Source organism: Amblyomma mixtum, chromosome 7, assembly GCF_055824585.1.
Source record: "Amblyomma mixtum isolate Tamu chromosome 7, ASM5582458v1, whole genome shotgun sequence".
Lineage (NCBI taxonomy): Eukaryota > Metazoa > Arthropoda > Arachnida > Ixodida > Ixodidae > Amblyomma > Amblyomma mixtum.
Genome location: NC_143018.1, coordinates 106,927,243 through 107,184,035, shown reverse-complemented (window position 1 = coordinate 107,184,035; position 256,793 = coordinate 106,927,243). Strand labels below are relative to the sequence as shown.

The window sequence follows — 256,793 nt, the reverse complement described above, 5'->3', positions numbered from 1 at the left end:
CACCGCAGTCGCGTCATTGATACCTCACACTGCCTGGTGTTACACGAACGGACGTTCCATTTATACGCTAAGTGCTGATAATCAGCAGTATTTAGTAGGGGATCGCGTAACCTGGCTGATATGTGTTGGAACCGCTGAAACCTGGAGATCGCCAGCAGTCTGAAATTCGGGACGGGATGCGTTACTGGCCCATCAAGAGCTGACCTTGCTAAATAATCATCCACCTCGTTGGAATGAATGCCTGCATGACCAGGAACCCAGACAAAACGGACCTCCTTTAAAGTGGACGGGACAAAAAATCGCAGGAAGCGGCACAAAAAAATATTTTTGGGAAGTTTCAAGGGAGACTAGAAGTGACAAACAATCAGCCAGGATGATAACGTGAGATACATGACACGGAATTTTGTGCAGGGCCATTCCAAGAGCCAAAAATTCCGCAAAGAATATGGGGATATAATCTGGGATGCGGACAGAATAGCTCCATGCCAAATCCTGCGAAAAGATGCCAACTGCAGCTTTTTGGCCGCTGACGGAGGCATCAGTAGAAAGCACCACATGATGGGGGAATTCCACTATATGACCAGAAAGAATGCCGTTTAAAATGTTTGTGGGCATGTGTTTCGCATGAGATGGGAAGATGTGGTCAAAATGGAATTCCACTGCTGCCGGCGTGTCGTCAACCCACTGCAAGGAACTGAGATCAACACCAATCGGGGTTAACAGTTTCTGCGTTAAGGTAATTTGTGGCATTTTATACCGTGGCCAATGATGGTAAAAAAATAAGGCCTGCTGAGACACAAAAATAGGAGTACTGACATTAGTCATCGGGTCCAACGACCTGAGGAAAGTTCGCACCGTGAGTATTTGAAAGCGGGAAATTAAATCGGGCATACTGGCTTCGAGATAAAGCAGGGCGTTTGAAACTGATTTTGGGAGACCAAGGCAGAGACGTAGAGCGCGCCTTTCCAGTAAGATTAGGGGTTGGACCTTGTAGTTTGCGCGACCAGAGAACAAAACGCAACCAAATTCAAGTATAGGTCTTACATAAGCTTTGTAAAGTAACAATAATGTGTCGCGGCGCATCCCAAACCTTTTATTGGCGATTCGTGTCAGCCGGCCTAGTGCGCGTTCTCCTTTACGCACGTTGTTCTTGATATGAAGGCTCCAATCTAAGGTTGGATGGTAAGTAACACCTAGATATGTAACAGATTCCACTTGTGGAATCAGATTAGAGTGATGGGCTAATGAAATGTACAAAGGCGTGTCTGGAGGAAATACCAGTGTGCCACATTTGTTAACATTCAGGGATAAATTAATACCGTGGAACCAAACTCCAAGAGCATCCAAATATCCCTGCATAATCTGGTAAAGCGAATGGATATCCGTGGCCGAGGCGAAAAAAGCTATGTCGTCTGCATACACAAAAACTGTTATATCAGGACGGATGGGGATGTCACTGACCAAAATATTAAAAAGCAGCGGTGATAGTACCGAGCCTTGCGGCACTCCTCTTGATTGATGGTAAGTATTAGAACGTAGGGTACCCTCTGCGCAGTAAAAGTATCTGTCCTTTAGAAATTCAGATATCCATGCATAAATGTAGGTTGGAGGATGTAACTGCGCAAGTCTGTCAAGTAAAATAGTATGTTCTACATTATCATAGGCCTTTGCTACATCAAGAGTCACCAAAGCTGAAACTTCTCTTCTGCGTATCGAGAGCCGGATTCTACTCTCAAGATCCACATGCGCGGTCCATATAGAGTATCCGCGACGAAAGCCAATCTGTGCTGGGCTAAGGCCATTAACATCCTGAACATGTTTTGTGAGACGGCTGTGCACTACCCTTTCAATTAATTTGACTAAATTTGAAGTTAGTGCAATTGGCCGAATATTATCTAAAACGTACCCTTTACCAGCATCTTTCCTCAATAAAATAATTTTCGCTATCTTCCAAATGCTTGGAATCCATGCATTGTTCAATGAAGTATTGACAATATCTAAGAGGTTGCTTGTGAAATCCTTGGCTAAAATTTTAATCATACCAACAGTGACACCATCTTTCCCGGGAGCTGCAGGGTGCATCATTGCTAGGACTGAGAGGAGCTCTGACGCATCAACCTCGGTATAATCTGAAGAGGGTGTGATTGCGCGCAGAGGGACATTTCTTTGAGTCTGGAAACGTACCGCTAGTCCCTGAGCAATACTATCCAGGGTTTCCTGAGCCTGTTGTGGGGATAACACTGTTGAAGAATTAAGGTGAGGGACTGGTGAACTCTTGTTACATTCCATAAATCTATACAGGGCCTTCTGATTACGAGGATTTGAAAGATAAGTGTTCAAATTTTGGTTATAGTCCTCCTTGGCTTTTGCAATTGTTCTTTTGAAAGATGCAGAGAAAAATTTGTAATTTAACCAATTTGCTGGACTCTGGTTGCAGGATAGCCTCTTCCAGGCCGCTTTTCTGCATCGATAGGCCTTCTCACATTCTTGTGTCCACCAGGGAGACGGCTGTTTATTAGAGACTGCTGCGGGCACAGTGAATATTGCATGGTCTACTGCACTTTGCAAAAATGAAATCGCCTGCTGAGCTCTGTCATCCCGGCTAGTACTGACTATAGAGGCAAGTGAGGCGGACATCAAACTTTTATAAATATTGTGGTTGACAAATTTATGGTTTACACAACTATTTTTGTGCGGAGATAACCGGATAGTGAAAGTTATAGGAAAGTGGTCACTAGAAGTACCCGAATCTTCTGTCAACCAGACAGTCACCTCAAGCCTACCTGCCGATAATGTTAAGTCAATGGCTGAGCGAGCACCACCTCGCATAAATGTTATATCTCCTGAATTACAGCAGCGTACAGCATTCGCAGACAGCCACGACCAAAGAAGCTGGCCGCAGGAATCAGTGCGACTTCCCCATTCACAGTGGTGGGAATTAAAATCTCCCGCGATAACTACACTACTTGCGCCAGCCACCAAGCTGTCTAAGTAGTCTGTCCTCTGTACACCTAAAGGAAAGTAGGTATTAGCAATTGTAATATCAGCACACTGCGGAAATGAAATTTTGAGCGCTAAAAGCTCACAGTCAGGGAGAAGAATTTTGTTAGAGATAGATGCCTGATGACATATGTGCTTAGAAAGCATGATTACCAATCCGCCTCCCCTACCAGCATTTCGATCTATTCTGAAAACTCGAAAGTTTTTCATTGAAAATGATTTATAAGGTGATAACCACGTTTCTTGTAAAAGCACGATATCAGGGTTGTGTTTCCGAATAAGTAGTTCTAGATCTGGAAGAGAAGAGAATACCGAGCGGCAATTCCATTGTAACACTTTGATGCCTGCCATGATTACTGACCAATTGCAGAGGCAGACACCGCCTCTTTGAGGATATCAGCATTGGGAAGAAGTTTTGGTGGTCCTTTTCTAGCTTTCATCTGATGAGAACTAGATTTAGATAGAGACGAGGAAGCACGACGCTTCTGCGTAGAACACGACATTTCAACATCTGTTGTGCAGATATCGGTGCAACATGCACTGCTAGGTAGAGAGATGTTAGGTGGGACCTGGGAAGCATCAGGAGGTGATGCTGAGCTGTTAGCAGTAGCGGCAGAAGCTGAAACAGACGCAGGCTTCGCTGCCAGAACGGATGGAGATGGTGACACAGATTGAACTGCAATAAACTGAGCCAATGCCTCAGAAAATGTGTTTAGCATACGCTCAACAACATTGTTAAGGGCTTTTTCTACAGTGGAGACAATGGAGGCAGTCAAGTTGGACTCAATATCCCCAACAGAAGCGCGCACACGACTAGCGTATGAATCCTTCTTCCTGTTAAGAAGAGCGTAAGCATCGGCTCTTGAGCACCGCTTCTCTGTGATAATGTCTAACAAGCTGCGCTCCTCACTGCGTTTTGCGCAGTCGGCATCATCTGCTGGGTGGTTATTGCTGCAGAGGCAACAATGAGGCTGTTCTGAGGTGCAGTTATCCGCAGCATGACCTTCGCCACACAAACGGCAGCGGGTCTCTGACTTGCATGCTTTGCCGCTATGCCCGAACCGCCAACAATTGGTGCATTGAAGTGGGCGCGGTTGCAGAGTGTCTACACGGTATACAATAGGCCAGATTTTTAGTTCAGTAGGGCAGGAAGTGCCAGCAAAAGTTGTTATTACCGATTCAGTAGCAACACGCGAGCCGTTTATTTCTCTACTGCACCGATATACCGAAAGGACTCCAACACCTGCATCCTGAAATTCTTCTAGAATTTCTTGCGGGGAAGATGCTGGGTCCACACCGCGTACAATGCCCTTGACGCATGCAAGCTGCTCGGGAATGAATGCTTTTACCGGTAGTGAACTGAAAATTTTGCACTGCAGCAAGTCAGCCACACAAGCGATATCGGACGATTTGCAGACAATGCCTCTACGGCCAAATGGGCGCACTTCAGAGATCTGAAGATAGTTGGCTGTCAATGATCGTAGTTCCTGTTGAATAACTTTGGGTGTTTTCATTTTGATCGCCCCCTCACCGATTGGGACGAGAGCCACAGGAATTGCCTCAATGCCATTTTTCTGGAAGCACTCAAGCGGCAGGCTTTGGGCTGGCAAGCTGGCAAACCAAGCTGCCGACCCTCCACCTGGGGAGGTCAAAGACATCTCACAGCGAAACGCCCCCTCAGGTTCACATTAACCTAACCTTAGCCTAAGCCTTGGCCAAAAGCCCCCCAACGTAGAACGGCCTCACCAGTGAAGAGCAATCCGGAACCACCAAGAGAAGCAGAGTCCAGCAGCACAGTCCAGAAGCAGCAGCGTTCGAGCCACGTCGTGCCAATACCACCAATTTCCAATTTCCAATTTCTTCTTCCAATTTCTTCTTCGAAGATCGATCGAAGGATACTTTCCTGCTTCGATACTTCCTGATCGATACTTTCCTGCTTCTTCTTCTTCTTCTTCTCCACATGAAAATGGCACATACCCACGCGGGGGGATGGGCCAAGGTGCGGTGGTGAATGCCAAGGAGGTATATGCGCGGGAAAAAAGAAGCTAAGTAAAATTGTAGAATGATTGAAATGAGAAAATATATAAGGATTGTTAAAATTTTTCAATAAATAAACAAATTAGATATAGCAGGAATAAAATAAAATACGCTTTTGGACATGCGGTGGAAATTTTATATGGAGTTAACAGGGTAAGCGACCAGTCGCAATGATGTAATCATGAAGGTTGCCGAAAATAGTGCATAACGAGAATCCCGTGGCGCTCGCACGAAACGAGAACAGAACTAGTCGGGACAAAAGGAGTCCTAACCTCGAAAGAGGGACCTCCAAATACTGTTTTCTCTGAAATGCGAACCGCCGGCAGGAGTCGAGAAAATGGTCTATTGTTTCGACTTCTCCGCATGTGTTACAAAGGTTTGTCGTAGCGAACCCGCATCTGCACAAGTACAACTTGAGGTGGCGGATTCTGCATCGCAAAAGTGTCATGGACACTTCACACAGCCTTGACTTAAATGACCGGACATTCCATGGAGACTTTAAATGTTGAAAATCCACGGTATTCAGCAATTGATCACCCAAGCTGGCTGATATATGTTGGAACCGCTGGAAACGGGAGGTCTCCAACAGAATGAGGTGAGGTACGGGATAGATTACAGGAGCAGTGAGAGCTGACCTTGCCAATAAATCAGCCTCCTCGTTGAAATAGATACCCGAATGACCAGGTACCCAGACAAAGCGGACCTCCCTTACTGTGCGCGGAACAAAAAACCTAAGAGAACGCTTCAATACAGAGGTGCCGGTAGTTTGGAGAGAAACTAAAACTGAAAGGCAGTCTGCAAGGATACGTACCCGTGCTACATGGCTCGGAATTTTAAGATCCAAACCAAGAGCCAGAAGCTCTGCAAAGAATACAGGAATGTAATCAGGGATACGAACGGAATAGCTGAAAGCCAGATCTTGTGGATATATCTCAATCGCCGCCTTCTCACAGCTCCCGGAAGCATCAGTGGAGAGAACAGCATGATGAGGAAAATGCTGTAAGTGCTCAGCAAGAAGACCATTGAGAAAATTTGAGCCGTTTCCCGCGATTTTTGGTCCCATCCATTTTAAATGTGGTTCGTTTTGTATGGGTTCCTGGCCATGCAGGCATTCATTCAAAACGAGGTGGCTGATTACTTAGCAAGGTCGGCTCTAGGCGGGTCAGTGACACATCCCGTCCCGAATTTCAGTCTGCTGGCGATTTCCGGGTTTCAGCGGTTCCAACTCATATCAGCCAGGTTACGCGAACCCTTACTAAATACCACTTATTGTCAGCACTTAGCATACAATTGCGATGTCCGTTCGTGTAAAACCAGGCTGTGTGAGGTATCGATGACGCGGTTACGGTGCAGGATTCCCAGTTTAAATTTATGCCTATGCAGATGTGGGTGGTCACCGACAAGCCTACGCGACTCATGCGGGGGCGTTTAATCTGAAGATCATTTTCTCCTCCAGTGTTCAAAGTTCGCTCTTCACAAAAATATTTACCTGGAGGTCCCTCTCTCCAGGTTAGGGCTCCCGATAACTCTGCCAGTGTTATTATCTTTCGGTGCGAGCGCCAAAGGATTTGCACGGACAAAATAGCTCCATGCCAATTCTGCGAAAAGATGCCAGCTGAAGCTTTTTAGCAGGTGGCGGAATCATCGGTAGAAAGCACCCTATCAGGGGGGGGGGGGGGGGTTATTCCGCTATGTGATCAAAAAAAAGATTGTTTAAAATGTTTGCGGGCATGTATTTCGCATGAGACGGGAAGATGTGGTCAAAATTGAGTTCCACTACTGCCGGCGCGTCATCAATCTACTGCAAAGAACTGAGATCAACACCAATCGGTGTTAAAAGGTTCTGCCTTAATGTAATCTGTGGCATTTGATACCGTGACCAATGATGAAAAAAGAATAAGGCGGGCTGAGACAAAAAAAAATACGAGTACTAACTACAGTCATCGGGTCCAACAACCTGAGGAAAGTTCGCACCGTGAGTATTTGAAAGCGAGAATTTATATCAGGGATACGGGATTCCAGATAAAGCAGGGCGTTTGAAAATGATTTTGGAAAACCAAGGTAGAGACGGAGAGCGCGCCTTTCCTGTAAGATTAAGGGTTTAATCTTGTAGTTTGCGCTACCAGAAAACCGAATGCAACCAAATTCAAGTATAGGTCTTACATAGCGCGTTCTCCTTTAAACACATTGTTATTTATATGAAGGCTCCAATCTAATGCAGTGTGATAAGTTATCCCTAGATATTTAACGGATTCCACCTGTAGAATCCGTTAGAGCGATGGACTAATGAAATGTGCAAAGGCGTGTCTGGGGGAAATACCGGTACGCCGTAATTGACATTCAGGGATAAATTAATACGGTGCAACCATACTCCAAGAGCATCCAAATATCCCTGCAGAATCTGGTAAAGGGAATGGATATCCCTGGCCAAGGCGAAACGCTATGTCATCTGCATACACAAAAACTGTTATATCAGGACAAATGGGGATGTCACTGACCAAAGTATTAAAAAAAATTCAGGGTGGTGGTGGTGAAAACTTTTATTTCATGAAATAGAGTTTGGGAGCCACAGAGTGGCCCCGCTGCATGGTGGGCGTCCTTAGTCCGGGACACCGCATGACGAGGCCCCGTATCTCGCCCGTTTCACCAGAGCCCTTTGGGACTCAAGCGAGGAGCAGTTGAGGAGGGCAGTCTCCCATGCCTCTCGGCAAGGGGTACGGGAAGGGGGGAGGTGGGGATTTTGAGTACATACCCGCACCATGTGGAAGATATCACAGGTCTCCCCACAGTGCGGGCATCGCCCATCCGTGTTAGGATCGTAATGTTTTATGATTGCAGGACAGAGTAGAGTACCTGTCTGCAGTCGCCTTGAAGTTCGCTCCTCCATCTTTCATTTTCCGCACCACTTTGCCTATGTGACACTGGTGACATCACCACTGGATGACGTCACACATAACTGATGACGAAATAATGACAAATTACTAATTAGTGATTAATTAATTAATAATTATTCGGTACTAATTGACTGCTAATTAATGGCGCTTAAGCTTCGCCTTTAGGAGTGGAACGCGTCAGCGTGTTATAGCGCTGCCAGGGAGTCCACGGAACGCCACCATCCATTCGGCGCGATGCCTTTTCTTTTGAACGCAACGCTTTTTGAGGAAAGGAAACGGCGCTGTAATTCTCAGTCATCTCGGTGGACACCCGAACCGCACCGTAAAGGAAGGGAGGAAGTGGAGGGAAAGAAGAAAGAGAAAGAGTGGCCGTAATGAAGAAACTGAAAATTGTATTTGAGGAAAGGAAATTACGCAGTAACTGTCTCACATATCTCGGTGGACACCCGTCAAAACACGGACACATCTGTCGACACGGCTGCCGACACGGTTATCGACACGGCTGCCGACACGGATTGCTAACGACAGCATGAGGCATTAAAGGCTTTCGCCTTAAAAGCAGCGGTGATAGCACCGATCCTTGCGGCACACCTCTTGATTGATAATAAGTATTAGAAGATAGGGTTCACCCCGTGCAGTAAAAGTATCTGTCCATCAGAAATTCAGATATCCACGCATAAATGTAGGTTGGAGGGTGTAACCGGGGCAAGTCTGTTAAGTAAAACACTTTGTTCAACACTCTCATAGGCCTTTGTTACAAGAAGATTCACCAAAGCTGAAAATTGCCTTCTGTGTATCGAGAGACGGATTCTAAGTCAAGACTGCTCACGTATGGTTTGAATGCGAAAGCATTGTCTCATCTTGAGCTCTGTTGCGGGGTTAATTAAAAAAATCCTCCCTTTCTAATGACACACCTATTCATAGCATACAGTTGTAAGGAAACGCATGCACTATGTTCCTCTTTAACGTGGTTTTTGTGGCCTTTCTTGTAGCGCTCTGTTGCTTAAACGTGTTGCATTATGTCGTGTTGATATGTCGTGTTGTGTTAACGCGATAGTGTGAAGGGCCCCGTGTCGCAGAAGAGCCGGTGTCGTCGTCAGCGGCGTTGGTCATGAGCAAAAATCCCAGAAGCATCGATAAATAAATTTTGTAGCGAAACGCTACACTACGCGGGTCAGAGCCTAGTTTCGCGTGCGCGGGAGCCGCCAGTTCTGCGCATGTGCGAAAACCAAGTGACGTCACGAGAGGCGCAGGTACGTCGGCTCCTCGCCGCAGCCGTCGCCGACAGATGCGCCGCGCGCTACTGCGCATGTGCATCGCCTCCTCGCCACAGCCGCCGCCGTCGCCTGACCTTAGCCGGTCCGCGTGTTTATGACGGATGCGCCGCGCGCTACTGCGCATGCGCGAGAAGGGTGCGCTGCGTGTATATAATGCGATTGACGGAGATACCTGGTGCTGAGGTGGTGACGAGGTCGGCAGCCTTCGGGCTACGGCCGTGTATGTTTTTTCAGCCAGCGTCCGCTCCGGCGGACGCGGTTGTTGCGACGCGCGTCTTTACTCTCTCTTTTTCTCTTTCCTCTTATCTCTCAACTCTCTTCTATCTGCACGTGGCAGCGGTGGTGGCTCGGCTTGAGCCAGTCGACAGGCACGTGCACTCTTCCTTTTCATCCTTCTCTCAGTCGCAACCAACCAACCAACTGGCGGGCTTATCTGTTTTTTCAGCCAGCGTCCGCTTCGGCGGACGCGGTTGATGCTACGTGCGTCTTTTTCCTCTCTTTTTCTCTTTCGCCCCGCCGCGGTGGCTCAGTGGTTACGGCGCTCGGCTGCTGACCCGAAAGACGCGGGTTCGATCCCGGCCGCGGCGGCCGAATTTCGATGAAGGCGAAATTCTAGAGGCCTGTGTGCTGTGCGATGTCAGTGCACGTTAAAGAACCCCAGGTGGTCGAAATTTACGGAGCCCTTCACTACGGCGTCCCTCATAGCCTGAGTTGCTTCGGGACGTTGTTGTTGTTGTTGTTGTTGCCTTGGTGGCATGGCACATACCCACGACGGGGGATTGGCCAGGGTTCAGTGAGGAGAGCCCAATGAAGGCAGATTGGTGCCAAGCTAATGGATTACCTTTTGGTGCCAAGCTAATGATTAACTTTGGGTACGTATTGCGAGGAATTAAATATGGAATTTAAAGAAATTACGGGAAGAAATGAATGAAAAAAAAACAACCGGCATAAAGATTAGAGAATTGAATACCAGAAAAAATTCTGAATGATTTTGCAATGCGGACAATTTGGGTACCATTAGCAAGGGAACCTGCCGGTAGCAATTATGTATTTGTGGAGGAAATCGCAAACTTGATGCAATGCGAAACCTCTGGCGCTAGCACCGAAGGAGAGAAGAAGCGGAACCGACAAAGTGAGTCCCATTCGAGAAATTGGAATTTCGAGATACGTCCTTCTCTGAAGTGCAAACCTCCGGCAATAGAGTAGGAAATGCTCCAGTGTTTCCACCTCTCCACAAGTCGCACAAAGGTTTGAGGGACTGAGCCCGCATCTGCATAAATAAAGATTTAAGCGGGGAATTCTGCACCGCAGGAGTGTCATTGCAACCTCACACTGCCGGGATTTACAAGCACGAACCTTCCATGGGTACGTGAGATGGTGGTAGTCAATAGTAGACAGCAAGGGATCGTTGCACATAGTGGTAATATGCTGATAGCGCTGAAAGCGAGACATTCCGAAAAGGATCAGATTAGGGACGTTACAGGCGACCGGTGCATTGAGAGCAGATTTTGCTAAAAAGTCTGCTGCATCGTTTGGGACGTTAAGCCCCAGTAAACCAATCTTTTTCTCTATCCTCTTTACACTCTCTTCTATCTGCACGTGGCAGTGGTGGTGGCTCGGCTTGAGCCAGTCGGCAGGCTCGTGCACTCTTCCTTTTCATCCTTCTTTCAGTCGCAACCAACCAGCCAACTGGCGGGCGCGTTCGACATTTCCGGAAGCCAAGAGAGTGCGGCTGCAACTAAACGACGCAGAAGAGCGGAGAAATTGAGTTCTTCCGATCCAGTGGAAGTCGCCAACGGAGGAAAAATCGAGCCAAGGCGAAACGTGCATCTGAAAGGCCGGAACAACGCGAGGAACGCCTTGCGAAAAGACGTCGCCAAGAAGCTGAACGACACGCTATGGCCACCGCTGTGGCCACTGGTGGTCAGCAAAGTGAGGAGGAGGAGCAGCAGAAGGAGGAAAACATAGAAGATTCAAATACTCATCCCTACACTGAACACGTTTTAAGCCTGAGTGAAAGCGCGAGTGCGTCCAGAGTGTTTACGTCGGTCTCTGTGAATAACCCGTCTGGCCATGTTTGTGATGTGTGTAAGCGACAATGGCACTTTTCGCTACGTATATCCAGGCTTAACCTTAGCTAAGCCACATCCAATTTTTTTTAAGCATGAAATGCTTTTAGCTCCCGTTGTCGGCAGTGTGGTGACGTCACACTGAGACTGAAAGCCAGCATCCGGGCACTGAAACGAGCATCCGGGCATAGTACGAGATTTAACAAGACTCTCTAAGCCGAACGGGTGGTGGCGTTCCTCCCTTCCTGTACGGTGCGGTTCGGGTGTCCACCGAGATTACAGATTATTACTGCGTAATTTCCTTCCCTAAAAAAGCGTCGCGTTCAAAGGGCAAGGCAACGCGCCGAACGGGTCGTGGCGTTCCTCCCTTCCTTTACGGTGCGGTTCGGGTGTCCACCGAGATGACAGATAATTACTGCGCCATTTCCTTTCCTCAAAAAGCCTTGCGTTCAAAGGGCAAGACATCGCGCCGAACGGGTGGTGGCGTTCCTCCCTTCCTGTACGGTGCGGTTCGGGTGTCCACCGAGATCACAGAGAATTACTGCGTCATTTCCTTTCCTCAAAAAGCCTTGCGTTCAAAGGGCAAGGCATCGCGCCGAACGGGTGGTGGCGTTCCTCCCTTCCTGTGCGGTGCGGTTCGGGTGTCCACCGAGATGACAGATGATTACTGCGTAATTTCCTTCCCTCAAAAAGCGTCGCGTTCAAAGGGCAAGGCATCGCGCCGAACGGGTGGTGGCGTTCCGCGGACTGCCTGGCAGCCCTACAACAAGCTGTCGCGTTCCACTCCTAAAGGCGAAGCTTAAGCGTCATTAATTAGCAGTTAAATAGTATTTAGTCATTAATCAGTAATTAGTCACTAATTAATAATTTGTCATTACTTCGTCATCAACTGTGTGACGTAATCCAGTGGTGACGTCACCAGTGTCACATAGGCAAAGTGGTACAATAACCGAGGAATGAAAACAACGATTACAAAGATGACAAGCAAACAGAAACCGGATACATCTGACGAGGCAGGGCGTAAGATATTCCCTAGATACTCACAGGAAACTATTGCGTCCACATGGACCAGTGAACAATAACCGAGGAATGAAAACAACGATTACAAAGATGACAAGCAAACAGAAACCGGATACATCTGACGAGGCAGGGCGGAAGAGATTCCCCAGATACTGACAGGAAACTATTGCGTCCACATGGACCAGTGAAGAATAACCGAGGAATGAAAACAACGATTACAAAGATGACAAGCAAACAGAAACCGGATACAGCTGACGAGGCAGGGCGGAAGAGATTCCCCAGATACTCACAGGAAACTATTGCGTCCACATGGACCAGTGAAGAGTATGCGCGGTGTGGTGAGTTAAACACTACACCCATTTCAAGATTTTGACTAGTACCATCTACAACGAACGTGTTATGCGCGTAAACATTTCATGCTTAACTCCGACGTCGTAGCTTGAATACATTAATAAAGTTTTCAGTCTGGTGTACTGACTACCAGTACGTGCCTTGCAGAGAAGTTTATTGGACTGATTATTCATACAAAGGGACCATAGTCCCTCACAAAGACAAAAACACCAAGGCACCGACTAGTGTCGCTCGGTACAAAAAAGCTATGAAACAAGAACACGACGGCCGCCGTTCACACAAAATCATTCACAGCACAAAATGTTCAAAGGGTCCATAATGTCCAGGCATCGCGGGGAAGCACGCTCACTGAATACGATGAACGCGCACCGACACCGCGCACCACACACACAATACGGCAGGAGCCGCACCGTCACGCGGCCCCCGCTGGCGGCGATGAAGCGGGTGCTCCACCGCCGCAGGAACTCGTCTTCTGGGAGGGTCACATGATCTAAACACGCCTGTTGAAACAGGCGCGCCCGAACCCTCTGCAGCATGGGGAACATGGCGCGTCCCTGCAAGGAAGCGACGCCTCTCTGGCGCCACAGAACACAGGCCCCAACACACAGCAAGAGCCGCACAAATGCGTCGCGCGGCCTGGTGTGCGAGTCGAGGCTAACAAAAAACATGCGCGACATCAGCCTCCAAAAAGTGCGCGCTACGACGCACTCAAAAAGCGCGTGTTCGAGGGTCTCTGTCGCACCGCACTGGGGACACCGAGAAGAAGGAGCGATGCCCCACGCGGCGATGCGGACCCCCGTTGGGAGGACTCTCCAGCCTCGCAGCCCGCCGAAGTCGCGGACGTCTGGTGGTACCCAGTGCGACGTCAAGTCTCGCCACCGTACCCGCCTGCTCCGCTCTAGCTGTTCAGGTGTAGCCTCCTGGATGACAAGGAGCTCGCAAACGCGGGAGGCCTGCATCTGAGAGACGTCGACCTCGGGCAGGGTGGCGGTGAGAGACTCGGCCGTCCGACAGACATACCGGAAGAACGCCGGCTGCCGTTCGGCTGAAGGACCTACGAGTTCACCAAAAAAGAGCCGCCGCGAAGTCCCGAGAAGGTAGGCGAGGGGCCCTCTTCCCGGGTAGTCGGTGGCGTCGACCAGGTCGCGGACGCCTCGAACAGCAAGCACGCTGCACATTGTGCGCAGGTTGGGCAGGCTGAACCCGCCCATGCGCGTGGGAAGACGGAGGAGCGCGCGAGCGACGGTCTCCGTTTTTCCCGCCCAGAAAAAACTGCCACAGAGAGTGGCCAAGCGGCGCGTAAAGGTGCGCGGCGGACAAGCGACGGGAGCTATATAATAGAGCGGCGCGCACACCGATGACCTGATGATAAACGCGCGTTCCGACAGCGACAGGCGGAAACGCGCTGCTACTGTCAGGCGTCGCTCAGCGGTCGCTCTCAACTCGGTCCACGAGTCGCGGGCTACCTCCCCCGAGGAGAGGAACACGACTCCTAGCACCTTACAAGCCGGGACCCACTCCACCTCGCCCAGCAGGTCCGACGCGAAGGCCCCGAAACGCAGAGCCTTGCTCTTGCCCCTGTTGAGGAGGGCGCCGGACAGCTCTCTGTAACTGGAAAAAAGCCGTGCAAACGCTACGAAGCTGTCCGCGTCCCTCAGAAACAAGGACACGTCGTCAGCGTACGCTGACACCTTCACCTGGCCCTGGCCAGGCAAAGGGAAACCGCGAATCGATGGAGACTCTGCTACGCGACGCAAGAGCGGGTCTAAACATAACACGAAGAGCATAGGTGACAGGGGACAACCCTGGCGAATACCGCGCTCTATCCCGAAACGTGCGGTCAACGCCCCGTTGAATAGCAAGCAAGCTGTACGATCGGAGTACAGCCGCTCCAACCGCTCTACGAACTCCGGCGGAAAGCCGAAAGCACCGACCACAGACGCGACCCACTGCTGCTTCAGCCAGTTGCTTTCGCACACTGGCGCCCCTGCACCATGATGTAAAACATGCGTGAGTGCCCCGGCCATATTTTAATTCCTACTTCCACTGCTCATCTGCACCCTTGCGACCGAAGGCTGGGACTCTACGCTCACATGTGATGACTCATAACCTGCATATCTCTTACTCTGAGGTTAAGGTTAAAAAAAAACAACAAATGACATGAGGGTCACCACGTGTCAGCGCGATATTCAGCAACAGCTGTAATGCGATATGTTGTGGTTGAGATTATCAGCGCGACCTTTTACCTGTGTAGTTCTATGGCTCTCTTTTCAGTATCCCACACAGTCGTTTACGCCCCAGCATATACAGCTCGTTCGGTCTAAAAATTCAGGGGGCACTTTGCTGACCTAAAGTGCGGTGAGGAAATACCTTAAGTGCGGTGTTGCTGCTTGTCACTGATGTGTGGTTAAGATGCTAAGCTTCGCCTCTAAGAGTGGAACGCGACAGCGTTTTGCAACGCTGCCAGGGAGTCCACGGAAAGCCATAGCCCGTTCGGCTGTACGCCTCGCTCGTTGGTAAATTGGTTTTTGAGGAAAGGAAATGTATCTGTCTCGCATATCTCAGTGGACACCAGAACCTCGCTGTAACGGGAAGGAGGAAGATGCGGAGTGAACGAAGACACCGTATTCACTAGACGCGCCTTTTTTCATTCCAAACCATCGAACTGGCATGACAGAGTGGTTAGCGTGCTCGTCTCGCACTCCGGAGACCCTGATTCGATTCCCAAACCCGACCAATTTCCTGCTAGGCTTTATTTATCTGGTCTGACTAGAAAGGTTAATAAGGCCAATTGCTCAACCATTATCACTGAATTAGTCAATAATTATCATGCAATTATCATAGAATTTCTTAAATCGCGTTCCAATATCATTCGACCGCAATCGATTAAGTATCGATTAAGTAAAGATTGGCATATGCCCGTATAAGGCACGTAACGGAATCGCGGACACACCTGCCAACACATCTGTCGACGCAGCCGCCGCGGTGGCTCAGTGGTTATGGTGCTCGGCTGCTGACCCGAAAGACGCGGGTTCGATCCCGGCCGAGGCGGTTGAATTTCTTTGGAGGAGAAATTCTAGAGGCCCGTGTACTGTGCGATGTCAGTGCACGTTAAAGAACCCAGGTGGTCGAAATTTCCGGAGCCCTCCACTACGGCATCCCTCACAGCCTGAATTGCTTTGGGGACATTAAACCCCATAAACAAACAAACAAACATCTGTCGACGCGGCTGCCAACACGGCTGCTAACGACAGATTATAGGCTTTCGCCTTAAAAAGCCGTCGGCATCGTAGTTGCGGGCACCGCTCATCGGAAAAAAAGTTGGAGGCTTATCAAGGTTAAGCCCAGTGGATGCGAAGCAGCCTTCGTTTTGCATTCTTATTATTAACGTCCTTAGCGTTTGGAGGCATCTTGACCGCATACACGCCCGGCGCAAAGACGCTGGCGCGGTTGCGGGCACAGAGACTGACGCGACGGCGGGCGCGCGCCGCTTCATCCCTGGCGTGACGTCACATGTCACGTGATGCAGCGATGGTGGCGCCGCCGCCGCGTCGCGCGCGACGGCGCGATCCGCCGGGCGACGTCCGACGGCGCGATATGAGGCAATACCTCCTAGAAAGACTTCAAGTCTTTCTAGGAGGTATTGTATGAGGCCCCATCTGCAGCCGGTGTGACGTCATCACGTGACGTCACATCATGTGATCTCACTTCAAGGTCAATGGTGGCCACCGCCGGGCGTCGCGCGAAGGCCCGAAACCAACGTTAATATGCTTCGCATAAAATCCTATCATGCTAACCGTTTGCCGCAGAATGTTACAGATGGTGTAATACCATTCAGCCTTTCGAGCAGCATAAACTTAGTTTGGGGCAGGAATTCGAACCGGTGACCTATAATCGGGGCTTCGGGTGTCCACGGAGATGTGAGAGTGACTGCAACTTGTTTTCCTCAAAGCCATTTTTCCTTTCCTTCATTACGGCACCTCTTTCTCTCTCTTCTTTCACACCCACGTACGGCGGGGGTTCGGGTGTCTACCGAGATGTGCCAGAATTACTGAGATTTCCTCTCCTCAAAAATGCGTTGCGTTCAAAGCTGTTTTCAACGGACAAGGCGTCGCTCTGAACGGGCGATGGCGTTCCGTGTACCCCTGGCAGCGCTGCAACACACTGTCGCGTTCCGCTACTTAAGGCGAAGCTTAAGCGTCTTCCAATGTTAGCCACTGTTTTCCTAATGGTTTTGTACGCAGTTCATGTACATAGAATATTGAATCACTGTAATAAATAGCTTGTTAAAAAATCTCTGCCTCTCCCGTAAACGAGAGTAGAGTAAGCATGAAATGTTTACGGGCCTAATGTCATCTCGGTGGACACCCGAACCGCACCGTACAGGAAGGGAGGAACGCCACCGCCCGTTCAGCGCGATGCCTTGCCATTTGAACGCAAGGTTTTTTGAGGAAAGGAAATGGCGCAGTAATTCTCTGCCATCTCGGTGGACACCCGAACCGCACCGTAATTGAAGGGAGGAACGCCACCACCCGTTCGGCGCGATGCCTTGCCCTTTGAACGCAGCGCTTCTCCCCCGGATCACGTATAACAACGAAGTGTAACGTGGCATTTATGTGCTTTTTGCACGCGTTATTAGAAATCGGAAATTATAATTCCGTGCATTATCAAACCCACAGCTCCACTGATATCTTGATAAACATTGAGAAGGCACTGGCAGCAGTTATTTTTTGTCTCGTTTGGAGACCAACCGGCGCTTGCATACCGGTCGCGTAGGAGGGCTTAGAGAGTCTCGTTAAATCTCGTTAAGTCTCGTACGGTGCCCGGATGTTCTCGTTTTAGAGCCCGGATGAGTGGATTTCAGTGCCCGGATGATGGCTCTCGGTCTCGGCGTGATGTCACCACACTGCCGACAACGGGAGCTAAAAGCATTTCATGCTTAAAAAATTGCGCCTCTCCCGTAACCAAGAGTAGAGTAAGCTTGAAATGTTTACGGGCCTAACACAGGCTCCAGTGGTGACGGTGGCCGCATTGAAATCCAGGAGATAGATGCAGAAGCGTACGCGGACACGACGAGACGCATGCCCGACAAGAATGTATATGCAGCGCGTTCGAATACTCCGCGAGCGTGTAAACATCTGCCTGCCGGAGGGGGAAAGGGCATGGAGGCCCTGCGGCCGGTATTTTACATGCGTGAGTGTAGGACCACAGCGCCATCCTTGGGGAGCGCGCGAAACCTTCTCGCCCTGCAGCTCCCCTCTTTCTCTAAGCGGCCTTCTCTCAAAGCCCCTAACAGATCACGTATGACAACGAAGTGTATTGTGGCATGTATGGGCTTTTTGCACGCGTTATTAGAAATCCGAAATTATAATTCCGTGCATTATCAAATGCACAGCTCCACTGATATTTTGATAAACGTTGAGAAGCAACTGGCAGCAGTTTTTTGTGACTCGTTTGAAGAGCAACCGGCGCTTGTATGCCGGTCCCGTAGGAGGGCTTAGAGAGTCTCGTTGAATCTTCGCCGGTCTCGTACGGTGTCCGGATGCCGGGTGTTGAATTCCGGTCATCCGGGCTCTGAAACGAGAACGTCCGGGCACCGTACGAGAGAGAGAGAGAAAACTTTATTTACAGAGGAATTCGGGGCACGCCCCAGGGTTCCCGCACGACCCCACTGCACTCAAGTGTTTATGTTCCAAAGGTCCATAACACTGGCAGCACGGCCGGTGGCGATGGTCTGCACGGCCGGGTCCTCCGAGCGCAGCAGGGTCTCCCAGTCCTCCCAGGTCTTGAGGTTCTCTAGGTCCCGCGGGGGAGGGTCCGCCGGGCAGAGGGAAAGGATGTGGAGGGAAGAAGCGAAGGGTTCTGGGCATAGAGTGCATGCCGGAGTGGGGAAGGAGGGATGATAATGGGCTAGGGTAAGGGGTGAAGGGAGTGTGTGTGTCTGTAGTCTGCGCCAGAGTGTTGCGTGTTTGTTATCTAGGGAGGGGTGGGGCGGGGGGTAGAGCTGGCGTAAGGCTCTGTGCGCCTGGGTCAGCTCACTGAATGAGTGCATGCGCTCCTTCGTGAATCCCCGATCAGAGGCCACCTGAGCCCGGTTTAAAGAACCTCGGGCTAAAAGGTTGGCGGCCTCGTTTCCGGGATTCCCGGAGTGCGCGGGCACCCATATCAGCTCCACTTGGCGGGGCGGGGGGGCATCGGGCGAGTCCAGTATGCCAAAAGCAGGGACATGGACTCGGCCTCGAGCAAAATTTAGAATCGCAGTTTTAGAATCGCTTAAAATGTACCGGGCTTCCGTGCGGGTTATAGCAAGGGCAATGGCGGCTTCCTCTGCAGCCTCTGGGGACGTGTCTGGAGGGAGAGGTAGTGTGAGGAGGGCGGATAAAGAGGAGTCCACCACAGCTGCTGTCGCTTCATCACCCGTGCAGGCAGCGTCCACCCACACGGCGTCCGGCTGGGGGCCGTACGCTCGATGAAGTGCCTTCGCACGGGCTCTGCGGCGCTGCTCATTGTGGGAAGGGTGCATATTCCTCGGGAGCGGCCTGATGAGGAGCCCTCGGTGAAGGGATCGTGGGATGGCGAGGAGGGTTGGGTCGTTGGCCGGTATTTTGATTCCGAGGGTGTCCAGGATATACCGACCTGTGGAGGTTTGTGTGAGCCTGATGTATTGGGCCTGTCGGTGGGCCTCCACCAGTTCCCCGATCGTATTGTGGAGGCCCAGGCCTAGTAATCTGTCTGTGGGTGTGTTGAGGGGAAGGTGAAGTGCTACCTTGAATGCCTTGCGAATCAAAGCATCCAAAGCGTTTATGTCATGTTTGGATAGGTGTAAGTATGGGGTAGTGTACAGCACACGGCTGAGGACAAAGGCATGAATGAGGCGACATAGGTCGCGCTCCTTCATGCCTCTATGACGTCCCGAAACCCTGCGGATGAGTTGCGATATCGCGCCTACAACCTGCTTGAGTTTCTTGAGGGTGGTGGTGTTTTTGCCATCGTTCTGGATGTGCAGGCCCAATACACGGAGGGTTCCAACCTCAGGTACCGGGTCACCATTCAGTTCAATGGCAATGGGGGAGCGGGGGCAGCGGTGGTTCTTAGGCCGGATGAGGAAGAGTTCGGACTTCTCTGGGGAGCAAGACAGTCCGATGGTCTGTGCGTAATTTTGGGTTAGGGTGGCTGCTTCCTGTAAGGTGTTCTCTATGTCTCCGTCACTGCCGTGAGTGGTCCACAGGGTGATATCGTCGGCATAAAGAGTGTGCTTCAGGTGGGGAATAGTGGCCAATTTTCGGGCGAGGGGGATGAGGGTAATGTTAAAGAGAAAGGGAGAAAGGACGGACCCTTGAGGGGTGCCGATACTCTGAAGAGTGTAGGACGGGGAAGACAGAGGGCCGAAGTGTATCTCAGCTGTGCGGTCAGTGAGGAATGCTTGAATGTAGGCATACGTGCGCACACCCACATTCAAGGGGGATAGAGCAGTCATGATCGCCTGATGTTCAATGCGATCAAAAGCTTTGGAGAGATCCAAAGCTAAGACTGCCTTGGTGTGACCCGGAAGAAGCGGGTCGAAAATGTCGTGTGAGAGTTGCAGCATAGCGTCCTGTGCGGATAGATGGGGGCGAAACCCTACCATGCTATGCGGGTAAAGATTGTTGTCCGCCATGTGAATTGTGAGTCTCGCTAACACAACATGCTCTAGGAGCTTCCCAAGGCATGAGGTTAGCGAAATAGGGCGAAGGTTTTGAAGTGTAAGTGGTTTGTTGGGTTTAGGTATGAATATTACCTTCGCGTGGCGCCAGGACTGCGGGAGGTTACCCTCCCTCCAGCACTGGTTGAAGTATTTCGTAATGTGGGTGATCGATTGGTCATCCAGATTACGGAGCATGGAGTTTGTGATTTGGTCTGCACCAGGTGCGGAGTTGGCGCGGAGAGTCAGGAGGGCCGCTCTGACTTCCGTCTCCGTGATTTCGGTGTCGAGTGTTGGATTTGCTTGTCCTGTGTAGTGCGGTAGAGGTATGGGGCCGCCTGGAGATGTGTACATGGTTCGAAGTGTGTCTAGAAGGGTGTCGGGATCGTCAATGTGTTCATGTGTGAGGCGTGTCACGTGGTGCTGTGTTGCTGATTTGGTGCGCGTGGGGTCAATGAGGTGTCGGAGGAGTTGCCATGCGCGTTTGCTGGACAGGTTTCCGGCGATGCCGTCACATATCTGTCCCCAGTTGGATCGGCAGAGCTCCTCAGAGTGCTGTTGGATTTGTGTCTGCAGCGCGGCCAGCCGCTTCTTAAGCGTTCTGTTGTGTTTGTTGCCTTTCCAGCGTTCCAGGATGCTGTGATAAGCCTCCCAGAGGTGGGCTAGGCGTGTGTCAAGGGTAGGTGTTTCGGTTGTAGTTTCAATGTCTCGCGTGTTGTGGTGAACGTCATGCTTGAGTGACTGCACCCATTCGTCGATGTCTGCGATGGGAGTGTCTGGGAGGGCGGTGCGTACAGCGCGAAAGGCATCCCAGTTAATGAGTTTGTGTGTTGTATTTGCGTGACGGGGTGCTTTGTACGGGACAGTGATTTGTATAATGTAATGATCACTGCCAAGTGTATGTTGTGTTCTGTTCCAGGTAACGCCGCGGATACAGCGGCTCAGCGTCAGGTCCGGACTGGTGTGCATGCTGACACTGTTGCCGATCCTCGTAGGCGTCTGAAACGTGTTGTGCACAGTGAGTTGGAGGTTCTGCAGGAGCAGCCAGAGCCTGCGACCTCGATGTGTCGTGGTTGTGTATCCCCAGTCAGTATGCTGACTGTTGAAGTCCCCGCCGATGAGTAGGGGATGTTTCCCTGCTAGATGATGTAGGTCTCGCAGAAGTGATTCTAGCGAGGCCATCGGCTGGGACGGGGGGTGGTATATGTTTGCTATAAATATGGAAGGAAGTGAATGTGTGTGATGTATAAGTTCAGTGATCACGCAGGGCGTCTCAGACATGATGTGATGAGTTTTGTAGGTGAGGCTGCGGTGGACAAGTGTGGACGCCCTGGGTGTGTTAGTGGTATCTGAATGGGTAGATGTGTAGGAGGGGAGGGTTGCCCGGTGTGCAGTCTCCTGTAGAAGTAGTATGTGGGGCGTGGGTGTAATGGTGGGAAGGAGAAGTTGCAGAGGCGCGCGCTTTGCCCGGAAGCCGCGGCAGTTCCAAGTTAAAATGGGTAGATAATTAGTGTTCCCCCCCGCCATATTGGATGGTAGGGGGATTGAGGATGGAAGTAAGACGGGTGTCAATTGGTATGTGTGGCTCAGGATAGGTGGTTTGTGCTTGCGGAGGAAGGATGGGGGGAGTGGAGGCAAGGGCGTCCGCAGAATTTTTTGCAGGGGGGGGGCCCGTTGGTGCCCCGGGGGGGGGGGGTATGTTCGTAGCAAAAAGGCGCTATTTGCGGAGTAAATTTATTTATTTATATATAAATAAAAATTAAACAAAATGCACACATGAAAGAAAAATTACAGACAGCAAATTAAAGCGCGGCTAGGAGAGGTACATTGGAGTTTATCAACGAAGAAACAACTAAAATTAATAAAAAATGCAAAAAGATGCTATATCACTTCGTGGAGAAGAGTGCTCAGTCTTCCTGCATACGGGTTCTCGACTCACCCGGATTGATGACCAGCACACAGCACAATATGTTCGCAAACACGCAACTACAGTCACTCAGTCAGTCTTCCTTGAACAGCAACTGTAGGCGCCTCGGATTTTTCTGGGCGAATTGCGTAATTACACGTGTGATAAATTCACTTCTGTGCATGGGCGTCCGGAGGGGGGGGCAAGGGGGGGCGGCTGCACCCCCCTGGAAAATCACTCACTCGAACCGTGAGTGATGGCCGCACGCCAGGGGCGGTGGTGCGCTCAGCCAAAAGGGTAAAAGCAGCCCCGCTTCGACGCTTGGTCACATCTGCGAAATGCCGCGTCGTTCCGCTGTTTTCAAACCACGCCACCGCCAGCTCTGCTGAAGGACGACCTGTTGCAGACATGCAGCGGCACCGGCGAGCATGTGTTTCGAGATGGGTGTCTGTTTCTTTGATCTCTAGAGAGATAGCGACACGGAGGCAGACAGTGCACAGGGCACAGGTGGTGGTGGTGGTAGTGGTTTATTTAAAAAAAAATAAAAATAAAAAGTGAAGCAAAAGAGTGTTGCCGGCCGCGGCAATTGCTATCTAATATCTTAAGCACCCGAGCTGCAGCCGGCGGAAACGAAAGGGAAAGGGAGAGGATAGTGAGGAGAAGTATAGAGGGGAGCGACAGCGAGAAAGGACAGGGGAGAGGTTTGTACACTATTTACAAAATACAAAAGTAATCAAGTTCGCGCCGCTCGCGCGCTAAGAGGGCACAGGTCGCTCGCTAGAATCAGGATACGTTCGTACGCCGGCCACCGATGAATTCTTGAGGGGGGAAGGACAAATCAGCCGTGTCCACCCCCGCTTTGTCGGGCTGCTCAGGGGCAAGCGGGCGACGAGTTGGCGCCGCCGCCGCTCGCTGTCTCCTCCGATCCACGGGAGAGCTCAGTGCGGTAGAAGCGCCGCTTTCAGAACCTTCGGCAAAGGGGATTAGCTGCTTTTGTTCACGGCGACGCAGTCTCCAGAGGCGCCCCCACACCAGCGTTCCTTGCGTCTTCTCCGAAAACCAGCGCCTTTGGTCAACGCAGCCCGATGGCGCCTGCCTGGCTCGCCTGTCACCTCTGGATGGGCCTCAAATCACAACAGCGCCCATGTACTGTGCGTGTCAGTGCATGGTAAAGAGACCCAGGTGGTCGACATTATCCGAAACTCTGTACTACTCCGTCCCTTATAGCCTGAGTCGTTTTGGGGCTCTGAACCCCATAAAAGCACAAAAACAATTTTTCCGACCGAATTAGTTGCGAGTGTCCCTTCCCCTCGGAAGTCGCGCGGCGTTCCTTACACCCCAAAAGTGCGCATTCGTGGATATTGTGGCAAGTAAGCCCTTGCACATGTGCGCGCCTCTGTGTTTGTGCTTCGGTGTTTTTAGTGGCGGGTTGTCAACGAAGGTGAGAACAACCAAGACAGCGGACGAGAAAACGACGAGCGGCGAGCAGTGTGTGTGCGGTTGCTCGACTGTTCGGATGCGCGAGCAAGATGGAGCGAGGTGTATGAAGCTGCGAGCGTGCATTTATCTTGTAAATAAGTTTTCGTTGTATATAGTCATCTTTTGTTTTCAACGTACTCGTTCAACCATTTTTCCAATCAATATATATGATGACTGTGCACTGAGAGCGTGTAATGAAGCACAGAAATGAATTTATCACCCGTGTAACTACGCAATTCGCCCAGAAAAATCCGAGGCGCCTACAGTTGCTGTTCAAGGAAGACTGACTGAGTGACTGTAGTTGCGTGTTTGTGAACATATTGCGCTGTGTGCTGGTCATCAATTCGGGTGAGTCGAGAACCCGTATGCAGTAAGACTGAGCACTTCGAGTATTGATAGTATCTTTTTGCATTTTTATTAATTTTAATTGTTTCTTTGTTGATAAACTCCAATGTATCTCTACAATCCGCGCTTTAATTTGCTGCTTGTAATTTTCTTTCATGTGTGTATTTTACTTATTTTTTATTTATATATAAATAAATAAATTTACTCCGCAAATAGTGCCTTTTCGCTACGAGTATACCCCCCCGCCCCCTCCGGCGCCAACAACCAATGGGCCCCCCCCTGAAAAAAATTCTGCGGACGCCCTTGCTTCTGTGCTTCATTACACGCTCTCGGTGCACACTCATCATACACATTGATTGGAAAAACTGTTGAACGCGTACGTTGAAAACAAAAGATGACTATATATACAACGAAAACTTATTTACAAGATAAATGCACGCTCGCAGCTTCATACACCTCGCTCCATCTTGCTTGCGCATCCGCACAGTCGAGCAACCCCACACACACTGCTCGCCGCTCGTCGTTTTCTCGTCCGCTGTCTTGGTTGTTCTCAGCTTCGCTGACAACCGGCCACTAAAAACACCCAAGCACAAACACAGAGGCGCGCACACGTGCGAGGGCTTACTTGCCGCAGTATCCCCGAATGCGCACTTTGGGGGTGAAAGGAACGCCGCGCAACTTCCGAGGGGAAGGGACACTCGCCACTCCGGTCGGAAAATTTGTTTTTGTGTTTTTATGGGGTTCAGAGCCCCAAAACGACTCAGGCTATGAGGGATGGAGTAGTACAGAGTTCCGGGTAATGTCGACCACCTGGGTCTCTTTACCATGCACTGACACGCACAGCACATGGGCGCTGTTGTGATTTGAGGCCCAGCCAGAGGTGACAGGCGAGCCAGGCAGGCGCCATCGGGCTGTGTTGACCAAAGGCGCTGGTTTTCACAGAAGACGCAAAGAACGCTGGTGTGGGGGCGCCTCGGGAGACTGCGTCGCCGTGAACAAAAGCAGCTAATCCCCTTTGCCGGAGATTCTGAAAGCGGCGCTTCTACCGAACTGCGCTACACGTGGATCGGAGGAGACAGCGAGCGGCGGCGGCGCCAACTCATCGCCCGCTTGCCCCTGAGCAGCCCGACAAAGCGGGGGTGGACACGGCTGATTTGTCCTTCCCTCCTTAAGAATTCATCGGTGACCGGCGTAACGACATAGGCGAAAACAAGATGCCCCGTGCACTGTCTGCCTCCGTGTCGCTATCTCTCTAGAGATCAAAGAAACAGACACCCATCTCAAGGCGGCTCGAAACACATGCTCGCCGGTGCCGCTGTATGTCTGGAACAGGTCGCCCTTCAGTAGAGCTAACGATGGCGTGGTTTGAAAACGGCGGAACGACGCACGCCCGGACGCGGCATTTCGCAGATGTGACCATGCGGGGCTGCTTTTACCGTTTTGACTGAGCGCACCACCGCCCCTGGTGTGCGGCCATCACTCACGGTTCGAGTGAGTGATTTTCCAGGGGGGTGCAACCGCCCCCCCTTGCCCCCCCCCTCCGGACGCCCATGAGTGGAGGGGGTTTGATGTTGGGTGAAGCAATGGTTAAGATTATGTTCCAAAAGTTCCATCATCTTGGTAAGCATAGCGTCCATGCGCTGCTCAAGTTTTTCGGTGAGGGTGGCGGCAAGGTGATTGAATCTGGCCTCGAGGCGTGCGTCTATCTCTTTTAGTTTGTGTTCAAATTTGGCTTCGAGTGCTGCTAATTTAGCGTCTATTTCTGAGGGTACGGGAGGGGGTGTGGCGTCTGTGGTGCGTTGTTTCTTTGCGGGAGGGGTGCTCGATGTGTCTGTGGATGATGGGGTCGAGTTAATGACAGCGGGTGCGGGTTTAGGGGGCATGGAGGGGGCGGGGGTGCTTAGGAGGGAGGAAAGGCGGCTTACCTCTTCACGCAAGGCCTTGAGCTCCTGGTCTCTCGGATCTGCCTGGGAGGACTGGGGTGGTGGGGGATGACGGGTAGCCTTGCCAGAAACGCGGTCTGCCCAGGTGAGACGCGTGGCGTTCTTGCTGCCATTCTGCCGGCTTGTAGAAGGCGACCGGGAAGTCGTCGAGCTGCGTCTGCTGGCTGTGCCTGGTTGATCGCAGCGGGAAAGCCGCGATGTATCCGGAGGATAGAGAGCGTTCTTCGGAGACGCTAGTTAGCGGCCCCGTCCCTTGCAGTTCCCGGTGCCGGTCATATGAGGGCCGCCGCAGAGAATGCAGCTGGGGGTGCATGAGGGCACCTCTTCCTTTGGGTGGGACTGCCCGCAGCGGGGGCACTTATGAGACCTTGGATGGACGCACACATCCGCCCGGTGACCTGGGACGCGGCAGTTCGTGCAGGCGTCTATATGCCCTCGGTACGGTGTGCATCTGTGGAGGGCTCCTCCATAAAGAACTGCGCGTGGGACAGGTCCAGCCCGGAAAGTTAAGATGGAACGCGTGGAGCCCATTCGGCGGGCGTCCACGATGAGGGCGTCTGGGTTGCCGGTGAGCAGGTCTTGCAGGAGCTCTGACGGGGTCTCATTCCAATAAGCATTGGAGATGACCCCGCGTACTGCTCCGTCCGGCGGGGCTATGTAAGGTGCTACGACGAATTCCTTGCCTTGGTGTGTGATGGTGTTGACCCGAACCAGAGCGAGCGCGTCATCCTTTAGGGGCGCGCTTACGGTGCAGGTGTTGTTGACCGGGTGTACCCTGATTTGGGTACGCGCTGGCTCCTTAAGCTGGGACGCCGCTTGGAGGATGGCCTCTCGTAGTTGTCGGGGTGGAAGCAGGTCCAGCTGCAGCCCGCCTCGTGATCTAAACACGATCTTGTAATCTGCAGCAGGAAGCGGTGGCTGCTGCCGCGAACGCTGCGCAGCTGTGCGCGTTGCTTGCAGGTGCGCTGACTTTTCAAGGCATGGAGACTTGGGGGTACCGGTAGCAGAGGTTGCGCCCTCCTGGCGTCGGGTTGTTGAAAGGACGTCCTTGGAGCGGGCAGGCACACTAAGAATGTGCGTCCAGTCCCTTGGGTCGTAGTCGTTGGGGTTTAGAACCTCTCCCTGCACCTGCACCTCCATGATGGCGTTGGTGGCGGAAGCGTCCGTCGGAGTAGGCCTAGCTCCCAGCGGAGAGAGGCATAGCTCAGGGGGAGAGGTCACAGAGAAGAAAGGGCCGTGGGTGCCCGAAAAATGGCGTGCAGCGCTCACATTCGCAGATCCGTGGGTGGTGAAATTTTGGCCGATGATGCTGGCGATTGGCAAATTCCGCTGTCTTTGTGCGGAGCCGATGTGGGGTGCGTCTGTACTACACGGCCCCCTAGCGGCTCTTTTTCACCGTACGAGACTTAACGAGATTCATCGAGGCTCTCTAAGCCCTCCTACGGCCTGCAGCTATCCTCTTTCACTAAGCGGCCTTGTCTCAAAGCCCCTAATAGATCACGTATGACAACGAAGTGTATTGTGGCATGTATGTGCTTTTTGCACGCGTTATTAGAAATCGGAAATTATAATTTCGTGCATTATCAAATGCACAGCTCGACTGATATCTTGATAAACATTCAGAAGAAACTGGCAGCAGTTATTTTTTGTGACTCGTTTGGAGTGAGAGAGAGAGAGAAAAAAATGGCTGAGGCTTAACTTGGTTAAGCCTGGAGAATGCGAAGCATCATCGTGTCGCGTAATTTGGAGGCGCACAACCACAGCGACGGCGCGAGGTGGGTGTCTAGGTGGCTTTGGGTGGGCCCCCGTTTCTCCACTGTCGTGACGTCATCGTGTCGCGTGGTGTGACGTCATGTATCACGTGATTTGGAGGCGCACAACCACAGCGACGGCGCGAGGTGGGCCGTTTCTCCACTGTCGTGACGTCATCGTGTCACGTGGTGTGCCGTCATGTATCACGTGATTTGGAGGCGCACAACCACAGCGACGGCGCGAGGTGGGCCCCCGTTTCTCTACTGTCGTGACGTCATCGTGTCACGTGGTGTGACTTCATGTATCACGTGATTTGGAGGCGCATAACCACGCTGAAGGGCTGAAGTGGTAGCTAAAGTAGTATGCTTCGTATAAAACTTTATTGTACAAGGAATTCGGGGCACGCCCCAGGGTCCCCGCGACACCCCACTGCACTCAAGTGTTTATGTTCCTAAGGTACATAACACTGGCAGCCCGGCCGGTGGCGATGGTCTGCACGGCCGGGTCCTCCGAGCTCCCAGTCCTCCCAGGTCTTGAGGTTCCCTACGTCCCGCGGGGGAGTGTCCGCCGGGCAGAGTGAAAGGATGTGGAGGGAAGAGGCGAAGGGTTCTGGGCATAGGGCGCACGCCGGAGTGGAAAAGGAGGGATGATAGTGGGCTAGGGTAAGGGGTGAGGGAAGAGAGTGTGTCTATAGTCTGCGCCAGAGCGTTGCGTGTTTGTTATCTATACTTCGTCTCACAAGATGTTTGCAGCACTACGGAAGGTAGAGCTCTCGTCCAATCAGAGCTGCAGAAACTCAGAAAATTGTCCCTCGAATATTTGAACAGTGTATGACTATTAATCAAAACAATAAGCATTGCAACTAAAAACATGATTTGGACAGGTATATTTGAATGGTAGGGAGTGTTTCAATCACTGGTGAAATTACCAGACAAAGCCCGTACGGACACAGCTCTGCGGAGGCCTGCTGCGAGGTAGTGATGCGTCGCCACTTTCCAACATGGCGTCGGTCGGGTCTGTTGTGTCTCCTGTGTGCTCTACACCGACAGTGCGCTGTTTCCCCAAGCAGGCGAAGCAGGTGGCTTTAAATGTTCTTGAAGCGCTTCGCGTCGAGTGGGGGGGGCAGTTGGAGTACAAATGCGCTCATCAAGAGGACGGCAAAACTCACGCAGGTGAGCGAGCGAACGCTTTACAAGTGGACAACGGAGACGTTGAAGGCGGGCCGAGTGTTGTCACCGAAGAAGCGTTCTGGCGGAAGAGGCCGCGAGCGGACGGAGAAGCTGGACGATTTTGACCTGAGCGTGTTGCGAAGGGTGGTACACACCTTTTAGAGCGCAGCTCTTTGGCGTCCGTTCCTGGGTTTCGCGTCGTCGTCGGCCTCGTAACCAGCTCCGCCCCCAATGTCACGCTTTTCAATTGGTCGAAATGCTCGTGACGTCACAGTGCGCGAATTTCAAATGGGGCCAATTGTACTTTGGCTAGTAACCATGCAACCAATCAAAGGGATCGTATAGTGATGCTGCAACTAAGTTGGACTGAGTTTAGTTAATTGCTTAATTAATCAATTAGCCTAATTAATATAGAGGAGAATGAAGAGGTCTGAAGAAAAGAAAAGACGCGCGCCGCAGCGACAACAGCGTCCGCGGAAGGAGACGCTGCTGAAAAAAACAGATAAAAACGATTAGAAAAAATTTTATTTACATATGTACACATGCCAAGGTTACCAGGTACAGTGACATTATCAAGAACACATGACAATAAGCATGTAAGGCGAGCCAATTAAACAGCTACCATAAACATCTCTAACTAATATGAATTGCTCGTGGGCGATGTAAAACATAATAGAATACCTATTGACACAAGGGTGAAAAGGCAATAATTTGACTGAAATATTTAAAAAGACACCTTAGCGCCAGTTTGGCCTAAAAACCAGGACAAGACGACTATTATTCACAGAAATGAATGGGCATGACCATTGCCGGAGGAACTCTTCCTCACCCAAGAAAAAGAGTTCCTCGGACAAAAAACTGATGAGCTCCCGTCGGAGACGGCCGAGAATCGGCCACACAGCGCGGCGTCGAAAGCCACCAGCGACCGCGGCGCATCGACTGCGCCATAAACTAAAAAGACCCGCAACAATTAACAGGCGAGCAAAACGGCCGCTGGGGAATCGGCCGCGGGAGACGAAGTACGAAATGCCCTGCCCACGGAATCCCGCATGAACCGCGCGCCAAAAGACACGCGCTACCACGCAGGTGACTGTAGCGTGGCGATTAGATTCCGGGAGTGGGCAATTCGGACAGATACTGGAGCGTAAAACACCCCATCGCTCTAACCGATCACAAGTAGGGAGCACTGCCCAGCCAAGTTTCCAGACAAAGTCGCGTAGATGGTCTGGGAGAGGTGTCGACGCTAAGCGCGCCCACAGAACGCGGCGCATAGGTGAGCGGCGAGCCGCCGGCACAACAGGCAACAATAGCGAGCCCATAATGTCCACCACACGGTCTGCGACGATGTTGACATCAGGTGCTACTGCTGTTACATGCCTGTAAAAGGCCACTGACGAGGCATAGAAAGCGGAAGGTTGCTCTGACTGAGGTCCATGATTAACAGGGGCCGCGGGATCCAAAAAGCGCAAAGAAGGGCCCAAAAAGTACCGAGTCAGGGTTCGCGCCGGAGACGCGTTTCCTAGCAGGATACGCAAAATACCCTTTAAAGCTAACAGCGAGGACGTAACAGACAAATTTGGAAAGGCAAAACCTCCTCTCTCCCGTGGTTGTCCAAGAACAGCACGAGCCACAAGCTCGGTACCGCCTGACCAAAAAAAAGAAAAAACTGTAGTCTGCACCCGCCTTATGACACGGAGGGGTGGTTTAACAGTATAGCAAAGGTACCAGAAGGCACCGAGAATGACTGACTGAACCAGGTAGCGCCTCTCAAGCAGAGGCAGGTCGAATGTCTGCGCCCTTCGCACACGAGCTGTAATGTCGTTGACGACCGAAGACCACACACGATCCCATATTCCAGCACAGTCGTAGGTCACACCTAAAATGCGCATCTGCGCGCACCACTGCAAAGGTATTGCAGATGAAATACGAGTCTGGGTAGACCCCACAAAAAAGTAACAACTCTTCGAGTAATTAAGAGCAGCTCCAGACAAGGAGGCGTACTCACGAAAAACATTTAGAGTTTCAAGCAAGCTGCGTTCATCAGCTAAGTACAGAGTGATGTCATCTGCATAAGCAGTGACGCGTACCGCTTCGCTCCCTGGCAAAGCCAGACCTCTAATAAGGGAGTGGCGATTCACTGCCAAGAGGAAAGGCTCTAATGCTAAGACAAACAAAAGGGGGGAGAGCGGACAACCTTGACGGACGCCACGGCGAACATCAAACGCGGTACTTTCCCGGCCATCGAGGAACAGAGTGCTTGAAATATCTCTGCACATCTCTTTAATGAGAAGCACGAAAGAAGCTGGGAAACCGAAAGCATCCAGCGTCCCGTAAATATACTCGTGCTCTAAAAAGTCGAACGCCTTCTCTTGATCAAGGGAAACAAGACGACCCTGTGCGCGCCACCGTAAAGTATACGTAGCCGCGTTCCCTCCACCACCACGCACTTCCCCACTCAGTAAGACGTTGCTCGTTTCATATACGTTGTGTCGAACATCCTAGACAGTTCCAACAATTGACAGGTTAATGACAGAACACGATGGATAGAAATACAATAATATAAATATGAAATAGCCTAATTAACCTTTCTAGTTAGACCGCATAAATCAATAAAACCGAGAACGAAATTGGTCGAGTTGGGGAATCGAACCAGGGTCTCCGGAGTGCGATACGAGCACGCTAGCCACTCCGTAATGCCAGCTGAATGGTTTGGAATGAACAAAGGCGCGTCTAGCTAATACGGCGTCTTCGTTCACTCCCATCTTCCCCCTTTCCCTTACGGCGAGGTGCAGGTGTCCACCCAGATATGCGAGAGAGATACATTTCCTTTCCTCAAAAAATAAATTTACCGTCCAGCAAGGCGTACAGCCGAATTGGCGATGGCGTTCTGTGGACTCCCTGGCAGCGTTGCAAGACGCTGTCGCGTTCCACTCTTACAGGCGAAGCTTAACATGTTAACCACACATCAGTAACACACGCAGACAGCCAATGGACGCGTCATTCGCTGGCAGCACTTGATTCATCATTCACAACCACATTCGTGACAGAATGCTGTACTAAGGCTTTCGCCTTGCACCAGTTTAGTCGCCAAAGTGACTCCTAATTTTAGAGCGCAGCTCTTTGGCGTCCGTTCCTGGGTTTCGCGTCGTCGTCGGCGTCGGCCTCGTAACCAGCTCCGCCCCCCTTTCATCCCCCCAGCGCTAGCAGCGACCGACTGATAACGACCGACTGATACCGCTGGATGCCGCTGACGCCGCTAGAGAGTCAAGATAACGTGACTGCATAGAACACCGTCGCCGCCATGCAGAAAGAGGAGGAAAGGGTCCCCCCCCCCCCGCTGTTCTTGTGTGGCGGATAGGGTGCTCTTCAGTTGCCGACGCGCCGGTTATTTCACGTAGGCACCGGCACGTCGACGAATACGTGACCACCTTCCCACGGCTAGACCTGGTTCTTAGCGCTGCGGAAGCGAGGGTATCATATTGTGTCGGCATCGGCGGCGTTGTCCCTGAAACCCAACTCCGCAGCTGGGGTTGACTCACTATCGAAAAGGTGAAACAGCTTATTTGCTGCGCTCAAATTTCGCATTAGGAAGTAACGTAATCGTCGGTAATTTTTTCCAGAGAGGGGAAATTCCAACTATCGCGAAGGTCGTTGCGCATTTCGAAGAGGACGAAACGCTACCGACCGTGTCCGCAGCGAGAAATGGAAGAATTACGTGCAGCATATTATCAGTGAGGAAGATGTGATGAGAAAATTGGACCACATCATCGACGATGTTGTTGACCAGGGACCGGCCATTGTTGTCCACCTGGAGGACGACACAACCAGCAGTGCTGAATTCAGTTGTTATGAGGACGATGAGATGATCGGGCCCGTTTAACGTGCGTTGCCTCTCGCGCAGCTCATGGGCTTGTTTTGCATTTCGCCACCATCGACACTCGGCTGCCTCGGCACGCTGGAGTAAATAAATTTATATGCACATGACACGATTACTGAAATTTACTGCGACGCGACAACAGAGGAACTGATGAAAACAGGTTGCGACAAAAAAAAGTGGGTCTAGTCCCTTTGGAACGGACGTCCGCCTGTCCAAAAACAAACCAAAAAAAGAATAAAAAGACATCACGCGCCACCTGCTAGAGGTAGAAAGAAGCCACCTGGACATCAGGTGGATCGAGCCACAGGCGCGTAGGAACACACTAATGTAGTGCGCGCCATCCTGATTGGACGAGAGAGCTGTACCTTTCGTAGTGCTGCAAACATCTTGTGAGACGGAGTTATAGGGAGGGGTGGGGCGGGGTGTTAAGCTGGCGTGAGGCTCTGTATGTCTGGGTCAGCTCACTGAATGTGTGCATGCGCTCCTTCGTGAATCCCCGATCCGAGGGCACCTGAGCCCGGTTTAAAGAACCTCGGGCTAAAAGGTTGGCAGCCTCGTTTCCGGGATTCCCGGAGTGAGCGGGCACCCATATCAGCTCCACTGGCGGGGCGGGGGTGCATCGGGCGAGTCTAGTATGCCAAAAGCAGAGATATGGACTCGGCCTCGAGCAAAATTTAGAATCGCAGTTTTAGAATCACTTAAAATGTACCGGGCTTCCATGCGGGTGATAGCAAGTGCAATGGCGGCTTCCTCTGCAGCTTCTGTGGAGGTGTCTGGAGGGAGAGGTAGTGTGAGAAGGGCGGATAAAGAGTTGTCCACCACAGCTGCTGTCGCTCCATCACCCGTGCAGGCAGCGTCCGCCCATACGGCGTCCGGCTCGGGGCCGTACGCTCGATGGAGTGCCTTCGCACTGGCTCTGCGGCGCTGCTCAAGGTTGGACGGGTGCATATTCCTCGGGAGCGGCCTGATGAGGAGCTCCTGGTGAAGGGGTCGTGGGATGGCGAGGAGGGTTGGGTCGTTGGCCGGTATTCTGATTCCGAGGGAGTCCAGGATATACCGACCTGTGGAGGTTCGTGTGAGCTTGATGTATTGGGCCTGTCGGTGGGCCTCCACCAGTTCCCCGATCGTGTTCTGGAGGCCCAGGCCCAGTAATCTGTCTGTGGGTGTGTTGAGGGGAAGATGAAGTGCTACCTTGAATGCCTTGCGAATCAAAGCATCCAAAGCATTTATGTCATGTTTGGATAGTTGTAAGTATGGGGTAGTGTACAGCACACGGCTGAGGACAAAGGCATGAATGTGGCGCCTCTGTGATGTCCCGAAACCCTTCGGATGAGGTGCGATATCGCGCCTACAACCTGCTTGAGTTTCTTGAGGGTGGACTCTCCCCTCGCCCCTTACCCTAACCCACTATCATCCCTCCTTCCCCACTCCTGCTTGCGCCCTATGCCCAGAACCCTTCGCTTCTTCCCTCCACATCCTTTCCCTCTGCCCGGCGGACCCTCCCCCGCGGGACCTAGAGAACCTCAAGACCTGGGAGGACTGGGAGACCCTGCTGCACTCGGAGGACCCGGCAGTGCAGACCATCGCCACCGGCCGTGCTGCCAGTGTTATGGACTTCAGGAACATAAACACTTGAGTGCAGTGGGGTCGTGCGGGGACCCTGGGGCGTGCCCCGAATTCCTTTGTAAATAAAGTTTTTTCTCTCTCTCCCTGGTGTTTTTGCCATCATTCTGGATGTGCAGGCCCAATACACGGAGGGTGCCAACCTCAGGTACCGGCTAACCATTCAGTTCAATGACAATGGGGGAGCGGGGACAGCGGTGGTTCTTAGGACGGATGAGGAGCAGTTCGGACTTCTCTGGGGAGCAAGACAGTCCGATGGTCCGTGCATAATTTTGGGTGAGTGTGGCTGCTTCCTGTAAGGTGTTCTCTATGCCGCCGTCACTGCCGTGGGTGGTCCACAGGGTGATATCGTCGGCATAAAGAGTGTGCTTCAGGTGGGGAATAGTTGCCAATTTTCGGGCGAGGGGGATGAGGGTAATGTTAAAGAGAAAGGGGGAAAGAACGGACCCTTGAGGGGTGCAGATGCTCTGAAGCGTGTAGGAGGGGGAAGACAAAGGGCCGAAGTGTATCTCAGCTGTGCGATCAGTGAGGAATGCTTGAATGTAGGCTTACGTGCGCACACCCACATTCAATGGGGATAGGGCAGTCATGACCGCCTGATGTTCAATGCGATCAAAATCTTTGGAAAGATCCAAAGCTAAGACTGCCTTGGTGTGACCTGGAAGAAGCGGGTCAAAAAGGTCGTGTGTGAGTTGCAGCATGGCGCCCTGTGCGGATAGATGGGGGCGGAATCCCACCATGCTATGCGGGTAAATATTGTTGTCCGCCATGTGACTTGTGAGTCTCGCTAACACAACATGCTCGAGGAGCTTCCCGAGGCATGAGGTTAGCGAAATAGGGCGAAGGTTTTGGATGGTAAGTGGTTTGTTGGGTTTGGGTATGAATATTACCTTCGCGTGGCGCCACGACTGCGGGAGGCTACCCTCCCTCCAGCACTGGTTGAAGTATTTCGTAGTCTCGGTGATTGATCGGTCGTCCAGATTACGGAGCATGGAGTTTGTGATTTGGTCTGCACCAGGTGCGGAGTTGGCGCGGAGAATCAGGAGGGCCGCTCTGACTTCCGTCTCCGTGATGTCGGTGTCGAGTGTGGGATTTGCTTGTCCTGTGTAGTGGGGTAAAGGTGTGGGGGCGCCTGGAGAGGTGTACATGGTTTGAAGTGTGTCTAGGAGGGTGTCGGGATCGTCAATGTGTTCGTGTGTGAGGCGTGTCACGTGGTGTTTTGTCGCTGACTTGGTGTGTATGGGGTCAATGAGGTATCGGAGGAGAGCAACCGGCGCTTGTATGCCGGTCCCGTAGGAGGGCTTAGAGAGTCTCGTTGAATCTCGTTAAGTCTCGTACGGTGCCCGGATGTTCTCGTTTCAGAGCCCGGATGAGTGGAATTCAGCGCCCGGATGAGTGGAATTCAGTGCCCGGATGTTGGCTCTCGGTCTCGGCGTGACGTCACCACACTGCCGACAACGGGAGCTAAAAGCATTTCATGCTTAAAACGGTTTTGTAGCGTCAGCTACACTGGCCGAGGTTGAGTAGTTTCGAGTAGTTTCGCAGCACGGAGAGACGTGCTGCGCATGCGCGAGGAGCAAGTGACGTCACTACGCACGGCTGGCGTGCCTCGCCGCGCGCGCTCGCCTTCCTTCCTTAAAATGATCGGAGAGTAAAACGTTGACAACGTCGACGCCAATAAACGCAATGAACGCCGACGGCCTATGGCTTCAGCGCCGCGTTTCTGGCACAACCTTGTGAATCCATGCAGCCCACATCTCTCTCATCACCCCACGTACCTATTATCACGATTTGGGAGTCCACTGACCCAGAGAGCCAATATGCCCATTTCCTACCATTAAGATGATCGGAGTGTAAAACGTCAACGTCGACGCCAATAAACGCAACGAACGCCGACGGCCTACGGCTTCAGTGCCGCGTTTCTGGCACAACCTTGTGAATCCATGCAGCCCACATCTCTCTCATCACCCCACGTACCTATTATCACGATTTGGGAGTCCACTGACCCAGGGAGCCAATATGCCCATTTCCTACCATTAAGATGATCGGAGTGTAAAACGTCAACGTCGACGCCAATAAACGCAACGAACGCCGACGGCCTACGGCTTCAGCGCCGCGTTTCTGGCACAACCTTGTGAATCCATGCAGCCCACATCTCTCTCATCACCCCACGTACCTATTATCACGATTTGGGAGTCCACTGACCCAGAGAGCCAATATGCCCATTTCCTACCATTAAGATGATCGGAGTGTAAAACGTCAACGTCGACGCCAATAAACGCAACGAACGCCGACGGCCTATGGCTTCAGCGCCGCGTTTCTGGCACAACCTTGTGAATCCATGCAGCCCACATCTCTCTCATCACCCCACGTACCTATTATCACGATTTGGGAGTCCACTGACCCAGAGAGCCAATATGCCCATTTCCTACCATTAAGATGATCGGAGTGTAAAACGTCAACGTCGACGCCAATAAACGCAACGAACGCCGACGGCCTACGGCTTCAGTGCCGCGTTTCTGGCACAACCTTGTGAATCCATGCAGCCCACATCTCTCTCATCACCCCACGTACCTATTATCACGATTTGGGAGTCCACTGACCCAGGGAGCCAATATGCCCATTTCCTACCATTAAGATGATCGGAGTGTAAAACGTCAACGTCGACGCCAATAAACGCAACGAACGCCGACGGCCTATGGCTTCAGCGCCGCGTTTCTGGCACAACCTTGTGAATCCATGCAGCCCACATCTCTCTCATCACCCCACGTACCTATTATCACGATTTGGGAGTCCACTGACCCAGAGAGCCAATATGCCCATTTCCTACCATTAAGATGATCGGAGTGTAAAACGTCAACGTCGACGCCAATAAACGCAACGAACGCCGACGGCCTATGGCTTCAGCGCCGCGTTTCTGGCACAACCTTGTGAATCCATGCAGCCCACATCTCTCTCATCACCCCACGTACCTATTATCACGATTTGGGAGTCCACTGACCCAGAGAGCCAATATGCCCATTTCCTACCATTAAGATGATCGGAGTGCAAAACGTCAACGTCGACGCCAATAAACGCAACGAACGCCGACGGCCTACGGCTTCAGCGCCGCGTTTCTGGCACAACCTTGTGAATCCATGCAGCCCACATCTCTCTCATCACCCCACGTACCTATTATCACGATTTGGGAGTCCACTGACCCAGAGAGCCAATATGCCCATTTCCTACCATTAAGATGATCGGAGTGTAAAACGTCAACGTCGACGCCAATAAACGCAATGAACGCCGACGGCCTATGGCTTCAGCGCCGCGTTTCTGGCACAACCTTGTGAATCCATGCAGCCCACATCTCTCTCATCACCCCACGTACCTATTATCACGATTTGGGAGTCCACTGACCCAGAGAGCCAATATGCCCATTTCCTACCATTAAGATGATCGGAGTGTAAAACGTCAACGTCGACGCCAATAAACGCAACGAACGCCGACGGCCTATGGCTTCAGCGCCGCGTTTCTGGCACAACCTTGTGAATCCATGCAGCCCACATCTCTCTCATCACCCCACGTACCTATTATCACGATTTGGGAGTCCACTGACCCAGAGAGCCAATATGCCCATTTCCTACCATTAAGATGATCGGAGTGTAAAACGTCAACGTCGACGCCAATAAACGCAACGAACGCCGACGGCCTACGGCTTCAGCGCCGCGTTTCTGGCACAACCTTGTGAATCCATGCAGCCCACATCTCTCTCATCACCCCACGTACCTATTATCACGATTTGGGAGTCCACTGACCCAGAGAGCCAATATGCCCATTTCCTACCATTAAGATGATCGGAGTGTAAAACGTCAACGTCGACGCCAATAAACGCAATGAACGCCGACGGCCTACGGCTTCAGTGCCGCGTTTCTGGCACAACCTTGTGAATCCATGCAGCCCACATCTCTCTCATCACCCCACGTACCTATTATCACGATTTGGGAGTCCACTGACCCAGAGAGCCAATATGCCCATTTCCTACCATTAAGATGATCGGAGTGTAAAACGTCAACGTCGACGCCAATAAACGCAACGAACGCCGACGGCCTATGGCTTCAGCGCCGCGTTTCTGGCACAACCTTGTGAATCCATGCAGCCCACATCTCTCTCATCACCCCACGTACCTATTATCACGATTTGGGAGTCCACTGACCCAGAGAGCCAATATGCCCATTTCCTACCATTAAGATGATCGGAGTGTAAAACGTCAACGTCGACGCCAATAAACGCAACGAACGCCGACGGCCTACGGCTTCAGCGCCGCGTTTCTGGCACAACCTTGTGAATCCATGCAGCCCACATCTCTCTCATCACCCCACGTACCTATTATCACGATTTGGGAGTCCACTGACCCAGAGAGCCAATATGCCCATTTCCTACCATTAAGATGATCGGAGTGTAAAACGTCAACGTCGACGCCAATAAACGCAACGAACGCCGACGGCCTACGGCTTCAGTGCCGCGTTTCTGGCACAACCTTGTGAATCCATGCAGCCCACATCTCTCTCATCACCCCACGTACCTATTATCACGATTTGGGAGTCCACTGACCCAGGGAGCCAATATGCCCATTTCCTACCATTAAGATGATCGGAGTGTAAAACGTCAACGTCGACGCCAATAAACGCAACGAACGCCGACGGCCTACGGCTTCAGCGCCGCGTTTCTGGCACAACCTTGTGAATCCATGCAGCCCACATCTCTCTCATCACCCCACGTACCTATTATCATGATTTGGGAGTCCACTGACCCAGGGAGCCAATATGCCCATTTCCTACCATTAAGATGATCGGAGTGTAAAACGTCAACGTCGACGCCAATAAACGCAACGAACGCCGACGGCCTACGGCTTCAGCGCCGCGTTTCTGGCACGATATACGCGGACAAATGTCCCTGGTGCGACGAAAAACCTACTCTATATCGGGGGGCGCTGTGAGCGCGCGGAGCGAGTGGACGTACAGCGCATCGTCTCCGCCAACTTTTGGCTGGAGCCACGGTTCCTCGGCCGGAACCCCGTCAACACAGCCGCGTCTGTCTTCGCGAAGTCGACAGCTACCTGTGCACACCACTCACACACAGGTGGGGCAACATTTACGCATTTTAGGGCCGATCCTCACGCGTTTCGTGGCGACGGCGCTAGGCCTAACGCCTACGCCGACGCTCGGCCGTGAGTGAGTCGCCCCCCGTGTCAAGATGGCTGCCCAAAAAGTACAACGCGGCCACGACCCGGACGCCATGGCCTGGTCCGAGGTTCCTTCAGCTCCAACGCCTGAGAGTCCGGATTCTGCGCCCATCGAGAACCCAAGGCTCTTCAAACTAGTGGAACGCCGCTCCCGCAAGCGGGACGCCGCCTCCGAGAAAGCGGACGCCACGCCGGCAGGCCGCTCACACGACACAACGCTGCTGCGCGCGCTGCAGCGCTTCACGGAGGGGCCCAGTCTAAGAATGGACCCTCTTGGAAACCAAAGCCACTGCCGCGTCTTCATCCAGAAGACATCGTCATCATCCTGAAGCCCCGGGTGACCGTCGCTCTCAGGGATGTCTACCAACATGGCGAGCTGGGAGCAGCGTTCGCGGCCTACCTGGGCGCCAAGGCCGCAGCATCCCTCAGCCTGCTCCCCACATGGGAGCAAAACCTGATCGTCGCAGGCACCAGAGAGCCGCACGTCGCGGACAAGCTTCTGCGGGATTTTCAACTAACATCACCGAAGGGCCACCTCTCCATGTACGGCCAGTTGAAACTCACTGGAGACGTGTGCCGCGGCGTCATCACCGTGGCCAAGCACAAGACCAGTGAGTCCCTCCAAAACAAGATCCAGTGGCGTGCTGGAGAGCTTGCCGATATCCGCAAGCTTGGCAAATCCGACGTCGCGTCGCTCACCTTCGTGGGAAAAGTGGTGCCGCGATATGTGCATTATAACTCTGAGGTGACCCTTGTGCGTGCGTACAAGTGAACCATTCCGGCCTGCGTGCGGTGCGGCACTGTGGGCCACCGAGCAGACACCTGCCCCTGCCCGGATGAAAAGTACGGCCTGTGTGGCCAAACGGCGCCGACCATCGACGGAGTCAAGGCGCCGCATGAATGTACTCTGTCCTGTGCAGTCTGTGGTCAAGCCCACGCTACCAACTCCCGCGACTGCACGGGAAAATTCCGGCAGCTCAAGGTGTATGGCCCCAAGGCTAAACGCCCAGAGGTGCCAAAAAACCAGCGACCTGGCAAGCAGCCAAGTCATCCAAAACCAGGTGCCGGTGGCGGAACGCCGCGTGGTGCTCACGGCACCGACCACAAGACATCGTCACCTTCTTCACCATCGGTGAAGCCAGCGCCCGGGAAGCAGACGGCGCCTCCACCGCCCAGCGGCAGAGACACTGGCCACTTCCCGGCCCTCAAGACAATTGGCGCTGCCGACGCCCGGGCATCAGCGCCTCAACACGACAAACAGGTGAGCAGCTGGGCTGAGATCACCTCCTCTTCCTCCCATCCCTCACCCTCCCCCGTAACCGTCTCCGCACTCGACGCGGAATACAAAAAACAGATAGACGTGCTCCAGGCACAGAATGAGCTTTTGCTCAACAAAATTCAAAATTTAGAGTAAAAATTGGCGTCCGCCGCACCGAGCCCGCAGAACTCGGACGCAATGGAGAGCGACGCGGATATCTCGCCTGCCCTCGTGACAGCCATCTCTGCGATGGAGGAGCGCTTAACCTCTAAATTGCAATATATGATCGAGACCGCCATGGACCAGATCTTGACAAAGGTCAAATCTGCTGTCCCCTCGGTGGTCTCAAAACACATTTCGGACAACCCCCGCCTCCTCCGTCGGACGGGACCCATTAGGGACGTATCCCGCCCTTCAAAATTCAACCGTCTGATTATTGATTCGGACAATGAGGACAGCTGCCCCGCTCCTTCCGTCATCACCCCCTTGATGGCGCAAGTAGCTGGCTCTGAGGCAGCCAATCCCTACTCCTCCCCCCTCCCAAGAATTTTAAATCATGGCGAGACACCTTAATCAAAGCAGTTCCGCCATCTCCAATTCGGCCATGTCAACTTCAATAACACAGTGGAACTGTAGAGGCTTTAAGGACCGCACTAAGCGGGCCAATTTCCGCCTCTACCTTGAAACTTTCGAGTCCTTACCAGCCGTGGTTGCCCTCCAAGAGCCAGGCCTGGGCGCCACAATTTCAAAGTACACGACGTTCCAACAGGTCCCGCGTCTTGTCTTCTCGTTCCATCAATCAATCAATCAACTTTATTCAGCATTTTTTGTCCTGAACAACAGAAAAGAAATGCTAGGGTAGGAGCAAAAAGCCACAAACTCAGTAGCTTGACGAGGCTCCCACCCCTAATTGACAAGGCCAACAGACTGTCACGTTATTACATATATATATACACACACACATACACACACACACACACACACACATATATATATATATATATATATATATATATATATATATATATATATATATATATATATATATATATATATATATATATATATATATATAGCACAATAAGGTAAACGTACTTGGTTGCTAGTTTAAAATAAGATGCGAAATTGAGAAGCGCTTCGTTTATTGGGAGTCGACGTTTCGGACAGAGCCTGTCCTTTTTCAAGACTTTTTCAATTGAAAAAGGACAGGCTCTGTCCGAAACGTCGACTCCCTATATATATATATATATATATATATATATATACATGCAGGACTTAGAACCAGCGAGAAAAAAGTATGCAATGGAATGTGCAGTAAGACAGGTGCTATATCTGAAATAGTTTTCATGTGAGAAATGAACATATATCTGTGTTAACTCGTCGCAGACTATTTATACATATTAAGATTACAATTCAACGCACAGAAAATGAAAGAAGCATATCTAGCAGGAAAACAAAAAAAATCGCGTCAGCAGCTCCAAAGGGTCAAATATAACCGGGTGTACACAAGTTCACATAATAGAAGCAGGAAAATAGACGATGATAAAAAGATACAATACATCCGCAGTACAAAAGCAGTTTGTCTCGGAAAAACATAATTAATCTCATATGTCTTCAAGAATAAGGTATTTCTGCCACTTGTATTTGCTAAGGTTATGTATATCTATATTTTTATTTTGTAGGAAATTCAAATATGTAGGCATGTGGTACTGCAGCATGTGCCGACCCTGATTAGTGCGGGAAGAAGGTATAGACCAATGTTCTCTGTTTCTGAATATGTAGGGCACTTCTAAAGGTCGATGTAAATTACATAAGTTAAGGAAAGCTTCGTTGTTAGTTTGAACACTGTGTTTGTACTTCATAACGAGGTTAAGTTTATGTATGTGGTGTATGGGGAGTACATTAAACGAAGCAAAAAGTTCTCTTGTATGGGCGTCATATGAGGCATTTGCTACATGACGAATTGCTTTCTTTTGCAATAGCATCAATTTGGTAAGGTTGGATTGAGTTGTGTCCGTCCATACAAGACTGCAGTAGTTAATATGGGGAGCGAAAATCGAATTATAAAGGATTAACTTAATTTTAGTCGGAAGCATCGTTCTAAACTTACACAGTACGCCACAAGCTCTTGCCAGGTTTCCCGCCACGCGTTCCACGTGGGCATTCCAGTTTAGATGTTGATTGAACGTCACACCCAATGTTTTTATTTCTTTAACGACTTTTATTTGTTCGCAACCGAGTTTTATGTCGATATCCCGACTGATAACCTTCTGTACAGGAGTAAATAATATGGCTCTTGTTTTAGCAACGTTAATTTGTAAACTATTTATCTGAGTCCATTGAGAGAATTTTTCAAGTGTAACATTTGCGAAATCAGTGAGTTCTTCAATACCGGCTGACTGGAAAAAAAATGCTTGTGTCGTCTGCATAAATGATGTAAGATGCAAGTGTGCTGGTGTTTACTATATCATTTATGTAAATATTAAATAAAACCGGTCCGAGTATACTGCCTTGCGGCAGACCTGAAGTGACATTTAATAGGGAAGAGTGAGCTTTGTTAATCACGACACATTGTTTACGGTGGTTTAAATATGACTTGAGAAGGTTACCAGAAACTCCTCGAAATCCATAATGCTCTAACTTTGTAGATAAAATTTTGTGGTCAATTCTGTCGAATGCTTTCGAGAAATCGATCAGAATACCTAGGGTCATTTTGTTATTTTCAAACCCTCTAAGTATTAATTCCTTCTGCGTCAACAAAGCTAATTCAGTGGACATACCTCGACGGAACCCGAATTGCTGTGGAGATAAAAGCTTGTGCTTATCACAGAAACTGGTGATTCGCTTGCATATTATTTTTTCTAGACTTTTGGAAAAAACGGGTAACACTGAGATCGGTCGATAATTTGAAAATTTATTTTGATCGCCTGATTTATATATCACTCCTACTCTTGCACACTGCATAATATCTGGAAAGGTACCAGTAGGTAAACACGTATTGTAAATGTGACAAAGAGCTGGAGTCAGCAGGTCTAAGACGTATTTAACGGGTTTAATTTCAAGACCATCAATGTCCCGGGCTTTACTATTCTTTAAGGACATAAAGGTAGAGTAAATTTCTTCATCAGTAGTCACAAAGACTACACAGCCAACCTACTGGATCTCAACCTCCAACTATAGTACTCTTATGTAATGGTGACCCTCCTACCAGCCCGCCGCAGGGACCCACCGTTGCATATACTCAACGTGTACTGCTCTCCCAAACTAAAGCGAGTGACTTTTGCGGACCTCTTTAGCCGCGCGCTAAGAGTAGCGGGCCGCGATCCCCTGCTGATTGTGGGCGACTTTAACGCTCCCAGTCAGCAGTGGGGGTATCGCAAGGAGGAGTCGCGCGGGCGTAAGCTGGCGGAGCTTGCGTCCACGTTGGGTCTCACCCTCCACACGGACCCTGTCCACCCAACCCGGCTAGGAAATTCCGTGACACGGGATACGTGTCCGGACTTAACCTTCACTCGCAACATACGACACGCAGACTGGCTCAACACCGAGGAGACCCTCGGTAGCGACCACTGCATCATTAACACTACACTACGCACACGCCCCCTCAAGCGTCCCAGAACATAAGCCCATATCCCAGATTGGACGAAATTCAGGCAAAATTTTAACTCACTTGATAATACACCCATTTCCGCGCAAGGCTACACAGCATGGTCCCAACAGCTGCTGGCACACCTTTCCTCGCATGAAACACACATCCAGCTCTCAGAGGCGGTCACGGACGTGGATAACCACCTTCTACACCTCTGGGAAGCCCGTCGCAGCCTCGTCCGCCGTTGGCGACGCCAGAAACACAATAGAAAGCTTAAAGCTCGAATTGCCGAGCTTACCCAGAAAGCGGCAGAGTACGCGGCCCAACTCGCCGACTCCAACTGGGTAGATAGATGCAACACGGCCGCGCGACAAATGTCCAGCCGAAACACGTGGCGTCTCTTTCGAGCCCTAATCGACCCAACCCAAACACGAACCGAAACACAAAAACATTTGCAGCGAGCCCTGCACGCTTTTCCTGGCAACACGACTCAACTGGCACAGAAACTTCGGGACCAGTATCTGTGTACAGCCCAAAACCCCCGTGGATCTGCGTACTCTTATGCAGGCAGAGAGAACACGGAGCTGGATCAACCTTTCCAGCTCCATGATCTGCGGGCGGCTCTCGCCAAAATGAAACTGGGCACTGCGCCAGGACGGGATAAGGTCACCGTCAAGCTTTTGACGAACCTGCCCGACTTGGCATACCAGTCCCTCCTGGAATACGTCAATGCGATTTGGCGCGGGGACACCCCCCTGCCAATCGAATGGAAAACGGCTTTGGTCACTTTTATTCCTAAAGCTGGCAAACCAATTGACACAGATAACCTCCGCCCCATCTCTCTCACCTCATGTGTGGGCAAACTAATGGAGACGATGGTGCGGGATCGGTTATCTACATATCTTGAATACAAACATGTCTTTGCGAGCACCATGTTCGGATTCCGCCCACACAGATCCGCACAGGATGTCCTCCTGCAACTCAGTCGGGAAGTCCTTGACCCCTCGAATGCCCCCATAATGACCGGGTATAGTACTCGCCTTGGATCTTAAAGGGGCATTTGACAATGTAACACATGAGATCATACTCACTAACCTAAGTCACACCGACTGTGGCCTCAACACATTCCAATACATAAGCCAATTTTTAATGGATCGTCAATCGTATACATTCTAATTCAAGATAGAGACCATGGTCCTTACCTACTCGGCACGCGGGGATCCCCTCAAGGCGCAGTACTTTCCCGCTGCTCTTCAATCTGGCCATGATGCACCTGCCGGCCCAGCTGAGTAGTGTCGCCGGCGTGCAGCACGCCCTGTACGCCGATGACATCACTCTGTGGGCCACGCAGGGCAGCACAGGAGACATTGAAACCAGCCTGCAAACAGCGGCGACGATAGTAGACCGCTACGCCCGCCGCTGCGGTCTTCAATGTTCCCCTCAAAAATCGGAAGTTGTGCACCTCCGCCGCTCACAGAAGTGCACAACTAAAATATCTCTCTCTCTTGAGAGTGGTCCCTTACGCGAAAGTGATGAGATACGGGTACTCGGACTCTACATCCACAAACACAGGCGGCCAGACACTACATTGGCCAAACTCCGTAAGGTGGGGGACCAGGTGGGCCGTATGGTCCGCCGGGTTTCCAACAAACGCGGAGGGTTACGAAGTAAGGATGCCTTGCGGCTGGCAAACGCCTTCGTAACTAGTCGAATTCTCTATTCGACTCCTTATCTCCACCTACGGAAACAAGAGGAGGACGCCCTTGAGGTCATCCTTCGCAAAATTGTTAAACGTGCCCTTGACCTCCCCATCACTACTTCAAACAGCCGGCTTATGGCTCTTGGGGTGGTGAATACTTTCCGGGAGCTCCGGGAGGCGCACCTTACAAACCAGTACACGCGCTTGTCGCTAACGGAGTCGGGTCGCCGCCTTCTTGCTCGACTCCATATCCAACACACCCCTCCAATGGAAGACAGGTTTCGCATCCCGGAACTGTGGAGACGTGCCCTCCACGTGCGGCCTCTCTCAGCAAACATGTCACATGAAGACCATAATGGTCGGCGCCTGGCACGAGCGGAAGCGCTAGCCCGATATTATGGCAACAAAACAGGTGTATACTACGTGAACGCCTCCGGCCCTCACCACGGGGGATGGTACACGGCCGCGGTAGTTCACAACAGCAACACAGTTAACGGCCTAACTTTCAGAGCCCGCAGTGCAACACAAGCAGAAAAGGTCGCGATTGCTCTCGCGGCCTCACATTCCAATTCAAAATACATAATCACCGACTCGCGAGGGGACTGTCGGAACGTCGAACAAGGCTGCACTCCCTTCCTAGCCTATCGAATATACCAAAATTGCTTACGGGATACGGACCCCGCACACCGTCACCTCATATGGGCCCCTGCTCATCAGGGGTTGGCAGGAAACGAGGCAGCAGACGTAGCCGCCCGCGCGCTCTCTAACCGGGCTGTTTTCTCCTCCCCATCCGATCAGGAACCCGATTTTAATCCGGTATATACATTCAAAGCTATTACAACATATTATCAAAATTGTCATCGCCTTTACCCTAGCCCATGTAAAGGCCTGAAGAAGGCGGATGAGCGGCTCCTTTCCGCCTTCTCACCAATACATTGCTGTGCCCGGCAGCGCTAAAACATTTTGACCCCTCCTTTAGCGGCAGCTGCCCACACTGTAGTGCAGTGTCTTCTGACACCTATCACATGGTGTGGGCCTGCCCCTCCAACCCCGCTATTCCCCCCATCCCCAACCCAACCCGGGAGGACTGGGAGGCGACCCTGCTCGGCTGCCACGACTTTCAGGCCCAACAAGCCTTAGTCGGGCGCGCCCGGGCGGCGGCAACCGCCACTGGGGTCCCACACTAGGGACCTCCACCTAGTGTTTGTAAGCATCGGTTCCTTACGGGCTGATCCAAACATACCTCCTGTTCATTCGTAATAAATGTTTTCACCACCACCACCCACTCTATATCACATCACATGGGCCTGCCAAAACATAGACGTGGTCCACTAAATACAAAACCCGAGCGCGGAGCAGTGGAAGACTCTGCTGTCCAGCGACCGCTTTGAAGACCAACAAGGTCTGGTACAGCGAGCTCAACGGGCGGCAGTGGCCAGCGGAGCCCTGGACTGAGGGCAACCGACCATTGATTAGAGGCGGACGACTTCGACAGAGAAGGCTCCTGGGGGTAGAACAAAGATGTCTCTGAAGATGCCCCCGAACCGCAGGAAAAAGCATTAGTGAAAATTACGAGGAACTTTAGCGGCTAAAGTGGTGAAAGGCGAAAGCATGAGTGCTGCATTCTGCTACGCGATTGTTCACTGCACATTTTGTTTGTGCATTAATTAACTGCCAATTAATGACGCTTAAGCTTCGCCTTTAAATGGAACGCGACAGCGTGTTGTAGCGCTGCCAGGGAGTCCATTGAACGCCACCACCCGTTCGGCGCGATTCCTTGCCCTTTGAACGCAACGCTTTTTAAGGAAAGGAAATGGCGCAGTAATTCTCTGTCATCGCGGTGGACACCTGAGCCGCACCGTACAGGAAGGGAGGAAGTGTGAGTGAAAGAAGAAAGAGGGGCCGTAATGAAGAAAATGAAAATTGTATTTGAGGAAAGGAAATTACGCAGTAACTGTCTCGCATATCTCAGTAGACACTAGTCGAAAATTGTATTTGAGGAAAGGAAGTTGCCCAGTGACTGTCTCACATATTTCGGTGGACACCCGTCAAAATTCGCGCGCGGTGACGTCACGACAATTTGGACCAATCTGAAACGCGGACAAATACGCCTTGCTCGTCGGTAAATTGGTTTTTGAGGAAAGGAAATGTATCTGTCGCTCATATCTTGGTGGACACCTAAACCTCGCCGTAACGGAAAGGGAGGAAGATGGGAGTGAACGAAGGCACCGTATTCACTAGACGCACCTTTGTTCATTCCAAACCATCGAGCTGGCATGGCGGAGTGGTAGCGTGCTCGACTCGCACCGGAGACCGGGGTTCGATTCCCAAGCTCGACCAATTTATTGCTCGGTTTTATTTATTTATCTGGTCTGACTAGAAACGTTAATTAAATTGGTTAAGTAATCAATTAACTAAACTCAGTCAAACTTGGAGCATCACTGTACGATCCCTTTAATTGGTTGCATGGTTAGCAGCCATAGTACTATTGGCCCCGTTTGAAATTCGTGCACTGTGACGTCACGACCGTTTCAAGCAATTGAAAAGCGTGACATTTCTGTCGACAGCTCCTGCTTACAGCGATGAGGCATTAAAGGCTTCCGCCTTAGAATAAAGTTTTCCCTTCCTTCCTTCTGGCACAACCTTGTCAATGCCTGCAGCCCACATCTCTCTCTCATCACTCCACGTACCTATAAGAAGCTGAGTTCTTAGTAATCCTCAGCCCAAGCGGAGTCTTTCCACATGGGATCAAAATTAGCCTATTCAGAATACCGAAAACGGTACATCGATAGCTGTGAGTTTCAACTGCGAATATCATAATGCATCATTAGTGAGTGAGTGAAGAAACTTTATTTCCGCCAGAAGAAGACCCGTGCCCCTCCGGGTCCGCACGCAGGCGTCCGGGGAGGGGCAGCGTCGCAGCTGGAAGACTAGCAACGGTATAGTCGCGCAGCTTCTGCTGCCAGGCGGGTAGCGTATCGTTGTATGCTAAGGTCGGCACTTCTGAGTATGGTCTCCCATTCCTCTGCATTATTGATTCTGCCATATCCTGGGGCACTGGGGCATCTCCATAGTATGTGTTCGAGTGTAGCGGTATGCCCGCAGAAATCGCACACCTCCGCATCCTCCCTCGTGTCACCTCCTGTCCAGCTCCTCCAGAGCGGGGATGCGAAGTTTCTAGCTTGGAGTCTTCTCCAGTCATAGGCCTCAGCCGAGCTAAGCGATCTATCCGGAGGAGGATAGATCCTTTTGTTCTTTTTCTGAATGTCTGTGATGCTATTAAAGGTATTGGTTTCCTCTTTAGTGCTGAATTCGTATGAGGTGTCCACGGCTCCCCGATGTAAAGAGGAGCGGGCGAGCCTGTGGGCGGCCTCGTTTCCAACCAGACCCGAGTGGGCTGGGGTCCAGATAATTAGAATATTGTGGGCTGGGATAAAGTCTTTTAGATATTTAGCCGCCATTTCGTGGATGCGTCCCTTGCTGTAATTTCTAATTGCGGCTTTGCAGTCGCTTACTACGTATTTGGTACCTGGCTGAGTTAGAGCGATCGCTATTGCAACCTCCTCCGCCACAAGGGGTTTTAAGTCAAGGTGTCTTACAACGCGTAACGTTCTGCCTGAGTCCCCGACGGCTACGGAGACGGTGTCTCCTAGCGTGCCTACCGCGGCATCAGTGTAGGCCACGGTTCCCTGCGGCATCTTGCCTAGCTTAGCAGTCAGCTGTGCGACCCTGCTTTTCCTTCTGCCTTTGTCGTGGATGGGATGCATGTTTCTAGGTATGGGAGCGATAATAAGATGCTCTCTTATTTCTCTTCCCAGATCTGTTCTGGTGTTCACTGTGCTATCTACGGTTGCCCATTTCGCTAACTCTAGGTATTTCCTTCCTGCGGGTGTGGATGTTAGCCTTTCGATTTGCGATGTTCTAACCGCTTCAGTCAGTTCTCTCCAATTGTTATGCAGGCCCATTTTCTCCAGTATATCATTGGACGTGGAAATGGGCAGCCCTAGCGCTCGTTTGACACATTTTCTGATGATTGTGTCTAATGCCTTTTCTTCGGTTTTGTTTATTTTCAGGAATGGGGTTGCGTAGCATATCCTGCTAACGATGAAGGCCTGCGTGAGTCTTAGTTTGCTGGACTCTGAGAGTCCTTCCCCCCTTCTAGATACCTTTCTGAAGGCTCTGACGACAAGTTCAGCTTGCGCTTTGAGCTTGTCTAGCGTACTTTTGTTTTTCCCTTTTCTGTTAATATACATGCCTAGGATTCTTATTTCATCGACAATTGGTATCGTTCTATTTTCAAGTGTAACCTCGATTGCCGGTATCCTTTGACTGCGCTTGCTCATTGCTACAAATAGCTCAGACTTTTGCGGAGAGCAGCTGAGACCCACGCATTTCGCATGCTCGTTAATGATATCCGCTGCCTTCTGTAGCTTTTCTTTCATTTCTGATTCGCCTCCTTTGTTTAGCCAGACATTTACATCATCTGCGTAGAGGCTGATGTTTAAGCCTGCTATCTCTCTAAGCTTGCGGGGAAGGTCCCTCATTACCAGATTAAAGAGAAATGGGGAGAGGACAGCCCCTTGTGGGGTTCCTCTGCATCCCATGGGGAACTCATCGGATGTGATGCCCTGAAAGGTAATGATAGCAGTCCTGTCCCTTAGGAACGATCGGATGTAGTTATAGGTGTTTTTTCCTACAGCTATCTCATTTAGCCCATCAAGGATGGCGTCATGGCTGACATTGTCAAAGGCTTTCTTAAGATCTATACCTAAGATCGCCTTCAGGTTGCCGAGGTCCAGCTGATCTACTATATCTCCATAGAGCCTTAGCATTGTATCTTGGGTGGTGAGCCCAGGCCTAAATCCGACCATTTCATCTGGCCAGAGGCCGTTATCCTCCATGTATTTGGTCAGTCTGGTCAGGATGACCTTCTCAAGCAGTTTCCCTACACATGATGTTAGTGAGATGGGTCTGAGGTTCTCCAAGCTCGGAGGTTTGCCCTGCTTGTGTATAAGCGTGATCTTGGCCTTCTTCCACTCCTCGGGGACAGCGCCTGCTTTCCACACTTGGTTGAGATACCTAGTGAGGCTATTTATTGATTCTTCATCCAGATTTCTCAACATTCTGTTTTCTACTCTGTCGAGCCCCGGGGCTGACCTTCGTTTTAGCTTCAGCAGTTCCATCCTGACCTCGGCTCTTAATATGGGGGCATCCAACTCCTCATTTGGTTGTCCCTTATAGTCGTCATATTGAGCGGCCCCATGGGGAGCAATATACAGTGACTTGAGCGTGTCAATAAGTTGCTCATCTGTGCCATTAAACTTATACCTAGCTTTTATTTGCTCGGTTCTCATAGCCGTCTTAGATTTATTTGGGTCTATAAGAAATTTGAGCAACTGCCATGTACTAGATTTTCCCATGCTTTTCTCCATTTCCTCGCATCTATTATCCCATCTCTGAGATTCCAACTGTCGAGCATACCTTTCTAATTCTACATTGTGTCTAGCTATTTCCCTCCTTAGGTTTCTGTTCCACCTTTGGTGCTTCAGCTGGTTATTTAGCTGTTCCTTCCTTTTGTACATGCTGAAGAGCCTGCTGTCCATTCTGTCTTGGGAGTCATCTACCTGAACCTCCTCAGTTGCCCTTTCTACATGCTCAAGCAGCGTTGCCGTCCAGTTCTGGATACAGGTTATGTCGCTATGCTCATGTTCTTCTCTGATAGCTCTGAATTTATACCAATCCGTAAGCTTCTCTTGCCTGTAGGTTGTAGGTTTCACGCTGACTTTTCTGCTGAGCTCGAGCTCCAGCAGAAAGTGATCGCTACCCAAATCTTCCTCTCGGTTCCGCCATTTCACAATACCAGCGTTCCTACATAGCGTAAGGTCGGGAGATGTGTCCGCTGTAACGCTGTTACCAGTCCTCGTGGGACAGGAGATGTCATTGGCTATGTAGAAATTGGATGCTACTATATCATCCAGTAGGGCTTGACCCTTGGCGTTGTTGCTTACGTAACCCCATTCCTGGTGCCGGGCGTTGAAATCGCCCATTATGATCAGGGGGTTTTTCCCCGCGAGTTTAGCTGCCCTTCTAAATATGGGGCCAAATTTTACTTTCATCTTTTTTGGTGGGCTGTAAATATTTAGAAGGAATATGCTACCCCTATTCTTTTTTCCAGTTAAAATTTCTACGCATACTGTCTCCGTTTCCTGGTTTCCAATGTCGTGTTGGATTACCGCGATGTTGCTTTTAACATACGTTACTACCTTGGTGTCGTTGCCATCCTTAGCAGCGTACCCCTTATATCCCGATATATTCCAGTTCCCTCCCGTCTCCTGCATTGCAATTGCTAAAGGCGGGTAGTCCTGGCTGAGGATGTACTGTTGCAATAGCGATCGTTTCCTGGCAAGATGGCGGCAGTTCCATTGCCATATTTTCGACGTGCTATTGGCCATCAATTTGGATGTTAACATTACAGGCCTGGCCTATGACTTGGATGTGCCTCGTCAGCTGTTCGAGTTGTCTGCACACTACCGACTCGAGGTTCTCTAGTCTAGCGCCGAGGATGGCCCCGTGCTGTTTGAGCTCTTCGAATGACTTCTCCATTTTTTCATTTTCCTTTGCTACTATCCTTTTAATTTGGCTCTCAACTGTTATCGTTTCATCCTGCTTTCGTTTGGCAGGCCTAACTTGGTCTACGCTGATCTCTTCAGAGATGTTTTCAGCAGAGTCGCTAAGGTCCCCTGCTTTGCGGATTGCCATCGGGGTGGCTGGTCTGAGTAGCGGTTGCGGCTTTTTCAACTGCTGAAACTGCTGCGCAAGTTCATGAATTGCCTCGGAAATTTTATCTATTTTCTCATTTAGTAGCCGTATGGCTGCTGCGTTCTCATCTACTCGCGCTTCTAGCGTTTTACTTGGGTTGGAGACCACACCCGCGAAGCTAACCGACCTACCTGCTACCGGCGCCTCGCCTGGCGGTGTCTTCTTCCCCGGGAACTTGGTCTTCTCCGCCCATGAGTTTTGTCCTGATTCCCTTTGGGATCGAGGTGGCGCCTCTCTGCTCCTGCTTCTGGATTGCGAGGCACTCCTGGGTCGAGGTGTGCCGTTAGAGGACCGGCTTTCATCTCCGCTCGTCCTTTGGTGCGGACTTGCTTTTTCTTGTGGTCTGCCCCTGACTTGCCCTTGCTTCTGGTTCCTTTCCTCAGCATCTTTGGCGATCTTTTCCGCCTGACGCACTTTGATGATGTGGGGTGTCCGGTAGAGATTCTTACACCGGTTGTCTCCCAGCACATGGTTCTTTCCACATAGCAAGCATTTGGGCTCACAGGTGTGGCCCTCTTCAGGATTGCTGGCTCTGCATCCCCGGCATCGGACGTTGGTGGTGTCAGGGCACACGTCCGAGCGGTGGCCGAGCTCTCCGCAGGCATAGCATACATCAAACTTCTTTCTATACAGGTTGCAGCGATAGGTACGCCGAAAAACCACACCTCCCTTGGAACCTCGGGACCCTCGAAGAGGATCAAGACGGTCTTTGACTTCTTTCCTAATCTTCTTGCCCCTCGGATGTCCTCGTTTTCTTGGAGGCCCTCGTGAATATCTTGTGTTGTCAGGCTGAGCGGGATGTCGTAGATGACCCCTTTTCCGCCTTCCGGCATGGCCGCATGAGAAGTAGCTTCGACTGCCTGCTGTCCCACTCTGAGACTAGTAATCCTTTCGTATTTTTCAGCTCGTTCCAGCGACGGGGTCACGATGAGCAGAGACTGGTTCTTGGCAGTGGTTTTCTGAGGTGTATCTTCCGTAGACACCTCAACCACGCCGGGAAGGAAGGGAGGAAGGCGACAGTGAAAGAAAAAAGAGAGGCGCTGTAGTGGAGGGCTTGTTTGTTTGAGTGGGTTTAAGGTCCCAAAGCGACTCAGGCTATGAGGGACGCCGTAGTGAAGGGCTCCGGAAATTTCGACCACCTGGGGTTCTTTAACGTGCACTGACATCGCACAGAACACGGGCCTCTAGAATTTCGCCTCTAGAATCCACATCTTTCGGGTCAGCAGCCGAACGCTATAACCACCGAGTTTCAACCACGTGGGTATCTTTAACGTTCATTGAAATCACAGTTTCCGCGTCGTCCGCAAAAAGAAGGCGATGGGTGAGAGGAGATGGAAACGCCACGTTGCCTGCAGGCTGCGGTAATCTGAGCCAATCAGAAAGCCGTGCGCAACAAAACGTGTTCCTGCCCCACTATACTGGTGGCTCCATCTCTGGGAAGAAACGAGCACCAGTCTCCAGCTGCTGGGCGCAGGAGACTGCTGCCTTAACGGGAGCCATGTTTACGAATAGCGGCGCATCACTTCTCAGCAGGACTACGCAGTGCTGTGTTCGTGTGGACTTTCCTGCTAATTTAGCCAGTGAATTAAACGCTCGCTCTACTTGTGACACGCCATCCCGAACTATCATTTCAATGATTGCAATAGTTGCTTGAAAATGGTCACAACACTATCCGGGTAGCTGAGGGGCAATTTGTTGTATTCCTTGGCCCCGCGCAACGACGGCGGCGGCGCGCCAGCTGTGCGCCGTGTGACGTCACTGCTCCTCGCGCATGCGCAGTATGGCCTTTCCTCAGCTCCACGAAACGGCTCGGCGACTCGCGTAGTGTTGCTTTTGCAACAAGTGCTGATGCCAAAAAAGTGCTTCACAAGCAACTCCCGGGCTCAGTGCGTGATTGTCCGTGGTTCCACAACATACAGGCATCCACAACGCCTTGTTCCCCTGAGCTGCAAGCCTGCAACAAGAGTTCCCCGCTGCCGATTTTTTTTTTTTGGTTTCAGCCGAATAGAGCGCTGTTCATTTCGGAAATGCGAAGGTTAATATGCTATCATATTAACATATCAAGGAATCCCGAAAACAGTAAGCATGGCAGCAAGTGCTTCGATATAGCCATGCAGGCTAAATTGCTCGATTAATTTTCCATACGTCACGTAATGATTTTCAACAAAAATGGGATTTTTGCAGTGCCTTTTCCGGAAACCTAGGTTCTCCGGACCAAGCGGTCTGAGTAACAGATACGTGGTCACAGTCCTGTACAAATAATTGTGGTGGAACAGAGCAAAGTTCCGCCCTAGAGGGCTATGCGGCTACCTACGTGCAGCAATATGGAGTTGTTTGCGTGCTAGCATTGGAATTTATCGAATGGCGAGTCAAAAACGTCCTATTCGGTTCACTGAATGAATCTTAGGTGCTTTAATTCGGGCGATAAATACGTTTTCTTCATTTAACCATGGCTGACAATTCAACACCGCCGGATACCACCCCGTGATCGCGCGCACTACCGAGTGCACGCCGACCACGGTGGGCCTTGCTCTGAGGGAAGCAAAAAAACGACACTCTGGCTGACACAAACAGGCATTTACTGCTACAGAATAATGCCAGCTAGCTACAAAATACGCTGAGGAATCGAGGTCGTCCGACTCACCAGCAAGGTTACGAGAAAATGTTCGCCCACGCTAGAGCAAGGGAGCTACTTCACGGCCGGACGGGACGAGATGCTGGAGAACGCTCTCCCCCACGAGGCTTCTCCCCGCTGGCAAAGAGCGGAGAGGCCGCGCTGACACGTCCGAACGCGACGAAATCTCCAGGCTAATACCCCTGTCACACGGGCACTTTCGATCCTCATTGAACTCGATCTGCATCGCGATTTTCTAGCACGCTTTTCACGGGCATTTTCAATGCTCCTTGAGAAGTTTCCCTCATGTGCGTCAGGTGGCGCCAAATGTTCCTCCAACAGCCATAAGATGTCCGGCAACACTGTGCAGCAGTCGGGAGCAGCGGCAGCCAAATCCGTAGCCAGACGCGTGGCGCACCTCTGCTGCTGTACAGTGGAACCCGAGGGTCCGCAACGCCTCCGCGATTTCTACGTAGACTGCGGCGTTTCTCTTCTGGCGCCGCAAATCATCTGGACAGTCTTGCCAGCAGTCGATGAGAGCGGCTGTCTCGCGCTCGCTCCAGTTTCCGCGGCAACGAGCAGGAGGACGCCATCTCTGTTTACACTATAAGCATATAAGCACTTGCATATAAGCAGGTGTAGTGCCTGGAAATGTTCTGTCTTGCATTTTAATTAATTAATACAATTGCAGTTTTGTTAACTAGTGTTTTTTTTATAACTTCGTGAGAGCGAGAGTGCTTTGGATTGTGCATGGAACTTCAAGCCCTCTTGAGGAGTCGGCATCGAGTCAAGCAGGATCGAGCTCGATTGCGCTTGAAAGTGGCCGTGTGACAACCGTCGATCTGCACTGAGTTCGATGAGCATTGACTCAGTGAGGATCGGAAGTGCCCGTGTGCCAGGGGTGTGAGAGAGAGCTCGTCTCCCTCGCGTGCGCGCGCAGCAACCACGCCGTCCGTAGCGCTCGTGTCGCTGCGACGTCGGGGCCCTCCCTTGTTAGTTAATGTAACCAACTAGGCTAGGGAGGGTGCATCTCGGGGAAGCCAACTACAGGGGACGAGCGGGGCAGGTCCTCACAAATCGAATAGCGAGTGTTCAAAATTATTCGAAAGAAATCGAATATATTCAAAAGTTTTCGAATAGTTCTCGAATAACTGGCACGAAATTTAAGTAGGCAGGCATTAATTCCCTTAGATGACTGCCTAAACAAATTTGCTAACTCCTAATAAACCCTCAGGAACGCCGCACTAGAGGGCTCCGGATAATTTCAGCCACCTGTTGTTCTTTAGCGTCCACTGACATCGCTCAGCAAATGGGCCTCTAGAATTCCGCCCCCAGCGAAATTCGACCCCCGAGGCCGAGATCGAGCCCGCGTGTTTTGGGGCAGCAGCCGAGCACCATAACCACTGGGCCACCGCGGCGGCGCAAGTAGCTCCTTTTTGAAAGCGCTCTGTTCATCGGCCCTTGCGATATTTCGGGTTGCGCCTTTCACGCGACTTAACAACACAAGACGTGCATGTATCAGATAGCGCTATTTAATGTAACTGCTTGTACGCCGCCTGTACTATGCAATTGAACAGATTGATCGACGACGCGGCTTCCTTCGCGTGCTTCCTGTAGATTGGTGCCCGGCCCACGTGATGGCTTCAAGACGGCAGCGCCACTGGTGGCGAGGGCACGGTTGCGGCGGCAGTTCCTGTGAGCGTGGCCGGTAAGACCGCCTTGCAGGTCCACTCCTCGCCCTCCAGGCAAAGGATGCGACTGCCGGACACAACCAACAACTGGCCACCTGAAATGCCACAGTGCGATACACTTTCACGCTCTGAGCAGGAAAAATGTAAGCAAATGGAAGGAAATCAGAACGTTCGATAGAGAGGACATAGTACTAGCGCTAAACAACAGAGGCGAAGAGAGTGATGACCACACAAGCGCTCACGATGAAAAAGAATGCGTCCCTTTTATGAGCAGACTCGTGTAATCTCTGTAAATGCGGCCCAGAAAGAGCGAGAGATACTGGAAGCCTTTCATACAGACGCGGAAAGGCACTCATGCGTGAATAAACCGAATGTTTATATTTCTACCAAGGAAGTGAACTTGTTGAATCTGAAGGTGCCGTCGCGCTTGCGATTTGGCTGTTGATATTTTTTCGGCAAGTGATTGCTACCGAAACGAATGCGTTGTTTCCTGAAAACAAAGTCATTTAATTGGTTTTTGGTTTATTGGCGTTTAACGTCCCAAAGCGACTAAGGCTATGAGAGACGCCGTAGTGGAGGGCTTCGGAAATTTCGACCACCTGGGGTTCTTTAACGTGCACTGACATCGCACAGTACACGGGCCTCTAGAATTTCTCCTCCAAAGAAATTCAACCGCCGCTGCCGGGATCGAACCCGCGTCTTTCGGGTCAGCAGCCGAGCACCATAACCACTGATCCACCGCGGCGGCTCAAAGTCAGTTGAAGTCTAGCCTTTGTGTTGTGTTCTGTCCCTCATTCCCTGCTGTTTATCGCTACTACAGTGTCCTTCTCAATCTAAACACCAAGTAGCCCCGCTTGCTGCCTTAAATCAGAACGTCACTGTGATCCATCGTGAGTGCAAGAAAGTGTAGTTTGTTCCCTCTACGAGCACTTCTTTGGTTAACACGCGACATAGACCGCCCATTTGCTTGTAAGTGGCGTTGGTGACGGCTGTCGGTGTCACCTTTGGTATCATAGTGCTGTATACCCATGAAAGCAGAAAGGTGTAGTTCGTGTCAACGATACTTTTATGTCGCACTAAAGACCCGAGGTCCCGCCGCGGTGGCTCAGTGGTTATGGCGCTCGGCTGCTGACCCAAAAGACGCGGGTTCGACACCGTCCGCGGCTGCCGAATTTCGATGGAGGCGAAATTCTGGAGACCCCTGTGCAGTGCGATAGCAGTGCCCGTTGAAGAACCCCAGGTAGTCGAAATTTCCGGAGCCCTTTACTGCGGCGTCCCTCATAGCCTGAGCTGCTTTGGGACGTTAATACTCAATAAACCAATAAAGACCGAGGAATGGTACAAAGCATCATTTTAAGGTTTACTTCTCAGGGTAAACTAGAAAGGTGACGCTGTCACAAGGCTTGAAGTAACAATGATAGAAACAAATCATACCATGACAAAAAAATGTATGGTAAACATACCGCTGGAGTTGCAATGAATACTTTTAAAAACATCTAAAATAAGTGGTCAAAAAGGGGGGGAAATGTCTTAAGAAGCAGCCAGCGTCACTAATTTTGAAAATCATGCTATTTGGCGAGGTATGTTAACAAAAAAATGCCCTGTTAAATCATAGCCTGGTGGTTAGGGCCAATGGCGAGGTCGTAGCCTCAGAGAATACGAGTTCATATCAAGCTTTAAAATGCAGAAAAATTAGTTCTCTAAAGCTCGGCAGTAAGAGAAAATTTTGCGCTTCTTTCCGCAGAAAACGGAAACTACGCGTTCATGGGAAGCTGCGTAAAGACGGCGTTCGCGAGGGACGGGTTGCAGTGCCGACGGCCACCGATTTCGAACAATCTTTGCAGTTACACACCGTGGAATACACGTCATTTTGCTTCATTGCTCTACGCACGAAAATAGACGGTCGTCACCAGCTTCGTGCCCTTCGTTTTTGAGCGAAAGCTCTACTCTTCGCACTACAACTCCGAAGGCCAAGTTTGGTGCATATTTGACCTTGAGCCGGCGGAGCGGAGGTGTGGCAAGTGACGTCATACCACGTGACTCGCTGTGGAGAGGCGCCGCAGGTGCACTCGATCCGAGCCTCGGCGCTGCTCTACCGCGCGACTAACGGGCGGTATAACAGGCTGCTTCGCTGGAGCTCAGTCGCTCAATCTCGCCATGGACGGGGCACCCGCCGGTTCGACTCCCGCGCCAAACCTTGCGTAATCATGCTTAACAGACCTTTCGATTGTATCACTAGGTTAACAAGAGCTAAACCTCTGCTGTTTTTTTTTTTTTTTCAGAAGCAAGAGAAAGTGCCTGATACGCCACAGTCGAATTTACTTTGGGAATTGGGAGCCGTGGGGTGTCCGTATAGGTGGCCAGTGAACGCTGAGTTTCCTCTAAACATTTATAAACTTCTCTCGCTGTGGTTCCGCAGAAAAAAAGCGCCACAATTCTTCGCGCTGTGGGGCTTGAAAGGGTAATTCTTACTTTCATTTAAATACTAGATAACATTACCTTCCCAGCGGCTACGGGCTCGCCATTGGCACTCACCGCCCGACTGGGCTGTTTCGAAAAAAAAATAGTTGAATTAATTCAATCAACCAACGACTTTGCACGCGTTTTGAATATACTGACGTCCTCCGCGGCTGGAATTAAAGGGTATTCTTTTTCGACCACCCTACTTTGCAGAAGTTCGCTGAAGCAGCCGGTACACGGATATAACCGTGTGTAAAAGGCGCATGCTTTCAAGTGAGAGTGTACACGAAAAACAAATTAATTAATAAATGCAGCTCTCACGAAGCACAGCACTTTATTTTTTTTTTTTTGGGGGGGGGGGGGGTCATCGAATGGGAATAACAACATAGGCGGCAAGTTTCCCATTGGAAAAAGATCTGCCATTTCTCATATTTTACACCGTTTTAAGCCATGAATTATTTGGAATTGGCAAGTTGCTGAGCGTTCATGTTGACTTCACAGCGCGAAATATACAAGGCCGTTTATTATCAACCTTGGCTGTCTGGACTGCACAGTATCTCACGTATTATCATCCATATTGGCAAACAAAAACTTTACCCTCTTGCCAGTTCATGGCTGCTTGGTTTCCACGTGGTGATGGCTTGCTATGAAATAAGCGTCCCTAAGCTTCAGTAAAATCAGTAGGCGCCCATCCCTGCCCTTTCGAGTCTTTTGGCCTTGTCCGTTCCGCGCCGTTTTATACGCAGCTTTATAATAGCGATTCAAAAGCAGTTCCAGTCATGTTATAAGCTACCGGGATTATAGTGTTTCCAGTTTGTAATGGTAGAAAGGAAGCATATCCAATTGCCTAAGTGGCCCCGTCTGCATCGGCAACCCACCGATGGAGAAGGCCTGGCAGGCGTGTAAAGGCTCGGGCAGCGACGGGCACCTCCGCCATGCGGCGTCCGTTTCGTTGTAAGCGATGACGTCACTGAGCACGCGAAGGTGGCCTGCTTCTGTCCTGGCCAACCCACCTATGGCATAGAGGGAGCCTGCGGCGAAGAAGGATAAGAATGATTGCGCACGTCACATCCGCAAAGAGTTGTCGTGCACAATGCGCGTAACCTGTGCTTCTTTGTGAATACTTTTGTTTACTGGTTAATGTATGCATTAAGGGTCATCACAAAGCGCCCAGCGAGCGTTCAAGATGCATCATTACTGTTTTGTTGAGGTAGAAGCAATTCACCTTGATCGCACTTTCGCAAAGTAGGACTCTCGTTCAGAAATAAGAAGCGCGAATTTACATTTCCGGTCTCCTCAGTAGTTCTTGCGTGAGGAGTTCGCTTAGAAGCGCGTCTTTCGGTATAAGAAACGCGTTTCTCGAAGTCCACAGTGACTGCCGAAATTCCCAGTAGCGACTGCCGACGGCAGACCAGAAGGCTTTCGTACAGCACTGGCACTGCTCTTCATCTTGAATAGACAGTTGCGACTGGCTCAACCGCAGCGGTGACCAAGTGATGACCTATAGTGGTGACCTAGTGACTTGAGCCTCCGACTTTGATGCGGGAGGTGCGGGGCCCTATTCCCTGTGTCACCAGGTGCCCAACGTCGATAAAATGGGTAGCTTTCTCCTGGCCTGGTGATTAGCTCATTGGAGGGATATGCTTGAAAGACGGATCTTTCGCCCCACCTATACTCCATCTCACAAGCTATTTGCAGCTCTCTGAAGGCTGCGGCCATCTCAGCCAATGAGAACGCCGTGCTCTACAAAACGTGTTCCTCCGCTCCCACACCCCGATACTGGTGGCTCCATCTCTGGGAAGAAGAGAGCACCAGTCTCCAGCTGCTGCGCGCAGAAGGGACGGCCGACTCGGCGGGCACCGTGCTTACGCATGGCGGCGCACCACTTCTCAGCAGGACTCCGCAGTGCTGTGTTCGTGCGGGCTTTTCTGTCTGCTAATTTCACCGGTGATTGAAACGCTCACTGTACTTGCGAAGCACCATCCCTAATTATCATTTCAATCATTGCAATAGTTGCTTGAAAAAGTCACAACTATGCCCAAATTCTTCAGGGACTATTTGTTGCCTTCCTCGTCCCTAACTGGACCAGAGAGCTCTACCTTTGACAGGACTGAAAACAGCTTGTGAGATGTTTAATCCAGACCTAAATACCTTGTGTCATTGCACTCTTTGGCCAATAATCATCCAAATGGCCCAAATTTGCACCGATTTACTCACGCAATGTCCGACAGAAGCTATTATGGCACAGCCACAGCAGGACGCTGCAATGTCCGCAACGCCTTGCTTAGGTTCTTTTTAGTGAGGTAGTACTTGAAACGGGTTTGTAAGTGCAACTGGACTGGCACTCGACTAACCGCTGAGTCGGACTGAACCGTGAAGAGCCTCCATATACGCACCCTTGTGCTCGACGAGTGCCAAGGATCCCCTCCCCGAAGGCAGGCTAGGTCCGGCCTTCTGCCAACGGGATGCATTGGCGTCCCAGCGGAGCAGCGACGAGACCACGTACAGGCAGTCCGGATGCCGGGGCGCCTGCACCAACCCGCCGGCCAGGTGCAGGGAGTCGCGGAACGCAGCCACGCCACACGCCGACAGGCGACACGGCAGCGGCCACGGCAGCTCGCTCCACGAGGTCGCGCCGGGCTCGTACCACTCCACCGAGCTCAGGAACCTGCCCGAAACGAGCTTCTTTTAGGGAGATCGCATTCATTGCCTAGGAGTAATATTGTCACGTAGGTTGTGATGACTCGATTCCAGTGAGCAGGGAGACAGCGAGAATGTATTTGGGATGACTCGCGCCCGCAGAGGACTGAACGACTCGGAGGCGGCTTAGTGTGGTGGCGGTGGTGGTGAAAAACATTTATGGGCAATTAAATTTTTTACAGAAAGGGGATTGGGGTAGGACCCTATTGGCCCTTTCCCCTCACAATACTAGGTGGAGCCCCTATTCCGGTGCCCCATTGGCAAGCAACGTCGCCCGCGTCCGTTGAACCAAAGCCTTTTGGCTCTTTAGGTCTTGACAGCCGAGCAGGGCCGCCTCGCAGTCCTCTCTGTGGGGTTGTGGTTGGGGGTGCGCGGCGGTTGTCGAATATAACGCCCGCCGCTCTCGGCTGTCAACGAACTTTCGAGATACGGCGCACAAAATAACCACAACAGTATCGAAGAACGTCGAATCACTCCAGTCTGGATGCGATCCTACGAGATAAATGTGATCGTGTCTTGCATCACCGATAAAGCGATAAAGTTGCGTGCCAGCGGAGTTAACACGAACACATAAACACTAAAAAGCTTCGCGGCAATATATACGGTGTCGTATGCACTTGTCACTGTCCTCAGAATCAGCCAGTATCACATGTCCTGTCGAAGTCCATTTCCACCTCTTCATTTCGGCCACAATATCATTAACTCGAACCTTTCCCGTTACTCCTCTTCTATTCGTAACTTGTGGTGTTCACAGCCCCATATGACTCCGCGCATAAGGTTGAGCGGGCCGAGCAACTTGCCGAGCACGCATCCTGTGTCATTCGGGTGCAAGCGAGTGCATTCAAACGCAACACCTATGCGCACGTTGCAAGTCGTTCGCCGGGAGCGCAGTCGGCAAGGGTGTAATGATAACGGGTGTAATGATGCAGCCAGGAAGTTCTGCACAGGAGCGCTGCCCGTGCACATCGTGGTTGTGGTGACACGCAGTGTGCAAAAATTAGTGCATTAAGTCTCCTTACTAGACGAAATGTGAAAACATTTTCAGTTCCGTTGCCTCTGTTAATAAGTAATGTTATTGATCTTTGATGGCAATTATTTAATTCGTTAAATAATAAATCAATTGAAATAACAAGTACACAATTAGCTATTAATTAACGATGAATAATTAGTAGCTAATATTAATTAGTTGTTAGTTATTCAGTTTTAATATTATTCAATTAATTTCATTTTATTGTTCTCGGTGAATTACTAGCAATTCACCAACTCTGTGAATTCCTCGGCGTGATTAGCGAAATTATTTGCCTTATTATTTTTATTTCATTTAGTAATTCTGTCATTCAAACTTCGCATTCAATTACTATCAATAATTACAAATCCTAATTATACTCTTACTGGATGATCGACAGTTCATGAGGGTACGCTCCGTCCACACTTCCTTTCCAAAGCCCGTGGTGACACATCCTGTCCACGCCACTCATGAGGCAAGAAATGATTTCGCTTTAATATAACACAGTATCAGCGCTGGCATTGATGGTTCGTATCTTGTTGTAAACTAGGGTCCGCATAGCTACTATGGTCGTTTTCGGCGACAGTTGATTGACCGAATCGCCGGAAGCGGATACGGCGGCTCGGATGCAGCGGAAAAGTGCCGAAGAAACCGCAAGGTGACGCCACGAACATAGCGCACGCTCCCATAACGGATGCTCAGGACCTCAAAGAGGCAAATAACCAACGTGGTGGCGAGCTCTCAAGCTTTTTCTGAAGCGCAGCCTCATGAACGTGCGCAGTGTATGGAAGCATGAGTCCACTCTGCAGATGGTCAATCTTCAGCGACGCCTCACTACACCAACGCTTTTGACATGCCGGAGGTGCTTTTTCTACCTCACTTAAGGATGCCAATAGCTGCGTTGCGGTGGCTCTGCGTTGAGCTCGCGAGTATACCTCACGAGTTAGTGTCGGTTCCTGCAGTGCCTGCAAAAAAGGAATGCAAAACGTGACTGCACTCTGCTGAGGCCCAATCATACCCGAAACTTGCGTTTAGCCATGCTGCAGACGGCAAGTAGTCATGGCGTCTTGCTTTTTTTTTTTTGGCATGGCAGACAGCATGCCCATTTGTCACTGCAAAGCGGTGCATAGATGTGTACTTCAATTTTTTTTTAAGCGCTCCATTTATTCGCCGCGGTGGCTCAGTGGGTATACGGCGCTCGACTGCTGGCCCGAAAGACGCGGGTTCGATCCCGTCCGCGGCGGTCGAATTTCGATGAAGGCGAATTTCTAGAGGCCCGTGTACTGAGCGATGTCAGTGCACGTTGAAGAACCCCGGGTGGTCGAAATTTCCGGAGCCCTCCACTACGTACGGCGTCCCACATAGCCTGAGTAGCTTTTGTACGTCAGACTCCCATTAACCATTTCTAAGCACACCTCTGGCCTTTATAAGTGCGGAGAAAGGCCTCTGTAATATGCTTGTTCAAGACCCTGTGGGTGAAAGGAGGGGCTTTTGATGACCTCCTTAATGTAGCCATGTGATACGCAAATGAAAACTTGGCTGAACTCTCCTATGATCGTATTCTTTTAATCGGTAAAAATACAATTGCGAACAGGCCTTCGCTACGGCATGCTCTACAACATCTTCGGTTCATTCACTCCTTGCGCCGCTAACAGTCCCAGCAGAACGAGCATCCGCTTCCGGCGTTTAGGACATCCGGCTGTCATCGAAAACGACCTAAATTGGGACACGTGGCCAGAATCGTATTCAGTACGTGCGGTCTAATATATGGCCTCAGTAGAAACTCCTCAGACATGAACAAAGCTAAGACGACGACAGAAAAGAAAAAAGATACAAACACGCACTAGGGGCTTTTTCTTTGTCCTTCGTCGTATTCAAGCTGTTCAGGTCTCAATAATGCATAGTCAACTACATCGACTTGCCATTCTTTTGCTTAGTATAATCACCCACAAGAGTGCCAGTGTACAATTTCGTGATGGGAGAAGATACGCACACGTCGAACTCGTCCTGTCCGGCGATGGCGTACACCCGCCCTTTGAGCGCCAGCGCGGCGTGGTTGATGCGTGCGTGGCGCATATCGGGCAGGCGCTCCCAACAGCCCGCCGGGGAGGCTTCCTGTTTTTCGCCGGGCAGGAACTGGTAGCGGAAGCAGGTGCTGGTGGCCAAACGCAGCCCGCGACGGCTGTTCCGCGTGTCCAGGCCCCCCAGCACGTACAGGGCGCCGCCCAGGCAGGTCACCGCGTGCTGGTGCCGGGGTTGGGGAAGCTGCACGTACCACGTGGTCACAAGGCGGCCGTACTGTCATTGTTTTAGAACGACAGCAGTGCAAGTTATTGGCCAAAAAGTTCTCAAGCCACTGAGCTTGCTGTTGGATCGTGTAGTGCGGCCGTCATTGCGAAGCACTTTAAATGTTAGCATGCTCAGACACACAACACTCGGGAGCTCAGGACTACAATGGTTTCCCCCGAGCCTCACTAAACGGATCAAAAAGCAAGAAATTTAATTTCCTAGAAATGTTTCACTGAGATTTACAACTTTCGATCTTTGAAGCGTTTAAACTGTCTGCAGGTGGTGAAAATTCGTGATGTACTCTCGACACAAAGCATCCCCCTCATCCTCCTCGGTGTCCGTCCCACCATGGGATGGCACACTATATCGCGCATGTTCAGCCTACTTTCCGGGTTGCCGTAGCACGGGGGGTTGTTGTCTTCTACATGGGACTCAAGTCAAACAGGGCTCGCTGGCAGCGACAGCAACCTCTTGCTCATTCTGTCGTCCAAGCCGTCTCTTACTTCCGAGCCGTCCCGAATAAGCAGATCACGAGGAAACCGCAGAAGCCGTCCCAACCGAAGACGAAGTGTGAAGCAGCCGTCGTCTCCACAGGCGTTCACCAGAATACGGACTAGTACCGGACCACACGCGAGCAAAGAACGACTCCTCAATTCCGACGTCAACCATGGCCATGACGCGAGCCTCCATTATTTTGCACCAGCCTCGACTGCGCCCAAGTCCAGTGGTTCACCGGGCGAGGATTCTGAAGATTGGCGGAAATAGAGTGAGCGTGTCGCCGCATTCAACACATGGGATGACCAGACGGAACTGAGGCATGATTTTTCGCCCCGGAAAGACCAGCCAGAATTTGGTATGCAAATCACGAAGGTTCTCTGGCGACGTGGAAATCATTCAGACGAGACTTCCTCAAGACATTCACAAGCGTCGCCAGGAAAGAAAGAGCGCAACTGCTTCTACAGCCACGCATCCAGCACCCGAATGAGACAGTGGACCATAGGACGTAAAAGACACGAAAAGCCTTTTTCAATGTGCCGATTCTGACATGACGGAGGAGAAGAAGGTGGAGATTTCGATGCGAGGTGCAAAAGAGGCACTTTTCGACGATCCAACCCTCAATCCACCGAAGACCGTGGCTGAATTCACCAGCGAAGCAGGCACCATTGAGAAAACCTTGGAAGCACGAGCCCGCCATTTCACTGGCCAGCTCCAAGTGACCTCGACTACCCTCTCGGATGGCACAGCAGTCGGAGGCAACCTGCGCGATGACATCCAGGACACCTACTCGTGTTACGACACGAGTATATTATCAAGACACCTACTCGTGTTACGAGCACATCAGCAACGTTAATTGATCATGCACTCGTTAATTTCACCACAGGTATTACTGCTGATGTTTTCGATGACCCCTTGTCTGACCACCTTCCCATATTTGTCGACATAGATAATTTGCCAAAAGCAGAAACCTATTTTTTTCACCGCCTTAACAAGATAAACTACCAACTATTGCGTGACAATCTTTTATCAGTAAATTTTGATGAGATTTATCACGAGAATGTTGACACCGAATTTTCAAACTTTATTAATATTCTTAAAGGTGCGATATCAAACAGTACTGAAAAGATCAAAGGTCGCTCTCGCACCATACCAATTTGTCCCTGGATGATTAAGCCCATTCTTGAAGTTTTAAAGAAAAAGGACTACTGGTACAAGAAATGGAAGCATAAAAAAGAGAACGACTTTTACCTGCGTCAATTTAAGGAGATGCGTAACAAGTCGGTAACGATGATGAGGGCTCGTAAAAGAGAATTTTACAGAGAACGCATAGAGAGGGCAAATGGAAACTCAAAAATACTCTGGCACATTTTCAAAGACATTGTGGGTAGCAAACAGGCTCCGCATATACTCCCTGAAACAGTAGACAGGGGGACAGCGGAACACTTCAACTCAACTTTCGCCTCTATGGGCCCACTCCTAGCGCAGAACCTACAGGACTTAAATGTAATAGACCTTGAGTCTAAGATTCCAAATAGTTTTGTTTTGTTCCGAATTGAACTAGAAGAAATACAGTCTGTTGTTTTAACGATGCCGACGAATAAAGCGACAGGTTTAGACGGCATAAGCAATAGGGCTGTGATAGAAAATTTTGACATCCTTGGTCCCGTCTTGTGCTCGCTTTTTAACCATTCTGTTAATGCTTGCAAGTATCCGTCTGTATTGAAAACAGCGAAGGTAGTACCAGTATATAAGGACGGTGACCGGAACGACGCAAATTGCTACAGGCCAATATCTCTTCTTAGCACAATTAATAACATCTTTGAAAAAATTCTTGCAAACAGATTCAACAAGTTTTTAGATAAATACGGTATCCTCACTACACAACAACATGGTTTCAGGTCACACCATTCAACTTCCACAGCAGTTCTGTCACTTACCCAGAAAATTAACACGGCTTTGCACAATGGCATGTTAGTTGGAGTAATATTTTTGGATTTAAAAAAGGCATTCGACACAGTTGATCATTCTATACTGATAACAAAACTAAAACACTACGGCTTTCGTCATAATATTTCCGACCTACTCACTAGTTATATCACTGACCGTGAACAAGTTGTGGTAATGAATTCCTTTACATCCTCACCGCACAAGCTTTACACTGGAGTACCGCAAGGATCCGTACTTGGTCCATTATTGTTTTCCTTATACGTTAATGACTTACCTTCATTTATCGGCTGTTCAAAACTTCTGATGTATGCTGATGATACATGTTTAATTATAACGGCAGATACAATGAAAGAGCTAGAGGAGTATGGAATCAAGAAGTCCATAAAATAGCGAAATGGTTCTCAGCTAACAAGCTGACAATAAACACGAAAAAAACTAAATACCTGATATTCCATTCAAGAAGAAAGCTAATCGCCCCAACTGATGTCAGAATCCTTGTAAATAATGCACTAATAGAACACACATTTTCATTTAAATATCTTGGTGTCACATTTGACAGCCACTTACACTGGCAACACCAAATTGAGGCAGTCTGCGGGAAGTTGGCATCTGGATGTCATGCTCTTCATCAGGTTAAGGAATTATTTGACATCTCTACATTACGAATGCTTTATTTTGCCTTCATCGAAAGCCATCTATCATACTGTGTCGAAGCATGGGGTGGAACTTACCATACGTATTTAAATCCTATTATCCGTCTTCAAAAACGTGCATTAAGAATAATAAACAAGTCCAACCGTTATGAGCACAGCAAACCGTTATTCCGCAAGTCAATGATCCTTCCATTTGATTCATTGTACCGATTAAAAATCTCTGTATGTATTCACAACATAGTAAGACACAACCACCCTTTTCATGCATCAATACTACATCTCCCGCTTCGGTCCACTAGAAACCTCTCTTTCGGCAATTTCAACCTCCCTACCATCCGCAATGTATATGGTGAGCGTTTAGTGGAGTCTGCTGGGGTAAAAATTTGGAACGCGATACCCATTTCTCTTAAAAACTCACACAATTTTGCTGGTATGTTTAAAAAACACTTAATTGAAATAATTGATTTAACCTGAAATTCTTTTTTCGTCACAGTTTTCTGTTATTATGTACTTTGTATGTAACACGATAGTTTTTACTAACACTTGATGTCCGAAAGTTCTTTTTGCATGTCATGTTTTCAAAGCTATTTTCTTTCTTTTGCCGCGCCGAATGTTATCTACCAGTGTTATTTAGACTGCTTTGCTTTTAATCTTGTACAACGCTTACGCTTTTCTGTATATGTCCGCCGTTCTTGAATTTGCTTTTACGTGTTTCGTGTACTTGGACCCGAACTAGCCGCTGGCTATGGGTCCAAAAAGTGTTTGTATTTCCTGTAAAAGAAATTCGAAAATAAATTGAAATTGAAATTGAAAATTGACAGTGCACGGGAAGAGTTGCGTCGCCTGTTACCATCTTCCAACCAGCCTTTGCCAGACCTTTACCATCCTGTTTAAAGAATTGCAATAGTATACTATACGCAGATGACTCTACCATGCTATCATCGCACCAGGACATTAATCAGCTGATTCTTAACCTACAGAATGATCTTAATTCTCTTGAGCGTTGGTGCCACATTAACCGCCTGTCCGTGAACGTCACTAAAACTTGTTTTCAGATTTTCCATCCCCCTCAGAAGTCATTGCCCATCACACCACTTCTATACCTCAATTCTGCTGCTATTTCACCGCAAGATCGAGTTTCTTTTCTTGGTGTTATCATTGACCCTCACTTAAAATTCCATCATCATGTAGCTGAAACGTGCAAGAAAATTTCTTATGGATTACGCGCACTAATTAAAGCCCGAAGCTATTTTCCAGTCCAAACTTTATTATCTCTTTACTACGCATTCATCCACAGCCACTTAAACTACGGTATCTCATCTTGGGGTAATGCCTATCATATTCATCTCTGGCCTTTAATAAAACTGCAAAAGCAAGCCATGCGCATCATAACCAATACCCCTCGAATGTCACCCTCCCGCGTTTTGTTCATAGATTTAAACGTTCTACCTATCTCGGCCCTTTATTTTTACAACCTTGGTATCCTATTCTTTAAGATTCTTCATCATTATCTCCCGCTAAGCATATTTCCTCCCGGCACGATCATGAGCAACACCGTCACTCGTTTTGCGCTGCGTAATAACTTTTTACTACCTAAGGTCAGAACTAACTACGGGAAACAATGCCTTCATTTTTCATCCGTATCATTTTGGAATTCTTTGAACATGGACATCAAACAAACTAATACGCTTTCTTTATTCAAGGTCAAACTAAAGCTTTTCCTTCTTAATTTGTGATTTTTTGTTATGTTATTGATTCTATGTATCGCGGCATCTGTGAGTGTTTTATTTTACATTATCGTGCATTACATTGTTTGTATTTAAATATTTCAGTAACTAATATTACACTATGTGCCTATATTTATTCTGTTTCGTCGCTAGTTAATGTGTTGTGTATTTTATATTATGTTGCTTATTGAAATTTATTTTCATGGGAGGTCCCGCCCGCGGTCTTGTACCATGGGACCTCTCGCTGTATAGAATTGTAAATTTTATTGTATTAATCAATAAACTTTCAACTTCAACTTCAACTTCAACTTCAGCCTCAAGTTGCGATCCTTGGGGAAACCGTCCGCGAAGAAGCGCAGCATGCGCATGGCTCCCCGTCATCGACGACTCCAGCAGGACGTCTAGTCATAACCTATGGCACTGCAGTACGTAGTCCTGAGCCCCAACGACACCCTCTAAGTCCTCCTCTTTGATGTGCACCAGTCGCTCCAAAACACCACCTCATAGCCCCTGCCCGCCCAGTCAACGAGCGACACGCAAAACCCGGGAAATGCGACGCCTGAAGGACTTGCGACAACCGCCCGCTGTGCTTCCATTGCGATGAGGCTGACCGTATTCTTCGTCACTGCCCGTACCGACATATCAGTCTTCGTGGTTTTGCCATTGACGCACCAAAACCACGCTTCGTCCAATGCCCGCGAGAAATTGACGACTACATGTGTCGAGAGGAGTATACGTGCCGAACAGCCTCTCCCACTCAGCATCTCCGTGAGCCTCGCGCTTCGCGTCGCCAGGCCGCAGCTACACATCCGCGGTACGAGGAAGGTCTCCCAGCTTCCGAAGGAGAAACTAAACAGAGCAACCTCTGGGAGTGAGGTTGCTCACGAGCGAAACGCCTAAAGCCCCAACTCCAACGACACTTCCTGGGCGTACGCGCTCAGCGTCGGCGCTCTTGGCGCCGCGCAACGACAGGCGCTGGCAGCAGTACGCATCTCCATGGTACTAGGCGCTGGCTAGCGCTGCCGCACGCTGCTCGCGCTTGTGCTCACGCTGCTGTGTGGTTGCCAGACCTTACAGGCAGATGCTGGCCAAAACAGTCTGACTGCCACAGCGTTTTCGAGCACATTTCACTCAATCAGCACTCGTCACAAGCAAGATATCGGCTTACCTGTGCTTGGCAGGCTTGGCAGAATCTCCGCTGCCACTTCAAGCCACAATGCTGCCTTTATTAGCTTATTTTTATGGCTTTTATGGCTCGCCTGCCAGAGCGACGGCCGCCTTTCTACTGCGGCGATCAGACTTTCATTTATTATTTTAATTTGCGACATGGCGCGAACAGCCTCGGCACCAAGCAAAAATGTAGACAGCAATTGAAAAGCGCGCGAAAAGCCGCACCGGATGTCCCGAGAACCGCGTCCTTCCATTGGTGTATGAGAGACGTGACGGTGAGCAGCTTCCGGCGCTCGCGCTAGCGCTGGCGCAGATATCTAGCAGTGACAGATATCGGCGCCTCGCCGAGGTTCGCTGGCGTCTCCTGCAGTGCGCATGCGCAGACCGGTTCTAGCGTACGCCAAGAGCGCCGACGCTGAGCGCGTACGCCTAGGAAGGGTCCTTGGAGTTGGTGCTTAAGATCTTCCATGACGCTGCGCCTCTACGCCGTCGCCGCACTCAACCACGAGCTCGACCGCGACGCGATCAGACTTCAGAACGACGTTGCCAACCAGAAAAGCCCCGACGACACGCCTTAACTATGACCCGCATACCCGACGCCGAGGGCGACGTGTAGCGCAAGAGCCAGGATATCCAATCTAGAAGTGGCTATCGACGGCTATAAAGTCACCTCTCTAGTGGACACAAATGCTGATTATTCAATGATGAATGGGACATTCACCGCGCAACTAAGGAAAGTCACGACCGCTTGAGACGGCCCACGAATCTGCTCCACAGGAGTTCACCTTAGTACGTCATCGAGACGACGCACTGTGCGGACGTACTTATCCGTCAACGGACGTAGTTATCCTGCGACCTTCCTAGAGCTACAGCAGTTCATACCGACGCAAACAGCGTGGACCTACGCGCCGTCCTCGCTCAGAAAACCGACGGCCTGGAGTCGGTCGCAAAAAGAAAACCATCGCATACTGTAGCCGTTCCCTATCCAAGGCCGAGGTTAACTGTTCGACAACTGAGAAGTAGTGCCTCGTCACTGTCTGGGCTACGTCGAAATTCCACCCCTACCTGTACGGACGACCACTTAAAAGTGGTAAGCGATTACAACGCCCCGTATAGCTTGCCAATTTGATACACCTCCGGCCGCCTCGCTCGGTGGAGCTTGCCCCTACAGAAGTTCGACATCAACGTCGTCTACGAATATGGACGTAACCACACCGATGCGGACTGCCTATGTCGAGCCCCCGTCGAGAAGCCGCCGGAAGGAAACAATGAGGGCGCCTTTTTGGCACCGACAAGCACCAGCGACTTCGCGCAGCACCAACGCTTGGAAACCGACCTTCAGCTTCGCATCCAGTGTCTGGAAGGCAAGGATTCTTCATCCCCAGCCGCGTTCACGCATGGTTTGTCCTCTTCGTGTCTGCGAATTGACATGCTCGTGAAGATTTTCGCCCTCAACAAGAGCGCGTGCTTCCTCGTCGTTCTGAACAGCTTACGAGGAGAAATTATGCAGGCTTCGCTCGACGCACCAACAGCTGGACACCAAGGGTTTAGCAGCACCTTTCGCCGAATTGAAGACAAATACTACTATATGCGCTGACGTCGCAAGGTATGCCGTGAGTGTCTACAACGTGTCAAAGCATGCCGTGAGTGTCTACGACGAAAGACGCCGCCGATCAGGCCAGCTGGAATTTTGAAGCCCATACTACCAGCGAGCAAGCCCTTTCAACAGGTTGGAATGTATTTCCTCGGCCCGTTCCCAACGTCAACATCGGGCAACAAGTGGATTAACGTAGCAGCCGACTAATTGGCCCGCTACGCACAAGCAAAAGCCCTGCTGAGTGGCACTGCGGTTGAAGTCGCAAAGTTTTTATTGCGAAAGCAATACTACGCCAAGTCTAACCGCTCGTCGCGTGGTCCGTGGACCCCCTGCTCCTCGAGGAGCCGCCGCCTCGCCTAACAGATGGTGTGTCGTCAGCCTCTCCGTTGCTGTGGCGACGCGTGACGTCAGCTTGCTTTCTCCACCGCAGCCAGGAGAAGCCGGTAGTGCCGCGCTCCTCGAGGAGTCTCGCCATGGAAGTCACCGACGAAGAGTTATATCTGAGTCTTGTTGCTCTACTGCTTCTGAACAATTTAACTCAAGGCGGCAGCCAAGCAAGCTAGGAAGAATGCAAGAAAGAGGTTAACCAAATGTTTAGGGGAATCCCCCAAGGTGGAGTAGATTTGTAATAAGGGAGTAATTACTCGCTGACGTTCACCCGAGAGCAGCCATACGGCTACAAAGGAAAGCTCTACAGCTTTCACAGAAATTTCGTAGTTAAAGAAAAATTCGTCCTAGTCCGGGGTTCGAACCCGGGACCACCACTTCACCGGAGCAGTCGCTCTACCAATTGAGCTAACCGGGACGGCAAGCTTATGGGACGTCAACGAGAGGACGGGTGGACGTCAACGAGTAATTCCTCCCTTATTACAAATCTACTCCACCTTGGGGGATTCCCCTCAACATTTGGTCAACACTGTTCCCACTTCGAGTTATTGATCAATTCGCTCTCGCCCTACCATAAGCTTGCCGTCCCGGTTAGCTCAATTGGTAGAGCGACTGCTCCGGTGAAGCGGTGGTCCCGGGTTCGAACCTCGGACCAGGACGAATTTTTCTTTAATACGAAGTTTCTGTGAAAGCTGTAGAGCTTTCCTTTGTAGCCGTATGGCTGCGCTCGGGTGGACGTCAACGAGTAATTACTCCCTTATTACAAATCTACTCCACCTTGGGGGATTCCCCTAAACATTTGGTCAACACTGTTCCCACTTCGAGTTATTGATCAATTCGCTCTCGCCCTACCATAAGCTTGCCGTCCCGGTTAGCTCAATTGGTAGAGCGACTGCTCCGGTGAAGCGGTGGTCCCGGGTTCGAACCTCGGACCAGGACGAATTTCTCTTTAACTACGAAGTTTCTGTGAAAGCTGTAGAGCTTTCCTTTGTAGCCGTATGGCTGCGCTCGGGTGGACGTCAACGAGTAATTACTCCCTTATTAAGAAAGAGGTTACAACGTGCCCAAGAAACGGAAAAACAACGCGAAGAACGACTGCGGAAACGACGAGAAGCCGAAGCAGCAAAACGAGCTGTATCGAGTTCAGAAGCTGGGATTAGGTAAGCTAAAAGGAATGAAGCCAAGCGGAAACAACGTGCCCAGGAACCAGAGGAACAACGAGAAGAAAGTTTGCGGAAACGACGAGAATCAGAAGCAGCTATGCAAGCCACTTCAAGTTCAGAATGTGAGTCCCTTAAGCTAAACATACTTAACAGCTATATCTAGCAGAACTCACTTCCCCATCATCCTAGCTATGTCTACTGCGAACACAACCCCCTGCCATTGACGTATAATCAACCCAGTTGTCAGCCACTTTCGGCCCCTTTCGACCCCTTTATTACCACGAACTTCCTAATCTCATCCGCCTAGTAACTTCCCTCCCTGCTGCACTCGCCTTCTTTTGGAATACACTGCGGTAATCCAAGGAACTATCGGTTATCTTTCCTTCGGTTTGCATGTCCTACTCATGAAAATTTCTTCTGTATTTCAATTGACTCTTTCCGGCTGTTTTGCTTTCTTTTGAATCCCCTGTGTCATTAAAAAGTGACCTTTATTGCTTTCCTTTACGACATTACCCGCTCAACTCCCTCCCCCCCCCCCCTAATTTCCGCGTTGATAATGATAACCTTGAGCTTGTTCAACTGCACACGCAATTCTTTCTGTATCTTATAGTTCTATCAGCTTGGATCACGAAACGGGCAGTCTTGTGAAAAATGCTGTCCATGTGTGCTCTGCCGTGAACTAAATAGCGACCTCAGTGGCGAGGCTACCGTTCTTCGGCAGGCTCGCGAAACCATGGCAACGGTAGCGCAAGAAGATTGAATTTCACTGCGAGAAGCGTGACGAGGACTGATCAGAGGAATAATTCGGAGAAGTACGATGTAGACTCATAGCGTGGCTTTTAAAATACCCAAGGACACGATGCCCATGAGCGCAGTTTTTAGCAGAATCAATTGCGAGAAAAGCGAAAACAACATGCCAATTCCGACCTTCCACAATGGTCCTCCCATTTTAGAGACACATTAAATGCGCGTGACTGGCTGATGCAGAGTGAAAAACCTCCTACATACAAAGTAAGGTGCTACTGCCATGTACATTATAAACCATTCGAAAGCCAAAGGTGATCAAAGTCTATCTATTCAGTCGTTCTAGACCAGACCGAAAAAACGACCATCTTCAAAAACACAAAACATTGCCCGCTATCGTCCTTCTGCTTCACCTGGAAGGCCTGACACTTCCTACAGTCTGCTTTGTACTGACCACCTCTTTTTCATTGCCACCGGCTTCTACAGCGGCTTCAAAGAACCCAGGCATCATCAGGGTCTCAAGGACTCTGCGACTAAGGCGCCTAGGTTCAGCTTGCTAATAACGCACGAAAATACGAACCATTACGTCCACGCAGCCACATTTCTCTTCATATCTACATCTTCAAGAAGGAGGAAAGCAGATCATCATTGTGCACATGACGATGTGGGGTCCTGCCATGGAGGTGTGGTGAAAACATTTATTAAAAGGGACAGTAGGTATGTTCGGATCAGCAGGGACTGATCCTTACAAACACTAGGTGGAGGTCCCTAGTATGGGACCCCAGTGGCGGTTGCCGCCGCCCGGGCGCGCCCGACTAAGGCTTGTTGGGCCTGTAAGTCGTGGCAGCCGAGCAGGGTCGCCTCCCAGTCCTCCCGGGTTGGGTTGGGGATGGGGGAATAGCGGGGTTGGAGGGGCAGGCCCACACCATGTGATAGGTGTCAGAAGACACCGCACTACAGTGTGGGCAGCTGCCGCTAAAGGAGGGGTCAAAATGTTTTAGCGCTGCCGGGCACAGAAATGTATTGGTGAGAAGGCGCAGCATACTGCAACAATTGTTACGCAGTCGTCTGATAACTGATGACGGAAGGCCCCGGAGGGAATGGGACAGACGACTAGCTGTTATAGTCCGCATTTAGTTCTTGTTCTCCCTTCACAATATTAACTTCTCCTGCGCATCTGGCTCCTCCAAACGGACGGCGATCGCACCTTTCCACAGCGCCAGAGCTGTCCCGCGCCGTAGCCGAGGATCGCGCAGCTGAAGTCGAGCAGCTTGTCGGGTCCCAGACCGCCGCAGACGAGCAGCAACGTCGAGGAACGATGGGGGCCTCTGTCGGGCAACTTTGGCAGCGCCTGCAGGGAGCGCTGCACGCTCCAGGCCTCCTCCATGGCGGCCAGGGAGACGGACTGCTCTTCGCCCTCCTGCAGCAGCGCCGGCGGCTGCGGCCACGACGGAGATATCAGGACGTTTTAACCTCCGGAGTGAATACGCAGTGGTCCAGTTTCCAGATCCAGATCCAATTAACTGGAGGAAACGTAACTAAATTCAGGAACCCGAGAGGCGTTTCTCTTTGCCACTACAATGCCTGCATGATAGCTAACGTGCGCCCCGCAAACCTCAAGCGAGCGACCAAACAGGGCCCGCTCCCGACAGTGCGTAATTCCCAGGCCCACCCAGAGAGCAGCCCCCTAGCTAACAAAAACTACTACGCCAAAGGATTTGCCCCTGAACAAATTTCAGTTTCAAAGATTATGCGGTCATCATCATCACCATCAGCCTGACAACACCCACTGCAGGGCAAAGGCCTCTCCCATGCCTCTCCAATTAACCCTGTCCTTTGGCAGTTGCGGACACTGTATCCGCGCAGACTTCTTAATCTCATCCGCCCACCTAACTTTCTGCCGTTCCCTGCTACGTTTGACTTCTCTTGGAATCCACTCTGTTACCCTTAAGGACCAGCGGTTATCTTGCCTTCGCATTACATGCCCTGCCCAAGCCCATCTCTTCCTCTTGATTTCAACTAGGATGTCATTAACACGTGCCTGTTTCCTTACACACTCTGCCCTCTTCCGATCTCTTAACGTTACACCTATACCATTTTCCTTTCCATAGCTCGCTGCGTTCTTCTTAAGCTGAACCTTCTTTGTTAGCCTCCACGTTTCTGCCCCATAAGTGAGTACCGGTATGATACAGCTGTTGTAGATTATACGGTGCACACTCTTTGAAAGGGATACCGCTGCCTTTGAAGTGAGCCTGTATCGAAAAGGTGTCCCAGTTCTAATCACAAAAACGGAGCTTTCGCCCCGCTGCGGTGGCTCAGTAGTTACGGCGCTCGGCTGCTGGCCCGAAAGACGCGGGTTCGACCCCGGCTGCGGCGGCCGAATTTCGGTGGAGGCGAAATTCTAGAGGCCCGTGTTCTGTGCGATGTCAGTGCACATTAAAGAACCCCTGGTGGTCGAAATTTCCAGAGCCCTTCACTACGTCGTCCCTCATAGCCTGAGTCGCTTTGGGACGTTAAACCCCCTTAAACTAAACTAAACTGAACTAAAAACGTAACTTTCATAAGCTAGGAAAGAGAGAAATATGAAATACAGGTGTTGCTATCACTGAGACGTTACTCCTCTGCTCTACCATACTAGCACTGGCTTCTGCGGAAATACCACATCCATACCTCTGAAGGTCCTCTACTACTTGTCATGCGAAGCTATGGTTAGAAAAACAATGGCGCGGACACATCTCAGTATCCTCACCTCATGCTCTAAAAGCGCTGCGCAACTCCACTTTAGTCACACGCTAAAACCAAATGAGCCGTTAAAAAGAAACTCGTTACTAAATGTTCTTTCCCGAAAACAAGCCACGGACTTAGCCAGACAAGGCAGAAAGCTGGGCTAGTTGGTGGTTCATGATTCGTACAAAAGTCTAACGCTTAGGACTGTGGCAAAGATATAGAAAAAGACAGAACGAGCGCACATACAACACAATCACTGGCCACCTATGCTAACAGCGATGCATCAATCAATACAAGAGCGTTGTACAATCTTTTCCTGAAGAAGACGGAAGGCTACCACTAAGATCGACACTCTACTGCGGGAGCAGCTGCTCTGAGGGCTGGAAAGAGTTCACGTATGACACTGCTGTACGCTGTCACCACAGCCCAAATGCGACAGCCCTCCTGGGTCGCGAGAAGGCCTGTGGAGTCACATTCGTATAGCGTATGGCTGCAGATACCTTGGGCCTCGCGTGGAGCTTGGCGTAGTCCCGCCTGGCCAGGAATCCCCTGACCACAGCCTGCGCCTTTGTCACCTTGTCCTCGTGGCGTCGGTAGCGGGCTGTGTCGATCTTCTGTGCGCCGGGTGCCAGGAACTTCTCGGACGGGGCAGTCTGCAGGAGTATGACTTGCCCAGTGTTAATGGCCGGTGTAGGCCACCGTGTCCAGCAGCGCGAGGGCAGCGAAACCACGCCCCAGGGCTAGCACACCACGTGACGTGAATAACAGAGCCCTTTAAAGGGGCTATAAATAAAAATATCAAACTAAGCAAGAGGAATAGAATATTCTCGGGGAATACTACAGACAATTTTTCAACGCGGAAAGGTGGCTGCGTTGCTGCGGATGTTCCGAAACCCTTCCAAATTCTAAGTGCTCGAAAAAAATGAACTGCCGTGATCGCATTTCAATGGCGTCTTCGCAATGGAGTTCTCCGTCCAGTAAAAGACGCCACATTCAAAGACCAGAAACACGGCCGGAAACAGAACACCGGAAGTTAGCATACCAGTGGTCACACCGGCAAAGCGGTAAGGTAGGCCGCCTCAGTCCCCCAGTACTTGGATGGGGCCTTTCCGCTGCATCTCGTTGCAACGCGCGCCTAAGGTAGAAATAGGCTACGCGAAACTATGATAATTTATCGAAGGAAGCTGCAGACTGCAGGACAGACTGCTGATACACTCATGCATGAATACATCGGCGACGATAACGCGAGCGTGTGGCCTTCAATTCGTTGTGTGCTGTCGTGAAGTGTACATGCGAGCTCCGAGGGATCCTCAAAAGCTTGCTAGCAACCGTCGCGCTCTAACGTATTTCGTTCAACGTCACATTTCAGTGTAAACCTGCACGCACATTTCTCATCAAAACAGCCTCCTGTGCTGTAGATTATCGTGTGTTTTTGACTAACTACCCAGTAGTTATGATCACAGGCAGCCATTGTGATTAACTCTGGTCGTAGCGATTTCTACATTCGTGAATTGGTTGTAAGCGGAAAAGAAGTGGCTGTGGCTCAACTCAGCTGCGCCAGGATATGCACAGCGAAAGCTCTGTTAAGCATGATTATACACGGTGTAAATTTTGTTCAAGACTTCAGCGAGAGCAAATTGATGTTAACAGCGCACAACGTAGACGGGATACGAGAAGAGAAGCACACAGCAGAAGCAGAGCAAATCACGTGACGCATCCCGTGGCACAAGTGCAAGAGCGAGCGTCCACAGCGGCGGTCGGCGCAGAGGCGGACGTGACTGCCAAGCTCAAGAGCGAATCACGTGACACATCACATGCCACAACTGGCGAGGAGGAGCGGCCGAGCAGCAGGCAGCGCAGGGCGGACGTGATACAAGCGTTTGCGGGACGGCAGGCTGGAAACGCTGATTGGTCAAAAAAATATGACGTCATACGCGTGACGTCATAGGTCACGTGATATTTAATGACGTCATGTCCGGTTGGGGACAGGCATGTTTTCCCTAGATTTTCCCCCGCCACCGCTCGTCAGCGGACGGGGCTGCTCGCGAGGAGCCGAGAGGCGAGGAGGCAGCGTGCACTGCAGCGTTGCCTCCTCGGCGTGTCCCCGTCATGTCTTTCGACCCGCCGCGGTGGCTCAGTGGCTATGGCGCTCGGCCGCTGATCCGAAAGACGCGGGTTCGATCCCGGTCGGGGTGGTCGAATTTCGATGGAAGCTAAATTCTAGAGGCCCGTGTACTGTGCGATGTCAGTGCACGTTAAAGAACCCCAGGTGGTCGAAATTTCCGAACCCCTTTCACTACGGCGTCCCTCATAGCCTGACTCGTTTTGCGACGTTAAAACCCCAATAAACCATAAACCCATGTTCTTCAGTGCGCGCGCGAGATTAAAAAGCGCACCTGTCGCGCTGCGCTGTCACACTGCATGCCTGCTTCCGTGCATTTCTTGCGGACTCCTTTCAGTCATACTTAGCTATACTTTGACCAAAAGGCTTCTTAAACAGTTATTTCAAGTTTTATTGCTATGTATAAAGAATATGTTTGTAGCAGGTGCGTGAGCCCGAACAAAAGAAAACTGTTTTTATTCCCCTTCAGTATTCCTGCTTATCGAGACTTGAGTATTTATATGTTGCAGTACATCTTTTTTCAGGCATCACAACTGATGTTTCGATGTGTTTGGTAATTGATTTCATTGTAGCTTCATACTTGCACCATTTAAACTCTGCACATAGCTCTTTTTTCACAAAAGGAAATGTGATTAGGTTTCTGAATAGAGCTGTGCACGGGCCGCAATTTCGAACCCGCGCCCGGCCCGGGACTTAACCTACCGACAGGAAGCCCGGCCCGACACTGAAGGACCCTGAGCACGCTCGTGCTCGGCCCGACCTGCAAAGCGGCGACGACACAAAAAGAGAATTTCAGGAAAATGAGTTTATTTCAATGACATTCAAATTTTGACCTCGCATTCCAGATCACAGTTTGGGATTATACACAAGACACAACGCATAAAGGTATAGATTTATCACTCTAAATATGCAAGTTGTTCATTGATGATGGCTTGATCGAAACAAGAGCGGCGCTCTTTCATTACGAATCCTGCGGCGCTGAAATTTTTCTCGCTGCTTGAATTGGTGGCCGCAACGGCTAATACTTCCATAGCAAGAGAAACGCTTGAAGTATGAAGGGGAATGACAGACGTGGTGTCGTAAGCCATGGATGGCGTGCCACAACAGGAAGACTTTTTGACTTGTTAGAGGATAAGCGAGCAAATAAGCGACAGGGCGGCGCTATACTGCGAATGCCGATGTGGCCGCGACGTCCCTGCTTGTACTATTCACGGGAAGGCACGGTGCTGTGTTCACTTTGCTGACAAGCGATTACGGCGAAACGCAGCACTGCGCCAGAATAGTACAAGCTGAGCCGTAGTGGAGGCGCCAGTGACATTCTTCTAATGCTTTTCATGTGGTGCCCCCCCCCCTCCTTCGCTCTCGCCCGCGACTATTGTCCGTCTACCCGGCCGGAACCTGCCGGGTAGGCGGACAAGAGAGAAGGCTGCCGGCTCTGCGGTGCGCTGCGAGTGGCGAGTGGAAGAATTTAACCTTTTCCCGATGTGCTGCTGCAGCGCTACTCCGTGACCCCGCGACCTCGCGTGCGCCGTACGCAGCCCTGCCTCCGCTTCCCAGAACCATCCTTTCTTCTTACAAGGCGCCCAAAACTGGTTGCTTTTCCCCAACGTTGGTACTTGCTAGAACGAAAAATGCGTTTCTAGCCCCAGCTAGCTTTTTTTTTTTTTTAGCGTTTGTACTATCTTCCCGTCCTTGTACATGCCCTCCTGGATGGTCTAGACACAAATCACTTCCTGCTGTGCATGCAAGACGCCCAGCGCACCACAGCCATATTCGCACTTCCACATATATGATACATGCTTTGCCCAACTTAGAGCCTTGGGCGTTTGGTTGTGAGTAACACCGTATGGCGCGTAATGCATTCCCATCAGGCAGAATTAAAATATGAGAAAATTCATCGCAAGATATATTTCCTTGTATTCTCCAAGTAAATTACTTCTATACTAACTCCTCCCTTCTGAAGTGACCAAAAGATAAAACAACTCAGCGTGTAAAAAAGGTGAATGCAAAAATACACTACTTTTGTGCAAAATTCACAGGAAGTGCACTTAAATTGCCACAAGTGCATGGCCAATTAAGGAAAAAAAAAACAAGGGCAAAGGACGGAGACGCACAACAGGAACACAGGACGACGCTGTGTTCTGTGTTCCTGTATTCTGTGTTCCGAGTTCTGTGTCCCCGTCTTTTGCGCTGGTTTTCTTTCTACAATCGTGAACCAATTAACTCGCCCAGCTCTCCACTCTACTGGACCAATAAGGCATCAAGCTTCACAGTGCATTAGTGTTATATCTTACGCTACATATTTTCGAATTGTTTTTGCTCGGCATACACGTCTTTCATTTGCTTAGGAAGAAAGCAGCGCAGTCAAGAAAGTTACTCCCTCCTGCCAGCGAAAATTAAAAAAATGCGGTTTTTTCAGCGCCAGTATAAAATCTTTGCATGCTGACGGCATGTTGAAATTTTCGTTAATGCACCGTAATAATTATCTCATGAAGCCCAAGCTCTTGTGGCCCAGGACGAAGAGTACGATGATTTATGGCAATATTTGAGGTGCATTTATGAGCCAAGTTCTTAATGCTCTAACGTTCTCCTAAGCAAATAAAACTGAAAATTGTGATAATTTTGATAATGCTTTATGGAGCTAACACTACCAGGACGTGGTAAATAAACAAAAAATAAATTCTTTGATAAAGGCCTGTACGCTGCACTTGTGCTGCTCATTTATTTCATGCTGTCCATTTTCTCAGTGCAGTGTCTTCTTTGATATGCATATTTCTGGCTCATTACATACTTTGCTTCGGTTCACAATTCTTCTTTTAGCTATATTTCATCCACTTTCCTGCCATAATCTCTATTCAAACGTAATTTGTGTAATTTTGCTTTGTCCGGGCTCCTGCAATGTTCTTTTTATTTTTATTTTATTTAGAACATCCTGCAGGCCTACAGTAGGCCCAAGCAGGAGGGGCGAATACATAATATATGCAAAAAAGAACAGGTTTAGCAAAATTGAAAAATGTTAAATACAAGTTGTAACACAAAATACAGCAATAAATACAAGGCTCAGATGCAAAAGTATATATGAATGATGTGAAGACCTGTTTCAAGCTGTTGCACTATAATTCAGTCTAACCTCCTCGATCACGATCACCTAAGCCTTTCCTTATCTGTTGCCATACTTTTTTATGGAAACACTTAAAAACAAAGCACCATGATCTATTTCAGTATTGTTTTATTTGCCGATCTAATTTTTTCGAAGATAACATGGGATACCAACTCCCCTTTAATGTCCCCGTTCTCGTCTCGAAGTCGCAAATTTTTAGATGTGCGCTCAGTATTCTCGTTAGTGCATCTGTGCTCACAAGGGACTATAACAGCCAACGCGGCTAATACGCTAGATTTAATCCTGACAAATCGATCTGACATAGTCTCACCTATTACATACCTGCCAGGCATCAGCGACCACTTGCTAATGCACTATGACATTAATCTAGCCACTCCGAACACTAACAAAAAGAAAAAAAATAATAATACGAGACTACAATGGAGCAAATTTTCAGGCGATAAATAATGAACTATTTTTTTTTATCGATGCTTTCCCATAGCTTTGGTGTCCGCAGCATTCAAACCAACTCGAGCATGTTCACAGCTATAATCACCCAACTCACAGAACAATTGACACTCCTGAACGCACTGCTACCACCCACTCAATAGCTCCCTAGTGTAATAATCACATTAAACGTTTATCTAACAAAAAGAAAGCCTCTACCGCATCGCAAAGTTCTCGCCAACTAGTGAGCGATCGGACTTCGTATTCAGCGGCTTCCAACATGTATGTTCAGGCGCTCAAAAGCGCTAAAAGCACTTCCACTCACATGTAACCACCAATGTCAAAAATTCTGGCGGGTCATTAATCCTTCCACCGACGATAGTTTTGCGTTATCTGACCCGTTAGGCGACCTCATCCCTTCCGACGTTCGCGTCACGATTCTTAACCGCGTAATCACTGACAACTTTACACCCATATCTGATGTATACATATGCCTACAACTCACCACTTCAACTATGTTTTCATGCCACCTATAACTGTTGCTCCTACTGGTGTGAATAAGCTTATTGATGGACTCAGTGTTCATTCCGCTCCGGGTTATGACTGCGTTACTTAAAAAGCACTGCAGCTTATTCGCCCATTATACTAACCAAACTTTTCCAGCATTGACCAGTCAACGCTGCTACTGAGTGGAAGATCGGAAAGGTGGTTACAGTCTACAAATCCGGCAGCAAAGCATCCCCTATTAATTATCGTCCCATATCCCTTACCAATACTTGACCCAAAATGTTCAAACATATAATATTCACCAACCTTGTTAACTTCCTTTCATTGAACAACTTTTTATGTCAGCGCAACATTGTTTTCGAAAACTTTACTCTTGCGAAACACAGTTAATATAGTTTACACATGCATTGCACTGTATTCTAGACCTATCATCACTAACTGGCTGTATATTTCTGAATTTTTCAAAGGCTTTCGACGATGTATGTCACAACCTTTTGGCTCACAAACTAAAACATCTTAATATTGACTGTAACTTATTGAAATGGATTGAATGTCTACTTAATCGCTCACAATTAGTTATTGCTTACGGTTATAACACCTGTTTTACAGAGGTGTCTTCCGGAGTTCCACAAGGTTCAGTTCTTGGACCCTAGCTACTGTTCCTGATCTAACATTAATGATCCCCGCTCTCTTATGGATTCTCATATTCACCTATTCGCTGATGTTTGCGTCATTTTTAGAGAAATAACCAACACTAACAACCTTACATTACTTCAGTCAGTGGCGGTCACAGAGAGTGGTTTTAGGGGGAGCGGACAGACTGCTGTATATAAAAAAAGAAAAAATAGAAACAACGATTTTTCATTTTATTTGCACAAAAATTTTTTTGCGCTTTGTTATTGAAAAATAAATGGCGAAAGGTATAGACGTTATACCATTACTCAATCTTTGAATGTTAACGCTTACGCGAGCAATATTCATTTCGATACCAGGCGAAACGAGTCGACGTCTGAGATAATTGCCACGACATGTCCACTAAGGTCAAAGCACCTGCCCGGACATTTCACCAGTGGGGTTAGCGGCCTTCATTTATCAGTTCTGGGAAGTGGCTTAATTTGTTCTGCCCTCAGTCCCCAAGGCGGCTGTTCGGCGATCCTTGTCAAGCCAGAAAGGGATGGTCCCCTCGCTTGCGTCGCTGTGTCCCTGGTGGGATAAAGACATGAATGGGTGGCTCCCCCCCCCCCCCCCCCCCCTCCCGCCGACGAGGTTGTTGGCCACCGCAACCGCAGGTAAATGGCACCGCCGTCGCCGCCGCGCCGGCGGCATGGCAAGACAACGGTGGCGGGAACTTGATTACTTTTGTATTTTGTAAATAGTGTACAAAGCTCTCCCCTGTCCTTTCTTGCTGTCGCTCCCCTCTATACTTCTCCTTACTATCCTCTCCCTTTCCCTGTCGTTTCCGCCGGCTGCAGCTCGGGTGCTTAAGATATTAGATAGCAATTGCCGCAGCCGGCAACACTCTTTTGCTTCCTTTTTTTTTTAAAAATAAACCACTACCGCCAAGGCAGGAACACGATACCTATCAACGTGTAGAACGTGGAATTGTGTGAAATAAGACAGCCGCTAACAAGGTGAACGTACAAAGCAGGGGACTACTTGACGAGACCGCCACTGACTTCAGTGCGAAGAATGGTGAATGCAGCTATATATGAACAAATGCAAAGTCATGCGTGTACCTAGAAAAACTTCCGTCCCACCTCACTACTACATCGATAACATTTCGTTGGAATCAGCCTCATCATATAAGTGCATCGGCGTCCACATTACTTATTATCTTAACTGGTCTCTTCATACCGAGAACATAATTGAAAATGCTAATCGCATGCTTTGCTACTTACGTCGCAACTTCTTTAACGTTCCTTCCAATTTGAAACTACTGCTTTATCAAACACTAATACGATAAAAACTCGAGCATGCAACACGTGTATGGCACCCTGCTCATGACTTCATTAATGATCTTGAGCTGGTGCAAAATAACTCTGTGCGTTTAATCCTTGTTAACTACAACCGCACAGCTATGAAGTCTAATATCTGCCTCCCATAACTGACATCGCGTAGAAAAGTGTTTCGTATCACCCTGTTCCACAAGCTGTACCATCATCGCGCTCTTCGTGATCACCTCATCCCCCGTACAATTTCTGTATCCCGCCGCATTGATCATGATCACAAAGTTGGAAGTATGTCATGCAACAGAAAATGCTGCTCGCAGTCATTCCTGCCGCGAACCTCATGCGACTGGAACCACCTTACCGCAGAAGTTGCCGGCACTGAAAATTACGAGCAGTTCCGCGTAGCACTAGCTAACATTGTATATTCAGGCGCTGTTTAATGTTCATGTAATCAACTGTATTTTTCTCTCAGTTTTAGTATATTTACCATTCCCCCTGTGTAATGCCACTAGCCCGTTGTGCTCTAAGCGGTGCGGGCCGGGCTCTATTATTTTACTTTCCTTTTAGACAAGCCCACCCTAACATCTGTGTAATGCCACTGGCCTTGAGGGGTAAATAAATAAATAAACAGAGTAATATGCAAGCCTCTCACACAACATTCACTAATATTTCTTTCTTTCTGTAATAACAATTTGTAGACAGCCTAAAGGCTCATATTTCACTGACGTGAAGGTTCATTTTTCAGTCACAGTTCCATACTGTAGAGCGCAAGATAGCGCTTGTGCTGCATAGTTATTCTTCTGTGTGTGTCATTGTAGGCGCTATTGTTTGTTTTCTCAAGTACTATGCACCGTGTATCCCAAACTGAAGTTCTTCTAAATCTTCTTTGATATTAGCAGTTGCAAATTCAAGCCTTCTGCAGGATTTGAAGGAGGCCCAAGGAGACGAGGACTAATTTTATGCATATGCAAATGTAAACAGCTAATCTATCTGTACTATTGTAACTTGCATTCTTTTTTGCTTTATGTGCTGTTCTTATATTTCGTGCCATAATGCTGAATGTCGTGATTTTTGTATGTATTATAGTGTAAATTGATACTGTATGTCTGCTGTCAAAGTGTTTTCTTTTTCTTTACTGTAATGCGCGATTGTAATGTTTATCTCTTATATTGTTTGGTGTACTTTCAATGTTCTTTTAAAGTACCAACTTGTTTTTCCTACGTTCAAAACTGTCATCTAATGGTCCCCTGGGCCTTGTCAAGCTGTGTGCACAGCTTTTAGCCCAGGGTGACCAGCGAGATTTTTCTGGTAAATAAAGTGCATTGACTGATTTATTAATTCATTGATATGCAACTTACAAATGATTGGAAATGAGGGGAACATGTGCACAGGGCGGAAAGCGCGTGGTCTGCCAGGAAACACTGAGGTGGCCCCGAGAAGGGCCTTTAGTAAGGACGACATCCGTTTTGTGCCTCTTCACTAAGCAGCGACGACATGGCGTGCGCAGTCCTCGTTTTGCACGAGCTGTCGAAGCAATCCTTGGTAAAAAAAAACACGAGGGAACAAAGTCGTGCTGTGTATGCAGATGCGATCGCCTCGTGGTTCCATTCACGGCGAACAACCATCCGGCAAGCCTGGCTCTTTCGACGGATTCAGGAAACGACTGAAAAGAACAAAAGTAAGGAGCGAAGAAAGGTGCACTGCTTACAGGTTAGAACACAAAAACAAAGCTAGGCGCTGCACTCGGTTAACCCATTCAACGAGGCGTGGCGTGAGCTTTAAATCCGATTTCGACAAGGCGTGAGAAGTCGCTAAAGAAGCAAAGGCACACTGCACTGAATGAATGATATAGATAGACTAAGCGCAAGTCATAACTTCTCTAAAGCCACACTGCACTCGTTTAACCCTGCAACGAGGCCTAGCGCGGGTTCTGATGTCTGGCGCCGATTTCGACAAAGAGAGGGAACACGGCCGCGAGATTGATGGCCGCGAGATTGATGCCCGCAATCTTCCAGGAAGCAATGAAGCGGCCCTGAAGAGGGCCGTTTGGAGCAGCTCTTCAACGTTAACCTACAGCGGCGTGGCGGCGAGCAGTAGGCCCAGCGTCCGCGGCGAACAATGACATCGGCTTCCGAGAAGCATATCCAGGGAACGACGCTGCAAAAAAAAAAAAAAGTTTCGTTACAAGCACCGCAATTTGGTGAGTCCTCAATGCACGAGAAAACTTGCGACAATGTAGTTCAGTCCTTACCTCAGGGTTGAGAATGCGCACCCCCGACAAGCGCGTCAGCGTAGCTGTCAAACGGCGGTCCTCAAAGCGCGCCTGATGCGGATCCTTGTAGTGCCGCGGCAAAAACTTTAAATACGAAGGTAAAAACTTGCGCAAACAGTAGAAGAAGAAGGAGACGGTACAACAGGACAGAGCGCATACACAAATACGAGCACGACACTAGCCACGTGCTCCTGGGGAAACAGCGAAAGCCGCAAGCAAAATCTGCACAGAAATTTCAGCTGGCTGTCGCCGCCGAGCGCACCACGCACGAACGCCATAGCTGCACACGCCTCGAAACGAGCGCGCCGAGGATCACGAAACGAATGCGGCATGCCCGCTCACCACGCACGCGCGGCGCGGCGGGTGCACCTAGCGATTCCCCAGGCGCTCTAGGGAGAGGTCGAGAAAGGCGCGCTGACGCCACGTCCGGTTGAGAACGAGGGCGAAGTCAAAAAACGTCACGGAGAAGCGCATCCCATCGACCAATCAGCGTTTCCAGCCTGCCGTCCCGCAAACGCTTCTGACGTGATTGCCAGGCACACAGCTGTGGCGTAGGCGAGTCACGTGGCATGATGTCATAGCCGCATGCAGCACGCCTCCCGTTAGAGGTAAATCTAGGAGCCAGTTGACCTTCAGGCTGAGCATCGGAGGAGCTTTTAGCTGTAAAAAATTTGAGTACATTCCGGAATGCACTCATTATCTTGACGATGACGCATCAGCTGGTTGAACGTTTTTCTCGCGAAGAACCCTGCCTCGTGCGAGTGATTGTCAAATCCTTTGTGTCGTCTATTTGCAGTATAAAGTTTGTTTCGTTTGTGAACCCTTGGCTCCTACCTTTTCTTTGGCTTGCGACCGGCGAAAAGCTGGTCAACCTTGTCACTTGGTAGGTGGTCTGGCTGAGCCTGCCACGCTGAGCCGAGGGCACCTCCTTTGTGCCCGAGACCGCTACCCTACACGCTCTAAGGGTGTCTGGGAACGCACGCTAAAGTGCCCGAAGTGGTGATAACCACACGCACCTAATTTTAGTTGCATGAAATTCATCTTAGACCCCAATGTCGGCTCGCCGCGACCAGAGCAGAGGGAGTACGCGGAGGCGAACCTATACGACTTTGGTGAAACTTTCAGTCACCCTCCCCACCCCCTGGTGCCTGCTCCCTGCGCTGCTGCCCGGGCAGCGCATGCGTCGACAACAGCGTCTCTAGTGCGCGCTACACAGTTTCTTGCGCATGCGCGAACCCTGCAGCGTTGGGCTGAAGACGTGGGCGCGTCGCAGCATCCACATTAGATGAAGCGATTACTTGAACTAGCTCTTGCGTAGAATTCATCCTCAGTAGTAGGGCCATCAACCTCGTCGCAATCCGCCGAGTGTTCTCGTGCACTTTTCGTTCTTACTGCATCTTTCATGACATACGGAAATCGCAGGACCGATTGCGTATTACGATGAAATATTTCAGACTTCAATGCCGATCTTCTGATGCAACTTCGAGGTCCTTTCAGCCAACGTAACCACTGCTTATCTTTTCCGAATATATATCGTCACTTCAGTCGGCATCAGTTTTGAGATTCTGTGTGGTTCTGCTGGTGGAACTACCTGTGCGTGTTTGCTTTGTGTACGTCGAATGATATGCAGCCTGACATTGTATGTACCAGACGCACAGTGTGAGTGTTCGGCCATCGTATTTCGCAGAGGCGAATTATATGAAGCACCTTCAAAATTGTTATTTAGGACTTCAATGGATTACGCAGCGGCGCCACTGCATGTATTCATTGTGTTTGTTATCGCAGCCGAACTGCGTAAGTACTTCATTTCCCAACTGCTGCTGTGAAGTCGTTAGATCCTCAGAATGGAACGTGTAGCATATTTTGGTTTTGCGTTCGTGACTGATAAAATAGTGGGCATATCAAGCGAGAGTTCCCGAACGAGCATTTGGCTGCGGCAGCTCCGTCCAGTTATCGCAGCGTGCAGCAGGATCACCGGCAGCTGACTGCTGGATATCTATATCAGCCCAAAATTCACCTAAATAATCTAGCAGGAACCGCTCATAGATCATTTGACTTTAAGGCGACTCAGAGCTTCCACATAGTTGACGGCGTGTCCGGTGTCACAGCACTCATTTGCCGACGCGTTTAAAAAAAATTATTTAGAAATGACGTTCTATAATTTTACTTTATGTTCAGATATTCACTCCCCAGCTGTTATTGAAGTGTCAGCTTAATGGGTGCAGCGTGAAATAAAAAAAATTACTTTCAGTTGCTTTCTTTACATCAGCTCCTACATGCAGCGCGCCTGCCTGGTACCCCCACCGGGGGGTAAATCCTGCATGAAGCGCAGATACCATGACATTTTAAACATATATCGGCTTCAATGTGATGCTTCATTCTTTCGCGTTCTTTCCTCGGATGCACTCGCGAACTTTTACCTCAGGGAACTTCTTGCGTACCGCGTGAAATGAATAAAAAATTTATAACTTTTCTTCAAATATATTGCGATGGGCCTCGATGTCACCAAGTGCCCTAAATTGGGACAGCAACGCCACCACATCTTGCCTACGTCACAGATCGGTGTTCGTTTGTAGAACTTTCCACCGATGACTCACTAGGTGTCGCCAAATTTCTCGCCAGGCTTTTGTGTGCACTTGGCGCTAGCCGGGTGAAAACGACAATGGAACTGGCTTGCAACAACAAAGGGAGGAGGCGTGTCCATATCCTCCTCACCCGATGGAAAGGTGTATAGCGTTGTGTAGTAGTCAGAGGAGCCCGGTATGGCCCACTGAAACATACAAATCATTAAGGAAGAGTCTAAACCACACATTACGGTATTGTCCCATGGCCGGAGCTGACTGTTTTTCTACAGCGGAAACCAAGTGTGTGTTTTCACCGGACATGCGGCTGTGGCGCATTCCAGCTGGAAGATAACGTGTGCAGCTCTTCGCATGCAGATCAGGCACGAGAGAAAACCAAAGCCTGAGTGTGTCTTGCCTTTGGCGGCTTGGCGATGTCTGCAGGCGACGGCACCGCCATGGGCGAGACGATGCTTTCATCCAAGAGCAGGTCGGCGGGTTCGGTGCCCGTGAAGGTCCGCTTGCGCGTCTCCAGAGCCAGGTCAGGCCTCCCCTTGAGGCGCACGTAATGAGAGCTGCGCCGCCCATCGTAAGCCGCTATTTTCACCGCTCACTCTTGCACAAGCTTAAGCCAGCTATCGGATATTTAGTTCCCCTTCCATATACGTAGAGATTGTTTTTTATGCATCTTTCAATTAAACGTAATAATTCCAGTTATTTCACCGCCGAGAAATGAATGGCCAGAAATGGTAGCTATTTCGCAGAGGTCCCGATGAGCAAGAAAGCGGGAGGTGCTGCCTGATTAATCTATCCTCGTGAAAATGAATTAACCTTTTTGTGTAATAACAGCCTAGCTGTCACCCGAAGCGAATGGGGCTTGCGAGCTAGCCTGGCAGCTGGTGAAACTTCGCCAGCGACAAAAGCAGAGTGATGGAAGGCTAGTGCTGAGGATGCATGCCACGCAGATAGCAGGATTCTACCCCTGAATCGATTCCTGAAACGTATGCTGCAGGCATCTTGTTGCTGCATGTTTTTGTCCCTCGTTTGGAAGATCCAAAGACTCACAATAAAAAAAAGTATTGAAATTGGGAATCCGTTAAACATAGATCACTCGATGTGCCATTGCGTGTAGCCACGTAAAACCAAAAAAAAACAAACGTCATATTAAAATCTACCCCCCCCCCCCCCCCCCCATAGTAGGGCCCTCTAAGAATAGCAACGAGCCCAAGTTCGCGCCGACATGGAGGACGTTTGCTATTGCTGCATGGGGTACAGGGAAACGATATAACCTATCCTTACCCCATGTGAGACCCTCCAAACCTCAGTGCACGATGCCGCCGCAGGATACAACTCAAGAACGAAGTGCCAAATACCCCTAAAAGGAGCTCCTACTGCCAACTGATGCCGTCGACCGATTTTCCCACTTGACCGGTTCTCCCTCTCTCACCCTTGACCGATCCCCTTGTGCCGGGTAGTGTGCAATCCCAGGGAGCGGCAGTTGAATGGGGAATAACCACGGCTTAATCGGATTAACCACGGCGTTATGAAATTCTGCGGACGCCATTGATTGGAGGGCCTACTTTGAGGGGCATTTTCCACTTCGTTCTTGAGTTGTACCCTGCCGGTGCATTGTGCACAGAGAGTTGGAGGGTCCTACACCGAATAAAAATATGTTCTATCGTTCTCCTGCCTTACATGCAGCAACCACAAACGTCATCCCTGGAGTCAAATTTTTGCCGGTAGCACTTCGTCCTCGAGCGAACATCCCTGGCATTGAAAAGTAAACCCATCCCTTTGGAACTGACAAAAAGTTTCCGGCTGTATACGGCAACGCCACGAGCAGCGTGCGTTCAAATACCGGCGCACGTCGCAGCGTTCCCTCAGTACTCACAATGCGGCCTCCATGAGCTTCATGCGCACCGGCCGGCCGGACAACGCCATGCGCCCTTTGGGCGGGGGTTCGAAGCACATGACCAGCACTGGCTCCGGCAGCAGACCGTAGCGGATGCACGCCAGCACCGAGTCCTCGAACTGGCGCCGGTTCTGCATAACCAGCGGAGACACCGCAGAGGCTTGCTTCTTTCGGACTTTCTTATAAACCGGTAGGTCTATTCGGCACGTGAACTCACGAGAATGCGCGAGAACCAGGGACCCCATAAGACCGAAGGGCAACTCGAGGAAGTAAAAATGAATGCAGGTAACTTCAAGAAGAACATACGAGGTCTGTTAGAAAAGTATCCGACCTTTGGTCGTAGAAAAAAAACTTGCATAACTGGAGCGTTGCAAACCTAGTCACCTTCAAAGTAGTCTACTTGGGACTCCACATACTTCTCCTAGCGGTGCTGCCATTGTTAGAAGTATTCAGAAAAGGCGCCTTTCGGAATGGAGTTGAGCTCAGCTGTCGTTGCAGCCTTAATGTCCTCTCTTGTCTGAAATCGCGCTCCTTTCAATGGCCTCTTGATTTTGGGAAACAGCCAGAAGTCACAGGAGGCCATATCAGGAGAGTAAGGAGTCTGTTGAACTATAGCAGTCTGGTTTTTCGCGAAAAAAGTGTGAATTTAGTGCGAGGAATGTGCAGGAGCATTGTCGTGATGGATGCGCCAATTTTCTGTTGACCTCAACTTCGGCCTCGTGCGCCGCACAGCACCACGCAGGCGACGGAGGACATCCCTGTAGTACTCTTTGGTCATTGTTTGACCCTGTGGAGTGCGTACTCGTGGTGTGCCACACAGAGGGTGTCAAAGAAAGCAGTCAGCATCATTTTCACATTGTTGCGCACTTGGCGGGCCTTCTTAAGTCTTGGTGACGTGGAATGCTTCCACTGTGACGACTGGGATCTGGTTTCCGGGTCGTACCTGTACACCCAAGACTCGTCACCAGTGATTATGATGTTGATGAAGTCGGGGTCACTGTTTGTGGAATCCAGCATGTCCGGTGAGACTTCAACACGAAGCTGCTTTCGCTCCACCGTGAGCAGCTTCGGCACGAATTTCGCCGCAACTCTCTCCATGGCCAAATCTTCGGTGATAATGGAATGTGCGGAGAAATTGTTCATGTCCACCTCTTCCTCAATTTCTCGGATAGTCACGCGACGGTCCCGCATCACCATAGCGTTCAGTTCGGTAATGTCCTGGTCATTTTGGCATGTTGATGGCCGATTGGAGAGTGGCTCGTTCTCCACCGATGTGCGACCATCTTTAGACCAATTATACCACTGCTTAATCTGTGTGCTGCTGATAGCATCGTCACCGAAAGCCGTCTGAATATTTAGAATGGTTTCCACTTGGCTGTCGCCCAGTTTAAGGCAAAATTTGATGCAGTAGCGCTGCTCCTTTCACTACGCCATTTTCCTTGCAATAAAAAACCGACGAGAGCACTGCGCACTGCCTCACTCAAATGCTGCGTCCCAGCGACTGACGCTATCGGCAGGCGGGAAAAAATTCGTGCATGCGCATGAAGGTTCAAGGTCGCCTGAAGCAAGCGCGCTTGTTTCATACCCATCTGGTGTTCGCAAAAAAAAATAAAGTCGGATACTTTTCTAACAGACCTCGTATGTTTCACGAAGAACGCGAGTAGGACGGCCCTACCGCATCAGCAATCGATCGTACTAGAACTATTGTATTTTTTTTTCTGCCTGATAAACATCCATACAGTACGAACACTCAGGCAGAGCAGCAGTCAATAAAATACTGGAAGTTACTCTCCAATCTGTCTCTGTTCAGTGATTCGCTGAGAGTAATGTTACAGGAGACCGTGAAAGGGAATACGAAGTCCAGCTAGATAATAATAATAATTATCATTATTTATTCTGCATTCTTGGCGGGTTGCCCAGGTAAGCATGGGTAGCAAAAGGCAATACTGCCCATGCCACAAAGGCTTCCTGATCTTGACCTGGGGCCGAAGATGTACAGGATGGTGAGATACGAGGAGCTAGAGGGAGATGATTAAGATGTTAGTGTCGGAAGATATTGTGTGCGCTATTTTTGCAAAGAAAATAGGCTGAAGAAGTCATGAAATGATACAAAAATTGGAGTGGACACACAATCTTGGCCTTAAGGGTATGACGCGATAGCGCTTATGGGTTAATATATATTGATTGATCCGTGAAAGTACTCATGCCACTCCTGGAGCAGTGGTGTAGCGGTTAAGCGATGCGCCGCAGCTGCCACCGATGGGGGCTTGTGCGACCCAGGTTGCTCTTACCGGTGGACTCTCGTGACCATTCATGAATTGAACCGCCTCCTGCCGTGGTGGGCACTTTGCTCACAGTCCGATGGCCAGGTTTTGGTGACGCCACAAGGTCATCATCACAACCTGCCCATCGGAATGTGCCACCTAGATTGCTTCTCTGGCGATTTTTCGTGCATTCTTCGCTCACACTCAACGACGCCGACGAGGTCGGCTTTTCTGCGACACGACCTCCTTGACGATCTCGCGTTGAAAAGGCGAAGAACTGCACCGACGCTTCGCGATTATTCCACTAATTGTGCTCGGCCACGAAGAGCTCATTGCTTTCAACTGCAACACTGTTTCGACAAGAATGGTCAACATCGTCCAAATAAGCAGGAAGCGCTGCGAATCCTCCTGAAAACACGAGAATACGAAGAGACTCTGACTTCGATTTCCGTCCATTCGGCTTGCGCGAAGCCGTCGTGCCTAGAAGCTTCAGAAGCGCAAGCTTGTTCGCTCTCGTGAGCAGTAAGTGAAGCCACCATTAGCATAAAAAGTGATTAAAGTGCTTCATGCTGCCTTCACAGCTAACTGTATTGTGGCGCCATCTGTTGATACATACTGTAACAAAGGCACGTGTGATAGGCGGAAACACGGTTTCGCTTTCATCCGTGTCCTCTGACTAGCCTTCGCAGCCGAAAACCATTTAGCGTATGGATCACAGTGAAGTCGCTTTATGTTATGATAGGTAACGTCTTCGTCCTCAAAGTTCCTGCATAGGACAACATAGCTGAACGGAGTATAACAAAAAAAATCACGTGATGTAGTCTCCGGGCTTCTGTAAAACTGACAGGTGGTACCAAAAGCCGAAAACATACCTATCTCTTGCACTCATGTATTCAGCCAAGGTTGCCCAATGTAGCCTGAAATTTTGGGTGCTATTTGCCCACGAAGTGGCGGAGGATGGTGGTTTGGGATTTCTGTCAGTTTTTCTTAAAGGAGCCAGTCTGTATTGCTTAATGGCCTGACAGATGATTTAGAAAACACTTTTTTGTCTACGGTTCTGCACGTCTTCGTTGATGAACATTACCATGATTATGAGACGCTGCAAAGTTTCCTCGCAATATCTGCATAGTTCTCTGGCTAAACGTGGTACATGGCATTATGATACCTGCGATAGGGCAGATAAAAGATGATCTTGGAAAAATTTCGTAGACATAAATTTAATCGGGCGCAAAACAAAAACCACTCTATGAGCCACTTGTCCAGCATGAGCGGTGACGCTAATCCACCATATCTAAGCGTACGGAAGATCTACTCTCAAAAAAAAAGGTAGCAAAAAGTTAGAACTGCAGCTATTACGACCTTTTCTTGACTGTTACTACCTTCTTACTACAACTATATTGAATAGAAAATGCCCGGTAGCATGCTTGACCGGCATAATCGAGCGTTGCTAAGTGGAACATACATAGAATATATTGCTGCCTGATGTCGTTCAAGTTGTTTTTCTTTTTTTTTTGCACAGATTGTAATATGCAAGAAAGGCTGCCCATTCTTAGGCTAAGGAGTCTGCTGCGTTGGTCTAGTGATATGCGCGCTCGGTTCCCCATCTAAACGCCCTGTGTTCGAATCCTGGTATTTTCGACTTTATTTCTCTTTTATTACAATTACGTGCCATTAGTGGTGTGAGAAGCTGAAATAAGCCTTGAAATCGCTATTTAGGCGGATATTTCTCCTTACTATTCCTAAACGCAGTCACTGTTAGTACCTGCAGGTACTACCCAGTAGTAACATATGTACAGTCTTTGTCAAAAGTTTAGAGCCCAGGCGGTTTGCTTCTAAGCCTCGCAGTGGGACTGCTGTAACATTCGTGGTAGTCCTATCCATTGGAGGAAGCAGGACCAGAAATCTGCTTACCTTCAGCAAATTTTGAGCGCTGGAGATGCATTACGAACCACACAGTGTGCTTCAGAAGCAAACCCCCTGGGCTCCAAACTTTTGACAAAGGCTGTACAGTATTTGCCAAAAGTAACCGAGCAACAGGTTCTTGCTTCTCAAACGTATAACGGAGCATTTACAGCAGCCCTAAAGACCGAACGGTGCCATAATGTAAGGAAAAGGTCTCACCTTTCTTTACGCAGATTCAGAGCTTAATGGCTGCCATGAGTGCTTCGCTAAGCGGCTAAGAAACGAACCACGTGTGCCGGGTTACTTTTGACAAAGACTGTACGTCTTTTGCCAAGCGTTTAGAGGCCAGGGGTTTGTTTTTGAGCCACTCGTGTTGCTTGTAATGCATCCTTACCAATGGAAATCTCCTGAAAGTAAGATTCTTGGTCCTGCTCCCTCAAACAAATAAGTCGATAGGGGAGCAAAAACGGAGTAATCTGGTGCACTCTCTTCTATGGGGCAGCGTATGTTGCCTATGTTCCCGAATAGATTTCGATCACTAAAAGTTCGAAAGACCTACTACTGACAACGGAGGCATATTCTCACCGCAAAGCATATTAACTTGGTGCATTTAGCAATTGCAGGAACATTTTAAATGCAGCACCGGAAGTCCTGAAGCTAGCAAATAGAGGAAATTGAAACCTCTATTATAACTCTGTGACTGCTAAAACTTCACACGTTTTGAAGTGGGAATTTGTGTCAGTTGCCAACCGTAGGCATTCCTTATTTTTAGCGATGCAAATCGGCCCCAGGGTCATCATACCCTGCCCCTTATAGAGAGTGCGCTAGAGGAGAGTTTGCTCCCTTTTGACTTCTTTTGTGTCTAGAGTGTAGGACTTCCACGATTGCTACAGAAGCCCCACTACACGACTTTGCAGCAAACCCCCTGTGTTCTAAACTTTTGATAAAGGCTATCAACCAGTAACTGAAGTCAATGACGGTGACCACCGCTTTTTGGTGAGTGCAGTATTGATGAGTGCAGATGAGTAGCAAATGATTTCCTATGCATCCTACATAAACAGCTCAAACAAAGATGGGGACACAAAGTAAACGCAAGCATTGGCGCTCAATGCAAGCTATACACGCCATGGAAACAAGACTACGGATCAGCACATAACCAGGAGGCTTCTGGAAGAGTTCATGCACGGGTCATCTTGGAAACTCACCTGGTAGTCGTGCTCGAGCCAGGCTAGCGTGGCCAAGAGCACCTTGGTCTCGCAGGACGTGCCCAGAACGTCCGAGCACGTCAGGCTGCACAGCGTCTGCCAGTCCAGTTCCAGGAACTGCCGGGTCCTGCGTGCGACCCCCAGCTCAGTTTGCGCGCTGTGTGTGATCAGGCATCGGCACTGCGGAGGAAGTGCCCAATGTGGTTATCTGATTATTAAGCGTATAAAGTTGGGCTAGTTGGTTGGTAGTACTATTGTGAGACATTCCGGCGTTCCGGAGTTGAAGTCCAGCGTTCGTCCTGTCTCGTCTACCTTCGTCCCTGTCTTTTTAGCCGCTGGAATGTATCACAATAGGGTTATCTGATCTTAGGTTAGCTAGGCTTTCAAACAGGCGCTCTCACGGGGTGAAGGTCGGGGATGGAGACCTGTGCAGCCATTGCTACCACAGCTGCGGCGATGCGCAGGGCGGAAAGTAGCAGAAACGTGCGACGACGACATCGTTAACACCGGGAAGGTCATTATAGGGGAAAGAGGGTTTTATAAAAAAAAGTGATTAGTAGAGTCACATTTGTGAAATCTTCAGGGAACATGCATTCTTGCTTGGTGATTCCAAACATGCTATTTATTTAAATAAATCAAGTTTTTGCACACTTGTGTATTATGCCGACAAGCGAAGGGGAAAGAGGGGATAGTCATAACATACCTGACGGAAGTCAACAGCCATGGAAAGTAGGGGGCACACGGGATGTCTTTTTTTATCTGTAGTTATCATCAACGGGAGATTAACGGGGCAATTATTTTAAACAACTGTTAGAAAGCAGAACGAAAAAAAGCACATAAAGCCGGTGGGATCCGAAGCCATGACATCCGAATTTCGCACCCGGGTGCTCTACCAACTGAGCTGCGGGGGTCGGCTGTATAACATCCTGCTTTCAGGGCTATTTATGTGAAGTGTAACCGAACCTTGAGAGTTCACCAGCGCTATTGTTAAGAACGAGTTACGCATACATAAAGGACGAACACAGGAAAGAAGAAGACGGAAGGAGCACGAACTATTCACTGGTTTTATTCGGATCAATGCTCCTTTTACAGGCAGAGTACACATGTGTCTAAAAAAAGGGGGGATGGAAGCGAGAGTGTGTGCAAATCAATCCTGGGCACAAATCAACAAAATGCGCACAGAAAGTTTTTCCGCATTATACTGCGTTACTGATGTGTCGCATATATATTCCTCGCCCTTTTAACTTGATCTAGTGTGCTTACAGAAGCTCACGGGCTACTTTTTCTACAGGTTATCAGCAGTCACAAATGCAAAGTACTTAAGTTGCCATTTTTTGGTCGTAAAGCGATGGTAGTCCCTTTGAGTTTGCGACCACCGCCGGAACCGAATACGATGGTTACTCTCTATTGAATTGGTCTACCGGTGATTTTAAAGAACTCATAAATTGCAAAAAAACAACAAATAATCTATGAAAAACTGAAACCTTAACTTTGGCCTCAGTGATCGCACTTCTCGCAAAGTAGGTAACACAATCTGGTTCATGTCAGTAACTTAGGTCCCTTCACACAAATCAGCCACACAGTGGGGTCGCTAATGCTCACGCTTACACCACCGCATGAGTCGCACACATCGTCTGAATTGTTAATGCGTTAGCATTAAAATCCAAATGCCAAAAAGTTCTGTCCGTCCGTCCGAGTCATAGGTTTGCTAGTGGCAAAGTGGAGGGAAGAAAATCCCCTTCTCCACTTTCAGAGGAGATGGGGAAAGGAAGCGGAAGAAGAGAGACGAAGAAAGGGTTGGAGGAAAGTACCGCAGGTGACAAAGTGGAAAGAGGGAAATCCCCTCTCCAGTGTGGGGGGACAGGGAGAGGAAAGCCGGAGAGAGGGTGGGAGGCGACGATTGGGAAAAGTGGATAGAGGGTACGGCATGTCACACTGGGATTGCTAGATTGGACCGGGACAGTGGAGCTCACACGGTCTTGAACCGTCGGCGGCAGCGGCTGCTCCGTCGGGAGGAGACACTGATGCTAATCACTGATCTCCACTAGGGGGCTAGATGGCGCACTGAGCGCCCCAAAGTGAAGCCACCGGTAGTAAGCGGCCTTCTACCAGAAGTCAGCCTTTGGCAGTGCACGAGATCGGACCTCCGCACGTTTTTTCAGTTCCAGTTTCATTTTCCCCCTTAGCATTTCGTCTTTTCGCCGTTCTCGTCTTTTTCCATGACAATGCCTACCTGTTGCGCCGTCAACTGGGCGAGGAGACCAGCGAAGTCTTCAGGAAATACGTTTCAAAAATATGGGCCCATTGCATCGCAATGGGACGAGACTAGCAGACGACAGGACTTCGCTCCAGACAGCAAGTATGGAACCTCGTCTGCTCAGCTCTGTGTCGTCCCGTCGCCAACACTGCTCTTTACTGTGATACACGTCCCCGCGCTCAAGCCCAAGTTATGCTGTCAATGGGGGATAAATTTGAGAAAGAACAGATGGAAACCTTCACCAGGCAGCTGACTTTGCAATGACCATTTTACCGAATTATGTTTAGACAGAACCGGAGCGAGGGCTAGGCTACTATCTGGTGAGGTGTCGACGGTGTTCGGTTGGTTCACATTAGCGCCTCCAAAAGGTATAGCATATAAGTGAATTGCGCAACAACTTAGACTGGATACAGAAAGAAACACATACAACATTTCACGAGCGCAGAAGGTATAGCACTGCTTTTTCGACGAAGCGTGTCATGTACTGTTTCTTATTGTAGCAAGTTAAGCCTGAATGGGCTTTAATTCGTGGTGCTTGGTGAAGTTGACTTCTAACAACGCTTCTCACGCGCACTGCAGCATTCGTCTTTCTTGTCAGTCGTTCCTCTCGCGCTGTGCCTTTTCTTTGCTACACGAAAATTCGGTTTTAAGATGACCTAGCCTCATCGCCATTCCACTGCTTCTCCTTCACGCTCGGAAGGCAAGAACCAGAAAAGAACATAGTGTTTAATGCACGTTCTTCTTTGCCACGGCAGGGTGAGACCTGAATGCCTGTTTTCTTCGGTTTCTCTGAAATTACAGGGTTCTGCCCACAATGCTCCCATTTCTCGCGTTCAGCTTGCTCGTTTCTTTCATATAGAAGCAGACATTACATGAGAACAGCGCAAAAAACTAAGAACGAAAGGGCGAAAGACGCGACTTTTTTCATTGAAATGCACAGCAGACACCCGACTTCCGGGACAAGCCGTCCAACTTCCGGTGGCTTCACTTGCGCTCGTCTCGGCAAGCGGGAATGCGGCATCCAGCCACCTAGTGAAGATCAGTGATGCTAATGCATACTTTGACGCATCAAACGGATTGATCACCTGTGACTTCCTCCTTTCCTCTGTGACCTTACCCGGCCACTGTCTAACTTTGGGTGCTCCCATCCCGCGGGTTGACTGTACACGCTTCACCTCTTGTCGCGATCTGTAATGCACTGAGCCTAGACTCTGGAGGACATGTTAGAACCCAACTGAAGCATGGTTCACTCCGCTCAAGCGGGCACTGTAAAAACAGGGAAGGTGTCGTGCCTGACGGCGGCGTCGAAGTTCTCGACGACGAACTGGAAGGCGGAGTTCTGCTCGGCCGGCAGTCCGAGCCGCGACGCGTGCGCCAGCACCACCAGCTGTCGTCCCACGGGTCCCGCCTGCGCCAGGTACTGCAGGCAGCGGGTGGCCAGCGGCCGCAGCCGAAGCTTGTACGCGCAGCTGTACAGGTCCGTCACATTCAGGCACGTCACCGTGGGACCGCTGCGCAAGTGCACGCACAAGTGTGCATGAGCTGGACGCGGTCAGAACTTCCGGCACGGATTTGCAGCCACTCACTTAAGCGGTGCTGTTATTGTTCCAAAGGTTTAGGTACAGGAGGCAGTGCTCCTTCTTATTTTTTATTCCTATTTTTATTCCTTCCTTTATTCATCCGCGACTGTCTGAGGCACCGTCATGCCCTCGTTATCACCTGGATAAGTCATTCGCCTTGGTGAATAATGACATTTGTTAGAATAGGCAAGACAATTGAAGATCGAAAATGGCGCCCTGTCGGCGGATGATTGTAGTGGCATAGAACTGGGAAAAAATACATAGCTAGGGACGTGTTGTCAGTGCGACAGCATTACAAGCTGTTGATAACTTTGCGTCAGGTATTCTGTCATTACTTCATAGTGGTGTTTGTGAACCCTAGCACGTCTATTTGCACGTCTATAGGGTGGTCTAGTAGGTGGTTATATGCTTACCCGAAGGTGTAATGCAGCACCAACTCACCCAATCGTATTCCCATGTGGGCATGCCTGTCCATTAATCCATACGTCTCATCATTTCTGCCCCTTGCGCAGCGGGTATACCTGGGTGGCGCATGCCCACTGACCTGTTTCGCAGGTAGGCTTTGAGGCCGTCGAAGGCGAGCTGCGATATGCCGTCCAGCTGGAGGCGCAGGTGGGACGACCCGAGCGCCTCGTACAGCAGGTCGCGCAGGTACGGGCTCGACGCGCGTAACACGTCCGTGGACATAGTGAACTCGCGCCCCGGGCCGCCTTCCTTCAGGCACACCAGCACCTCGAAGTCGCTCATGGCGGATCCTACTGGTATGAATATCTTCGTCTTCTGAACCCACGGCACGCGTGCATGAATTACTCACGAAATATTTATTCTTCTTTGTCTTTCTTTCCATTGAGGAGGGCATCTTTCACGGCGGGGCCAGGAATCTGGAGAGAGAAACCCTTTAATTAAAAAGCAGAGAATTTATCTAGCACATAAATAAGCAGACAATTTAGCCGGCGCTTAAAAATCGCTGGCATGCTACTCTGCGTGGGGAAGAAAATTTCGGAGATAAAGACGGAAGGAGAGCGATGCAGAAAAGGTAAAATAAAAAAAAGAGAAGATGAAATGTGGCCATGTAATCCGAAACTGGGCGTCACACAAGACTATAGTTAAGCAAACTAGATGCCTGCTTAAATATGACGCTAAGCTGAACAGGCATGTCAAGCACGAAAATTTCTGAAACATGGCTGCATTTACACCATAAGATCGTCATCCTCCACACAATTACGTAAGCTGCAGAAGAACGGATTGGTTTATAGTTTATGGGGTTTAACGTCCAAAACAAACTCAGGCTATGAGGGACGCCGTAGTGAAGGGCTCCGGAAATTTCGACCACCTGGGGTTCTTTAACGTGCACTGACATCGCACATTGCACGGGCCTCTCCAACTGATCTAGCCCTGTCAATCTTCCTCTCTAAAGCCGCTTTGCCGATGAAATTCTCCTCTGCAGAGCGCATTTCGTGAGACAGCTTCTCCAGCATCCAATACACGGGGTCATGCGCATAGTACAGCGCGCCTAATAGACGATGTAGACTTGGAGGGAAACGCTAGTCCCCTCACGGCTAACCTAGTATCTCCTGTGCCGCTATGTCATCAAAGGAGAGCTCCGCAAAATGAAAGATGTGATTCGCAAGACACCCTAAGGTTGGCGGTCCACGCCCGCACGGCTATATTCCTTTCCCACGGCAGCCACAGCAGGCACGACGACTATCTGTTAGATTGCGCGGAAAGCAAATAATTGCAGCATCCGCGTGAAATACGGCTCGTCCGTGATATCATTCCACGCCTCAGCCACGCGGTGCCCGACACTCTCCCCGGCCATATGCCGTAAATCTCTCCCATTAGGCACGCGCCCGAATCCGTGCCGCGCATGCTACAACATAAGTGAAGTTGAGGTAACAGGTACCAGAAGATTGGCTGCGCAGCAGGCTAAATTCAGTTCACAAATATTAGCCAACACCCGCCCGCCCGCCCGCCCTGCCCTGCCCTGCCCTGCCCTGCCCTGCCTGCCTGTAGGGCCGCGTCACTGCCGCGTCAGGGCCAATCAATGCACGCGCACTGGCGACGCGCGTAAACGGATCACGGTAGTAGTGGATTGCAAATCGTGTTCTTTCTATTGACCGCGAGATACCCTTTTCATTACAGCTTGTGACCTCTGTTGTTTGAAACTCACGCCATTCAGCCTTTGTAAGGCCCCGGTCACTTTCGAGCGGACGACGTACTATCTCATTCGGGGCTTCAAGTGGACCACTTGTCTGTGGTATTTACGTCGACACTGTTGTGGTCTTCTCAACTACGTTTTCCACACACGTAGTGCCTCCAACGACTTTTACTGCACTTGCCGTTTCCCCGTAACGTGGTTCTTCAGCCCGATTCCGCGAAAAGTAAATCGGATCGCTGCCGGCATCTGGACGATAACCGTGAGGACTACCACGTTCGGGGTAAATCCGCGCCGGCAAGGACACCCCTTTCCCATGTCCAACATTATCGGACAAAAATTTTGAAAATTGGAAAACTGTAAGATATTATTATGGAAATATTGAAGGTAATTGTAAGGGATCGGTAGTGTACGCGGGGACATCGGAACGCAGCTGGGGGCGCTCAAAGCGAAGCGTCTCCTTTCTCGGAACGCGGACGCTCGCGAATGCGCCGGGAAATACGGGTGTCCCCCCCGCCCCGCGGTACCGATTCGCGCAGGTGCTGGCACGAATGTGTATTTGTGTTTGTTTTTATTTTTATTTTGTGGTGGAGAGGGTGATTTACTTTACGGTAGTTGGAGGGCTGGCCATGCTCTCGATTAGCCAATCATATGAAGAGAGTAGAATGATTAAGTGCTACCAAATGTGCGCCGGGCCTTGAGGTCTTTAAAACCGGGCTCCGGCGCCAGAAAAAATGTTCTGCCCTAAGGTCAGATGCTACGCATCTTCGGCTACGCCGAGTAGGGGCCTCCCCTAGTGTTAGCCAGTTGCACCTTATTGTTGTTGTGTATCTTTTTGCTGTTTAATTTTGTCTCTCAGTGCCTGAACTTGTATGCAATGTGAATTGCTGTACATAAACTTCAAGTACTCGCCTTACCCCTGCATCTCAACTCATCTTGAGACCGTCTCTGACGGGCCACCCCTGGTGCGAAGGAACGCTTCAGTCTTCGAGTTAAACCAACCGTCTCTATCGGGGCACCTCTGGTGCAAGGAGGAAAGAGAACCTGTGAACTTTACTGGCGCAGTCGACGAGGATCCTGCGGCCATCGGAAGACGGCGCAGGAAGAAGACTGAAGGCAGGGAGAAAGGCGACGATCAGGCAACAGCAGCGTTCGAGAAAGGGCCTGCGGAGAGACGGCGGCAAGGACGCAAGGACCACGGCAGTAGTCCAGCGACGCGGGACTGCGTCCGGTCAAGGAAAGCAGCGCGTTGAGAACTCGACGGTCACCGGCTGGTCGCAGCAAGTGACGACAACGTGCACAGGACCAGCGGCGTGGGACAGCTCATCGCAGCGTGCGGTGAAAGTGGCGGTGGACTCCAACACCAAAGAGCTGGCAATGCGGATCGACGCATCGAAACTGTGAGTTTCCTTCGTCGCATTTTTCACGTCCCTGTTCAAGTGTTCGAGCCGGTAGGACAGTTGAGGGGTACAGACGGCGGTATGGAGAGTTATCCATGCCGGCCCTCACTCGATGTGAGGTACCGAGTAGAATTGGCGAAGGCGCGCCTGGCTTATTTTCAAGCTGAACTTGCAAAAGTGAATGGAGGAAAGGCGCCGATATGCGAGGAAAAACCTCCGGATTTGCAGGTGTTAGAAGCAAGGCGCCAGCAGCTAGAGCTCGAGCTGGCTAAGCTCAAAGAGTCTAGGAGAGCTAGTCAACTAGCCAGGGAGAACTGCTCCGAGTCCCGAGCGGAGAGGCCGCCAGAGGTGGAAGGCAAAGGCATATGCCTCTCAAGCACAGGTGAAGAAAACAGCCAGGCTGAAGTAAAAAGTGAGCCAGATTTCTGCGAAGCTGGAGTCGCAGTTCAAGAAAGCATCCTGATGGAACGCAGCGTCGCGGTATTAGAGGCGGTGATCTCGCACTCCGACGATCCGGCCGGCCAGGTTAGCTCAATCCCAAATGACGCCAGGGATGCGGACGCGAGTTCAGGATTGTTGGAAGTGAGTCTCACAATTCCAAAAACGCGGTCTCAAGCAAGCTGCGGAAAAGAGCATTTAGCTCAGCAGGGAACGGCCAGCGATGACAGATGTCAGATCGCGGAGCTAGTGACAGGAGAAAGTCTAGCGTTGCTGGAACGGCACACTGTGTCGGTCATAGGGCATGAAGGGCCCCGTAGCGTTATTGATGGAAAGAGCGTTCCATCCGAGCCAGAGAACGGAGGTGGGCCTGTTGCGCCTACCGGGCGGAGCGCTGCGCAATTGTCGAGCTCACCCGATGGGCGTCCGACCAGGTCCTTCGAGGAGAAGGAAATGCGTGACGACTTGACTCAAGGCAAATTCGGATCAAGTGACTACGAGTCACCTCATACAGCCTCAGAGTCAGATGATGCCGTGAAGCCGGCAAGCTCCTATAAAGTAGGGAGCGGCAATTTCAATGTTTGCCCTTGCAGGAACCAGGCAAATGGCTCGAAGCGAGGCAAAGTACCAGGAGGCAAGGGCGAGGCTTTCAAATTGAAAATCGGTGCGAGGAACAGTACGCTCCGTGCTACAGGTCGCCACATCAAGTGTAGCAAGACTGACCGTACTGATATATTTGGACGGACCAGGGGCTATGCTCCATGTGCAGCACGCGGTTCGTACCGGCGCGCTGGGGAGAGCGTGCCCTTAGGTGCGTTGTGTGATCAGGGGTTTGGACCCATCGAGAACCGAGACGTGTTTGATCCTGGAGGGCACCAGCTGTTGAGTTCTTGCCCCGCTGTGGCACCAGTCTAATGAGCATAGCGGCCATTAGGCGTTAATCGTGTCGTTTGAGACACGTGTTGGCTCGAACACACACAGGGACACTCGGTGCGACTAAGGAGGCTCAAGTGGCCACTTAAGGACATCGTACGAGTGTTAGTGAACGCTCCAGTAGCGAGTGTCGGTGTGTGTGTGTGTGTGCTCGTTCGCGAACAGGACGCGGGTGTGCATGCAAGTGAACTGGGTACATGGACGCCGTGTTACGGCGCACGGCAGGCATGCCACTGTATGTATTTGAGTGTGCAATTTGCTTACGTTGTGTTAGTTCCCGTGTGCATTTTGCTTTTGGTTTTTTTGGTACCAGTACTGGTGTAGCTGCGGGATGTCACCCACAGGGTGGTTTTGTGACCCGTACCGATCCCTTCTTTGTTGTAATTCTAAAAGTGGCAATTGAGCCCTTTGTATAATCTTGGGAAGGGCGTGTAAGGGATCGGTAGTGTACGCGGGGACATCGGAACGCGGCTGGGGGCGCTCAAAGTGAAGCGTCTCCTTTCTCGGAACGCGGACGCTCGCGAATGCGCCGGGAAATACGGGTGTCCCCCCCGCCCCGCGGTACCGATTCGCGCACGTGCTGGCACGAATGTATATTTGTGTTTGTTTTTATTTTTATTTTGTGGTGGAGAGGGTGATTTACTTTACGGTAGTTGGAGGGCTGGCCATGCTCTCGATTAGCCAATCATATGAAGAGAGTAGAATGATTGGGTGCTACCAAATGTGCGCCGGGCCTTCAGGTCTTTAAAACCGGGCTCCGGCGCCAGAAAAAGGGTTCTGCGCTAAGGTCAGATGCTACGCATCTTCGGCTACGCCGAGTAGGGGCCTCCCCTAGTGTTAGCCAGTTCCACCTTTTTGTTGCTGTGTATCTTTTTGCTGTTTAATTTTGTCTCTCAGTGCCTGAACTTGTATGCAATGTGAATTGCTGCACATAAACTTCAAGTACTCGCCTTACCCCTGCATCTCAACTCATCACGAGAGCGTCTCTGACGGGCCACCCCTGGTGCGAAGGAACGCTTCAGTCTTCGAGTTAAACCAACCGTCTCTGGCGGGGCACCTCTGGTGCAAGGAGGAAAGAGAACCTGTGAACTTTACTGTAATGAATGGTCCATTTTTTTATACGTAGCAAAATGTTTCGTGTGAAGTGTTTCCATCGAATGCATCGAGCAGTTAGGACTGTCATAGAAAACCAATGGGGAACGCTTCTGATGATAGTAAAAACCTTAATAGAAAAAAATGCAAGACTGCCGTCGGGTGATCTCCGGATATATTGAATGTTATAGTGAAATCTAACATCATATGAAAAAAATTACGTTCATAAACGGTTCCGAGCTCAAAGAGGATTTTGCCCCGAATTGTTGGGCGTGGTCAACGATGGATCTCCGGAACTTTGTCAGCTCCTGCTTCCATTTATCCCGATTCATTTAATATTTCGCCCGCAGAGCCTGTCCACCATGACATTTTCTTTAACAGCGATGTTCTCCTGTCTTGAAACATCCGCTTTGCATTCGGGAGGAGCGGGTTCGATCCCCAGTGGCCGCTGGGTTCCCACTGGTGGCAAAATGAGCACACGCGTTCCCCTGGCCTGATGCTCGGCTTCTCTTGGGTGAACTGCTTGAAAAGTGGTCTCAACGCATCTTGTGTAAAAGTCTCAAGGTGGAACACCAGCCTCTGCTTCGGGAGGGAGTGAGTTCGATTCCCGATGCCAACCGGCTACGCACCAGTTTCTCAAATAGGTACAAGGTTATCCTGGTGCTCGTCTTTAAGAGTAGATAGCTTCGGGAAGGAGCCTGCGTCTTCAAATACCGTCACTTTGAGCTTGAGCAAGCACTTCTAAAAACGGACCCAATGGGCTTTGTCGCACAATGCCAGTTTCGGTGCCTCGGGGAGCGATTTTCAATCGAATGAAGGGTGAGATCAACCAGAGGTCTTTTTCTTAGCATTTCACCTCAGAAAAGCCGATGACCAAGTCGGGGCAAATTATTTACTACCTATTAGAAAACCAGCAGGCATACCGGCGGAAATGGGGATCAGTTCCGCATCCCCCCCCAACCCCCACGACTGCGAGGTGGATGCGCTAAAGGGGGGACACACTCATTTTTCAAGCATTTCACCTGAGGTGAGCCGAACGCCAGGACAGGGGAAAGCTTGTACCCATTGTATGACCGGTGGGCACTGGTTGCTGTATTTATCTTACGTGATAGCACTCACTACGACGGCAGTTCCCAGTTAGACGGGCCTGAGGTGCTGCCTGTGGTGCCGCAGTGGTTCCGTTCCAGCGTCTTGAAAGAGTTCTATGACTTGCCAACGGCCAGCTATTTTGGCTTCTCGCGAAGGTTCTTAGGGCCTGGTTTACACCGCGAGTTATGCGGCTAAGCTGCTTGTTTAGGTTTGGGTTATGGGGTTTAACGTCCCAAAGCGACACAGGCTATGAGAGCCGCCGTAGTGAACAAATTGTGCTCTGTTTTCTTTGCCTCTCTCTTCTGTTCGTGAACTTTAGGTACAATATCTCTCATATTGTTCACTCTCTCCTGTGTTCCTTTGCATATGCTGCGTTTTTTGTTGTGAAATGAGTTTGTATGTGTTGTTGCGAGTAATTAGAAAATCATCTGTATCGTCGCTTTGCTGTATAAAGTTTGTTTTGTTTGTTAACCTTTGGCTCCGACCTATAGTGAACTAACTCCGACCCATTCTCTGGCTTGCGACCGGCGAAAGCTGGGCACCAAATGACCCCCTCCCCCGCCCGTTTACAGGTGTTAGCTGGTTTCTGGCTGAGCTTGCCACGCTGAGTGAAGGAAATCTCCTCTGAGACCGAGACCGCTATCATCCTCCCATTCCCCCCACCCAGGCTCTAAGGGTGTCTAGGAGCGCAACGCTACAGGCCTAAGGTGACACGGCTTTTTTTTCCTGATATTTCTTTAAGCACTCCGTCCAACTTAACGGTATTGCCTATATTGTGGGGTTGTCATAGGGGATAAACACTTTTCCCCGCTCAACCACGGCTGACACAGTTGAAAACCATCCTAACCCAAACCCGTGATAGCGCGCTAACCACTTCGAGTTATTGACCAATTAGTACTCGTCCTACATTAAGCTTGCCGTCCCGGTTAGCGCAGTTGGTAGAGCGACTGCTCCGGTGAAGCGGTGGTCCCTGGTTCGAGCCCCGGACCAAGACGAATTTTTCTTAACTTACAGAAAACTTACAGCTGTACAGCTTTCCTTTGTAGCCATATGGTTGCGCTTGGGTGGATGCCAATGAGCAATTACTCCGTTATTACAAATTTACTCCACCTTAGGGGATTACCCTAATTATTTGGCCAACTTCTAACCTTACGTCACCGCCCTGCTTTTGAGCCACCAATCTTCCATTCGCTTTTTGCTAACTTCTATCTCTGATATTCATTCACTTTGCCTTTGCTATCTCTAAACACTAGGGCCTCAGGGAGAGTGACTAAATCTGTATCGACACATGGATGGATGCTGCCACATTTAGTGTAAGATGATGAATTGTTTCCGCAGATTTGCCTCACACTGCACATACGTCATCTCTTTGGTTATATTTCTTTTTGTAGCTTCGCGTTCTAGGACAACCCGACCTAGCTTCAGTGAGTAGAGCGCTGCCTCTTAATTGTTATCATAGAACGATGATTTCCTGATTTGCTTTTTCTCATTTCTGTTTAGTTCTACAGTCTGCTTCATTTCCATTTAATTAATCCGGTCCTTACCTTCTGCGTTCTACAGCGACAGCTGTTAAGCGCCCGTTCCTGGGTTTCACGCCGTTGTCGTAGTAGTAGTGGTGGAGATAGTAGTAGTAGTAGTAGTAGTAGTAGTAGTAGTAGTAGTAGTAGTAGTAGTAGTAGTAGTAGTAGTAGTAGTTGTGTTGTGTGTTACGGTTTCGGTTTCAACTAACACCTGTACTCCAACCTACATGGACATCACCCCGCGCAAGAAATGCTGGGTGTGTGCGTCCTGCGAAGGAAGCCGGTGGTGTGACCGTGATAGCAGTGATGTAATCTGTATTAATCGAAAGGAATAAATGCTGGCAAGATGTTACAAATAGTAGTAGTAGTAGTAGTAGTAGTAGTAGTAGTAGTAGTAGTAGTAGTAGTAGTAGTAGTAGTAGTAGTAGTAGTATGTCGTAGTCGTAGGCGTAACAGATGGGTGCGCTGCCATGCATGGAATCCACTCAGAGGGTGGTTACTCTGGAAGGAGGAAGGCAAGACGTGAGCGGAGGAATGCGTAACCGGTGAGTAGTTATCATCGGAATCATACCGAGTGTGGTTAGCGTGAGAGAAGGAGGATACCGCGAGAGAGGAGATTACCGCAGAAGGAGGAGGGTACGGCGAGTGCGTAAGAAGCGCAGCCGATGGCTGGTTGCCACGGAAACCACATAAACAGTTGTTACCCTGGAAGGAGGAGGAGTGTTACCATGTGAAAGGAAGAGGGTATGGCGAGATCGTCAGGCGCAAGTGGAGGGTGGTTGCCACGGAAACAACACGGACATTAGTTACCCTGAACGAGGAGGGTTACTGTGGAATGAGGATGGAATGGCGAGAGCGCTGGAATATGTAACCGGAGGGCGGTTACCGTAGAAGCAGGAGGGAAAGTATGGGCAGAGCGACGGAATGAAGCATGGTCCATCTGGGCAGCTGTTGCGAAACGCGCCACCAGAGGAGATGGTGACCTGTGGCACCGCGCGCCAAGAGCGGCGAAATGGAGAGGGAATCTAGTGGAAAAACGGATATAGGAGGAAAATTAAACTGAGAGCCCCAGAGATATAAAGATATGAAGTCGTTCCCATCTTCTCTAGCTAAAAGTATCGTAAAATATCAATATCTTAACAGGCGTCGCTGAATCTCGCGTTGCACAGTGGTGACAGTCCTATCAATTTTTTCCTGTCGTTTAAAGCTGTTTAGTTCTCCGCCCTTGTTTACAGTATATTTAGCGGTCAGCTTCCTAGTCATTTTCAGCCACTGTGAGTCAATGCTCTGTCTGTAAAAGTAGTTAAATACCTTAGCTGTCAACCAGTTATCGTCCGGTTTCCTGAGGCGTTCTTCATATAATATTTTACTCTGAATTTCGCGTGCTCCGAGCGACGCCCAGCCCATGCCTATCTGTACTGTACTGCACTGTACGGGCAACGCGATCGGAGATTTCATGAACTTGAGGGGCCGCCTCCATTCGCCCAGTATAGAGCCTTTTTACGGATGACAGCTCCACAGTCCACCTAGATGGAGTAGTATTTTAACACGATAAAATCGCAGTAGATTGTCAGTAGCGCAGCACTTGAAGTCGGGAGCTGATCTTTCATGATTGTGATGAACCAGCGCAAAGAACACAGCGGACTACAAACGGAGGATTCTATAACCGCTTATATTTCAGACTTGTATTTGTTATTTATGAATATATTAACCCACCCCTTATGTAATACACCCTGAAACGAATCTTTAATGCGAATAAAGTGACGTGAAGAAGTGAGTGCGTGTCCTCCTCCTGTGGTGTAGTGCGTTGTGTTCCTTGGGCTGGTTTACTAAAAAAAATTCATTGGTGGCAACATCGTGCGGACCAAGAAGTCTTTCTTAACGGTGGAAAAGAAAAAAAGCTAAAGAAAGGGAGAAACCGTTCGCAGCCGCTTGAAATTAAGCGGCCCGCGTCAAAGTAGAGCAGTAGGCGGCCACGCGCGCTTTGGGGAGAATTTAAAATCCATGACATAGGAAATTAAGGCTTTTGTAAAACGGGTGAATGACGAAGCCAGAAGGTCAGGTGTGCAGGACCCAGCGATTAGCAGCTTGCTGCTTCGCCGAAAACAAGCTACAGTCGGATACAAGTAAAGAAAAAAGCAGTTTTTCCCTGTCAAAGCATTCCCTTCAAGCGAATAGTGTCGGCCGATTTTCATGGTCCTGCTAGAGTGGCAATGCAGGAAGGGGTCTATCCATGACCTTGGAGCGAGGGGACTATCCTCTTTCATCGGCCACTCCCTGCATTGTCAGGCTAAATGGTTTATGAGAATCAGCCGACGCCGCTGGCTGGAAGGGGGTCTTTTGAGAGGGAAAAGCAGCTTTTTTCTTGAGTTGTCTCCGATTGTATAAAACTCAGCCACACAATGTCGCTTCAGTATTAATAAAGCAGCACCCTTTCTGCGTTTTATCGAGCTATTTATTAAGCACGGTACTCTATATACGAATATAGATTTCATCGAAAAACAGCGCACAGGAAAACACGCAAAACAAAGAGAGAACCGACAGGACAAGAGCGCACTAGCAACTGAAGCTTGGTCGAAAAACACTTCTCACTCGGTAAGCATGCGCCAGGAAATTCAGCACGTGTCAACAAGTTAAAAAACCAAAATAAAAATGTGACGTTGCTGTACAATAGACATACGGACTAAACCAAGATAAAAAATATGTAAGACAAGAATTAAGACAAGAAACCTAAACCCCTGGGGTGGTTTACTGATTACAAGTCAGCAGCCCTAGAAAGTGACTGACAGCTCAGTCTTGCCCGATGCTGCACTCTGACAAGCTTGGCCAGCAGTGCCACGTCTCCTAGTTTTCATAGCCCATTTCGCACCATCTCCCCACCACGAACAAATTTTATTAGATGCATTGCTTGAGATGGTGAACCGCGGGGGGGGAGGGAAGTGGGTGGGGAGCCAGAAGCACCATCCACCTCCCAATGCACCCCTGAATAAGGGTTTCGGCCTCAACCCACAGGAAAAGCCACCCACCTCTGGATAAGGGTTTCCACCTCCACCCACAAGAAGCAACATGCACCCCTGGATAAGGGCTCCCGCTCCCACCCGCCAGATGCTGCATCCACCTCACCACTGCACCCCTGGATAAGGGTCTTCACCGCCACCCGCCAGAAGCACCACCCACGTCCCCACTGCACACCTCTCGATAAGGGTCTCCACCGCCACCCGCCAGAAGCACCACCCACGTCCCCACTGCACACCTCTCGATAAGGGTCTCCACCGCCACCCACCAGAAGCACCACCCACGTCCCCACTGCACACCTCTGGATAAGGGTCTCCACCTCCACCCACAAGAAGCAACATTCACCCCTGGATAAGGGCTCCTGCTCCCACCCGCCAGACGCTGCATCCACCTCTCCACTGCACCCCTGGGTAAGGGTCTCCACCGCCACCCGCACCACCCACGTCCCCACTGCACACCTCTGGATAAGGGTCTACACCACCACCCGCAAGAAGCTCCACCCACTGCACACCTCTGGATAAGGGTCTCCACCTCCACCCGCCAGAAGCACCACCCACGTCCCCACTGCACACCTCGGTATAAGGTTCTCCACCGCCACCCGCCAGAAGCACCACCCACGTCCCCACTGCATACCTCTGGATAAGGGTCTCCACCGCCACCCACCAGAAGCACCACCCACGTCCCCACTGCACACCTCTGGATAAGGGTCTCCACCTCCACCCGCCAGAAGCACCACCCACGTCCCCACTGCACACCTCGGTATAAGGTTCTCCACCTCCACCCACCAGAAGCACCATGCACGTCCCCACTGCACATCTCTGGATAAGGGTCTCCACCGCCACCCGCCAGAAGCACCACCCACGTCGCCACTGCACACCTCTGGATAAGGGTCTCCACCGCAACCCGCCAGAAGCTCCACCCACGTCCCCACTGCACACCTCTGGATAAGGGTCTCCACTGCCACCTGCCAGAAGCACCACCCACATCCCCACTGCACACCGCTGTATAACGGTCTCCACCGCCACCCACGTCCCCACTGCACACCTCTGGATAAGGGTCTCCACCGCCACCCGCCAGAAGCACCACCCACGTCCCCACTGCACACCTCTGGATAAGGGTCTCCACCGCCACCCGCCAGAAGCACCACCCACGTCGCCACTGCACACCTTTGCATAAGGGTCTCCACCGCCACCCGCCAGAAGCACCACCCACATCCCCATTGCAACCTCTGGATAAGGGTCTCCACCGCCACCCGCCAGAAGCACCACCCACGTCCCCACTGCACACCTCTGGATAAGGGTCTCCACCTCCACCCGCCAGAAGCACCACCCATGTCCCCACTGCACACCTCTGGATAAGGGTCTCCACCGCCACCCGCCAGAAGCACCACCCACGTCGCCACTGCACACCTCTGCATAAGGGTCTCCACCGCCACCCACCAGAAGCACCATGCACGTACCCACTGCACATCTCTGGATAAGGGTCTCCACAGCCACCCCCCAGAAGCACCACCCACATCCCCACTGCACACCTCTGGATAAGGGTCTCCACCGCCACCCGGCAGAAGCACCACCCACGTCCCCACTGCACACCTCTGTATTCTGTATAAGGGTCTCCACCGCCACCCGCCAGAAGCACCACCCACATCCGCACTGCACACCCCTGGATAAGGATCACCACCTCCACCCGCCATAAGCACCATCCACCTCCCCACTGCACCTCTGGATAAGGTTCTCCACCCGCCAGAAGCACCATCTACGTCCCCACTGCATCCCTGAATAAGGGTCTCCACCTCAAACCACCAGAAGCACTATGCACCTCTGGCTGAGTGTGTACAGTGGGGAGGTAAATGGTGCTTCTGGTGGGTGGAGGGTGTGGGCTCCTTGCTGAGATTTCCGAGCGGTGTGCCGTAGTACTGCTTTTCCAGTAAAAGTTCACATTACTGGTGGCAAACTCTATCCCCAAGAAAATGGTGACAGACTTGCCATGCAGCTGCTTTGAGACATTTGCATGTGCTTGCGAGTTGGCATAAAAGAAAGCAACCTATCTGCTATCTTAGGCATGCTAAATTTGGTTGAAACAAACCAGAGCTGGGTAGAGAACATTGAGAAAATGCTACAATTTTTTATGGCACGAACCTTATCATAATTCCCATGAAAGTGTTTTATAGTCCAATTATGCATATTTTGTTTAATTAAATGAACTAAAGATAGTGTTTTGTGGTTTTAATTGGGCTCCAACACAGAGGCAGATACCAAAAAAATGTTTATAAGAAATATTTACAGAATTGTTTGGTTTGGTTTATTGGGGTTTAACGTCCCAAAGCAACATGAGGGACGCCGTAGTGGAGGGCTCCGGAAATTTTGACCACCTGGGGTTCTCGTGCACTGACATGTCACCCAAGATACACTTTCTGCAGTGATGCTGTTTTTACTCTTTCTTCAGTGCACATACATTGGGAAAAAATGTGTAGAGCATAAAATATCTGGAGTCGTAATTTAGGAAAGGAATGCAACAGCCAGTTAAAACACCATTACTGCAGAGCTCTGCTCCTCCCGAACAAATTGATATGAAGCTCATTTCAACTGCCCATGACAAAGAAGAAAAAGTCCATAGTCAGACACTACTTGTAAAATCACGAACAGAAAGTCTGACCACACTTTTGAGTCGCAGAAAAAAAGGCTGTAGCATTGGCTGAGCTGCTCTGATGCCATCTTGGAAGGTGTCGAATGAAAGTATGTGAAACAAGCTTTCAAATGAAAGCAAAATGGCAGTGGTTGAAGAGCAGTTTCAGAATTGTGGTTGCATTAAGTGGAAAGTCATTTCGAAGCGTTCTTTCGTTTTGGCCACACAACTCAAAGTATTAATTTTTTTTGTAATTCACAATCTTTGAGTGTAGATACTGTCACGGACTAGAAGACGACGATGTGGGCAGTGGCGGGGGCAGGATCCGTCATTCCAGGTCGTCTGCCATTAAATCCTGTCATCCTGTCTTGATCAGCTTGCTGTCAAGCAGTATTTGATGGAGGTGCTGTCATCCCCATCCTGTTCCCAAAGCTTCAGTGTCTACCGTGGTCATTGGCCGCATGTACCTGGTCTGCACCGCCCGGCTGTGCCCTACACCGGTGTACAGCGGTGAGTGAAACTGTCAATAAATGTACCTCATTCAACAGTTACATTTTTCAAAATTATGCAGTTTGGATCTTGTCACGGATAATATGTTATTTTCCACAATTCTGTAAAAAAATGTATCAGCGAGGTTTTATGGTATTTAGTACGAAAATTTTTCGTAAAATTAAATTCTTCGCAATTTTTTGCTATCTCATAACCCATATCCCCCCTTAAAGGGTTAATATTCACTGTACATTGCATGGAACATCTCGCGAGAAAGTGACACTCCCTCAACAGCCACTGTCACACTGCTCCCAATTTGTAACCCCTGCAATAAAATTTTCCACTCACAATGCAAAAGCAGTTTAAATGTTTTTATTTTCACAACATTAAAAACACTATAAACACAGACTGCAGCTGTTCTGTTCGAAAATATAAAAATAGGTTACTTTCACTTGGTAAAACTGCACAAGATGGCCTACAAATAAATAAGTACATATTAACCAAAGACTCACAAAAACACAAAATTATGAAAACACAAAATAGATTCCTCTGGCTATGTACAAGGCGTGATGCAAACTAGATGGCTCCCCCTAGCTCTGTGACCATGGTTCGCAGAGCAACAACTTCATCAAAAACTTGCTGCAACATGGACCGAACTTCATCCTGCAAAAAGCATGAACAGAAATATAACACTGATTAATGAGGGTACCCGGCACTATGAAACTCTTTTAGAGGGTCACAGATCAGCACCAGAGGTCCTCAGACAACTGCTTAGAGCAAGGCACGAGCCCATAGCCTAAACAAGTGGCACTATCTTCCTGAAGAGCAAAGCCACTAGCTCAAATAGTACATGGTTTGATGCAGCTGCATTAACATACGAATATCCCTGTAACACAGGTGTTTTACATGACAGTTCAGCTGACCTTTAGTTGATCTGAACGGCAGTTAGCGATGTTACACAGCAGCACCAGCTGCCATCGAGATCTCAGGCATCATCATCATCATCATCAGCCTGACTACGCCCACTGCAGGGCAAAGGCCTCTCCCATGTCTCTCCAATTAACCCTGTCCTTCGCCAGTTGCGGCCACTGTATCCCCGCATACTTCTTAATCTCATCCGCCCACCTAACTTTCTGCCGCCCCCTGCTACGCTTGCCTGCTCTTGGAATCAACTCCATTACCCTTAAGGACCAGAGGTTATCTTGCCTTCGCATTAAATGCCCTGCCCAAGCCCACTTCTTCCTCTTGATTTCAACTAGGATGTCATTAATCCGCATTTGTTCCCGCACCCACTCTGCCCGCTTCCGATCTTAGACAGTTCAGTTCAATTGAAATTGGCACTTTGGGGGGGAGGTCCCAGTTGAACGGGTCAACTGCTGCAAAGAAGGCGGCCAACGGACTCGTTTCATCGGATTAGTCGGTGGAATTTCCCACAGCCACATGTTCTCCAATCACTCGGAAGTTTCTGTCCAGTCACAAACTGCCTGCACATGGTGGGATCACACGATCCAGAAGTTGAAGCAAGTTTCATGAAATGTGCCATGCATCTGCAGCCGACTGCTGCTCTGTTCGACATCAGTTGAAAAGCTGAAGCGTTCTACATGGGATGAGGGTCTTAAAAACTTTTTTTATTTGTAAACATATCTTTCTGAAACTTAGCACCTAGCTATATAACTGAATGCTGATTTCGAGTATGCATTTAGATTTCAAATATCTCCGCTGGAAGGAAATATATGACAAAATAAATTATTCTAATTAGGTCATTTCTTACGGGCCTTTGTAGTAATTTATCAGTTAGATTTTTTAAGAACCAGCAGACATTTGCAAAGGCCCAAAGCACATTCTAAAGCTAACAAAATGTCTATAGAGTTATTTTGTTGATCATAAATAAATAACAAAGTTGCAAAGAAAAAATGATGTGGCAGTAATTAGTTTACACTTGACCTAATTGCTAATATATCATGTTTAAAGGAAATAAGAAACCTTTAGGATGCACGTGGACCTTTGGAAATGCCTGCATGTTCTTACCAAAGCTTTTTTTTTAACTCATAAATTACTATGAAAGGCCCGTAAGAAATGGCCTAATTAGGATGTTATTTTGCGATATATTTTCTTCCAGGTGCGACATTTGAACTGTAAATGCATGTTTTAAGTCAGCATTCTATGATACACCCGCGTGCCAAGTTTCAGCAAGTTATGTCAACAAACAAAAAACAAGTTTTTAATACCCTCATCCTTATATTAAATGGCAATTGAAACTGCGCATGTAAACTGATTATAACAGATACCCCCTTTGTCAAAAGAGCAGGTTTTTGCTTGTGAACCGTATAATGGAGCCCTTACGGCACCCCTCAGGACCGAAAGGTGTCAAAACTTGAGAACAAGGTCTCACCTTTCTTTACACAGATTCAGAGCTTAAAGGTGCAGTGGAGAGGAATCTGAACTCGTCTTTTTTGCCACGGGAACTCCATCTACACATTCTGAGCATGCTTAGAAACTGCGATTTATGGCCCTGTGTGGCCGATTTCCCTAATTAAATCGAATTAATGTCCGGCTCCCGCCTTTTTTCTTTTAATTCTCCCTCGTACGGTGGGCGGAGTCGACCAACGCGGGGAGTGCCTTTCACCCAGTCCCGTGGCGGCTTGCCGCTCTGCCATCGGCGGAGTAATACGTAGTAATCCGCAGAAGCAAATAGTCTGCGCGTATTTTTATTTCTGCGGGCTTGTTTTGCGGCTATATTATCTGCGAATGAAACTATTTATTCACGGAAACCTAAAAAACAACACAAAGCAAAAGCAAAGCCTCCACGGAGCTGGCTGAAAGGCACTCCACGCGTTGGTCGACTCCGCCCACCGTACGAGGGAGAATTAAAAAATAAAGGCGGGATCCGGACGTTAATTCGATTTAATTACAGAAATCGGCCACAAAGGGCAATAAGTCGAAGTTTCTAAGAATGCTCGGAACGTGCAGATTGAGTTCCCGCGGCAAAAAGGAGAGTTCAGATTCCTCTTCAGTGCACCTTTAAGGGTTGCCATGAGTGCTTCGCTACGCGGCTAGGAAACACACCACCCGTGCCCGTTTACTTTTGACAAATGGGGCACATAGATCACCTTACAAGCACAGAAACTTGAACACAGCATGCAACTATAGACAGCAGAAAAATAGCCCAGTGAGCATACACGCTGAAACGGGAGAGTTGAGGGTGCTTGAACGTGGTCATGTCGGGTGACCACAAGATGAAAGAAGCAGCACTTCCGACTTCTCAGACCCTCATCACTGTACAGAATTAGGCTACATGCATCATGTGGAAACTGTAATGTTGAAGTGCCCTGTACGGTGTAACTGGTCCACTGCCACACCCACTAAAACATCTGCCAACCTGAGCCAGAGGTGCACCAAATTATTAATGCCCAGGGAATAAGCGTTCCAAATGGTGACAACTGCTCAGGGCAGATTCACTGGGACTTTTTTTAATGCAAACAGTACTAAGGGCCCTGTACTAAAGGCCCAAACAGTACTAAAGGCCCTCTTCACCAGAAAATCTGGTGTCCGCATTGGCGCCGTTCTCAGCGAAAAACCATGGGCATGGCTCTGGCAGGCAGCCCCCAGAGAGTGCCCTAGGAGGCAGATAGAGCACTTCCTGCATTACGCATGAGGTGAGCTGAAAAGTGTGGGCACGAAGCAAGCTCACACATTATCCTACTTGAAAATGGCATGGGTCTAGTCGTTTTCTTTTTATTCACCGCCTCTTTTTTCTCACTGTATGCCACAGCTATCAGTATGTGTGCTTTCCATTCTACTCCGAGCGCTTCGAAGGTGCCCAACAGGGTAGCTGGTTTCCTTATCTCGCTCCTCCTGCAGTACAGCTGTTACCCACTCCACAAGCGGGCACACCAAGAGCCTTTCCATACACCACAAGCAATGCGAATGGTGCCGATATCTGGCTATCTCCACACCATGATAACGCGTGTTGTGATGCCGTGTCATTGAAAATGAAGCAATTCGACAGTCACTTAGTTCGACCCCCAACATACACACGAGCCCAACAGCCTACTCGACCCGACTTTTGTCAGGCTCGTGTAAACCCCCAGACTAGGTTCCTCGGCGAGGTCATAGGTGCCAACAGTTAGGCTGCAGGGTTATTGTTTATAGAGGTTTAACTAATCGTGGCTAAAACGTTTATGGCACCTAGTGGCACACTGGCACCCTTATCCGCAGACTCTCTGCCAGTGAATGGCTTGACGATGTCCGAGTCATGATCCACACCAACGAAACCATCTCAGGCTAAATCATATCCAGCCATCTGTGCGTCAACACACTCCTACAAATCTACATGCTTCTAATTGCTAACTCTCAGTCACTAATTGTCCATAGAGCATGCTTTACGAAAGCAATTCCTGGTGTACTCCACTGTCAGCCGCATCAATATGGTTTTAATCATTTTCACAGCAGCACACAAAGATATCCAAACCGGAACATCGCCATCTAGTGTATGAACTGCTATCAGCACGAGCTGCATGATGCGCTGTTGGTAGGACATCTGGAGTGCGTAAATGACAGCCGTGTCCGGTGGCTCAAATCTCGCACTTGGCATTTGGTGACAAGAACATTCTCACCACTGCAGCTAGATAAGACAATATGTGGTGCGTTGCAACGTTATCATGCACGGGTTGGAGCTCATATTCTTTTCGCTACGCCACGATCAAGCTCAACAAACCACTCGGTGAGAAAATCATACGCAATACCCATCACGCCACTGAACTTTATGCTTCGTTGCGTGCTCGTTGCATGAAAACAGTCAAGAGTTATCCAGGCTTTTGTGTTCGGCCTGCAGCGTATGAATGCAGTAAAACCTCATTATTACATACCCGCTTACCAAGTAGTTGTGGCTAAAACATAGTTGTAAGAACTCCCCAGCTTAGCCACCATTGGAACCCATGTATTGGCTGACCGCTTAAGGCGTAGTGGCTCAAGAAATGCCTATTGCTTAATGCGTACTTGCTGTCGCAGTTTGGCAGGAGCAGTACTGTGACGCAAAATGTTTTCCGCCTTTCTGAAAAGCATTATCAACGTGCGGACCACCGGTACTATACTGCCGGCGATACAACACTGCGGCCATTTCGGCCATATTCCGCGAGTGCGGCGATGTCCATGTCAATGAGGAGCCCAGGAAGCGTCGGCCGCTTCTGTGTTCTTGCGCGCGAACTCATTGCTGAGTAATATCGTTGCCAGCCCTAACGCAGTAACCATCACCGTCCGCCCTGCCCATGTGAGCTCGCCAGACCACAGACCACTTCGCACTGAGTGCAGTTACATGGTTGCATTGTGGATGTGTTTCGAGCTTTCAGCGCACGTTTCGTGGTGGCGCTTTTGTTCAGAGCTGGCGCTGTGCGAAGCGTAAAGCGGCTGATCCCGTTACGGTACAGAATTGCAGCGCGCGGATGAAATTCATAGCGCGCAAGCGATCCCGAAGTCAACGATCCCGCCGATGACTGTGACGACCTACTAACAGAGGTGTTGGGAGTGACAGGGCGGTGCGGACACTGTCAACTTCATAATGCTCTACGAGCTCAACAACAAGATTGTTGCCGCTGTTGCGCCAACCCAAGGCGATGAGGGCACTGAGAACGAGGACAGCGGTGACGACTTGGCAACATAGATTTCCGCCCTACTGTGGCGGAAGCTACTCAAGCATTGGCGGTTATGAGGGCACTCGCCGAGATGGGCCTTATGGAGTAGCTTTCCCCCAGTCTGACAGAGAGGCTAAAAGGTGCTCCGAATAAAGTTGTGGTTTGCCTTAAATGTTAAAGGATGCCGCTTCACCGATATCCTGCAGCAAGAATTTTTTTATTATTGTTTGTTGTGGAAGCTGAGTTATCTGCATTCAAAATTTGAATTCAGTCTCTTAACGCCTTTCTCCACTCAATTTTTGCACGCTGAAATGTCTGCGCTCCTCTGCGCGACGTCAGAAAGATATGCCATGGCGAACTAATGACAGCCCTTCGCTGCCGGCGTAACGAGCGCTGCATGACGCGCTGCACACGGATTCGGGCAAAAAGTCTGCACACAGGTCGCCGCGAGGTGTGGAAGCGGGAATTTTTCAAAAATCCACAAAATCCACTGTAAATGATTGGTACACTTTGAGGTCCTGTACATGGCATGCACACTCTGTAGTCTGCACTATACATAATGCAGTCGTATCATAGGCAACCTCAGACACCGTTTTCAGGAAACCCTTACGTCCATCTTCTAGCAAAAGTGCCAACTGAATTCTATGCATTCTATCAAGGCTATCTCATCTACTGCTTTGTCTCTCTTCATCATCTTCCGCGCCCATCTAAGCCCAGAGTTCATTCAAATGTGCCCTCCCCTATGGGCTCAACATGGGCCTTTAGAAGTACTAACTGCTGACAATCCCTGCAGTCCAAGCATGGACAGAGACAGCCCACTCCACATTCAATCTTGCCCACACGGCCAGGGTTGACGAGCCAAGGGGGACACCCACCCTGAACGAGCGTTGCATGAGGCTCAGCTGAATGTGCACGTGCCGTAGGTGGGCGTCCAGGTAGCGAGCCCGCTCATTCACCGTGTCCTCCAGCCGACGCACCAGGGCTTCCTGCACGGATCCACAGAGGCAGTCCGTGCGTGGGGGTTAGCAGCACTTTTAAGGCGAAAGCCTTTAATGCCTCGTACTGTCGTTAGCAGACGCTGTCGGCAGCCGTGTCGACAGACGCGTCGGCAGATTTGTCCGCCTTTCGGCGTCACTGCTTAAATAGAAACTGCGCCGAGGGTGGGAACCGAACCAGGGCCTTTGGCATTTGAAGCGGACACGCTACCACTCTGCCACGAAGGCTCAAGGTTCGAGCATGAATAAAGGCACATCTAGTGAGTGCATGGGTTTGGTAAATAAAATAAAAGGAATAAATTCAAGAAAAGGAAAATAAAAAATAAAATAAAAATAACAAAATAAAAATGAAAATAAAAATGAAAAACAATAAAAATAAGAAAAGGAGCAAAAAAAAACAAAAAATATGAAAAATAAAAAAGTAAACAGAAACAAACACTGCGCCAGGAAACGCTTTCGCCTTGCAACACTTTAGAGAGCCAAAGTGCCCCCTGAATTTTTTCCACACCAGACACAGATTTGCCCAGTGTTGTCGGTAACGCGTTACAAGTAGCGGCGTTACCGGTAACGAGTTACTTTTTTCGGTAGCTTAGTAGCGCACTCGTTACCATTTCGGAACTGTAACGGGTAACATACTTACGTTAACATTTTTCAGTAACATGAGATGTCGTGTTACTAGTTACTTTTTTTTATCCCCCACCGCCTCTTCTTCAGAAAAAAAAAACTTTCGGCACCTTTTGGTGCCGCGTAACTTTGCACTGAGTGGGCTGAAGGAAAACTTTCCAAGCGTTCACCAGCTCTTCTTGAAAGCGAATACAGGAGTACCATCCAGTGCATCCGTTGAGCGCCTATTTAGCGTAGGTGCGGACGTATTCACTAAGAAGCGAGGCAAGCTGTCCGATGACAGCTTTGAAATGCAACTGTTGCTTAAATTCAACAGCAAGTTGTAAATATTAGAAAGTTGTCGTTTATCAACACTGTTTTCAAAATAAATTTTGCTTACTTCTATCTGCAACCGCGGCTACGTTTCCGGTCATTGAGTTTGTAAGCAAGCGAGGCTGACCTTGAACATCTTGACATAAACACTCACATTTTTGCGATAATTATGCAGGTTCAAGTGAAAAAAAAAAATGTTTATGTGCGCAAATATATTTTTTCCGGAACTATGCCATTTAAACAATTTCTTTATGTACACAATTTCCGCGTAATTTCGTAAGCAGAAGCACAGCAGAATTACTGTAAATTTGTTGAGTTCAGCTATGTTTTCTTTGTGAAGTTGAAATTATGTGAAATATGAGCTTTATAAAATTTTTATCTCGAGTTCTTACAGCGAAGACGCCCTAATTAAAATTTATGGCCATGGAGTAATGGCAAAGTAACGTGCGACAATTTTTTTCGGTTACGGTAACGAGTTACCTTTTTTTTTGCAGGTAATGTAGGGCAGTAACGTGTTCTTTTTTTTTAGCGTAACGAGTAATGTATTTAGTTACTTTTTTTCGGTAACGCCTACAACACAGATTTGCCCCAGAATGCTGCGCTGCGCCACTCTTCCTAAACTGCCGCCTCAGCCACAAGGAAACAGTCCATTCTAGAAGTTTCCCTGTTACACAAGTAAAGAGTTCATCACAAGAAAATAAGTGCAAGAGCTTTGATGCCTGCTACCTATCTGAAAGGGTGAAGCATCAAAACGTTGCTTTCACTTACCGATGAGGTTGGTTAGCCGAGTAATAAGGAACCCGTGGGGAAATGGTGCATTGCTGCCACTTTTTTTTTCTTGTTTCCCAAGTTGTATCCTACTAAATACCGTATTTATTCGAATCTAGGCCGATAGTTTTTTCAAAAAAACGAGATGTAGAACTCTTATGTCGGCTTAGATTCGAGGATTTCGTTTTGAGGTTTCGTATTCGTAAAATACGAATAAATGTAGCACACAGGTGGCGCCCCCCCAAAACGCCAACGAAAGACAGCACTGTAGCCGTTGCTATCTGTAGCCGATACTGATCAAAGCACACATGAGCACTGGCTGCCATTTTGGCCTTGTTCTGTTCTCGTGCGGTGGCGTGAGCACATTCGCAGCAGTGAAGTTTTCGTGCGTGGTTTTTATCACCAACACCATGGCACCAAACAGGCGGTGCCATTATAGTGCCGCCTTCAAGCGGAAAGTTATACTCGCTGCAGAGCAGTCGTCAAATCTTCAAGCCGGGCGGGACGGCTGATCCCGGGCTGGCGTTGCATATGTCTCCTCGCCCAAACGCCAGCCCGGGATCAGCCTGAGCGGGTTCCTGGCAATAAATGTCGTTTGCGTGCTGTACCTCTTGTTCGCAGTTGTTTTTTCGGCCGGCCTACAATCGAGGTAAGTTTTTTTTTTTTCTGTGGCCTTCAACTTTCGGGTCTCGGCTTAGAATCGTGGCCAGCCTAGATTCGAGTAAATACGGTAGAATCTCACTAAAAACATGGTTTTATGGGGTTTAATGTCCCAAAGCGACTAAGGCGTAGTCCACGGCTCCGCGGTAACTGTGACCACCTGCGGTTTTTTCAACGTGCACTCACATCGCACAGCACTCGGGCCTCTAGCGAATGGCCGGGATCCAACCCGCGTTTTTCGGGTCGGCAGCCGAGCACCATAACCACTGAGCCACCGCGGCAGCCATTATGGTGAACGAGTGCTTGGCAAGCGCTTTGTGGCCTCTCACCGGCAGGTCAGGCTCGGCAGGTCTAGCCGGGCGTCCATCACCCTGGCTTTGATTCTCAGTGGCCGCCTCGGGGGTCGTAGGTGCACAGCTGCTCGAAGCCCGTTCCACCCTGATCACGTAACGCTCCTGCGGTGCTACACTGCCGTTGACCACGGGCGATGACCCCAATGCCGCGTCTGCTCGAGAGAGAAATGGGGACACTTTAAACACAGCAGCACACCCAAGATAAAACGCAGCATGCCCTTTATAAGAACTTTATTAGAACTTTATTAGGTCTTTATAATAACTTCATAAACGAGTACAGTGGTGAGCAGCCTTGTCTAGAGCGCTTGAGCAGTGCGCACTTGGTAACAAAAACCGAAACTAGAGAGCAGCCCCTCATTGCAGGGCAAAGTTTTCGTGCCTGCTTTGTTTACGAGGCTATCTGGCGCTACTTCCGTGCAAGCGTTGCAGCTGGACCCTAGAGGCTGCCACAAAATCTGGATTTGTTTGCAAGGAAGTGCACCGCCCGAGCGCTCTAGACAAGGCTGCTCACCACTGTACCACTCGGCCATCACAGACTGGCAAACTGACCAACTGACTTTCTTGTTCATAATGTACGCCAGTTTTCTACCACAATAAAATCCAAATACAAAAGCAAAGGTGCGAGGGCACAAACCGTACCACACACTGAATATAGATTACTACTGTGAACATCAGTGAGCTTCTAACACTTGTATTACTTTCCAGCTCAACAGCACAGGGTGAGTCCACAGCTATGGTTTTGAACAGAGTCTAAAGGGAAATTATCAATCTGAACAAAAAGCTGTGCTAGGCCTGTGATACCTGTCACAGTTTCATTGTGTCCAGCTTTTCTGTTCTCTTACTTGCGCCTCGCAGCGCTGCTGTGACCAGAAAGGTGTCAGAGCCTCATCGGGCTTACACCTTCCTTTAGCTGTGTAGCCAAAGACAGCAGATAAAGCCAAGTTGCTCCACCGACCCCCCACTTGTGCTGCCATAGGGGACGCACATGTGGCTCGCGCACACCAAACAGGTGAATGAACACACGAATACGGAAGCGACTGAATAAATTAACCTTTTATAAGACGCAAGCCGGATGCATGTCTCGCATGCATGTGAAAGGTAAACTTTGCACTCAGAATGATTAGAAATTGAATGACACTACTTTCAAGCCATTTCGACCAATGATTTTGTACAGAAAATGGGGCACACATCTGTACCTATGACTTGGTAGGAAGACCTGAAATGCTGTGTGCATCCATGCCTCAGCCTACCAATGCATAAGAAAACTTGCAACAGAACTGAAAATTCAAGTATTACGAAACAGCTGACACATGGAAAAGGCTCAAAAGAAACAATTTATAATTTCATTTTTCTCGCAAACATAGGCCACCCTTGTAAAGTACTGTATAGTGCACATGATAAGTCGACCCCCTCCCCACCCACAGAGAGAAAAAGTGACTGTGAATACAGGTCAACATTGCCTCAACCTGTGACCCTAGCTTACCAGTAAGTTTTTCTGAATACCGAGTCACGCAAAGAAACATTTATATGGCCATGAGACATCTCTTACGTCTCGTCGTTGCTGGTGAGCTACTGCTGCTGCTGGCCATCGGAAGCTGTATCGAGATGCCGCACTTGGAAAACACTACACAGACCATGTCGACTGGCAGTCCACAGTCGGCATAGTTGACCCATTACACCACTTCACCCAAAGAAACACTTTTCAGCCACCCAGTCGGTGTCTTCGGGTTTTCCCAGTAGAAGCCATCCATTGTAGGAAGCACCAATGCGGTCCCGGAAGGATGACCAGGTCACATTCTGCGTCCGCTACCGCTCGTTTCACATGTCAGTGACGTGGTCGCGAAAGGAGTGCAGAAGTCGTACTCTGAGTTTGTCAAAATAAAAAGCGTCACAATCTGCCTCAGCAGCCACACCTGATTGGTCGAAACGGCGGAAGCGGATACTGGTTCGGTAGCGACTGCGAGTACTGGCTGGATGTCACTGCATTGCGGTTGCCGCTGCGTAACTTGTGCACTGGATTCCACTCTAAAGGGGTTATATCAAAGCCGATTTATTCATCCAATGGACTTCAACAGAAACAGTTCAGGTACTCTTTTCTGCACTGCAAAGGCCGCAGGTGTACTGAAGGAAGACAATATTGAACGCAACTACGCATGGCTTTGCAGTGACAGAAGACAGCCACTACAGCCGCCTATTGCCAGTGGTAAATAATCAGCATCTAGCTTGTCTGCACAACACTGCACTTTAACGGAGTGGAAAATTTCTGGCATGCACTCACTCGCTGCACAATACGCACTCCGTGCCGTCCTAAAACTATCGGCAACGGGCAGAAGACTCCTGAGCAGATACGGCGGTGAAGCTACAATAAAGGAGACATAAAGCACGGAGACGATACCAGACGAATACAGAAACACTATCAAAGTAGCACCGATACCAAGGAATATGCACCCGAACCTACACATGCTGCGAAGCCAAGCAAGAGCAGAGTACGTACAAAGAACTCTGGAAACTAGAAACCACACTGTGTACGTAGACGCCGCTACATACACTGGTAACAGAAACCACAAGAAAAGCAAAGTGGCAACGGTGATCAATTCGGACCTAAAAGAAATCACCAGCGTGTCAATCCGGAACTGTACGGTAGCCGAGGCCGAAGAGGCAGCCGTGGCTCTAGCGGCAGCGGAGGGCTACCGATCCAACAGGTTCCTAACAATACTCACCGACTCACAAGCTGCATGCCACAACTACCTAAACGGCAGAATCAGCCACAGCGCGCTCCTCATTCTCCGCTCAAGTGGCAAAACCGAAAACAACCAGGCCAAACACACGATAGTTTGGGTGCCGGGACATACCAACATTACGGGAAATCAGGAGGCCAGACCACCAGCATACACGTGGGTGTGTTGCTGTTGTTTGTGGCTATTTATTGGTAATAAGAAAATAAAAATAAAAATATGAAGGAACAGATGTTGCTAGCCGCGGCATCTGCCATCGAAGCCTGACACACGAGCTGCGGCTAGCGGGAATAAAATGAGACGGAGAGGACAAGGAGAAAGAAACAAAGGGGGAACGATAGAAGAAAGGACAGCGGTAGGGCGGCAATACAGTCGACTCCCGTTAATACGAAGTTCACGGGGACCGCAAAAAACTTCGAATTAAACGAACTTCCAATTAAGCACAAAACACAAAAAACAGCACTTTATTATAGTCGCCGACTGATTTTTCGGACTCCAAAAATTCGGACATGCTCGATTATTCAGACTGCTTCGTGGCACCGCCACTCTCCCCATAGACCGTAATGTATAACAACTGCCGAAAGTTCGGACATCTTGCAGCCTCTCGTTTGATTTTTCGGACACTCCTTGAGCCAACTCGACCGGCAGCACTTGCCGCACCGACGCTCACCGACGCGCGGTTCACTTCGCTCAACGCCATTTTTGTTTTGAACTGAGCCTCCTTGCTGCCCCGCGAGGTGGCGCTACTGCAAATTCCCGCTCATCATCATCGTTTCCGCGTGGTTCGGTAGCGCGCCGCATGGTGGCGCGCCCCACCAGTTCCGGCCGCAGCTTAGTAAGCCATCTCAAGGCAATCCAGGAGCCGCTTTGTTTGTTTATCCGGCAGCAAGCCCGCGAGAGTGCCGTGGTAGCACGACGCAGCGCTGGAGATGCGATATTAGCCTAGGGCGGCTTACAGCCGGCGTTTTGTCATCGAAAGGGGTCTGTTGAACCCCGAGTAGCAGTATCAAGATGTTTCGTTGAAGCGCGCGTGAGCATTGACTTATGCAACACCAGGCCGGCGGCAGCAAGCCCGCGAGAGCGCCGTGGTAGCACGCAGTGGTGCAGATGCGATGAGGCCCGACGGCTCTCGAAACGATGTGGGGGAGGAGGCAAGTAGAGGAGGTGGTGAAAGAAGGAACGGAGAAGAGGAGGAGGAGAGGCGGCGTTGGGCGAGGAGACATGCAACGCCAGCCCGGGATCAGCCAGTGCATGTAAGCTCGTTAATTCGACCCCCGTTAATTCGGAAAATCGGATAATTCGACGCGCGCGCGAGGTCCCTACAATTATACATAGGAGTCTATGGGGCGAAACTCTCGTTAATTCGAACAAATTTTGCCGTGCGTCGGTTAATTCGACTTCACTCCGCAGCCCGCCAAGCCGGTTTGCCGAGAGCAAAAAGAAAAAATCACTGCCATGAGCGGCGCTACTGTACGGCTGATAGGCCATCCGTATGGTCATATTATCATCCATCCATCCGAGGAAGCGAGTTAGCGGCGGCCGAAGCGGCTGGCGTCTTTTTTTTTTTGTGCTTTGTTGTGTCGCAGCAGCCGCTACGATCGCGGTTATTTACGGCGCCTTTTTTGGTAAATGCGCGCTTTGTCAGCGTGTTTACTGCGCTGCTTGTTGTTGCTGTTTTGTTGCGACTGAGAGAAGGGTGAAAGGAAATTGCAAGGGATTGCCTACTGGCTCAGCCGAGCCACCACCGCTGCCATGTGCAGATAGAGGAGAGTTAAAAGATCAGAGGAAAGATAAAGAGAAAAGATAAGACGCGCGTCCCAGCAACAACGCCGTCCCCGCGGCGGCTGGCTGAAAAAACAGATAAGCGGGGAGCCGCGCTCTCTTCACCTCCTCCCCACCTCCTCCCCGCGCTGCTTTCGGGTGGATAGCGCGCAGGGCCTGCGCGCCTCGCCTTTGTGTCCTGTCAGCTGACCGAGGATGAAATAATTAAAGTGACAGGCGCTGACAACGACGACGATTTACGATTGTGAGCAGTTGTCCCAAATGCCGAAGTGCACGGTGAAAGAAGCCGCAGAAGCCTTGTCCGTGCGGGAGGACTTCTGTGAACAAATCCCTGACGGCGCGTGTGCCGCGGAGCACCTGGCAGCTGTTAGAGCTATCGTAGTCGCTCAAATTCGCTCGAAAAAGCAGACGGTGATTACAGATTTCCTTGCAAAATAAAGGTATACGTCCTGTTGCGGCAAACATTGTTTTTTGTTGTTCATTCGATAATTCGACAATTTTTCGCGGTCCCGTCAGCGTCGAATTAACGAGTTTTTACTGTAAATAAACGATTTCTTTCTCTTTTTTTTCTGAATTTGTTTATTCGGACATTTCCGCGGTCCCCGTGAGGTCCGAATAAACAGTCGGCGACTGTAGCGAAATCGAGTATTTTCTCTAAGAAAAATAGTCTGTCATCTTCCTCTGTTTCTTCTTGGAGAATCGCGCTGCTGAAAGCAAGTTCTGCAGGCTGTAGATGTGGCGGAACGCTTCTTCCGCGTTGTCTTCAGCGGCAAAGAAGCGCTCCACGAGAGCAAGGCCCGCAGCTGCATCGGCAGCCTTAGGTTGCGGCTCGTCTTCAACGTCATCGTCGCTTTCCTGGGTCGCTTCCTGGGGTCGAATCATCTCCACAATTTCTTTATCCGTCAGTGCACCGCACGTTTCGACCGCCTTGTCTACGGCGATGTACTCTTCAAAATTGACGTCCCCTAGAGCATCACCAAAATCAGTGCCGTCAAGCTCGCTTGTTAACACCTCCTCGGATGAAATTGCTGAGACATCCTCCGAAGACGCTGCCACAAAACCGCAAGCCCTGAAGCAATTTGCGATAGTTTCTTGCTTCACATTATCCCATGCTCGCGCTAACATGTGGATGGCACTGAGCAGGCTCACCTCGTATTTTTTGGCGGTGTCCATGCACAAAATCATGCGCTCGACGAGGTGGCGCCTGTACAGGACCTTAACATTTTTTATGATGCCTTGGTCCATTGGCTGCAATACAGATGTGGTGTTTGCAGGCAAAAATGCGAGGCGTATTGCACTCAAGGCTGGCACATCCACGTGAGCACTGCAGTGATCCACGAGGAGCAACACCTTGCGGTTCGAAGTAGCAAACTTACGGTCCAATTTGGTGATCCAGCTCTTGAAAATTTCGGCCGTCATCCACGCTTTCTTGTTCGACTCGTAATCCACAGGTAGAGTCTTTATGCCTTTAAAACATCTCGGCTTGGCGGCTTTTCCGATCACAAGTAAGCGACACCGTTCCGTGCCAGTCATATTAGCCGCGATCAGCACCGACACCCTTTCCTTGCTTCGTTTGCCCCCAGCACAGTCGTCGTCCTTGAATGTCAGGGTCTTCTCTGGTAGGAGCCGATAGAACAGTGCAGTCTCATCTGCATTAAAGATGTCTTCTGGCTTGTACTCGCCGAGATATTCACGCAGCTTTTCGTCCTTCCACGTGGCGCATGTTTCCTGGTTAACGGACGCTTTTTCACCGCACACGCTCTTAAAAACGAGATCATGACGATGTTTGAAGCGCGTCAGCCATCCATCTGACGAAACGAAGTCGTCGATCCCCAACATTGTTGCAAGCGTTCGGGCTTTCGTCGCAACGATGTCTCCGCTGAGAGGAAGTTTGTTGTTCCGGGCCTCCCGAATCCAAACCAGCAGAGCCTTCTCCAACTCTGGGTAAGCGCCGGTGCGCATTCGCTTTCGAGAAGTGTTGAATTTCTCGTTCTCAAATGCGTCCATTATTGTGCGCTTATTCTTGATGAAGTTGGAGAGCGTGTTCGGCTTGATTCCGAACTTCCGCGCGATGTCTTGTTTGGCGGCACCTCCCTTCTCGACTTCCTTCAAAATCTCGACTTTCGTTGCCAGGTCGAGCGTGCGATAAGATCCGCGGTTTGCCATGGCTATCAACGATGCGACTACGTGTACGGTCAATTCCGAAGCGTAGGAGCACCAGTGGAACAACCTAGCCGACGAGCAACCCGCACACTAGTGATGGGTCGCTCAGGAGCGAGCCGGATCTTTTGAGCGGCTCTTTTTTGGAGAGCGAGTGAGCGGCGGTTCTTTTGGAGAACCGGTTCTCTCTCGTTCAGTGAGCCGTGCTGACCGTGCCTAACCGTTCCGTCAGAGCCGGGTCTGCTCCAGGGTGCGATTTGCGCGCCATAGAAATCAACTGCATTCCCTTCCTTCGCAACCAACCCCTCGCCTTCAGTTGTTTCCGCGTGTGCACTGCCGCTGGCACCCGCGTTTTTAAGGCGAAAACCTCTTTTGGCTACGGCTCACTGAACGAGAGAGAGCCGGCTCTCCAGAAGAACCGCCGCTCACTAACTGAACCACGTACGGCGCCACGGCTCACTCGTTCTCTAAAAAGAGCGGTTCAAAAGACAGCCGAAGGTGAGGGGTTGGATGCCACCCTTGCCAGGAAGGGCAGGAGAGCAGTTGCCTTCTCGCACCATGGCGCGGAATCGCAAATAGTGTACAAAGCTCTCCCCTGCCGTTAAATATTAACGACTCTATGCCCCTGTCCTTTCTTGCTGTCGCTCCCCTCTCCTCTCCTTTTCTCTTCCATTTCCGCCGGCTCCAGCTCGGGTGCTTAAGATAGCAATTGCCGCGGCCGGCAACTCTTTTTTGCTTCACTTTTTTATTTTTTAAAATAAACCACTACCACCTGAAGACCCGGCTCCCGGCACGGCTCAGTGTGAACGAGAGAGAGAGCCGGATTCCTCTCCCCAAAAGAAGCACGGCTCACTCAAAACATCCGGCTCACTGTTGCAGATTTAAGTGAGCCGGTGAGCCGCTCAAATGAGCCGGCTCACTTCAGTGAGCGGAGCCGTTTTGCCCATCTCTACCGCACACGCAAATAAAGCGCTCGGCCAACAAACGCCTCGACATACGCTGTGCACGCTGCAAGCCTAATCTCGCATTATCTCGCCACTGCCAGTATTCAGCGCTGCATGCGCCTATGACACCCGCGTGGCCTCCGCGATCGGCTCCGGCGGGAGGCGGAGCCGATCGCCGAGGCCACGGCAGCCGTAGCTATGGATAATCGCACCGCTCCAAGAAGGGCGGCGCTGCGGACGGCTACGATGGCGATGACACCAACGCGGAGCACGGAGCTGTTGTAGCACTTGAAAAATTGCACACTCTACCAAAGAATGACGGTCACCTCGAGGATCCCGGCTGAAAATTAACTTCCAATTAAACAATATTACTGGATGAGGACTTCAAATTATCGAGCGATTTCTTCCATAGGGTTACATGCAAAACTGACGGGACCAGCTCTTCACTTCTAATTAACCGAAAATTCCAATTAAGCGGCTTCGAATTATCGGGAGTCGACTGTATACACTATGTACAAATACAGGGTATTTAAACAAAAATAAATGTGGGGTGCTGCCCACGCAAGGTTGAGAGTATGCAGTGCGTAGGCATGCAAATTGTGAGGTCGCGGGTGTGCGCAAGGCAGGATTGCGAACATTGACGTGGCTGCATTGTTGTACACTTCTAGAAACCTCAGGTGCGAAAAACCGAAACTGCCGAACCACTGGCTGCTCTGTTAGCCACTAGTCAGCCAGCCCACACACAACTGTCATTTTATCGCCTGTTATCTCCGACTGCTGGCTTTGTGCATTTGCAGCATTGAGCTGTGCATTCCTGTTCAAATTCCTGTTTTTGTTAAGCAGACTCACTTTCGCACTACCTCTGACAATTATCGCATAATTACCGTGTTTACTCGCATAATAGGCGCATTCGCAAAACAGGCGCACCCCAGTTTGTTCGCGAAAAGTCAATTTTTTTATTTGCGTGCATAATAGGCGCATCCCGAACTTGGCCCTGAGATCAATACTGTATTTACACGATTGCAAGCCAACAGCGTGTGCATTTTGAAGGCTATTCCCGCGTGGGTCATGGTAAGTTTGGGTGCGGCCCTTACACGGATTTTTTTTAAAATATTTCCTTCGGGATAACAGGGTGCGGCCCGTACACGGGTGCGTTTATGCGGTATGTTCAATTTTGTGAGTGAAGAAAATTTCTGGAAACTTTACCCCGCGTAATAGGCGCACCCGAATTTTGAGCCGGATTTTCTGGAAAAAAGGTGCGCCTATTATGCGAGTTAATACGTTATGCGTGCACGGGACGTGACATCCACGGATCGATCGAAACTACCCTGAGCCCACATGTAGGTCGACTTAACGTGTCCCCGTATAGGTAGACTCCGATTATAAGTCTGCCCTCTACCTTAGGCGGGTCATTTTTTTTTTAATGCCGACTTAAATCGGCAACATACGGTAAAACCTCGGACTTCAAGGGAGTGGAAAAAAACGTCCCGATTATCCGAATGTCAAAAAGCAAAGTACCTGCTGCTGCCCGAACGTTCTCCTCGCCTGGTGACGTCATCGGGGAGTTCCGAGCATTGGATCCCGCTGACTGGAACAAGCAAGAGTCTGCCAGCACCGGCATAAAGTCACTCAGCCCTGTCGAGGGAAAGAGAGAAAAAGAAAACACGTAAGCCGCCATACTTCTGGCTTTGTGTGTCTGCTTCTCTACACCTGCGCGCACAAACAAATGCAAACAAAAGAAAAAAAGTGCCACTTCAAGAGCTCGCACAGTTGTGGAACACGTTTTTAAAACCTGGGTTCTTTGAGTGGTTTAACTTCTGGCACCAAGGCAACTAACTATGCGCTACTGAGGGGGCTTCACCATCCGTCAAACGTCAATATATAAAAATAACTACTGGAATGATCAGGTCATTGCCAGAAGTCAGAGCAAGGGTGCAACGCAGTACATTCAAACCTCAGTGCAACCGAGTATTCTACCTTTCAAACCTTCAGATTCATAGAACACATTGTATTTTTAGCGTCAATATAACAAACGGTATGGGCAGATTTTGCCACATAAAATCTCATATGTATACCTGGCTCGAAACAGACCCAAGGAAAAATCGTCCGCGGTCTCAAGTGGATCAGCAGAGCGTAGTGCTGAAAGTGGGCACTGAACAGCCGGAAAATGCGAAGCACTAGGGAGATTGAAATACGGCGATCATAGCTGCGAGCTCACCACACCATCTGGGGCAGTGCGAACAAAGCTCACATAAGCACCAACACAGCCAGTAAGGCCAGCCCAAAGCTCTCATTAGCCGCCGCGGTGGCTCAGTGGTTATGGTACTCTGCTGCTGACCCAAAAGACGCGGGTTCGATCCCGGCCGCGGCGGCTAGAACTTCTTTGGAGGAGAAATTCTAGAGGCCCGTGTACTGTGCGATGTCAGTGCACGTTAAAGAACCCCGGGTGGTCGAAATTTCCGGAGCCCTTCACTACGGCGTCTCTCATAGCCTAAGTTGCTTTGGGACGTTAAACCCCACAAAACCAAACCAAACCAAACCAAAGCTCTCGTCGTCTATCCCAAAATCGGCACAAGTTCCGGCCAAAAACTTACCAAATAACAAATAACTACATCTGTTTGATTTTTGCATGATTTGTAATTCTTTAGAGTTTATGTGATAGTGGTCCGTGTCGAGTTTTTTTTAAATATTGTACTTACACTGCTTATAGCCTGTTTTAGGAGTTTTTGAATTTTGCTTTGTTACAATCTATGGTATCCTTGTATTGTTATTGTATTACTGTATAGTAGTGCCTGTTCTCGTTTTTCTATTCCTGACCATTAATACACGTCATCGATCCCCCCCCCCCCCTTATGTAATACCCCACTTAGGGGCCTTTAAGGGATAATAAATGATGATGATGATGATGAACCAGCACTTCCTGTTGTGTCTAAAGATTCTGAAAGTTCAGTAAAAGAACCGAAAGAGCCAGTGCCATCGGCACACCCATCGGTTGTGAAGCCTGGCCACTGCTTCACATCCAACATTACTCGATGCACGCACACACACAATTACACACTCCCACTTATGGAGGAAAAACGAGGCATGGGGCGGTCCTAATTATGTTTAATTGTCTGTTCATTCTAAGAAACTCTCCTGACACCTGCTGACAAGAGGGAGGAACAGAACTCCTTCACACCAGGCCTCAGCGGCAGTGTGCTCGGGTGCTTGGAAGAGGATGATGGTACAGTGAAAGCTCGTTAATTCGACCCCCGTTAACCCTTTCGCTGTCGGGTGTTTCTGCCTGTGACGCACCCCCAGTGTCACACGCTTCCGGGATGATGGTCCCGCTGTTTCAACATCAGAATCTGACGATGCCGAACTCGCCTCTTCCTCGAATGAGATGCTGTCCGAGTCCGAATCCGAGCTCGGCTCGTATTCAGAATCGGAAGAGCCACCGCTCCAATGCGCAGAGGAAGGTCACGCGCGGTCAGCCATATCCGAAAGTAACCGCGCGCAGCGGGGGTGTGCTTTCAGTGGCCCGCAAAACGGAGAGAAATGGGACGCTGTGTCATAAAGATGAGAGAGGGAGATGGAAAAAGGCTAAAACAAAGTTAGAGGAGCTTTACGTTTGCTGCTGCCAGCCGCAAGCGAGCGAAAGCAGCGATCGAGTCATGTGTCGGTTTCTTTGACTCTCGGAGTGGCAACAGCGCGCGCCCTTGAACTTGAAGCGCTGTAGATCACACGCCGACAGAAGAAAAAAAAAACCTGCAAAACAGCGGCAGATGGCAGAACAACCCTTGGACCCATAACCACACGCGCGCGCGTCATGATCCGGCGAACGCGCCACTCAGCAAAGAGAGAGGGGTGGGATGGCAGTCGCTCCATACTCTTCAGTACACGTACCAAAACAGTAAGGGGCGAAAATACGAACTTGTAGAAAGATTCAACAGATGGCACGGCTAGTCCAAGAGCGTCAGCTTTGCGCTCAAGCACGAAAGTTTGAACGCACGATAGAGAACGTACCGGTATGTCCGTGACAGCGAAAGGGTTAATTCGGAAAATTGGATAATTCGAGGCGCACGCGAGGTCCCTACAATTATACATAGAACTCTATGGGGCGAAACTCTCGTTAATTCGAACAAATTTTGCCGTGCGTCGGTTAATTCGACTTCACTCCGCAGCCCGCCAAGCCGGTGCACCGAGAGCAAAAAGAAAAAAAAACACTGCCACGAGAGGCGCTACTGTACGGCTGATAGGCCATCCGTATGGTCATCGTCATCACCAGCGTGAGAGAGGGCGAGGGAAGCGAGGTTAGCGGCGGCCGATGCGGCTGGCGTCTTTTCTTTGTGCTTTGTTGTGTCGCAGCAGTCGTGTTGGTGTCGTCCGCTTAACCCAGTCGTCAGCAAGTCTCGTTTTGGAGTGTGTTGTCGTTTCCACGTGTTCTTGCTGCTACAATCGCGGTTGTTTAACCATAAGGCAGCGCATTTTTTTGGCAATTGCGCGCTTTGTCAGCGTGTTTACTGCGCTGCTTGTTGTTGTTGCGACTAAGAGAAGGATGAAAGGAAATTGCACGGGCCTGCCTACTGGCTCAGCCGAGCAACCACCGCTGCCTAGTGCAGATAGAGGAGAGTTAAAAGATCAGAGGAAAGATAAAGAGAAAAGATAAGACGCGCGTCGCAGCAACAACCGCGAAGCGGACGCTGGCTGAAAGAACAGATAAGCGGCCGAAGCCGCGCTCGCTTCACCTCCTCCCCGCGCTGCTTTCGAGTGGGTAGCGCGCAGTGCCTCCGCGCCTCGCCTTTGTGTCCTGTCAGCTGACCGAGGATGAAATAATTGCAGTGACAGGCGCTGACAACGACGATTCATCGGAAGGTGACGACTATGAGCAGTTGCCCCAAATGCCGAAGTGCACGGTGAAAGAAGCCGCGGAAGCCTTGTCCGTGCGGGAGGACTTCTGTGAACAAATCCCTGACGGTGCGTGTGCCGCGGAGCACCTGGCAGCTGTCAGAGCTATCGTAGTCGCTCAGATTCGCTCGAAAAAGCAGGCGACGATAACAGATTCTTTGCCAAATATAGGTTGAGGCAAACATCGTTTTTTTGTTGTTCATTCGATAATTCGACAATTTTTCGCGGTCCCATCAGTGTCGAATTAACGAGCTTTTACTGTAACAGCAAAACCAAACCTTAGACAGGTGCACCGTCCCCATCCCCACCCATGCTGAGGCAGTTCACGAGCTTGCAACATGAGCAAGATGCAATGCAATCCCCACGAGCACACCAACAACCGCTTTCGCAGAAAATAAAAAGGATTTTCCCACAAGCAATCCACAACACATACTGGACGATTCTTAGCACGTCGGGGACGAAGTCCGATGCGAGACTTCATTGTTACGAAGTAAACTGCAGATTTTACCCATAGAGTTTCTTACTATTACCTAGAGGGAAAGCTGGCGGCGCTGCCCTTCAGCCACCATGGACGCCCAAAGCATCATGGGGCGGTGAGCTACTTGTTGCGGCACAGTCGTAGTTTTTCAGGAACACGGAGTGTCATTACTAAGATGTTTCATTCCAAAAACGCTGTTCGTGTGTGCGCAGACGACTTTCGCACGAACGCAGTGTGCAAAAACCATAGTAGTAAAAACGCATAGACACACGACGCCAATAAAAGTTTTCACTTTTCCGAAATGCCATTAAAAAACTTCTTGAAGTATCTAAGCAACAACACCTTTTTTTTGAAAACGTATTTACTTTTAAAAATGCGCCTGTTAATTACGAAATATTAGTTTTTGTAGTGTTCATTACTTGGCCAATAGGAGAGCTAGCCATCCCTTATTTTGGGCAAACTTTGCACTTAAATGCTTTTCTGCTCGTTTGCTGCAATCATTAGACAAGATATTCAATGCTAGGACGTTTGCAGTTATCAAGCAGCATAATTTTTCTATTATTTTTTGGCCAAAAGTTGCAGTTCCGCAACAAGTAGCTCACCGCCCCATGATGCTTTGAGCGCCCATGGTGGCTGAAGTGGTCTCGAGGGGTCGCCATGCAAACTCCCATAGACGGACTGCCAGCTTTCCCTCTAGGTAATAGTAAGAAACTCTATGATTTTACCAGTCGGGCTTAGCTGCTTCGTGCTTCATGCCACGGACTTCTGTGTCCATCTGCGCTTTTTTGCCTATCCCCGCTCCTCTGACACTTGCCCTACCTTCATTTTTTTTCTCAATGGCCCATGCCACCTTCTTTCCACATTTTTATATTAACCCTCTCTTGCAGGGCATGCCGTGCGCCTTGCCTCAACGGCCAAGGTCGTCAAAAAAAGTTGGCTTCACCTAGCAGCTCATGAGCCTGGCGGGTGAGCTTGCATTTGATACCCGAAAGAACAGCGAAAAAAAAAAATCGTGCTATATTTGTAGCTTAGTCCAAGATATGATGTGAGGTGTTTTCTGAAGCAGGTGTTGCAAGAATAAAACTCTCGTAATATTCGGACAAATGCGGTAACGCCAAATCCACAGCGACCGCCGCAGTAACTTGCTGGAGTGAACAGGGGAGCAAGCGTGTCAAGGAATCGGCAGAACTTTGTTACCAGATTCTACCCCTGGAGAGAATTCAGACAATTAAATTAAGCCAATTCACATCATTCCTGCTGATGTCTACAAACACACTATCACCAAAAAAGAGAATGCGGTTGCTAACACACAATTCCGCAAAACATTCCAAAATCCACGAGTTTTCACGTAATTGCGGGAAATAAGTGGGGGGGGGGGCCTTAGGTATGGGCAGTGTTTGATAAAAGACAAAGAGAACAACACGAGGATAAACCCAAGTTCATGGTATCCTAGATGAATTCACAACCATGAAATGAACTTGGAAAGGGCATGTAGTGAAGGTTTGGTTCATGGGGGGTTTAACGTCCCAAAGCGACTCAGGCTATGAGGGACGCCGTAGTGAAGGGCTCCGGAAATTTCGACCACCTGGGGTTCTTTAATGTGCACTGACACCGCACAGCACACGGGCCTCTAGAATTTCGCCTTCATCGAAAATCAGCCACCACAGCCGGTATCGAACCCGCGTCTTTCGGGTCAGCAGCTGAGCACCATTAACGAATTCCAAAGAATTCCAAAGAGTGCCAAAGAATTAAGAACGCGGCCAGGATGGCTCAAAACATGGCTCATTGGAGATCAACCAGGCAGTCCTTTGTCTTGCGGTGGACACACAACTGGTCGCTGCCGCTGCTGGCAACAATGACAAGAACACAAGGCAAAGCAGCAACAAACGCAACAGCAGCAAGACGTTCGCACTCGCTGGAGGCACTCACGAAATTGTTTTCGAGGGCGAGCAATGCCTTCCACGGATGCCCACGAGGCGTCCATCGGACTTCTGCCATCGCTCAGCTCCTGCATGTGTCACGCAGAGAAAAAAAGAAACGGGACACTGGCTTTTAAGAGAAATTAACAAAGCTGCATCCACATTCTAGCACACAGAGGCCCCTGAGCTACGCATTTTAGTGCAAAACAATCGCTGCCCGGACAAAGCGGGCGTGCACAACCCCTGTGCGATGTGTGCCTTCTCAGCCTGTCCAATGACTCTCTCGCACTGCGACCCATAGTCTTGGAACAAAGGCATGCCTCAACACTCGTCCGCAACAGTAATGCAGTAAAAAAAGCTTTGAAACTGTGATGCAATCGGAGGAAACTAGTGCCAACTAAACTTTGAGCACCACTACAAATGCAAAGAAATCCTGACAAGTTCAGCTTTAAACATTTCTGTTCGGATCGCACGTGCCACCCAGATGAGCACACCACTCTACAGGAGACTGTGGGCATGGCAATGTGTTTAGAGTGCCCATTCTGGCTAGAAATCAGAAATCCATAACACACAAAGAGCCCTTCATGGTGCCTATATAAGCAACCACAAGGTTGAAGCACCGAGCACCAAACACCGAGAATCGAACCGCGAACCGAGAAGCACCGAACATTGGTGACAACGCCTTAGTTAGTTTCATATCTCGGCCTGTCTTGCTGACTCAGCTTTTGTTTTGAAAAATATATTGACGTTATAATGTTACGTGTCATTTGCAAAGTTTCCACATCATTCCAGCAAGATCTGATATCACCTGCACTGCAAAGAGTTCACCCAAGTTTTTCGCCAAAGGGCGTGGCCAGCTATAGGGCCTAGCCGAAAAACTGTACATAGATGCATTTGCTATAGCACAGCCAGACATTTTGTTGGTTGGTTGGTTTATGGGGTTTAACGTCCCAAAGCGACTAAAAGGCTATGGAGACGCCGTAGTGGAGGGCTCCAGAAATTTCGACCACCTGGGGTTCTTTAACGTGCACTGATATCGCACAGTACACGGGCCTCTAGAATTTCTCCTCCAAAGAAATTCAACCGCCGCGGCCGGGTTCGAACCCGCGTCTTTCGGGTCAGCAGCCGAGCACCATAACCACTGAGCCACCGCGGCGGCATTTGGTACATTCCAAAGTTTAATTTTTATTGCAAACGTATCCGCAATTTTTTTTTTTTTTCAAATTTTATCTAGAAAGCCTAATTTCACAAAGTTTGATATGACTAAACCCTTGAACAAAGCTCTAAATATTAATAACTGTTTAAATGGCTTCATTCGGACGTATTGCATTTAATTTTTGAAACTCGCAGTTCTACTAAACAAAGGAAGACTTCCACAATAAGGACATTGGTTAACGAGACGGTTTGCCACTAGGTTTCTGAATTTGTCCGTTTCACTCAAAATCTGCCGGAACTTTGTTTCCTTAACGTCAATCCCCAATTGTGCAATCAAAGTTGAGGGACTGAATCTCAGCCACATTAGACTAGGGGCGAAATGCAAAAGTGCCCGTGAGCTGCAAGATCTCTGGGCACTGTAACAAACCCCAGGTGGTCGAAATTAATCCGGGATCTTTTACTACGGCATCTCTCACAGCCCATGTGCAGCATCGGGACATTAAACACCACACACCATATCATAACAAAAATGACAATTTGGGGGGGGAGGGGGGACATTAAGCTCAGCCCTCAACAGCTTGACCTAGATGGCCAATGTAGGCTTCAAACAGTTGCCAACGCCGATTCCAGACCAATTTTTCCGCCATGGGGGTACCAATGCTCACAATAAAAGCTTACTTCGGCCAAGTTCAATGAATTTTATAAAAGAAAGACTAGGTTCTTGAAATGAAAACAACAAGGCTCAGGCTAAACCATTCACAGTTTGACTAAAAATTTTCGGGCACACTCTTAGTCAAAAGCATACAGCCCAAAGGGTTTGGTTCCAAGCTGTGCAGTTGGGCTCTTAAGCACATACGACAGTCGTAAGCTTGGGAACGTTAAGGACTTGGGTTCTTTTGCCTTGGTAAGATTAGGGCCCCTGAGAATGCAAGAGGAGCCGCGCTGCAGAACTCGGAACTCAGCTTCTTTCACCTCTTAATTTAAATTAGCTATCAGACTTATGTCTATGAATCACTCTTAATGACAGATTTTTGTTGCCAGGCAATTATGCACTTATCAACCTCGAAGTTTGCAACTGAAAAACAGTTTACGTTATTCACCACGAGTGTTGCTGCAATCCTTAAACACCCCCTCAGGCTTTTTTTTTTTTTTTTTTACATACACATTATGGGAAGTTTCACACCTGGTAAGAGCTCTGCCTCCCCGGGCATAGGCATTCACAATCACCCGCTTGACACGTTTAAAATTGGAGCAGGAGAATAGGAGGTTTCTGCGCTGAACGCAATCTTCTCAAAATGGCTGGAAGCATTGCTGTAGGGACAGCGAATACCCGACACGACCAAAAACAACAAATGCGAAAAAAAAAGCAATTTGCAGATTTCAAGTGTTTTGTCAGCAATAACGGCGTGTATTAGCAAGCTCATGAGAAATGTATCGCATTACAGCCCGCAGACAAAGCATTTATGATTTTCCCCTCACCACAAGGTTTGGTTTATGAGGTTTAACGTCCCAAAGCGACTCAGGCTATGAGGGAAGCCACAGTGGAGGGCTCCGGATAATTTCGACCACCTGGGGTTTTTTAATGTGCATTGACGTCGTACAGTGCATGGGCCTCTAGAATTTCGCCTCCATCGAAGTTCAACCGCCGTGGCCGGGATCGAAGCCGCGTCGTTCGAGTCCGCAGCTGAGCGCCATAACCACTGAGCCACAGCAGCGGCTGTCACAAGAAACGCACTATATACCGTATTTACTCGCATAATAGGCGCACTTTTTTTCCAGAGAATCCAGCTCAAAGTTTGGGGTGCGCCTATTACGCGGGGTAAAATTTCCGGAAATTTTTCGACTCTCGAAATTGAACACACCGCGTAAACGCACTCGTGTACGGGCCGCACCCCGTTTTCGCGAAGAAAATGTTAAAAAAAAGGTCCGTGTAAGGGCCGCACCGAAACTTTCGGAATGCACGCGCCGAGGCCTCCGCGATCGGCTCCGGCTGCGCGCAACGGGCGCTTGATCATGGAGGCCACACACGCGCACAGGAGCTTCCAGACGCCGCCCAAGGCCAAGCTCATCATCATCATCATTGTTTTCCTCCGCCGCGAGCTTTAGCTATCTATATCGCCATCAGCATCTCCAGCTCGTTTTTTTTGTTGTTGTTGTTGCTGTCAAGTGCCGGGATTTGCGGTAGCGCGATAGTTATCGTGGTTTTATGGCTTTGCCGCGGAGCGTTGATGTTTTAGCTCGACGGGCAAGCACCTTAACAGCTACACGGCTGGGAGTTCGCTCTCGAGCGCGGCGAGCGTGCGGCAGGTCGGAAAATACGACGTGGCCGAGAAGTGCGGCAGTTGCGACTGCGGCGTCCCTAAATTTTCGTACGCGACTCCAAGCGCCGAGGTTTTCGTGGACCTAAGTAGGGAATGTTTCCGGCTGGAGATGAAGCTTTCCAAACAGACGTTTAAAGTGAGCATCCCTGAAAACTGTGTGCGGCTGTTCTACGCGATGTCGTTGTACCTGCTGTGGGTCCGCAGCAGCTGCGACGGCAGCAGCGCTAGTAGGGACTAGTAGTCAGTTCAGCAAAAACTTTGTTAAAATAAAGATTGGGAAACGGGGGGTGGCGAGGCGTCGGCTTGCAATCGTGTAAATACAGTATTGATCACAGTACCAAGTTCGGGGTGCGCCTATTATGTGCGGAAATAAAAAAAATCTGATTTTTCGCGCCCTAACTAGGGGTGCGCCTATTATGCGAGTGCACCTATTACGCGAGTAAATACAGTACTTTTTGGTCGCGGATGCAGGCAGTGCAAACAACAGTGTTAGCATTGTGCTGCTTGCACATCAGTGATGACATTGTGGCCCTAGATGCATGAAACCGAGTACTATATATGCGGAACGCACGCCAACAGTGAGACATCGAACGCGTGCCAAGAGAACATGGCGGCCTCCTTACCGGCGAGCTCAACTCCTCGCTGAATCGTGACCACTAGGGAGGAGAAAGATGCAACAGCATGTGAATGGAATTCCGAGCATTCACGTGCACAAGCACAGGCGTGACCTAGGGACTCCTAGGGACACGAGGGAGCGTCTGGCATGTAGTATGCACTCTCTCTATTACGAAGACTCGCATTTCTGTACTCTTTTTTTTTTGCACGTCTTGTAGACAATGCAACTAAATATTTCTGCTTGTCTCCGTAAGAAGACGTCCACGCGGAGACTGGGCACCGGCCTCAACGCGTCGAGAACCACTTCAACTGAAATCACATCAGCGCACGCCGTAAAAAATTTAACAAAATAGCAAAAAATCACTGTCGCCACGCAGTTTTCATTTCTAAGGTCGATGACCAGTGTTCAGTTTATCGCCACACCAATTTAAAATGATGCAAATGTCATTAGGCCCATTCAATAATATGACCTTCGAAAAACTCTTTCCAATCCTTTCAATTTTCACAGCTTTAATCTGACAGACCACCAGTTATCTGATTGATGCGTTAAATGCTCTGCCAAAGTTTACTACCTGCTCTTGGTATCAGCCAGAATAAAGTCAACTATCAACTCTTCTCTAATCCACATTGGTTACTCTCTCTTATTGTCGGCCCTAACCCACCACCCTTCACAACCACTGAGCTGACAAGAAATGACAAAACTCAATTTCAACCACTGGAGCTGTTTAACGTCCCCAAAGTTGCGAAACGCACAAATTTTTTCCCACTGTGCCGTCATCTAAGTTCAGCGTCCAAGCGGCAACCAGGATCAAACCAGGGCCCTTGAGCTCAGCGTCTATTGTCACAACCGTCAATGGACCCACATAAAGCCACTGGACAGCGCAGCCTAAAATATAGCTCGAGAATAAATATTCCTGACAAATATAACTTAAGAACAAAAAAAAAAAGAAAGATGAATGTTATGCTTTTTCTAACGCACAAGACTGAACAATGGGACGTCGCCTTGGCACTTCGGACCTACAAAGACTGCAAGGACTGGCTGTTTCGGCAAATTTTATTTTATTTTCTGCACGCCAACAAGAAAAATGCAACCCGCTGGCAGTGCCCTAACAAAGATGCACCCAGGATGCAGCCGAAGCACACTGCGCACTCACCTCTGTGAAGACGTTGCCGGGTGAACCGTTGCTGGGTGAATCCACGCAGCCCGCAGGGCTCAGCGAGGGCTGCAGGCTTGCTGCAATGTGTGCCATCACTTATTAGTGGCTGCCACAACAGTGATGCCATTCTGGCCGACTCCTAAGATACTGGCTTCTTTCGAGAACAGAAACACCACTGAAACTCCGAGATAAAACCACAGCTGCCCTAGCAACAATTACAGTGAAACCTCATTATAGCAAACAAGGGAAAAATTGTAAAACAGTTCGCTATAGCAGAAATTCGTAGCATAAAACGCGCAACAGCGGCGCAATTTACTCATTGAAGGGCTGGCAATTCTAGCGATCCTTACCAGAGAAATGGAGATTTTTCCCGAGGTTTTGGCAGTGTTTCGAAGGTGCTCGCAGCTGTTCCGAAGGCCACGAAAAAAGCTGTGCACCAGTTAGGTTGCCTTCACCCATAGCACCAAAAGTGCGGGCTGAGCGTCAGCTATGGTGGCTTCCCCGCATCGCACTCGTGTCGCGTGGAAAGCGGTACATCAGAGCGAACGCTATAGGAGGTATTCACTGAGGCCGCGCTACCAGACGGCGCGAGCGTCGTCGCGGCAGGCGCGCCATGTTTGCGGTCGTTTCAGGCCAGCTCGCGCAGTGTCACGGTGCGCAGTGAGGTACCCGGCCTGAACTGTTAGTGATCCGTAACATATTTGTACGTTGTTGAATACGTCAGCGACCACTTATCTTTGTGGAGCGCGTATTGTGCATGAAGTTTGCAGCAGAATTCTTCTGCGCCGTGATATAACCGAGCTGCCTCAACTCGGCAGCAAAACTGGCTGGCTGCGCTGCACGCAAGAACGTACACGACTTGCAGCTTTTAATATCAGTTGATAACTGTCAGCTAGTCATGCAGGGCACATCGTGGATAAACAGCACGATTAATTACCGAAATTCCAGAACTGCCACCGAAGAAATTGATAATTCAAGCGCCTAGCTGTAGTCCGCGAACTGCTGACGCTTCTCAGATGTACGGTCTTTCAGCAGAAAGGCAAAGCGTCATAGCTGCCTTATTTACCCGACAGAACGGCCAAACAAATACTGCCATGCGCTTGCAGCACGAACGGCAGACACAGCGAGAATGTTTTGCAGTTTTGATTGTAGCCACGTAGCGCTGCTTCGTATGCACAAGACCGTTTTCGCAGCAACGCAGTGTGCAGCCGTTCCGCTAGATTCAGTTGTAACACGTCACTTTCAGCAGGTAGAGATGACAAGTTAAGCTACAGCTAAGTGAACAGACCCTTCGAATTACTCACCTCTTCAAAAACGGCACTTCGGCCGTCGGCACCGCGGACGTCGGCACCCACAGCACGACTCTTGGACTCACCCGCTTGTCAAGTAATTGCACCCTCTCATAGGTTTATATCCTTTAATTCCTTGGCCTGCCAGCAAACTTAAGCCGTGCACAAGGTGGGCCTCGATACCGGTGAATTCAACGCGCGGCAGCAGTCTTGTATACGTCGCACACCATGCCGGTGCCTCCGCATTCCTACGGGGGGTCGACCTTTTCACAAAGTAGAACCTTCTGAGCGTGCCCGCTCTTTTCTGCTTCGCACAGTTCACGGAATATTCACTCAGTCACGCGGCGGCACGGGTCGGACAGAAATTACGTGCGGCGAGACGCGAAATACACTCACATTTCACCCATCACCAGCTACTCAAACGCTGCCACTGGCTGCGGCGGCCGCGCGCGCGACCACCAACATGGCGAATGCCGCGCCGGCCGCTAGCGCCCCTTGCGGATGACGTCATGTGAATACCTCCTATAGCCGTTTTCATCACCTCCGCGACAGCCGACATGAGCGCAGCATTGTTACTGCAAGCTTACAAACACCTGCGCTGCTGCTTCCACAGCACTGTCGACGGATGCCAGAGGCGTGAATGCGCACTGACTGCCAAACTGAAACCCTGTACGCCGCTGTTGGCGAGTGCGAAATGAACATGCAAACCTTGGCACGAATGCTTGCCACATCACCACGAGTCACTTGTGCAGTGCAGCGAAGCCTGCCGCCCGCCATCCGAATGGACAGTTTGGCACTGGGGGGTTCGATATATCCGTTTCATGGCCAAGCGTGTTCGAAATACAAAGCAGACTTGAAAGCATTTAACAAAAATATTTATGAAGAGTTCGATATAGCCAATAAATATCCGTGTTTGTTTATTGAGGTTTGACTGTAACTGCTCCCAGCCAAAGAAGCCCATGTAGCAGAAGATAGTGAAATAATAATATACCGGTCTTGGTTTCAAAGATGCAACCAGACTTCAGTGCATATTGCCCATGCATTGTTCCTCCATCAATATCCGGCCACGTCGGGCAGTACTGGTATCAAATCGAACAAGTTGTGCGTGGAGAAAGAATCCATTTTCACTCAGTGCCTTGTGCCCTGTGTACGTAGAGCGATTTTCTCCAAGGGCGTCCGCAGAATTTTTTGCAGGGGGGGGCCCCATTGGCTGTTGGCGCCGGAGGGGGGGGGGGGGGGGGGGGTTATGTTCGTAGCAAAAAGGCACTATTTGCGGCGTAAATTTATTTATTTATAAATAAATAAAATAAATAAGTAAAATACACACATGAAAGAAAAATTACAAACAGCAAATTAAAGCGTGGCTAGGAGAGATACATTGGAGTTTATCAACGAAGAAACAATTAAAATTAATAAAAATGTAAAAAGATACTATCACTTCGTGGAGAAGAGTGCTCAGTCTTGCTGCATACGGGTTCTCGACACACCCGGATTGATGACCAGCACACAGCACAATATGTTCACAAACACGCAACGACAGTCAGTCAGTAAACAGCAACTGTAGACGCCTCGGATTTTTCTGGGCGAATTGCGTGATGACACGGGTGATAAATTCATTCCTGTGCTTCATTACACGCTCTCGGTGCACACTCATCATACAAAGGCCGTCCAGTCTGTCATTTGTCATCGTTGAGCGTAGCCACGTTTTCACTCTCCTCATTGTACTGAAGGAGCGTTCGACCGTACAGGTAGTAACTGGCAAAGCCAGAGCCACCTCAATGGCTTTTGCAACACCAGGGAAGAATGTCTTGGCCTGATGTAGAAGCTCGCAGTAAGTTATTTCTGATGGGTCCCCAGTTTTGTTGCACCACATCTCGTACCAAGAGATGGCCTCTTCCTTGAAGTTGTCGATGCCGTAAAAGCACTGGAGTTCTTCGGCGAGAACAGCGAACTCAACACGGCTCAAGTGCTTCATTTTTGATGGATGCAGCTGGAGAAGTTTGAAGCTCCTCTCATTGCTTTCAGAAAAGCGCCGAGCTAAAGAAGCAGTGAGGGAGTCCAAGTACGGCACATATATTGCCACACGGTAGTATTCCTCCGGCGACTGAATCCCGTAGTTGTCTCGGTGGGCCTGACGAGAGACTTGTCTTGGCACAGATATCACCACATTTAAGTGATTGGCTGCCTCCCTTGCTGCATTCATGATGTTAGAGAACTCCTCTACAGCGTTCGTCCGGTGGCCGCGAAAAATACGTTGCAGCTCAGTGATGTGGTCATGCACAGAATGGAAGTCCATGGATACACCTTGCAGAATGTTCGTAACTGGTTCGAGCCGAGCGCTGTACTTCGCTACAATATGCAAGCAGACGATGAAACATGAGCTTGTTGTTGCGCAGTAGAGGATGTGAGCTCGTTGTCTAGTTGCAGCGTTCGAGCATGATTCCGTGGACGCGAGCTCCTCGAGTGCTTCGACTATGGCCACGTAATGCTGAGAGAAGATCCTAATAGACTTATATTTTGCAGACCATCTTGTCTCACACAGCATCGGAATGTTCGGCACCAATTTTCTCCGGAGTACGCTCTCGCGGAAGAAGTTTATGATTTGTTTGATTATGCCAATTGTGTTTCGAATTTCAGAGACGTCGTTCAGATCGTTGATGACGAGATTTAGTTTGACTTGCACAGTGGAAAAATAGTGCCTTCGGGAACTGTTTTTGTATAATTTTGTTCACTCCAGCTTCTTTCCCAGCCATTGTAGAGCATCCATCGTACCCCTGTCCAACGAGGTTCGAAAGAATCAGCCCGACATTCGTCAAAAACTTCAAGATTGCCGCGGCGATGCAAGCAGAGTTTAATTGCTCCAGCTCTACAAATCCCAAAAACTGCTCTCGAACGCACACTTCGGCTCCCGCCTTGTCAATAAAGCGAACGCCTATAGACATCTGCTCTTTTCCTGAAATATCTGCAGTTTCGTCAGCAAGAACGGAAAAAGCAAACGCTTTGTTAGCTTCGGTAACTATCTGCTCTTTCAGGATGTCGCCACAGATTGTGATGATCTCGTTCTGGACGCGGACAGAAGTGTACTTGGCATTGCCAGCAGAAGAAGCGAAGTGCTCCTGAAGTAGAGTATCTCCAGCTTCTACACGAAAGTCAAGCAGATCATTGAAGACTCCACTATCGGACTGCTTGCCGCGAATTGGCAAGTCATGCGTCGCGCAAAAGACAATGGTGGAAACTATTGGAAATAGTTTCTCACGGTTCCTTTCAACTTGCGCGTGCAGTGCTCTGTTCAGCTGCTCTACAACGGGTAGCTGCTTGCCTTTCATCACATCCATAAAGTTCTGTGAGGCCGTCATTGCCTCCTGGTGCCATTGGGATTTTACGTGATCCCTGCACGCCTCGTGCATTTTTCTGTAGTTACTGAAAGCGCGCACGATAAAACTTCCTTGAGTACCCCGGTGAACACGTGGAGGAAAAATGACGCAAAAATGACAAATAGCGCCTTTCGCTGTCGCTGAGTACGCAAGCCAGGGGGCGTAATCTCCCAGCCATTGATGTCGAAAAGGCCTCTTTCCAGGTGTTACATCCTTCTTAAAATCGTATGTAACATTTGGCGACCATGGCTTAGTAAGAAGACGTAACTTCAAAAAGTCCGGTATGCCAGTGAGTTTAGCTTTGCCTAGAAACTCTCCTAAGTCATATTCTTGAGGCAAGTTATTTGTTTTCTTGATGTTGTCTCCGGACTTCGATCCCAAGCAAGGAGAAAGGGAATCGTCTCGGCTTACTGCGTGACCGGAGCTCGCTGGTGAAGTTCCTTCCATGGAGACGACGACGTCGGCTACTGTCCGGTGATGAAAGGTTGCATCGCTCTGGTCAAATCCGGACTTAAATCCCAAGAAAGGAGAAATGGAATCATCTCGGCCTGCTGCATTACCTGAACTCACTGTTGACAGAGTCCCTTCCATGGAGTCGACGACATCAGCTACTGTCCGGTGATAAAAGCTTGCATCACTCTGTTCAAATGCTACACCGTTGTCACACATCACACCAGAATCTGCAGGGGCGCATTTGGATAACGCTTCGTCAGACAACCGCTGATGCTTGAAGAAGCGCCAAATGTCCATCATTCGGAACCGCGCGAGACAAAGCTGGCTATGGAGTTCTTCGGGGTTGGTAGTGTTAAAAATATATACACATTGATTGAAAAAACGGTTGAATGCGTACGTTGAAAACAAAAAATGACTATATATACAACGAAAACTTATTTACAAGATAAATGCACGCTCGCAGCTTCATACACCTCGCTCCATCTTGCTCGCGCAACCGCACAGTCGAGTATTTGCACACACACTACTCGCCGCTCGTCGTTTCCTCGTCTGCTGTCTTGATTGTTCTCAGCTTCGTTGACAACCGGCCACTAAAGACACCGAAGCACAAACACAGAGGCGCGCACACGTGCAAGGGCTTACTTGCCGCAATATCCCCGAATGCGCACTCTGGGGGTGAAAGGAACGCCTCGTGACTTCCGAGGGGAAGGGACACTCGCCACTCCGGTCGGAAAATTTGTTTTGTGTGTTTTTATGGGGTTCAGAGCCCCAAAACGACTCAGGCTATGAGGGACGGAGTAGTACAGAGTTCCGGATAATGTCGACCACCTGGGTCTCTTTACCATGCACTGACATCGCACAGTACATGGGCGCTGTTGGGATTTGAGGCCCAGCCAGAGGTGACAGGCGAGCCAGGCGAGCCAGGCAGGCGCCATCGGGCTGCCTTGACCAAAGGCGCTGGTTTCCGGAGAAGATGCAAGGAACGCTGGTGTGGGGGCGCCTCTGGAGACTGCGTCGCCGTGAACAAAAGCAACTGCTAATCCCCTTTGCCGAAGATTCTGAAAGCGGCGCTTCTACCGAACTGCGCTCTCCCGTGGATCGGAGGAGACAGCGAGCGGCGGCGGCGCCAACTCATCGCCTGCTTGCCCTTGAGCAGCCCGACAAAGCGGGGGTGGACACGGCTGATTTGTCCCTCCCTCCTGAAGAATTCATCGGTGGCCGGAATGTGCACTGTCTGCCTCCGTGTGGCTATCTCTCTAGAGATCAAAGAAACAGGCACCCATCTCAAGACGCCTCGAAACACATGCTCGCCGGTGCCGCTGTATGTCTGCAACGACGTGTCCCCGGACGCGGCACTTCGCAGATGTGACCCAAAGCTGGAAGCGGGGCCGCTTTTACTCTTTTTGCTGAGCGCACCGCCGCCCCTGGTGTGCGGCCATCACTCACGGTTAGAGTGAGTGATTTTCCAGGGGGGTGCAGCCGCCCCCCCTTGCCCCCCCCTCCGGACGCCCATGATTTTCTCACACAGCATGCTTCCAGCCCTACAGTCTTGAGACCAGAAAACACTAATGTGCTAACCCACACCTTTCAGTGAACAGCCTTATTCCTCCATCAAATAAAAAAAAATCAATATGTCATGATAGCAAAGAAGTGTCAGTCTGTGGCAACCCTCACGAGTTGGGCAGTACCATTTTGGGTGTGCAACAGTGCGGAGACGAACCAAACTACTGTATTTGCTGGAATGTAACACGAGGGTTGACTTTGCCAATGCCTTCTAGACGTTGGCTGCTACCGTTTTTACTCGCATAATAGGTGCACTTTTTTGTTTTTCAGAAAATCCGGCTCAAACTTCGGGGTGCGCCTATTACGCGGGGTAAAATCTCCCAAAATTTCCCGACTTGCATTCGCGCACTTTAAAACCGAATATGCCGTATAAACGCATACGCATATGGGCCGCACCGTTTTCCTGCAGAAAATATTTATGTTGTGGCTTCTGTGTGCTGCCGCTGAGCGCTGCAATTTTAGTAGACGGGCAAGAAACCTTAATAGCTGGGAATTTGCTCTTGAACACTGCAAGAGTACAGCGGGGAGGAAATTCAACATGACAGACTAAAGCGGAAATTGCGACTATGGCGTGCCTAAATTTTGGTATGCGACTCCAAGCGCTGACATTTTCGGGCCGAAGTCAGGAAAGTTTCCGAGATTGCTCCCATCACCTGCCCATCTGCGTTCCTTGAACGAATTTCATGCGTACTTGTGTGTAAAAATGTTTCATTTGCACAACTTTCTCGAAAATGACCTGTACTTATTCTGTTTTTCATTTCTGCGTGCCCCACCCCTTATGTAATACCTTCTGATGAGGGTCTTTAAGGGGGGAAGAGGGTCTTAGAAATAAATTTATATTTATGAAGTCACAACCATGAAATCATCAGGGAACATACATTTTTGCGTGCCGATTTCAAATATGTAATTTAGTTATATGCATAACAGGTCCTTGTGCACTTATGCAAAATTTTAGGCAAGTTTTACCAAGGGTTTGACAGAAATTCTACTGCAGGGAACTTGTCAGATTCCATGCCATTGGTTTCTCTTGACATCAAGCTATGCAATAAGGGTAAAATTATCATCCTGCCTGTTATAGAAGGTCAGTTATAGGATTTTGAAATTATCAGTTTCTTCTCAAATCTGTGAAGTGGCAACTTCAAAACCCTGTAACTCAACTTCTATGATAGGCAGGATAACAATTCCGCCCTTATTGCATAGTTTGATGTCAATACAAAGCCAATAACATGCGTCCTAGCAAGTTTCCTGCAGCAGAATTTATTGAAAGCTCTTGGCAAAAAGTTGCACGACATATTATATAGGTGCACAAAGACTTGTTTTACATAAAACTAAATTATATATTTGGAATCAGCACGCAAAAATACATGTTTCTTGAAGATTCCATTATTGTGACTTACAAAATTTTTTTTTTCTAAGACCAGCTAAGAAACACTGCTTGGGGGGATACTGGCTATACTTCAGGTGGATTCTTTATGTCACACAGATGCTGACTTAAAAAGAATTACAGGAATTGATGAACAGGAACGTGAGTTATTCAGTGAAGAAATTTCAAAAAAAAGCAAACAAAACGCTGCCCTCAACTCGATTTTGGCGGGGCTTCCCACTCCTATTTCGCTCTCCCAATGAAAGCACCTGGCGCAACCAATCAAAACAGCCTGCCAGAGCACATCGCGGTTGCCTGCTCTCTGTAACTCGTTCTTGCTGAGACTGGCAGCGTCGTTTCCATGCCAGAGCGCCCCTGGTGGTGTATTTTTATTTTACTTGCTTTGCAGGGCTTTCATCTAAGACAAGTTGTTTTTGTTGATCTAATATAAAACCCCGACAGGTGACAAAATGTGTCTCTATTTATTCACACAATTTCCAGTATATTTACTGTTTGTCCAATCATCAAGCTCGTGCCAGGTGATGTCATATCCGCTGCTAAAACCCGCCACTGTGTGGGGACACCATCAGAGCCATGAATTTGTTTTTGGGAGGACATTAAAATATTAAGAAACGGAATGTATGCAGTATTACCGACGCTAATAGCACCATTGTAACTCACTGTATGCGATCAACAGGCAAAACAGTCAGCTAAGATTGTGTTTCTGGGCCCCTTTAAGGCATTAAACTGAAGTCAAGTGATTTGATCGCTCCCAGCACCAGTAAACAGTGCCACTCAGTTCAAACTTGCGACATCAGTGATGTCACAAGATAACGACTGTGCAGCATCGCCAAAGGGACATGCACACAAAAAGGCTTCAGACGTCACCGCTATGTGGCGAGAGAGTAAGCTGCCCCCAACTGCACTCACGTTTCACCGGGTCGAACTGGAAGTGGGCGGCACCCGCGTCTCCTTGCTCCAGACCGGGACCTGCGAGCCATTGTCGGAAAGCCCGATGAAGTTCCCCCCCCCAACATCCCAACAAGGCGGCAAATGTGATCACGAACACCGAGAAAAGTCAATTTCCAGCGCAAGAAAATGCACACATTGCCCCAAAATATTCGCCCCTAACAGGAGATTCAAAGATGCCGAATATTCAACGACAAATGGTGAAGCATGAACTGCAGTAGAACCTCGCGGATTCCGATTTAAAGTCAGCGGAAAAAAACATCCGAAATGTCCGAAGACCGGATGATCAAATGGCCCCAAAAAAATCTCCCAAAAAACCGGTCGTGCGAGAGCAAATTTACTCGGTGATAAACTGTGCAACGGTCAACCGCTTTCGAGACAAAAAGTGCACAGCAATGACGGATTTTCGATATTCCATCAAACACTTTAAGGGGGGACACGGCTCTTTGAGACGAAAAAATCGCGAAAAAATCGATTTTCTGAAATTTACATTTTCGAAATCTACAGCTAATAATCCTTAAATTGACCAGGTTTCCAGCCCATTGGTGCAGTATTTTAGGCGCACGATCAATTTATAACATCCCTGTGAGCTGAATTCCACGCAAAAACAACGCTTTTTGTCGCGGCGCGTCGCTCTTTTTCCACGCTCGCGATCGCAGCCATCTTGGTCTCGTTGAAAAGAGCGGCTTTTCTTCTTGAATTTCCCGCCACAAATGGCTCCGACCGCTCACTGGTGACGTCGAAATCCGTGCACAAAGAAAAGCCCCAACGCGCGGCCCTATTCATCAAGCTAGCGCACGTGACCAAAAAGCGCGCTGTGATTGGCTGCGCGAGGCTCCCATCGTCTGCTTCACTCCGCAGGCGACGCGACGACGCGTCTCTTCGTTCTTTGTGACAAGTGTGCAACGATGTCCGATCCAACGGTAAAGTTCGCCACGAGGCACAAGTTCGGCAGAAGAAAGAAGCGATCGCTTTATAACTTCCAGAAGCGTGCCATTCCTTCGGAAGACATCGAGAACAGTCCGCCGCCACCGGCAAGCGATGCCGAAGCCGCGGACAGTGCTGAAGAAGGCCTAGCCAGCTCGTCGACGAGTCAAAGCGTTGCGGGCAGCGGCCGCGTTCGGCATGACACTGCAATGTTGCAGCGTGCGGATTTGGTGCAGAGGGAGGCAGAAACGCAAGAAAAACTTCGAGTTCTTGCTTCAACGCCAGCAACGACGCGAAAGCTGGATTTTTTCACTCGCGCTGATGACGATGCGGACGCGCCAGTCGACATCGAGACAGGCTTTGTTATCGTCAGCTTGATCTCCGTGAACGCGATGATGTCGTGCGTAAAGTGCAACGTGTGCGGCGGCAGCGTCTCTGTAGGCAGAGGCGAACGAGAATATGGCCTTGCCATAAAGATCGTTATCAGGTGTGCTTGCTGCGGTGATGTTTCGTCGGCGTGGAGCTCGCCCCGCGTGAACGGCAACCAGAAGACCAACCCTTTCGTGGTGAACGTTCTTGCTACGCGCGCGATGCAAGCCACCGGGAATCGGCAAACGGCGCTAAACGACATTTTTGCCGCGATGAACATCTCCCACCGCGGCCTTCACACCAAAACATGGCAGAGGTATGTGAAGACGAAGTTGGCGCCCGCGGCGGCTCTTGCTGCCGAGAAGCAGACGACTCAGTGCGCGCAATCGGTTCGGGAGCTGTACGATGACTTAAAGCTTGGGAATCCCGGAAACATTGCTGTGTCATACGATGGTTCCTGGATGACGCGCGGCCACTCGTCGCACATTGGCGTCGGCACTGTCATCGAGCTCTTCACGGGGCTAGTCCTCGATTTCGTTGTGCTCAGCAACTTCTGTGCTGGTTGTGAGCGTGGGCCAAAGGAAGGTGATCCGACTTACGAAGCTTGGAAGGAGAGCCACGCCTGCCAGAAAAACACCACTAAGAAAGCCGGTGAAATGGAAGTTGAAGCCGCCCTCATCCTTTTCGAGAGGTCACTACAACGACATAACCTGAGGTACACCACCCTACTCTCAGATGGTGACAGCCGTGCTTTCCTTGCGCTGCAGGAGGCCAAAGTGTATGGGTACATTTCGGTGGAGAAAGAAGACTGTGTCAACCATGTACAGAAACGGATGGGCACCAGCTTGCGAAACCTCATCACAAAACATAAAGGACCTGGATTAGAGAGCCTTGGTGGTAAAGGCAAACTGACTGCTGACCTAGTTTCAAAGCTAACGCGGTACTATGGCTGGGCCCTGAAGACTCACAAGGGTGATGTGCAGGGAATGAAGGAAGCAGTGATGGCCACCTATCACCACACGACATCAAATGACCTGGTGTCAGACCACAGCCATTGCCCACCAGGACCAGGCTCATGGTGCCGCCAGAATGCAGCAAGCGCTAAGGGCGAGGCAGCTCCTAAGCACCGTTACAATCTGCCTCCACACGTCTGTGAGGCCCTGCTGCCCATTTATGAGCGCCTTTCTGACGAGAAACTTCTTGAGCGGTGCCAAAGGGGCAGCACTCAGAACAGCAATGAATCGCTTCACTCCTTGATATGGGCACTGGCTCCGAAGGAACAGCATGCCTCACTCTTCACTGTACAAGCTGCAGTGGCTGAGGCTGTGATGCGATTCAATGCTGGCTATGAGAGGACGTCCACAGCAATATTGAAAGAGCTGCACCTCAAACCTGGAGCACTGAGCACAAAGCGCATGGCGGAGAAAGACCACCGCCGAGCAGTGGCATCTGCAAAGAAGCACAAGACCACTTCGGACATGCAGCACGCCTTCAAAAAGCGCCATTTGGGGGGCTGTAGTCAGACTGACTACATTCCTGGTGGCTTTTAGTCACACAGGATGTAAAATATGGCACTATTTTTTGTGCATTTTTGGTTAAAAGTGAATTTATTTCTTTTTATCATTTTCTCAAAATGCCTATTTTTGACTTTCAAATTTGTGGACACGATATCTCGGCCTTCAAGGCAGGTAGAACCATAATTTTTGTTGTGGAATGTAGCTAAGAGTGCAGAGCACACAATGTTAGGAGCAGATTTTGGAATTTGGGTTTTAAAATTTAGCAGTTCTGCTCTATATCAGACAATAGGGTGCCCACGTTTTGAACAGTGAACTTTGGATTGCTCTAGCATCGCTAATATTTGTTGCATCAAAAAAGTACTCCTAACATTGTATTCCTTATGCTTTCTAGTACCTAGCCATGTGTTAATATCAATTTCTGTAGTGCGGTTATTTTTCATTGTTTCTGCAAATTATGAACCATTAATTTCATTTATCTTCGTAACTAATTGGCCTATTGAAAAACAAATTATATATTTGAAATCAGTGGAAGAAACTGAATAATACAGGTAAATTTTATCAAATTTGGCCAGAAAATAATAAAAACAGCTTTAAGAGCCATGTCCCCCCTTAACACACACACACTAACAGGAGTGTCGGAAGTCGAACTGCTCCATAATGAAACGGGTATCCACAGAGTCTTTCACAGTGCAATGCAGTAGCAGTGGAAACCTGTTCACATTAGACATCACATGTAAGAAGGCTTCCCCGCACAGATTGCGAGCAGCTCACGACCACTGACAAGTGCAGAGTTTGGGGCAGCTACAAGAACAAAAAAAAAACCATGCGAACGAAAGTAAGGAAACCCCGCCAGCAAAACCCTTTCAAAAAACATAAATAGCAGTGACAAGCCAACAAGCATATTAAAACGCGTGCAAGCGGGGCTAGGCACGCTGACTGGCTCATACGTGACCAATACTAGCCGCCATCACTGCGGGTCTGTAGCAAAGCTCTGAAAACCAAACTACGCAATTCTCGGCCTAGTGATGGGTGCCTGCCGATCATAATCAGTGCCTGCCTATCATAATCACATCGGCCATTGCATGCACGTCGGAGTTGCGCGGGAAGCAATGTAATACTCAATCCAGGCCTAAGGATGAATAAATGGACGATCACTAGCCAATCGAGTAACACGCGCAACCCCTTTGAAAGCCCGTCCGAACTAACCAGCACGAGCCCAGCAGCATCTGACGCAACAGACTTGCATGTGGATTGGGCAGGACCCTGGCAGTGGTCCTAATCATCCAAATTAACAAGCGTCGAATGAGCTTTTATTCCAAGAGTCCTATTACGAGAGTAAGACTGAAGAATATAATTTACTAACTTTTTTTGCTTGGAAAATGCTGGGAACTGTTCACAAAACTGTCCAACTGACGAAAGCAAGCAGCCTTACATTTGGTTTTCAGACACAAAATTGAACTCCACGATGCAACAGTATTTGAAGTGGGCAAGTGTGCAATCCTCACATCTACACACAAGTGCACAACTTAACAGTGATTGTTACAGGGTCTATAAACTTTAAAAAAAAAAAAATGATTCAGCGTTGATAACTTGCCTTTTTTAGGGTAGGAGGTCAGCAGATTTCAACAAAAACCGAACTGTTCTAACCCTCTGATGCTTTTTGCATTCACATACGGCGGCAAATTTCAGTCCCACAGCGTTTTTGCCATACAGGAAGTCGTAACCGTGCATTTGAACTCACGTGCCATACTGACAATACAAGCTCACTGGAGTTACAAGCGTCAGAAAATGTTCATGCTACCTCAGTGCAGAAAGAACTGATTTCGGTCTCCAACGTGTCGCGCGGTGATTTGCTTTCGCAGTTTTGGTTTCTCCAAGTGGTCAGAATGTAGACTCGCGAAAGTTGATTTTTTATCTTCATGGCACTTTCTTGCAGAGGCTGGCAAAACTTGACTTTTACTTTTATTGCCGCTGTCCTTCGTTTGTTACCGGCGCTCGTGGGGTATCATAGCTTTCCTAGCTTACACAGTTTCCAGACCTCTGCCAAAGGCCGAAGGTGCCATGTGTGCGCTAACAATTCTACGCCCCATGCGGACACCAAACATGCATTTTATGTGTGCAGACTGCGACAAGGCACTGTGAGCAGATCCATGTTTCATCACAAACTACCATACTCTTGAATACTATCGAACATTTTTGCACTTCTCAGCGTGATGACGACATAAAGATACTGTCCCAAAATTTTTTTCTCAACTTTTTTCCCCAAATTTAGTCGATTTGTGTATTTGAAATTCACAATAAAATAATCTGACCACCTGGGAAAGTTCCTTTAAAAAGAAATTCGACCATCAAAGATTTAAAGAAATGCAGATGCAAACATGAACTAGTATCCATGTTGACTTGCCGCACACCTTTTCCGCACTACCGAATTTTTTTTGATCACAGCCAAGTTGACTTTCACAGCTTCGCAGGTCGTCAAGAGATGCAGTACAACCTCGTTAATTCAAAGTAATTGGGACCGCAAAAAAATTCGAAATAACGACCACCGCAAAAAAACATACCAGCTAAAAAAACTTTTTTGTTGCGGGAACATGCGATCTTTAATGGACAAACTTTGCAATTACATTAGCAAGTCCCAAATTCCCCTTTGCTATGCCTGTCAGCAAACAGCAGCAGTTCAAGAATTCTAGTTGCCTGGTGATAATAAATTGAAAGAAACAACTTTTGGACAAGTCTTACTCAAGTTTCCTAAACCTTCCCACCAAAGCTGAGAAATCGGTTGGCCATTATATTAATTTATGAACACTGCAGTTCCCCAGCCCTCCCTCCAAGTTTGAGCAGTAAAAGGAAAACAGCAACGTGAAAACTAAGACTCCGGCATCTCCGCACCCGCAAGGTACAGGAATAGCTCAGACGTGTTTCACAAACCGTGCATTAGGCCTGGCAAGATCGGCAGGCAGGTCCTGAATGACCAAGAAGACACCAGATCTGCGACAGAAGAGAAAAAACTCACCGTATGGTGTTGACGACTGAATGAGATTGGCAGGAGATTCAGCATCTGCAACGGTGACATGAAGCAGATGTAGAGGTGATGGGGCATTTAGGAGACATCAGTTCAATGGGAACTATAGTAGGATACAACTTAAAAAAAAACAGCAGTTGCTAACACTGGGCAGCTGTCCGTGGCGTTCTACATTACACCGCTGGCCAATCGCAACAGTAAACGAACTTAACTTTTTAATGTTTGTCTCTATTAAACAGGCCAGGGATCAAAATTCTAGAGCTCATAATTTTTTTCATGCGATATGCTTCTTGTTTAGGTAACAAGAAACTCTTAACCAGCGGACTACTTTTTCGACGTGGAGTAATTCTGTGTGCGGAAGCTGAATGTGGCTGGAGCTTCACTGTGGACTTAAGTGGTATCCGACTGAAGGCAACAATCACAGTAGGCCTGAAATGGCAGCTCATCGAACCTTCAAGGGTCATTGAACTTATAATTTAAGAGCTTTCAAAGCTGCTGTTCTTTTGAAAAGCCCTGCACATTGCTCAGCTCGGGAAAAGCCCAATCAAGCCAAGTGCAAGTCCAAAGCCTGGCAATACAGTGAAAGCTCATTCGACCAGTTTCATAGAGGGACACAACCGGACTCTATGAAGGGCAACAGCATTGTCCAGAGCACAGCTGCCTCTGCTGTTCTGCCATGAAAGAATTCTCGCACATGGAGAGTTACTGAAGTTAATGGGGGAGCCTGGTCTTGAAAAGAAAATTTTAGTAATCTAGTTGTAGTTATGAAATTTTCAGGGCACATGTATTTTTGTGTGCTGATTCTAGATATGTCATTTAATTTCATGTAAAACAATTCCTTGAGCACCTATGCACTTTTTATGCAAATATTTTGTGAAAAGTTTTGAAAATTTGCTGCGGGAAACTCGCTGAAATGTATGCCATTGGGTTCTCTTGACACCAAGGAATACAGTAAGGGTGAAATTATCATCCTAGCTATCATAGAACTTGAGTTATAAGGTATCAAAGGTGCCACTTCAGAAACAGGAATACATATTTTTCTTCTCATTTCTGAAGTGACAACTTCAGTATCCCATAACTCAAGTTCCATGATAGGCAGGAAGACAATTTTACCCCTACTGCATTCCTTGGTGTCAAGAGAACCCAATGGAATACATTTCAGCGAGTTTCCCACAGCAAATGTTTTTCAAAGCTCTTCACAAAATATATGCATAAAAATTACATAAGTGCTCAAGGTATTGCTTTACATGAAATTAAATGACATTTAGAACCAGCGCACAAAAATACATACTCCCTGAAGATTCCTTAACTGTGACTTCATTCATAAATTTATTTTTTTTCAAGACCAGGCTCCCCCCTTAACTCTATCGCTACCGCGCCTTAGGCGATCGTTCGCATATGATCGATTCAAATCGCCCGCGCAAAAAAGCTAATTTTGGGGCGTTGTGGACGTGCTCCGCCATCTAGTTAGCGAGCTCAACAACTGCTCTTTCGATTGCAGCCTTGGTTTCAGTGGTTTGACATGAGGGGGCGCCGTGAAAAATAAAACTTTGAACGGCCGCAGCACCGTGAGCCGGAGAAAATGGCGTCCGCGTCGCCGCGCGCTCCTCGGAAGCGAAAGCTGACACCGAGCACATCGGCCGGTTTCGGTTTCGTTTTTTGCGACGAAAGCAGCGGTTATTAGTCGGGCAACAATGTACAAACGTTGGATTTCGGTTCCGGCCGCGAGACTTCGCCTCGGGAGCCTGGAACGTCAGCGCGTACTTGCATGTAAGTTATGTTTTCGTTCGCTGTGTGTTTTCTGCGGTGCATACGGTTTGTAATTGATGACAGTGGTTTATTTTTGTGCTTCAGGGTCTTGACAACGTATGGCGAAGACAGTTTGCCAAATGCTCAAGGTTGCGTCGCGTTTTTCAACCAAGACGACAGCTAGGTGTCCATATCGGCACATCGCTGCGGAGCGGCGCTCGGAGATTCGCTCGACTTCGACTTTTTTTTTATGCTCTTCACGGCGGAAATGATGAAGATCGTGTGCGGAAACACTAATAAGTATGCATGGATGAAGATTTTCAGCAAATTCGGCGTGACGGCTCATGGGAAGACGTGAATCTGTTGGAGATTCTGATGTTCATTGGAATCATCATATACATTGGAATTGTTGACCTGCCACGACTGTATCTCTACTGAAATACCAGAATAATCTATTCTGGCCCTCTGCCATCAAAAATCATTTCTCAAATTTTTTTTTTTTTTGCACGTAACGGACCCGGATGATTCAGTGGTGGCAGCTTCTATTGGCAACACTTGAAGTGTCCTGGCTTTTGAACCACATCGATAAAACTTATTTCATCAATCCTGATGTTTTAGAGCTTGCCTAAAATGCCAAATTTTATCAGCTGGCTTTCAGGGAGCAGCTCATTCAAGAAATCTTCGGGTATGATGAGGGAAAAGAAGTCCACGCCCCCAATCCTCTCAGAATCCATTCAACACCAACCGAAAAAAATTAAATAAAGAAGAAACTACAAGCTCGGCTATCAGAGAACAAGGGAGGAACAAAGATAAAACCTTATGTAAAGCACTTGTCAGTCTACCTCTACTTCACATCTTCACCTCTGATTGCTGTTCACAGTGGCACCACAGACATGACCCCTGACTTGACAAGCCATGGAAAGTGCAGTAAATTTTTCTCACAGCTGATGTGCAACAGTTTGTATATTCCAGTTTTCCTCTAATCAAGTTCGGGCTTAGTGCAGCCGGTAATTTTTGTTTTTGCTATTTACTTTTTTTGTGTTTTTAGCAAATTTCACAAATAAATGTTCATTTACTTTTGCACACACAACTCTGGTGTTTGTTTCATTCAGAAGTGTAACTAATAAGCTACAATTTCATGCATTGCAATATGTGCTGGGTGGAGTAGTTCTTGAGAAAAAAAATTCTTTCAGTACGCTCCAAATCGTGCATTTTTCCGCGGTAGCGAAAGAGTTAAGCAAAGAGCAGAATACAGATGGGCAATACACCTCTTACCCCAGAAAAAGCGCAACTGAGACGCAAGCTCTCCGCTTTCCCCTCTGCTTTCGCACAGGCTCTACAAAACACCACACTGCCAGTAATCCAGGGATTGCACGTGCATTATGTGGTGCCATCCTCTCTCCTAAGCGAAGGCTATGCCCTCCAGTAAAGGCCTACACTACAGGCAGACAAAGCTCTCTCGCTCTTAGGACATGGCCTTGGTGGGTGCTCACCTGAGCAAAGAGAAAAGTGGACAGGCAGCTGCTTGCTTTTGGTGCTGGCTGGGGCCTCCAGGCTGGCACCACTGGCACGCACCAGGACAGCCATCTGTGGCGAAAAGACATCCAACACCGCACGCTAGTACAGACTGGGCAAACGACTACCGTATTTTCCGGTGTATAAGACGCACCCTTGTATAAGACGCACCTGCCATATATGCAAGCTGTCACTGAAAAAGTTCGTATATAAGACGCACCCGTGTATAAGACGCACCCCAGTTTACCAAGTTAGGCTAGTGAGGCTTAATTAAACACGCTTGCGCGACTATCGCGAAACGCACCGTACCTGTAAGCAATTCTTAAGCAATGCTAAGTGATCAAAAAAGGCAACACTCACGCCATACCCGTCCACGTTTTAGCAAAAAAAAAAAAAAGATAAAACGATACAGCTCCCCATATGTCCATAACAACATTCTATTTCTACTTGAAACCTTCGAAGTCTTCATCTTCAGATGCGCTATCAAAAGGTTCACCCATTTCTAGAAGCAACTCGGCTGAAACATGCACTACGTACACGGAGCAAAAAAAGTTGCAAAGGGTGACTAAAAAGGAACGCCGGCTTGTGGTGACAATGCCGAGAAGCGCGATTGTCACCATCTTTTGGCGCTTCTCATTACTTTTGCTTGGGGCCTTCGAAACAGCCACGCGTTTGTGATCCCGGAAGTCGTCATCCCCGCCGTTTCATGATAAAGATCACCTAGAATGTCGCGCAAGGCGGTCCCGGTATTGGAGTATTAACCGTGTTATTGGTAGTGACATTATTTAGGTGAAAAAAGCTTGAGCATGAACCGGAGTAATCGATGAACTCGGAAAAAAAAAATGAAAAATTCGCATATAAGACGCACCCTTGTATAGGACGCACCAGCAAGATTTTCGAAAAAAAGCCGCGTCTTATACACCGGAAAATACGGTACCCTCTACTGCACCAAACAAAGGGCCACCACAGCATGTTTGTCGTTCACTACTGCAAGGCACAGAGACATCAAAGCTCAAGGGCAGCTAACGCTACATTTTGCGAGCACTGTAATACCCGTGCCACACCGACAGATTTAATGCCACTAAGTGCTTACTGCCTTAAGTTTTAATGGCATTCGTGCGGTGCCACACGCATAAACTTAATGGCATTAGCCTTACTGCCATTCGTGACCTACTGAGTTCGCCACAACTCATTCGCCCGTGCAATGCGTACTCTCGTTCCCATTCCACACGCAGAAAAGCATGCAGCTTTGTTAGGAACAACTTCCTAACCAGTAGGAAATGGTTAATTCTTAACTTTCAGTCAGATGAGGCATCTATACCGCATTTTCCTTTCAGTCAGATTAGGCATCTATACCGCATTTTCGATGCGAAGAGCGCCTTTTTAACCAGCCTTATTGACAGGTACTGTCGACTTATGTGCTGACATGCGAGTTTATGGCTACTTTTTCAACTTGTAAAGCAGGAACAGCCGCATTTTCTTGAAAATCGTTTTTACATTAAGTTTGAACAACATTTCCAATATATTGTGCTCATTAGGAATGTTTATATTCAGATAAAACTTTTGACTACCTTGCAAGCATTATTGTCATCGTCACTTTCGAAAATATTGGCATTAAATGTGGACGTGTAGCACTAAACTCCGAAAATAATGGCATTAACAAACTCAAGGCCTTAAGCATTTACTGCCATTTTTTGTGCGCGTGTGGCACGGGTATAAGAGTGCCAATACAAAGGCTCTGTTCCCAGGATGCACGGCATGCAAATTACGTTTGAGCCCACTTGTACTAGCATGACTATTCACCATGCACTATTTGTTTATGCACTATTTGGTCATTACTGTATACATCAGCGTAAGGGTCACACTTTTTCTTCCCGCAGTTTTGACGGGGTGCGGCCATTAAACGAGGCCGGAATTAAAGTTTTTCCAACTACAGTGGAGCCCCAATTATGCGTCCCTTTTTAGTGCAAAAGCACTACAGTTGAATCCCGCTACAACGAAATTCACGGTGAACGAAAAAAAATTCGTTGTCGCGGAACTTCGTTGTCACAAAAAATTGATGTGAAACGCACAACAGAATTACCCAAGAAGCAGAAAAGACTTTATTTCCAAAAATCGGTAATCTTTGCTTGCTTGCGCTTCACGGCAAGCAACGACGTCATGCGATTTTCACATTCGGTCAGCAAACCCATTGCGACATCGTCATCATGGACAGCAAGGAAATTCCGAATGAAATCGAACACGTCCATCACCTTTGAGGCGGTTGCCGCAGCGGGTGCATCCTGCAAGTCACCTTCGTCCTGAATGTCACCTTCGTCATGGGAAGAGTCATCATTCCGGGCGGCTTTTATGATCTGCTCATCACTTAAGTCTTCATGAGCGATAACACAGGCGTCAGCGCCGATGTATTCATCAATGTCAAGATTAGGCGGCACGTTTCCCGTTTCTTCCAGCACTTTCCAGGCAGCCGTGATCCCCGGAGCCGGTGACGCCTCTTCACCGTCGTCGTCTGTAACGTGTGGTGTTACGTCAGCCAAACTTCGTCGTTCTTCAGCAAATCCTGCGTGCCTGAAACAGTTCGCTATTATTGAGCGACCCAGTGAGCTCCAGGCAGCAGACATAATTTGCAGCGCCACGTACAAATCCACCTTCGTCTCTCGGCCGGTTTCGGTGTTGAAGAGCAGCTGCTGAATTATCCGCCCACGGTAGGCGCGCTTCAGGCTCAGAATTACCCCCTGATCGAGAGGTTTTAGGACTGATGTGCAATTAGGCGGGAAAAACCTCAGCTCCGTGTTAGTAAGCTCAACTTCGTCACAGTGATGAGATGAACAATTGTCCAAAAGCAGGCAAACTTTACGGCCCTGCCGCTTCATGTCGCGGTCGAATGCTACCATCCACTCACTGAAAATAGCGCGGGTCATCCACGACTTGTTGTTCGCCTTGTACTGCACGGGCAGGCTACGGGTCCCCTTAAAACAGCGCGGCTTGGCACTTTTTCCTATGACTAACGGCGGACGTTTGTCCGAGCCATCCATGTTGATGCAAAGCAGCACCGTAATGCGCTTTTTGCTGTGTTTACCCCCATGACAGCGCTGCCCCTTGAAGTCGAGCGTCCTGGCCGGCAACATCTCATAAAACAGCCCGGTCTCATCGGCGTTGTAAATATCTGACGGCGCAAGTCGCTTAAAATGCCGGCCACGTTGCTCGCCTTCCACGCAGTAGCTCCGTCGACGGACATCGATTCGCCGCACAACACTTTTCCGACGATATTATGGCGAGCCTTAAAACGGTTGAGCCAGCCAATGCTGGCTTTAAAATCATCAATGCCGAGTAGGCATTGATGCATTGGAGGCATTGGAGGATGTGCCTGCAGCAAGTGCCTTTTTTACGCTGTCCTTACTTTTGAGGATCGTAGACAGCGAACTTGCCGGAATTCCAAAGTCTTCAGCGATTGCCGCTTTCTTCCTTCCGCTTTCCGCTTGGGCGATGATTTGAGCTTTCAGCTCGAGCGAAAGGGTTTTGCGTCTCTTCACTTGTGTTGACATCGTGTCCCACGCACGGATGAAAGCACATCATCGTCGACGAAGAGACACGCTGCGAAATGACGCGACCACAACACAAAGCCAAAATGGCGACACTACCATCACGTTATTTCATGCTTATTATGGCTTTGGATTTGGCTTGAACTTCTTTTTCGACACTTGTTTCGGTTTCGATTTTGCTCGCGAAAATTTCGTTGAAGCGAAAATGCTCTGTAAAAATTGTTCGTTGTGCAGAGAAATTTAGGGCATTAATTCCTATGGGTTACTGAAGGGGAATAAAAAATTATTCGTTGTCGCGGAAATTTCGCTGTGGCGGTATTCGTTGTGGCGGGATTCAACTGTAGTCCGATGGGTATACTGCGAGCAACACCGTGCAGTGTTTGTGGGTTTGTGCCAAGTAACAGAAATACAGTCAACGACCGAAAATTCGGACACCCGATTTTTTGGACATGCTTGATTATTTGAACTTTTTCGCGGCACCGCGACATGGCCCATAGAGCCAATGTATAAGAGAGCTTGAAATTTCAGATGCACCGCAACTGACCGTTTGATTTTTGCCGCCAGTACCGAAGCCGCCATATAATGCGTACAGTGGAACCTCATTAATTCAAACTGCAGGACAGATCGAAAACTTGATCAAACAAAACAAAACAAAAAAGCTTAAAGGGAGCCTCTTGCAATGCTGAAATTCTGCGAGAGTCAGCACACTGTGCTCCCGTGGTTTCGAATTCGTACTGTTCTTGAATGTCTTCCGCTGCACGAACTTGAACCGTAGTCAGAGTTCATGGAACTCAACTGTGCCGAGTCCTTCGTCCCGAATACGGAATGCGAATACGATTGCGGAGCGCTTGATCGCGGAGGCTACACGTGCGCCATGGCCTCCGCGATCGAAGCGGGCGCGCCGCCGGAGCAGATAAGCGCGCGCACAGGGGCTTCCAAGTGCCGTCCCTGGATGGCGCCTGAGGCTGTGACCATCATCACCACCTTTATTCTCCGCCGCGATTTTCTGCTACCCACACTGGCATCAGTATCGCCAGCTCCAGCCTTTTGTGGCGTGTTAGTGCATTCACCGTATTATAGTTGTGGTTGTGGCTTTCGCGTGGTGCCGCCGAGCTTTGCAGTTTCAGCACGATGGGCAAGCACCTGAAGCTACACGGCTGGGAGCTAGCTCTCTAACACGGCAAGCGTGCGGCGGGCAGGAAATTCAACATGGCCGAGAAGTGCATCAGATTATGGTGCAACCAGAAGAGAAACACAAGCTGCAAAAACAGCACTTTCCGAGACAAGCTGTGCGAGTTTCCAAAACTGTAAGGAGAGCTGCTCTGCTATGTGATGGAATTTCGGAACAATGGCTACGCGTTGACTGCGAACGTACTGCACGCCTTCTTTTGGGATGAGCGTGCACAAGAGCACAGCACCAGCTCAAGAGTCGAAATACTCCGCGAGTGGCGATTGAACGTAGAATAAATGTCACCCATTCCCTGGTTGGTGTGTTTTTACTTTAAAAAAAAAATTTTTTTCACACATCGCATGTATGAGCCGCATTCCGAAAATTGGCCCTCGAATCTGGGAAAAAAAAAGTGCGGCCCTTGTACGAGTTCATACGGTATGTCGCACGGCGAAATACAGTAGAACCCCGCTGTTACGTTCCTCACTGCTGAGTTTTCCCGGTTGTTACGTCGTTTTCTTCGGGTCCCGGCATAGCTTCCATAGGATCCAATGTATTGGGAACCCCGCTGTTACGTCGTAGCCGAGGAAACGATCCCGCATGATACGTCGCAACCGGGCTCCCCGAACCCGCCCGGGCAATGCGCGCCAACCGGCATTTTGATTTTTGACGAGTCTTGGCCAGGCTTGGCTACGGAACTGGCTGCAAGAAGCCGCACGCGAGTTGGAGAGGCCGCCACTAGATGGCTATCTGCCTCGCGAACGCCGAACGAATGCCGCGATCTTTATCGTGGGAGGTGGTGAGGAGGAGGCGCGCGGCTGCGGTCGCTTATCTGTTTTTCTCAGCCAGCGTCCGCAGTTGTTGCGACGCGCATCTTTTCTTTTCTTTCACTGTTTCTTTTTATCTTTTAACTCTCCTCTATAGACCGTTTACAGCGCGCAGTTCTTCCGTTTGAGACCAGATGGCGCCACGGGTGCGCTCGGAACACGGCGTCATTACTTGTCTCGTAAGTCGCCGGCGTGTATGCCTCGACGCAGCAGTGGAAATGTGAAAAGAGAAAATACATGCTCTGTTGTGGATTACAAGAAGTGCGACAAACTATTAAAGGGGCGGGATGCGATCGTTTGCGAGCTTCACGGAACCGAAATGCAACAGGACGCCCCTGTTCGCGCCCGTTGGACATCCACCCTTTCCGAACGGGCGAACGCAACACACACGTTCGCCAGCGCTAGACAGCGAATATAGAAGGAAAGGTCTCGATCCTGGAAAATCTGCGAGGTTAAGTGCGCAACATAGCCGCATGAACAAGCTGTCCCGCCACCGAAACGTCACAAAAAAAAAACGACTTAAGCTCCTATACCGCTAGTGCATATTGTGCAGTGTATAGCCGTGCGAGCGGACAACGCTTACCGTCAGTTCGTGTATTACACACCGTCTTGGTGCTACTGTTGAACTTCGCTCCAAGTATCGCGGTTTTTGTGGACCACAATGGGAATAAAGCAATTGTGTTACGGCTGCTGTGCACTGCGGTTGTCACTTTCTCGCGGTCCATGCGAGACAGTCACTAGAAGTGACTCCGGCTGATTACTTACAACGAGTGAGACCTCGAGCATTTTCATGTTCGCATATCGAGCATGGAGGGTACCACAATTTTATACTATGTGAGGCTGACATAATTGTGAACTTCGTGTAGTGAACGCTCTGTCATGCGCGCGTTATAACAATTATATCTCGGAATCCTTGTAAACGATTGCATGCAAACTTGCGAAGGCTGCTTGATGCATGGTACTGCTTACATGATTGGGTAACATTTGTTTGTTTATTTATTTTTGTCGCCTTCCTTTATTTAGCAAACCAACAGAAAATATTTTAGGCTTCCTAACCTTTAACAAGTCGTAAACAAATGAGTACGATGTGCAGTATGTGAGCGTTTTAGAGCAGCTAGTCTCCGCATGCATGTACACAATATTAACACAACGACCTGCGCAGCCGCAGGGTCATTAAACCTTGCTGTTTTAGATAATAATAAAAAATATTAAGCAAACCCTTCAGCGGCATTCAAGCGATCCACCCGTTGCCTCGAACAGGCGGAGAGCTCAGCCGCTCTTCGCGACATGAAGCCCGATCACTTTTTCACGCCTAAATGGATCAACTGAGGGTTCTCACAGGTCCTTCGAAGCTTCGGACCAACCACAGTGCCGTCTTCCCACTCCTTTACAACCGTATCAGCCGAAACACTGCCTGTCGGAACCGAAACATCAGACGCAGCAGCCGTCGCGACGAGGCGCGCGCCGAACGGTCAGGAGGCGAGTAACGGCGGCGTGATCACGTGATCAAAGATGGCAGCCCCCATGATACGCCGCTGTAAAGCGTCTATATGCAAGTGACAGCGGTGGTGGCTCGGCTTGAGCCAGTCGGCAGGCCCGTGCAATTTCCTTTTCATCCTTCTCTCAGTCGCAACAACATCTTTATCGTGCTTTGATGGCGTGATAGTGTTGCGTAAGCGGAAGGCGCTTTCCCTTGAGGAAAAGCTGGACGTACTAAACGCAGTCGACAGGCAGTCAGGGCGGCCTACGCGGAGCAGCGCGGCGAGCAGCCTACGAACATTTCAGTGCTTGACGCTGTGCACAACGTCGCTTCAGCGTGGACTGCAGTGAGCGCGTGAACTGAACAGCACTGCTGCGTGCGGTGTGGCCGCACCGCAAAGCGACGCTGACAGCAATGCGACCTTTGCTATTGAGAAACGCGTTGTTCTTTCAAGCGAGCGAAAGAAACTGCAATCCACCATTTTCGATTTTTTTTAAAGTCCTAGGGTCAATTTGCGGAAATAAATTGTTTCAAGTCAAAGCTGCGCTGTTTTCATTAATTTTCGGTGCTTTCCTCACTGTTGCGTTTTCCCGGCTGTTACGTTTTTTTTTCCCGGTCCGGTGAAAAACGTATCAACGGGGTTCTACTGTATAGTCATGAGGGGCTTTAGAATGCGTGCAATACAACAGGCCGCTTCCTCCGGCATATTGGTAATAAGCTCATGAATTTTTTCGTTGACGTTTAATTTTCCGGACTGCCCGATTTTTTGGTAGTTTTCGCGGTCCCTAGAGAGTCCGAAAAATTGGTCGTCGACTGTAAACTGGATAAATATCCGCGACTGGGACCTGAACCCAGAGCAGGGCGAACAAATCAGCTTCGCTGACCACAGCGCGAGAGCACCAGGTTATCACCGCAGCCAATCACGCCTCGTGTTAAACTGCAACACACTCTAGCGCTGTGCATTACACAGTCTTCTTCAGCTACTATCAAACTAATATTCGCGCCATGAGCTATGTGGCAGTGGTGACAGTTGTGGCAGAAACACTGCACTACAGTAACACATGTTGGCACTGACAACATTGCTGTGGAAAGGCGGCACTGGAGCATAGGTAGCCAGCATGCATTGGGTACATTGGCATTGAAGATGAAAAAATTGAAGACGCACTTAAAGGGGCTGCGAAACACTGCTTGAAGGGATGCTGGCTATACTTTAGGTTGATTCCTTACGTCACGCAGATGCTGACTTATAAAGAATTACAGGAATCGATGCATAGGAACGGGAGTTACTCAATGAAGAAATTTCAAAATACAAGCAAACAAAATGCTGCCCTCAACTCGATTTTAGCGAGGCTTCCCATTCTCATTTCGCTCTCCCAATGTCGACACTGGGAGGGACCAATCAAAAGAGCCAATCTGAGCGCGTCGCGGAAGTTTGCACGTCATGGTTGCCTGTCCGCTGCAACTTGTTCTTGCCAAGGCTGGCAGCGTCATTTCCATGGTTACGACAACCACGTGGACGTCCAGCAATGCTTCATCGTCGCGTCAATGGCGCAGATGCGAACATTGATGAGTGGCCTTCCCTGACTTGTCCAAACTCGAGCGCGAGATACTTTTTAGCATAGCGCGTGCCGGTACTGCGCGCACTGTGCCTTGCCACTGTGCGCTGATGACGGGAACGTGGCGCCTGGCGCCATCTGGCGGCCACGCCCGGTGATCCTCCTCAAGTTGCCGATGAGCACTGGTAAATGTGAAACGAATGCCTTTTTCTTTGTGTCCTTCCTCGGGACCAAGCGAACGCTTGTAGAATGCAATGGCTCGATCAGGTCGATTCCGCCAAGCCATTCTCAGATACATAGAGAGTAGCATTAAGTGCTGTGTGCTGTTTCATAGGTGTGTACAAAAGAGGTGCATACTAGTAGTCCTTTGATGCAGAACAATAGCCAGAGCCTCTAGTGGTGTTTTTTGGTTTTGCTTCCTTCGAAGTGCAAAGTAAGGCAAAAGGGGTGGTTTTGGCAATCTAAAACCAAAAAAAACATGGCAAAACATATATTCATTCATTAACACAGTTTGCAGTATATTTACTGTTTGTCCAATCATCAAGCTCCAGGCCTGGCGATGTCACATCCACTGCTGAAAACCACCACTGTGTGGTGACACCATCAACACCATGAATTTGTTTTTGTGAGCTAATTAAAATATTAAAAGCCGGAATATGCACGGTACAACCAATGCTAATAGCATCGCTCTAACTCGTATGCAACCAACAGGCAAAAGAATTGTCGTGTCCGGTCGCTGTGTTGAATGCAGCGAAAGACGCACACGGTACTTTTAGACTTCGTTTATTTAAAGCTGATGAGGGTGCGACCAGCGTCGACCGAGGCAGGAGCCGAACTGGCCGCCCGAAGAAAGGAGGGAGCGGAGAAGCGTCCACGGCAGGGAGTGGCTTCCCAGAACAGGAGGAGGGTGCGGGGGCGCACCGTGGGGGGGCATCCGGCGACAGCGTGCGACGAGGGGCAAGCGGTCGTTAGGAGGAGGATTGAGTGGTCGTTAGGAGGAGGATGCGAACTGTCGTTAGGAGGGGAATGCGAGTGGTCGTTAGGAGGGGGCGCACACACACAAAAGCAATAAGGGGACACAACACTTCCTTCCCCCTTAGAAAGTTGCCTGGTATCGTGCAGGGGGTCGGCGCTCACGCGTGGAGGCGCGCTGGCTTTGTGCGCTCGGGGGAGAAACACTTGTAGGCTGGCTGTTGTTCGCTGTGTCTCCTAGGTCTGTCCTGGGCGAAGTCTCTTCTTCCGGGAAGAGGTGCCAGGCTATGTGGGAAAATGGTGCACGTGTTCTCTCCGCTGGCGGACAGCTCTCAGACGGCGTCGTAAATCTACGCAGCTGGTTGAGATGTCGGCGTGCTACTGTGCCATGTATGTTGACGAGCCAAGAGCGCAGGCCTATGCGTCTGACAATTGTAGCTTCCTCCCAGCGTGGCTTTTTCAGAAACTGTCGGGCGAGGACGCGCTGCCCCTCATTAAGCGTGCCGCAGCGCGGAATTGCTTTTTCTTCCCGGAACGTCTCTGCCTTTGGCTCGGGGAGGATGGCTGTGAGCTGGGTTCGCATTTCACGCTCGAACATCATTTTCGAGGGGGTCTCGCCTGTTGTGCTCTGAACCGTCGTGTGCTGCTTGAAGAGAAAGCGCGCAAGGCGGCGCTGCAGGGAGCCTGTCTGATCTCTTTCAAGGGCGCGTTTTAGCTCGGCTACGTAGCGCTCGGCTTGTCCGTTTGTCGCTGGGTGGTAGGGGGCCGATGTAACTGATGAGATCCCGTTGTCGCGATAAAACTTGAGGATCTCCGCAGACACAAACGGTGTTCCGTTGTCCGACACTACCTTGCGCGGCAGGCCGAACGTTGCAAATAGTGATCGGAGGTTGTCAATGACTGCTGCCGAAGTCGTCTGTCCCATTTGCCTTATCTCAAGCCACTTTGTGTAGGCATCTACGACCACAAGGAAAGTGCAGCCCTCAATTGGTCCTGCAAAATCAATGTGCAGTGTGTGCCATGGTGTGTCTGGCTTTTCCCATTCTGGGACAGGAGCTTTCGGCGGGGCGCTCCGGCTGCTCTGGCAAGGCTTGCATTCTCGCACCACTGTTTCGATGTCGTTGTCAATGCCAGGCCACCACATGTAGCTTCTGGCACACTTTTTCATTGCAACGATGCCCCGATGTCCGGCGTGGATGAGAGACATAGCTTGTGCGCGTAGTTCTCTCGGCATCACAACTCGGGACCCAAATATGATGCAGCCGCGATGGGTGCTCAACTCTGTAGCTCGCCTGCGGTAAGCGTCGAAGTTGTCCCCTTTGAGTTTATGCACGTTGCCTTGTTGAACAGCTGTGTAAACTAGCCGGAGAGCTGCGCACTTCTGCGTAGATGCTGCAACTGTGCCTGCTGTAAGCGGAGGTTCTGGCAGTGCTTCGAACATCAGAACGTCTCCTGGTGGAAATGGTTCGTCAACAGTTGCGTCTAGTGGCAGACGGCTTAGCGCATCGGCGTTTTGATGTTTGCCGCATATCATCACGCCTAGTGGAGAAAACCAGTTTCTCCCTAGAAGGCTTGATCCTGTGCCCTTCACAACAAGCAGAGGTAGCGTATGGGTCTGGCCGTTGTAGTTAACATGCACGTTGGCAGAGCCCAATAGTGGCAGATTCTGTCCTGACCACGTTCGCAGGTGCGTGTCGTCTTGTTGCAGGGCGGGTGCGTCAGATGGCCATGAAGTTCGGAACGTGTCCTCACTGATCAGAGTACAGGCTGCGCCGGAGTCCACCTCGAACTTAATCAGCTGGTGATGTACGCTTACTTCTGTAAAAATCTTCGGTCGCGTGCCGAGATTCATGGTGTTCAGGTCGTACAACACAGATGGTGTTGCTGATGTTGTTCCATGGAGATCAGATAGCGGCGTATTCTCTGAGGCGTTGACGCTGTGATTAGGCTGGGAAGGTGACTTTATCTTGGCAAGTCTCCGTTTCGTAATGCATGCTCTTTCGATATGCCCTCGCTTGTGGCAAAAATTACACGTGGCTGACTGGAATCGACATCCCTGGGGGTTGTGTTGGTCGTCACACCGCCAGCAGCGTTGTGCCTTTTTGACCGATTTTACAACAACAGAAGGCTTGCGCACCTGGTTGCTTGTCTGGTGTACCGGCTCGGTGTTCCGGCGAATCCCTCTCTGCTGGTGACCGGCGCTCTCCGCTCGAACGGCGATGTCGTAAGCTTTGCTGAATGTGAGGTCCTTCTCAGCGAACAGGCGCTGCTGCAGTGACTCGTCACTCAGTCCGCACACAAATCTGTCGCGTAACATCACGTCCAAGGGAAGCATGGTGGTGTTAGCAGAAGAAGCTGCGTCTCCCTCCTGCCCGGTAGCTGTTGTCGACAGCGTTCCAAAATTGCAGTCGGCAGCGAGCTTCCTGAGCGCGGCTACGTAGGCGCTCACAGTTTCTCCTCCCAGTTGATCTCGTCGTTGGAAGCGAGCCCGGCTGTAGACCTCGGATGGCCTTGGGTCGTAGTGCTTTTGCAGCGCTTTTACGATGTCGTCGTAAGACACTGCCGCTGGTGTGCTTGGCTGAATAAGGGCGCAGACAGTATCGTAGGTCTGCTCCCCGCACAGCGTCAGCAGGTTGGCCCTCTTCAAGGCTGGGTCTGTGATGTTAGCTTCAAAGTAGAACTGAAGGCGTCCAACCCACGATGACCACGATGAGCCGTTGAATTCTGGTATCTGATTGGGAAACCCTCGCGTAGCCATGGCTTGTCAATAGCGTTGCGTAGCGCGGGTCGAATCCACTTTCTCGTCGCCACTGTCGTGTCCGGTCGCTGTGTTGGATGCAGCGAAAGACGCACACGGTACTTTTAGACTTTGTTTATTTAAAGCCGATGAGGGTGCGACCAGCGTCGACCGAGGCAGGAGCCGAACTGGCCGCCCGAAGAAAGGAGGGAGTGGAGAAGCGTCCACGGCAGGGAGTGGCTTCCCAGAACAGGAGGAGGGTGCGGGGCGCACCGTGGGGGGGCATCCGGCGACAGCGTGCGACGAGGGGCAAGCGGTCGTTAGGAGGAGGATTGAGTGGTCGTTAGGAGGAGGATTGAGTGGTCGTTAGGAGGAGGATGCGAACTGTCGTTAGGAGGGGAATGCGAGTGGTCGTTAGGAGGGGGCGCACACACACAAAAGCAATAAGGGGACACAACAAGAATGCACTGAGAATGAGCTTCGCAGCCCCTTTAACTGGCACCCTGGGGCAGTAGAAACCTGACGAATGATATCGTCGGTGTCCAGGGTTGCCAGATTGGGCTATTAATAGCCAAATTGGGCTACTTTTTGTCCGAGTTGGCGTCAGAAATTTCGTTTTGGCTATGTGGCTACATTTGGGCGACATCTTTTTCATGCGTGAAAAAAAAAGTTAAAGTAGTTATAATGTGCTTTGTTACAATTATACAGTGACAGAAATAAAAGGCATGCTGGAATCAAAATGCAGGCTATAGACCTTTGCAGTAAGGGCGCCCTGGGCGCTCCCATACTGTTCACTGGGCTGTCGTGAGCACCACGCACAAGCACGGTGGAGGCTGCGTCGGAACCGGTTTCCGACAGTCGAGAGAGAAGGCGTTTCGACGACTCGCTTTCCCGATGCAAAGGTCTATAGCAGGTTAAAGAAATTGAGCGCGTCTGCTACAAAATGACAATTTCTAAACGCTGTGTTCGTGAAAACTTGTGTGTTTCAGGCGGTCAAGGATCATGACATTTCGATATCTTATATAAAGAGTGGACACTACGTGAAAGTTGCCCCCCGGAACCCGCGCGCGCATGCCACCGAACATAGACTGTTCCCGTCTGCACATGTGAGCGTTCTCCCATTGACGGTGCACCACGGGTGACCATGGTACCAGAATGGAAGGAAAACACTAAGAGAACTTAAGTCTCCCTACGTGGTGCGAACGCGTAAGCATTAAATGCTACTGTTTCGCTTCTGTTGCCTGGTTTCGTGATCCTCACATGTTAACCGTTAACCGTAGACGTAGTCTATAGTGGTTTGGGCGTCCGCTTCGGCTGCGGTAGGTGGCTGGTTGGAAAACCACCGCCAGGCATGCTCTTTTCTTGTATTGTTTATTCTGGTTCTGTGGACACATTCTGCTAAAGATACGCATGAGGCAAGTAATGCTTACGCATTAATAAGGTCTTTTTCTGTTTCTTCTTATTCTCGTGGTGGACACAGCAAGCGCGCCACTCGCAGGAGCCTACGCTTTTTCTGCAGCCTCAAGCGGCACACGTGCAGCCCTCTAGATTCATCGCGAGCGACGCGAGAGCGCCGTGTCCGTTGCGTAATCTGCATGCACTCATGCGGAGCCATGGAGCCATCCTTCGGCGCGGCGCGGAACCCACTGTAACTAACGAAGGCGGCGGAAGTTAGTGGCGTGACATGCCATTAGATCCGTCGCTACGAGAACTTTCAGAATGAGCAAGTGGGCGAAGTACAGCCCCCGTCAAAAGTATACAGCCCAAGGGGTTTGCTTCGAAGCTGTTTAGCGTGGCTCCCTGGCGCACCAAACAGTCCAAACCTTGGGAGGATTGAGGACTCAATGCCTTTCCTCTTTCGAGAGATCACGGTTGCTGAGGATGCATAACGAGCCATGCTGCAGGCCTCACAATTAATCAAACCACTTGGGCTGTATACTTTTGACGGGGGGTGTATACATCCAGAACTACAAAAAGAAATGGAAAAAGGAGCCGGAATTCGAGGGTAATATGATTATCTCATTATTGTGAACTTGCTGTTAGACTGAAGATAAAATCGACAAAGATTATCATCTAATGGTATATATTCTTTATTTATTCTGAGCTTATGCATATCGTAGAATGTAGCTTCAAGAAGTTGCATGCTAGATGCTTTGAGGTGACGCTCTCAGTGAGAACCTTTCTCTTAAAGCATAAAATTGAAATTTGAGGCTGCGAAAGTATACAGTAAGGTATTTTCACTGTCGATGTGTCTAATCTGTGCACGAACATTTAAAAGGTGAAATATTCCTAAACTAGAGTTACGATTGCGTTATATAGCGCCGCCGTTCTTTCCCGCGTGCAGACTGGCTGTCGTCGCCCGCCTCAGGTGATATGGCCTACTGCCGCGCCTGCAAAGTGGAACTGCGGCCCCATCTTTAGGACCTGGTTAGCGCACCTGGTTAGCCGCATTGGTTAGCGCGCATGACGGGTGCGAAACGTAACAACGGAAAGAACACACCGTGCGCACCCCCTCAGACATCATGTGCGGGAAAGAAATCTAATATGTAAATATTCCTGCCGAAAATTAATTCAATATGCTTAAGAAATGTCGTCACAAAAAAAAATATTTTTGGCTACTTTTGGGCTACGCAAAAATTTCGCTTTTGGCTACGTTTTGGCTACTGCGGAGGCCAATTTGGCTACCTGAGGTCGGAGCCATCTGGCAACCCTGTCGGTGTCGAGTACAGCTCGTGTCAGTACAGCAGAAATTCTCCAACTTTTTTGCTCCAAGAAACCCTAACAGCCTTTAACGTGTACCTAGCGATCCCTACAACAAAGAGCGTCACGAAGCTGCGTTGGCTAGAGATAAGGTGCGAAAGTGGGCTCGTCGAGTACATGAAACCAATGAAGAACGTTGAGGTACGTCCGGAGAAGCTGCTGGCACGGCAACAAGACTACCTCAAGCGGCAAAAACGGCAGCGGATACTGCCAACATCTCCGCACCGGCATTGGCCACTGGTTCGGTTGCCTTTCACTCCGTATAACCTGACTCAGCCGAGTTGAGCCACTGCCATACTTCTTTACCTGAAACAGGCCCATGCTGCAACTGTGGAGGTTCCCACCCACCTGTGCCTCCACCTGGGTGTTCTGCATGGTGGCGATGGCCGTGACGGGTGCCGTGTGAGCCCCCAGTACGGTGGGGGGCGTCTGGCGGGTGTGGCGCAGGTCGTACAGGTACACCCGGCCCGAGCTGGCACCAGCCACCACCCGCTGGCCATCCGACAGGAACGCCACCGACTCCAGACACTCGGGCGTCTTCACACTCGCCTGCTCACTGCACAGACAGACAGCACCCAGGGCGAGGTCAGAGAGCATTCCCAGGAACTGGGTGGGGCAAAACACTGTAAGCACACAAACATGGGCAAAAGCGTAGCTTTTTGGGCTTGTTAGTGCATGATCATAGCGAGAGAATATAACGCAGAGTAGGACAGGACCCAAGAAGACACGAACAACACGAGCGCTAACTTCTAACAAATTTTATTTCACACATAAAAGATAGAGGGAGTGCTTACACATGTCTCTCCCGAAGAATTTATCTTTTCAGCTTCAATTATTAATCACGTGGTCATGTCCCTACTTTTTGCAAGCACAGCAATTTTTGCAAAAAAATGGTTTGCATGTCTTAGATTCGCATGAACGAATGGTCAACAAGTGATTTCTCTTTCGCGTTCTTGACATCGCGGGCGTGTTCCGTCATCACTGTTAGCACAAGTGATGACGTGTTTTTGGTGTATAAATACGATGCATGTGTGGAATAAAATTTGTTGGAAGTTAGTGCTCGTGTTGTTCGTGTCTTCTTGTGTCCTGTCCTACTCCGCGCTATATTCTCTCGGTACTAAACGTGGACAGCCTGCAGGTCAGCAAAAGGAACTAGGTAATGTGGTGACAATTCATTTTCAGAACGAAGCATGCAACTGAGCAGCAATCTCTTCACTCACAACTGTGGGTGGGCATTTGCTCCTGATTTAATAGTGCACAGGAATGCAGCATCGCGAGGAAATCTCGCTCTTTTCAATGCAGTAAACGTGCAAAGATTGACGCCCAGTGGAAATCCTGGCAAAATGGTGAAGTGATGTTCATTTGAATAGCATACAGTGGAACCTCGATTATGCGTCCCCCATTCACATGACGGCTCGCATTTTACGAAGAATTGGCGCAGGCCCGCCGAATCTCCCATAGGAATAATGAACTGAAAGCCTTGATTACACAATGGACAAATATGCATGCCCCGCTTCGTACAACGGCCAAAGGGAACCATCCGGAATGAGAGGGACTGGTATAGCCCTTTACCAGCAGATGTTGCATCAATGCAACTGGTTTCAGATAACAATCAAGGCTAACAAACAGGAGAACACGATGCACATTCCTAGCACAGACGCTGCTGCCTGCTGTCGCGGAGTGACAGCAGTTCTAGAGGAAGTCTGAACAGAAAGCCATGTTGCTGGCATGGTCGCACTGCATGCCGCAAAATATCCTCGAAGGGTTGGAGCAGCCATATTTCTGGCACGTTGTCTAAATTATCGACTAAATGCATTTGGTGTCTACTTAACACACAGGGACGTAAGTGCTTGCACGCCTTGTTGAAAGCCACCTCTTAGACGCCAAAAAGCCTGGCTGGCTACGCGCAATCCGAGAACTAATTCTCGTAGAACGAGAACGGGCGATTTCATAACACGTGGGGAAAAGAACTTCAATCGTCACTTGCGCGAGATTTCCGATTATACGACGGTTTCACACGGTTCCCCGAAAGCCGTATAATCGAGGTTCTACTGTATATGCTGGCGAATTGTGCTCTCATGTCCGCACATGCAAAAAAAAAATCAGCTGATTGCTTGTTGCAATTTACAGTTAGCAATTTACAGCAATTTACAATTAGCTTAATGAGTTGCAGCGTCAAATACTGCGACCTGTTACTCACGACGTAGTATATCATGATGACATGCCTTTAGAGAAAAACAAAGAATGTGATCGGGCATGGGAACTCTCTGGCTATCGATTCATGTAAATAAAAGCAACAAAATGCAATGAGAAAGTTAATTAAAGCTGTCTAAGAAATTACCTAATTACAATCTACACTTTGTAGGATTTAAAACCACCAGCTCAATTATGACTACATATTTGGAGTCAGAAGAGGAAAACGCATCTGTGTGCAAAATTTCACGAGGTTCTAGCCATAAATGAAGAGTTAGTTTTAAGACCCTCATCCCCCCCCCCCCCCCTTTAAGACACTGGCACAGACAGTGATCCTTTCTTAACTCCGGGTGGTGATTATGAGGAAACTGTGCCACTCACCTGGCTGTAGCCATGTCGAAGAGGACCAGCCTGTCGTCGAGGCCCACGGTCACCACCAGGGCCTCGTTGACGGGCGACAGCGAGAGGGCGGTGGCCACCCGTCCGGGGTGCAGGCAGTGCCGGCCCTTCAGGCGCCGGGTGCTGGCGTCCCACACCGACAGCTGGCCGTCCACCGAGCAGGAGAGCAGCTGGAAGCGGCCGTGCGGGGACCACTGGAGGCCCGTCACTGGCTGCAGGAAGGGCACAACAGTTGCACATCAAATAATACAGCAATGACTTTTGGACAGTTGCTTGAAAGAAAACCACACACACACACACGTACACAAAACAAGAGAAGAGGACAGAGCACTGCTCACAACTGGTTTATTTCGCAGAACCTGTGGGGACACACTCGTCCCCTGTGGTTCGCTTTCCCGCAATGCACCCTCAACTCATTCTCTGTTGTTAGCTTCCCCGCAATGCACCCCCCTTAGTTGTGTTACTTTAACAGGCAGGAGAGGGCGCTCGCGTCGCAGCGACACTAGCGCCACGGATGGCATGTTTGCTGCACGCGTGCGAGTGAGAAACAGGCCGCTTCTGCTCGGCAACGAGATAGCGCGCGGACGTGTCGCGCGCGGCTCCGCACTTCGTCGGCGGACGCTTCCTGGTCGGAACATGCTCCCGCCAGTCCGTCCCGTCCGGCCTCGGAGTTCCCCTCTGCCCTACCATGGGCGAACATTCACTCGTAATTGTGCTGGTGAGTCGGACGCCCTCGATTCCTCAGCGTATTTTGTTGCTAGCTGGCGTTATTGTTGTTGTAACACTAAATGCCTTGTTTGTGTCAGCCAGTGTGTCGTTCCTTTGTTCCCTCAGAGCAAGGCCCGCCGTGGTCGGCGTGCGCTCGGTAGCGTGCCTGATCACGGGGTGGGGTCCGCGCGGTTTTGAACTGGGTCAGCCACGGTTGAACAGGGAAAACGCATTTATCTCCCCATTAAAACCCCACAAACCCAGATACATATACACACCCAGCCAGCACCTGCGCAAGGAACAAATTTACACATCAATGTCTATATGATAACGAATGCTCAAAAACTTTTTTTCAGGGAACATGAACGAAACGTAGAACAAAACAAATCGGGCCCAAATTTGGCGAAACATATCAGATTCTGCCCTTCATGCTCTTGTGAGCCATGCTTCTCATCCGTGCGGGTCCTTGCCAGAAGCAGCAATATCAAAGCCAGAGAACTGATGGAAGCGTTCTATATCAGTAAGAAAGGCAGTTTGTGTGTCAGTGAAACATCTGTACCTCTGTATCAGGCCGAAAAAAAGTTTTTTTGAGCGTTCGTTATCACATTGATGCGTAAATTTGTTCCTTGCACAGGCGCTGGCTGAGTGTATACATATATCTACGTGGGTTCTGCAAAATAAACCAGTTGTGAGTGGCGCTCTGTCCCATTCACTTGTCTTGTGTGTGTGCGTGGTTTTTGGCGCCTTTACTTTACAACGACTTTTGGACAGTTGCTCGAGAGAAGAAAAAAAAAGGGGGTCCCATGAATGAATATAAGACACTCCACAATCACTCGCCAACTCATTTCAAAATCTTGAAACAAGAGACGTGTGAAGTCTACAGAGCAATCTGCATGTCTATATATTACACCGATGACAAATTGAAGTTGGGCTCTGTCAATAGAATATTGCGTCCTAACAAAAAAAAAATTCTCTCACACTCAAAACAGAATGTTTATGACCTAGAAAAGGCCAAGAAATGAAATACAGGTGTGTTACCCACCACCCGTCAATTTCACAGGAAAAAAAAACTGCAGTGCAGCCTAGCCTTGGGTATTAGCGGAAAAAAAAGGGAGAACTGCAGTGTCATGGCAGTTCTTTTTTTTTCCCGCTGATACCCCGGGGCTCTAGGCTGCACTACCATTCGCTTGAAAACTGCTATCATGCAGTCATTTTCATTGTTGGTGTCACGAATTCGAATCAAGTGCCAGAAAAATTTTAAAATGCAATTTCCTTCGCAAGAAATGTGTTTTGCTGCTGGAAACAAAAAAAAAAAGGCCGATTTGGTCGAGTGGAAGCCCTAGTGCTGGCTCACCAAGAACTGACAAAACCATGTACAGTGCGATCCATTCAAAACGATATTGAAAAAAACCGGAAAATCCAAACGTTATGACCGATTTATCGTTACATCTGGACTGGCAAAAAAATAAGCAGAAAGAATTACACCCACGTATTCTCCCATGCCTGCAGGTATGTGATGTGCACTTGGAATGGCCGAAGGATTTTTGAACGCGGTGCATCGGACAGCGGAGCGCCGCGTGTGCCAGCCCAGCATTGCACGTGTTGTTGGGACGCGACACCCCACCGCTGCCACCACTGTTGTAATTTTGAGGCATCTCAGCCCGCTGCCTCTGTTGAGCGGAGCTGAGCGAAGAACGGTCACGGCACAGGCCACCATTCAGATTGGCTCGAGCCGACGCTAGTGAGGAGGATGAAGGGTCTGCGCCAGCGAGCCAGGACTACTCGTTGCAAGCCATGCCATGGCGGCGAGTCAGGGCTTGCTTTGAGCGATGGCGCGGCGCACGGCTCTGGTTTCTAGAGAGGCCAGCGAATTGCGGGCTCAGGCACAACAGTGTGCACGTGCGAATGGTGTGTGCGAGGCGGGCACGAGGAGCGGAGAGCTGACGTGTCAGTAAACCGAGGTGTAGAGGAAGACACCGCAGCGGAAGTCTGGTCATTCAAGCGTGGAGGTGGCAGCCGTCAGACGTTGGGTCCATGCTGCCAGGGACTTCACTTGGATCACCGACGCAGGCCTACTGCGTCCCTTTCAAGTTCGGAAGTGACAGCCGATGGATTGAGGGTCCCTGTTGCTGAGGTGTCCTTGGATGGGCTGCATAAGCCTACGGTGTGTCCGGACGCCATCGACGGGACCTGGCTACGGTTTTCTTGTTGCTGCTGCTGCCAAGTTCTTGGAAGCGGCTGACAAGAGTTCGTCAGCGTCTCCAGTGTTCATCTCTGCTTCTCACCACCTGGCTATCTACCGCCGCATCCTCTGACGTATCGCCAGCGACGCATCGCAAGTCGCCAACCCTCATCTCTGCGTCCAGCAAGGCATTCCAGCTTCACCTAGAACGCTTTGTATCCGGTGAACTCTTTCCTTTTATCTGTAGTGTTGCACGCGTGTCCAATGTGTGTTTTTCTTGGTGTTTTCGTTTTTTTATTGGCTCCTTTCCTTTAGAGTAGAAATGCGGTTTCGTTTTGTTTGATCTGTTTGTTTTTTTTCTTTGAACCTGCACACGATAGCGTTCCGCTTCGGCACTTTGGAACACGTCACCCAATTCGCCACAACGTACCGTATATACTTGCATAATGACCCCCCCCCCCCCCCCCCTACTTTTCACCTCGAAAAATGAGATTTTTTTTTTCTCGCGTAAAAGCTGCGTGCCGATCTTCAGGGCCATATTGGAGCATGCTCGCGTTATCTCAGTGCGACTGGCCGGCACTGCTGACGATAACAAAGTTGACAGATCGCGACGTGATGCAGCCAGCTTCTTTTAATGCGAGATACGCCGGCGGGGTAGCCCTTCACTACAGCTCTTCTTCCCTTCACTCACAGCGCAGCTCGGGTGACCTCCTAGTGAGAGTGGCAATTCCCGTATCTTTCCTTTACCATAACCGCATGATTATTATTGTCTAATGCGAGATAAACGCCGGAGACACGAGCACAGGTGACGCGGAAACGAAACTTGGCGACCACACGCCTTTGCCGAGGATGATGTGATCTTAAGTGATCTGGTTGCTTAGCACCATCTGTCAAACGCAAAACAAAACCTTGCTCATAGCGCCGTTTGTGCGCAGCGGCAGCAAAACGAAGCAAAAACAATGCATTTGGACGTCAGCCATCCGCCATATTGCTGGAGCTGCGCGCGAGTGTTCTGTGTGCTTTGACTTGTGCGTTGTGGTGATGGGTCGTTACGCCAGCTACACGGCGGGTTTCAAGGTAAAAGTTGTGGAGCATGCCTTGGAGTACGGCAAACACGCGGCCGGGCGACTCTTCAATGTCGACCCGGTGCGTGTGCGCTAGTGGCGTAAACAAGAGGACGAACTGAGGGCTACCGGAAAAGATCGGCGCGCATTTCGAGGGCCCAAACAAGGGAAGTTCCCCCACGTGGAGGAAGAAGTGCTGAACTACGTGAAGAGGCTGCACAACGAAGGATGTGCTGTATCTCACGGGCTCATTCAGAACCACGCGCGGGCCACTGCAAGGAGTCACGGCATTTCTGTTCTCGAATTTAAAGCCAGCAGTGGTCGGAACGGGCTATGCCTGAGAAGGCATGTCAGCGGCTAAGAACGGGCACTGGAATGGCCACCTACCTTGCCAGTCGGAGTGCCCAGACGCTGGAAACCCTTGGTCTCCAACCGGAGTAGGACCACGCTGCCATCAACCGACCCACTCGCCACAAAGCCATCATCGCTGCTGAACGCTACGCATGTTGTCTCAATGTGCGGCTGCAAGGAGGCCATAAAAAGCAGCAAAAACAGTGTGAGAGAAGCAAAAAAATTGGGGACACCTTCTCAGGCAACGAATTTCTTTTTTTTTGGCAACACAAAACTACAAGCAAAAATGTTTGTTTGTTTGTTGGGCTTTATGGCACATAGGCAACTGAGGCCATCATGCGCCAAGCTCACGGTATGAGAGAATTGTCCTGTGCAGAATTATATACGAATATCAAAATAATCGCCAGTGTAGAGAGCCTATAAACATTGGTATGTGTTATCTAGTGACGACAAAGGAAAAAATTTTATATAAATGACTAATGATAAAAGCTTTAAGAAAGTCAGGTAGGTTCCACGGCCATCCTTGGCTGGGCAAGGACGTTGAGTCTCCCAACCATCCAGATAAAAACTTCAGACCCTTTCTCAGGAATGAGAAGGTGGCTGAAGTGCATCTGGTTTGGTTTGGTTTATTGGGGTTCAACGTCCCAAAGCGACTGAAAGTAAAGTGAGGCAGTGGATGAAAATTTAGAGTCTGTTGAGCAGACCTGCTTCTCTTAAAAAACCAAATACGCAAGCTGTGTTAACAATTGCATCTTCTCTACAAGCAAAACTGAGCCTCCGTCTCTCTCCTCGGGTCATCTTGAACACGATCACTTCAGATACCCTGGAACATATTCGCGCACACTGTTTCCCACTGATAGATTTCACGCCCGTGAGCCATGGAAGGCACCGTAATGCACCGATTGCAGGTGTCTCGTCCCAGAAAATGTTTTCTAGCAGTATCCGCTGCCCCTCCCAAAGGCATGTCCCTTCTTTCAGTAATTACAGTGTCTCCCGAGAGGTCCCAAGTTACTTACCCCACAGAGCCTAACATAACCTGGAGGTTATCACTGCCATTTCACATGAACAGGATGATAACGTTCTTTCAATAACAATGGCAGTGCCTTCAAGGCACCGCTGATCATTTTAGCACCGTCCTCTATTTCTTCAGCTTTGTGCAACCCCGAGTAACAAGCCACTAAAACAATCGGTGTTGCGACTGAAGTTGCTCCATTATTTGATGAATGTCAGTAGCATGCTCTTCAAAAGCATGGTTTGCTTTTTGGCGATGTCTTGCTTAGATAACAGTCCAATGTCAAGTTCAAGCTGCATTTCAACATTCCATTTCCTCCACAAGCGTTTCAGTCCAGAATGACACACAGCAAATATAACTGAAAGCCCCCATTCGTTCACTGTGAGAGTGCCTGTCATGCTGCAACGCACCCAATTCGCTCGACCTCAGCTCTAGTGGCGCCCTCCATCGCCCAACAACAGTTAACGCAGCTGGCTACTGAAGCCTTCAAGATCACCACCAACAAGTGTCTGAGGTCATGCAGCTATACTCATACTCATCAGCCTGACTACACCCACTGCAGGGCAAAGGCCTCCCCCATGTCTCTCCAATTAACCCTGTCCTGTGTCAGCTGCAGCCACCCTATCCCCACAATGCAGCCACCAGCCACGTGCCAATCGGCGCCTGACATTGCCGACAATGCGGGTTTGCGCGACGCTCTCAAAGACGGAACAAACTAAATGGACTGGGCCCTGAAACTCTCTTGGACATCCTGTGGACGTTTAGGACCTCCATGGGACGTCCAAGAGAGTTCAATCAATCCGTTTACTTTCAACATCAATGTTGTTGAGGGATCGCAGACAAAAAGCCTCAATATGGGCTTGACAGGGTCCGCAGACAAAAACGGAAGAAACTAAGAGGACGGACTTTCCTCGAAGACAGGATCATCCATTTTTCGTCGCACCGGCTGTAGGACACACGTCCGAGGTGTGCGGGTGACTCTGAAGCATGAAATTCAGGTTTTTTGACGACGCTCCCTCAACGCATGAACGCAGCCTTCTTTTGAAAGCACACTCAAATTAACCGGTGCGAGAGCCGTGGCATCGTGCAACGTTGCACATCAGGTGCAAAACGCAGTATAGATCGCTAGCTGCTGCCGCTGTGCTATCACCGAGAAAGAGCCGCCACACCCTCCCCCTTGTCCCGTGTTGCTATTACCTCCTCCATATCTCCTATGAAGAGGCGATGCAACCTCACAGGTACATTACTCGGCCAGCCACGTGCCCAAGCCACTCAGGCGTGGTGGCACGCAGCTCGAATTAACCAATGGCAAACCTCGCATTCGCTAATTAATGAGCTGCATTATGCGCAGTTTAATGGAGCGCGTACAGTCACCAAGTAGCACAGTTTGAATTATCTAAAAATTCAAATTACTTGAAGTTGCAATTCACAAGCTCTTAGCGTAGAAGTGCTTGGATTTTTTTCTTTCCCCCTTCCTGCTTTACACGCTTCGTCTCGGGACTGCTCATAAAAAGGCACAGCTTCACGATTTACGCCCACGGCAGGGTAACACCTGCTGGTACTTTTGCATACCATGTAGGAGTAGACAGTCTTCCCCTTCTTCAGCAGCCTCACCGTGCCATCGCCCAGGCCCACGCAGATGTAGTCGGTGTCACGGTGGCTGAATGCGCAGCACATGCACTCGCCCTGGGGAACAAAAAAACAGAAGCCCATGAAAGCTCTCCATGCAGGCACAAACAACTTTACATCATCATCATCATCATCATCACCATCGGCCTGACTACGCCCACTGCAGGGCGAAAGCCTCTCCCATGTCTCTCCATTAACCCTGTCCTTAACCAGCCGTGTCCACCATATTCCCGCAAATTTCTTAATCTCATCCGCCTACCTAATTTTCTGCCGCCCCCTGCTACATTTGCCTTCTCTTGGAATCCACTCCGTTACCCTTAAGGACCAGAGGTTATCTTGCTTTCGCATTACATGCCCAGCCCAAGCCCACTTTTTCCTCTTGATTTCAACTAGGATATCACTAACATGCGTTTGTTCTCTCACCCACTCCCCCCTCTTCCAATCTCTTAATGTTACACCTATCATTTTTCTTTCCATAGCTCGCTACAATGTCCTTAACTTCGGCTGAACCCTCTCTGTTAGCCTCCACGTTTCTGCCCCATAGGTGAGTACCGGTAGGACACAGCTGTTGTATTTCCATGACTGCCAGCTGGAAATCCAGCCAATTTTGAGACGTCCAGAAGCGAGACTAGCATTTCTTCAGACTCCACACTGAAACGAGCACTGTCCTTCAAATGTCTTAAATAATATCGGGGAAATCTGAGGGCCAGTGGGTACACTCAAGCTGCACACAGGCCTCAAGTGGCACTCCCCACAATGACTTCGCATGCAACCCGTGCTGCCGGCATGCCAACAGGTAATCTGATAATGCCTCCATACATAGGGCACACTCCTATCGCTCCCTTTTCTGCCCCAAAATCTCTTCCTTTCCACCAAAGTCACCAATCCTGTTTCACTTCCACATGAGGCAAGGATGATCCCACTTTATTATAAACCAACGTGCAACCAGGGCGACCAACGCCTACCTCTAAGCCACGCAGTAGAAACAGACCAAAAAATTAAAGAGGCACTTTGTTGACCTAAAGTGCGGTGAGGCGAAAGTCTTAAGCGCAGTGTTGCTGCTTGTGTCACTGATGTGTGGTTAGTTTGGTTTTGGTTTTATGGGGTTTAACGTCCCAAAGCGACTAAGGCTATGAGAGACGCCGTAGTGGAGGGCTCCGGAAATTTCGACCACCTGGAGTTCTTTAACGTGCACTGACATCGCACAGTACACGGGCCTCTAGAATTTCTCCTCCAAAGAAATTCTAGCCACCGCGGCCGGGATCGAACCCGCGTCTTTCGGGTCAGCAGCCGAGCACCATAACCGCTGAGCCACCGCGGCGGCTCTGATGTGTGGTTAAGATGTTAAGCTTCGCCTCTAAGAGTGGAACGCGAGAGCATCTTGCAACGCTGCCAGGGAGTCCACAAAACGCCATCGCCCGTTCGGCTCTACGCCTTGCTCGTCGGTAAGGTGGTTTTTGAGGAAAGGAAATGTATCTCTCTCACATATCTCAGTGGACACCTGAACCTCGCCGTAACGGGAAGGGAGGAAGATGGGAGTGAACGAAGACACCGTATTCACTAGACGCGCCTTTGTTCATACCAAACCATCGAGCTGGCATGGCGGAGTGGTAAGCATGCTTGTCTCGCACTCCAGAGACCCTGGTTCAATTCCCCAACTCGACCAATTTCGTACTCGGTTTTATTTATTTATCTGGTCTGACCAGAAAGGTTAATTAGGCTAATTGGTTAATTAAGCAATTAACTAAACTCAGTCCCACTTACTTGGTGCATCACTATACTATCCCTTTAATTGGCTGCATGGTTACTAGCCCAAGTACAATTGGCCCCGTTTGAAATTCGCGCACTGTGACATCACGACCATTTCGACCAATCGAAAAGTGTGCCATTTCTGTCGACAACTCCTGCTTACAACGATGAGACATTAAAGGCTTTCGCCTTAAAAACGAAGCAAATAAAACACTGGTTTCCCCAACTCGTGCGAGGTTCCATGGCCATGGGCCCAATGCATGCTGCACTGACCCCTCAATGTTTTTTTTCTATAATGCACACCTACTGACAGCTTACTAGTACACTTTAAACAAAAAGGAGTAAAAAAGGAGCAAGACAGCCCCCGTGTGTTAGAGGACAGTTTACTTCCTTTTCATACCCATACAGACATGTTCGTGTTTAGAGTGTAGTGCCAGCACCAGAGTCCCACCACCGCGAGTATCAAAGGACTCTTGAAACACCCACGCTTCTCACTCCCCCTATGCGGCAAGTAAATAAAGGAAAAATGCACCTAACAATCTAACTTGAGCGCTACACTGCCACATAGCGGCCACCCAGATCAGTTTCACCAATAAACACAGGTTCGCACCACAACAGAATGCAATCACAAAACATATCAGAGTTTAAACTTCATACACACACTGCTTTAACCTCGCACGCCACCATACTGCCCCAATACGCAGCTCAATATTGCAAAGCTATCACCGAACTACGAACTACTCGGTAAATTTGCTCACGGTGCTGCATCTCCGCTCATACGTTGGACTGAAAAACCAAACACTCCGTGCATGCATGCAACTAATGTCGGAACACAGCTTCGCACTGGCGACTAGGACTAGTGCAGGCACCTTGCCAGCATTCAAAGGGGTCACACTTCAGAGATGACTAGGCTACGAACTATTGCACAATTAGTCAATTGGTTGAATGATTATGGGGTTTAACGTCCCAAAGCGACTCAGGCTATGAGGGACGCCGTAGTGGAGGGCTCCGGAAATTTCGACCACCTGGGGTTCTTTAACGTGCACTGACATCGCACAGCACACGGGCCTCTAGAATAATTCTCGCCCAAAGAAATTTAACTGCCGCGGCTGGGATCGAACCCGCGTCTCTCGGGTCAGCAGCGAAGCACCATAACCACTGAGCCACCGTGGCGAATCAGTCGATCAGTGCACAAAGAGGGCCTGTTATGCCCTTACTCCAGGTTAAATATAGCTCATCTGTATACTGCACCCCGCAGAATAACTAACCAATAGGCACTCGGAGGTGCTCCGATAAGCTCACCTGAACTTGCACCTGTGTGTGTTGCGGCTGTCCGCTGCCAAATGCCGTCAACTGAACAGAGCCTTGGTTCCGTGCAACGGATGCCAGCTGCTTTCCTGAAAACAAAACGCAGCACGCAACAGGTCACGGACAAGCATTCACCTCGTTGGTGGAATGACGCTGAAAGAAAGAAAAAAAAAAAAAGGGCACCAGAACTGATGACTGGACACTAGGGACAACCCCATGCAACTTCTTTTTTAGCAAAAAATAATAGATTCTGTGCCTTTCAGGCTATGTTTGTGTTGCAGCAAAAGGCAAACCAGTTAGCAGAACTTCGGCTTTTCAAAATTCTCTCACAACTCCACTCAAACTTGTAATATCAAGACCAAAAAATGCAAGTCGCCCCAATCTGCTGCATTGGAGAAATGCAGAAGCATTTGCTTTGAATGTCAGCAACTTTTTTTTTGCAAGTCGTCATTGTCTAACACCAGTACAAATCCCCAACACATTTTGCCGCTGTACACACCACAACGTGCTCATTTCGTGCCCCTCTAACATGCTTGAACCAACGACCCTTCTTGGCACATGTGTTGCGTGTCCGCCTGGAACACAGAGGGCCTGGGTTCGAACCACAATGCCAGCGAATTTGTTGTTTCGAATGGTCATTTTCGTGCGGACGTACTCTGCCAACATGCTCTGCTGACAGGTCCTGCACACGCCACTCATGAGACAAGAAATGTTTTCTCATTAAAGGGACTCCGTAATCTCCTCTGCTTACAGAAAGAGTAGTCATCCTCGCCAACCCTTAAGAGTGTTTCTGCAATGGGCATCACGGATATTCGGGACGACTGTAGCAAGCAGGCCTTCGAGTAGAATGTGGTCATCATCATCATCATCAGCCTGACTACGCCCCCTGCAGAGCAAAGGCCTCTCCCATGTCTCTCCAATTAACCCTGTCCTTCGCCAGTTGCGGCCACCGTATCCCCGCAAACTTCCTAATATCATCCGCCCACCTAACTTTTTGCCGCCCCCTGCTACACTTGCCTTCTCTTGGAGCCCACTCCGTTACCCTTAAGGACCAGCGGTTACCTTGCCTTCGCATTGCATGCCCCTGCCGCAAAGCATTTCTTCCTCTTGATTTCAAGCAGGATGTCATTAACCCGCATTTGTTCCCTCACCCACTCCGCCGGCTTCGATCTCTTAACCTTACACATATCATTTTTCTTTCCATAGCTCGCTGCGTTGCCCTCAACTTAAGCTGAACCCTATATGTTTCTGCCCCATAGGTGAGTACCGGTAAGATGCAGCTGTTGTACACTTTACTCTTGAGGGATATTGGTTAACTGCCGTTCATGATCTGTGTGTCAAAGAACACCTCCCTACCTAAATGTTTTGTTCAAAAACAGCAGCCATGCAGAACACCTTATGGGAAGCAAATACACCTAAAATTTTCATGCTCTAGTGCTTGAGAGGATCACCCAACTATACAGCGCATTTTCAACAGTGCTGCGCACGCAGAAAGGGCGTGTGCCACCTGCTTTCAGCCTGCACCGCCACAGCTATGTACTGAACCCCAAAACGGCCACCAATGGCGTCACGCGAGTACCTCCTCTTGGATACCACTGCCAGTTTGTAGTCTTGAGATCCTACGCTAGCACCATTCGTGCTGCAAAAGTTCCTCTATACATACACAGATGCAGAACAGATCGTCGTCAACCATCACCTCCGGTGTTTAAAGGAATACAGAACCAAATTTTTGGAGCTGCTCTTTTTACATGTAAACAGAGCTTAACTGCTAAAATTGATAAATGCGACAAACATTTCAGCGAAAAAGGCGGACAACATGTTTTTTTCACGATCTATTGCCGTATTGTTGCACCTGGCGGCCGCCTGTGAAAGCTGTGACTAGAGGTCATTACACCCACCGTTCCCGCAAAAGCACGATTGCCATCGCTACTCGCGGCTTTTCCAGTTTATAGTTTTGCGCCGGCCGCTCGCTGTCTGTCTGTCATCTGCTCACGGCGTACACAGATATGTCAAGATGTCAATCGATGCTGTCTACATACCACATCCGTATGCACGCTTATGTACGCTAAATGCAGCTATTTTTTCCGGACCTTACGCCATTTCTAACATTCTCACTTTTAAAACAGATGCGCGACAATGTTTAGACTAGTGGCGCCATCTGGTGGTTAGGAGGGGAACCATTGTTGTCAGCAAACCGACGCCCCTCAAGCCTAAAGGGGGCACAATCGTCACTGTAAATAAAAAAATAAAGCAAATTTATTACTCGTACGTTTTCTTATTGGCGACAGGAGATGAAGCGAAAGACCAGTGGCCACTGAACGCGCTGAAGAAGGCAGTTACGACGAATCCAGTCCGAAGCGAGGCTTCATGTATCGAAGGGCGCGGCCATATTTGTCACCGCGGGAATGCAAGGGGGGTGCCATGACGTCACACTTCACCTCGCGCTGGCCGGCAGGGCTTGGCGCGCGCTCGTGAAACATCGAAAATAAAACCATCCGCTGAACAATATGCGCAGTGACGACTAGATTTCGGTGTAATATCATTCCGAGAATCTATTTTCAGTGTTTTTGCTCAATTTTAAGATTTTGCTTCAGTCTCCCTTTAAGGAAACCAAAACCAAAAAAGTGAGCCCAAACCACTTCCAAGTAGCCACAGCTGAATATATTCAGCACGACCGTTGGCCCACAGTTCCCAAATTGCTGTATCTGCACAGTACGCAAGAGCAATGTGCCACGCATGTGAGAACAGGAACAAAGCACTTCTTGGCCACAGCGAACTGACCTGCAAACACAGCTGAGCAACCGCAGTGACAAGCATGCCCACAGGATGAGTACAATTAAGTGCAGCATGCCTCCACAGATTTTTTTAGTCGTGCCCTGGAAGCAGCCACTCCACAGTGACAATTACAAAGCAAACAACTCACCACTCCAATTGATATGCGTCCGGCAGCTTTTAAAAAGAAGATAAAAGTGGAATGAGAACAGCAGCAAAATTCAACAAACTGCAGCAGTGAGAACTATAATAAGCGATGGCAATAAATGCTTAAGGCCTTAAGTTTGTTAATGTCATTACACGAAAGTCACAATGATGATAATGCCTACGGTGTTGCAGGCAAATTTCACTTGAATATAAACGCTGCTAATGAGCAAAATACCTCCACAAAGTCATTCAAATGTAATATACGAATTACTCTTGCTGAAAATTACTTTTTCATTTGTAAATGCAGAAGAGATGCCTAACAGCTATGAATCAGCCACCTTTCAACAGATAGGAAGCTGTCACTAACAAAGCTGCATGCTTTTTTTTCTGCATATGGATTGGGGAGGAGAGTACGCATTGATAAGGCGAGTGAGTTGTGGCAAAACTTAGTAGGTCACTAACGGCAGTAAGGCTTATGCTATTAAATTTAGGCATGTGGCACCACGCAAATGCCACTAAAAGTTAAGCCATTAAGCCCTTAATAGAATTAAATTGGTCCGTGTGACATTGGTATAAGTAACTATTATATTCCTTTTTGCCTCTGTAACATCTCGGAAACTGCGGCCATCACCAGAACTTATTTCAATTCTCAGTTCAGATCCACAGGCTGTTAAAAACAAATACTGTGGGCAAGACTTGCCAGATTTTTCAGCTCAAATACACCTAATATACGCAGCGGTACTTGGTGCTTTTTGTCTGTTCAAAAGGGTCAGACAAAGACAGCAATGGAACTTTGCAACGACGCTCTTTTACAGCGATGTTTTAAAAACAAAGCTCGCACCAAAGTAGAAGGGTCTGCGCGAAATGGGCGGCGTGTTAATGAGCGTGAAACCAGTTTCAGTTGCACTAGCCTTTCTATTTTCTAGAAACGCAGCAAAAGAGCCTGACATGTTCTGCTCACGCCCAGGTAGAATTCGCATCTTTCTTCGCTGTCAATAAAATCAGCAGGCCTCGCATTTCTCCCATCACTATCAACAGTTTCCTAGTCCCTCTCTTAGCGGCGTTGGCCTAATTAAAAAATTGCCAGCGATTACATCACTTCCTAATGTGAAATTTGAGCACAGCTGTGCCAGCTTTTCGATAGACTGAGGCAAAGAATTCGAGCAAGGCATGTATGTACAATTACAGACAACTTGTTATTTTTCACACAAATTCCTTCTTCAAGAAACAATCCACTAACAGTTCTTGATTGTCATGGCAGAAGCATTGTGGTCGGGGAAGTAGATGGATACATGCTCGAATTGCTGCACCAATGCCTGGTTCTCAGATAAGGTCTATGCAAGTATTTCACCAAGTTGTCACAGCCATGGGAGGCGTTAGGAGCGAGAGGAACATGGGACCTACATTAAAATCGCCACCCACCCTGCCACCCTGGCAGTTAATGGTTGATCGCGACAGTTTGCTCACCATTGTCAGTACTTATGCATACAGCTCACATCTCTCTCTCTCTCATCACCCCACGTACCTACAAGCGCGATTCAGGCGTCCACTGTCCCAGGGAGCCAGTTATGCGCATTTCCTTTCCTTAAAATGATCGAGTGTGTAAAACGTTGTTAACGCCAACGCCAATGAACACAACGAATGCCGACGGCCTATGGCTTCAGCGCCGCGTTTCTGGCACAACGTTGTCAATGCCAACGCATGCAGCGCACATCTGTCACCACCGCCAAGTAGCTTAACACTGTTCCAAGAGGGCAGTTATGCGCCTCCCCTGTGGTGCAGGTGTCCACCGAGATGTGTGAGGCAGATACTGCGCCATTTCCTTTCCTCAAAAACCAATTTACCAATTTCGCCCTCTGCTTTCCAAGCTCCCGCTCCATTGGTTTCGCAGCTTAAAGCGCGACTGAAGTGTTCACTGCTGTTTACGAGGGATAACGGCGACGCCGCGAAACGCAGAAACGGACGGCAAAGAGCTGCGCTCTAAAACTAACACGTAAAAACCTGGTCAACTCAGATATTTTAAAACTATCACCAGCAAGCATGAAGGTGCCGCTTTTGCACACGTTAGTGCGCCTGTCACGTGAGCCAATTACACGGAAAGCGTGAAAACCCCAGTTTTGTAAAGGCGGTATCCCTGCTCTAGCAAGGCAAGCCGTGAGCGCAGGTAGAAAACGCCGCCTCTTCGCCGCAGTATAGAAACGACATAAATTTAAAAAGAAACATAAAAAAAGGCTTTAACCAAGACGGCACAGAGAAGTTAAGAGCATAATTCGCAGACTCGCAGTACGAACCATCCGCGCTCCAAGAGACGCTCGAAACCTTCGGCGCCTTCACGACGTCGAACTGGCAGCACTGCAGAAGCGATGCCGAAGACCAGACGCGGACGTCTTCGGCCGCGGTAGCGAACATCGCGCTGCGAGGTTAATCAGCTGGGCAACCGACACGACGCAGCTAACTTCTGCAGCACAGCGGGCAGTCCAGTACAGCGCCTTTCTTGCTGCCTGAGCGTTCGCGCCTCTCGTTGGAAGCGTGCCCGACGTGCTTATGGACCAACGGACGAACAACGCGCGCCCACACGACTGTATGTATTCGTACGCACTGCCGCTGTGGCCCTGCGCCGCGTTCATTGTCTGCCGTCTTAAGCACAAACATTTTGTACATTTTCCTGTAGCAGTATTGAACATCCAATAAAATTTACATCTTCATATGGCTGTCACATTACACACAAAGTTACAAAAAAAACTTCAAGAACAAAAATAATTCAAAACTCATTACTTTCGCGCAAGCGTAACGAGTCAAAAAGCTGCGCAGCGGTTGTTCGCAAAAAATGATGATGATAGTTGTGATCAACTTATTTAGGACGTTTAGAACACATAATGCTTAAAATATACCTGTTAGATTAAAATCAAACAATTAATTGACAGAAATGTTAGGTGTTTTTAGACAATTTTGACGAGTAAGGTTTAGTAAACGTGCGATTATTTTGTTGCTGGCGGCACGTAGCGGACAACTACAAGAAAACCGGCAAAGACATTTTTGTGCTAGCCCCTCCTTTTCTTCCGTGGAACTTGAGTGCGCAACTCCCGCCCGTCAATTTTAGCGTCCAACCTGGCTTCGTTTTCACAATGGAAATGTGTTGACATCGTCGAAGAGTCGAAAAATTTTTGAGTTCCGTCATCATAACGTTTTCTACGGATCGCGCATTTGTCGCGGGAGAACCGAGCTGTGGGAAAAGGCCCCCGTCGTCGTCTTCGAGACGCATCGCGCGCTGCGAGGGACTGGACAGCGTGCCTCACCGTGAGTCGCGCGGGGCTGGCGGTGAATCGGTGGCGGCGCTTCGGCCGTTGTGTGTGCGGCCACCTCGAGAGTAGAGCGCGCGCGCCCGAGTCGCTGGGGGCCCCCCAACGCCGCCGTTTTGCTGTTATGCGTGCCCTGCGATGTCCGCTTCGTGCCTCGGACGGGAAATAACGGTCGCCTAGCGCGGATTCACTGACAAAAATGTCGCTTTCCTACAGAGGCGCCCTACAGAGGCGCGCGAAATGCGCCGCGGCAGAGGCCTTCTTGCCCGCGCTGATGCCGCCAGGCGAAGCGACGACAAGCGTGGGCTCTTGGCGGGCCGCGCGCGCATCGCGTTTCGTCTAGCGTGGGGACGCGTCGCGAGAGTTCGTGCCGTGCGCCCGTGACTGAGCTCTCGGTGACCTGTAAGGCAGCTCGGCTTTCCTCTGCCGGAGCGGACGCGGCTCGGATGTGGCGCGCGCGCTGGCAGGGAACCTCAGTGGGAAGCTGCCGCTGAGTTTGACCTTCGGCGCCGCTGCCGAGCTGGGCGCACGCTGGACGAGAAAGCGTCGCCGAGAGACGCCTCGGCTGGTGTAAGTTTTCAGCGAACGGGGAGAGCGCACTGTTCAGGTTTCCCTGTTCTCCCGCGATCGTTCCGTGCGCAGGGCATATGCGATGGATGGAGTGCTTGATGTGGCATGCAGTCGCTGACGCTGCTACTAAACGCATTAGAAATCTCGGCAGCTGTCATCTGTGCAGTGTGGCATGGCGTCGTTTACTTCCCTAGCCAAACTGCTCAGTGATTTAGCCTGGTTCAGTGTCTTGAAATGTGTATGCACCTTTCTTGTTTTGGTTAGCATTGGTTTGGCATGGTTATTCCGGAAGGTAGTTTACTAACTGTCATTCTTCAAATGCAGAACCTGAGTCATGGCAGGCGGTGACGGCAAAAATGGATCAGAGACACCATCCACGACACCAGTGTTCACGACTGAGGTGGGTCGGTCATCTTTTCTGTCACTGACAGCCCGCTGCTTGCGTCAAACCAGTGTCGTTCACAGCTTGTTCTTGATTCTGTCGACGCAGCTCGACAGCCCGGCCATGTTTGATGACCCAAACCTGCCCGAGGGTTGGTACCGCAAGGTCTGCCAGCGGCAGAGTGGCCGCTCGGCTGGCAAGTTCGACGTCTACATATACAAGTAGGTTGCTGGAGTCATTGCATTCTGTATGGGACAGAACCAGCCGAGACCTTCAGCATCGCAAAACTAGCATGCTCTCGTGGCTGCTGAAAGTATGCTGAAGCGCCCTTTTTGGATCGTTTTTGTGGTTTCATGCCGATCTTTGCGGCTTTGGCTTTGTCGAGATCACCTTTGACGCAACACTGAAAAGGAAATGCCATGTTGGCTGGCTTCTGTGTTCGAGAGGCAGGCACGCAGAATTCTGGTTCTTGCGCTAAGAGCAATGTTCCTACTTCAGCGGTTTTAATCCTGCGGATTTCATTATAAAAGTGATGCCAACACAGGCAAGGCATGAGAGACAAAGAAATGACAGTCACATTGAGAGGTAATGCGGGTGCCTTTATATAGCAGAATGATTTGCAGTCGCAATGCCTCTGTGGTTGTGGCATTTGACTGCTGTACCGACGGCTGTGGGTTTGTTCTTTACTGCAGCGGCTACATTTAGATGGAGGTGGAATGCTACCGTACCGGAGTGCGCAGATTTTGGTGCATGTTAGAAAACCGCCGGTAGTCGAGTATAATTTAAAGCCAGCCTACGAAAATGACGCACCTCGCAGCGTTGTTTTCGCAAATAAAGCTCCATTAGGCCAGCCACTCTGTCTTGAGTACTGACCGCGTCTGTTTAAGGGGGGACGCGGCTTTCAAATCACGAAAATCTCGATAAGAATCGAATTTCAGAAAACACCAGATTGCATATCTGTAAGGTCTTTGTAATTGTATCACGAAAGATTTTCCCCGAAACAAGCCAGAAGTGACTTTAAAAAATGATTTTTATTTTTATTTTTACTGAAGGTAGCAAAAAGCTGGCCGAGATCTCCGTGATAATGCCAGTTTTCTCAAAAGTGTTCTTTGACCTGTCTTGCTTGCAAAAGGCATAGCATGACAATGATTGCCTGGATTCTCATGCGGTTTGTTGCATTGCATTCCTTTTTAAATTCTTTATGCAATGACATTCCTATAATTCTGAATTAATTTTTAATTTTTTCTTTCTTTCACTAATTGGGCATAGTGGTAATGAGTGCATTATGCGAGGAAGAATATAATGTTTTGTGTAGAAAAAAAAAATCTGATCGATAAAAATATTTGGAGCATGTCACTGCATGAACCATTCCTTTGAATAAAATTTAAGAGGGACTCTAGGCCCTGTTTTGTTGCCACGCCAGGCTTTCTGCAAGTTTGGTATAGCAATGAAACGCATCAAAAATTTATTATGCCACAACTACTGGAGGTTGTACGATTGAAAATTTGAATTTGGCCATTTAGTGCACTTCTTAATATGTGGGCCAATTTTTATCACTATATGCCCAAAAATTAAAAAAATTTCTTCCCCGAAACCCATGTGCCCCTCTTGAAATGGGGATGATGTTTGCTTAGGAAAACAGCTGCATTGCTGTGTAATGCCTAGTATCACACAGCCACTTTCAATTGGCTGCTGAGTTAGAACCTCCTTTGAGGCTCTCAGTTGTAGTCGAACTTTAATGAACTCACAACTGCTAGGGCTAGGCAGCAAACTAATTCATCATCGAGAGATTCTATTATCTCAAACCAACCTGTTGGAGTGTCACTATCATTGCTATTTATTTTGAGTGTGCGCAAACAATCATCTCGCAAGTTTATTAAAGAAGCATTGTTTAATTTTGTAGTAATGTTAATTGTTATTAAGATTAATTCCGCTTGGACAAAGCTGTTATAGCAGTCACGCACTTCTGAACAATGTATATAGCTGTCTGGTGCATTTACTGTAGCATTTCGATGATACGAGCATGGTAGATACGGATTCTTAAAATTTCCTGGCCGTCGTGCACCGTGTACAGTGCACACAATTTCAGATGTTCCGAAACTCACCCGTGCCATTGCGGACAATGCAAACTTGCGAGGCGCGACCACACCCTCAAGCATTAAGCTCTGCCCTTACATCACTGATGTCACGAGGTACAAACTTTGAACAGTGAGTGGAGGTGGGCGGCCATATATAAATCCCACGGGTGCGCTTCCTGTGCTTCTGGTTGTGAATTTTATCCGTTTTGGATGATGTGAATATATTCTGCAGCCACATGAGATTCGTATCACCAAGATTATACTGTACAGTAGACTCATTAATTCAGACTTCAAGGGACCAGAGGTTTTTGTTCGAAGTGTCAGAAGGGCACATTAATGTGGTCCAAAATTAAATGCAATTTGCTTTAGGATATCTATGCATACACATCGTATTGCGCATCTATTTCAGCAAATGTAGCTTGAAACTTTAGCACAACATAAAATATGAGTGAAAGACAATTACGTGTTTACTAAAGTATGTAATAAGTGAGTAATTACTCATTGGCATTCACCCGAGCGCAGTTGTACGGCTACAGAGGAAAGCTATACAGCTTTCTCAGAAACTTCGTAGATAAAGAAAAATTCGTCCTGGTCCAGGGTTCGAACCCGGAGCTTTACCTTTACCGGAGCAGTCGCTCTACCAACTGAGCTAACTGGGATGGCAAGCTTATGGTAGGGCGATAGCGAATTGATCAATAACTCGAAGTGGGAACAGTGTTGGTCAAATGTTTAGGGGAATCCCCCAAGGTGGAGTAGATTTGTAATAAGGGAGTAATTACTCATTGACATCCACCTGAGCACGGCCATACAGCTATAAGGGAAAGCTATACAACTTTCTCAGAAACTTCGTAGTTAAAGAAAAGTCCATCCTGGTCCATACTAAAGTATGGTTGAAAAAAGTTATCAATAACTCACTGTTTTCCCAGTAGAGTGGAACCACATTAAAACCCCAAGGGACAGGGAGAAGGGTCTGAATTATCCAAAGGCCAAATAATCAAATGGCTGCAAAAAATTTTTGCTGACAATCATGCTTCTCGGTAATGCAATTTTCGAGTGCAGTTGCTGTGGCATTCGAACCGTAGGCAACCGCATGCTGAAGACGCAGTGCCGGACAGAAGCAGCTCCGGGTCTCGACTTCGGCGGCGTGCTCAGCGTTCCGCCGTCGATGAGCCTCGCCTCGGGTGAACGGCCAGCACGCGCAACTTCGGCGCTATCTATGGCAAGCAGTGCATACGGAGGCAGGCTGCATGGTCGCCGCCTTGCAGCCTGCCTTCACGCTACTGCCATACCCTCCTCCTCCGTTTTCCTCCTCGTGCTGTCTTTTCGCTGTTGCCATCTTTCATCCTTTGCGCTTGGTTACGCCAACAACGGCGAGACACGTTGCTCAATCTGCTTTTAACAGAAAACTGCGTGGCAGATTTGCTCCTAAATATTAAGGCCTCCTCGCAAGTGGCAGTGTTCTTGTAAGGAGGCTTTACCATACGAAGAGCAGCTCGTTGTTAGGGCACATTATCAATGCACAAGACTACGCAGATGGAAACGAGGGATGCACAGATTTGCACCTCAACAGTGAGAGGCCTTCTGAAAAGAAAAAAAGGAGAACCAGTGACGTGTTGATTAACGTCTGAACCGACTCGCAGCTGTGCGTGGCTTGCTGAAGTGCGGCCGACGGCCACAATTGTCGTGGGCTGATAGCGAAGCTCGGAAAAGGAAACTTAGTGGCGGCCGGGCTTGTTGGACTTTCGTGTGAGTTGAATGGTTGGAGGGGCCGAATTGTCAGCTCACTCAATGCTGGAAACTTGGCAAATCCGACCTCAATCGCTGCTCTTTCGCATGCTGGTGGGAGTGTAGGGGCAGGACTGTTTGAATTAACCAAATTTGAGAGAAATCACGGTGGGAATTAAGGGACTTAAGGAAAGTCCATAAACCATTAAGGATAGTTGCCGGGCCAGTTGGTACATGATCACACCGTAAAACAGCGCGCTTACACGGGACGAAGAAAGAAGACACGCACACACACAGCGCTGAACTGGCACTCCCCGGAAGCACTGCCATTTATAGTGGTAGTGCCACCGCAATTAAAACAGTGGCCCTTCCATCAACTATCGATACTCCCTTGAGTGCCGAGCATGTAATTGAAAGTTTAAAAAGTAGAAAATCCCTCTGAAAAAGCGCGCAGAATAGCCGAATGCTACTGGGTTATGCCATAGAGCAAACATAAAATCGCAACCACACTGTAGCATCCCTGGTATCTCATTTATCTTGCCTATTTATGGTGTCATGCTTTGGTTTCGATTGTAAGCCGACCCCCTCCCCTCCCTACACTTCGGATTTTCAAATTTAAAAAATAGTTCAACTTACAATCGTAAGCCAACGTGTCAATAGTCTCTTTGGGCAACAAAATGAATTTGATGATGGATTTTAATGGCGCGAGGGTAGCTTAGGCCAAAGAGCACCGTGGCACAAGGTGTTTACTTTATACAGGGTGTGGTCAAAGACCCTCTTCCTAAGCATTTCACCCTACCCGCCGTGGTGGCTCAGTGGTTATGGTGCTCGGCTGCTGACCCGAAAGACGCAGGTTCGATCCCGGCCGCGGCGGCTGGAATTTCTTTGGAGGAGAAATTCTAGAGGCCCGTGTACTGTGCGATGTGAGTGCACGTTTAAGAACCCCAGGTGGTCAAAATTTCCGGAGTCCTTCACTACGGCATCCCCCATATAGCCTGAGTCACTTTGGGACATTACACCCCAATAAACCAAGCATTTCACCCCAGAAGAGCCGAGCGTGAGGCCAGGGAAAAGCCTGTACCTATTGTATCATTGGTGGGTACCTGGCGGCACTGGCAATCACACCCCCACGTCACCCCCACATGCGAGGCAGATGCTCAAACCAATTGGTCACCACTGCGGTCGCATGGCAAATCGACAGTCGCTAGGTCCTGCCTATCTGATCGGCTGTTTCTGTCACTCACCCACTGTTCAGAATTTTTTATCATCTATGACATTGATTTTAAATTTCCTCCAAGCGTTCGTTGACCATCTACCACTCCACCTTCACGCCGGCCGTTTGAAATGTCAGACAGGGATCTCTTCATTGCTTCTCGTTCATTCCTTTACACCCTCAAGAGGCGAGGCTGTTTGACTCATGCAAGGTTGCTTCCATTGACTAACAAATATCAGTTTATCGCGAGATTTTAAAACAAGCACTAGGTCATGAAAATAGCCAGTACAGAGCCCGAAACGCCAGTCATGAATATGTACACATTCCTTTGATGTGTGTGCTAGCTGCTCACCGAAGTGTGGAATATCGCACTAGTCCAAATTATCAGCACCCGAAAAATCAAGTCTGCTACTGTAAGCAACCTAGAATGCATGTCATTGCAGCAGAATGAAATGTAGGGTAGCTTTGTCGCTACTTCTCCACAAAATTTCGTTCATTTGTTCGTGCTTCTGTTGCAAGTTGCTGTGAATAGACTTTTGTAATAAGGGCTCCTACAGATGCACGTATCAGGGGCTTTTAGAGTGAGGGTTTTCCATCTTTTTTTTGACCATGCCTCATGCGTGTTCTCTGATTGGATCGTCATTGCATTTGAAAAGATAAATGATAAGACAGTGAAATTAAACATATGAAATGTTTTTGTGCGTGTAATAATGTAATATAATGTGGTGTAATATAACAAACTCAATTAACAAGGAATGCCTTTGGCACTTTTATTATTATTATAATTATTATTGTTTGCCGTGTGGAGCGTGGTTTCAGCCCAAGTCTCGCAATTTTAATTTCATTTATAGTTCGATTCACATTTACCTGAAGGAAGAACATGAAGAAGTAATGTATTAATGGAATGTCAATGCTTTTTAGTGGCCCCTTTTTTTTAACTAGAATCAATATAACCTGCTCGAACATACCACTCTTTCTGGCATCTCATCTCCGTGATGAACAAACGCATTCTTGCTAAGCCTATTAGCTTTCCAAATCAAGACGCACTCTTAAAATTTTCTGCGTTTTAACACTTGAATTTGGCGATCATCCTGCGTGGCTTTATGCAGAGGGGGCAGGCAGTCCTTGGGTTCTGTGCGAATGCATGCAACGCCACAAGCCTTAAATTTTCTTACAAGCCTCAAAAGCTCTCAGGTATTCACGCATTCAACTTACCATATATTGCCAATTATAAGTCGACTCCGGTTATAAGTCGACCCCCCAACTCGCCACCCCCTTTGTGCAAAAAAAAGTTAGACTCCGAATTTAGGTCGGCGCTGCTGCACCCTGCGGTCCTAGCTCGCCCAAAAAGTTTTTCAGAAGGCCGAGTCATAAAGAAACATTTATTCATTCACGAGACATCTCGGACTCATTGTCGCTTGTGAGGACACAGTCGCGATCATCATCTTATGAGCCACTGCTGTCGCTGGTCGTTGAAAGCGGTACTGAGATGCTGCTCGTGGAAAACGACGTCGCGTGCAGAAATGCTGAAAGGCACAAAACAACGTTGCACAACACGAGAAAATGCTTCTCGGCTCATGTGACTGGTCACGTGTGGTATAGTTTTAGATTGGATTGGATTGTACTTGTAGCCGCCCATTTGTATTAAACATTGCCAGCCCGCCCAGCTTTGGCCGTTTTTCCGTGGAACACCCAGGGTTTGTCAATAGCAAGTTGCTGTCGTATTAAAACAGACCTTTGGTGCATATCTCAATTAAATTCAAATTTTTTTAAGCAAATCTACTTTCACACCGTGTCTGACTGTTATGGAATTGTGATTGCACGGGGCGTGATATTATCTGTGACTTGGTCGAAATTACTTTTGACTTCGTATATAGGCTGACTTTAAGACTCCGCATATACGTCGACTCCGATTATAAGTCGACCTCCCAACTTTGGAAGGCCATTTAAAAAAAAAAGCATTGACTTAAGAGCGGCAATATACGGTACATTTCAAGGGGAGATGAGCTCTGCAGTTGCACTGGACTGCATCATTGCTTTAAGCCTGCCTGCCAGGTGTCGCTGCAGATGGGAGAATGTCGATGAAATAGCACCAGCGCTGTGCCAAAGCGTAGTTCAGTTGTCAGGCGCCGCAGCCAACTCTTGGCGGCAGGAATGGCCATCCGATACAAAGGGCGTACAACTTGCGCATTAATTCTTTCGACGTGGGGGAAAGGATGACAAACGTGGCCGGCAGAATCCAAATCCAGCTTCAGTTTTGCACTTCGTTCCTCCTACGGTTTCTTATTTTCCTACCAGTGTTGTCTTTGATTGCGCTTTCACATGCTGAGTACTGAGAGATGGGCCGGTTTTTTCTGCTTCCGTGCAAGGCGCGTCCTTTCATTCAGGACTAAGAATTTGCACATTTGCCACGTTTCTTACCATGCGAGTTTCGCGTGAAAATGTAAGGAAGCTACCTGCGATAAGCCCTACTCAACAATGCCAGTGGTCATTCCCGCTACTGGTTCTGCGACTTAGTTTTAGCCACATGTACGTGTTGCACTGGCATTTGAGTCACTTGCTCATTGGCTGTATCCACTTAGGTTGAAAATGTATTGTTCCTGTGCGGCCCTGTTGTGACAAATACTTTTCGTTTGTGGCAAGAATAGCTCGAAGAGGTGCGTGCACACTTGCCACTGACCAGACCGTGCCCATTCTTCACGCTGCTTTCCCCTTCTGCTAGGTACTGTCCGGCCCTTATAAACATGACACGCATTTCATGAATTTCGCCAGAAGCACTGCTTGTTAATCACGTTTTTTTTGTCCTGTTTCTTCGTACTGGTAGGGGACATAATTGTAGAGCAGGTCTGCAGAGAAAGCGTCCAACCGTATGTGATGTCTTGTAGACGCGACTCAACCTGAACCTCATTCAACGGTCCAGTCGAGGGGATGCCACTGCATATAGCTCCTTTTGATTACTCTGCACTGCATGAATTGGTTCTCGCGGTGCACTTTGCCATTCGTTTCAGCGGTGCAACATGGCGCCCTCTGTACGACTCCATCCATTCCAAAAGAGTGCAGATGTCATGCAGGTCTAGTTCAAAAGTTCGGGAAAACTGTGCGCCTCTTTAGCGGTCAGTGCCGAAATATTGCACGTCATGCAGCTGCAGCTGCTATGGAAGCAGACGATGGCTTGTGCGTTCCGATAAACGTGGCGAAGGGACGAGTTTTCCCGCTCGTCGACGAGAATGGTGCCTCACTATACACACCCTACACATCTAACTGCAGCGAAGCGTGTGCCTCTAGGTGCAATGCAAGCATCCAGAGGGGAAGGCGACAGTGACAGAATAGCATCTTGCAGTTTGTCGCAGAGTTTCTTTCAGGCACCTATGGAATCTGAAAAGAGAACGCTAACTGCTGTGTTGTTGGCTGGAGCAGCGCTTGTCGAAATTTGCCGGGGACCAAGGTTTGCTGCTTTCAGTTTGTTTTGCTGCTTTCCGATGCGACACTGGCTGCACGAACGGCAAAAACTTTGCATGGATTTAGGTCGGTTGTGTGTCAGGAGTAAGCTCTTGTTAAAATCTTTCTGTGTGATTGTTTTCATCACATTCATTTTTTGTTGTATTAAAAGGTCTGTAAAAGGCTGCTTTCTTATTGCATATGTGCTCGTTGTTTCCCTTGCCGTGGCTCATTTGTAGTGAACTTGCTGCAGACAGCGACGCTACTTCGCTCTTATTTTTCAGTCGCATTCTCTCACTTTGTGGACATTGCTGAATTCAAAAAGCCTAACGCCTTTATTCTATTTTCCACCTCGAAAGAAACCTGTTGGCCCATTGAGCGGCCGAAATCCCGTTGCATTTACGAACGCGCTAACTAATGCCAGAGGCAGCCGGGAGTATCATCCTTTCCGTCGTCTGTTACAGTGCGCCGTTTGCTTTCGTTTCGTGTCGTTTGAGTACTTCTTTTCATGTAGAGCTGTCTATGCTGCCCAAGTTGGACGACTGTATCAGTGAGCAAATGTAGCACATGTGGCAGCATGTGAAACTCCACGAGAAGCTGGCGCGATTTGGAGAAACACCGAGCACATATAGGTAGCTCCTCTCAAGAATGTAGCTGGCTTCACCGCACACATTTATCGCAGTATTTTAAAGATAGATTGCCTTTGAACTGACGTTGCATACTTTTGTCATTCTTAATGAATGGCTAACTCCATGACTAGACTATAAAACGAAAAAAAATTGTTCGGAAAGTTTTATTTATGTGTGTTTCTGTGGGTCGTACTCGGGCTTGGTACCCCTTATCCGACGGTGACACGCGCTCGTATTGCGGTGTTTTAAAAATACATTGCCCTTGAAATGACGTTTCAGAATTTCACAATATGTGCTAGGGTATACTCAGCTTTTCTTCACAAAGGGACGACATCGTAGGTGCACTGCAAAATCATAAAACTGTCTGAAAACTTTTTTCGACATGTGTTCCCATGCGGCGCTATCCCTCTCGGGATGCAGAACTGTCTACTGGTGGTGCTGAATGCAGCACTGACGGTGGAGGCGGGATGCATGGACCTAACTCATACAATGCGTCACTAGGGACCTGTTCATCAGGCCTGTAACTACTTGTAGTGATTTGTGTGCAGTGGATGTGCAGTGATCTGCGGGCATGTCCAATCATCCCACGCGTGCGGTGTCAGGCACTATGTGTGTAAATACTTCTGTGCTGGTGTGCCTGCTCAGTGCGAGCGCTACCACGATGACAGATGCGCGAGGGCACAGTTTCAACAGTGCCTGCCTGCCTGCCAGCTGTCAAAATCACAGTGGGCGCGGTGCCATTTACCGTCATTCGGCGCACACACACAGCTAGGTCGTGTTAAGTAAATGAGCGCTCATGCGTTTCACGCCAGCTGTTGCAAGGTGCATTCCTCTTCTTTCTTTCTGTCTTTCTTTCTTTCTTCCTGTTTGTTTAGGTTTATTGGTTTATCGGGGTTTAATGTCCCAAAGCAATTCAGGCTATAAGGGATGCCGTAGTGGAGGGCTCCGGAAATTTCGACCACCTGGGGTTCTTTGGTGTGCACTGACATCGCACAGCACACGGGCCTCTAGAATTTCGCCTTCATTGAAATTCAGCCGGCGCAGCCGGGATCGAACCCGCGTCTTTCGGGCCAGCAGCTGAGCGCCTTAACCACTGAGCCACTGCAGCGGGGCTCTTCCCGTTTGTGTGTTGAGCTGTGTCACCGTAGGTGTAACCAAGCGAGCGGGAGTACTGCTGCTCGTTCAAAGATGGCGCTGCAGCGGTGCGCAACATCATGCATCATCACTGCATGCGTCGAGGTGTGTGGCTAGGAGAGGGGAAGTCAGTCTGCAGCGGCGCACGTCCACGCTCACTCACGTGCTGCATCCTCGCAGTCGTGCCATGCTCCGCTCCGTTGGCGGGCAGTGCTGTGAAATGTGCTGTACGTTGTATATTGTTCGTGTCAGCCACGCCACTCGCAGCTTTGTCCTCCCAGTATAAACCGTCTGTTTATATAATACAATACAAAATAGTCTCAGCCAGTTCTTTCTGAAGAATGAGCGACGCAACCATCGAAATGCTTTGTCTGCCGCTGCTGCCAAACGAGCCGCCTGAGCAGAGCAAAAGCTCCACGCCGCTTACGCCAGAATCTAGAATTGCGCGTTACTGAAGCAGACAGAGCTGCACTGAAATTTCGTACTAGGGAGTATCATAATGTGCTTAGATTTTTTTTTTCATTTGAAAACCGTTTTCGAGCATATGTCAGTAGCCACGTGTGTCTTGGCCTATCCCCCGCTGTGGGCACTTGCCGTATTTAAGCCTTGCGGTCAACAACACCACATGCATTTAGGCTGGTTCTTCATGAACAGCACTTCGCTGTGATACGTGCTGTTCGAAAATTCTTCATGTGGTTCAGGACGTTGGCAGCCGTAGAGGTGGGCGGCACACATGTGGCTGAGATTTGAGAATGATGCCAAGGCTGGCAGCGGCCAGGCCTGCACTCGACCATTCGTTTTGGAAGCAGCCATTGCCCAGCTGCATTTGAACTGTTGGACCTGGCGCTGCACTGCCGCAGAACTGTACAGAACTTGTGCAGCGAGTACAGACGAATCAGATGGACCTTATGCATAGCTCATCACTCATTTTCATCGGCTCATTAGAGCTTATGCCAAGAGTGCTGTCACCTTGTGGCCGCCACGCATTTATCTGCTGCTTTCCTGGGCTGGCTGAGAAGTGACTGGCTGCTGTAGCCAGTGTCATGCGGTGTTAAGTGCTTCATTTGCAAACTGGAATATGTGTAGTGATTTCTAAAGCATAGTATGCCATGTTGCAAAGCTATAAAATATAAGATGCCAAACAGAAAAGAGCTACCGGTGTGGAAATAAATGGCACTACATTGCAGTGCTTTCATGTCAGGAATTCGCAAGGTTTTATCAGGTTTCCAATGTTTATGAGCACTTCTCTATGCTCCATCTCATAAATTTCTTGCAGCGCTATGGTAGGTAGAGACCACCTTAACCAATCAGGAGAGCCCGTTAAACCGTGTGTTCCTTTGGGCCGCGTTTTCTGCATGTTGTCTGCTCGCGGCATACTCTGATATGGTTAGAAATAAGTATAAATCAATGCTGTTTACATACATAAGCGTATGCATGCTTAGGTAAGCTGAACACAAGCATTTTGCAGGATGGTATGCCATTTTTTAGACTTGCACATTTAGTTCAGCGAATGCAAATGAAGACGCAATACCCTCAGCCTAGTGGCGCCATCTCATTGTTAGAATGAAAACCATTTTCGTCACCAAACTAGCACTCTTTTTAGGCTTAAAAGTGGCAGCATAGTCGCTCAAGGTAAAAAATAAAGCAGATTTATCGCTCATACATTTTGCTTTAGACTAGATGAAACAAAGTGAACGACCGATGCCCCATTTATGGCCAGTGAATGTACTGACAACAACAGTAAAAACAATGTATCCAGTCCAAAGTGAGGGGTCCTGCTGCATAAGATGCCGTCATTTTGGAAACAATATTTTAGCGAGTGCAAGAGCCACGCACACTAAACCTGGGAATTAGCGAGTGTAACATAAGCCTGCAGTAAGGCTCAATTTAAAATAACTTGAAATGTGTGCACTGCGAAGCACGCTATATTTTTAGCATATGTTTCCCCACATTCCCATTTTATACTCGCATGACATTTCACTGCATCATAATGCAGCCTCTGCACTCATTGCAGCTTTGGTAGTGCAGCAAGAAACTACTGAGGTGGAGTATGAGCTTTTAATTCTAAGCCACATTGGTGGCAGCTACTCCACTGAGACAGCAGCTCCTTTTTGCGCCTTGTAATGCACACAGTTCTTCGTTATAGAGCTTTTGTTATAAATCGCCGAAGTAATTTTTACTGATCTGGGCCCAGAATTAGCACTGCATTTTCTAGTCTAGAAGTCATGCCCTGCTGTGAACTGCAGTTTTTTCCGCGAAAAAAAAAAATGCACTGAAGTCGCACCAGCGGATAGGCCCACCTGTTCATTCATTGAGCCCTGTACGAATGTGCCGAGGATCCCTTAGTCGGAGAGTGCGACAGAAATGCATGCTTGTGGCAGCTGACAGCTATCGTGTGCAGACGATCCTCAAGCTCTAAAAGGGGTGTCTTATTCCCGCGGTTTGCCTTTTGTGTTAGCTTCATCAACTAGAGCGCTCTTGCAAGTTTGTGTCAGTCCCGGATAATTTTTTCGCCCCCGTCGAACTGTCACCCTGCTGCCCAGTTCCCTTTCACCGGCACGTATTATGCGACACGCAACTTGAATTTTGCATCTCGGCTTCTTCCCCTCACAGACAGTGTCGTGTTGTGCAAAATCCCGTACACGCACTTAGCTATACAGATGCTGCGTTGAAATTGAAACTTTCTAGAATTTAGCTGGACCGGCTGGAGTGGATGCGGCGGTGGCACGCACTTCTACCCATAGAAAACATTTTAAAAATGCACAGTTGTAGCATAGTGCAATCCCTGTTCCGCTACGCATCACCGAGGTGTTACCTGTGCATGCGTTGATACGTCCCTGAGGAACAGACACCTCTTGCTGCTCAGATGCGGCTGAGTCTCCGCGGAAGCGGATCACGGTAGGAGACCGCGCTATGGTAAAGGTCTCTGAAAACTTTTTTTTCTCTCTGTCTCTCTCTTACCGTTCTGTTTGTTTTTTTGTATATATATACGTAGTTATTGGCCACGGCAAAAGGTATTGTACAATGGTACACCGTTTTTCACCACATATAAGTTGCACCGTTTTATAGTATGCACCGACTAAAAATAAAAAAAAAGAAGACCAACTTATACGCCGGATAATACGGTACCACCTCAAACCACGATTGCGGTCACCGTTATCTTTCATTTGGTTCAGCTAAGGGGCAGTGATCATCGCACAGAGGCCTCATTGAACACCTTACTGAAAACCGCAAAGTTTACTGATATTTTGCCAGTCCCGAAGTATGACATGCAAATCATAATTGTTCATGGAGAGCCTCATTCAGCATGGGCATATGTACTAAAGGCCAGTAGTACGCATTTTTTATTGTTGCCGTGGTGCAGATGTTATCCCTTCACATAACATACGCCTTCCTAATATGTAGTACGAGGGGGGAAAACGGCCTGTGTACTGGTCCATTTGGTTTCTTTTACTACCTTCGTCTCTATCATCTGCACGCCAGGGTCGTTCGCGTACTTAACAGTGCACACAAATGGCCACTCAGGTACCCTCTCTTCTTTGTGTGAGGTGGATATAAATAAGCATTTCATTAAATGAAACCTGCCGTGCTGGCTCAGTGGTTGCAGTGTCCAGCTACTGAGCTCGAGGATCAGAACCCCGCCCATGGTAGCCACGTTTTGATGAAGGCCAGAAACGTAGAAGACGCCTGTGCATGCGGTTTATGTTTTAGATAGTGAACGTGTGGCATTGTTATTTAGGTGCATCATGAAGTTAGATCTGGGTCTACGGCACTGGCTACAAAAATAAGTAAGTTGATGTAATGGAGCGCCCAGTGCTATATCTTAGGCTCATGTGGCACTGGTACAAGTTCTACATGCCTCGTCCTCTTTGCTCTGCAGTCATGGTGGAGGGCCAAATGTGTTCGCATTGTTTAAAGATGCTGCTGTGTATTGTCTTAATTTGACACTGCTTTGAAATGTACACGAAATTTCACCGTGTTGTAACTTTCCTATCCCCTTGCCTGAGTTACTGCATTGATTAGGAGCATTACCCCTGACAGACAGTTGGCCATCCCAGCATTGAAAATAGGAAGTTCCGTGTTAACTCTTCAAAATTTTTTTTTTTTTTTTTAGATACCTCACGGCATGGATGGCACTTGCCAGTGCATGGATCATAAATGAGATGGCTTGGGATTTTTTTTTTTTAGCAACTTCTTTTTCAAAGCAGATTTAGAGGGAAAATACCCGGAACACCTGAAGATGTTCAGAGTGGTTTTGGGGCTATTACAGCTGTCTGTAGAGATTGACTAACGTTTGTTTTGTTTCTTTTCTTCTTCCATTCTCTCACCTAGCCCGCAGGGTAAGAAGTTCCGGTCACGGAACGAGCTGTCGGCCTACCTGGAGCAAGTGAACAGTCCCCTGTCAGTGTCGGACTTCGACTTCACCGTCAAAGGGGAGCAGTCCAGAGCCAAGTCGGCCGGTTTGCCTCCACCACCGTCTCGGAAGTCGCTCGCATCAACTCCAGTGACACGAGAGAGAAAAACGTTGCCCGAGAAGAAGCCACAGTCTGAAAAGAAGTCGCAGGCAGAGAAGAAGCCGCAGTCGGAAAAGAAAGCACAGACGGAGAAGAAGGCACAGTCGGAGAAGAAGCCGCAGGTGGAGAAAAAGACCCCAGCTGAGAAGAAGCCGCAGGTAGTGAAAAAGACCCCAGTGGAAAGGAAGTCTCTGTCATCCAAGAAGGCGGCCTCCGGAACCAAGCCAGTGTCGTCACCAGCACCACGCACGGGCCGTAAGTTGATGGTCCGACTCAATTTCACTTCCCCAAAAAAGCGCATCCTCAAAAACTACTCGGAGAATAAGGTCGAGGCCAGCGGGGAGAAAGGGGGTGGGTCTGATGCGGGTACGGCGAGTGATGTTGCCGCAAAGGGCGACGAAGCCTCTCCGGCCACAGTCGAGGACGAGAAGCCGGCAGACACTGGGCTGAGTGCCAGCGACGCGGATGCCGACACCGCTTCGGGAGGGGACAGCACGCCAAAAAGTGAGCCTGCCGCAAAAAAGAACAAGGAGAACGCGGTAGACAAGCTTTCGTTGAAGAAGAAAAGAAAGAAAGAAGATATCCCTACAAAGAAGACTGACAAGACACCAGCAAAAAAGGATGCAGCCCCATCGAAGCCAGAGGGCCGGGTTCGGAAACGGAAGCTCGTGGAGGTGGAGGACATGCTGTTCAAGGAGTTTGACCGGCTTGAACGGAAGCCCGTTGTCAAGGCAAAGCCAGCCGATGACAAGAAAAAGGCTGAGGTGAAGGACAGGCTGGAAGATGACGTGGCTGTCATCAAAGCAGCAACAGAGGCAAAGATGGCTGCACTGCCTGAGGAAACCAAGAAGGAGAATGTGAAAGGAAAGGCAGAGGGCAGGAAGAAGGTGGACACCAAAGCAAACAAGACCAAAGCAGAGCCAGAATCGAAGGCTGGAGACGAGCCTGTGGCAGAGCAGCATTCTGAGGCCAAGCCCTCATCCGAGGCTAAGGCTGTAGCCGAAGCCCCATCCGAAGCTAAAGCGGAGACCAAAGCCGAGCCCCAGCCAGAGGATGATGCTAAGCCTGAAGCTGAAGCCCAGCTCAAGCCTGAAGCCTCGCCCAGAGGCAGAGCCCTCTCCAGAGGCAAAGCCCAAGCCAAGGTCGAAGCCCAGCCTGATGCCGAGTCCAAAGTGAAGGCGGAGGGAAAGGCGCTGGCTAAACCAGCCGAGAAGCAGAAGAAGAAACGGCTGAGGGAGGAAGATGTTGTGAACCGCATATCAAAGCGGTCCAGAAAGGACAGTGAGCAAAAGGAGACAGAGGAGAGTGCAAAAGAGGTGTCTGAAAATGGCGCTGACACGGCAAAGGACGCACTTGAGGCGCCATCAGAAGCGGTGGAGGCGATGCCCAAACCGACCGATGCAGAAAGCCCGGAAAAGCCAGTTTCGCCCAAGAAAGGCAGAAAGGAGCGTGAGAAAAAGAAGAGTGCGGAGAAAGCAGAGGCCGAAGTCAAACCAGTGCGAGAAAAAAGCAAGCGGCAAGCTGAAAGGCATTCGAGGAAGAACGCCGACGTAGAGAAGGCTCTGTCTCCAGACGCAAAGAGCGACACCGAGAGACAGTCCAGGAAAGGTGCCAAGACAGACAAAACTGTCTCTCCAGACGCGAAGCATGACACAGAGCGACAAACCAGGAAGGGTAGCAGGGCAGACAAGTCGCTTTCTCCGGACGCGAAGCACAGCACTGAAAGACAATCGAGGAAAGCCACCAAGGCAGACAAGACAGTGTCCCCAGACTCGAAGCATGGCAAGAAGGGTGACATAGATGCCAGTTTGCTGTCTGCAGGCAGCGCCGATTCGCGGCTTCACGAGAGGCAAGGCAAGGATGCTGCAACTGCCAAGCCAGCAGCAGACGGCGAGAAACCAGCAGATCCAGATGAAATCCCTCTTCCGCCGCCGTCTGACATCCCGTCCATACCCGATGAGGATGAGGAGGACGACGGGGGCATTGAAGAGGCACCGCCGGTGTCGCTGACGGAGCGAGAGCTCAAGCTGTACGAGGTGAGCCCGCACCTGATTGAGCACAGCTACACAAAGATCCCCGAGGACGAACAGGCGGATGCCAAGCAGCATCAGCAGCTGCCACAGGCAACCTCTCCTTCGCCGACGCGCAAGAGAGGCCGCTCGTTAACCCTAGAGAACGAGGCGGAGACCGGTGAAGAGGCGAAGTCACCACGGCGACGGCAGCGGCGGAAGAAGGGTCTCAGCGAGAGCAGCGAGCCCAAGGGGGAGTCTGTGGCCCTCATTGTGGGCCAGAGCTGAGCAGGGTGGTGGAAGGCTGGCGTCAGCGCATGTGCGTGTCCTGCAGTCCTCAGTGTTGCCTTTGGCACTCTTTCGTGTGAAGGGAAGAGCTTGGTGTGTATTTATCGCGAGAGAGCGATGTCGGGTAGCAGCAAGAAACGCCACTTGAACACCATTGCAGTGCTGCCTCTTATTTTTTTTTATTTTTTGTTTATCGTGGAACGGGTTACAAAAAGAAAAGAGGGCTTTCGGACATGCGTGTTCCCCTTGGCCTCGGTGAGCTTTGTCATGCGCCCTCATCCCCAACTTGCTCTGCTGGTAGGGGAATGGTATAAGGATCCCTGAGTTTTGGTTTCTTCTCTTCTTATTTTCCCTCCTCCACATGATTGTTGAGGTTTGTTTTTTAATGGCCTCTAATACACCTTCTGGCATGGAATAATGAAAGTGCGGGAAGTGGGAGTGCATTTTATTCTTGGTAGATTCGTTTTGTTTTATTTCGTGTTTGCATTTTTGCGACTGTCTAGTTGTGCAAAATGTCTTGCGTGAGCCTGAAATTAGTGATTGGTTTACGGACAGTGCATTGTACATGGGCTCACCAGGGTTGTTCATACACTGTGGACCTAGTGTTAAATCATTTCTCTCTGTTGGTTGTGCATAAATTTGAAGGCAACGTTCTCTCACGGGGCACAGCTCTGATTAAATTTGAGGGACTGTTTTTTTATAACAGCCGCAGCTTATAAGGTGCCTCCAAGAAAACGGACTTGTCATTAGAAGTACTGTTATCGCTGCGGTGTTCAAATAGATTACTCAAAGAGCTTGGCCGCACATTTTCGATTGTAATGTTGATCATCTGTAGCTGGGGTGTGGCCCATGGTGCATTTTAACAGAGTGCCGGAAGATTCAGAAGCACAGCGTAAATTTAGTTTTTTTTTTGTTCCACAAAGCTGCACAATGTGAACCTGTGGAATAGTAAGTGTCTTTGAGGTGCTCTTGAACCATAATGAATGCTCTGCTTGGCCTAGATAGGCTTTGGTGTTTCCTTTATCTGAAGTAGTTGTCTCTTGAATGAGCTATCCTAAAAAGTGCGAAGTGACTTAACGCGCAGAAGTGAGCATCGTTACTGTCCATCATCAAGCTCGCTTTGGTCGGCAAGCGATTTGGGTGTCACATTACCACGCAAGCTACGCACTTGCAGCTGCTGTCTCTCAGGATTGGTTGACGTTTTACTTTTCTCGTGCACTAGTTTTTGTGGCTTGCCTTTCTGGCACCTTGTGGAAAGGAAGCATTGTGGGGAACGAAAACCTGGTGTCTTCGTGGTTCCTTGGGAGGAGGCCTTGATAGAAGCTGGCACGTCGTCGTTCATTGACTCTTTCGGGTTCTTTTGGGACGTGGTTTTGTTTGTTTTTGTTTCTTTCTGGTGTTTGCATGTGTGCTAAAGAAAGCGGAGGTAAAACACACGGCCTGTGGCAACAAGGGAGGAAGAAGGGGCATCACTGTATATAAAGTTGTACATAGCATGGCTATTTTCTCATCCAGTTGGTGCTTGCGGCCCCCTAGCACTTTGCTGTCATATCCATTATTTTTTCTTATTCTTGCTTTCCTCAAGTCACGGCACACTCCCTTGCACGACACCCCATTATTATTATTACAGCTCACCACTTCTCTGTACAGTTATCGCAGTCATGCCAAGCAGCCTGTGTCTCCGCCTCAGTTCTCGCTTCAGCGAGTGCGACGTGTCGGTGAGAAAGACAAGCCAAACTCCATCGCACTTTTGGGAAGGCTTTTCTATCCCTGCGTAGTGTCACTTGGACGGCGTGGCTGCATCATCACACAGAATGGACTCTCACTAGCCACGTTCGTCCTGGCAAATGTTATTAATGGTTTGCTCGTCACCGTTGACACCGAAGGTAACCGTGAAACCTGCTACTGGCCATTCGCGCAAGCTTCTGTCATAGTGGGCTGCAGTAAACCCTCATTGGTTCAGAGCCGCTGAAGAGGCAAAGAATTTTGAGGTCAAATGACAAAGTTTTGAAATAAGCAAGGCTTTGATATTTTTGGTGCACCAACCAGGCATTGTGAATATGATTTGTTTTGTGAACTGCGCTTCGAGCACTTAGATCAGTGCAGCAAACACTGCCGCCAAAAACTGCGTGAGTTTTTGAATGTACATTTGCATCGATGTTGTGACGTTGGCAATGGCTGCTACTGTCACTCAAACAGCTGAGATGACATCACTGCATCGGGGGTTGTGTCAAAGGCTGCTGCTGCACTTGTTCTGTCTCTCGGTCTGTCCAGCCGTTACCATCTTAACCACGCCCTTTCTGAACCTTATAACATTCCGCAAGGTTTAAAGCCGGAAGCTAAGATGGAACGCTTCGGCACTGGCACCAGAATTGCACAAAGTACAGAGCAGTCCGGAGCGTTGGTGAGGGGACATGCTTTGCAGCACGTCAGCACAAACCACTGGCTGTTGTCGATTGTCATATGTTTCACACGCTGAATTTGGAGGTATCCACATTTGGTCAGAAAAAAATCTTTTAAGGTCTGTAGTCGTGAACACACATTACTTGCTGTGGCGTAAAACACTTCAGCCTGGGCCAGTAGTTTGAGATGTGCTATGGAATGAATGAGGGTTTACTGTAAGTTCCCTGGAGGAGAGCTGGCGCTGACAGCCGTTTGGAAGTCCAGGTGATAAGCATTTGAAACTTATAGTATGTTCCACATTATGCACATGGTTCAGTGCTTCTTTCAACTTTCCACTGTTTCATTCTCAAGGAGTGTTTTGGCCACTGATTAAGTTGCTAAAACATAGTCTGCTGATGCGGCAGCACAAAAACTGCTGGTGGCAATTTCACGACGCATTTCTTGTGGGATTGTGGCCTGTTTTCTCGCCTGGGCTTCAGTTGCCTTGATGGTGCCTGGTGAACGTGCCGTGAGCAGCCAGTCTTTTAAAGCGATACTGTCGTTGATTGAATGCTTTTGTGACGGGGACACGGAGGAGCGGTTTGATGAAGCCGCTGAATGAATTGATGCCCTGTGTCCATTTCTATTTGCACCCGATTCCATCAACCCTGCTGTAAATTGCTGTGTCTCAAACTCCCATTTACTTCGTGCCTATTCTCTTGATACAGTCCCAGTGTAGCATCTCATGAGCCATCACTGTTTAGTACAATAAAGAATTCATTATCATGCTGTCCACCACGAGGTTTCAGTGTTGTTTCTGCGATGCACTGCACCAAGGAACATGGATATGGCAAGTTTGTTGATAGCTAGACTGACTGAAGTGGCTTGGTTGGGTTCACAGTTGGGGAAGCACAGCTGACGAACGGTTGGGTTCCTATTTGAGGACTGGGGAAGCAGAGCTGACAGAACAGTTGGGTTCACGATTAAGGAGTTCGGGAAGCACAACTTATTATAAAAGGGTTTGTGATCGGGAAGTTGTGGAAGTGCAGCTGACCGGAGCAGCGGATCTATTTCTCTGTGGCCCTTAGGGGGGGTGGGATGCAAAATGTTTTTGGAAGGGTGTGAGCACAAGATTGACCCTCAATCCCTTGAGGCGAAAAAAACCAACCGTGGAAAAATTTACAAGTTGCCACTTAAGTCACAAATATGCCACGTCAACACATGCCTAGGCAAGCATCTAATGACCAAAGACAAACCTTGGCACACTACTGATCTATCTGTGGTGTGTCAAGGTCTATGGGGGCTGTGGTGAAACTTGGCTCCCCCTACGTAATAGAGAACCTTGTGCACGCCTCTGTTTGCATGAACAAGCAGGCTGTCTCCAGAAACTTTCAGTGTGATAAAGTCTTATTGTTGAGCGGCTGACAAGCTGGAATTATTGACTTCAACTTCTAAGGGTTTGCGTCAACGTGCCCCGAGAAGAGCATAACATAAAACACTGATTTGGGAAACTCTAGTGCGTGGCTCTTGCACAACGATAACACTTTACCACCCAGCCTAAACTTTGTAGTAGTCCTTTTTGACAAACTGTATATCAGTGGTGTCCCCGACCCCCTTCCTTACCCTGTGTGATCTTTCTTTAGTTCCCGGTTTAAAAGGATCCTCAGGAAAGCACTTTCAAGGTGTGGAGTTATTTTTCAGTGTTATGACTGTATAAAACAATGTAAAGTGTGGAGAGAAAATTATTTTGTGCCTACAGGAGAACAATTTCAAAGTGATATCAATATTTTTTAATATTCTAAAAATTGTGTATGTTCAGAAAATGACTTCTTGTTATTGTGGTTTCCTGCTCATATACAAGCAAAGCAAGGTATAAGGTGGGGTGACAACTGCTTCCTACTGGCTAACGCACTTGATAGCCCGTAATTTCTCTAAAGAAGTGCATCGTCCTTGTACCACCTCTGAAGGTCAAGATGGACATTCGGCATCGTATAGCAGGAGCCCGCGCCTTCCCGCCCAGTGACTTGTTCTTGAGAATTTGCATTAACATGAATGAAATGCACTCAGCATGGAGATTTAAATGAGGCACACCTGTAGGCAGACAAAGGGTATGTTTTGAAGTGAAAAGCTTCACTACGCGGGTCAGAGCCGAGCTTCGCGTGAGCCCAACTGGTGAGTTATGCACATGCATGAAACCGACTGACCTCACGCGCCGCACAGGTGGTCGCGCCTCGCCGACTCTGTCACCTGACCTTTTGGTGCAGCTGTGCGCTACTGCGCATGTGCGTCGCCTCCTCGCTGTCGCTACAACTGCGTGCCATGTCCTCGCACACCATTTGACTTTTCGTTGCAGCCGCGTGTTGCCCGCGTCGCACCCGGCAACCCTCCTCTCCGCATTCCTGCGGGCAGTTTTAACCGCGCCAATTTCCGTCTCCTCCTCCACCTCCGTACAGGCAGTGTGTGGACGGCCGAACGCCTCCACTGTTATCGTGGTGCTCCCAGTGCATTGTGCGCCAACTGCGACAGCCATGACGTCACACCAAGCGTAACTGAAGCTTTTCGCTTGTATATCCAGGCTTAACCAGAGCTGAGCCACTGCCTAATTTTTTCTCATTTATTTCGCTAGCATAAAGGATGGTGCCTTTCTTGGTATCGTTTATCCAGTAGTTTGCCACGGTCTGTGGTCAATGCACAGAAGACAGCAAAAACTGCACAAAAGTTGCAAACCAGCACATTAAATTCAGTGAGAATTATTCACCATCACTTCAGTGAAGAATATGGAGTCCTAATTGAGTGTAAACACAGCAGATCATCAGGAAATTGGTCAACACATTAAGAAATGGAAAATTATCTTGTTCTGTCTATGTATTTTGTGCTAACTTATGGAACTTCGTAATGCAGTATGTATCTCAGTGGCTCAGGTTTCTTCTCGAGGCGTTTCCACTGATTTCACAAGTTTTTTTCGATACATACGAGTTCGGGGAATTTAAAAAGTGCGCGAGAACTGAGTGTGCTGCGCTTTTCCGTTGGCAGATGTGGCAAGCAGTCCGCCGTATTTTCCAGTGGTTTGGCAGCCATGCTGCTGAGAGGACACATTGGTTTTTTTTTTTTCTGTTTGCAAGGGTATGGTTCAATGATGCGACTTGTTTCTTTTGATCTAAAATGTCAGAATTTAAGGAGTTCAAAATCTGTCTCAAATTCTGTTTGAAATTTAACAAAACTGCTGCAGAAACTCATCGTACGCTACAGGAAGCTTTCACAGCTAAATTCATGACCCAAAGCAAGGTGTTTTTGTGGTACAAATGCTTCAAAGATGGCTGAACGTCTGTCGACGGCAATGTGCTTTCCGGACGACTAGCAACAAAGATGACACCGAAAATAATAGAAGTTCATGAGGCTATTATTCTTCTAGATCGTAGGCGAAGTATCCACGACTTCTGTGATATCGTAGGGCATTCATACAGGAGTTTTCTAGACATATGTCCCGAAAAAAATTGAAGAACAACGGCTGGCTCCTCCATAATGACAGTGCGCCTGCTCACACATCACTCATTCAACAGTTCTCGACTTCCAAAAACGTCGCAGTGCTTCCGCACCTGCTTTAGTCACCTGACCTTGCCCCCGTGACTGTTCTTATTGAAAATGACAGTGAGGCTAAAAGTGCATTGGTTTAACGCAAAGAGATCCAGTTTTAATCACAGGAGCTCCTCAATGAACTCTCACTTGGCAACTTCCATGGATGCGTGAAATCATGGGAGAAATACTGGGATCAGTGTACACGTGCTCAAGGCGACTACTTCGAAGGAACTAGTGCAAACTAGGAGTTAAGGGGGCTATCTTTTTTTTTTTTTTTGCAACGGAATTCTCTGATCTATAAGGTAACTCCTCATTCAACCTGTTAAGTGCAAGCCACGAAGAAACTTTCTCCGCAGCCATTATTGTGCTATTGGCTGACTTCTCATGAAGAATAGTTGCACAGTTAATTAGTTCATATACTGCATAGTAAATCTGTCTGTATTCCGGAGCCCAGAAGGCACACGGCAAGCATGAACTGAAACGTGATACTCAAGTGTCAACTATCCTGAAGCCTCATGTACAATTTAGCAGAAGTTTCCAGGTGCGTTGTATTTTATCCTGTACAAAATGCAGCTGCCCAGAAAGAGCACTAAGCTGTTTGATTATATGATCAGTTTCAGAGTACGAGCACATGCAACGTTCAGAATGCAGACCTGGATATTTATGAGTTGTTTTAATGCGATAGCGTTGAGGTGGTCGCGTCTCTGAAAAGCTGGTGTCGGTGGCATTGTCACGCGAAAATGCTGATTGGTCAATTGGGTGATGACGTCACAGCCACATGACCTCGCGTGAGAACTTCAAACAACCCACAACACTCGCATGAAACATGAAGTCACGAGCGGAACGAAAGTGATTAAAACATGACATGTAATGGGGATTATAGGTCGCCACATGTTTCAAATGGTTTTTTATAAATTATTAAGAATTTCCGGCGGGATTCAAACCCATGATCCTTCGGCTACAAGCCATACACATGACTAGGCCACAGAAGGCACACTTGCACAACTTGGGAATAAGTAGCAGTTTACATGTATGTCGTGTGACCTTGCTTGTGAAGTGGTGTCTTACAACTGTACGCTAATGAGTATATGTGTAATGGGAGAAGACCACAGGCCATTACCTCGTCATACCCTGTAGATGGAGCTTAAGCATCCCCCTAATTTCAGTAGTTGTTAAGAACATGCTCATTCATATGTGCTAAGGGTGTTTTTTAATACCACATGTAAAAAGTTACAGGAAAAGGAAATGGTGGTAGTTTCATTTTTCTCTTTACCTGCCACCAAATCAAGTACAACTTCATCTGATTTGTTCATTCTTTTTGTGTTTGATCAGAGATTGAAGCTGGACACCACCTTTTTCCAGAGCAAAAAAACAGGCTTTGTTTGTCCACGCAGTGAGTTGTCGAACTTCACTTTCACCATTCAAGTGCTGAACTTGCAGGATAAAGGATATGGACCACACACAACTGTGCATTGATGTATGATCCTATGTTAACTGCTGGTTAGATGGTTCATTTTTGTTTTCAGAAAATGAAGCAGCACATGACAGAGATGACACGAGAGGGGTAACAGAACAAGTGCTCTGAAAGCTAAACTGATATGTAAGATATATCGTTATTAAGGATATTTTTTGCTTTAATCTTCAACATTTGCCATACTGCCAAAGACTGCCAACCTTTTTACCCTTTCTACGAGTGGAAAGGTGATAGCAATGTGTATACTGGCACCCCATATCCTCAACGTCTCCTGAAACTCTATGGATGTCATACTCATTTGTCAGTAAAGGGATGCTGTGTGTTTCAGTGACATGGCAATGCAATCCCCTGATTGCATGGGCGCAAAAAAGCATGCCTTGCTTTTCACTAACTCATAAGTATGTTTTATATTTATCTTTTATTTATTTATCGTACCCCTCTGGGCCAGAGGCATTACAGAGGAGGAGTAGCAAAAACACAAGAATGAGATTAGAAAAATACAGCAGGGAAACAAATTTAAATAACATCTAAGTAAACAATGCTAGCTATAGCTTCGCAGAACGTCTCGTAATTATTCATGTCGGCAACATCTACGGAAGGATATCTACGGATTCTAGTCACGCGAGGTACGCGGCAAGAATGACTGAGAAAAATATTTGGTGTTACAAGATTCGAAACTGACTTTATGACTATGGTCAGTACGATGGGATACATAAAATGGCGGTGGGATAAGGCGATCGCGCAGTGCAGGGTGATGGTACAACTTATGAAATAATGCAATGCGAGACACTTTGTGATGAAGTGACAGCAATGGAAGAGAAAGACTAGACTTCGTAGTAGTTATGCTAGCTTTCTGATGCTTTCTGTCAGCACTTTGGTCTTGTAAACACTTGTTTCTATCTGCTGATCACTTTGGAGCATTTTATTATGAATTGCATTCCTAACTTGTGTGCATGCCAGTCAGTCAAAGATTTTGAACTAAGGGGAAGGAAGAGAGAATGTGGTGAGGCGAACCAGAAGTTTCGAACAAATTCTTGTCATTCTAAATTTCAAATTTTTCTTTTGTCAGTAACATAGACGGATGCTTCAATGGAGTGTGCGTTTCCATTAGAGGCCACTTGTACGGAGTGCGATTCCTGCGCACAAACCTGTGAGCTGGCGGCTGCAACACTTTCGGTGTTAAAATAGGCAAGCCGCGATGCCAGAACATCCCACACTGATTCTTTCACTGGGGAGGCTACACAGAACTGGGAAGGCCCCAGTCACTTGCTGGTTCTGTACTTGGGCTCATTAGGACTGACACGCCATGGCCTGGTGCATGACTGTCCACATGTGCTTACCATCGTTTCACAGCTTCTTTGGGTGATCACTCCCGTTGGCATCCTTATGCTGTCAGTGACTTGGGGCTTTAGGCAAAGGCAATGTGGGAGATCGGAAGCGGTCAGAGTGGGTGAGAGAACAAACGCGGGTTAATGACATCCTAGTTAAAATCAAGAGGGAGAAGTGGGCTTGGGCAGGGCATGTAATGCGAAGGCACGATAACCGCTGGTCCTTAAGGGTAACGGAGTGGATTCCAAAAGAAGGCGAGCATAGCAGGGGGTGGCAGAAAGTTAAATGGACGGATGAGATTAAGAAATCTGCGGAAATACGGTGTCCGCAACTGGCGAAGGACAGGGTTAATTGGAGAGACATGGGAGAGGGCTCTGCCCTGCAGTAGGCGTAGTCAGGCTGATAATGATGATGATGAATGTGGGAGGACTTCTCGTGCCTATTCTTTTGTGACGGGTGTGGTTGGTTCTCGGCAGTGCTTTCCAGGTAGTATGTGGCTCCCCCTGTGGCTGATGCATTTGACTGTTTGCGTTTATGTTCGAGGCCTTGCGACAGCCGTCATTCTGCCTCTGCCGCTTCTGCAGTAGTTGCCACTTGTACCAAATGAACATTGTTAGCATTGAGCTGTTCAGATAAGCTCACTGCATCCTCTGGCTAGCATCTCCGGCAACATTGGAGATTGTTTTTCACCCATATTGTTTCCCTCCTTCCCTGTGACCAGTGTGAGAGAAACTGAGCAGATCGAGTTGTCACTGATGGTATTGTGTGAACAAGGAGTTCTTTGTAAGCGCTTGTCAATTCGGCTAGGCGGTTCTGGGGTTTGTTCTTGCCACCCTTGCCACATCCCTTCAGAAAATGGCACTTGCTGCACGCCGTGCTTTCAAGTGGACCTCTTTTTGCCAGTTTGTCACGAACAAATCCTCACAGGCCTTGACTCTCGCTGCTGGTCAATGCATTATCCGCGAGTCTGTTCTACACTACTGGAGAGGATTGCCTTGCAATGTTGCAGGCAGGTTTGGTTAATGTAGAGCTTTCTTCTATTTTTTTTTATTTGAGATCGTCTTACGCTGTCAACTTTTCTTCTAGACAATGTGTGTCTAATTTCTCATATTAGTATCGGTTTCCGTATCTTTCAGTGAAGTGTGTCACTGTTTTCCTCTCAGATCCATTCAAATGTATAGGATTAAACACTACCGCAGTGAGCAAGAAATCTCACACTTGGATCACTTTCAAAGCATTAATTCCTTCGGTCCATGGAAACCTTGAAAGCCCTTGGATATGAAAATGTTTTTTGAACTCCTTGAAAGTCTACAATTTTTTTCGTGGTTAATATAGTGACTGTGGGTGGTTGTTTGAAATTATTGTGACAGTCTCTCTGGCCACATAGATTTCGGAATTTTTACTTACTCTCCTCTTCCTCTTTTCTCCTCGTGCTCTCTTCGCTGCTGCCATATTTTTATCCTCTGCTGCATTCTACATTCACACTCCTTCATTTTTCACTCTGACGGTTACGCCGAGGCCGACGACAAGAGACGCCACTCAGCTCACAAACTGGCACTTGAAAGTTGGACTCCAAAAAAAAATTAGTTGACCTCATTGTCAAAATATCTGCAATGGGAAGCTTTGCTTTTTGTCTTAAATTTTACCATTTTTTTTAGAGAAGAGCCGCCGCCGCGGCTCAGTGGTTATGGCACTCGGTTGCTGACCCGAAAGATGTTGGTTCGACCCTGGCAGCGGCGGTCGAATTTCGACGGAGGCGAAATTCCGGAGGCCCATGTACTGTGTGATGTCGGTGCACATTAAAGAACCCCAGGTGGTCGAAATTTCCGGAGTCCTTCACTACGGCATCCATCATAGCCTGATTTGTTTTGGGACATCAAATCCCCAAAACAAACACATTTTTTAGTGAATGTTAAACATGAACGACAACAGAAAGTATGCAACAGCTGCATCTTACCGGTACTCACCTATGGGACAGAAACGCAGAGGCTAACAAAGAGCGTTCAGCTTAAGTTAAGAACAACGCAGCGATCTATGGAAAGAAAATTGATAGGTGTAACATTAAGAGATCGGAAGCGGGCAGAGTAGGTGAGGGAACAAACGTGCGTTAATGACATCTTAGTCAAAATCAAGAGGAAGAAATGGGCTTGGGCAGGGCATGTAATGTGAAGGCATGGTAATCACTGGTCCTTAAGGGTAACGGAGTGGATTCTCGAAGGCAAAACTAGCAGGGTGCGGCAGAAAGTTAGGTGGGTGGATGAGATTAAGAAGTTTGCGGGGATACGGTGGCCGCATCTGGCAAAGAGCAGGGTTAATTGGAAAGACATGGGAGAGGCCTTTGCCCTGCAGTGGGCATAGTCAGGCTGATGATGAGGATGATGAAGCATGGACAAATGCAGTTTCAGAGCAAGTCTCTGGTGTGATTCATCACTTCTCTGCAATTTTTGGCACCACCAATCATATATGCTGTCATCCTTTCAACAGTTCCTTCCTTGTATCCTTACCAACCACGCAGCCATGGCTGCTACTGTAAAAACAGTGCTTAATCTCCCTAGGTACACTAATTACTATCACCTCCTGGACACCCCTTCGTTGAGAGCAACCTTATGGCTGTGTTCTTCGCACTGTTTCACAAAATAAGCAGCAAATGCAAAGCGAATGCGAAAGTCAAAGCAGTTGCTGTTTTACTGAGTATGAGTTTGACACCATTGAAAAGGCAGAAGAAATTGAAAGCAATGCTTACTGACTTGACTGATAAAGCCAGTGCTTACACTGAGAAAGCGGAAACTACCAGTCACCATACTGAGGAAGTGTCAAAATTGACACAGTGGGAAGACAATGAATCGGAACTTTCTGAAACTCATCTGAAACTAGCTGGTAATCCATCAGAGCCAAATGAATTGTGTTTTGTTGTACTCTTGGTTTTGAAGGTTCTACATAGATGCCTGGAAAGGTTGAAAATATTGCGATCAGTGGCTAGTAAACGATGGGATAGCAGCAAAGGCTTCCTAGAACTTGTTGTTTGTATGTTTTAGTGCAACACAGCTGCTCCCTGAGAGACAGTTGAAAACAAGTGCTGAAAGCTACATTTGCAGCATAGTTCTGACACCCTTAAAAATTTATGAAGGAGTCTTCAAATTTTTCTTATTATAAATCTATGTACTGTCTTTAATAATATTTTGCTTTCTTTGTTCTTTGTGCATGATGAACTTGAGGGAGGGGGGCTATATTTGTTACTTTAGTTTTTATTATTCCTGATGCCCTGAGTTGTCAGAGTCTGCAAAATTGCATTTACACTTCCTTTTGCCTACTTTCATCGACCTGGTACAAATGCACTGTAATATTGCAAGCCTTGTGCACTTATTAAAGAGGTCACGGCCTAGCGCACATGAGAACACAGCTATTCATTGCCTACCTGTTGACTAGACCCTCTAGTCCCTATGCTTAGTTATGAGCCCAAGGCCATCGCTTGAGATTATGACTAAATATCAATCTAGTGGAATGGTGGAGTCTTAAACCTTAACATTCAATTGGGCATGTTACTGCAGTCTCAGTGATGGCACCCAAAGGCTTGCTTTCTAAGATGTCATCATTTTAATAGCCAAGTGGGTCCTCAAGTTGCAGCAAATATTACAGTGAGCTGTAAAGCATTCCTTTTCATGGTAGAGCATTTAATCTTCAAAAACAGTGAGCTGATTATGCAAAAATCTCTTTTCTTTCTCTCTCGCAAGGTTCACGGTTTGCAAAGCTCACTGAACGCATGACCCTTCAAGAAAACAGATTTGCAAGCCAAGAGAGCCTCGTGACGGACATACCGTCATTTTCAGCCTCTGCAGCAAGGGTTTCGTCGGCAACTTGTGTGGGAAGTCGACGAAGAAAGCGGGAAGAACCAGCATGTAAAAAACAAGTTTATCAAAGTGAGCGCGAAGTTTCAGTAAAGTTAGCCAAGCTTGACTTAGCCACCCAAGAAGCTTACCTGCAAATTTCTAAGCCTGCCGGTAGAACCAAGCTTGCAGTCAACCAGAGGAGTCAGTCAAGTTGGAAGCCACAATCGGCAGATGATGGCACAAACCGGCACGATGGCTCAGTTCTCACAGCAAGAAACCAACAGCCGTCTTTACCCGACAAAGATCAGAAGGATATTGCTGTTCTTAAGCCAAGCACAAGATCAAGGTCTTCTAAGCAACTTAAACCAGCAGCTCATCAACAGGATGAGCTGATTGTCAAAAGGAACTTGAACTTTGAGGAGGGTGATGACTCGCTTTGGACGGAAAGTGGGGATCACACCTTGCATAGGAGAACATCTCAAGAAGGCATGAGCTCATCTGCAGAAGCAAGCAAGTCGTCAGCAGTGAACAAGGAAAAAGAACTGGCATGCAGTTCCGGGCTGTACAGTAAACCCTCAAAGTTTACAACCTCAACAACACGTAGCCGTAGAGCTGCTGTTAAAAGGCACTCAGGCTCAAAAACGGGAGATGAGGAGTCACAAGGAGATGAAGCTGGGCACAGATCATGCATCAATGAGTTGAGCACGGGCCACCCAGTTGTGGATGATGGGGTGGGCTCGCAGGACGCAGAAGGAGTTGAAGCAAGCCGTGTAGTTTACCCTTTCGTTGACAAGGACAATGGAGCAAAGGCTCGTCGAAGAAAAAAAGAAGTCGTTGAAGAACTTCGCGGTGAAGAAGATGAAGTCGAAGGACAGCAGAGTGGAGACACTGCAAGAATGAAGAAGGAACGAGTAAGACAGAAAAGGTCAAGACTGAGCAAGAGCCCCTACTTCAGAGCAGCAGGCCAGTCTCTAGGCATTACGATTGGTGCCAAGCCCTGGGTGCCACCCAAGTCACCCTACAATCTCATCCAGGAAAAGCTGTACAGGGATCCCTGGAAGGTCTTGATTGCAACCATCTTCCTCAATCGCACCACTGGTAAAGTAAAGTGCTGATGCATCCTTTGACTGCTTTGTGTGTCTGCATGAAGTGTATTATGCCTGATGACACCACAGCACTAAGACTGTCCATTCAGGTTTGCTTTCCAAGCGTGAGATGGGAGAGCACTCCATGAAAAAAAATGAATGAAATGGAAGAAGTTAATTAATGTGTGCACATAGAGCTTGAGCCATATAAAGGAAGGTGTTTTTTTGTATGCAAAGCTAAAATGTGTGTATAACACTGGTAGGAAAACATAACTGGGGGGAGGGGAATTCACTTCTACATTCAATAGAGCACAAAGAGTAATAATTCATGACTTAATACTACCTCCAAAGTCCGGACATAAGTATAATTCTGCAATGCACACCTTTACATTACTATGTAGAGCTCTCGGAAGGCAATAGTAGTTTTTGTATAGCACAACAGCTTCTATTCAGCATATATCAGTTATTACCTACAATTTCTGATTTCGTATTCAGGTTTTAAGAAACACTGTACATGCAGTGGAAGGTTGCAGTGCAGTGTGCTATTCAGCTGGAATCAAGCACAGACGTTGCCTGTGAATGGACCACAATGTTTCTTCTTTCTATATCCATTTATAGCGGGCAACCTAATTGTGCAATTTATGTGCCCGTAATTAAGAACTCTCAGAAATTATAATATATATCAATTGTTTGCACATCGACATCACATTATGGATGCTAGAGAAATGGCATGTTGCATCATTTGCATTTGAACTCTGCTTTGTAGCATAAGTTTGCTCATAGTTGTAGTTGTTTTAGTTGCAATGGAAAGCCAGCATGTGATGAAGAAAAGATCCCAGACTTTTCACACTCTGCCGAGGCGAAGAAGTGACAGTGATGACTGTCCTTAATCGAGTAATGCCAGGATATCTCGTGTCACGTGCAATGCAAAATGAGCAGTGAGCAAAATTTCATAATGGGACAGTCTGCGCCTTGCATGTCAGGTCGGGTGAACTTCCCTTTGTGTGAATGCAGGCAAGGCGGCCATTCCTGTCCTGTGGCAGTTTCTGGCCCTCTACCCAACTGCGCAGGCCGCCATCGAAGCAGACGCAGACGAGATTGCCGAGCTGTTGCAACCGCTTGGGTTGCACAGGAAGCGCGCGGCCATCATACAGAAGTTTTCTGGTCAGCCACCCTTGTTTTGTTGATTTTGACTCGTGCATATTTATCATTGCCTTTTTTTCCGATAGCCGGTGTATAGGCTGTGTAAGCACAGAGAATAATTACGTTAGGGTGGATTTTCTTCTGTGCTCCAAGATTGGTTTCTTTTGAGACATCATAGCTAGCAAGCTTGATTGATGATAGCAAATTTTGCTGAAAGGGAGTTGCATACTTCATGTTCCTTTTGGTGCTCGACTGCTGACCCGAAAGACGCGGGTTCGATCCCGGCCGCGGCGGTTGAATTTCCATGGAGGCAAAATTCTAGAGGCCCGTGTACTGTGCGATGTCAGTGCACGTTAAAGAACCCCAGGTGGTCGAAATTTCCGGAGCCCTTCACTACGGCGTCTCTCAGAGCTTCAGTCGCTTTGGACGTTAAACCCTATAAACCAAACCAAACCCTTTTACTGCTCTTGCTGCTGTTTTCTTCATGTTAGGTGTTTGTTTCACATTATTTACATGTGTACCAAGGCATGCTTTGCTTATGGCTACCCTGTCTTCATGCTGCATCATGACATTCGCAGAAAAGCTGTCATACCAAAAAAGCTGCCTTTGTGGCATCAAAATTCCCAATCTTCATAAATTAAAATTTCAAGTAGGAGGAACTCAGAAGAGTGGCATTTACTTTGACACATCAATTTGACAGCCTGTAACAAGGTTCTGCTGCTATTAGTCACTAGTGTTCTCTGAAATAAAAAAACAAGCTAATCTCGTTTTACTGCTGTTGTTGTTACAGGATTTTTTTTTTTTTCAAAGCGCAGTTCTTAGCGCCCATTCGTAGGTTGATCCACGTCGCCACCACAGCCATCGGTATAACCGAGAGAACGAGAGTACCGCCGCTCGCTCATAGATGGCGCCACAGTGGTGTGCATCGTGCACACTGTCGCCCATCACCACTGCATGAGCGGATGTAGGGTGGCTAGAGGAGGGGAGGTCCGTCTGCAGCGGCATCCACACCTACGCACTGCCTTTTCGCAGTCACGCCACACTCCGCTCTGCTGGCAGGCAGTGCTGTGAAATGTGCTCACGCGATAGATTATTCGCATCAGCCACGCTACGCACATCTGTAACTGTGTACGCATGCAAGTATCTCAAATTCTTTACATCAGTTTATCGTAAAATCAAAACACCTACACAGCTGTGCTCAAATTTCGCATTGCGAAGTATCGTAATCGTCCTAAGAATGTTTTTGCACTGCCATTATTGACTGCATTATGAGAATATTGGCTTCAACTGGCATGGTTTTCGTGCAGAGGAGTACCTGACCAAGGAGTGGCGGTATCCAAATGAGCTGCATGGCATCGGCAAGTACGGAAACGACTCGTATCGCATCTTCTGTGTCAACGAGTGGAGAAAGGTGAGACAGAAATTGAAGCAGCTTTTGCTGTTTCACAAGTAAGGATGCATAGCTCCTGACACTTTGTAAGGTATGAGTGAATGGAGTGCTTTAAGTGAAACATCAGTTTTCTTGTCCTGCTTTTTTTTTTTTTTGACAAACGTGGCATGAGATTATGGTGGACATACATCTTGCCTCATATTGTAACAACCCTTCACTGCAGTATCGAATAAACAGAGATTCATAATTTTATTTTTGCCCTGAAAATTGCATAACACAGACTGAAGTGTCATCTTGCCATGAAACCTTGCCATTATCTGTGTATCCCACCACATGACCATATTCCATTAAGCTGTTATTGAATTATTGTTAAATGCACAGTTTTTTCTTTCAGGGGTGTTTGTCATATTTCATTTTAGTTTACTTTCTCACTAGTGGCATGCTGTTCAATAAAAGGCAACATTATCTTGACATCGCTGATGTTGTGCCTTTAGCTTTTGTCACTAGATACCACCACGGTGTTTTACATTTGTTGGATGAGGCGGTGACCACGGTCCATTGAAACATTCGTCGACAAGCACGTCAGTGTGCCATAACAGCTGTGGGCATGGAAACTCAAATAGACACTATTCTACACTGAAGCTCTCTAATTGCTGTTTAGCTGGTGAGATTTATATTTGTTTTTGGTACATCACTTATTTGCTGGCATGCAATAGCAATCACGCTTGCTTATCATGGTTTCCAGCATCAGGACACATAAAAACAGGTGCATCCACTGATTAAAAAGTTCTAGCTAAATATCTTCTATGGTGTTTATAACAAAACTGTTGTGGAATCGAGAACCCTAGACAGTAGGTGGTCCATTTCACCAAAAAAAAAAAAAAAAACTTGCTTAGAATTCGCTTGTTGGTCCCTTTAATATGAGTCATTTTTACTGAGCTGCCGCAGTGGCTTAGTGGTTGTGGCGCTCAGCTGCTGACCCGAAAGACGCAGGTTCGATCCCGGCCGTGGCAGTCGAATCTTGATGGAGTTGAATTTCTAGAGGCCCGTGTACTGTGTGATGTCAGCGCACATTAAAAAACCCCAGGTGGTCGAAATTTCCGAAGCCCTTCACAACGGCGTCCCTCATAGCCTGAGTCACTTTGGGATGTTAAATCCCAATAAACCAAACTAAACCAAACCATTTTTACTGAAGTCCACTCAGACAAACAGGAGCTATGTTTTGGCAAGCACCTCAGCCTGACAGCACAAGCCTCTATTATCTTTACTTTGTTGCCCTTTCAGTAACTAAGCATAGTTTGGTTTCAGCACAAGTCAGGTAAGCCTGTAAAGGTGCCTTTCAACACATTCCTCAGTCCTTTTCTTACCTGTTTCACTGCCTGTCCTGTTTTCAGAGGCTTCATTGCAACAGAAGGGATCCTTACTTGGTTAGCAAAATAATATACTATCAGTACCAATGCTGGCTTTCCTTTACTAGAGTAAAAGATTTGTTCAGAGAGTGTAACATATGACTGGTCAAACAGTTGGAGTGCTACACATGCCATGCTGTGTTTGCTGCTGTACACCATGCATTGTTTCATTCTAGAAACATTGAGGATAGAAGGAAAGCATTGAAAACAAAGACCAAGAGTTGTCAGCACATCTTTCATCAGCTCACACTGGTGAGAGCTGATAGTATTCTAAAGATGGCCCAGATTTATGCTGCTATGTATATACTGCAAGAGATGCCTGAAAAGGGAATTCATTTCAAGGACCTGTTGATATTTGCTCAACAATGGCATTGTTGTGTGTGTGTGTGTGTGGTTGTGTGTGTGTACGCGCGCGCGTGTGCGTGCATGCGTGTAGTCTAAAGATGGCCCAGATTTATGCTGCTATGTATATACTGCAAGAGATGCCTGAAAAGGGAATTCATTTCAAGGACCTGTTGATATTTGCTCAACAATGGCATTGTTGTGTGTGTGTGTGTGTGGTTGTGTGTGTGTACGCGCGCGCGTGTGCGTGCATGCGTGTAGTCTAAAGATGGCCCAGATTTATGCTGCTATGTATATACTGCAAGAGATGCCTGAAAAGGGAATTCATTTCAAGGACCTGTTGATATTTGCTCAACAATGGCATTGTTGTGTGTGTGTGTGTGTGGTTGTGTGTGTGTACGCGCGCGCGTGTGCGTGCATGCGTGTAGTCTAAAGATGGCCCAGATTTATGCTGCTATGTATATACTGCAAGAGATGCCTGAAAAGGGAATTCATTTCAAGGACCTGTTGATATTTGCTCAACAATGGCATTGTTGTGTGTGTGTGTGTGTGGTTGTGTGTGTGTACGCGCGCGCGTGTGCGTGCATGCGTGTAGTCTAAAGATGGCCCAGATTTATGCTGCTATGTATATACTGCAAGAGATGCCTGAAAAGGGAATTCATTTCAAGGACCTGTTGATATTTGCTCAACAATGGCATTGTTGTGTGTGTGTGTGTGTGTGTGGTTGTGTGTGTGTACGCGCGCGCGTGTGCGTGCATGCGTGTAGTCTAAAGATGGCCCAGATTTATGCTGCTATGTATATACTGCAAGAGATGCCTGAAAAGGGAATTCATTTCAAGGACCTGTTGATATTTGCTCAACAATGGCATTGTTGTGTGTGTGTGTGTGTGTGTGTGTGTGTGTGTGGTTGTGTGTGTGTACGCGCGCGCGTGTGCGTGCATGCGTGTAGTCTAAAGATGGCCCAGATTTATGCTGCTATGTATATACTGCAAGAGATGCCTGAAAAGGGAATTCATTTCAAGGACCTGTTGATATTTGCTCAACAATGGCATTGTTGTGTGTGTGTGTGTGTGTGTGTGGTTGTGTGTGTGTACGCGCGCGCGTGTGCGTGCATGCGTGTAGTCTAAAGATGGCCCAGATTTATGCTGCTATGTATATACTGCAAGAGATGCCTGAAAAGGGAATTCATTTCAAGGACCTGTTGATATTTGCTCAACAATGGCATTGTTGTGTGTGTGTGTGTGTGTGTGTGGTTGTGTGTGTGTACGCGCGCGCGTGTGCGTGCATGCGTGTAGTCTAAAGATGGCCCAGATTTATGCTGCTATGTATATACTGCAAGAGATGCCTGAAAAGGGAATTCATTTCAAGGACCTGTTGATATTTGCTCAACAATGGCATTGTTGTGTGTGTGTGTGGTTGTGTGTGTGTACGCGCGCGCGTGTGCGTGCATGCGTGTAGTCTAAAGATGGCCCAGATTTATGCTGCTATGTATATACTGCAAGAGATGCCTGAAAAGGGAATTCATTTCAAGGACCTGTTGATATTTGCTCAACAATGGCATTGTTGTGTGTGTGTGTGTGTGTGTGGTTGTGTGTGTGTACGCGCGCGCGTGTGCGTGCATGCGTGTAGTCTAAAGATGGCCCAGATTTATGCTGCTATGTATATACTGCAAGAGATGCCTGAAAAGGGAATTCATTTCAAGGACCTGTTGATATTTGCTCAACAATGGCGTTGTGTGTGTGTGTGTGTGGTTGTGTGTGTGTACGCGCGCGCGTGTGCGTGCATGCGTGTAGTCTAAAGATGGCCCAGATTTATGCTGCTATGTATATACTGCAAGAGATGCCTGAAAAGGGAATTCATTTCAAGGACCTGTTGATATTTGCTCAACAATGGCATTGTTGTGTGTGTGTGTGTGTGGTTGTGTGTGTGTACGCGCGCGCGTGTGCGTGCATGCGTGTAGTCTAAAGATGGCCCAGATTTATGCTGCTATGTATATACTGCAAGAGATGCCTGAAAAGGGAATTCATTTCAAGGACCTGTTGATATTTGCTCAACAATGGCATTGTTGTGTGTGTGTGTGTGTGGTTGTGTGTGTGTACGCGCGCGCGTGTGCGTGCATGCGTGTAGTCTAAAGATGGCCCAGATTTATGCTGCTATGTATATACTGCAAGAGATGCCTGAAAAGGGAATTCATTTCAAGGACCTGTTGATATTTGCTCAACAATGGCATTGTTGTGTGTGTGTGTGTGTGTGTGGTTGTGTGTGTGTACGCGCGCGCGTGTGCGTGCATGCGTGTAGTCTAAAGATGGCCCAGATTTATGCTGCTATGTATATACTGCAAGAGATGCCTGAAAAGGGAATTCATTTCAAGGACCTGTTGATATTTGCTCAACAATGGCATTGTTGTGTGTGTGTGTGTGTGGTTGTGTGTGTGTACGCGCGCGCGTGTGCGTGCATGCGTGTAGTCTAAAGATGGCCCAGATTTATGCTGCTATGTATATACTGCAAGAGATGCCTGAAAAGGGAATTCATTTCAAGGACCTGTTGATATTTGCTCAACAATGGCATTGTTGTGTGTGTGTGTGTGTGGTTGTGTGTGTGTACGCGCGCGCGTGTGCGTGCATGCGTGTAGTCTAAAGATGGCCCAGATTTATGCTGCTATGTATATACTGCAAGAGATGCCTGAAAAGGGAATTCATTTCAAGGACCTGTTGATATTTGCTCAACAATGGCATTGTTGTGTGTGTGTGTGTGTGGTTGTGTGTGTGTACGCGCGCGCGTGTGCGTGCATGCGTGTAGTCTAAAGATGGCCCAGATTTATGCTGCTATGTATATACTGCAAGAGATGCCTGAAAAGGGAATTCATTTCAAGGACCTGTTGATATTTGCTCAACAATGGCATTGTTGTGTGTGTGTGTGTGTGGTTGTGTGTGTGTACGCGCGCGCGTGTGCGTGCATGCGTGTAGTCTAAAGATGGCCCAGATTTATGCTGCTATGTATATACTGCAAGAGATGCCTGAAAAGGGAATTCATTTCAAGGACCTGTTGATATTTGCTCAACAATGGCATTGTTGTGTGTGTGTGTGTGTGTGTGGTTGTGTGTGTGTACGCGCGCGCGTGTGCGTGCATGCGTGTAGTCTAAAGATGGCCCAGATTTATGCTGCTATGTATATACTGCAAGAGATGCCTGAAAAGGGAATTCATTTCAAGGACCTGTTGATATTTGCTCAACAATGGCATTGTTGTGTGTGTGTGTGTGTGGTTGTGTGTGTGTACGCGCGCGCGTGTGCGTGCATGCGTGTAGTCTAAAGATGGCCCAGATTTATGCTGCTATGTATATACTGCAAGAGATGCCTGAAAAGGGAATTCATTTCAAGGACCTGTTGATATTTGCTCAACAATGGCATTGTTGTGTGTGTGTGTGTGTGGTTGTGTGTGTGTACGCGCGCGCGTGTGCGTGCATGCGTGTAGTCTAAAGATGGCCCAGATTTATGCTGCTATGTATATACTGCAAGAGATGCCTGAAAAGGGAATTCATTTCAAGGACCTGTTGATATTTGCTCAACAATGGCATTGTTGTGTGTGTGTGTGTGTGTGTGTGTGTGGTTGTGTGTGTGTACGCGCGCGCGTGTGCGTGCATGCGTGTAGTCTAAAGATGGCCCAGATTTATGCTGCTATGTATATACTGCAAGAGATGCCTGAAAAGGGAATTCATTTCAAGGACCTGTTGATATTTGCTCAACAATGGCATTGTTGTGTGTGTGTGTGTGTGTGTGTGGTTGTGTGTGTGTACGCGCGCGCGTGTGCGTGCATGCGTGTAGTCTAAAGATGGCCCAGATTTATGCTGCTATGTATATACTGCAAGAGATGCCTGAAAAGGGAATTCATTTCAAGGACCTGTTGATATTTGCTCAACAATGGCATTGTTGTGTGTGTGTGTGTGTGTGTGTGTGTGTGTGTGTGGTTGTGTGTGTGTACGCGCGCGCGTGTGCGTGCATGCGTGTAGTCTAAAGATGGCCCAGATTTATGCTGCTATGTATATACTGCAAGAGATGCCTGAAAAGGGAATTCATTTCAAGGACCTGTTGATATTTGCTCAACAATGGCATTGTTGTGTGTGTGTGTGTGTGTGTGTGTGTGGTTGTGTGTGTGTACGCGCGCGCGTGTGCGTGCATGCGTGTAGTCTAAAGATGGCCCAGATTTATGCTGCTATGTATATACTGCAAGAGATGCCTGAAAAGGGAATTCATTTCAAGGACCTGTTGATATTTGCTCAACAATGGCATTGTTGTGTGTGTGTGTGTGTGTGTGTGGTTGTGTGTGTGTACGCGCGCGCGTGTGCGTGCATGCGTGTAGTCTAAAGATGGCCCAGATTTATGCTGCTATGTATATACTGCAAGAGATGCCTGAAAAGGGAATTCATTTCAAGGACCTGTTGATATTTGCTCAACAATGGCATTGTTGTGTGTGTGTGTGTGTGTGGTTGTGTGTGTGTACGCGCGCGCGTGTGCGTGCATGCGTGTAGTCTAAAGATGGCCCAGATTTATGCTGCTATGTATATACTGCAAGAGATGCCTGAAAAGGGAATTCATTTCAAGGACCTGTTGATATTTGCTCAACAATGGCATTGTTGTGTGTGTGTGTGTGTGTGTGTGGTTGTGTGTGTGTACGCGCGCGCGTGTGCGTGCATGCGTGTAGTCTAAAGATGGCCCAGATTTATGCTGCTATGTATATACTGCAAGAGATGCCTGAAAAGGGAATTCATTTCAAGGACCTGTTGATATTTGCTCAACAATGGCATTGTTGTGTGTGTGTGTGTGTGTGTGGTTGTGTGTGTGTACGCGCGCGCGTGTGCGTGCATGCGTGTAGTCTAAAGATGGCCCAGATTTATGCTGCTATGTATATACTGCAAGAGATGCCTGAAAAGGGAATTCATTTCAAGGACCTGTTGATATTTGCTCAACAATGGCATTGTTGTGTGTGTGTGTGTGTGTGTGTGTGTGGTTGTGTGTGTGTACGCGCGCGCGTGTGCGTGCATGCGTGTAGTCTAAAGATGGCCCAGATTTATGCTGCTATGTATATACTGCAAGAGATGCCTGAAAAGGGAATTCATTTCAAGGACCTGTTGATATTTGCTCAACAATGGCATTGTTGTGTGTGTGTGTGTGTGTGTGTGGTTGTGTGTGTGTACGCGCGCGCGTGTGCGTGCATGCGTGTAGTCTAAAGATGGCCCAGATTTATGCTGCTATGTATATACTGCAAGAGATGCCTGAAAAGGGAATTCATTTCAAGGACCTGTTGATATTTGCTCAACAATGGCATTGTTGTGTGTGTGTGTGTGTGTGTGTGGTTGTGTGTGTGTACGCGCGCGCGTGTGCGTGCATGCGTGTAGTCTAAAGATGGCCCAGATTTATGCTGCTATGTATATACTGCAAGAGATGCCTGAAAAGGGAATTCATTTCAAGGACCTGTTGATATTTGCTCAACAATGGCATTGTTGTGTGTGTGTGTGTGTGTTTGTGTGTGTGTACGCGCGCGCGTGTGCGTGCATGCGTGTAGTCTAAAGATGGCCCAGATTTATGCTGCTATGTATATACTGCAAGAGATGCCTGAAAAGGGAATTCATTTCAAGGACCTGTTGGTATTTGCTCAACAATGGCTTCGTTGTGTGTGTGTTGTGTGTGTGTGTGTGTGCGTGCGTGCGTGCGTGAGCGCGCGCATGTGGGTATGCATGCATGCGTACATCTCTGTGTGTGTTAGAGAGACAAGGTGGGAGAGATTGCGACATGCCGTCCGCTTGCCCTTCCACGCTGGCTCAAGCCATTCCTTGCCCCTTCTCAGGTGAAGCCCAATGACCACATGCTTAACAAGTACCACGACTGGCTGAAAACGCAAAGCCTGGATTGAGCTCCACATTCAGCCCAAAAAAAAAGTCCTCAGCCATGGGTGTTTGCTGTGGCAACCACACAGAAGAAAACCTTCTGCAAAGAAAGCAAAGCACCGCAGTACGACGGAAGCCAGGAAGGCATTTGCAGCATATTTCTTTTTTTTTTTTGTGTGTGTGTGTGTGTGTGAATGCCATTGTTTCACAGTTTTTGTGGTTTTAATAGGTTTTTAAGTTTTAGAATTTATCTTGTTGTACAGTCATGTCACTCAGTTGATTGTACAGTCGGGGACAAAAGTCTCTGGACCACGTGTTCCTCAAACGAAGCTTGTAACTCTACTATCAGACAGCGGCTGGAGACAGCACTTGTGGAGATGGAAGAACAAAAATTTAACTTTTACCTCCGCAAGTGTGGTCTCCAGCTGCCAACTATTAGCAGAGCTATAGGCTTCGTTAGAGGAACACGTGGTCCGGAGACTTTTGTTCCCGGCTGTACGCCCATCTCGCATTATCCCACGAAGTCACTATGCTCTAAAACCTGAGGCACATGCCATTATCTTTGCAACCTTGCTTCAGTTGAGATCTCTTGTTTAGCTTTGATAAAGGACTTCGCCGTCTAATTGAATGAAAAATCATGTACTCTCAAAAACAGAGAATGTACATGTCTGTTTTAATTCTGGAAATTTTTTAGTTCTCTGTGCTTTGTACTGAGACAGCTATTATTCGTAGTTAAGGCACCTTGTGCGAAATTGCATTTTGAACCTCATTACACTTTCTGCTGCCAGTGCAGATTTGTTTTCATGAACATTTCCTGGGACATAGTAATGCATAGCCTACTTGCTTTGACATCCTAATTTTCTATTAGTATCAGTAATTAATTAAATATGCAGTTCATTTTTTGTAAAATTTCTTTTACCTTTTTAGCTATTCAGTGAGCTCCAGAATTGTACTGCTTGATTAAACTATAATCAATTGCTGTCTTTTCATTTTATGCACGTGGAATTGGTTTGCACTGGAGAACGAGTTTGAGCAGCAGTTTTGAAAATGTGATTAATTCGCACATTTGGGCAAAGGAATTAATTCTTCAATTTCTTTCCTTTTGCTTGCTCTGGCTTGCAAAGATTAACTTTACGCGTTTCCTTGAAGCAGGAACCATTGATGCGTGATGATGCCATTAACAACGGAAAAGTTAGCTTTTTGAGTTAGGAGAGCACTTTTTTCTACATAGCATTGTAAGCAGTTTAGCGCTTCAGAATACAGCTAAGACACGCTAACTTGTAGACTAGGTAACTATTGAGTAGTTAACTTTTCAAGTATTACTGTTCGTCTCCTTATTTATTGAGAGGCATGTAGCCCACCGTAAGGAATATCTATATTAGTTTTTAGAATTTCGAAAACCCAGTTACCGTCGGTGCTATGGACCCAGCAAATTTTGGCTATTTCGACAGGTTACACGTGCTTGAGGGGTTGCTTTGCCTGCAAGCTTTTCAAAAGTGCATTTACTTTGGCGTGATGTAGGTAAAATTTGTTGGGCCACAATTGTTGGGTAACTACATTACCGAAATTCTAAAAACTGATATGGATATTACTTACGGTTGGCTGTGCACCTCTAAATAAATAAGGAGACTAACAGTAATGGCTAAGCAGTTAACCAGCCTACTAGTTAGCACGTCTGATGTGCTTCACCGCTGGCAACGTTATGCCAAAAGAAGCGCTCTTCTAACTAGAAAAGCTTGTCTTTAAAAACTGCGGAACAACTTAGGTGTAACACGTGGTATTGATACAATATACTGCTGAGCACAACTGAACACCAACTAGATGTCAGTTTATAGTGTTTTTAGAATTTCTTCTTTTCTCTCTCTTGTGCAAAGGTGCAGTTTGAGCAACACGGTTGGCAGTTTTCATACTGTTTATGGGGTACTGTGCAGAGCAAAAATAAAAAAGACATACTCGCGCAGTCAAGTTCTACCATGGACCAAGCAGCAGTCTGTATTTCTTGTATTCTGTAATGTTCAAGGAAAACAGGATTACCAAGTGGTAATCACCTCTGCTTGCTGAGTGTTGCTCTTGTAGGCACGAGGCTTCATCACAGTGCATTTACAGTGGCTTCTTTTGTTTCATGCTTTTAGTGTGCTCGCATTGGTGACCTGTGCAGCAAGGATGTTTAGGCTGATATCTTTGTGCCTTCAGGCATTTCTGCCCTCAAACAATGTTTTTATCACTCCTTATGCATCATATCTTAATGAAAATTCTTTTGTGGGAGTGGGAACTGCCTTTGAAGCTTCAAATGCGAAACACCATGCTGTTCATAGTGCAGAGCAGAGGCAAACACAAATTCAAAGCACAGAGCACTGCTGCAAATGTGTTATTGTTAAATACTGTCACAATCAGGCATTTTCTGTGTGCCCTTGGAGTTTTAGTGCTTCACCTGTTGTTTCTTGCGTCCATCATAAACTGAAGTCATTCTTCATTCTGAGAGAACAGATTATCGACAAAATTTTTTTGCATTTGACATACAGGGTGTTCCGCAATTAAACACACGGCGCCGTAGATTGCTTCTCTCAGCTAAACTGGTGAATTGTTCGAGCTCAAATCTCGCGCAAAAAGGGCATTTGGTCGGCAGAATTGTTTTATGCTGCATTTGTTTGGAGTATTTGCATGAATGAATAAAAAAAAAAAGTCGGATATTCGCATCGTCTGCGGTGACGACGAAACGGAACAGTACAAGCCGTTATCTGAGTGATTGCACCGGTGGTGCCATCTCATGTGGATATTCGGCAAAGGAGGGAGTTGTCTTGCGGCGGGTTTGAAGATGTTTCTTCACTAAAGACTTAAAATTTGTTGGAGTTGTGGGCAAACAAAGTTTTTTGTGATCATTGATAAAGCAGTTTAAAAACCTCCCACAGAACACCCCCCTCACCCCCCATCCCCCCTCTTTTACAAGATGGCGCTACCGGTGAAATTGCTGAGATAATGGCTTGTTTTGCTTCGTCATCACCACAGACGATGCGAATATCCAATTTTTTTTTATTCATTCAGGCAAGTACCTCAAGCAAATGTAGCACAAAACATTTCTGCCAACCAAATGCCATTTCTGTGCGAAATTTGATCTCGAACAAGTTGACAGTTTAGCTGATAGAAGCAATTTGATGGCATGCGCTTAATTGCGGAACAGTCTGTAATAACGATAAAAGTTGTTCAAAATGTCGCACAATTGTAATATTTGTAGTCTGATCCAATTATAGACAAGGGTAGGTAAGTTAGCACTAATGCGCTGCAAGTTAGTTTTTTTTTACTTTTTTGGTGACCTGAAAGGGAGCACTGTAAGGTAGGCATGCGTGCATGCATGTGTTTGTGTTTGATCATATCTGCTGAGTGCTGTAATCAGTATTGTGCTAAACCACCAACTGATGGCGTCACATGACCCTTTGTAAGAGCATGTGGCATGTAAGATTTTAAAGTTTTTTGCCAGGCGGTTTTACAGAGTTAGTGTAATGGCTTTGTTCCCATTGCGAGCTGAAGTTTCTGTGGTTTTAAACTTCTTATTGAGGATTTTTATTTCACAAATACCATATGTTCCTTGGAGAATTTTACTCCAACTCTTAGTGTATATTTACAGGATATAAATGTTATTTTTACAATCACGCACATTACATATGCAGTTGTGATTTTTTATGCTTGAGGTATTGTTCTTGCATTATGTAATAACCTGTAGCCATTCTTCACTTTCACAAGATCATTGTTTTATGAGGGTTTCTTGCAGTAGGCCTAGCAATGGTAGAGTTGCTTGCAATCCTGCAGTGCACATCCATGACCACGCACAACACAGTTGTGGTCGTCTTTTTTGTACTGTTCATACAAGATTTCAGAGACAAGAATTGTGTATAACTTTTCAGACTGAAATAATGAAAATTAAACGTCTTACAGAGAATGGTTTAGAAATTTGTATTTTAGTAATTATATATGCAAAAAAAAAAGAAAAGGAATGCAGTTTGTTTGAGGCACACAGCATATTCTGCATCCCTTCAAGATATTTTGTACATTACCGTAAACCACATGCCTTGTTTGGATGTGTGGTGCTGGTTTATTCCATAATTGCATGATTTTTAGCTATATATGGTATCAGGTCCTAGTTGACCAATAATGCTGCTGCTTATCCAGAAGGAAAAGCATGAACTTTTTTTGTGCTCTCCTACCTTCAAAGTGCTTTAACCTGTAAGTGCTGCTTCCACATCCAGCAAACCAAAAACCTCTCAGAGACGTCTAGCTAGACGTCTCTGAGAGGTTTTTGGTTTGCTGGGCCGTGCAGTGTAGTCTGTGGTATGGTGACTTGAGCAAGGTGATGTAAAGCTTTGCCCCTCAAAAAACTTGTGCGATGAAGGCACACACAGAATGAAGCGAACAGGAGAAGCAAAAACTCGAGTATCATTTTATTTGGGACTGTGAACATTTAAAGGCGCACTGAAGAGGAATCTGAACTCATATCTTTACTGCTCGAACTCAATCTACATGTTCCGAGCTTTCTTAGAAACTTCGAATTATTCCCCTGTGCGGCCAATTTCCCTAATTTAAATCGGATTAATGACGGGCTCCCGCCTTACTTTTTTAATTCCCCGCAAACGGTGGGAGGAGTCGACCAACCTTTCAACCAGTCCTTTGGCAGCTTGCCACTCTGCCATCGGCAGAGTGATACGCAGTGATCGGCGAAAGCAAAGGGTCCACGCGTATTTTTATTCCCGTGGGCCTAATTTGCAGCTGTGTAGTCTCTGACTGGACCTATTTATTCGTGAAAACTTAAAATAAAGTAAATAAAAGCGGAACCAAAGTCGCCACGCGACTGCCTGAAAGGCACTCCATGCGTTGGTTGACTCCTCCGACCGTATGTGGGGAATTAAAAAAAAAAAGGTGGGAGCCGGACGTTAATTCGATATAAATTAGGGAAATCAGCCGCACAGGGCCATAATTCGAAGTTTCTAAGAATGCTGAAAACTTGTAGAGCGAGTTCCCGCGGCAAAAAGACGAGTTCAGATTCCTCTTCAGTGCACCTTTAAGTGCTGTGTGCTATTTCATAGATGTGTACAGAGGGGTGCATAGTCCTAGTCATCTCTCCTTTCCAGTTATGTACAATGGACTCCCTTTAAGACAAACTCTATCATACCAAATCCGCAGATAACGAACAACTTGCTTGGAGATATATCAACAGATACGGTTAACATGACTCCTGTAACTTGTACACATTGGCACCAACTAGCACCTCACAGCAACAAGCAGCCAATAGATATTGGCGACTATGTAATGAAAGAGTGGCAACATAAGAGGCGAAAGCACAGCTGAATGTGCTCATGCATGCAGATGTTCTGCCCTGACAAGAGCAGTGGCGATTTACAGATGGCTTAGCATGCCATTTTGTTTTAACCGAGCACAGCTTTAAAACAGCAGAGCAGCAGTTGCAAGCAAGGAATTGGAAGAAACTGAGCCACCAAAACAATTCCACAGGCCTGTACATGAGTCTCAGATTCCTGTATCATAAGCAGGTCAACTAGGGACTGTAAAAATTGATGAGCTCTGCGGTAATCGTATTAGTACTTTCTCTATTTTGTTGTGCAGATGCGTTTCCAACACAGAAGAGGCTGCTTTTGATCCGTGTGTACAAAATTGAGAGCATTTGTCGTACTTTTCTTCCAGTGCGAGTTATTAAAGTATGATGCATTGCTGTGGTGTTTGTTTCATACAGAAGCATCAGTGACAGATCACACAATGTGAGGAGCTTGTACCTTGGGAACAGTGGATTGGGCTTGTGCACTGTACCTGTTAGTGTTTCCAGTAATTCCAATTCATAGCTTATATCCTCAAATTGCATTAGTACTGTATTTACACGATTGTAAGTTGGCCTATTTTTTTATTTGAAAACCCAAAGTAGGGGAGTTACATTCGAAATCAAAGCATGGCACCATAAATAAAGGCGAGACAAACTAGATATTAGGGATGCTACAGTGTGGTTGCAATTTTATGTTTGCCCTACAGCTCTACCCAGTAGCATTCGGCTATTCTGCGCGCTTGTTCGGGAGTTTTTTTTTTTTGTTTTTTTACTTCTAACTGCGCATTCGGCACTTAAGGGAGTGTCGATATAGTTGATGGAAGAACTGCTGTTCCAATCGCAGCGGCACCACCGCTCGGAACAGCAGTGTTTCCGTGGAGTGTCGGTAGTTGATGGAAGAGCCGACGCCGCTTATGCATAGTTTCTCTTTAGCTCTGTTCGACACACTTGACTCGACTTCTGGCCACGTTTTACCAGTTTTTAATGTAGTGCTTCCTCAGTCATCATTTGTGCTACGGGGCCAGTAGCGTTCGGCGCTCGTTCGCAGCTACGTTAAGATGGCTGTCACTCTTTACGCTTAAAGGTGCACTGAAGAGGAATCTGAACTCGTCTTTTTGCCGCGGGAACTCAATCTACACGTTCCTAGCATTCTTAGAAACTGCGACTTATTGCCCTGTGTGGCCGATTTTCCTAATTAAATCGAATTAACGCCCGGCTCCCGCCTTTTTTTTTTAATTCTGCCTCGTACGGTGGGCGGAGTCGACCAACGCGGGGAGTGCCTTTCAGCCAGCTTTGTGGAGGCTTTGCTTTCGCTTCATTTTGTTTTTTAGGTTCCCGTGAATAAATAGTTTCATTTGCAGATAATATAACCGCAAAATAAGCCCGCAGAAATAAAAATACGCGCGGACTATTTGCTTCTACGAACTACTACTACGTATTACTCCGCCGATGGCAGAGCGGCAAGCAGCCACGGGACTGGGTGAAAGGCGCTCCCCGCGTTGGTCGACTCCGCCCACCGTACGAGGCAGAATTAAAAAAAAAGGCGAGAGCCGGACGTTAATTCGATTTAATTAGGGAAATCGGCCACACAGGGCAGTAAATCGAGGTTTCTAAGAATGCTCGGAACGTGTAGATCGAGTTCCCGTGGCAAAAAGACGAGTTCAGATTCCTCTTCAGTGCACCTTTAAGAAACGAACAACTGCACACTGGGCCCCAACTTCCATGTTTCGGAAAAGATGATACAGGTGTAGTGGCTACAGCAAGGCAAAATTTTTAGTTGTTCCACGCACTGTCATGGTGCGGTTGTTTGCAAAGTGTGGGATTTTGCGGGACGACAGCATGCCGTGGTTGTTTGCGAAGGGGCGGATTTCACTGGACGACGATGTTAGACCGATATGCTGTGGGACCGCAGCAGCGATGACAAAGGCAACACTAGTGAGGACGATGGCGCAAATGTGGACGAGTAGTCCAGCGAATAATGCATTTTCATTTTGGAATGGGCCCACAGGCATGCCCTTTCCTTTTTTTTTCTCCTGACATGAGATATGGAGTGGGGAGGGGGGGGGGCCGACTTGCATTCGAGTCAACTTACAATGGTGTAGATATGGTAACAGCCTGGCTGCTCGTGGTTTACCATAGAATATTGTCCTGGAGCCACAGTGGGCGACAATGGGGAAGCAGAGGTGATCTGGAAGTGATCGAATTCTAAGGACAAATGTGCATGTCAGCATGGTCCTTCTACATTCAAAGGGAGTGTCATTAGTTTCAATATAACAGCTAATTATAGGTGATGTCTTGCCCATTACAAGGCACAGTCCAAGGTTGTGTATCAGGTCTAACTGTTTTAGATGACGACTATGTTGTTCCACATATTGTACGCCCGTAGTGTTAAGCGAACCGTAAAAGAGAGCTTTCAGGACAACGGAGTGGGTTCCAAGCGAAGGCAAGCGTGACAGGGGGCGGCAGAAAGCTAGGTGGGCGGACGAGGTTAAGAACTTTGCGGGATACGGTGGCCGCAACTGGCGAACGACACGGTTAATTGGAGACATGGGAGAGGCCTTTGCCCTGCAGTGGGCGTAGCCAGGCTGATGATGATGATATACAGAGAAAGACCAGTCCTGTGGAATCCCATTGTTTGCACGATAAAACTTTAAGAATATTCATGGTTCAAGAAGCTTCAGCTTGTTCAGGGCTTTCATATGTGGTAGAAAAGAGTTTCTTGTCAAAAGTTAGACCAAGGAATTTGTTTGATTTTATTGGTAGTTGGGTTCTGTTCGTATATAAGTCTAGGATCAGTTTGTACTCCTTGTTCTAACTATAGCACAGCTACTGTTTTTTGCGGTGAACATGAAATAATTGTTTTTTGCCTAATCAAGTAATCTACCTATTGCAATTTGTATTTTCCTTTCGAAAGGTAATAGAAAGACGTACATAGACCGTCCACACGGATGAAATACATGATGGAGTTGGGTATTACTATATCTACCGAGTTCATCTTGATTGTAAACTGTGTTGTGCTTACGGCACAGCCCTACGGAACACCATTCTCTTGAATGACACTTTGTAATAGGGTTGTACCTAACCGCACTTGAAATGTATGGCTAGGTCGGAAATTCTTCAGACAGTTGATCAGTTTCCCACGAATCTCTACGCTGACTAGGCGACGTAAGATGCCAAGTCTCCAAGTGGCGTCATAGGCTTTTCTTAGGTCAAAGAACACTGCAAGACAGTGTTGTTTCTGTACAAAGGCTGTGCGTTCAAGGTGGATGAGGTGATCCATTGTTGAGCATCCCACACTGATCTACGACAAGGTCACATGACTCAAGGATGAAAACCCAGTATTTAGAATACTTTAAAATGATTTTGCAAGACAGCCTGCGAGTGCAGTCGGTCTGTAGCTACAGGGGGATGTCGGCATTTTTTCAGGTCTTAAAAATGGGACGAAAACAGCTTTTTTTTCTCTGGTTCAGGCATTTTGCCCATTTCCCCATGTTTTATTGAAAAGTTTCAAAAGCGCCACTACAGCCGGTTGAGAAAGGTGTGCAAGCATGGCATACTGAAATCTGTCGGGACTGGTGACAGCATTTTGACATGCGGAAATCACTGTTAATGTCTTCGAGGGTGACAGGGCTATTTTATGCTTAGTTATCTTTTCTCCTAGAGGCAGTTTGTGTTTTTCAGCAGTGTTATGACAGTGTTATTGTACTGTACGTGGACCTTTTCGCTGTTTATTACTATCGGCCATCATTCTGATACTTTAAATTCTGAGCTCATGCGAAACCTGCTTCCACTGTATGCAATATATTGTTTCTCTAAAGTCCAGAGACGTTTTCTAGCCATTTTTCTTGGCTTTTGGCCTAATCTGAACATGTGCATGCTTCAGATTAAAGCTTCACATCATTTTTGCCACTAGCTTAGTAGTAACCCTAACATCTAGTGGTAACAGTAACAACAGTGCAAGTAGTAACAATGTGTCAAAAGAAATTAAGATATTAATGTCACTTCTCGGGGGTGAGAACATCTCGTTCTGACCACTGAACATTCAGCACTGACATGCACGCCTGCCCTCAGACGAGAATGTTCCACTTGTGCATAGTCATGCGGTACATGACTGGACGGAGAGGAGGTATCACAGCTATCGCTGACGCATATTTACCCCAGGACAGACCGGCAAGTCCGGGAGCTACTCGCTGCTTGCTTCTCAGTGATGCACTCTTAAGGGGGGGAAGCTGGTCTTAGAAACAAAATTTTTGTTAATGAAGTCGCAATGATGGAATCTTCAAGAAACGTATTTTTGCATGCCGATTCCAAATATGTAATTTAATTTTGCGTAAAACAAACCCTTGTGCACTTATATAATATGTTATGTAACTTTTTGCCAAGAGCTTTCAATAAATTTTGCAGCAGGAAACTTGCTAGGACGCATGCCATTGGCTTGTCTTGACATCAAACTGTACAATAAGGGTAAAATTATTATCCTGCCTATCATAGAAGTTGAGTTACAGGGTTTTGAATTCGACACTTCACAAACGAGAAGAAACTGAGGATTTCAAAGTCCTATAACTCACCTTCTATAACAGGCAGGATGATACTTTTACCCTTGTTGCATAGCTTGGTGTCAAGAGAAACCAGTGGCAAGCAATCTAACAAGTTCCCTACAGTAGAATTTCTTTCAGTCTCTCGGCAAAGGTTACCTAACATATTGCATAAGTGCACAAGGACTTGTTGTACATAAAATTAAATTACATATTTGGAATCCGCAAGCAAAAATGCATGTTCACTGAAGATTTCATGGTTGTGACTTCATTAATAAAAAGGCACTCTCCTCTTCACATATAAGGAAACCAGCCACAACATTTTACTTTCAGTGGTGCGACAGGTCACAGAAAAGACAGAAAAAAAAAACAAATAACAAAATGGACTGTTCACATAAAACATGACTAACAAAGAAGCCAGACCCAGTGGACATTAAAACTTCCATGGATGTACTGCGGACGTTCAGGAGATCCGCAGGACGTCCGAAGGAGTTCCGGTGCCTGTTGGGGAGTCATTAAATGTCCTTAAAGGTTGTCAGGGTTCCCTGGTGTACTTGCGGATTGCACGACCAGACTCTCGCTGCCGCGGCACGGCACCTCGGCCATTTAAGAACGCGCACAGGTCGTCTCGTGCGGAGACGGCATCTTCCGACGAGCCGTTTTCGCACAACGTGCCAAGGCCAAAGAATGATGAGTTGGCCTCGTCAAAGTTTTCGTCCGGCACACATGGCACACTGTTTCCGAGAAAGTTGTGCAGCGCACAGGATGCGGTCACCATGGCGGTAGCCTTTTCCGGCTGCTCCTGGATGACAGTTCGAAGACACCTGAAGCGATCCTCCAGCTGCTTGAAGGTGGTCTCCATGACCAGCCAGGCCTTCGACAACCTGGAACATAACGAAAAAATTACGAGGAACTTTAGCGACTAAAGTGGTGAAAGGCGAAAGGCTGAGTGCTGCGTTGTGCTACGCGATTGTTGCGCATGTAGCGATGAATGCTGCCACGAGTTAAGTGAGCGACTACACTTTCACATTCTGTTGGTGCACTAATTAACTGCCAATTAATGACGCTTAATGTTCGCCTTCAGGAGTGGAACGTGACAGCATGTTGTAGCCCTGCCAGGAAGCCCACGGAACACCGCCACCCGTTCGGCGTGATGGGGATGCCCTGCCCTTTGAACGCAATGCTTTTTCAGGAAATGGAAATGGCGCTGTAATTCTCTGTCATCTCCGTGGACACCCGAACCACCCTACAGGAAGGGAGGAAGTGGGGGTGAAAGAAGAATGTTGTTGTCGTTGTGTTGTGTTTAATGGCGCATAAGCGGCTAAGGCTATCATGCGCCAAGAACAAGGTTTAGTAAAATTGGCTCGAGCAAAGTTTGAAGACAAAGTGTATAAAAACGGTGGTGTAAAGGGCCTAAAAGTTATTTTTATTACCTGGCTGATTAAATACAAGCACTTTAGAAATGGCTGTTTGCAGAAGCTTTTAAAAGTTGGTTAACCTCCGTGGACATCCTTGCCTTGGCAAGGATCTCGAGGCCCCCAACTACACAGAAAAACCTCAGCCTCCTTCTCAGGACTGAGAAAGCGGCTGAGGTGTACCGTTTTAAGTAGAGAAGCACAGGGTAAGAAATTACAGTTTTTGAAGAACACCGGCTTCCTTTAAAAAGCTAAAAACATCAAGCATACTAACGGGTGCATGTTCAGCTAAAATCAACGCTGGATGAAATGGAATATGTTCTTTGTAAAATGTAGCAAAATATTTTTTCCTTACTGATTCAAGTTTTGTGCATGATAGTAGTATGTGGTTTACGGTAAGTTCATGTCCGCATTGCTCGCAAACAGGTTTGTCTTTCTTTGTTAGCAGGAAGTTGTGTGTGAGATGTGTGTGTCCAATACGGAGACGGCATAAAATAACTTCGATGAATCGTTTTTGGTGTGAGCATGATTTCCATTTGCCTAGGATGGGTTTTACTAAATGTAGCTTATTATTTCTTTCGATGTTCCATTGTGACTGCCATTTATTTCTTAATTTGCACTGCACCAACCTCATACCATCTTTGTAAGGAATGTACACTTTCTTTATTTCTTTGTTCCGAGCTTTTCCAGCACATTCATCTGCCTTCTCATTGCCAGTGATTCCAATGTGACTGGGGACCCAGCAAAATTTTATGTCTTGTCCCTGTATTGTGGCGCTTGTTATGTTGTGTATGATATCACCAATTAGTGGTGTCACTGCATTTCTATGGTGAAGTGAGGTTAGTATGCTCAGAGAATCAGTGTAAATGATACTGTTCTGAATGTTCTCATTTATTATTTTTTCTACAGCTAGCAAGACTGCGTAACACTCGGCGGTAAAAATGGATGCACACTCAGGTAGCCGTACTATTTTTTCCCAATTATTCTGAACTACAGCACTTCCCACGCAGTGCGTCGATTTTGATCCATCGGTGTAAAATGCTTCGTATTCTCCGTATTTTTCGTTTAGTGCTAAATACTCTTGTAATATCTGTTCATGCGGTGTATGTTTCTTCTGAAATTGTGTTAATGTGAAGTCGCACACAGATGGTAGGCAGTACCAAGGAGGGAGTGGATCACGTTTGCGGGCAATATTAGGCAATGTGTCCATTATATCTAGTTCTTGGCATTTCTCTTCAAACCGGAGAAGAAGTGGCCTGATTGCGAGGGGTCTGTTGGTAAATAGTGTTCGGGATGGGCACTTTGTAACGAGTGGGTAACAGATGTGTTTAGGCTGGGAACGGATCTTTAAAATGTATGAGCATGTGAGCGTTGTTCTTCTGTCTGCAAGTGGTGGTTCATTGGTTTCTACGTACAGGCTTTTTATTGGTGACGTCCTGTATGCACCAGTTGAAAGGCGCAATCCCAAATTGTGCACAGGATCCAGTCGCTTCAAGAACGATGGCCTTGCTGATCCATATACACTATGCAACCATAATCTAGAATGGAACGTACTACAGAGCGATAAATGTGTAGAAGACATACCCGATCAGAACCCCAGTGTTTGCGTGATAGGACTTTCAGTATGTTCAGTGCTAGCGACGCCTTCTTTTTCAGTGCATTGATGTGAGGCAGGAAAGTAAGTTTTTTGTCGAAGGTGATGCCTAGAAATTTGTGTTCCTTTTTGAAAGGCAGCTCGGTTTGGTTGAGGTGTAATGTTGGATTTGTGTGCAAGCCTCGTTTCAGTGAAAAAAGTAAGGCCACTGTTTTCTGTGGTGAGAACTGGAAACCATTCTTGTCTGCCCATGTTGCCATTTTGTTGATTGTAAGCTGTACTTGTCGTTCGCATGTGGATATATTGGAAGATGTGCACGCTATCTGAAGATCATCAACATACATTGAATACATAATGGACCTTGGGATTATTTTTCTAATAGAATTCATTTTTACAACGAAGAGAGTTGTACTTAAAATGCACCCTTGAGGAACTCCATTTTCCTGAATGAAGTCCCTCGAAAGGGTCGAGCCTAGGCGGACATTAAATGAGCGGTTAGACAAAAAGTCTTTAATGGAGTTCAGCATTCTGCCACGGATGCCGAGCTCAGCTAAGTCCTGGAGGATCCCGAACCTCCAGGTTGTATCATATGCTTTCTCTAAATCAAAAAAGACGCTAAGACAGTGTTGTTTGTGTATAAAAGCTTCTCTGACTGTATTTTCGAGACGGACTAGGTGATCTGTAGTGGAGCATCCTTTTTTAAATCCACATTGATGGATATCAAGCAGTTCACAGGATTGCAGAACAAAGGTTAGTCTTATATTTAGGACACTTTCGAAGGATTTGGCGAGGCAACTGGTTAAGGCTATGGGTCTATAACTGCTAGGAGAGGTTGGGGGTTTACTAGGTTTAAGAAACGGGACAATAATAGCTTTCTTCCAGGCTTCAGGTATTTTCCCTGACATCCAAACTGTGTTAAAGAATCTCAAAAGTGCTTCTATGGCAGGCTCAGAAAGATGTGCAAGCATTTCATAATGTATATGGTCGGGTCCTGGAGCAGTTTTTTTTCCGGCAGACAGTACTGTGTTGATTTCTTGGAGGGTAATTAGACTATTGTATTTTTCATTTGCACCTCCAGTTGTTGGGAGCCTCTGTTTTTCAGCTGTATTTTTGTATTTTAAAAAGGCCTGCGTGTAGTGTGATGAACTTGAAACTGCAGTGAAATGTTCCCCCAATATGTCTGCCTGTTCCTGTATGCTTGTTTGTGTTCCGGGTGTTGTTAAAAAAGGAATTGTGAATGGTGAAAAGTTGCCGTTTATTTTTCGAACCTGCTCCCACATTTTTTTAGATGGGATCTGACTGTTGATATTTGAAACATAATTCTGCCATGAAGCTTTTTCGGCCCTGCGACGGACATACCGAGCTTTAGCTTTTGCCTTTTTAAAATTTAGGAAATTTTCATGTGTCGGATACCTACGGAATTTACCCCACGCTCTATTTTGCTGTTTTTTTGCTTCTTTACAGTCCTTTGTCCACCATACTTTATGGTTTTGTCGCGCCACTCCTGACGACTGAGGAATAGCTGTGAGTGCGGCAGTTATGATACAATTAGTGAACTTTTCGTTTATCTCGTCAACGGTAAGATTTCCTAAAACTATATCTTCTAAAGTTGCCTTTGCTCTAAAAAGTGACCAGTCGGCGAGGTGAAGCTTCCAGCGCCGTGGCCTTGTGGGGATTATTTCCGGTGGTGATGTTAAAGTGATTAGTATAGGGAGGTGGTCACTGCCATATGGGTTATCAATGATATCCCATTTAAAATCATTAAAAACAGAAGGTGAGCTAAAAGACAAATCTAAAAAGGTCATTTTCCCCGAGGCAGGGGAGCAGTAGGTGGCTTTTCCTGTATTTAAAAGACATACATTGTTTGTGAGGATAAAATCTTCAATTATTTGACCCCTAGAGTCACAGTGCTCGCTTCCCCAAAAAGGGGAGTGAGCGTTAAAGTCCCCATCTACTAGATAAGGTTCTGGAAGTTCATTGACAAGTTCTTGTAAATCGTGGACTGTTAATGTAAAGTGTGGAGGAATATATACAGAACAGATAGAAATTGTTTTATGGCTGACGACACTGACCGCAACAGCTTCGAGTCTTGTTTTTAGTTTAAGCTCTCGAGCTGGGACACCGTTTTTCACTATGATGGCTACGCCTCCCGACAGCCTGCTCGCCTGCTCTCGATCGCGGCGGAAAACAGTATAATTCTTAAGAAAGTTATTTTTCTGGGGACCTAAATTTGTCTCTTGTAGACATAAGGCAACAGGAGCGTGCGCTCCTAGTATGTCTTTTATGTCACTGTAGTTGTTTAGAAGTCCTCTACAGTTCCATTGTATTATGAAAGCCATCTTAAATTTGTGCTTCTATAGGGTGAAAAAGTAGATTAAGTTGTCGATGGCCCCGTGACTTGGGGCCTGTCTTTTTTTGACCGATCCAGGGAGCTCCGCCGACCGTCCGACGTGGACGGCGCGGGGCTGCCCGGGGTCGTGTCCATCGCCTCTGTGGAGGCGCTGGACGACCGTGCAGGAGGTATGTTGATTTTAGAGTTTGACCTCGACCTGCGGGAAGAGGTCTTGAGGCCCGCCGACCCGGGGGTCTGCGTTGCCTCCTTTGGGGTTTGCGGAGTAGCGCTAGCTACTCCACACGGGGGCGCGGGTGGCCCCGCCATAGGCACACTGCATGTGGCCTGGACGGGTGCCGAAGCCTGGTGTGGTGTGCCGCGCCCACGCACCACATCAGCGAAGTTTGTTTTTGCACTGAAAGAGAATGTGTTCGTTTGAGCATATCGCCTTCTTGCTTCCTTGAAAGAAATGTTTGCCGTAGTCTTTAGAGTAATTATTTCTTTTTCTTTTTTCCAAGAAGGACAAGCTCTGGAGTAGGCAGCATGTTCTCCTTCACAGTTTGCACACCGCGGTGTAGCAACACATTCTTCAGATTGGTGTTCCTTTGACGAGCATTTTGCGCAAGTTTTGCGGCCGCGACAACTCTGTGAGCCATGGCCGAATCTCTGACAGTTAAAACATCTTCGTGGGTTGGGTATATATGGTCTTACATTTATTTTCAGGTAACCAGCTTCAATGCTTTCAGGCAGTGTGCTGGTATTGAAAGTGAGGATCAGGTGCTTCGTGTCTATTTCCTTGTTATCCTTCCGGATCTTTATGCGTTGAACATTTATGACATCTTGGTCAGTAAGGCCCTCAAGCATTTCTTTCTCAGAGAGGTGGATAAAGTCGATTTCAGATATGACGCCTCGGACAGTATTCAAGGATCGATGTGAAGTGACAGAGACTGGGATTTCCCCAATGGACGCAAGGTTTGAGAGTTTAGAGTGTTGGACAGTGTCACGAAGTTCGAGCAGTAAGTCACCGCTGGCCATTTTGGATACCTTGTACCCAAGGCCCAAGGTGTTTGTAAGGCACTTTGCTACTAGGAACGGGGATA

The 256,793-nt window shown here is 48.5% G+C and overlaps 4 protein-coding genes and 1 pseudogene across 7 annotated transcripts; 3 read left to right on the top strand and 2 right to left on the bottom strand.

Moving 5' to 3' along the window:
* Nucleotides 1-57,252: 57,252 nt before the first annotated feature.
* LOC149337135 (uncharacterized) lies at nt 57,253-103,337 on the bottom strand (annotated as a pseudogene). The gene is made up of 11 exons (XR_016284603.1): nt 103,008-103,337; nt 98,627-98,753; nt 93,235-93,386; nt 91,786-91,918; nt 89,902-89,937; nt 78,886-79,038; nt 76,866-77,096; nt 65,477-65,748; nt 62,174-62,445; nt 60,656-60,808; nt 57,253-57,412 (listed from the first exon to the last, which is right to left on the bottom strand). The product of XR_016284603.1 is annotated as an uncharacterized LOC149337135 (transcript).
* Nucleotides 103,338-117,573: 14,236 nt separating this feature from the next.
* On the bottom strand, nt 117,574-197,958 carry LOC149337133 (protein NEDD1-like). 2 transcript variants are annotated; one of them, XM_089553346.1, is made up of 16 exons: nt 197,672-197,958; nt 192,456-192,550; nt 189,348-189,461; nt 186,800-186,934; nt 182,441-182,670; nt 180,215-180,422; nt 164,803-164,896; nt 161,552-161,596; nt 155,687-155,746; nt 146,712-146,791; nt 145,566-145,598; nt 141,477-141,555; nt 135,701-135,817; nt 126,538-126,713; nt 123,725-123,835; nt 117,574-117,882 (listed from the first exon to the last, which is right to left on the bottom strand). In XM_089553346.1, the coding sequence occupies exons 1-16, from the start codon at nt 197,787-197,789 to the stop codon at nt 117,796-117,798; spliced, it is 1,782 nt and encodes a 593-aa protein (XP_089409472.1). In that variant the 5' UTR covers nt 197,790-197,958; the 3' UTR covers nt 117,574-117,795. The 2 variants fall into 2 exon arrangements, with proteins under 2 accessions (XP_089409472.1, XP_089409473.1); XM_089553347.1 differs by lacking the exon at nt 145,566-145,598 and having other exon boundaries at nt 197,672-197,957.
* Nucleotides 156,496-158,632, top strand: LOC149337134 (uncharacterized). Its single transcript, XM_089553345.1, has one exon. The coding sequence runs from the start codon at nt 156,634-156,636 to the stop codon at nt 158,569-158,571; it is 1,938 nt and encodes a 645-aa protein (XP_089409471.1). The 5' UTR covers nt 156,496-156,633; the 3' UTR covers nt 158,572-158,632.
* Nucleotides 197,959-198,437: 479 nt separating the features above from the next.
* LOC149337132 (uncharacterized) lies at nt 198,438-219,836 on the top strand. Of its 2 annotated transcripts, none has more exons than XM_089553342.1 (4): nt 198,438-198,677; nt 199,574-199,649; nt 199,740-199,852; nt 214,181-219,836. In XM_089553342.1, exons 2-4 carry the CDS (start codon nt 199,584-199,586, stop codon nt 216,657-216,659), a joined length of 2,658 nt encoding a protein of 885 aa, XP_089409468.1. In that variant the 5' UTR covers nt 198,438-198,677; nt 199,574-199,583; the 3' UTR covers nt 216,660-219,836. The 2 variants fall into 2 exon arrangements, with proteins under 2 accessions (XP_089409468.1, XP_089409469.1); XM_089553343.1 differs by lacking the exon at nt 198,438-198,677 and adding an exon at nt 198,722-199,249.
* Nucleotides 219,837-221,304: 1,468 nt separating this feature from the next.
* LOC149337131 (uncharacterized) lies at nt 221,305-240,907 on the top strand. Its single transcript, XM_089553344.1, has 6 exons — nt 221,305-221,586; nt 223,950-224,010; nt 229,152-230,345; nt 231,347-231,496; nt 232,783-232,886; nt 240,458-240,907. Exons 3-6 carry the CDS (start codon nt 229,181-229,183, stop codon nt 240,521-240,523), a joined length of 1,485 nt encoding a protein of 494 aa, XP_089409470.1. The 5' UTR covers nt 221,305-221,586; nt 223,950-224,010; nt 229,152-229,180; the 3' UTR covers nt 240,524-240,907.
* Nucleotides 240,908-256,793: the final 15,886 nt, after the last annotated feature.

Excerpts from the sequence above, each read along its gene's own strand:
- LOC149337133 (XM_089553346.1), bottom strand. The coding sequence starts at position 197,789 with ATGTTCGCTACCGCGGCCGAAGACGTCCGCGTCTGGTCTTCGGCATCG. Across the intron at positions 182,671-186,799 it reads TGGGCACTCCGACTGGCAAG|CCAGTGACGGGCCTCCAGTG; the intron begins GTAGGTGGCCAT and ends CCCTTCCTGCAG. Across the intron at positions 161,597-164,802 it reads CCACTTTTCTCTTTGCTCAG|ATGCTGAATCTCCTGCCAAT; the intron begins GTGAGCACCCAC and ends TCACCGTTGCAG.
- LOC149337131 (XM_089553344.1), top strand. The coding sequence starts at position 229,181 with ATGACCCTTCAAGAAAACAGATTTGCAAGCCAAGAGAGCCTCGTGACG. Across the intron at positions 230,346-231,346 it reads CTTCCTCAATCGCACCACTG|GCAAGGCGGCCATTCCTGTC; the intron begins GTAAAGTAAAGT and ends GTGTGAATGCAG. Across the intron at positions 231,497-232,782 it reads CATCATACAGAAGTTTTCTG|AGGAGTACCTGACCAAGGAG; the intron begins GTCAGCCACCCT and ends GTTTTCGTGCAG.
- LOC149337132 (XM_089553342.1), top strand. The coding sequence starts at position 199,584 with ATGGCAGGCGGTGACGGCAAAAATGGATCAGAGACACCATCCACGACA. Across the intron at positions 199,650-199,739 it reads CACCAGTGTTCACGACTGAG|CTCGACAGCCCGGCCATGTT; the intron begins GTGGGTCGGTCA and ends CTGTCGACGCAG. Across the intron at positions 199,853-214,180 it reads TTCGACGTCTACATATACAA|CCCGCAGGGTAAGAAGTTCC; the intron begins GTAGGTTGCTGG and ends TCTCTCACCTAG.
- LOC149337134 (XM_089553345.1), top strand. The coding sequence starts at position 156,634 with ATGTCCGATCCAACGGTAAAGTTCGCCACGAGGCACAAGTTCGGCAGA.